General features: G+C 41.1%; 3 protein-coding genes across 7 annotated transcripts; 2 read left to right on the top strand and 1 right to left on the bottom strand.

The window, feature by feature from the left end:
* Positions 1 to 96,599: 96,599 nt before the first annotated feature.
* smim15 (small integral membrane protein 15) lies at positions 96,600 to 110,382 on the top strand. Its single transcript, XM_063042107.1, has 2 exons — positions 96,600 to 96,647; positions 108,053 to 110,382. Exons 1-2 carry the CDS (start codon positions 96,605 to 96,607, stop codon positions 108,292 to 108,294), a joined length of 285 nt encoding a protein of 94 aa, XP_062898177.1. The 5' UTR covers positions 96,600 to 96,604; the 3' UTR covers positions 108,295 to 110,382.
* Positions 110,383 to 119,878: 9,496 nt separating this feature from the next.
* On the bottom strand, positions 119,879 to 235,743 carry ndufaf2 (NADH:ubiquinone oxidoreductase complex assembly factor 2). Of its 2 annotated transcripts, none has more exons than XM_063042980.1 (4): positions 235,496 to 235,683; positions 152,172 to 152,256; positions 125,855 to 125,895; positions 119,879 to 120,250 (listed from the first exon to the last, which is right to left on the bottom strand). In XM_063042980.1, exons 1-4 carry the CDS (start codon positions 235,556 to 235,558, stop codon positions 119,996 to 119,998), a joined length of 444 nt encoding a protein of 147 aa, XP_062899050.1. In that variant the 5' UTR covers positions 235,559 to 235,683; the 3' UTR covers positions 119,879 to 119,995. The 2 variants fall into 2 exon arrangements, with proteins under 2 accessions (XP_062899050.1, XP_062899049.1); XM_063042979.1 differs by having other exon boundaries at positions 119,886 to 120,250; positions 152,172 to 152,261; positions 235,496 to 235,743.
* Positions 235,744 to 235,760: 17 nt separating this feature from the next.
* Positions 235,761 to 273,177, top strand: ercc8 (excision repair cross-complementation group 8). 4 transcript variants are annotated; one of them, XM_063042976.1, is made up of 14 exons: positions 235,852 to 235,982; positions 236,693 to 236,982; positions 237,059 to 237,247; positions 239,064 to 239,159; positions 241,465 to 241,566; positions 241,663 to 241,786; positions 245,309 to 245,390; positions 246,952 to 247,020; positions 247,944 to 248,010; positions 256,773 to 256,876; positions 257,508 to 257,632; positions 260,989 to 261,186; positions 265,356 to 265,445; positions 272,053 to 273,177. In XM_063042976.1, the coding sequence occupies exons 5-14, from the start codon at positions 241,466 to 241,468 to the stop codon at positions 272,119 to 272,121; spliced, it is 1,029 nt and encodes a 342-aa protein (XP_062899046.1). In that variant the 5' UTR covers positions 235,852 to 235,982; positions 236,693 to 236,982; positions 237,059 to 237,247; positions 239,064 to 239,159; position 241,465; the 3' UTR covers positions 272,122 to 273,177. The 4 variants fall into 4 exon arrangements, with proteins under 4 accessions (XP_062899045.1, XP_062899048.1, XP_062899046.1 ...); XM_063042977.1 differs by lacking the exon at positions 235,852 to 235,982 and adding an exon at positions 236,048 to 236,141; XM_063042978.1 differs by lacking the exon at positions 236,693 to 236,982 and having other exon boundaries at positions 235,849 to 235,982.
* Positions 273,178 to 288,358: the final 15,181 nt, after the last annotated feature.

Genomic DNA, 288,358 nt, shown 5'->3' with positions numbered 1-288,358 from the left:
GACATGAAATCAGTTTCTCAAAGCAAAGTTTTTAGGGTCAGGATAGAGTAAAGTGAAAATGTTGAGTCAATGTTGACATTGTAGATTTTCAGACGGCTGAAATTGCAACTTTGCTGAGCCCAGGTTTGCTGTGATTATTCACACTAGGAAATCACTACTTGAATCATGCCCATGTGTGATAGTGGCACAGGCAATGAGACCCCCACGATTTCAGTGGAAACTGTAGAGCAACGTTTTATGAAGCTAAGGAGATGGTACTTTTTAATTGTATTTTTTCTCATATTAATGATGTAGGTACCAGCCCATTATAGTCATGTTGAAATAGACCATTAAAATAGACCATATCAAATCCCTTTCGATTATCATATCAATTCTTTCATTATAATTTGTGGAATTCTGCTGCAGACAAATTGGCTTCTGCCCTTCTTCTGTTTCAGCAGTGACTACAGTTCAAGAATATTTTATTGACTGTAAACTACTTGGAGTTTATGAAAGACCATATATTGTCCAAATATTTTCTTCCTTTTTTTAAAACTTTACTGTTAATGAAAATTTGAAGTGGAATGTGTTATTTTGGATGCAACAAAAAACACAATGGAAGTCAAGCTGGGGTTTTAAACACCCAAAGTGGGCATAGAATAATAAGTATTGTGTAGTTTTTCATTGATTCTATTGTATTTCTTTGTTCTACTGCGAATGCAAGAAAATCAGTCTCAGGGTAGTATATGGTGACATACACCGCACGTACTCTGATAATAAATTAACTTTGAACTTTGAGCAGTGACAAAAGTGGTGAAAAAAGAAGAGGGATTGGTGGAGTGTGAAATAATGGACAGTTCAATTTTAAAAGCCAAGTAGCAAAAGAGAAAAGTACGAATGATTCCAATAGACAACATAAGAAACAGTAGCAAGAAAGATGGGAGAGGTGAGGGGAGACAGAAGGGTGAAAGAGGGGCTATAATGAAAGGAGGGAATAAGTTACAAGTGGAACAAGTGCCATCCCTGCCCTCACACCTCCTTCTCACTCCTATTCAGGCCCCCTGCCATTCCAGGTGAGGAGACACTTCACCTGGGAGTCTGTTGGGGTTATCTACTGTGTCCGGTGCTCCCGATGGAGCCTCCTGTACATTGGTGAGACCCGACGTAGATTGAGAGATGGCTTCACTGAGCACCTATGCTCCGTCCATCAGAAAAGGCAGGATCTCCCAGTGGCCACACATTTCAATTCTAATTCTCAGTCCCATTCCAATATGACTGTCCATGGCCTCTTCTACAGTGCGATGAGGCCACATTCAGGTTGGAGGAGCAACATCTTATATTCTGTCTGGGTAGCCTCCAACCCGATGGCATGAACATCAATTTGTTGAACTTCCGGTAAACCCCCTCCCCTTCACCATTCCCATTCCCGTTTCCCTCTCTCACCTTATCTCCTTACCTGCTCATCACCTCCCTCTGTTGCTCCTCCAGCTTCCCTTTCTTCCATGGTCTACTACCCTCTCATATCTCATTCCCCATTCTCCAGCCCTTTAACTCTTTCACCTATCAACTTCCCAGCTCTTTACTTCACCTTCCCCTCTCCCAGTTTCACCTATTACCTACCAACTTCTTCCCCTCCCCCCACCTTCTTGCTCTAACTTCTCTTGAACAAGTACATCTGTAATCTCATATCAAAATGCTGCAGTGCTTGCAGAGTCAGAAGCAAGTTTAATATCACAGGCATGAGTGGTGAAATTTGTTGACTTTGTGGCAACAGTACAATGCAGTACATAATAATAGAATAAAACATGAATTACAGTAAGCGTATATATATTAAATAGTTAAATTAAATAAGTAGGGAAAAATGGAAAGAAAGAAATAGTGAGGTGGTCATGGTTTCAATGTCCATTTAGGAATCGGATGGCAGAGGGGAAGAACCTGTTCCTGAATCGCTGAATGTGCCTTCAGGCTTCTGTACCTCCTACCTGATGGTAACAATGAGAAGAGGGTATACCCTGAGTGATGGGTGTCAATAATGATGGGCGCTGTGTTTTTGAGGTGTTGCTCCTTGAAGATGTCTTGGATATTTCGGAGGCTGGTGCTCATGATAGAGCTGACCAAGTTTACAACTCTCTGCAGCTTACTGTGAACCTGTGTGGTAGCCCCTCCAACGTCCCCCACCTCCCATATCAGACGGTGATGCAGCCTGTTAGAATGATCTCCACAGTACAGCTGTAGAAATTCAAGAGTATTTTTGGTGACAGAGTAATTCTCCTCAAACTCCTAATGAAATATAGCTGCTGTTGCGTTTTCTTTATAGCTGCATCAATATGTTGGGCCCAGGATAGATCCTTAGAGATCTTGACGCCCATGAAGTTGAAATTGCTCACTCTTTCCACTTCTGATCCCTCACAGCGGTCCCCAACCACTGGGCCGTGGACCGGTACCGGGCCGCTAGGATACGATATGAGACAACTGTACCTTTCCTCATTCCCTGTCACGCACTGTTGTACTTGAACATACGGTTGCCAACTGTCCCGTATTTGCCGGGACATCCCATATATTGGGCTAAATTGGTTTGTCCCATACGGGACCACCTTTGTCCTGTACTTCCCCTGCTAAGGTGGTGCGTTCCTATGAAACCTTTCGTGCCGAAATGGCGTAAAGCAACGAAGCGATTACCATTAATCTACATGGGAAAAATTTTTGAGCGTTCCCAGATCCAAAAAATAACCTACCAAATCATACCATAAATCATCACATAAAACCTAAAATAACACTAACATATAGTAAAAGCAGAAATGATATGATAAATACACAGCCTATATAAAGTAGAAATAATGTATGTACAGTGTAGTGGGGAAGATGAAGCCAGAACCGGGAAGTGGGAAACAAATTTGGCACGTACGTGCATGCGCACGTCACACATGCGCACACGGGTGTCCACGCAAGGCTTCATAGTCATGGTAGTCTTTCTCAGGGTAAACCCAAGTGTCCCATATTTGACTGCTACTTTTGTCCCTTATTTAGGAGTAAGAAAGTTGGCAACCCTAACTGCAAAAGACATGTTGAGATGAGTTTAACCCTACTTGAACACCACCCCCCTTCCACACGCCCCCCCGAAGTCGGCCAGTCCGCAAGAATATTGTCAATATTAAACTGGTCCGCGGTGCAAAAATGGTTGGGGACCCCTGCTCTATAAAGCCTGGTGTGTGTTCCTTTGTCTCACCCTTGCTGAACTCCACAATCAGTTCTTTGGTCTTGCTGATGTTGAGTGCAAGGTTTTGCTGCGACACCTCTCAACTAGCTGATATATCTCACTCCTGTACACCCTCTCGTCACCGTCTGAAGTTCTGCCAACAAAGGTTGTATCTTCAGCAAATTTATCGATGGCATGTGGGCTGTGCCTAGCCACACAGCCACACTAGAGAGAGTAGGGCAGTGGGCTAAGCACTCACCCCTGAGGTGCGCCAGTGTTGATTGTCAGTGAGATGGAGATGATAATTCTAATCTGCACAGATTGTGGTCTTCCGGTTGGAATGTCAAGAATCCATTTGCAGGGGGAGGTACAGAGCCCCAGGTTCTGGAGCTTTTCTAACAGAACTGTAGGAATGATTGTATTAAACACTGTGCTGTAGTCAATAAACAGCATCCTGACATAGGTATTTGTATTGGCTAGGTGATTTGAAGGCTACATGAAGAGCCAATGAGATTGAGTCCACTGTAGACCTATTATGGCAATAGGCGAATTGCAGTGGGTCCAGGTATTTCTTGAGACAGACGTTAAGTTGAGTCATAACCAACATCTCAAAGCACTTCATCATCGTAGATGTGAGCGCTACCAGATGAGGTAGCTCACCCTGCTCTTCTTGGGCACTGGTATAAACGTTGCCCTTCTGTAGCAGGTGGGAACATCTGACTTTATCAGTGAGAGAACTGGAAATGCAAAGCGTTCAGCTCAAGGGTAGGTAACTCCTTAAAAAACAAGATTTTCAGTTGGGTTAAAGTTTTTATAAACTTTATTTATTCTAAACTTAATACATGTGGGCACGTGGCCAAGTGGTTAAGGCATTCGACTGGCGATCTGCAGGTCCTGAGTTTGAGCCCCAGCCGAGGCAGCGTGTTGTGTCCTTGAGCAAGGCACTTAACCACACAGTGCTCTGTGATGACACCGGCGCCAAGCTGTATCGGCCCTTGCCCTTCACTTGGACAACATCGGTGTCATGGAGAGGGGAGACTTGCAGCATGGGTAACTGCTGGTCTTCCATACAACCTTGCCCAGGCCTGTGCCCTGGAGAGTGAAGAATTTCCAGGTGCAGATCCATGGTCTCGCAAGACTAATGGATGCCTAAAAAAAATGGTAAAGATTTACTTTTTAAAGAGTTACCTGCCCTTGAGCTGAACGTCTTGTATTTCCTATTCAGAGACTGAACCTATTTATATTGTTCTCACTGTTTACTGAACACTTTCCTAATCTTGTGTGCCTTTTTATCCAGAGACAGAATGGAGTAAAGATTGCCTCCATGTGTAGCAATACGTGGATTGAAAAAAATTCCACTAATCCACTTACCTCAGTCAATAATATATTCTTACTTCCTTGCAAATTCAAATTAAACTTTATTGTTATTTGTCCAATTGTCTTATTTGTATACTGGTCCCAAATGTTCTATATTTGGTCCTCTCCCTTTTTATCCATCTTTCTATTTCTCTGCATATTTCTCTCCAGGCATTTCTCTGCTGCCTGATCTGCTGATTCCCCATTAATTAAGCCATAGTAGATTCTGATAAATGGTTGGCTTGGGAACTTCTATCCTTTAAACATTTAATATCTGTGATGAGCTGATTCACTGAGTGTAATACGATCAGTTAGCTCACCTACTTGTCATGCAATTTTCAGTGCTGCTTCAAAAGCTTACGTGAACAGTTGATGCAGCCCTACAGGGTCGGATCTGAAGAGGCTTGATTTGCAGATGGCTGAATGAAAGATCTAAATGGAAGAAATGAGGACTTGGAGGCTGCAGGTGACCAAAAGGCATTCCTGAGGCCAGAATAGGCCAGACCTGAATTTAATGGGTTTCTCAAAATTATTTATTCCAGGCTGCAAGAGACCTAAAAGACAAAGGAAAAGATTCAAAGACATGATCAAAACCTCCTAGAAGAATTGAAACAGACTCCTAGGAGACTCTGGCCCACAACTGCCCACACTGGAGCAACACATACAAAATGCTGGAGGAACTCAGCAGGTCAGGCAGCACCAAGGTAGAGGAATAAGCAGTCGATGTTTCGGACTGAGGTTCTTCATCAGGAATGAAAAGGAAGGGGGAAGGGGCCAGAATAAGAAAGTGGGAGGAGGGGAAGGAATACAAACTGTTAGGTGATAGGTCAAATCAGGGGGAAGGTGGATGGTAGGGGTGGGGAATGAGGTGGGAGAGGTATAAGGGCTGAAGAGGAAGGTATCTGATAGGAAAGTACAGTGGACCATGGAAGAAAGGGAAGGAAGATGGGAAGCAGGTGGAGGTGATGGGCAGGTGAGAAGAGTAAGGGTGAAAGGGGAGCCAGAATGGGGAATGAAGTAAGAAAGGGGTGAGGGGGAGAAGTCCTGATGAAGGGCCTCGGCCCAAAATGTCAACTGCTTATTTCTTTCCATAGATGCTGCCTGGCCTGTTGTGTTCCTCCAGCATTGTGTGTGTGTGTTGCTCTGGAATTGCAGCACATGCAGAATCTCTTGTGTTTATGATGTCCTGCTCACACTCCATCTGTCGTGAAGTCCACCACTGCCATATTGGCCCCAATATCCAACTCAGAACTCACACAACTCGAGTAGAAGTGAGTCATTCCCTGTCCTGAGAGATTGCCTAAGAAGAAGTAAAGCCAAATTGTTGAAAGTAAAACATGAAGCATTGCAACAGCAAAATGACAAGAGGCAGCACAGATTTGGGACTTGGTTAAAATAAGTGATACAGATAGTACACTGGAAATGGAAGTTGTGTTACCCTTCTCAGATGGCAACCACCATGAACAACATGAGAAAAAAGAAGATTTAAAATCCTAGAAGACTAGAACCCAGGGCATAATTTTAAAAGTATTTATTTTAAGGAAATAGGTGAAGAACATTCTAATGCAATACTATCATTATTCACATATGGCCAAAAGTCAAGTGCTAACAAATACAGACCAAAGGTTTTTTGCTGATAAGCTCCTCATGGTGAGCATGAGAGACTTACATGTGAAAAAAGCATTACCATCATTTTGTAGAATTATCTGTTGCCTTCTGTATGATGGTAGATAACATGCCATCAAAGTAACAGTGGCAAGAGAGAAATTTCATTAATGTGTTTAAAGTGTAAACTGTACTGTTGTCAAAGACGCCATCCTTTTAAGTAAGGCCTTAAAACAGGAACATGACTGCTGTCTGGTGAAAGATCCCTTGGAACTACATTGGAGTACAACACGGAAGGTTCTCTATCCTCGGGGCAATAATTGTGTTCCAAACAACATCTCTAAAATTGATTATCTGGGCACTATCCCACTTGTTGTTGGACTCTGCCACATACACATCCCACAGTCCAAAGACACACCAATTAGTAGTTTAATTGGTCATTGTTAATTGTCTCATGATTAGGTAAGGGTTAAATTGGTGGGGTTGTTAGCAGTTGTTGAGCGGCATATCTTGTGGGGCTGGGAGGGCTCATACCGCACTATATTTCTAAATAAATAAAATTTTAAAATAAATTACTGTCAGTGGTTATACTTCAAAAAAGTACTGTTGTAAGAATTACCTTTTATAACAATGATCAGTGAGTCACAAAGAGATCTGTATTTACCGACAAGTACCTTTATTGTTTAAACTAACCAGTATTCATGCACTAAATACCTTGTGCGCACACTCACTAAGTATCCCTGACTCTCCTGAATAGTCAAAGAATAGCAAAGGTATTACCCAGGCAAAGAAGTCAAAGGAGCCCAGTGTTCCTCGTATTCCTGACTCACTCACACGTGTTTTACGTAGGGTTGCTCAGACGTGTAATTACAATGGTTATTCTTTGAAGTTACCGCTGCCTGCACACACGAAGCATCCAGTTTTATATCCATTCCTTATCAATTCAAACCTGGCAATCCAGTGTCATTGACCATAGGTCATGTGTCTGACCTTTAACACCTTGTTATTGGCTCTGCTCCAAGCCAGCATCCATTTATCAGCAACGAGCTCGAATCACTCCAGGCAGGCACCGACCCCAACATTCACAAACCTGCATGTTATATCCAATCAAGAACATCTCACTAATAACTTCTTATTTGGAAATGATCTCCAGTCCAGCAGATTACGTAAGTATCATTGTGTCTTCTTTAAAACATTGATCAAGCTAAGCATGTCAAGCTCACAAAATGGAGAACAGAGTGTCTTCACAAAATGGCAGCCTCCATCCCCAAGCACTCAGCAAGAACAAAGGCAATTAGACTGCCTGTCTGCTTCCACTGACCTTGATTCATTTGAATTCACTAATTTGTAGACTGTCGTTCTTTCTGGCCAACAGTGCTTTGGGACATTCTCCAAGAGAAATTAAAAGCATTATTTTAATGCAAGGCTTCCTTTCTTTTCACAACAATGGAATTAGGAAACCAACTTAAAGTTAACTTGCTGCCTAGACTTTCCAGACAGGAGAATTTCAGCAGTGAAAGGAAGGTGAAAGGCATTTGCCCCATATAGCAGATACAGGAGTGCCTGTTGGAATTTAACAAAGCTTTTGGTCTTCCCCCCACCCCCACCCCCACCCCCAACCAGCTGAAGAGAAGTTCTGCAAAGCTGACATCCATTCTGAGTTTTGCCTCTCCAACACCAAGGAAACTGATGTTTAAACCCAGAATGTAATACACTAAAACTGAAAAAATAAACAACTTAGTCAAAATTTCATTTGCAGGAAAGATTGGGGCCCAGCTGTTATAGTGCTGCAGTAAGGTTCTTAGGTTGAAGAGATTTGATCAGGGAACATGAGGCTAAATGGACACTGCTGGAAAGCAATAATGTCATTTCTGGCTGTTAGGGTAGAAACTGACATTGAAAAATGGAATATTAGATTCTGAGAAGCTTTCTCCTGATCAATACTGAGAAACTACCTCTACTAACAAGAGCATCTAGAACTATAACAAGCTCCTCAGGTTAAATGGTTGGCTTCTTGATACTGAGATAATAATGAGTTATAATGAATTTCTTTATGTTGAAGGTTGTGAGTCTTTGGTTATTTTCTTTTCCTCAGAGGCATTCATATGCAGATTTGAGACCTATAAATCTTGAGAAATCAGAGGATATGAATGTGTGAGATAAAGGATCAATCATGAACATTGACTGGAGTAGGTTTGAGGAGCTACGCGGCTTACACTGGCTCCATAGCTCATGCTCCTATGAATGCATGGCTGTCTCAAGAAACAGCTTATCAATAAATGTATACTATGTAAAGTATATATATAATAAATATATACAATAAATGTATACTATGTAAAGTATATATAAAATAAACATATACTATGTAAAGTAGGGGAGAAGGAGGTGACCAAGGACAACTGGACTTTTAAGGTCACACCTGCATCAAATTTTCTTCATTCTGTAAGTGAGGGAACAATACTGTTGGATTAGAAAGGAAATTATCCGCCAGTTAACCTAATCTCAGTGGTAGGAAAAGTGTTGGAGTCTATTATTAAGGTAAGGTTTCAGATGATGAGACTAATGATAAAATACATCAAAGTCAACATGGTTTCGGTAAAGGGAAATCTTGCCTGACAAATCTGTTAGAGTTCTTCGAGGAAGTAACAAGCAGGGTGGGCAAAGGAGAGACAGTGGATGTCATTTACTTGGATTTTCAAAAGGCATTTGATAAAGTGCCACACATGAGGCTGCTTAACAAGATAAAATTCTATGGTGTTATGGGAAAGTTACTGGCATGGATAAAGGAATGGCTGACAAGCAGGAGGCAGGGAGTGGGAATAAAAGGGGCCTTTTCTAGTTGGCTGCCAGTGACTAATGGTGTTCCTCAGGGGTCAGTATTGGGAATGCTACTTTTCACATTGTTTAGATAATGGAATTGATAGCCTTGTGGCAAAGTTTGTGGATGAAACAAAGATAGGTGGAGGGGTAGGTAGTACTGAGGAGGTAATGTGATTGGAGCAGGACTTGGACAAATGAAGAATGGGCAAAAAAGTGGCAGGTGGAATGTAGTGTTGGGAAATGTGTGATAACATATTTTGCTAAAAGGGACAGTAATGTGGACTATTTCCTGAAAAGTTCAAACGTCAGAGGTGCAGAGGGATTTAGGAGTCCTTGTACGAGACTCCCAGATGGTTAATTTACACGTTGAGTCTGTGGTAAAGAAGACAAATGTAATGTTGGCATTTATTTCAAGGGAAAATAATATAAAAGCAAGGAGATAATGCTGAGGCTTTATAAGACACTAGTCAGGCCACGCTTGAAATATTGTCAACCGTTTTGGGCCTCAAATCTCAGAAAGGATGTGTTGTCATTAGAGAAAGTCCAGAGGAGGTTCACAAGGATGATTCTGGGAACGAAGGGGTTAACATATGAGGAGCATTTGGCAGCTTTGGGCCTATACTCATTGTAATTTAGAAGAACGCATGGGGATCTCATTGAAACCTACCGAATGTTGAAAGGGCTAGATAGAGTGGATGTGGAGAGAATGTATCCTATGGTGGGGGTATCCAGAACTAGAGGACACAGCCTCAGAATTAGGGGCAACCCTTTAGAACTGTGGTTAGGGGGAATTTTTTTTAGCCAAAGAGTAGTGAATCTGTGGAATGCTCTGCCAATGTGTTGGAGGCCAAGTCTGTATATTGGTTGATAGTTTCTTGATTGGTCAGGGCATCAAAGGGTAAGGTGTGAAGGCGGGGGTATGAGATTGAGCAGGATCCAGAAACAGCCATGATGGAATGACAGAGCAGACTCGATGGACTGAATGGCCTAATTCTGCTCCCATGTCTTATGGTCGTATAGACTCCAAAACACAGCTCAAATTACAAGATGTGTTCTAACCTCAGTTTATTGTTTATACACCATTGAAGAAAAACACTTCCAGCTACCAGCATATTAGAAAATTGTGGGCTTATTTGTTTTATGCTAACGCCCATCTGTGATCATTTTCTTTATCTGATGAACCTGACTGCTCTGCTGGGAAGCAACTCCACCTTAACACAGAAATATGTTACTAATCCTGACTAACTTTCTGGTTTTAGGGCCAATGGTATTTGATAAAGATTTGCAGTCCTATTCACAAAAACAACATAAAATAAACAGCCTTTAATTTTTTCTAACCTGAAACATTGAACCAAATTTTGCTGGTAAATACCAACAGTTTTGTGGTGAGCTTCAGCATTTATCTCTGGAAGTGGAGACAAATTCAGGAGGCTGGCACATATGTTTCCAAACGTGGAGGCTCTGAATTAGCTGACAAATTCCAACCGAGTTCTCTGAACAGCCAACAAATCTGTCAGTACTGGACTCCACATAGAGCTCATTGGCGGAGAGAGTGAACTTTTTGAGATTCCCCAGCACTTTCGGTTAGGAATCCACTTACAGATCTTCCACCGAGTGAAACCCAGCAGAGAATCTGCAAGTCTTTTTCCCCAAAAAGTGATCCTACAAGATGCTAATGCACACTATCTATTTTTAATTATTTACAGTACTTTAGGTATATTTCCAGTAAGTACAGGGCAAAGTGTAATCCAATCAGTGAGAACAGGTGGCAGTCACATTTAACATAACCCAACCCATTTACTCTGCGGCTCAACTTGTGGATGTGACGTGGGTTCCTTATAGTTTCCAACATCTTCTGCTTTTATTTCAGATTCCAACTATTCATAGTATTTTGCTGAGTTTTTGAAAAATAGTTGCAAGGATTCATTTTGGCCCGGTCTGAAATTTGACATAGGTACTGGCTGCAAAAAGAAAGACTGACCTCCACATTGTGGAGTCTTAAAGTGCCTGAGACAATGCCTGTGCTGAGTTTTTAACTGAGTATGTAGTTAGTCCAACTCCATCAAGGCATTCCAGTTCACAATAACTTATTTTCCCTCATTTATCCTCTGCCTAATTCGAAAAATATTTTAACTCTGTGTCCTTCTACAAGAAACTAAGTTCTTTAGCCACACTGTTGCCAAATTTGGTGCTCAGGAGCAACAATGGTAATGGAAACAAAGGTAAAAGGGGGAATTGTGTCTTTATATATACGTTTATTGGTACTGATAGTCCTGATGCGGTTGGAACCTGGAACCGTTCCCTGCCCTCTCCATTGCTGTGAACTGCTGTGCTGGAAATCTGGTAGAAATCCAGAAAAGAGAAATTCTTTGGCCCAGTGTGGAGTGGTTGAGGGCTAGTGTTGCATACTGGCTGGCATGGTGAGAGCATCCATTTGCTGGGGATTGGTAGCATCTGTTCCATTTGTAGACAAATTAGTTGGATGTGATGGAAACCGTAAGTACAGAAACAGGCCCTTTGGCCCAGTAAGAACAGCTGAAACCATTTAAACTGCCTACTCCCATTGACCTGCACTGGGACTATAATCCTCTGTACCCCTACTTTCCACGTACCTATCCAAAAATCTCTTAATCCTTGAAATTGAGCTTGCAAGCACCACTTGTGCTGGCAGCTTGCTCCACACTCTCATGACCCTCTGAATAAAGAAGTTTTCCCTCAATGTTTCCCTTAAACTTCTCAGCTTTCACTCTTAAGCCATGACGTCTGGTTGTAGTCCCACCCAACCTCAGTGGAAAAAGCCTGCTTGCATTTTCTCTATCTATACCCCTCATAATTTTGTATACCTCTCTCAAATCTTCTCCTAATCTTCTACATTTTGAAGAATACAGTCCTAATTTATTCAATCTTTCCTTATGACTCAGGTCCTTGAGATCCAGCAACATCCTTGTAAATTTTCTCTGTACTCTTTCAACCTTGTTTACATCTTTCCTGTAGATAGGTGACCAAAACTGCACACAATATTCCAAATTAGGTCTCACCAATGCATTATGCAAGTTCAACACTACATCCCATCTCTTGAACTGATTACTTTGAAGGCTAATGAGCCAAAAGCTTCCTTTACAACCCTATCTACCTGTAATGCCACTTTCAACAAATTATGGACCTGTATTCCCAGATCCCTTTGTTCTACCGCACTCCTCAGACCCTATCATTCACTGTGTAAGACCTACCCTGGTTGGTCCTACCAAAGTGCAAAACCTCATACTTGTCTGCATTAAATTCTGTCTGCCATTTTCCGGCTCATAGATAGCCATAGATAGCTTTTCTCACTGTCCACTACACCCCCAATCTTGGTGTCATCACAAATTTGCTGATCCAGTTAACGACATTATCATCCAGATTGTTAATATAGAGGATAAACAACAATCAACCCAGCACCGATCCCTGTGGCGCTCCACTAGTCACAGGACTCCATTCAGAGAGGCAACCATCTACTACCAGTCTCTGGCTTCTCCCACAAAGCCAATGTCTAATTGAATTTACTACCTCATCCTGAATGTCAAGCGAACGAAACTTCTTAACCAGCCTCCCATGTAGGACCTTGCAAATGCCTTACTAAAGTCCATGAAGGCAACATCCACTGTCTTGCCTTCATCAACTTTCCTGTTAACTTACTTAAAAAACTCTATAAGATTGTTTAGACATGACCGACCTTGCGTGTTGACTATCCTCAATCAGTCCATATCTATCCAAATACTTATATATCCACTCCCTTAGAATACCTTCCAATAACGTCCCCACAACTGATGTCAGACTCTCCAGCCTATGATTTCCTGGTTTATGTTTTGAGCCTGTTTTAAACAGCGGAACAATGTTGGCTATCCTCTAATCCCCGGTACCTACACTGTTGCTAAGGGAGATGTAAATATCCCTGCTCAGGCTCCAGATATTTCTGTACTTGCCTTTCACAGGGTCCAGGGGAATACCTTGTTAGGTCCTAGGGATTTACCCACCCTGATTTGTCTCTGGTAGCAAGCACCTCCTCCTCTGTTATCTGTACAGGGTCCATGAAGTTGATGCCGCTTTGCCTCACTTCTATAGGCTCTATGTCCATCTCCTGAGTAAATTCAGATGCAAAGAATTCATTTAGGATCTCACCCCTCTATCCGTTTTGGTTCCACACATGGATTACCATTCTGATCTTCCAGGGGACTGATATTGCCCATTGCAATCCTTTTGCTCTTAACATATCTGTAGATTCCCTTAGGATTCTCCTTCACCTTGTGGCTAGAGCAAATTCATGCCTACTTTTAGCCTTCCTGATCTCTTTCTTCAGTGTTCTCTTACATTTCTTATACTCTATAAGCACCTTATTTGTTCCTACTTGTCTATACCTGCTCTGCATCCTCTTTTTTTCTCTTCACCAGGGCCTCAGTATCTCTTGAAAACTGAGGATCCCTACACTTGTTACCCTTACCTTTAACTCTCACAGGCACATATAAGCTTTGTACTCCCAAAATTTTGTTTTTGAAGGCTTCCCACTTACCAAATACACTCTTAAAAAGATAAATCTTTAATGTATTAAGTTTAGAATAAATAAAGTTTTATAAAAACTTTAGCTCAATTGAAAATCTCCATTTTTTAAAGAGTTATCTGCCCATGAGCTGAACTTTTTCTGCTTCCTGTTCTCTCATTGCTACAGTCAGAAGTTCCCACCTGCTTCAAAAGGGCAATAATTATACCAGTGCCCAAGAGTAGAGTGAGTTGCCTAACGGCTATCATCCAGTAGAATCTCAACCTGCAGACCAGACCTATCTTTTTGCATATTTACTTGGAAACTAATGGCATTGTGGTTAGTGGATGCAAAGTGTTCCCTGACACAAATTGTAGTCACCTGCCCTGTCTCATTCCTGAATAGTAGATCCAGTATCGCACGCTCTCTCACTGGGACTTCTACGTACTGATGAAGGAAACTTCCCTGAACATTTGACAAACTCTATCCCATCTAGTCTTTTTACAGTATGGGGTTTCCAGTTAATATGTGGAAAGTTAAAATCACCAACTATAACAACCTTAAGTTTCTTGCAACAGTCTGCAATCTCTTTACAAATTTGTTCCTCTAAATCCCTAGGACTCTTTGATGGTCTGTAATATAGTCACATTAACATGGCCATACCTTCCTCATTTCTCAGTTCCACCCATAGTGCCTCATTAGTCGAGTTCTCCAGTCTGTCCTGGTGGAACACCACCGTGACATTTTCCCTGACTCGTAATGCCACACCTTCTCCTTTAATTTCTCCCCCTCTCTCACACGAGAAACAACCGAACCCCAGAATACTGAGTGGCAACCAAGTCTCACTAATGGCTACAATGTCATAATTCCAGGTGTTGATCCATGCCCTGAGCTCATCTGCATTTCCTACGATACTGAAATATACGCAGTTCAAGACACTAGTCACACCATGCTCAACCTTTTGATTCCTAACTTTGTCTGAGGTCTTACCAGCATCTGCCTCCACAACCTCTCCACTAACTATTCTGGCACTCTGCTTCCCATCTCCCTGCAACTCTACTTTAAACCCCACTATGCAACATCAACAAACCTTCCCACTAGGATATTAGTCCTCCTCCAGTTCAGGTGCAAACTGTCCCTTCTGTGCAGGTCCCACCTTCCCTGGAAGAGAGCCCAACGATCCAAAAATCTAATGCCCTCCCTCCTACACCAACTCCTTGGCCATGTATTAATCTGTATGACCTTCCTAGATCTAGCCCCACTAGCCCGTGGCATGGGTAACAATCCTGAGATCACAATCCCAGAGGTCCTGCCCTTTAACCTAGCACCTAACTACCTGAACTCCCTATGCAGAACCTCATCACTCATCCTACCCTTGTCATTTGGTACCTACATGTATCATGACCTCTGGCTGTTCACACTCCTACTTAAGAAAGCTGAGGACTCGATTTGAGATGTTCCAGACCCTGGCACCCAGGAGGTCACATGCCATCTAGGAATCTTATTCTCACCTACAGAACCACCTGTCTGTTCCCCTAACTAATGAATCCCCTATCACCACAGCGTGGCTCTTCTCTCCCCTACCCCTTCTGAGTCACAGAGGCAAACTCAGTGCCAGAGACTTAACTTTCTTCTGATAGGTCATCACCCCCAACAGTATCCAAAGTGATATACCAGTTGTTGAGGGGGTGGCCACAAGGATACTCTCCATGGGCCCCTTAACCCCGTTCCCCTTCCTGACTGTCACTCAGTTTCCTGTGTCCTGTATATTGGGTGTAACTACCTCTCTGTTCTATCTATCACCCTCTCAGCCTTCCAAACGATACGGACTTCATCCAGTTCCAGCTCGAACTCCTTAACGCTGATTGTTAGAAGCTGCAGCTGGATGCACTTCTCACAACTGTAGTCATCAGGGACACTGGAGGTCTCCCTGTCTTCCCACATCTCGCATCCTGCAAGAGGAGCATTCAACTATCCTGACTGACATTTCTACTGTCCTAAATGAACAAATGTAAAGAAAAGGTGGGAAAAAAAACTTAACCTGGAGCTTTTTTGTTTTCTTTTGCTTTCTCTAACTGAAGCCTCTCTTCCCTGAAGCCTCGGAAAGCTAAAGCCTTACCACTCTAAATTTGTTCACTCAGATGACGATGATGGGTGCTGCGCTTGCTCTTGCCTTCCTTCAGTTTTCTCTCGCTAGTCAATCCAAACACCAAATCCCAAATGTCATCTGCTCCTCTCTTCATTTGACTGCACAGTTCTCTCCAGCCCTGAGTTTTCTCTGTGGTAACAAGCTCACTGGGCTCAGAGATTTTTACAGCTAAATTGTGGAATACATCAAAGGATTAACCTCTCTACATGCACGTGTTTGTGACAACAGATGATGGAGGAAGTCAGTAGGTCAAGCAGCATCATTGGAGTGAAAAGGACAGTCGATGTTTTGGGTTGAGACCCTTTCATCTGGACTGTCCATTTCCCTCCATACATGCTGCCTGACTTGCTGAGTTCCTTCAGCATCCTGGGTGTTACTTCAGATTCCAGCATCTGCAGCCTCTGTGTCTCTGTACAGAGTTATAATATGTTGTAGTGTTAGGACCGGGAGGGTAGGTGACAGCTGTGGGTGAGGGAGAGATGGGACAGAAGCAAGGAAGAGAAAGGGCCACTGATCAACATATCCAGATCTGATCGAAGACAAGTTTTAAAAAAAAATGTTTCTTCATTCATTAGAACAATGCAGACTACCTGGTGTTTAAAGTTTTGAAAGGTGGGTTTGTTTAGACAGAAGTACTCTGTCTTCAGTGATGAAAGAGGAACGAAAGAGAGAGGCGTACATAACTTTTAATGAAAGCATAACAGCTGAAAACCCAAAAAAAAACCTTACACGGAAAATTGTAGACCATAAGAGCATTAGACGTAGGAGCAGAATTAGGCCATTCAGCCCATCAAGTTTGCTTCACCAATTCATCATGGCTGATTTTCCCTTTCAACCTCATTCTGCTGCCTTATTCCCATTACCTTTCACACCCTGACTAATCAAGAACTTATGAACCTCCACCTTAAATACACTCAATGAGCTGGTCTCCACATCTGCCTGTGGTAACAGATTCCACAGATTCACCACCCTCTGGCTAAAGACATTCCTCCTCATCTCCATTCTAAATCGATATCCCTCTATTCTGAGGCTGTGCCTTCTGGTCCTAGACTCTCCCACTATAGGAAACATCCTCTCCAAATCCACTCTATCTAGGCCTTTCAATATTTGACAGACTTCAATAAGATCCTCCATCAGTCTTCTAAATTCCAGCGAGTACAGACCCAGAACCATCAATGGCTCCTCATATGATAACCCTTTCATTCCTGGAATCATTCTCGTGAAACTCCTCTGAACCCTCTCCAATGTCAGCACATGGTTTCTCAGAGAAGGGAACCAAAACTGTTCACAATACTCGAAGCGAGGCCTCACCAATGCCTTATAAAGCCTCAGCATTAAATCCTTCTAGTCCTCTCGAAATGAATGCTAAGGTTGCATTTGTCTTCCTCACCACCAATTCAACCTACAAGTTAACCTTTAGGGAATCGTGCACGAGGAATCCCAAGTCCCTTTGCACCTTAGATTTTTGAATCTTCTCTCCATTTAGAAAATAATCTATGTTTTTATTCCTTTAGCATGACTATATACTTCCTGACACTGTATTCCATCTGGCACTTTGCCCATTCTCTTAATCTGTCTAAATCCTTCTGCAGCCTCCCTGCTTCCTCAACACTACCTGCAACTCCACCTATCTGCATATTGTCTGCAAACTTGGCCACAAAGCCACCAATTCCATCATCTGATTCATGGACATAAAACGTGAAAAGAAGCGGTCCCAACACCACTAGTCACTGGCAGCCAACCTGAACAGGCTCGCTTTATTCCCACTTTTTGCCTCCTGCCAATCAGCCAACGCTCTATCCATGCCAGTATGTTTCCTGTAAAACCATGGGCTCTTATTTTGTTAAGCAGCCTCAGCTGTAGCACCTTGTCAAAGGACTTCTGAAAATCCAAGTACACAACATCCACCAATTCTCCTTTATCTCTCCTGCTTGTTATTTCCTCAATGAATTCCAAAAGAATTGTCAGGCAAGATTTCCATTCAGGAAACAATGTTGACTTTGGCTTATTTTATCATGTGTCTCCAAGCACCCTCAGATCTCATCCTTAATAATAGACTCCAACATCTTCTCAACTGCCAGTCAAGCAAACTGGCCTATAATTTCCTTTCTTCTGCCTCCCTCCCTTCTTGAAGAATGGAGTGACATTTGCAATTTTCCAGCCCTCTGAAACCATTCCAGAATCTAGTGATTCTTGAAAGATCATTACTAATACCTCCACAATCTCTTCAGCTGCCTCTTTCAGAACCCTTGGGTGTAGGCTATTTGGTCCTGGTGACTTATCTATCTTCAGGCCTTCCAGACTCCCATGCACCATGTCCTTAGTAATAGCAATTGCACTCACTTCTGCCCCCTGACACTCTTGAACTTCCGGCACACAATTAGTGTCTTCCACAGTGAAGACTGACGCAAAATACTTTTTTTCAGTTCATCTGACTCTTCCTTGTGCCCCATTTCTACCTCTCCAACGTCTTTTTCCAGCGGTCCAATAACTACTCTCTATATTCAAGAAGTGTTTCTTTATTCATTAGAACAATACAGATTACCTAGTGTTTAAAGTTTGACTAAGTTTAACTATGTTAAATTTCCATAACATACTGTACAAAACTGATGGATTAACAAAAGTGTATAAGGGATGTTAGGGCAGTGAAAATAATCTTCCTTTATGTTAAATGATTGAGCAGAGGTTAATACCAATCACATGGTTGAACTCAGCTGTAACTTCAATATATTTTAATGGGCCAACTCTTCTGATAAAAATAATGGTGGCCACTGAAACTATATATAAAAAAATCAGGCTGCAACTTCAGCAATAACAGAAACAGAGGTAAATACCAAGTTATTGTTTATGATGTAGGATTCCTCCATAATATTTGTTTAAATAGCATCTTGCTATCTAACTTTCTCTTCATATAGAGCGAGGCCACTGTGTCTTTGTGGACAAGAAATTGGATTCTTTGTTGTCGACCGTGTGCTTTTCCTTCAATCTTAATTACTGCAAAACAATCTCTGACTCTAAAAATGAACTTTTATAAGTGTCAAGTCTCGTAATTTCAAAGTTTAATTGTTAATAGAGAGTTAAACAATGAAAATGTTTCTTCTTAATTTTTTCATTTTCTTTTTTAAGTCCTTGCCTTTGTATTTTATTTGCTATATTAGATTTAACATTGAATATTCACTATTCACATTAAGATTCTCTACTTCAGGTTCCATGCTACTTATTGAAGATACTTTAATTTGCTTAGTTACAAATGTATAGAGTTGTCAGTCCTGCCCACAAGTGCTAGGCGCCTTACAGAAGGATTAACAACTTCCAGTGCAAAACATTGTAGAAATTTAAGATGCTAGGTTAAGTTCACAGGGATGATGTGTGATTTTTTTTTCACAGGCTATAGTAAATTCAGTTAATGTGTTTATTTCTGAATAGGAAAGAAGAGTGTTGGCGAAAGGCTTTTCTTTTATATTTCTTTCATATATAAATCATTGTAATCGATGTTTACTGCATATATGCATTGTAATTAAAAATGATTAATATTCAGTATATGCAAATGTTTCAAGCATTAGCACATGAGCAACTTCTCACTGTCAAAAGACAAAATAACAGTTATTAGGAGGGAATATCACAACAAGGCCCTATCACATATAAACAATTTGGTGTGTGATAATATTCAACCCACTTTTCCCAACATGCCCTTAATTGTAACCATTCTTGATTTGACAGGAAATTTCACCTACATAATAATAACATTATAAAAAAACTTCAAGAAGTTATTGACCTTAATTGCTTTTAGTCAAGGACAACACACCGTCTTAAAATTAAATGCATGAGGAATGGTTCAGTTAAGCAGAAAAGGAAACCAAGATATATGAATAGTGGAGGTTTTACCATTTCCATTGGCTAGTTTACCTCAGTAAGTAATGACACATGTGGGTGAATGAACTTAGGTTGTTTAAAGATCCAATAAGTTTGTTTAATTAAACTATGCCTACTTATCAGGTTGTCACAGATTAGATATTTTTCTAATAAGAGTGTTATTAGATTATTTGAAAGGAATGTAGAATGAGAAAAAATGCAGTTAAGACTTGTTTAAATTAAGGCAATTTCTTCAAATGTAAACTTAATCAAGATTTTATATAAAGGGATATAGCTGATTCGCAATATTTTAACACCAGTTTTAAAACAACATTTCAGAAAATATTGGTGTATTTTCCACAGTATGATTAAGAAAGAACAAGAACTAGAAGTTACTTAACATTGTGATGAAGGGTCTCAACCCGAAATGTCGCCCGTTTACTCTTTTCCATAGATGCTGCTTGGCCTGCAGGGTTCCTCCAGCGTTTCGTGTGTGTTATATTCTAATGCTATTTTGTATGCTACATGAAGAAACTTAATCAAAAAATCTGATGGCTAACTGTTACTGATAATTACTGCGTTGTTCTTCTGGAGATTCTGGTTCTGGGGATCTTCTGCCTCAAATATATTTGGCAAAGTAGCAGGTCATTCATAAAAGGATGGGGACAGGCGTATGCAGTTAAAGAGAACCAGCCCGACCTGATTCACACCACTGGTGACCGGGGCATGGACACACCTTTACATTTTACATTGAAAGAAGTCGATTCCATGCCCTAATTATTTTCCTGAAATCTATTGCCCCCACACTTCCATCAACACGCCTACTCCTGGGGCAATTTAGAATTAACCTACTAACGTACGAGGCTTTGTGACGTGGGTGGAAATTGGAGCACGAGGGGAGTTCACACAGTTGCAGACAGGATGCGGAAACCCCACACAAACAGACTTGGTGATCAGGATCCGGTCCGGGCCACTGGAGCTCTGAGGCAGCTGTTCTACTAGCTATGCCTTTCTTCCACTCTTTCCAGCGGGCTCCCTTTTAAGTTTGTTGTATCCGGTCTACCAGTGCAATGCTCCTCAAGCACCTCACTACTGGACCCTTACATAATCAGGTCCCTGACAGTCCTTCCAATCCACACCTGCAAGTTAATCACAACATCCTCAGTTTAATGCATTTTTTAAGAATCAAAATATTTTTTAGCCCCTTGCATTTATACAACACTTGGCACATCCTCAAGATATGCTGACAGTGCAGTTTCTTTGTAAATTAGACATATAAGCAATGGGAAATGTTGCTTTTCCAAGTTACAATATATTCTCATCCTTTCAACGATCACTGTTTAATGACATCATGTACCAGAGAGTAGAGCTGGGCTACCAGCTGCAGGCTAACTGCAGACTGTTGCAAAAATAGCTTAGTGAGGTGCTCAGAGAGCTCAAGAGCCATATGAACCATTCGAGATAGACTCAGATTACGGAAGGAAAATGAAACAGCAGATTATCGTTTAAATGGTAAAAAAATTACAGCATGCTGCTGTGCTGAGGGACTTGGGAGCGCTTGTGCATGAATCACAAAACATTGGTTTGCAGGTGCAGCAGGCTAGAAGGCAAATGAGATGTTGGCCTTCATTGCTAGAGAGACTGAATTTAAGAGCAGAAAGGTTATGCTGCAACTGTACAGGGTACTGGTGAGGCCACACCTGGAGTACTGTGTGCAGTTCTGGTCTCCTTACTTGAGGAAGGATATACTGGCTTTGGAGGCAGTGCAGAGGAGGTTCACCAGGTTAATTCCAGAGATGAGGGGTTTAGACTATGAGGAGAGATTGAGTCGCCTGGGACTGTACTCACTGGAGTTCAGAAGAATGAGAGGAGATCTTATAAAAACATATAAAATTATGAAAGGGATAGATAAGATTGAGGTAGGAAATTTGCTTCCACTGGTGGGTGAGACTAGATCTAGGGGACATAGCCTCAAGATTCTGGGGAGTAGATTTAGGACAGAGATGAGGAGAAACTGCTTTTTCCAGGAAGTGGTGTATCTGTGGAATTCTCAGCCGATGAAGCAGTGGAAGCTACCTCAGTAAATATATTTAAGAAAAGGTTGGGTAGATTTTTCCATAGTAGGGGAATTAAGGGTTATGAGGAAAGGGTAGGTAGGTGGAGATGAGTCTGTGGCCGGATCAGCCATGATCTTATTGAATGGTGGAACAGGCTCGATGGGTCAGATGGCCGACTCCTGCTCCTATTTCTTATGTTCCTATGTTCTCCTTAGAATTCTCCAGCCACTGAGGGTTGACCTATATTAACCTCTGTTGCCTGAACGCAGTACAATTAATCGAGGAAGCATTCAAATTTCAACAGCCAGATTCCTAGTCATACCATATTTATGGAATAGATTGCAGCAGCAAAGTATGTAAGAGAGTGACTTTGAAATTTGTGGAAGACCTTTTGCCTCAGGAGAATTCTACATCCGGAAGATACTCAAGCTGCCTCCTCTGATTTAAGCTCCTCCGCAAGGTCCTCCAGTGCACATCAAAATGCTGTTGCCCATCTTTTTCTGGCAGTCTCCTTCATCAACTTTTATGTTGTGGAGAAGAACTAAATCATTCCTTCAGCAAGCTAACATGGGTTTAGCAAGGCATGAACTCCATTGCATTGACAATTGGTGCAGTTTAAATTAGATAGATACTTCATTGACCCCAAAGGAAGCTACTGTGTCACAGTAGCATTACAAGTGCACAGATATACAAATATTAGAAGAAAAGTAAGACAGAATAAAATATAAATTACCGCAAACAGACTAACAGCAGGGGGTCATCACTTCCCCAGCTATAGGTTGTCTCATTATAATGGCCAAGGGTAAGAATGACCTCATATAGCACCATTTGGAGCAGAGCAGTTATCCTCGTCTATTACTAAAAGTGCTCCTCCTTTCAATCAAGGTGGCATGCAGACGGTGAGAAACATTGTCCAGAATTGCCAGGATTTTCCATAGGGTCCTTTGTTCTACCACAGCCACCAGTGTGTCCAGTTTGACTCCTATGACAAAGCCAGCCTTTCCAATCAGATTATTGAGCCTGTCGTCATCACCTGTGTTGATGCCATTTCTCCAGCACACCACTGCATAGAAGATTGTACTGGTGACAACGGACTGGTAGAATGTGTGATGGAGAGGCCTGCATACTCCAAAGGATCTCAGTCTCCTCAAGAAGTAGAGGCTACTCTGGCCCTTCTTGTACACAGCCTCTGTGTTGGTGCTCCACTCAAGTCTATCATCCAGGTGCACCCCCAGATACTTGTAGGTCCTCACCAAATCCACGTCCTCACCATGAACAGTAACAGGGAGCAGTGCAGGCTTAGTCTTCCTAAAGTCCTTCACCATCTCCTTTGTCGTACTGCTGCTGAGCTGCAGATGATTCAGCTTGCACCATTTGATGAAGTCTTCTACCAGGGCCCTGTATTCATCCTCCCATCCCCTTGTCCTCCCTTTATACACCCAAATATTGCTGAGTCATCAGAGAATTTCTGCAGATGAAAAGTATCAGTGTTTTATCTAAAGTCTGAGGTATATAGGGTAAATGGGAAGGGAGCCAATACAGTCCCCTGTGGCGCCCCAGTGCTGCTTATGGCCATGTCTGACATACAGCTCTGAAGCTGCATAATCTGTGGTCTGCCAGTCAGGTAGTCCATTATCCAGGATACAATGGAAGTGGCAACCGCATTGAATGGAGATCTCCCCCAGCAATAAGGGCTGTTTGGTATTGAAGGCACTTGAGAAATCAAAAAAACATGATCCTGACGGTGCTGCCCTGTTGTTAATCTCACTAGGATCTTTGTCCAGTCCTCAATTTGCTGGGTATCTGTAGGTTAGAGGGGAAGATACACCATTAATAGAACAGCTACTGGGGAATCAGATATTTACCTACATTAACGTGTGTAAATGATCATGCTCAAATGGAGCATTGATATGTTGATGAGAAAATATCTCTGTTAAAAGTATTTGTACCACAGGTAAAAACAGGACAAAAGCCTTTATGGCTAGGTACTTCCATTGGTGGTACACTGGATCATCAAATATTATTAACTCAACAGTCCATCAAATCTTACCTGTGTGAAAAAGGATGTAATGTGTTATTGTGGATATAATGCACAGATATTTACACAGTGATACAATGAAAATTAATTCATCAATTGGTGCCAAGTCTGAAAGAACATAGTGAGACTAAAGAGGGCTTGACCATTGATTTGGTAGTCACTGTGTGTACTGAAATCTCAGTAGAAGAACACATTGATCATGATTCCGAGCTGACTCACACTTGTTCTGAATTGCTCCAGCAGAGGACATAGTTTCTCAGTGAATTAAATCACTCTTGTTCCTTTAAGCTCAAGGGGAAATTACCTAAGTTTATGAAATGTTTTCACAATTTAATTCTAAGTCAGAGCATAATTTTCATGAATCTTGCATTGATTCTCAAGGAAGGAAAGCGGAGGCATATGACTAACATAGCACGACTATTACGCTTAGGGATTGAATTCATACCTATTAATTTTATTGTGATTTCAAGCAGTACAATACTCACACCAATGTGTCAAAACTTCAAGTTCAGAAGGCTTGGTTCCTCTGAACAAGCAAAACTATTTCGTTTTCCATCTCAATCATCCTTGTGGCCAAGTCAGAACAAAACTTCTTGTTTAGCAGTGGCTCTGGGCCACTGCACATTGCATATTGGGTTCTTGCAGGAAACAAGACTCTCATTGAATTGATCTTGGTTAGACTTTAATCCTGAAGATATGCATAACAAGACGTTTTCCCAGGTTACCTCTAGGGTGCAGTGGCTTCTGCAGGGTCAACCAAAGGTGTTATTATCTTTTTAAAACATGTTTTGCCATCACAAGACCCGGCTGGACATTAAGAACTTAAAGTACTGCAGATCTGCCCCACCAGCAAGTTGCTTGCTCATGGAGAAACTGAAGGAACTGGACGGTGCAGATCGTGATGCTGCCAGCGACAGCGAGGCATCGGTGCGAAGGAGGTGTGTGGTCCGATAGTGAGTGATCGTAAACTCACAACCTTGTTAGACCCTGATGGTGTGGAATGTTGTGAGTCCAATACATTGGTTTATTGGTAAACAGTGGAGTGGACAGCAGGGAGCTGTGTAGCGAGGACTTGGCCTCAATTCGCAATGTCGCCTGTTTGCAGTCACTGGGGGAGACATCAGAGTCGGGCACTCCCCCAGTGCTGGAGGTGGTGTGGCATGGCATCTATACTGCCACCCCCACCCCAATGTCTACTCGGCAGAAGACAAGCTGTACTGTTTCCAGCTGCAGACTGCAGCAACGTTCATAGACTCAGGGACTTGGACTATATATTTTTTGTGTGGCTGTATTTTACTACTATCTTATATGCATTTCCTTTCTTATATATGCTATATGTGCCTTGTGTTGTGTATGACTGTTGGCACTGTGTTTTGCACCTTGGCCCCAGAATAATGCTGTCTTTTTTGGCGGTATTCATGTACGGTTGATTGACAATTAAACTTAAACTTGAACAAATCCCCACAGTACTCCAAACCTATTTTTATTTGGAATTTGCCAAGGAATTAAATTTTCTCAATTTTCTCTATTAAAATATAGATGAGTTATGTTCAACACAATTTTAAAGGATTATAAATGTAAACAAAACTAACAATATATGAGATCATCTCTCATTTCTGGAAGACACCATTGAAAATCATATGCAGACTAAGGGCATAGAATTCTGCCCAATAGCTAAAGTGGGACATAGTGTACTAGGCTTGATAATGGTCCTGGCAAGTATAAATCTGCAGTCATACTTTGGCAAGGTTGGCCAGAGAAGAAAAAAATCCTGCTTCTTCTTCCTGTCAGAATCCCAATTTCTTTTTAATTAACATGACTTGACTTGAAATTGAAAAACAGTCATTTGCATTCCACAGAGGGATAGTAAAGGAATGACTATGACTCTCAGGTGTGGATTAATGGTTGATAGGTAACAGCCAGACTAGCAATCCTAACTTTGCCACAAATATGAGCTTCAGCCCAACCTTATGGGAACGCCTCATCATCTTGTTCTTCATAGCTTTTGCCTCCAGGGAAAATATGTGGGTGTCATTAAAGATTTGAATCTAACCATATATCTAATAGGTTGGTAAAATCTATAGATTCATTTGTTATTTTTCTCATGTTGAATGAGCGATCTTCAGAAATGAAAAATGTTAAAAGATTTTGAAATTCATGGTGAAAGTTACAGATGTAGATTAAATTCCAGTCAACTTCAATCTGTTTTATCTGGAAGTAGTTCAATTTTTCTTTTATTCAAAAATCCAAAATTGAAATATTTTCCATTGTGCTAACTTCAAAATAAGAATGTCACTGAATAACAATGTCTATTTCTTTTGATTGTTTACTTTGATGATAAGATGGCTTTAAAGGCACAAAAAGACTGCTCTTTCTAGAACATAGTTTTCATTGTTTGCATCATTCACATGAAAGATGAAATGCTTTGCTGGCATAGCAAGTTGCCATACTTCCTTTTACGCCTGGATTTAAGTTTGAATCCAACCCACAATGATGTGACAAAATCTTCTGTTTACTGATTGTCTAAATCCAAGGTTAACCAGGTGTGTACTCAGCCCAGTGCCTTAGAAACATAGCTCCATGAAACAGGACTATTCATAATTTGATAATAAATTTGTGACCTCTAGAAAAGTCTTTAATGTTTTAGGTAAAGAAGAAGGCATTCATCCCTTCAAGCCTGCTTTGTAAGTCAGTGGGATCATGGCTAAGACAACATTTTCCATGATCCTGTCCATGAGTTTGCCATAACCCTTGATTTCCAATACTGATAAGAAATATGTAAATTTCAGCTTTAAATATATACAGTACATGTTTTTTATTCTCATAGGACTTTCTGATAATGAGTTTCAAAGATCCATAACTTTCCTCAACTCAGACTCCAGTCGTATTGGAGTGCAGTGTAGAACTGTTACTTTTCTTGCAGTTCAACTTCCATATGCTTGCTTGTATTTTTATGTAATTGCCTATATGCCTGCAATTGTTCAGTGAATTTTCCAGCAAATACTGTGCAGTTGATTCTTTATTTTTCTGAAAAATATCTTTAGTTTTCAGTAGCAGATGGCACATCACTGAATTTGGCTATTTTATAGGTTAATTGGAATTTTTTGTTATCTCCTGTCTTTTTCTTTTGTTCTTTTGGCTCCCCTTTCTTGCTGAAAAAGCCGAAAAGCTCTTGTAGTACTTCATAAAACAGTCATAAGCAATAAGCTTTGTGTCTCATTCTTGGCTTCTAAAGAACTTTAGCATCACAAAGGCGCCAGGATCCAACAGTAGGTTTTCCCTTATCTTGAGAGCATGCCCTTTGGTTTGGGTCTTTCCCATTAGAGATTAGGCCTCAGCCGGAGGACTGTGTGTAATTCTGATCAGTGAACTATGGGAAGGACTGCAGAGGGGATTTACTGGGAGGTTGCAGGATGTAGTGTTTCATTATGAGGTGAGTACTGAATAGTTTGTTCTTTCCTGGAAAGGAGGAGGCTGAAAGGGTTCCGGTAGCGGTGTACAAAATTCTGAGTGGCACAGAACGGGTAGATGGTGGAAAACATTTCTCTGTAGCAGGGAAGTCCAGAGGGGAATTGAACAAGAATCCTTCCACCCAAAAGGCGGTTGGAATTTGGAATCCACTGCTTGACTTAGTGATAGAGACCTTCTTGGAAATCTGAAAGACAAACAAAAACTGCTGGGAAAGCAACAGCAAGAGGAAACATACAGATGCTGAAAATTCAACTAGCACACACAAAATACTGGAGGAACTCAGCAGGCCAGGCAGATTCTATGGAAAAGAGTCAATGCTTCAGGCTAAGACCCTTCATAAGGAATGGGCGAAAAAGATGACCATGTTATGGGTGGAAGAATTCTTGTTCAATTCCCTCTAAACTTCTCTGCGATAGAGAATTGTCTTTTTTTTTTACCATCTATCTGTTCTGTGCTCCTTGGAATTTTGTACACCTCTACCAGAACCCTCTCAGCCTCTTCTGCTCCAAGAAAGAACAAACTATTCAGTAACTCTCCTCATGACTGAAATACTCATCTTTTTTTCCAGTCATGATGAAGGGTCTCAGCCTGAAGCGTCAACTGTTTACTCTTCTCCATTGATGCTGCCTGGCCTGCTGGGTTCATCCAAAATTTTTTGTGTTGCTGGGATAGCATCTACTTATAAGAAATTTAACAAGTCCTGGTGGAGGACTTTGTCAAATGGTGCAAGCTGAATCATCTGCAGCTCAACATTAGTAAGACAAAGGAGATGGTGATGGACTTTAGGAAGACTAAGCCTGCACTGCTCCCTGTTACTATTGATGATGAGGACGTGGATGTGGTGAGGACCTACAAGTATCTGGGGGTGCACCTGGATGACAGACTTGAGTCGAGCACCAACACAGAGGCTGTGTACAAGAAGGGCCAGAGCAGCCTCTACTTCTTGAGGAGACTGAGGACCTTTGGAGGATGCAGGCCTCTCCTTCACATGTTCAAACAGTCTGTTGTTGCCAGTACAACCTTCTATGCGGTGGTGTGCTGAGACAATGGCATCAACATAGGTGATGCCAACAGGCTCAATAAACTGATTAGAAAGGCTGGCTCTGTTATAGGAGTCAAACTGGACACACTGGAGGCTGTGGTAGAACAAAAGGCCCTACAGAAAATCCTGGCAATTCTGGCAAATATTTCTCACCCTCTGCATGCCTGCTTGGCTGATCAGAGGAGCACTTTTAGTAACAGACTAAGTCAAATGTGTTGTTCCAAAGAGCGCTATATGAGGTCATTCTTACCCTCAGCCATTAGGCTCTATAATGAGACAACCGATAGCCGGGGAAGTGATGACCCCCTCCTGTTAGACTATTTAACTTATTTTTCATTCTTTCTTACTTCTCTTCTAATACTTGTATATCTGTGCACTTGTAATGCTACTATGACACTGTAATTTCCTTTGTGATCAATAAAGTATCTATTTATCTATTTCAGGTTGATGAATAATATTTCATCAGAACATCACAAATGAATTAGAATGAGGTTTATTATTACTGACATACTGTATGGCATGAATATGTCAGCAGTACAGTGCGAGGTGTAAAGATTAATACAAGTTACAATGAATAAGCAACAAATAAATAAATACTGCAAAAGAGGAATAGCAAGGTGGTGTTCATGCACCATGCAGAAATCTGATGGCGGACGGGAAGAAATTGTTCTGTAAAGTGTGAGTCTTCAGGCTCCTGTACTTCTTCCCTGAATGTAGCCATGAGAAGAACACATGAGCCAGAGTGATGGATGCTACCTTCTTGAGGCACTGCCTCTTGAATACGTCCTCAGTGGTGGGGAGGGTAATGCCCTCAATGGAGCAGGCTGGATCTACAACACTTTGCAGCCTCTTTTGATCCTTGCACTATATCAGGTAAAGATACAATCAGTCAGAATGCTCTCCACATGTAGAAACTGTAGAAATCTGCCACTGTACTTTTATGACATGTCAAATCTCTTCAAAATACTAATGAAGAAGAGTCACTGGTGTGTCTTCCTCATGATTGCATCAATGTGTTTGGGCCAGGATAGACCCTCCGAGATGTTGATGCCCAGGGGCATCCTTTCCATCACTGACCCCTCAAGGAAGACTGCTGTGTGTTCACCCAACTTCCCCTTTCTAAAGTTCACAATCAGATCTTTCATCTTGCTGATGTTGAATGCAAGTTTATTAACGTGACATCATAGCCGTTCTATTTCACTGTCTGTACGCCTCCTTGAGATTCTGCCAACAGCAGTGGTGTAATCAGTGAATTTATAGATGCTGTTTGAGCTGTGTCTAACCACACAGTCAGAGGTGTCGAGAGAGTAGAGCAGTGGGCTAAGCCCACATCCATGAGGTGTGCCTCTGTTGATTGTCAGCGAGGAGGAGATGTTATTACTGATCTGCCCTGACTGCGACCTCCTGATAAGGAAGCCAAGAATCCAGTTGCAAAGTAAGGGTACAGAGGCTCAGGTCTTGCCGTCTATTGATTGGTACCGAAGCGATGATAGAATTGAACACCAAGCTATAATCGATGAACAACTGCCTGATATACTGTAGGTTTTGCTGTTGTCTAAATGCTCCAATGCCAAGTGAGATTGCATCTGCTGTAGACCTATTGTGGCAATAAGCAAATTGCAGCAGGTCCAGATTCTTGCTTAGGCAGCAGTTAATTCTAGCCGTGACCAACCTTTTGAAGAAATTCATCGCAGTAGAAGTAAATGCTATCAGGCATAGACATTGCGGCAGCTCTTCCTGATCTTCATGGGCACCAATATGATGGTGCCCTTTTGAAGCAGCAATGAGAGGTTGGAGATGAACTCCAGCTAGCTGGTTTGCATGGGTTTCTTTTTCAGTATCTTGCCAGGAACCCCATTGGGGCCTGACATCTAGTGAGTGCTCACCCTCTTGAGGATGTTCTGTTGTTGGCCTCTGAGACAGATATCACAAGGTTGCCGGATGCTCTGGGGATTCACACAGGTGTAGTATTTCAAGGAGTACATGAAAGGCATTGAGCTCATCAGGAATGAATCATCATCCTCATTAATGTTATTAAGTTTCACCTTATAGGAAGCAAAGGTGTGAAAACCCTGACAGAGTCAAAGGCAATTGAATTGTGCTTCTAACTTCACAAGGAATTGCCTTTTCGCTCTCATGATTGCATTATTGCATTCCGTAGGTCATATCTGGACTTCTTGGAGAGTTCTGGATCAGTAGTCTTGAATGTTATAAATCCAGCCCTCAGCAGACTGTGAATGTCTTGGTTCATTCAGGTTTTCTGGTTTGAGAAAATTCAGTATGGTCTCAAGAGAACACAATCATCCATTCTTGTCTTGGTGAAGTCGGTGACAACTGTAGCATATTCATTCAGACCTGAGGATGAATCACTGAATATGTCCCAGTCCACAAACTCTAAAAACAGCCTTGTAAACACCCCTCCATTTCCCTTGACCATATTTTTATGGTCCTCAGCCTCTGCCTAAATGTCAGGAGTAGAAGTACAGTTAGGCGATCGTTTGCCAAAGTTGACGTGGGATGGATTGGTAAGCGGTCTTGAGGAGATGTCACAATGACCAAATGTGTTGACTCCTCTGGTTCCATAGGTGACAGGTTGGTGAGAATTTGTCAGACACTTCTTCAAGCTAGTCTAGTTGAAGTCCCCACAGTGATCAGGGTGTGCTGTCTCGTGACTGTTACCTCCCCTAGTTCAAAGACATACTGGGTAGGTTATATGGTCATCGTAAACAGTCCTGTGATAAGTTAGGACTAAACGGGGTCGCGGGGTAGTGTGACTCAAAGGGGCAGAAGGGCCTATTCCGTGCTGTATCTGTAAATAAAATTAACAAGGTCGTGCAGCAAGTAGTAGATGGCAATGAAACGTGCACTGTGTGGAGCCTCACAATGACGCAGGCAACTAGGTCTCACTTTCAGGAGCCCTGCAGAACCCCCCACAACGATTGCTCGTTCTCTGTCTGTGCTAGCTGTTGTGATTGGAGAGGCCGACAGCATGAGAAGCCAGGAGACAAGCGGGTCCATCCCTCTGAGCAGTGGTAGTGGCTAAAAATATCTGGCAGTGCTGATTCCCTCAGGATGGAGGCCAGGAAACTTGACAATCACCAGGAGGAAATTCTTCTCATGATCCACAATGACCTGTATTTTGAGGGAGTAGAAACCTTCCCTGTTGGTAAAAGGTTTGTTTAATGACAGGAAACATCACAGGCATGGATGAGGGTAATGGCTGCCTGAACTCATGGGAAGTCAGCAGTACTGATAATTCCCAGTGCCTAAACTGGCAGCTGCTCCCAGCTGATAGCAAAGTGGATGAAAACTTTTCTTGACGAAAACAGTCCTTAAGTTATCTCCGTCTTGCGGAGAAATGGCAGAGATCCACTGTGGCTGCTTGGAAAGATCTTGCACATAGAAATTCTGGGTCAGCAACAGACAAAGTAGTCAAAACTAAAATATAGACTGTTTAGGAAATCCGGCAGCAAGTCCGAGAGTTAAACTTTCAGGCTGAAGACCTTTTATTCAAAATTCTCATAAAAGGTCAATGATCTGAAATGTTTTCTCTCCATATCTACTGCCTAATCTTTGGCTATTTTAAATATTTTAACTTTTATTTATGATTTTCAGCATTGGCAGTATTTGCTTTTAAATTACAATACATAGACCAGTTAACTGAATGGCAACACAGGTTCAACAAGCTGACAGCTTTTCCCCAGTTTACAGGTGGAGAAGAGACACATGAACTCTTTAATTTGCTAATGTGACAGAAGGTTAACAGCAAATGTATTCAAAGCCATTACACGTTTCTTCACCATTACTGTCTGAACAGCCTTTTCAATACAACACCTTCAGAAAAAAGACATGGATCTACAGTGAGCGGCTTCAAGGCTTAAGTGCCTTTCAAGTCGAAATATCATTTTTAAATGCAGATTGATGTTCCTTTATAAAGATGTTAATATATATATAATGATCATCTTTGTACCATGGCTTCATCTTTTTAACAGCTGCTCGTTATGAAAAATCAAAATCTTATGACTATTGGGGACCTCGTGTTTGTTGTCCATTTGTGCTTAATGCTTATCAAACTAAAGCTCAGTCACAGAAGGCAACTGGAACTAATTGCTATTGTGATTATGGTCCATGGTACTGTTCTCTGTTCGGTCATTGTAGACTCAATACTTGGTTCTCTTTTCGTAATTAAAAATTCTTTAAGTTCTTTCGCCTGGATTTGGATACTGCTATAATTTCAAAGCAGGGAACAACTCTTGTAATGACAGTAAATAAAAATCATAGCCCTGACAGCTGCTCTTTCACAACTTTTGTTGCCATATCAACTCCCATATATATATTTTCTACAAATAAATCTGGGTGTGTCAGAAGTTGTGTTTAGTCCAGTGTCAAGATCCAAACTTAATTCACCTATTTCATAGGTTTCATGTGCTCTGCAAGAGTACAAAGGAAATTATAGAACCAATAGGATTTCCCGTTGTATTACACATGTCACTAGTGCGTCTGTATCAACATCGTTGTTAACTTTCTTCATGGTTTGAGTTCTGCAGTTTCCAGACAAACTATCAGTGTTTATAAAGGAACTCTATTATCACAATCACCATTTTTGCAGCATTATCAGCACAATTTATTCACCCTTACTGTTCATGTTTTTGTTCTTCCCTCAGAAGCTTTTTTTCCCCAGGATATCCTGGGGTTGTTAATTTGTTTAGTGTATGAGCCGTAACCGTTCTTCCTGGTTCAGAACTTATCTGGAAAATAAGCTTCATAATATGGTGTTCCTTCACAGTATGCAGTAACATTTAACAGCATGGTGATATACCTAATCAGTATCATCCAAAACATACCTTCACTGGTGCCGCAGTCGAAGCGGAATGGGGAGTTTTAATAGGCCATATTTTTGCCTCCTGATTTAATGATCATGAATACACACTCACCAGCCAGACACCGCAACATCTATTCACTTCCTGGCACACTGCCATTGTTTAATGTTCGAGTGAACTGTGTACCGCTCACTGATGGGATCCCCTAACTTCTACCTTGCCTAAGCTCTTGTGCTCCTTAACGATTTCCACTGGCTGCCCTTCTACTAGGACACTAACTGATAGAATCATGGAAAACTGACAGCATAGGAGGCCTTCTGGCCCATCGTGTTCGTGCTGCTCGGGTCTGATGCCCTGCAATTCAAGGCTCTTGAAGTAAGTTCCTGAGTACTATTTAAATGTTACGAATGTTTCTGCCTGACCATTCAGTCAGACAGTGATTCCAGACCCTTACTGCACTTTGGGTGAAAAATGTTTCTTCATTTTCTGTCCAATGCTTCAACAAGTTACCTTAAATTTCCACCTCCCAGATTTTGATGCCTCATCTAAGAGAATAGGTCTCTCAACTTATATATCTCAATTAAATCCTTTCATGCCCAGCCTCCTCTGAGTCTTTCCTCACAACTAAGTACAAATCTAAAAAAAGTAAACTTTGAACTTAAAATCTTCCTTTGCTTGGGACTAATACTAACTCTATTTTCTATCCTGCATACTTCACAAAACTTCTCTTTATGTCTGTGCAATCAACAGTCTCTTCTCACCTACCACCCCCTCCTTCCCCTCTGCCCCCACCGCTATCTTCTGACAATTGTCACAAATAAGCATAGCAAGGCCGTGGTGACAACCTGTTAAATGAATATTGCAATGAAATGTGAGAGTTATCATTCTTACAGAGGAATAGTCGTCTGAGTCTTGTTTTGTGGATTACACATTTTACCCAGCAAATAGTTATCGATGCATCAGAACTTTAAATTCAGAAGATTTTGAGATAAAAATGTGAAAATTTATGAATTTTGCAATACTGTTACAAAATATCCACATCCAGCATTAAAAAATGTTGAAAGAAAATTGAGTATGAAATTGTTCATAATACTGGTCCATTATGAATCCTGTAAAGACCCTAAATTAATGATGCCATTAAGAATCATTCTGTACTACTAAGCTAGTGTCATAATAGACCTGTTGCTAAGCTATTGATGTACATTATGAGCTGGATAAATCAGCTTAAATTGCCACATATGGCATACCTAATGCACAGTACGGGTTATGGGAATACTGACTTTAGCACTAAATAGTTAGCAGGAGAGTTCTCAATATGATATGGGATTGTTGCAAGATCTCTTAAGAATAAGCGCCTGGGAAAAGAGTGTTGCAATCTCCCTACTAGTCTTACGTGTACACCCCTTTAATGGTCTGAGCAGCATAAATAAATGAATCTAGATTGAGCTAACAATCCTAAAGTTTGTTGCACACGATATGGAAGGGGGAAGCTGCATCTCATTCACTCCTCGTTCCAGTTTCTTCTGCTTCACAGCTGCTGGTTGGAGGCAGTGTGGAAGCAGCTGTTGTAAACAGCTCCCCCTCTGGTCATAATCATGAAGTTCCACTCTGAATAGGAACAATAGACGGCAGGCACATTCCTCACTAATACTGCGCCATAGTTGTGTATCACATTCATGCTGAGAAGCAGATTGGCGCAAGGGCAGCAGGTCTCATCAGTGTACACAGAGTAAATTGCATCATACCTTGCTTCAAAAAGACATTGGCTCAAGTCCACCTGGGCACTCGCTGGAATGCTTACCATTACAACACATACAAGTTCATGATGTGAGTGCTACACATTGCAATCTGCAAGATGACTACAGACTAGCATCTCTCTTTTGTTACAGTTTTCATTAGTAATGAATGAGTAATTTACTATTTGTCTTGCATGCTTTCGTGATGTACAATTTGTATGCTTCATTTATCTTGCTCAAAAGAGAGTACAGAATTTTTAAAAAATGAAAAAGAATTGCACAAAGGCCAATTTTACAAGGCCTAGTAGTGATAAAAAAAAGAGCTGATTATTTAGTCCCAGTATAAAGATACCTGGACCGTTGCCCATTGGTCACTGTGCATGTGGTCATTAGGACATGCTGCTGACCTCATGTTTTGGAAAAAGATGTGTGAAATAGTTGGTTTTGGTTGTTATTGTCAGATGTACCAAGATACAGTGAAGCTTGTCTTTCATACTATTTATACAGATCAAGCCATGTTACATTAAGCTAGAATTGTCATGGTTCAGTCTATGAAGTCCGCATTCTGGTTCACGGTCTGGTCCGTCGATCCGTATTCCAGTTTTTCCAGTTTTCCATTGTCCTCGCCTTGAGGAACCCAAGCCTTGTCCTCGTCTCGAGAAACCCAAGTCTCGTCATGTCCTTGCCTCAAGGAACCCAAGCCACGTCATGTCCTCGCCTTGAGGAACCCAAGCCTCGTCACGTCCTCGCCTTGAGGAACCCAAGCCTCGTCATGTCCTCACCTCGTTCCGGGGTCCGAGCCTGAGTCAAGACCCAGGTTTTGGGTCCTTGTCCAGTCTCTGGCTCGGAGTCCAAGCCCAGGCTCCTAGTTCCTAGTTCCTTGTCTGGATTCCGTGTTTCTTGTCCATATCCTAGCCCAGGCCCTGCGTCCTAGTCTCGTCCAGGGCCTGTGTCAATGTCCAGCGTCCTTTCTTCCCCACTTCCCTTGCTTGCTTAACTCTAGTCCTAGTCCTGTTCCTTGTACTTCAGTGTCTGTGTCTTGCAGTTGGGTCCACCATCAACGCCCACCTTATGACAAGAATAAGGTAAAACAAGAACATATCTACTGGTGCTACACACAAAATGCTGGAGGAACACAACAGGTCAGACAGCATCTACGGTAAGGAATGATGAGTCAATATTTCAGGTTGAGACCATTCATCAAGGCTGTGAAGGAAGGAAGAAGAAATCAGAATAAGAAGGTGAGGTAAGGGGAAGGTGTACAAGCTAGAAGGTGTTAGGTGAAGCCAGGTGAGGGAGAAGGTGGGTGTGTAGGGAAGGGGGATGAAGTGAGAAGCTGGGAGGTGATAGGTAAAAAAGGTAAAGGGCTGAAGAAGAAGAATCTGACAGAAGAGGAAAGTGGACCATGGAAGGAGGAGGAGCACCAGAGGGAAGTGATAGGCAAGTGAGGCAGAGGTGTAGGAGGGGAGCCAGAATGGGGAATGGAAAAAAGAGTGGAGGTGAAGGGGGGAGAAATTACCCAACGTTAGAGAAATCGATGTTCATGTCATCAGCTTGGAGGCCGCCAAAACAGAATGAGGTGTTGCTCCTCCAGCCTCATCTTGGTGGTAATGGAGTCCACGGACAAACATGTCCGAATGGCAATGGGCCGCAGAATTAAAATGCTCCATTTTAAGCTGGAGGCAAAGTTGATGAAATTTAATGAGCTCAATATGGGTTCATGAAGCAGCATCATGGATGACTCTGGATTTCCAGCATCGACAGAATCTCTTTTGCTTATGATCTACTGATGCTTTTTGGATTCAGAAACTGAACTGTTCAGCTCCAGCAACTCTTGAAAAGCTGTTCATTGATGCAGGGGCACAGCTTTCAAATATGAAAAACTTTTAGTTATTACCATTACAAAGCACATGTCCAATATTCAGAAGAAAATTCACGGGGAAAAATTTGACTCATCTGGAGAAAAGAGCACCCTCCATTCAACAAAACTGGATGAGAAATCTTGGAATATAGGCTGAGGAAATGTGCTGTGTGCCCCCAAGCATTTCACAATTTAATAACAAGCCAGATTTTCCCGAAAAATGTCAGCCAAACATGGGTGTTTCCCTTTGTAAGTGTCATGAGTTTCAGGATTTTCATTCAAACATGTATGAACCACAAAGTCTTAAATTTCCTAAGTGTCATTTTCTATTGGGTTTCTAACCATGCTCAGGTTTTGGGCTCCAACCTCTTGTAAATTCCAATCATTGTACTGTGGAATCTGGTCACGAAAACAGAACCAGGACCATTAACTTCCATAGAAAAGAATGTTTAGGAGAGAGGTAGATAACACAAAAGTCCCCTTAGAATTGACACTATATCCTAATTTGAAAATATATTGTTGTTATTTTATTGTAAAATACTGGGAGCTTGCTGCCCAATACAACTTTAGGGATTGACAAGCAAAAAAAATTACAGGTTGGAAATCTGAACTTCGCAAATTTCGGCAGATGTGCTGAGGAGAGCATTCTAACTGGCTGCATCACCATCTGGAATGGGGGAGCTGGTGGTGGTACTACTGCACAGGATCAAAGTAAGCAGCAGAGTTGTAAACTTAGTCAGCTTCATCACGGGCACTAGCCTCCGTAGTATCCAAGACATCTTCAAGGAGCGGTGCCTCTCAGAAAGGCAATGTCTATCATTAAGGACACCCAGGACATGCCCTCTTCTCATTCTTACTATCAGGAAGGAGTACAGAAGCCTGAAGGCACACACTGAGACATTCAGGAACAGCTCCTTCCCCTCTGCCATCTGGTTTCTGCATGGACATTGAACCCATAAACATTACCTCACTTCTTTTTTATTTCCTATGTTTTGCACTACTTAGTTAACTGTTTATATATACTTGCCATAATTCAGTTTTTTCTCTCTGCTATCATGTATTGCATTGTACTGCTGCTGCAAAGTTAACAAATTTCACAACATATGAATTTGAAACTGATTCTGAAAAAATAAACAAAAACACTGGAAATACTCAGTTGATCAGATAATATCTGCGGAAGAAAACAGACCACATACCCTGACCTGGCATGCTGAGTGTTTCCAGCATTTTGTTTCCATTTACCCAGGAAGAGCAGTATTTCCCTCATGGGTAACAGATGCCTTGCCAGTGATGCTCACATCTATAAATGAATAACTGCAGTAATTAGTTGTCACCTCAGAGTTCTGTTTGCAGCAGAACTAAACTTACAATCTTGTAATCTCCCCATCACCCTAACTGCCTATTTTCACCTGCATTATTGTGTCTGTGTCTACTCCTTTCTCAACTCAAAGACCCTCTGAATCCATGACTTTTCTACCTCTGTATGTGACTGTTTGAGTGCTTGCTCAGCCACTAACAACTTCTCCTAAACTGAAGCCCTGCTGACTGTAGTACATCCTGTTTCCATTCTCCAATTATCAAGGATTTGTGAATTCCTTTAGTTTCTTGACTAGCAAAACTTTACTTTAAAAAGATACAAATAATTTAAAAATTCCTTTATGGCCTGAACTCTCCTTATTTGGGTAACCTCCTCCCGCCTAAAACTTTGATCTCTGCACTGTTCCAATTCTGGCATCTTTTGCACCTTTGATTTTTTGTGTCATTCTACCTTCAATGTTGAGGTCCCAAGTTTGAATTTATTCTTTAAACTCTTCAACTCTTTCTTTCATCCTCTGAGGCAGTCATTAAAAATTGTCTCTGATCACACTACATAATCTACGTCTGACTATGTCCATTGTCAACAATCTCATAATGTCCCTGAGATGCATAGTGGGTTGTTGTCAATGTGCTCCACTCCCAGAACCCTTGCAATCCAACCACACCAACATGTAACTGGGACAAATCAGAGTAGTCTGTGCCATATGTCTTCGGCATTGCAGAGTCCAGTGGTAACCAACAGCGCACCACTAGGGTCTTGCTTCTGAAGGGCCTTTCACAGCTTTCAATAGTGATCAAAACAGAGATGGAGTTTTTAAGACAGTAAGATTTGTAACTTATGTGCAACAATTTTTCCAAAGTGTCTGACATTTATGTTAAGATTGAAGATAAAAGTGATTATAAACATATGTTCATTTTCTTGTCCTTGGCTATGCTAAATGTCAGGGAGTTTTGATCATTATTTCTGAAATGAGATCCTTTAACATCCATCATGTTTTAGGTGTCAACCTCTACTAAAGTAGAACTCTTTCAGAATTAAAACATACTCACGGGTTGGGCATTTCAAACTTCAACCACCCTAGCTGCAAAAATTATTCCTTGTTTGTCCTCCTACTCCCTATTTTAAATCTATGCCGCCTACTTCCAGACATCCCTGCAATGGAGAAAGATTTACTCTATTTATGCCTCTTGTAATCTTGTACACCTTTATCAAGATTCCGCCCCCCACTCAATGTCCTCCACTCCAGAGAAAACAAACCCAGCTTATTGAGGCTGAGAGACTCTATCCAAGGCAACTTCCTGGTGGATCTCCTCTGCAGACACTCCAGAGCAGTTATGTTCTTTCTGTAATGTGGCGACCAAAACTACACACACTATTCCAGACATACCATAGTGTCCTTGCTGTGATATCCTATGCCTCAGCAAATGAAGGCCAGGATGCTTCATAGTCATGTCTGGAGGGAAAAGGATAGTTGGTGTTTCAGGTAGAGACCCTTCGTCAAAAGACTGATCTGCTATGGGCATTTTGGCAGATTGTTGTTTAGATAGTCCCACAGTTTGTGCTACTTCTAAAATGCCTGAAATTCCCAAAAGAGTTTTCTTTTAATATATGTAAATGTGTAAACAAAGGGGACAAAATAAATTCCAAAACTGGAACTTAAGCCCCTAAGCGTATTTAAAATTGATGTATTTCCAAGAAAAACCACTCAGCTTGCAAAAGTTTATTAAAAGTTGGGGGGAGTGATTTCACCAATACCAAACATGGATAAATTATTACATCAAGAAATACTCTAAGCATACATTGAAGGCTCTTGTAAGCTGAAAAAGGCTCTTTCTCAGGTCGTAGAACGTTTATATAAACATCAATCATTTATTGACAGGAAAATTCCAACTGGTAACTTCCTTGTTACAAATTACACAGTCGTCAACACAGATTTTGTTCAAAGAAAGGTCTTAAAGTTCTCCCTCTAGTGTCTGGATAGATATTCTCCCATGTTGAAAGGTGGTGTCCAAACACCAATATTTCTTCACCCCAACTCCAAATGAAGTGTTATGCATTTAAAAATCACTTATCCCAGTTTGGAACAATACTATACCAATTTCAGAGTCTCTTAAAACCTGTGAGGGAATTTGACTCTTGACTTTTCAAGAGGAGTTTTGTTTGTGCTAACAGCATTGGGTATAAAACTCTCTCACTTAACACTCCAAAATTAATTCTCAAAATAATTTAAACTTGAAATTCAACCATTGTCTTTCTCCAGGTCTTAGTACTCCCATTTCTTCTCTAACCATACTACTTAAAAGACCAATGCTCTTACTAAGTTCATTGCCCTCACTGATCTGTGACACAACTACAAGCTCCCCACATACCAGAAATTTATAAAAGGGGAAGCAACTTTGCCACATCTGGCAAAATAAGTCAAGAATACTATTAGCTCCAAAGATGAATCATGTTAGATTTCAAACAAAGTAACAAACCTGAAGATTGAAAACTACTTAAATTTCAGCAAAGGAGGACAAAGATAAAACAAAAAATTAAGAGGGCAAATATAAAATATGAGTGTAATCTTGCAGAGAAGCATAAAAGTGGAGCATAAAATCTTCATCAAAAATGTAAAAGGGAAAAGATTAGTAAAATCAAGTGTCGGTGCCTACCCACATCCAGATCAGAGGCATTCAAGTACGGCAATCAAGACTGCTACAAGAGGTGCAGGTATCTCTGGAAAGCCATCTCATTGGCAAAGTGGTGATCTGGATAACACTGGAATCAACGAGGGAGGCTGGACAGCTGTGGCAAGGTTTGAATGCCATAACCTTCTACAAAGTTAAATCTTGCGACATAGGGGACAGCATAGCTTCACTTCCAGATGAGCTCAATACCTTCTCACTTTGACCACCAGAACAGAGAGGAACCATCACGCACACCCATGTCTCCCGATGATCCTTTGGCCTCGGTATTGGAAGATGAGGTCTGGGCTGTCTTCCAGAGAGTGAACCCAAGGAACACATCTGGCCTGGATGGAGTACCTGACCAAATACTGAAGACCTGTGCTGACCAAATGGCTGGTGTGCTTATGGATATCTTCAGCCTCTCACTCTGGCAGTGTGTGGTACCCACCTGCTTCAAGTAGGCTTCAATTGCACTGGCGCCCAAGAAGAGTGTGGTAACCTGTCTAAATGACTGTCATCCAGTCACACTTATATCCACAGTGTTGAAGTGTTTTGAGAGGCTGGTGTAGAAGGATATCAACTCCTGTCTGTGTGGTGACTTGGATCCACACTAATTCACCTACAGAAGCAACAGGTCTACTGCAGATGCCATTTCAATGGCTCTTCACAGAACCCTGGAATATTTGGAGAGTAAGGATGCATACATCAGGATGCTTTTTATCAATTACAACTCAGCATTTAACACCACCATCCCCTCAAAACTAATCAGTAAACTCCAAGACCTGGGCTTCAATATCCCCTTGTGCAATTGGATCCTGGATTTCCTTACTAATAGATCCCAGTCAGTCTGGATTGGCAAAAGCATCTCCTCCACAATTTCCATCAGCACAGGAGCACCACAGGGATGTGTACAGGGCCCCCTCCCACTGTACTCGCTTTACACCTATGACTGCATGGCTAAGTACAGCCCCAACACCATCTTGCGCACTAGCCTACAAAGTACCCAACTTAGGGAGTGGTGTCTCAGAAAGGCAGCGTCCATTATTAAGGACCTCCAGCACCCAGGGCATGCCCTTTTCTCACTGTTACCATCGGGTAGGAGATACAGAAGCCTGAAGGCACACACTCAGCAATTCAGGAACAGCTTCTTCCCCTCTGCTATCCGACTCCTAAATAGACATTGAATCTTTGAACACTACCTCACTTTTTTTTAATATACAGTATTTCTGTTTTTTGCACGTTTTGTTAAATATATTCAATATATGTAATTGATTTACTTGTTTATATATTAATGTTTTATTTTATTTATTATTATATTTTTCCTCTCTGCTAAATTAGGTATTGCATTGAACTGCTGCTGCTAAGTTAACAAATTTTACGTCACATGCCGGTGATAATAAACCTGATTCTGATTCTGATATACAAGTTTGCTGATGACACCACTGTTGTGGGCTGTGTCAAAGGTGGTGATGAATCAGCATACAGGAGGGAGATTGAAAATTTGGCTGAGTGGTGTAATAACAACCACCTTTCATTCAACGTCAATAAGACCGAGGAACTGATTGGAGACTTCAGGAGATGGACACCAGAGGTCCATGAGTCAGTAATTATCAGAGGTGGAGAGGGTCAGTAACTTTAAATTCCTGGGTGTCACTACCTCAGAAGATCTGTCCTGGACCCATCATATAAATATAATTGCGAAGAAAGCTCAACAGCGCCTCTCCTTCCTGAGGAGTCTGCGGAGATTTGGCATTTCATCAAAAACATTGGCAAACATCAAGGTTGGTGGAAAGTGTGCTGACTGGCTGCATTACGTCCTGGTACGGGAACACAAATTCCTTTGAATGGAAAACCTTATAAAAGGTAGTGGATTCGGTCCAGTATATCACAGGCAAAACCCTCCCAACCATTGAGCACATCTACATAAAACATTGCCATAGGAAAGCAGCATCCATTATCAAAGATCCTCACCACCCAGGCCATGGTCTTTTCTTGCTGCTGCTATCAGGTAGAAGGTACAGGTGCCTCAGGACTTGCACCACCAGGTTCAAGAACAGTTACTACCCCTCAACTCTTGAACGTTTTGTTAAATATATTCTTGAACAAAAGGGGATAACAACAACCTTTCATTCAATGTCAATAAGACCAAGGAACTGATTGTAGACTTCAGGAGATGGAAACCAGAGGTCCATGAGTTTTATCTTGTTATTTCATGCTCATTATTTATTGCTTTTTTTTATATCTGCATTTGTATAGTTTGTTGTTCATTGATCCTGTTTACTGTTCCTGTTCTGTAGATTTGCTTAGAATGACCGCAAAAAAAATCTCAGAGTTGTATGTATGTACTCTGATAATAAATTTTACTTTGAACTTTGAACATCCACAGTAAGAAATAAGGGATTTTGCAACAGAGAATACAGAAATCGCAGTGCAATTAAGCAACTACTTTAGTTGTATCTTTTCACTACACAATGTAAGTGCTACATAAGATAATATTAACTAATCAAGAATCTAAGGAAGGTGTAAAACTAAAAGATATTATAACAAAATACCACGAGAGGAATTATTGCTACTGAAAGCCAGAACATACCCTATGGATTCAAAATTTGCAATCTAGAGTACTGAAGGAGATAGCTACAAAGTGGTTGTATTCATTATCATCTTCCCACATAGAGTTGTGGATAAAATGTCTGCAGATTGGAGGGTGGCAAATGTAATCCAATTATCTATAAAACGATGGAGAGAGAAAGAAGGTAGCTAGAGCCCAGCACATTTGTAGATGTGAACTTCCCAGTATTCAGGACATTTACAAAGACAGGTGTGCAAAAAGGATCATTGGGGACCCGAGGTCATCTCAACCACGAACTGTTCCAGCTGCTAACATCCGGAAAACACTGCGGCATAAAACTAGGACCAACAGGCTCTGGGACAGCTTCTTCCACCAGACCATCAGACTGATTAATTCATGTTGACACAACTGTATTTCTATGTTATATTGACTGTCCTGTCATACGTACTATTTATTATAAATTACTATAAATTGCACATTGCACATTTAGACGGTGATGTAACGTATAGATTTTTACGCTTCATGTACATAAAGGATGTAAGTAATATAGTCAATTCAATTCAATTCTATTAACCAGTTAGCATAATATCTGTAGTGAGGAAAGTCCTCTTTTACTCCTTTACTTCTTCCGCCAGGCCATCAGACTGATTAATTCACACTGACACAATTGTATTTCTAAGCTATATTGACTGTTCTGTTGTATATCTTACTGTACATAATATTTATTACAAATTACTATAATTAGCACATTGCACATTTAGACGGAGACATAGTGTAAAGATTTTTACTCCTCATGTATGTGAAGGATGTAAGAAATAAAGTCAATTCAATTCAATTCAACAGTCTGTTTTAAGAGATAACATGACAGAGTAGAGTAGAAGTGTTTAAAAATAGAGGGCTTAGGTTTGGAATTAGTGATGAGAGAATGGACGTAAGGGAGAACAGTCAGAGGATAATTGAACTCTGGAATACATGCCTGAGTGGGTGATGGGGACAGCTATGCTCACAATATTTGGGGGGTGGGGGGCTAAACTAGAGTTACAGGGGGATGGGAACCAGAGCACCATAACAGACAGAGAAGAGGTTGTGGAGAAAGAAGTTGTTAAAACCTCAAACAAAGTTGGGAATCAAAAGGTTGAGCATTGTGCTCATCAAAAGGTTGACTCTTTCAGAGTTGATGCCTCCAGAAGACACGGTACATCATTAAAGACCCCTCACACCCTCTCCATGAACTGTTTGTTCTTCTGCCATCAGGCAAACGTTACAGGAGCATCAAAACTAAAACCACAAGGCTACTGAACAGCTTCCTCCCACAGGCAGTCAGACTGCTAAATAGCTGCTCTACCTGACTCTGCTTTGGACACTTTTAACTTGCACTGGACACTTATAACTTGATTTTAACTGACATGTGGCTGTTGTGTTTTACTATTTATTGTTATGTTTATTATTTAGTGTTGCATTTGTTATGTTATGACTGCACTGCTCCTGAGAAACGCTGTCTCATTCTGCCCTACAGAACTGATGTACGGTTAGAATGACAATAAAGTTTTTTTTGAATCTTGTGCAACTAATGTCCTGAGCTGTACGTATTTCAGTGCAGTAAGTATGGTAGGAAAGGTGAAGTTGATCAGGGCATGGATTAACATCTGGAACTATGATATTGTAGCCATTAGTGAGACTTGATATTCCAGGGTTCTGTTGTTTTTGACGCGATAGAGCGGGAGGGATTAAAGGAGGATGGGTGGCATTACTAGTCACGGCAGTGCTCAGTCAGGACAGACCAGAGAGCTCGTCTGGGAAGGCTTTATGGGTAGAACCGAGGAATAAGAAAGGAATGACCATGTTATTATATTATAGGCCATCGAATATTCCGTGGGATTCAGAGGAGCAAATTTGTAAGAGAGATCACAGACTTTTGCAAGAAACTTAAGGTTGTTATAGTAGATGATTTTAACTTTCTACATATAGACTGGGACTCCCATGTTGTAAAAAGACTAGATGGGATAGGGTTTATCAAATATGTTCAAGGAAGTTTTCTTAATCAGTACATAGAAGTCCCAACAAGAGAGTGTGTGATACTTGATCCGCTATTAGGGAATGAGGCAGGACAGGTGACAGAAGTTTGGGTAGGTGAACACATTGCATCTAGTGATCACAACACCATTAATTTCAAAGTAAATATGGAAAATGATAGGTCTGGTCCACAGGTTGAAATTATAAATTGGAAAACAGCCAAGTTTGATGGTATCAAAAAGGATCTAGAAAGTGAAAATTGAGACAGGCTGTTTTCTGACAAAGGTATACTTGGTAAGTGGGTGGCTTTCAAAAGTGAAATTTTGAGAGTACAAAGCTTGTATGTGCCTGTCAGACTTAAAGGTAAAAATAACAGGTGTGGGGAACCTTGGTTTTCAAGAAATATTGAAGCCCTAGTTAAGAAAAAAAACGGAGGTGTAGTGAAGGTATAGGCAGGTAGGAACAAATGAGGTGCTTACGGAGTATAAGAAATGCAAGAGAAACCTTAAGAAAGAAAGCTGGAAGGCGAAAAGAAGGCATGAGGTTGCCACAGCAGACAAAGTGAAGAAGAATACTAGGGGATTCTACAGATACAGTATGTTAAGAGCAAATGGATGGCAAGGATCAAAATTGGTCCTCTGGAAGAACAGAATGATAATCCTTGCATGAAGCCAAAGGATTTGGGCAAATACACTTACTTAGAGATGGACACAGAGTCTATAGAAGTGAGGCAAAATGGCATCAACTTCATGGACTCTATACAGATTACAGACGAAGAGATGTCTGTTGTCTTGAGCCAAATTAGGGTGGATGAATCCCCAGGGCCTGACAAAGTATTGTCTCAGAGACTCAGCAGGAGGCAAGTGCAGAAATTGCTAGGACCCTGTTAGAGATATTCAAATCATCCTTTGTGAAAGATGATGTGCCAGGGGATTGGAGGATAGCCAATATTGTTCCACTGTTTAAAAAAGGCTCTAAAAATAAACCTGGAAATTATGGTCGGTGAGCCTGACATCAGTAGTGGGAAAGTTATTGGAAGGCATTCTAAGGAACAGGATATATGAGTATTTGGATAGACATGGACTGATTAAGTATAGTCAGCACGGCTTTGTATATGGAAGATCATGTCTAATTAATTGTATAGAGTTTTTTGAGGAAGTTACTAGGAATGTTGATGAAGGCAAGGCAGAGGATATTGACTACATGGACTTTAGCGAGGCAGTTGACAAGATCCTGCATGGGAAGTCGGTTCAGTAACTTGGCATTCAAGATGAAGTAGTAAATTAGATTAGACATTGGCTTTGTGGGAGAAGCCAGAGAATGACAGCAGATGGTTGTCTCTGTACCTAGAGGCCTGTGACTAGTGGAGAACTGTATTGGGTCCATTATTGTTTGTCATCTATATCAATGATCTGGATGATAATGTGGTTAACTGTATCAGCAAATTTGCAGATGACACCAATAATGAGGTGTAGTAGATGGCAAGGAAGACCTTCATGGGTTGCAGTGAAGTCTAGACCAGCTGGCAAAATGAGCTAAAAAGTGGCAGATGGAATTCAATGCAGACAAGTGCAAGGTTTTGCTCTTCAGTAGAACCAACCAGGGTAGGTCTTACACAGTGAACAGAAGGGCACTGAGGAGTGTGGCAGAACAAAGGGATCTGGGAATACAGGTCCATAATTCATTGAAAGTGGCATCACAGCTTGACAGGTTTGTAAATTAAGCTTTTGGCACATTGGTCTTCATAAATCAAAGTATTGAGTACAGGAGACGGGATGTTATGTTGAAGTTGTCTAAGTCATTGGTGAGGTCCAATTTGGAGAACTGTGCACAGCTGTGGTCACCTACCTACAGGAAAGATGTAAACAAAGTTGAAAAAAGAGTACAGAAAAAATTTACAAGGATTTTGCCAGGTCTAGAGGACCTGAGTTATATGGAAAGATTGAATGTAGAACATAGGAGATTGAGAGGAGATTCGATACTGGTACACACAACTACGAGGGGTAAATGCAAACAGGCCTTTTCCACTGAGGTTGGGTGGAACTACAACTCATGGGTTAAAGATGAAAGATGAAAAGTTTAAGATGAACACGAGGGGGAAGTTCTTCACTCAGAGTGTAGAGCAAGCTGCCAGTGCCAAGTCATGCATGTGAGCTCGATTTCAATATTTAAGAGAAGTTTGGATAGGTACATGGATGGCTGGGGTATGCAGGACTATGGTCTGGGTGTGGGCTGATGGGAGTAGATAATTTAAATGGCTTGGCATGGACTTGATGGGCCAAAGGACCTGTTTCCACACTGTACTTTTCTATGACTCTAAGTACCTAGGCAAGCAATTTAATTTGACATGACACAGAGTGTATAGACGAAGTGTTAATAAATGGAATTAATACAGATGAATGCTTGATAGTTAATTTAGACATGGGGAACCAATAGGCCTGTTCCTGTGCTCTACAACTCTATAACAGGATTAAAGAAAGTCAACGTCAATTTGTGAAAGGAAAAGTGGTTTGACAAAGTTACTGGAGTTTTTTTTGACAAACCCATTAACAGAATGGATAAGGGGAGAGCCAGTTAATGTGGTATTCTTGGATTTTCAGAAAGCTCTGATAAAGGCCTATAAAATGCTTAAAGTGCAAAATTAAAGCAGATGGTAACAGGGGCAATGTATTGAAATGGTTTGTAAATCATTTGACAGACTTCTATAGATGCATGGTGGAGAGCACTGTGACTGGTTGCGATACAGCGTGGCACAGAAACACCAATACCCAGGAATGGAAAAGCCCACAGAAAGTGCTGGATACAGCCCAGTATTTACACAAAAATCCCTCCCCACTATTGAGTACACCTACACAGCCACCAGAAAGCAGCATCCACCATCAAGTTCCTCCACAATCTAGGCCATGCTCTCTTCTCACTACTACATCAGGGAGGGGGGGCAGAACCCTTAAGTCCGACACCACTAGGTTCTGGGACAGTTAGTAGCCCTCAACCATCAAGCTCCTGAATTAGTGTGGATAATCTTAGTCACCTCAACATTGATTTCTCAACTTATGGGCTCACTTTCAAGGACTCTACAACTTATGCTCTCAGTATTATTTATTTACCTATTTAGTGGTAGTTTTTTTTTGTATGTGCACAGTTTATATGTACACAATTTCCACCACTCATGCCATGCTCTCTTTTTGCTGCTGCCAGCAGGTAGAAGGTACAAGAACCTCACGACTCACACTGCCAGGTTCAACAACAGTTACCCCTCAACCATCAGGCTCTTCGTAAAAGGGGTAACTACAAACAAGAGAAAATCTGCAGATGCTGGAAATCCAAGCAATACAGATAAAATGCTGGAGGAACTCAGCAGGCCAGCCAGCATCTATGGAAAAGAGTACAGTCGACGTTTCGGGCCGAGACACTTCAGCAGGGATAACTACACGCATTTGCCCATCATTGAGATGTTTCCCACAACCAATGGACTCACTTTAAGGGTTCTTTATTTTATTACCTCATGTTCTGGTTATTTATTACTATTTATTTATATTTGCATTTGCACAGTTTGTTGCCTTCTGCACTCTGGTTGATCTTTCATTGATCCTGTTATGGTTACTATTCTATAGAGTTACTGAGTATGCCCGCAAGAAAACAAATCTCAGGGTTGTATATGTTGACATATCTGTACTTTGATAATATTTTTACTTTTGAATTTTTGAACTTTTTTGTCTTCTTTTGCACATTGGTTGTTTGTCAGTCTTTGTGTGTAGCTTTTAATTGATTCTATTGTATTTCTTTGTTCTGTGAATGCCTGCAAGAAAATCAATCTCATGGTGGTATATGGTGACATATACATATTTTCATAATAAATCTACTTTGATAATAAACTTACTTAGAAGGTAAAGAGTAGGAATAGATAGGATGCCAGGCAGTAACAAGTGGAGGACTACAGTGATCAGTGCCTGGGACTTGGCTATTTAAAATACAAATGATTTGGATGAGGAAACCAAATGTATTATTTTGAAGTTTGAAGCTGGCTCACAATGCTAAACTATATGGGTCAATGAATTGTGAGAACGATACATAGAGCTTTGTGGTTACTCTAACGGATTAAGTAAGAGGACAAAAAACGTGGCAGGTGCATTAGGAAAAAGATGAAATTATTTACTACCACTGGGAAAAAGAAAGGAAGAGCATTATTTCAATAGTGATTGGCTGAGACACACTGATGTATAGAGGGACCTGGGTATTCTCGTACAAATCATTGAAAACAAACAGGTGCAGCAAGCAGTTTAAAAGCCAAACTATTAGGCCTTTCACAGCAAGAGGATTTGATTTCAGAAACAAGAATATCTTGCTACAATTATATAGTGCCTTGGTAATACCACAGCTGAAGTAATGTGTTTACTTATATATGAAAGGATATTCTTTCCATTAATTGAGTATAGCAAAGGTTCACCAGGCTGATTCCTGGGGTATGCTCTGACTTTAATTGAAAAGATAAGTGTGAATGGTTTGTTATATTTATTTGTTTATTTGTTTATATTTATATTTGTGGAATAGACCCTTCCAGCCCTTCGAGCCATGCAGCCTAGCATTAATCCTAATTTAATCACAGAACAATTTACAATGACCAATTAACCTATCAACTAGTATGTCTCTGGACTGTGGGAGGAAACCAGAGCTCCCAGAGGAAACCCATGTGGTCACGGGGGAATATGCAAACTCCTTACAGGCAGTGGCAGGAATTGAACCCAAGTCTCCTGTGCTGTAAGGTGTTGTGCTAGCCACTACACTACCATCTATCTTAATAGTTTAAATAATTTATTCATTAAGCCGTTTTTTACGTGAAACACCCTGGTCTCCTTGGCTGCGTAAGTCTAGGGAAGACAACATCTGGCCCCGCCAAACTCGCTCGATCCCACCCCAAACCCCGGTTTGTGTGGATGCTGTGTCACTTGTTACCCTGTTACAAACTAATGCCATGAAATAACAGACACACGATTAAAGGAATTATATTTATAAATTTACTAAAGGGTTAGTAAAGAATAACAAAAAGAAAAGGGCCCATTCTAATTAAACGGTCAAATGTGCACAAGTTGGAGCTCATCTTGAACTTCCCTGTCACTCAAGCGCTGGGCCCACGGTCATCGTGAAAGCACACACCACCTTCCGACTGTTTGCTTGCAATCCATCTCGAACAAACAGGTCTCCCACCGGATTGTATGCTACAACCAGTTCTCCGTAGCATCTTCTCTCTTCATCTCCCAGCGAACAAAAGCCCCAAGCCCAACCTTAGTGTCCCTCACCAGAGAAACCTCCCCTTCATTTGACTATCCTAACTAGATGGCAACATTTCTGCCATCTCTTACCTTCAAAAATAACCCAAACAAGCATGAAAACAGAACAGACTGCTCTTACAGAACTGCCAAAATGAAATACATACAGCTTAACAGTAAAAATGTGAACCAGGGTATTACATATGCAAATTAACTAATTATTTGTGTTTTAAGAAAATTTCATTTAGAACTATCAGATATTTAAAATAGTGCCTAATGGTCTTCAAATAGCCAGCACTAAACTTAAAACCGACCACGGTGACAGATTTCCTTTCTTGAACAACATTTCTTTAACAATCACCAATCACATGATTACTGTCTGTCACATGTAGAAATGAAGTTTAACTCTCTGAAGGATGCCTTGGTAGAATCAGCAAAGTCAGTGATTCCTAAAAAAAGAAAAAAGCACAAAGAATAAATGGATGACAGATGAAATCAAAAATCTAATGGAAGAAAGGAGACTGAAGAAAGCAAATCCTATGGAATATAAGTTCTTAGATAAAAAAGTTAAAAGCTTATGTCAAAAAGCCAAAGAAGAATGGTTAAACCAGGAATGTGAGCAAATAGAAAGAATCCCTATTATTGATCCAAAAAGGGTACATCAACAAATCAAGAATATCTCTGGTAAAAAGCCCCTCTGTTCTTCAGGTGGATATTTGAAAGCAAAGGACGGTACCAATATCATGGAAAAAGATGAGATTATGAACAGATGGACTGAGTATATTCAGGAATTGTTTGAAGATGATTGAGGCAAAAAACCAGAAAATAAGAAGAATATTGAAGGTCCAAGTATTTTAAAATCTGAAGTTCATAATGCAATAAATAAGATGAAGAAAGGAAAGGCAGCAGGTCGTGATGAATTAGTAATAGAACAAATTATCGCCCTCGAAGATTATGGAATTGAAAAACTTACTAATTTAATCAATGACATTTATGAGACTGGAATAATACCAGAAGAGATGAGAAGATCAGTATTTATCACTCTTCCTAAGAAACCTGGAGCAATAGAATGTGAATTACATAGGACCATAAGTTTAATGTCATATCACTAAGATACTTCTAAGAATTTTGATGACAAGAGCTAAAAGTAAGATACAAGCTGAAATAGGTAAAGAACAATGTGGTTTTGTGAAAGACAAAGGTACAAGAAACATGATATTGATGTTAAGGATACTCTCAGAACGAGCTATTCAATTGCAAAAAGATTTATTTATTTGTTTTATCAACTACACAAAAGCTTTTGATAAAGTGAAGCACAATAAGTTATTTGAAATATTACAGGAAACTCTGGATCTAGATTCGAAAGACCTCTGCCTAATCAGAAACCTGTACTGGGAACAAACTGCCACTGTAAGAATAGATGGAGAAGTGAGTCAGTTTATGAAAATCAAGAGAGGCGTTAAACAAGGGTGTGTTTTCTCCCCTGATTTGTTTAATGTGTACAGTGAAACAATATTACAAAAAATAAGAGACATCTTGGGAATCAAAGATTGCAGTGAAAACATCAATAATTTTAGATATGCAGATGGCACTGTGTTAATTGCAAGTACGGAGGAAGAACTACAAAACTTATTTGATATAGTTGTTGAAGAAAGTTCAAAAATGGGTCTATCTATTGTTACGTACCCCGTAACTGGGTTGCCAAACCAGCAGAAATGGATCACTCAGTTGGAGTCTGGAGTACTAGAACTAAGAAAGTTTTATTAAAGAAACAAGCAACACATTAATCGAAAGGATAATAAATGCAACAGTTCAGCGATGATAAACGCACATGTGCACAGAATTAAGATAACAGCATCAATCAAGCTCTATCGTTGTCTAGGGGTAAATGACCAATTTCAAAATGACTCAAAGTTCAGTCCAGTTAGTAGTTCAGTTCGCAGTAATCGTTGCCATGGCGGTGGACAATGTGGGGGAAGAGAGAGATAGAATAGGAACAACTGATCATTCAGAACACGGCTTCACTCACAGACCAGCGAGATGGCTCACAAACAGCATTTGGGCGGGTCCTTGGTGATGTCACCTGAGGTCACCGACTGTGACCCCTCCTCCAGATGCGGTCGATCCTCTGCAGTGAACCCGGCACCCAGGCAAGGGCGGACACACACCGGGTTCCCGCTGATCGTACCTTTCCACCCTGTGCGTTGTCCGGTTCTTCTCACCACTCGTGAGAGGCGCACCGCTTCCAGGGTCTCGTTACCTCGGGTGGCGTGTGTCTGTCTTAGCGAACCTGTCCCCTTTTTATCCCCCTGCTGGGGTAGCGCCTGTCCATCACTTCAAACAGTTCAGGGTTCAAAGGGGGAGCCGCTCCAGACAGCTCCCTCTCCCACATCCCTTCATTACACATCTCCAGACGCTGCTCCATTGTTCCTTATCTCTCCTTCCCCTGAGGGCAGGTGGCAGACCAACTGCTGATGCCACTGATGCTAGCCCAGGCCAGCAAACATCTTAATTTTATGTGTATTCTCGTAACACTTCCCCCCTTTAAGGATTTTTACCGGGAGGTAAAAATTACAAACATGACTACATTATCTGATACATACACAATATACATCTTTAACAGTTATTTAGCTAATACAGAGAATTTGAAGCTGTCAACACCTTGACAGACAGTCATCACATTTTCTGTTCCTTTTACACGTGTTATTAATAATCCCTTAGACCAGGCTCCAACTCAGCAAACTTCATAGTGGCCAAAAACACTGATGAATTTGCGACCAATGTAACCTCTCATTTGGTTTTGTCCCGGACCACAATAACAAGGGTCGTCCCATTCCGACTCAGTTTTCTCTCGCAAGGGCTTAGTAGGAGGGGGACGGGTATTGACCGCAGAGTTATTGCAAAACTTCCTGCAGTACCCCACCATCTCCAAAAGCCTTCTGAGGGCCCTCTTGTCTGTCGGGGTTAGGAGGTCAGCGATAGCCTGCACTGTAGCTTGCATCGCTGCCAGCTGCCCCTGTGTCACCACAATTCCCAGGTAAGTGACCCTCGTGTGGCCGAATTCATTTTTTTCAAGGTTCACTATCAAGCTGGCTTCAGACAGCCGTGTTAAATTGCCAATACACACCTCTGTGTTCATCAGACCTTTAGTCACTGAATTACTCGAAAAATATGGGTGTTGTTTACTTGGCTGCCCTATTGTAACCACAATCGCCCAACGTCCCAGTTCTTTGCATTTCCTCGGGACAATCAAACACATGGGTGCGAGTCGTTTAATTACTCCTTCGGGGATTAAGGGAGAGACCTTATCAGTAGACCTGGCCAAAACAATAGCCTTCTCCCATCTGACCGATCCCATCCTAATCTTTTCAAAATGGTTTTTTCCTCTTATCAAGGGGCCCCTAGCTTCATTGATTTCCACGCTAACACCGACTAGGTTTGTTAGCATATCAAAAGCCGGTGACCGTCTCAGTTCGCGTCGGTCATGATCAATAACATTTTTCCCCCTGGGCAGCCGGTAACTCTCTTTCATGATTCCACCAACTGTTTCCTCCAGCACCGCAAAATGTCCACCGGGGGGTACCTCGTGGGCCATGTTAAAAACCTCATCCCCATAACTCTTTTGCACCACCCCCCACTCCTCATCTGCGGATGCTGTACTTGATTTCCCTTTCTTCCTTAGCACCTCCTCATCCGCACAATAGCTTGTCAAGGCTGTGTCAGAGAGAGCTGTCTCGGCCAAAACCATCAGCCCCTCGTCTCGCTCCTGCGTCTGCACAAATTCTTTCCTGGCTACTGCTACGTCCGTCCCAGCTCCCTCACTACCTCTTATCTCACTACACCCTGTCTCATACAAGGTTGGCAGAAATGTTTCAGCCAAATTCACCATCGCGGGCGGGGCCTCCATGCTGGCAGGCTGACCCGTCAATCTCACGACTGGGAACACGATTCCTCCGGCGATGTCATTACCGAGCAAGACTTCCACGTCTTTCATCGGTAATTCGGACCTCACCCCGATCGTGACTAGTCCAGAGACCAGGTTGCTCTGTAAATGTATCTGGTGCAAAGGGACTGACTCTGTCCCTTCCCCAACACCTTTGACCTCTACCTCCCCAATCTGGGTCTCTGAGCTAAACTCTAATACACTCTTCAGTATTAGTGACTGACACGCTCCCGTGTCTCTCCAGATCCGCACTGGAACTGGTTTTAACCCCTCCTTCACTGACACCAGTCCGGCCGAGATAAACCTCTCGCGCCCTTCCTGGACTTTTTCAGACCTGTCCTTCCCTAGCGGTTCGCTTAACAGCTCAATACAGCCATTCAAAATTTCCGCTTTTCCTTTCCCCGTCTCCTTCCTTGGGGCAAAGCACCTGGACGCAAAGTGTCCGGCTTTCCCACAATTATAACAGACGACCCCAGGAGACTTCCTACCAGACTGCTCCCGGTCTACCTTATCCTTTTCACTAGTCCCCGGCTTACTTTCTGACTTTTCCGGCGGACTCTCCCCGCCGTCCTGACTACCCTTCTGGTAGCCTTTACTCGGGGCAACCTTCATTTTATGCGTCAACGCATACTCATCCGCTAACTTAGCAGTTGCGGCTAACGTGGCTGCCTCTTTCTCATCGAGGTAGGGTCTCATACCCTCAGGGACACAACCTTTAAACTGCTCAATCAGAATCAGCTGCAGCAGTCTGTCATAATCCCCCTCTACCCCTTTCGAGGCGCACCAACGCTCACAATATGTTTGCATCTCGCGAGCAAACTCCAAATACGTGCGGTCCCACCGCTTCCTCGCATTCCGGAACCTCTGCCGGTATGCCTCCGGGACCAACTCATAAATCCTGAGGATGGCCTCCTTCACCACCTCATACCTCTGGGCATCTTCCGCGGATAAAGCTGAGTAAGCTTCTTGGGCCTTCCCTTTCAGTACACTCTGAAGTAAGACAACCCACTTATCCCTCGGCCATTCCTGACTTATAGCCACCTTTTCGAAGTGGAGAAAGTACCGATCCACATCGGTATCGTCAAATGGGGGAACCAGCCTAACCTCCTGGGTCGCCCGGAACCCTCCACCTTGGTTCGGCACGAGCCCCTGCTCGGCCCTTATCTTTAACTTCTCCAGCTCAAATTCCCTTTCCCTCTGTTTCTCCTCTCTCTCCATCTGTCTGTCCCTCTCTTTCTCTTCGTGTTCTAACTGCCGTACCCGGAACTCGTGCTCGAGTCTCAGTTTTTCAAGCTGTACCTGTACCGCGTCTCCAGCAGGTTTTTCAATAGACACCTCCCCCAGCTCACCTTGGGGAAACACACCTTTAGATACATAGTGCTCTACAATAGCTCTGTGTATCTCCTCTCTCCTCATTGTCGACTTCACCTTAGCAAGATTCACCCGTTTTGCCACAGCTATCAATTCCGATTTCCTGGCATCCTCTAATGCCTCCAAGGTCGGCGCCTTTATAAATTCCTCAACCTCCATTTCTGCTGTTTGTCTTTTCTTTCTTTCGGGAATTTTAACCCAATCAATTTACTCCGTCCCAAATTTAGCGTTCAAAATCGCGGACGAGAACCCCACTTATGTTACGTACCCCGTAACTGGGTTGCCAAACCAGCAGAAATGGATCACTCAGTTGGAGTCTGGAGTACTAGAACTAAGAAAGTTTTATTAAAGAAACAAGCAACACATTAATCGAAAGGATAATAAATGCAACAGTTCAGCGATGATAAACGCACATGTGCACAGAATTAAGATAACAGCATCAATCAAGCTCTATCGTTGTCTAGGGGTAAATGACCAATTTCAAAATGACTCAAAGTTCAGTCCAGTTAGTAGTTCAGTTCGCAGTAATCGTTGCCATGGCGGTGGACAATGTGGGGGAAGAGAGAGATAGAATAGGAACAACTGATCATTCAGAACACGGCTTCACTCACAGACCAGCGAGATGGCTCACAAACAGCATTTGGGCGGGTCCTTGGTGATGTCACCTGAGGTCACCGACTGTGACCCCTCCTCCAGATGCGGTCGATCCTCTGCAGTGAACCCGGCACCCAGGCAAGGGCGGACACACACCGGGTTCCCGCTGATCGTACCTTTCCACCCTGTGCGTTGTCCGGTTCTTCTCACCACTCGTGAGAGGCGCACCGCTTCCAGGGTCTCGTTACCTCGGGTGGCGTGTGTCTGTCTTAGCGAACCTGTCCCCTTTTTATCCCCCTGCTGGGGTATCGCCTGTCCATCACTTCAAACAGTTCAGGGTTCAAAGGGGGAGCCGCTCCAGACAGCTCCCTCTCCCACATCCCTTCATTACACATCTCCAGACGCTGCTCCATTGTTCCTTATCTCTCCTTCCCCTGAGGGCAGGTGGCAGACCAACTGCTGATGCCACTGATGCTAGCCCAGGCCAGCAAACATCTTAATTTTATGTGTATTCTCGTAACACTATCAATTGCAAAAAGACAGAATGTATGGTGATATCCAAAAAGAAGGAGAATCCTATCTGCAGGCTGAAAATAAACGGGGAAGACATAAAACAAGTACAGAACTTTTGCTGCTTAGGAAGCTGGGTGACATCAGATGGCAGGTGTGACTTGGACATCAAAAGAAGAATAGGGATGGCAAAAGGCACCTTTACGAGAATGAAGAATATACTGACCAGTACTAAACTAGGCATGACAACCCGCCTCAGAGTACTGAAATGTTATGTTTATCCAGTTATGTTATATGGCTCAGAATGTTGGACAATATCTAGATTAAACATAGAAAACATAGAAAATAGGTGCAGGAGTAGGCCATTCGGCCCTTCGAGCCTGCACCGCCATTTATTATGATCATGGCTGATCATCCAACTCAGAACCCCGCCCCAGCCTTCCCTCCATACCCCCTGATCCCCGTAGCCACAAGGGCCATATCTAACTCCCTCTTAAATACAGCCAATGAACTGGCCTCAACTGTTTCCTGTGGCAGAGAATTCCACAGATTCACCACTCTCTGTGTGAAGAAGTTTTTCCTAATCTCGGTCCTAAAAGGCTTCCCCTTTATCCTCAGACTGTGACCCCTTGTTCTGGACTTCCCCAACATCGGGAACAATCTTCCTGCATCTAGCCTGTCCAATCCCTTTAGGATTTTATACGTTTCAATCAGATCACCCCTCAATCTTCTAAATTCCAACGAGTACAAGCCCAGTTCATCCAGTCTTTCTTCATATGAAAGTCCTGCCATCCCAGGAATCAATCTGGTGAACCTATGAATATGGACATCAAAAGAAGAATAGGGATGGCAAAAGACACCTTTATAAGAATGAAGAGTATACTGACCAACACTAAATTAGGCATGACAACCCGCCTCAGAGTGCTGAAATGTTACGTTTATCCAGTTATGTTATACGGATCAGAATGTTGGACAATATCCAGTAACATGAAGAAATGAATTGAAGCAGCAGAGATGTGGTTTTTGAGGAGGATGCAAAGAATATCATAGACAAAACGAATATCTAACAAGGATGTCATGAACAGAGCAAGCACAAAAAGAGAAATAATGTATGAGATCATGAAAAGGCAATGTAACTTCATTGGACATGTGATTAAGAAAGAGGAGTTAGAATGCACAGTAATTATGGGAAAAATTGAAGGGAAGAAAGCAAAAGGAAGGCAAAGACAAATGATGATGGAGACAGCAGCCACAGAACTGGAAACGAATACCAATAAATTGATCCACTTGACCCGAAACAGGAGTGTGTGGGCCATGGCAGTCAAAGCTCAAAATGGGCACGGCGCCTGATGATGATGATGATGACTGTCTTGTCACAAGCTCTTTCACTAAATTCCAGATTTGCTTAATTGCTTGAATTTTAATTCCCCACATGCCATGCTGAGCTCATGTCACTGGAGTAATTGTCCATAACTCTGACTGCAATTTCTGGTAAATAAACCAGCACACACCATGGTAGTAGTCATTGACCAAAAACTAGAGGGGAATGGAGGACACATCTTTGCTTACGAAATTATTATCTGTAACATGCAAAGAATAGCAGAAGGAAATTTAATCGTAGTTTTCAAAGGTGCCTCCAAGTGTGATGGTGAAGGGAAAAATTGGGTTTAATGAAGATGGATGCTTGATGGTTGGGCAATTTGCTGTTTCTGACTTGTTTAACCCAATGTTTTTATTTTAATGGAGATACAGATACCATCCATTAAAATATCTACATTTAAAACAAATAGGCACTTATATTTTATAAAAGGCAATAACATTATCCTTTTGAAATTCAATAATTTCAAAATTACTGCATTCAAAAGAGCATTAACCCTTAAACAGCAAGGTTCAGATAAAAGGCTCCTTTGGAGAGTTGTTTCAGTAAATCCATCATCTATCTCCCAATGGTTGGAGTTACTTTCCTAATTATGAAGTCAAAAATCACTTGAGTTTAGTGTAAATGTGTGATTTTTGGTTGGCATGGTGAGTCTATTTCTGTGCCGTTTGACAGAACTGAAATGAGAAATAAAGATTCCATCACTTAAAATGCTGAGACTTAAACAGATATTCACATAGTACCTAAAAGACAAAAGCCTTGTCCATTTGAAATTTCAAAGTTATCAATTATTTCTGGGAATAAAAGCTGTTATAATTTTCTTACAATTCACCAGTAAGTTAAAGAGAAAACTACGAGGAAGGCAATGATCTATTTCAGAGAACCTGTGATAATTCCTCTTCAACAGTCATACATGTACAGAAGCCAACAATTTGCATTGCCATTATGTAATACAGAAAGTACAAATCAATGCCATAACTGATTAAAGGAATCAATCCGTGCCACTAAATGAGACTGTGGATATCTTCTGTCGCACACCAACTCAGCAGGTCTGAGACAGCAAAGAGTTCCATATGGGATTCACAGTTAGGACAGGGAGTGATGTTGGATTGAGTCAGTGGGATGTTTTACAGTCCTGCTATTTGGACTTGGTCTCCTCCTACCCCTCTTGGAGATTCCAGGTGCTCATTACCTTCCTGGATTCTTGGTTCTGAGCAGTAATGGGTTAATGATATTTGTGAGAATTAGAAGATATTTTACTTTTTCACAGACTTTTGAAGCAATTTCTCTGCCTTCTTGGTCATCTCTTGCTGCTCATTCGGGAAGCACCCCAATGATATGGCTCACCCGTCGGAGCTGGTCGAATGTACTCAGAGCCTTAGTCCTGGAGGCGCTGGCCTAGGGCAGATGCTGGTTTGCTTCTTGTGGCAGTGTATTTGGAGGATTTTTGCAGAATAGCACTGGTGATATTTTTACGGTGGCTTGACCTGCGTACTGTAGGTTGTCCATGTTTTCTAAGCATAGAGTGGATTCACCTCTGCACAGCAAATCACAAGCTTGGAACCAGGTTTGAGGTCTTAGTCTTCAAACTCTTTCTGAAGACTGTGCTGGTGCACTTATGGCAGAAGTGAATATGTTCATCTCTGTGCTACTGCAGTGCCTTCTAAGGTTTGGAAGGTGATCACATTTTCCATAATCTTATCACTGATCGTCATTATTGGGTGAAGGTTGAAAGTGGATGTTCACCTTCTGCATGTTTAATATAAAGCCCTCCTTCTTCGATCAACAATGAAAAGAAGACACAAGAGACTGCAGATGATGCATTTCCAAGGGGAAAGTATTATTGTGTAGCAGATGCAGAATGGTAACCAATGGTTGGACAATTTCAGAGGACAGTTAGGCTCCATGACATCATTACACCAATCCTCTTCTCAATCTTCCCCTCTGCAGTACACCTTACTTCCAACAAGGATCCTTCTGGAAAAGGGTTAATAGGGAACTATTTATAATCCAGATTAGGAGGAGATTTCTCTACCTGAATTATGTTAATGAATAATTGGTATTTACTGCAGCCTGATAGTTTCATGGTCACCACTGATGAAATTGGATGTCTACTTGATCTCTACGTCTCTGCATTTGTTTCTTAATCCCTTTGTTTAACAAAAAAAAACCCATGTAATCCTGAAAGCACCAAGCAACCCAGCATTTATTCTTTGAGGATAGAGTTCCAGATACCTGCTCTTCTCTGTGCAACATTACAGACAAATCCCTAAGAGCACATACCTTTTCATTGAAGATTTTCTCAGAAATTTATTTGAGGTTTTGCCTGAAACTCTGTAGCATTGAAATAACAACAGAGAGAAGATCAATCAACAGTGTGGTCAGTTTTACAAAGCAGTCCTGTGCGCAAAGGCTTGGTGGCTAGTGCAGAAGCAATGTCTGTAGCAATGGCAGCACCAAACAAGTGAATGAAACTGAGTATTTGTATTCACAGACCACAGCTACTGCACAGCTCAAACAAAAGGAGAAACACTGCCATGATGAGGCCAAACTCAGGCTGGTGGAGCAGCACGTCATATTCTGTCTGGGCAGCCTCCAACCTGATGGCATAAACATTGACTTCTCCGACTTCCATTAATCTCCACACCCCCCCCCACCCCCCGCCACGCTTCTCTCTTTATTCATTCCCCATTCTGGGTTTCTTTTCACTCCTATTCTCCTCAGCTGCCCATCACCTCCCTCTGGTTCCTCTCCTCCTTCCCTTTCTTCCCTGGTCCTTTGTCCTCAATTAGATTCCTTCTTCTTCAGTCCTTTTCCTCTTACACCTGTCCCCTCCAGCTTCTCACTTCATCTGCCCCTTCCCCCCCCACCCTCCTTCCCCCTCACCTGGTTTCACCTATCAGCTGCCAGTTTCTGCTCCTTCCCCTCCTCCCACCTTTTTATGCTGGCCTCTGCCCTCTTCTTTTCCAGTACTAATGAAGGGTCTTGGCCTAAATATCGACTGTTCATTCCCCTCTATAGATGCAGCCCAACCTGCTGAGTTCTTGGAACATTTTGTGTGTGTTGCAACACATAACTATTCACTTCCAGCATTTACCATCCTGAAAATTCTAACAATGTTTGCTTCCTAAGTTCCTGTTGAAGCCACAGGAAATGCCAATGATGTAATGTGTAGCAATGGGTTGGGTAACAAAAAGATTACTATATAGAGAATGATTTGCATATTACAAGTCATCCACCATGCCAGTTCTGAAAGGGTTGCTTGAGAACATTACACTTGCTGTATTTGGGGACCTTATTTACAAGAATTTACGTACATGCAAGCTTTTGACGGCTATGAAAAGAATTCTGTTCACAAACCACGGCTTTTTAATGGCTATGTGTGGGAGTCAGAGTTAGTGAAATGCATTCAGGCAAAGCAAAGAAAGAATAGTCATGATGTGAAAAATCAACCTCACACAGTATTTTCACAATGTAAATCCCATCAGAAAGTTTCAAAAAAATAAAAATCTGAGTTTTATATTTGTTTGAAAAAGACCAGGGGCTCATTTGCGAAATACCAACAAAATTAATTAAGTATATAAATGAAAATACTTCTTTTTTTAAAAATATGTCTTTGCGATCAATTAGATGTTTCCTTGGAAGGCAAGATTGTTGTCTGAGGAAAGATAAAAGACTGGAACTAAACTGCAGCTTTGAAGCAAGAAGGATGATCTCATTGAAATGCACAAATTCATAAAGTCTCTGAAAGGGCAGATGGTTCCTCATGATAACACAAGCTGTGTTAATATTCTGGTTGTAGCACGGAAGATCCAACAATAAAATCCACTCAAGAATTCCCTCTTCCTACTTCTGTCTCAGAAAACTCCTGCTGTTCTACAGAACTAACAACCATTACCCAACTTCAAGCATTCAGCCTTTGCTTCATAACTAGCTTTCACTGCGTTTGGCTATTTATAACCTGCATCAGCTTGCTACTTCCTGATCCAAGTGAGCAAGCCCCCAACAAATTGTAAAGGCTAAATGTTAGCACTGCTGCAAGATGTGCCCAGTAGATACCCCATCATTTAAGAACCCTGTTCAATTTTCCTTTTCACTGATGTCAATGGCTATTCTTTGCCACTTGCTTACACCCATACCGTGATGAATTCTGGAACCTTACAGCATTTAGACAGTGCATGTGTGGTGAAAGAGCTATTCGCTTTAACCTAGTCTCCACTCCTCTTCTGGCCATCTTTTCTTACTTATCCATAACACATTGTAAGAACCACTATGAAATTTGTCTTCACCATAGTTTCTAATCTGACAATAACTTGCCTTTTTGGTGACAATCATTTTGAAATTAAGAGCTGCACCAATATACTTTCATAAACCTTTATTAGCAATGGAGTGAATGAAGCTGAGTGAAGTTATCCCCTCTGGTTCAACAGACTGATAATTGAAGGGTAATAATTGTTCCCGAACCTGATGGTGTGGATCCTGTGTCTCCTGTACCTTCATCCTGATGGCAGCAATGAGAAGAGAGCATGGACTAGATGTAAGCTATTCCATACTCCTATTTGTTAATCACGAAAATAATTTTTTCCAAATCATACATATATGGTGGACCTTTAATTAATGCTGATTAATGGTAGATTTAATTTTCTCAAATTCTTAGGCATGATATTGGTCATTTTGGGATGATATGTCAATCATCGTTTACAAAAGTTGTTGGCTAAAACCAAATCAAGCAAACTAGTAAAATAAGTAAAGGATTTTATATCACCATGGCCCATCAGTCAACTGTTCTCATTCATCTGAAGTGTACCAGAAGGGATTTTCAGTCAGAGATGATCTGAAGTGTATATAAATTACAAAAAAATGCTTATGATTAAGTATAGATCATGAATACTCGCTATTATTTGCAACGTAATTGAATAACATTAATATCAGAGTTTCTGATATTTTATTGACAAAAATGATGTAGCTATTCAGAAAATATGTTTCTGCTAGAAGTAATGTTGCTTGCTTGCTGTCAAGTCTAAACTGGTAAGATTGGAAGAATTGCAGTAAGTAACAGAATTTCTTGAGTAATGTTTAGAAACCAAGTTAAGGTTTGGGAGGGAGAACTCATAATCCGAGTCAGAATTAGTCAGTGCACACACAATCCACTAAAGTTAATGCTTTCTTTGTGGCATCTCGGACATTTATATTTGTACACAATATATAATTATAACCTAGCAGAGACATTTAAAATGTCCTTAGCCATGGGTTAGGTGCCAGAGGATTGCCAATGTTGTTCTGTTGCTGAAGAAAGACTCTAAGAATAAGCTAGGAAATTATAGGCTGGTGAGCCTGATGTCAATAGTGGTAAATTATTGGAAGGTATTCCAAGGGACCGGATATATAAATACCGTATTTGGATATATAGGGATAGTCAACATGGCTTTGTGTGTGACAGGTCATGACTAACCAATCTCATACGAGTTTTTGGAGGAGGTTACCAGGGACACTGATGAAGGCATGGTGGTGGATGGACTTTAGCAAAGCCTTTGACAAGGTTCCACATGGAAGGCTGGTTTAAAAAGTTCAGTCACTTGGGATTCAGGATGAGGTAGTAAATTGGAGTTGACTTATTTGTGGTAATATCTTGTTGTATGTGCTGTGTATGATATATATTTTGAAGATGCACTATGGTCAGGATACAGTATGTACAGTCAGATGACAATAAACTTGCACTTGACATTGGCTTTGTGGGAGAAGTCAGATGGTGATAGTAGATTGTCCCTCTGTCTGGAAGCCTTTGACTAGTGCCCTGCCACAAGTCATGGTGATTGTTGAAACCGGGAGAGGGAGAGGGGTGAAGTAAAAAGCTGAAACGTCAATTGGTAAAAGAGATAAAGGGATGGAGAAGGGGGAATCTAATAGGAGAGAATAGAATGCCATGAAAGAAAGGGAAGGGGGAAGAGCACCAGGGAGAGGTGATGGGCAGGTAAGGAGATTAATTGAGAGAGGGAAATGGGAATGGGGGATGGTGAGTGGGGGTGGGGTGGCGGTACCATTCCCAGAAGTTTGAGAAATCAGTGTTACGCCATCAGGTTGGAGGCTACCCAGACGGAATAAAAGGTGTTGCTCCTCCAACATGTGTTGTCTCATTGCGGTAGTAGAGGAGGACATGGATTGACATGCCATTCGAGAAATTGAGGTATGGTAACATCTTGGCACAAACTAGATGGGCTTAAAGGCCTATTTATGTACTGTAGTGCTCTATGACTCTGTAGGGTAGGTCTGTAAAATTTATCAAGTTGCCAGTTTCTGTGTATTTTATCTCCCAAACATTAGGATAATAATCAAAATCTAAATGAGGATTGATTGATATCTCCCATGTATTTGGATGAATAACTTAGCCATACATCTTCCATATTGTATTTTACAGCTAAGTTCAAATATAATTTGTAAAACCTTGAGGGTTCAATCAGATGAATAAACACTGCAAACAAATACTGGTTCAGTTTTTTGCCTCAGACATCTGTGCAACATGTTTGGTATGAACTTGTCCCAATCTGAAGCCAAATAAGCAATCTAATTCACAAAAGCTGCATGATAAGTGGATTAGGGAAAATGAAGCAGAAAACTGGCTAACATTGTTTGATTACTGCATTGTTGGGAAGAGCAGTGGAGATTATGTGCACCAATCTAATCATGAATTCTATCACTTGAAATACAATTTACTTGTATTAATGTTTCTTTCTCTTCCCACAATAAGTACAAATCAGCAATGTTTCTTCTGAAACATATGCTGATTGGTTCCCAGTGAGAAATCAGCCCCAGAATTGCCCTGGCATTCTCTCTATCTCCCACATTAACTCTAATTGGCAAGAACTATGGAGAAACAATGTAAATTTGTAAGTAAGATGTTTGTGCAAATGCTATGAAAGGAAATTAATTTAACCTAAGAGCTTTGAACAAGGAGTAATCCAGAGACACTGCAAGTACTGGAATTTGGAACAAAAAAAAACAAGCTGCTGAAGGAACTAAGTAGGCCTGGCAGCATCTGTGGAAGCAAAGGGGTAGCTAACATTTCAGGACAAGACCCTGCATCAGGACTGAGAGTGTAATGGGGAGGTGGGTGATGGGGAGGAGTGAGACAGGAGATGGCAAGCAATAGGTGGATCCATGTGAGGAAAGATTCAAATTCAAATTCAAGTTTAATTTTCATTCAACCAATACTGCAAAATATAACATTGTTCCTCTGGGGCAAAGGTGAAAAACGCAGGACATACAGTCTTACATAGCACATATAGTTACAATAGAACATACTGTACAGTCACCAGATAATATTAGCCCAAGTCCCAGAGTGACATGGCCTGAAGATTGATGGTGCATGGGATGTTGCCCTGGAGCCATGTTTCTGCAAGAACAAGCACACAGCAGTTCCTCATCTCACGCTGAAGGCAAATCAGCTTGTTTCATGCTGGGTCAGCCACCCACGAAGGCAATCCAATTTGTTTTCCAGCAAGCAAAAGAAGCACCAATAGGAGAACCAGACTGCAAGGACCATTTGGTGGGCAGATGGAACCAGGTGTGGGAGGGAAGGGAATGACAGAGTCTGAGAGCTGACAAATGGAGACAGCAAAGGGCTTCAGATTATGGAATCCAATCAAAAAGGAAGGTAATAAGTGGAACCAGATAACAGGGAGTAGAGGGAGATGATAAGAGACCCAATGAGTTGAGAGTGTGGGCGAAAGGCAGATAAGCCAGGTGGGGAAGGAGGAAGAAAGAGATCAAGTGCGGAGGGGGGTGTTTGGAAAGAAAGTTATGAGAGATGTGAGTGGATCAGAAGAAAACAGAACACTAATCTAAGCATTGAAAAATAATTCAAACATGATTGTACGTAGCCTACTTAATGTCAACTATAACATGGAAACAGAGCGATTTAGAAAAAGGACTTACATTTTAAATATAATCACATGACTTTAATCTGTTCTCTTTAACATGTCACATTATTAAGAAGTGATCTGTCAAAAAAGGAGGTGCAAAAAAGCTTCCCAAGTATATTTTGCAGGTTCTTGAAGTAAAATCTAACAAAGAGTTTGATTAATGGCTCTACAGTAGTCTGGATTATGTTCAGGCCAGTCTAATTTTAGATCATATTCCTGAACTTCAGATTTTCTCCTTGCATGGGTCTGAAAGCTTAAACCTACAACAGGTAGAAACTCCATAAAAATACTATGTGGAGACAGAAGGTACATTATATAAGCACTGACGTGACTTCAGGCTGTTTCCATAACTTAAGAATTAACTCACTTGTATTCAGTTCATTGGTAAGACAACCATTTCACATGTAAAATATTTGAAGGACCAGAGAATCACATAGAATTTATGACACTTGGCCCATCGTAACTGTTTTGGTCAGAAAGATCTATTTAACCTAATCCCAACACTTGGTACATACGTTCATCCAAGCAGATGCAATTACAAATCCCTTTACAGGCCTGCAAATGTTAGCAATGTAAACTGGCATGACTTCTAAGTACTACCATCTATTCTTTCAAAGCATCATTGCTGTTCTAAAAAAAAACAGCAACCCTTCTGTTTTGTCTCAGAACTAAAATGACCCTAATCAAAATCGCAAATGGTTTTTTCATGCCTTGAACCAAGTTCATTTTCTTTATCCAATCTCTTTGGAGCCTTTATACTATCTATACTACCTTCAATCAATAATCCTTCTCTATTTTTCCACTCAGCATCCCTCCTATCATTTCTATCTTGTGTCCTGAAATAGTCAGAGTATCTTCAGTACTGGTTTCTTGTTTTGCCCCCTACTGCCACTATCCAAAGACTTGCGGCCAAGTTCCACATTTTCTCTGTCAATCACTTCACTACATCTATCAACCTCTGTGGAGGTCCTCGATTTCCAGATGTACAATCCCTATCCTAAAAGCAAGAGAGGTAATATTTCACTTGGCCCCATCATGGAAACGTTCTCACAACCTATGGACTCACTTTCAATTACTCTTTATCTCATGTTCTCAATGTTTATTTATTATTATTATTATTTCTTTCTTTTTGTATTTGTACAGTTTGTGTCTTTTGGACACCGGTTGAATGCCCAAGTTGGTGCGGCCTTCATTGATTTGATTATGGTTATTATTCTCTTATGGATTTATTGAGTATGCCTGCAAGAAAATGAATCTCAGGGTTGTATATGGTGACATATATGTACTTTGATAATAAATTTACTTTGAACTTTGAGGTATTTTGCTTAATCTCACTACTGTTTGTGGATGTGGCAAACAGCAATGTGCACCATGTGCCAAGAGAGCTTGGTGAGCTTGTGTTGTGGTGCTTGCTTTGTACGTGTGTGCTGGGGATTGTGTTGGAACTGGGAAGTGCTGAAATGTACAGGGAAAGAGAAAAAACTCAGTGGTGTGGAATCATAAGTCATACTTCTGATTGTTGAAGAGCAGAGTTTTCCATGCACTTGTCGATTTCAGTCTTTAAATTATATTCTTTAACAAGAATCTTTTTTTTTCAGGAGGTGGAATGTACCAATTTGAGAGTCCTATGATGCCTTTCATATTCCTGTTGGAGCACACCAGCATATTGTTCAGGTACTCCTTGAAGTCTCAGTTTTGTAAGGTGAGAGCATAATTGGCACATTTGCTAAATCAAACATCGGTAGGAATATCAAAAAAAACTGCAGATACTGGAACCTAAAACTACAAGCAAAAAGTACTGTGAATATTCAGCCAGTCAGGCTGCATGTGTGGGGAGAGAAACAGAGTCACCGTTTCAGGATAGAACCACCTCATCAGAAGGATTATTAGGATTATCTTGCTGTTGCATGATCAATGTCCAGAGAGGTTGATGTGCATATAATTAAAATTCTTGTCATGAAGGCACTGCTAAATCTTTCTTTCTGAAAACAGGAAAAGATTGTAACAGCCTATTGGAAAATAGCTACTGGTAATTTAACTATTCCTGAATTGTTTGTATATTATTACTATGTTCCTTTGATAAATAGACAATTCGAGCATGCTTCAAACACTGGATGCAAGTTAAAATTACCCATAACTTCAAAGTTCAAAGGTTCAAAGTAAATTTATTATCAAAGTACATATATGTTACCATATACAACCCTGAGATTCATTTTCTTGTGGGCATTTACAGTAAATCCAAGAAAAACAATGGAATCAATGAAGGACAACACCCAAAAGAACAGACAAATAGCCAACGTGCAAAAGACAACAAATTGTGCAATTACAAAAGAAAGAAAATGATAATAAATGAGCAATAAATATCAAGGACGTGAGATGAAAAGTCCTTGAAATTGAGTCCATAGGTTGTAGAAACAATGAATGGGGAGAGTGAAGTTGAATGAAGTTATCCCCTTTGATTCAAAAGCCTGATGTTTGAGGCATAATAACTGTTCCTGATCACAGCAGTGAGAAGAGAGCATGCTGTAGCACATGCAGTGGTGTGGATGCTGGGGCTCCTGTACCTTCTTCCTGATAGCAGCAGTGGGAAGAGGGCATGGCCTGGATGGTGGGGGTCCTTGATGATGGAGGCTGCTTTCCTATGATAGCATTCCTTGTAGATGTGCTCAATGGTGGGCTTTTCCATTCAACAGCATTGGTGTTTCCATACAAGGTTGTGATCCAATCAGTCAATAGCCTCTCCACCACACTGAATCTTTGCAAACTTCTGAGGAAGTAGAGGCATTGCTGTGCTTTTTTCTTAATGGCATTTACAACCTAGATCCAGAGCAGATCCTATGAATGATAACACCAAGGAGTTTAAAGTTGCTGACCCTCTCCACCTCTGATCCACCGATGAGGACTGGCTCATGGACCTCTGGTTTTCTCCTAGTAAAATCAATAAGACCATTGAAATCAATGGTCTTGATTTCAATGGTCTTGCTGACATCGAGTGAGAGATTGTGTTGTAGCACCACTCAGCCAGATTTTCAAGCTCCCTCCTATATGTTGGTTCATCACTACCTTTGATTTGGTCAATGACAGTGGTATCATCAACAAACTGAAATATGGCATTGGAGCTGTGTTTAGCCTCACAATCATAAGTGTAAAGTGAGCAGAGAAGGGGACTTGTAGTGTACCTGTACTGATGGAAATTATGGAGGAGATGTTTTTACAAATCTGAACTGTCTGATGTCTGCAAGTGAGGAAACTGTTGAGGATCCAATTGCACAAGGAGGTGTTCGGGCCAAGGTATTGATTAGCTTGAGTGGATGTTAGTATTAAATGCTGAGCTGTAGTCAATGAAGAGCATCCTGATGTATGCATCTTCACTTTCCAGATGTTTCAGGGTTGAGTGACAAGTCAATGAAATGACATCTGCTGTGGGCCGGGCAGCATCTACAGAAAAAAGCACAGTTGACGTTTCGGGCCAAAACCTTTCGGCAGGACTGGAGAAAAAAGTTGAGGAGTATATTTGAAAGATGGGGGGAGGGAGGGGAGAGAGAAACACCAGGTGATAGGTGAAACTTGGAGGCAGGGGATGAAGCAAAGAGCTAGTAAGTTGATTGATGAAAGAAACAGAAGGCCATGGAAGTAAGAAAAGGGGGGGGGGGGTGGACAAGCACCAGAGGGAGGTGATGGGCAGGCAAGAAGATAACATGAGAGAGGGAAAAGGGGATGGGAAATGGTGAGGTGGGGTGGGGGTGGTGGAGGCATTACTGGAAGTTTGAGAAATCAATGTTCATGCCATCAGGTTGGAGGCTCCCCAAATGGAATATAAGGTGTTGTTCCTCCAACTAAAATCTGGCCTTATCATGACAGTGGAGGAGGTCATGGGTGGACATAACGGAATGAGAATGGGAAGTGGAATTAAAATGGGTGGCCAGTGGGAGATCCTGCTTGTTCTGGCGCACGGCGCATAGATAGCCACTGGAAGCTCCCAGTGTGCCCTCCTGTACATTGGGAGACCTGACGTAGATTGGGAGGCTGAGTTCCTCCAGCATTTTGTGTGTGTTGCTCGGATTTCCAGCATCTGCAGATTTTCTCTTGTTTATGATATCTGCTTTGGACCTATTGCTCTGGCAGGCAAACTGGAGTGGATCCAAGTCACTTCTCAGGAAGGAGTTGATATGTTTCAACCTCTCAAAGCACTTCATCACAGTGGATAGTCATTGAGGGGCATTGATAGTCATTCAGGTTACCACATTCTTCTTGGGCACCACTATAATAGAGCCTGCTTGAAGCAGGTGGGTACCTCAGACTGCCGAAGCGAGAGGTGAAAGGTATTGGTGGACACTCCTGCCAGTTGATCAGCACAGGTCTTTAGAACTCAGCCAGGTATCCCATCTGTGCCGGATGCCATCCATGGGTTCACTTTCCTGAAGGATGCTCTCATGTTAGGCTCAGAGACTAAAATCATCGAAGGCTGTGGAAGCTGGTGAAGTTTTCTCCAAGTTTTGACAGTCTAAATGGCATAGAAAGCATTCTTATCCAGGAGCAAAGCCTTGTTGAGTCAAGTTTGGTCTGGAGTCACTGTGTTGTATATGAGATTGCTTTCCAGAGATCGTACCTGGACCTCTTGTATCTTAATTGGTTGCCAGACCTGAATGCCACTGATCTGGACCTCAGCAGTTTGCAGATCCCATGGTTCATTCAGGGCTGCTGGTTGGGGAAGACTGAATGATTTTGTGGGGACACACTCGTCAACGACTGTTTCTATAAAGTCTGTGACAACCATGGTGTATTGATTCAGATCCTCTGATGAGTCCTTGTACACAGCCCTGTCCAGCGACAGAAGCAACCCCATAGCTGTTCCTCAGCCTGCGACTACCTCTTTGTTGTCCTTAGCTCTGGCGCCTTATAGTTTTCAGTGGGGCCCTTCCCTGACCTCAACTCTCTGTCCTTTTGTTTTACTGACACTGATCTGTTCTGTTTCCAAACATATTATTCCACTGGTTTTTCAGATCTTTTATGACTAATCTATCTCAGCACTCTCTGTGGTGAGTTGTGGGTTCTACACAGCTGTCCTCCAGAGCTGAGTATCAGTCTCACTCCTTTGTGCACTTGAAAGACAGGCAAACACCATCATCATTTGTGGCAGTCAATATTCAACTGAGTCACAAAGCAGTTCAAATACAAGGGCTAACCATGAGCCAGACAGTTTTTTTTAAAAAACTATTTATTTTTCCCAGAGCAGAAATGGCTAATACCAAGGGGGTATAATTTTAAGGTAATTGGAGGTAAGTATAGGGGGAAGACAGAGGTACTTTCTTTACACACAGAGTAATGAGTGCATGGATTGTCCTGCCAATGGTGGTGTTAAAAGGAATATACATTAGGGGCATTTAAGAAACTCTTAGTTAGACTCATGGATGATAGAATAATGGAGGGCTATTTAGAAGGAAGGGGTTAGATTGATCTTAGGGTAGGTTAAAATGTCGGCACCACATTGCGGGCCAAAGGGCTTGTACTGTGCTGCAGTGTGTTCTGTGCTCTATGTTCTTCAAGGAACAGACTCCCCAAAATCTTAAAATAACGGCTATATTTAACATAAATATACATATATCACATGATCACTCTTATTGAAAGCTGAAAAATGTTACTGTATACAGGTTGCATATTTAGATTCATTAACTTATCCTAAGGTATTCACAACTGTATTTTAAATTTGCAAAGCTCTCTTTAATACATATAGTCAATGTACTTGCAAATGAGAAGTTTAAAATGTTAAACTTACAAATATGACAGTTTAAACATCCAATTTTCAAAGCTGCATGTGCAAATGACCTCTCAGATCACATTAATTGGTGAGATCTCCCTCTACAGCCAAATCTATATTCTTTTGGTGTTCTTTCTGTCTCTGTCTTCGTGCGGCACTGTGCTCTGGATTCCACCTGTAAGCAGAAAATATGAAGAAATTCACGTTGTTAGAAAGCAAAAAGTAGCTTTAAATGGCAAGAGACTGAAATCTGTTGATATTAGAGGGACTCCTGTAAGTTAACATGCTGATAGAGCAAGCAGTCATGATGGTAGATAGAATGTTGGTCTTTGTTGCAAAAGGATTAGAGTAAAATAGTAGAAACATTTTATCATAATTGCTTTGGGCTCCAGTGGACTGCACTTGGAATATTTTGCATGGGTAAAGATATAGAGAGAATGGAATAAAGTTGCACTAGGTTGAATCCTAGCATTGAAGCATTCTATAAGCAAGCAAGCAGATTGCCCTATATTGACTACCATTCAGAAGAATGAGATTGAAACATACAACTTTTTTATGGAGCTTGATCAGGAGCACACTACATGATAATTCTGCTGAGTGAATGTCTCAACCTTCATTATTTCCACAAAAATGTCAAAGAAGTTTATCAGAAGTGACCACTAACCAACAAATCCGAGATGCCCATTTCCTGATAAAGATGCCTTTGTAAATGAAGGTTTTTACTATTCCTCAGGACTGATTCCTATAATTTGTCCGCAATAAATAACGTTAATTCAAAACTGTGAAGCAAAGGACTGCAGATGCTGAAAATCTAAAATAAAAGCAGAAAATGCTGGAGATTCTCAGCAGGACAGGGAACCTTTAAAGAGACACAAAGTTAACATTTCAGGCCAATTACATCTAAACCAGCAGTTTTTCATGCTCTTTTTTTTGGTTTGTAAGTGTCCCTCTTACTTTCACACTTCTTTAGATTTCTGCAGTCTTAAATTATTATCTCTTATAATATCAAATCTCAACTCCCTGGAATTATTGCTCTATTTGTGGACTTGTCACAAATTCGCCTGCTGATTTGTTTCTTCTAATACATTTGGACGATTTGCAAATCTGTATTCTCCTCAGATAGTCCCTTTGAATCAAGAGTGATATGTTTCCACTCCGATTCTGAGTCAGTGGAAAGCCTGTGACCAATATTATAGCATAAGGATCAGTGCAGGGATATTTTATGTTTATGATATTGGAATTGGAATTGATTCAAGATTCAAGATTGTTTAATGTCATTTCCAATACACAAGTCTAAAGGAGAACAAAATAATTGTTACTCTAGGTCCGATGCACTGCAACAAACCACAATGAAATAAAGATACAATAATAAAAAAACAATATAGATACAGGATAGTTCATATACATAGATTGTTTGTATGTCCATAAAGTGATGCCTGACACAGGAGTGTCTGCACATAAGGTGACTCAGACAAGAAATTACAAGGTAATGGTGGTGGGGTGGGTTAGTGGGTGGAGGCCTTATCTCCTGGAAAAAGTAACTGTTGTTGAGTCTGGAGGTCTTGGTGTGGATGCCACATTGCCTCCTCCCCGAGGGGAGCAGGACTAACAGCCCATGAGCAGGGTGGGTGAGACCCTTCATTAAGTTACTGGCACCTTTCTATATATATGTCCTTGATGGTTATTAGGCTGGTGCTAGTAACGCTTTGGGCAGTTTTGACTACCTGTTGCAGAGCCTTTCTGTCTGCCACAGTGCAGTTTCCACACTGTGAGGTAATGCAGCTTGTTAGGATGCTCTCTATGGTGCATTTGTAGATGGACGTGAGTATAATGTGCATAGTCCGGCTCTCTTCAGCCTCCTCGGAAGGTAGAGGCATTGGTGAGCCTGGCTGATTGTGTAGGATGTGTTTTAAGAACAGAATCAGAATCAGAATCAGAATCAGGTTTATTATCACCGGCATGTGTCATGAAATGTTAACTTAGCAGCAGCAGTTCATTGCAATACATAATATAGAAGAAGAAAAAAAAATAATAACAATAAATAAATAAATCACTTACACTATATGTATATTGAATAGATTAAAAATTGTGCAAAAACAGAAATGATACATACTTAAAAAGTGAGGTAGTGTCCAAGGGCTCAATGTTCATTTAGGAATCGGATGGCAGAGGGGAAGAAGCTGTTCCTGAATCGCTGAGTGTGTGCCTTTAGGCTTCTGTACCTCTTACCTGATGGTAACAGTGAGAAAAGGGCATGCCCTGGGTGCTGGGGTCCTTATTAATGGACGCTGCTTTTTCTGAGACACATTTCCTACTTTGTAGGCTAGTACCTAAGATAGAGCCGACTAAATTTACGACCCTCTGCAGCTTCTTTCCTTCCTGTGCAGTAGCCGCACCGCGCCCCCCCCCCCGCCATACCAGACAGTGATGCAGCCTGTCAGAATGCTCTCCACGGTACATCTACAGAAGTTTCACTAGGCCTTGAGCTCTTCCACCTCCTCTCTGTAGGCTGTCTCATCACTGTTGGTGAAGAGCCCCACCACCTCCAGTGTGATTACTCAGGTGTTTGGCCAGGCAGTCGTGTGTGGTCAGAGTGTACAGCAACGGACTCAGCACACGGCCCTGGGAGGCACCTGTGTTGAGGATGATGGGGAGAGAGGAGTGATGGTGCATCCTGACTGAAGCCTGTTGGTTAGGAAGTCTAACACCTAGTTGCACAGTAGAGTATTTAGACCGAGGAATAGGAGCATGTTCAATAAGATCTGTGGGACAGTAGCGTTTAAGGCCAAACTGAAATCCAGAAACAGCATTCTAGCATGTGTCCTTGTTTCTTGGTGTGTCAGGGCCAGGTGCATGACAGATGCTACGGTATCCCAGGCTGAGTACTCAGGGAGTATGCACACCAGCTCACTGAAGTCTTTACTGACATCTTCAACACTTCACTCATTCAGACTGCTGTCCCCCCATGCTTCAAATCAACCTCCATCATCCATACAAATAGGTTTATTATATCAAGACACTGAAAAGCTTGTCTTGCATGCTCTTCATACAGATCAAATCATTACACAGTGCATTAAAGTAGAACAATAACAATGTAGAATAAAATATAATAACTGCAGAGAATGTGCAATGCAGGTAAACAGTGCAGTACAAGATCATAATGAGTTAGACTGTGAGGCTGAGTCGAACTTATCCTTTTAGGGAACTATTTAATAGTCTTATAGCAGTGGGATTTAAACTGTTCTTCAGCCTGGTGGTAGATGCTTTCAAGCTTTTGTACCTTCTGCCCAATGAGAGGAGGGAGAGAAGTCCAGGGAAGGTGATGTTTCAGGTTATGCTGGCTGCTCTACTGATGCAGTGAGAGGTATAGGCAAAGTCGATAGAGGGGAGGCTGGTTTCCACGATGTGCTGAGCTTTGCCCACAACTCCGCAGTTTCATCCAGTCACATGCAGAGCATCCAAATAGGATTCTTTCTGTGGTACATGTAGGAGATATGTTTGTTCAGATTATTTTGCAGATAGCAAGAAAAGTAGGATATCAATCGAATGGAGGGTTTGATAGAGCAGTGGCAAATGGAATTTAATCCCAACAACTGTGAGGTGATACATTTTGAGAAGCCACGTAAGGAGAAACAACACATTTTATTTTCCCAGGGATATGGTACTAAAAACAAGAGGATCTATGTTTAAGATCACAGACAAGAGATTTCAAAGGGACATCAGAAGCAGCTTCTTCACGCAAAGGGTGGTGTGTATTGGAAAGAGCTGCCAAAAATAGTGGCTGAGGCAGGCACATCAACAATGTTTAAAAGCCATCTAAGTAAGTAATGGATAGGAGAGGTGTTGAGAGTCATGGGCCAAACACTTCCAGATGGGACTAGCTCACTGGGCAACACAGTTGATAGGAAAATATTGGGCTAAAGGGCCTGTTTCCATGAGGTATGACTCTGATAGAAAAACAGGGGTGGTCACCTAATACTACAGCATGTTATAGATCAGCTAAGAAGTTGTGCGGAGCAATGGCAAACGTAATTTAATCCTGACAAGTGCAAGGTGATGCATTTTGAGAACGCAGATAAGCCGAGGTTGTACACAGTAAATGATAGAGCCCAAGGGAGTGGCGATGGATAGTGGGGTCCACTGATTACTGAATGTGGCAGCACAGCTGGTTAATGGTGCAAAAGGCAAATGGGATGCTTGCCATCATTAACAGTAGCATAGGAGTGCTGGAATGTACATTAACACTATAAAACATTGGCCTCATCCAGAGTAATGTGTACAGTTCTGGTCACTGCACTTTAGGAAGGATGTGATTGTGTCAGAGAGGATGCAAGATTCACCAAGCTACTGGCTGGATTGGAGCATTTCAATTATAAGTAAAGACTGGGTAAGCTGTTTTTTTCTCTCTGAAGTGGAGGCGAGATTCGATAGGTATAGGTAAATTTATAAGGAGTCTAGTGTTGATAGCAAATACCTTTTTCTCCCATGGTGAGAAAATGTAAGGCAGGAGGACAGGATTTAAGGAGAATGTAAGGAGGTTTAGAGGAGAGCTGAGAGAGAGTTTTTTTACACTGAGGGTGAACAGAATTGGGAACGTGCTGAATGAAGAATAGTGGAAGATATTCTCACAACATTTAGACAAGTGCTTGAATTGCCAAGACATAGGATACTGATGTATTGCTGGTAAACAGGATTGCAATGTAAATAGTTTAAACAGGCAGCATGGATGTGGTAGGCTGACAGGCCTGTTTCAGTGCTGCATGACTCTCTATGCTTCCAGTCATGCTCTCTGTCCCACTCTCACTGCACACCACACAGGGAACCTTTGTGTTACAGGAGGTCACATTCCTACAAAAATAACCAGATTTTAATTTTCTGTGATGTGAAGCCATATCAGCTGTGCATGCATCAAAAATGTGAGTTGAAGAAACAATAAAAATTGACACACATTCCATGAGAGTGATTTTTTATTATGTATCTCAGATTTCTTAGTAGCGATTTGTAAATTATGTTAGGTAAAAATTCCATTACCTTAATTGCTGTAATGTGGGGTTTGTCTGTAAACTGTTGCCAATTTTTGTCTCCCTTCTGTTGTGGTCCTTTCATTCTATTAGGGTTACACTTTATGGTTATGCTGGTATGTTTTTGTCTATGATCTTGATTTTCCAAAACAGCTTTGCTTCTGTTGATACTATAGCTATTATGACCGTCCATTCAAAATCCCTGTTGCCACTGTGCTCTACAGCTTCTGCTCACAACTCTTTGATTCCAAAGTAAATACAGCCTCAGCTTTTGTTGGCTGGAGTTCTGACAACTAAACCTACTAGTTACAGTATTTGCTTTCAAAGAATGTTCTCAATGCTTCCCCCAGGTCTCTAAATCTCCGATCCTTGGTCAGGTTATCAACTCCTACTTTGATCCTTTGCAGTGAGATCTTGAACCAAGGTATGAGGTACAAAATGTATTCATAACTTTCCAAACTCTTCAACTTGGTATAACTAGGGAGATTTTCTTCTAGTGCCAGTGCATTACGAACTGCTCCACAGTCACCATGTCTTCTCATTCTTTCCTCACTGCTCTGTTTGCTGATGCTGCAGTATTTTCAATTGCTTCTAACCTTTGCAGCTGCTTCCTAGCTATAATCTTAAATGCTCCGAGGAAGTAGGTCCCTCACCTCCTTTACCTTTGGAATAGCTGTTTCCTATCTCACCTCACTGTCCTTAGGCAGTTTGATTTGACTATTGAATTGCCATTCTTGGTCATGGGCCTGTCCCTGTTGACATTTCTATGAGAATCTGCAAGGCTTTTTGTTTTTCCTGCTGGTTACAAGGTAAAACCTGTACAAATCTGTTCTACTTAACATAGTGATTAAATCTTTAAGACTAAGTTTCCTAATCCAATCGAACCCCAATAATGCTAGCTTTTGGCTACAGCTTGCTATAGTGTTATTTGCAGCTCCAATTCCCATTCACCTCAGCCATGTGCACCTTATTTATCCCGGTATTGAATCAGAATCAGGTTTACTATCACTGGTATAAGTCATGAAATGTGTTATGTGGCAGTAGTACATTGCAATATATAATAATTTAAACAGTAAATTACAGTAAGAAGTATATATATGTTAAATTAAATAGTAGTGCAAAAAGAGAAATAAAAAGTAGTGAGGTCGTGTTTATGGGTTCAATGTCCATTCAGAAATCTGGTAGCAGAGGGTAAGAAGCTATTCCTGAATTATTGAGTGTGTGCCTTCAGGCTCTTGTACCTCCTTCCTGGTGGTAGTAATGAGAAGAGGGCATGTCCTGGGATATGGGGGTCCTTAATGATGGATCACTGCACTATAGGAAGGATGTGATTGTGTCAGAGAGGATGCTCCTTGAAGATGTCCTGGATGCTGAGAAGGCTCATGCCCATGATGTACTCCTCCAAAATGGACGTTTAGTAAGACTTTATTCTTATCAGCAAGATATAACAGCTGGCGCACATTTACAGTATTACATTGTCTGGACCATTTATGTTATGTTGTATTTCTTTGTTTTTATGCAAACCATGGGCTGGAATTGCAGGAATTCGCCATATTTGCATCTGAGAGTTGTGCAAAATCTCCAATTTTATAACAATACCAGAATATTTTAAATACACATATTAAAGTTGTATGCTTTCCCTGGCATCAGAAATTCCTGATTTCTGCAATCATGTGATTGGGGAATTTCCTACCTGTGAGGGTCCTGCCGTTAGTTGGTTTCCTGCTGAAACTGCCGTATATCCCATCATTTCCTTATGAAATAGAAGGAGTCACTTTGGTGCTTCAGGTCTCTGACAGGTCACAGAGCAACCCATATCTCCACTATTGTGCCCACATTCCCACAAATGCCCTCTACCTCCCAGATTTTACCATCCACCTGGGCACGATAGCAATATACAGTGGTCAATTAACATACCAACCCACATGTCTCTGAGATGTGGGTGGAATCCACAGTACCTGTTGGAAACCCTCAAGGTCATATACACACACACACCAGAGGCCAGGATGGAAAACGGGGTTGCAGGAGTTGTGAGGGAACAGTTCTACCAGCTGCACCACTGTATCATAATGAATGCCCACAGGCCCAGATCCAAATGGAGATATCATGTCTGACATGACATCACTACCAATTACTACTATTAACAGAGCTAATTGTTCACCTCAGGAGGCCAGTTAAGAGACTGCCTGACATTTTCTAAAACAAATCCCTTAAGTGGTCAGTAGTGACATTTAGAGACACAGGCAACTGTGGATGCTTATCATCTTCCAATCTTCAGTTCAAATGGAGACAAACAGCTCTAAATGCACATCAAAGTGAGTTGCAAGATATAACTAACAACAAATAACAGTGCACAGAAATACTTAAGTTGCTTGAAGAGAGGAGTTTCTGCTCTGGAAAGGAAAAAAAAGTGTTAAGAGTTGTCTGTCATTTGCAGTGAATTTTCTCCCTGCACATTTCCTTGTAACAGCTTGCGCTGTCATGCAGTAATCATGCCACCTTTATACCACACGCTCAGTTTGGATCATTTGCACAATGGATAGCCACATCCTGATCAAAGTATGGTAAGATACATGACAGGCAGTTTTGTCATGAGTCTAAACAGACTCAATAAACTAATTAGAAAGGCTGGCTCTGTTATAGGAGTCAAACTGGACACACTGGAGGCTGTGGTAGAACAAAGGACCCAATGGAAAATCCTGGCAATTCTGGACAATGTTTCTCACCCTCTGCATGCCACCTTGGCTGAACAGAGGAGCACTTTTAATATAGACAAAGACAACTACGGTGCTCCAAAGAGTGCTATATGAGGTCATTCTTACCCTTGGTCATTAGGCTCTATAATGAATCAATCTATAGCCGGGGAAGTGATGATCCCCTCCTGCTCAATTGTTTGTGGTAATTAATATTTTATTCTTTCTACTTCTCTTCTAATATTTATATCTGTGCACTTGTAATGCTACGGTGGCACTGTAGTTTCCTGTGGATCAATAAAGCATTTATCTATCTACCTAACCTTATCTGGAGCTCATTCTTACTCCAATAGCATGAGATCTTCATTTGACAAATCCTTGTGTGAATTGTGGAGTTAAAACACATCTTCTTCAATAATGTCTTAAAACACAGCCTTGGTTGTGAGTGCCACTATTTCCTCCATAACTTTCTCTGCAAGTTCTGAAGGTGAAAATTGTTAATACAATCTAGCATAGAACATAGAATAGTACATAGCGAGGCCTAACCAGAGTTTTATAGAGCTGCATCATTACATCGCAACTCTTAAACTCTATCCCTCGACTTATGAAAGCTAACAACCCATAAGCTTTCTTAACTACCCTATCTACCTGTGAGGCAACTTTCAGGGATCTGTGGACATGTACCCCCAGATCCCACTGCTCCTCCACACTACCAAGTATCCGGTCATTTACTTTGTACTCTGCTTTGGAGTTTGTCCTTCCAAAGTGTACCATCTCACACTTCTCTGGGTTGAACTCCACCTGCCACTTCTCAGCCCACTTATAACCATATAACAATTACAGCATGGAAACAGGTCATCTCGGCCCTTCTAGTCCTCTTACCCTATCCTATTCCCACTGACCAGCACTCAGCCCATAACCCTCCATTCCTTTTCTGTCCATATATCTATCCAATTTAACTTTAAACGACAACATAGAACCTGCCTCAACCACTTCTGCTGGAAGCTCATTCCACACAGCTACCACTCTCTGAGCAAAGACGTTCCCCCTCATGTTACCCTGAAACTTTTGTCCTCTAACTCTCAACCCATGTCCTCTTGTTTGAATTTTCCCCACTCTCAATGGAAAAAGTCTAACCACGTCAACTCTATCAATCCCCCTCATAATTTTAAACACCTCTATCAAGTCCCCCCTCAACCTTCTACATTCCAAAGAATAAAGACCTAACTTGTTCAACCTTTCTCTGTAACTTAGGAGATGAAATCCAGGCAACAGTTTCGTAAACCTCCTCTGTACTCTCTCAATTTTATTGACATCTTTCCTATAATTTGGTGACCAGAACTGTACACAATAATCCAGATTTGGCTTTACCAATGCCTTATACAAATTGAACATTACATCCCAACTCCTATACTCAATGCTCTGATTAACAAAGGCCAGCAAACCAAAAGCTTTCTTCACCACCCTATCCACATGAGATTTCATCTTCAGGGAACTATGCACCATTATTCCTAGATCCCTCTGTTCTACAGCATTCTTCAATGCCCTACTCAATGTCTCTCTGCAATCTTCAATAATCCTCTACACTATCCACAACACCACCAACCTCTGTGTTGTCTGCAAACCTGCCAACCCACTTTTCTACCCCCACATCCAGGTCGTTAATAAAAATCACAAAGATTAGAGGTCCCAGAACGATCCTTGTGGGACACCACTAGTCACAATCCTCCAATCCGAATATACTCCCTCCACCACGACCCTCCGCTTTCTGCAGGCAAGCCAATTCTGAATCCACCTGGCCAAACTTCCCTGGATCCCATGCCTTCTGACTTTCTGTTTAAGCCTACCATGTCGAACCTTGTCAAATGCCTTACTGAACTCCATATAGATCACTTCATAAGAAGAAATTTACAAGGATGTTGTCAGGGCTAGAGGATCTGAGTTATAAGGTAAGGTTGAAAATTTAGGATTTTATTTCCCAGAGCATAGGAGAATGAAGGGGGATTTGACCGATGTATAGAAAGTTCTGAGGGGTATAGATAGAGTAAATGCAAGCATGCTTTTTCCACTGAGATTGCATGAGACTAGAGTTAGAGGTCATAGGTTAAATGTGAAAGGTGAAATATTTAAGGAGAACCTGAGGGGGAAACTTCTTCATTCAGAAGATGGTGCAAGTGAGGAACGAGTAGTCAGTGGAGGTGGTGGATGTGGGTTCAATTTAAGAGAAGTTTGGAAAAATACAAGGATGGGAGAGGTAGGAAGGGCTATGGTGCAGGTGTGGGTCAATCGGACTACAAAGAATAACAATTGTGAATGGAATAGATGAGCCAAACAGCCTCTTGCTATGCTGTAGTGCTTAATGACACATAATCAGAAGTTTTTCCAAATTAAGCATCACATAAAAATACTGTTTGACATTTAATGGTGTTGTAACTTGCTTTTTTTCTTTGTTGTCCCTTATTGTTCCCACTGTAGATACAACAAGCCCCACAGCTTTAGCCATTGCACAAAGCATTTTCCAGCATTGAACTTTTGGAAAATATTGCGTTTTTCATCCAGTGAAAATCCCTTACTTGGTCAGTTACAACTTGCAAATATTTGTTGATCCTGTTTCAGAAACCCTGAGGGGAAATAATATGGAAAATTCTTGAAAATTAAACACGGCAACATGAACCTACCAGGCTAAAAGAAACCTGTCATATTATTTGTTTGATGATCAAGAAATATGAGTTGGAAGGAAATAAACAAAATTTATTGTTTCTTTTCCATTTTGTGCTTATCTTTTTCACCCACATGAATTCATAATGAACTTCCTCCTGTATCTTGGATTTTGCATAGTGACTTGTGAATTCTGTGAAGGTGAAAGTCCATAATTTTGAATGGTGTGACACAGGATCTTTATATACAGTACTCTGTGGTACAAACAAATTTGTTCATGTCATACGTGTCAACGGCCACACCCATTAACAACATAGACCTCTTCCTGCCTATACAGTAGTTCACCTCACTTCATCTCTCAACATCGTCCAGCACAGCCTTTACTCTGTAGTTAGCCTAACAAAATATGCTGAAGCATTCCAAGTAAATATGTCCAGGCACTCCAAGTAAATGTTAAATACCGTTCGAGCTTTACTTCATTTGTCAAGCTTTCCTACATATCCTATCTGTGCCATTTCTTTCATTTTGACTTTCCTCATTATTTGTGTAACCTCATCAGAATCAGATTTAATATCACTGTCGTATGTTGTGAGATTTGTCATTTGTACCAACAGCACATTGCAATACATAATAAAATAAACACTATAAATTACAGTAAGAAATAAATTAAATAAGTTGTGCAAAGTTCAAAGTAAATTTATTATCAAAGTACATATATTGTATGTCACTATATACTATCCCAAAATTCCTTTTCAAGGTATCTGAGTAGCCAGGGCATCAAAGGTTATGGTGAGAAGGCAGGGGAGTGGGACTAAATAGGAGAATGGATCAGCTCATGATAAAATGGCGGAACAGACTCGATGGGCTGAATGGCCTACTTCTGCTCCTTTGTCTTATGGTCTTATGTGGGCTTTCACGGTAAATACAAAGAAATACAATAGACTCAATGAAAAATGGCACAGAAGGTGGACAAACAATGTGCAAAAGACAACAAACTATGCAAACACAAAAAGAAAAAGAACTAAATAATGATAATAATAATAATAAATAAGCAATAAATATCGAGAATTAGGAGCTTAGGAGGGTTAATGGTGCCTAACGGTGACTCCTTTGTTTGCATCTTCAGAAACACCTCTACTTCCACTATTTTTCCCTATCAGGGTTCTTTTGAAGACCCTGACCTGGAGTTACACGCTGACTACAGTTCCTTGTGGGAATGGGACCTACTCTCAGGGTTTCACAACTGGCACGCCAAGGGCTCAGCCTAAGAGCCCTTGGAGGATCAAGTTTTCGTGGCTCTAGAGACAGGGGGATAGGAGGTTGGTGTCCAAGCAGAAGACTGGTCTGTCATGGGAGGTGAAAGATCTAAGGCTGTGTGCCCAGAGACCCAAGACCTTTGGGCACAGAGCTCAATAAAAATGATGCAACGGACTTTTAACATCATAAACCAGCGAGTTGTTTGTTATGTCTCCCCTCTTGCTGTGAAACGGAGACATCTCTTTCTCCCTTAATAGGGAGAGAGACAGCCTGTGGTATGTCGAATGCTGGGTGAACAATGTAGTCTTTGGGGTACTTACTGCACGTCTGTGTCTTTGCTGTTGACTTGCTCACGCTTGAGTGCTCAGTGGCGGGTGCCAATGGTTTTTTTTGCCAGTGGGGGGAGGGGGGATTGTTGTTTGCTGCTGCTTGTATGCAGGAGGGAGGGGAGCTGGGGGGGGGACATTGGGTTTCTAACATTTAACTGTCATTCATTGTTTGGGGGCACTCCTCTCATTTTGTGGATGGTTGCGAAGAAAAAGCATTTCAGGATATATATTGTATATATTTCTCTGACATTAAATGTACCTTTGAAACCTTTGAATACAGGATTCAGAGCTCTTGAAAATGAGTCCATGGGGTGTAGGAACAGTTCAGTGTTGGGGTGAGTAAAGTTGCATGAATTTATCCCTTCTGGTTCAAGAACCTGACGGTTGAGGTGTAATAACTGTTCCTGAACCTGGTGTGTAAACCCTGAGAATAGAACATAGAGAACCTACTGCACAATACAGGCTCTTCGACCCACAATACTGTGCCGAACATGTCCTTAACTTAGAAATTACCTCAGGTTACCCATAGCCCTCTATTTTTCTAAGCTCCATGTATCTATCCAGGAGCCTCTTAAAAGACCCTGTTTTATCCACTTCCACCACCGTGGCCGGCAGCCCATTCCCTGCACTCACCACTCTCTGCGTAAAAAAACTTACGCATGACATCTCCTCTGTACCTACTTCGAAGCACCTTAAAACTGTGTCCTCTCGTGTTAGCCATTTCAGCCCTGGGAAAAAGCCTCTGACTATTCACACGATCAATGCCTCTCATCATCTGAGGTTCCAAAAAAGAAAGAAATAGTGAGGTAGTGTACATAGGGTCATTGTCCATTCAGAAATCTGATGGCTGAGGGGAAGAAACAGTTCTTAAAACGTTGAATGCGTGTCTTCAAGATCCCATACCTTCTCCTTGATGGTAGCAATGAGACGTGTCCTGGGTGAATGGGGATCCTTAATGACAGATGCCGTATTTTTGAGGCATTGCATTCTGAAGATGTCCTCAATGCTGGGGAGGCTAGTACCTATGACAAAGCTGGCTGAGTTTACAACTTTTTGCAGCTTTTTCCAAACCTGTGTAAAGGTCCCTTATTACTAGACGGTGATGCAATCAGTTAGAATGCTCTCCATGGCATATCTGTAGAAATTTGTGAGAATATTTGGTGATATACCAAGTCTTCTCCAAATTCCTAATGAAAGATAGCTGCTGTTGCACTTTCTTCGTAATTGCATCAATATGTTGGGCCCAGGATAGATCTTCAGACATGTTGACACCCAGCAACTTGAAACTGTTCACTCCTTCCACTGCTGATCCCTTGATAAGGACTACTGTGTGTTCCCTTGACTTCCCCTTCCTGAAGACCACAATCAATTCCTTGGTTTTACTGACAATGAGTGCAAGATTATTGTTGCAACATCACTCAATCAGCTAATCTATCTCACTACTGTACACCTCCTCGTCACCAACCTGAAATTCTGCCAACAATAGTTGTGACACTGGCAAATTTATAGATGGTGTTTGAACTGTGCCTAACCACACAATCGTAGGTGTAAAGTGAATAGAGCAGTGGGCTAAGCACGCAACCTTGAGGTGCGCCAGTGTTGATTGTCAGCGAGGAGGAGATGTTAATTCTGATCTGCACTGACAATGGCCTCCCAATGAGGAAGTCAAGGATCCAGTTGCGGAGGAAAGTACAGAGGCCCAGGTTTTGGAGCTTATTGGTTAGTACTGAGGGTATGATGATGTTAAACCCTGAACTGTAATCAATACACAGCAGCCTGACGTAGGTATTGCTATTGTCCAGGTGATCCAAGGCCAAGTGAACAGCAGGTGAGATTGCATCCACTGTAGAGATAGGAAAATTGCAGTGGGTCCAGGTCCTTCCTTAGGCAAGAGTTGATTCTGGCCATGACCAACCTCTCAAAGCAATTCATCACAGTAAATTTTATCTTTGAGGAACTGTGTTTTGTCACACTTGTCCAAATATGAAAACTCATGCAGTCATACTTTCTATAGCCTGGGCCTAGCAAATACAATAAGAAAGCTTAAGACACATTTAGACAGACAGATGTATAGGCAGAAATAGAGAGGAAAATGGCCTGTGTGCAGTCATATGGGATTAGTTAGATTGGCATCATGGCCAGCATAGATGTGATTGGCCAAAGGTCCTATTCCTGTGCAGAGTTGCGGCTAAGCTGGCTCTTTTAGAGGTTTCATTGCTGAAAATGCAACACTTTAAGGTCTTCCCAATGAACCACTTGTTAAAGGTACAGGAAAATATGAACTGATGTTGTCTTCATTTAGTTTCCTTCTATTCAATCTGTCCATTTTTCAGTTCTTCAAAGAATTCACTAAGTAAAAACTGAATGGATCTTGCCCTCAATCTGTAGTGTTATGTGTCCAGGCATTCATGTTTCCAGTCACGAAGGCTCCTTAAATGTTTCTTGTAAATACAAAAAGAGGTGAACAAATTCAGCCAGGAAAATGTATTACTGAAAATGGCCTAATAATAAAATCATATTTATTACAGATGTCTGATGTCACAAAACAATGCTGTATTCATACTTGTATTCAATGACACTGCACTAAGCCATCCCATGAGAAGCTTTTGAAGATAATGAATCAGGAGTTGGCTCTGCAAGTGGAAACCTCTTGTCTCACTGAAATCAGACACTTTTCCAATGTAAAAAGAATGTTGAGTGGTTTGCCAGATTAGTTTTAACTTGAACTGAACACATACACAGCTTTCTCTGGGTGAATTTGAACAGTGTAAGTCTTAATAAATACAAAAGTAAGGTTTTAAAGTTAGATCTAAAACATTTAAATTAATAGAACTGATTTGCTGTTAAAGGCATGTGATGACACATGTAGAACTAAACTTGAAGATGTTGAATGACGTAGGCCTTTGTCATTCAACATCTTCAAGTTTACTGATTTGGACAAGTCCACGGATGCCAGATATCATGGGCAGAAATCCAGAGTAGGAGGTTAAAGTTGCAGCTACAGCTTCTTAAAGCTGCAATTACATCATACATAGATTTGGAAGGAATTTCAAATTTTGGAATGGTGCAAGAACACATGTACAAAGGAGGGGAAAGACTTCCTTTTTTCAGTCATTCCAGGAGTCAAACTCAGGGAGGTTGGGAAGCAGAAATTTGACATTTTTTGCTGTGTGGACTATATTCCTTTTTAGATAACTTTGAGGGTTGTCAAAGGGAGGCATCAGCACAGCATATTGATATTATAACTAAGGTTCCTCTCTGATATGGAAAGGAAGCAATGTGTTGGAAAAAAACCTGAAATTTTTAGAAATACTTAACAGCTCAGGTATCATCTGTGAACAGAGAAACACATTTAACATTTCAGGTACATGGTCCTTCATTTTGATAAAAGGTGATCAACTTGAAATGTTAATTCTGTATCTCTCTCCACTGCTGCTACCTGACCAATTGTTACCTGGCAAGTTCTGTTTTCATTTCAGCAGCAATTCTTATTATTGCAGCAATTTTTTTTATTTTCCAATGTCTTGAAGAAATTTGCCAATTTTTCCAAATGCTGATTTTATCTGTGTATAGTGTTCAGTTATGGCTGACATTTTCCGAACAACTTCGTGTTTATATCACTGAAACATAAAATGATGTTTATTTCATAAAACCTGCAAAGAATCTTTGAAAACTTTTCAGATTAGATCCACTTCATTGCTTTTTCTCCAAAATCTTTGCATTATTTCCCTTTGATGTTTTTATCCAATTCATTTTTTAGTTATTAATGAATCTGCATCTAACCATTCCTTTAAGCAATGTACATCTTTTTCTGGTCAACCCTGGTTCTCCTGATAATTCCATTAAGTTTGTCTCCTGTTTGCTCTGCCACCGGCAGTAGTTCTTACTCATATACTTTATCAAAACTCCTCATGATCTTAAACATCTATCAACTCTCCATCAAACTTTGCTGTGTTGAGAATCATCACAACTTCTCCAACTCTGCATGCAGTTTCTATGTTCTGCCTGTGATCACAAGGTTTTGTTTCTTCAGAAAGCTGTGAGGTTTTTAGACCTCTCTTCTTCAAGTGCATTGAAAGCACAATCTGTAAATAATTTTAAAGTAGATAGATGTTTGATTATTTGAATGTTACTTAGCTGAATGGCAATGTAAAATTGAATTTAAAATCATCAAATGCCACATCACCTGAGTGGCCTCCAAATCTGTCTGCACTCAGATCTTTTTTGCAGTTCCTTAGATAATGAAATTGTTTACACCAACAAGGAATGTGAAACAACACCACCTCCAACACAAATGTGATCTTGACTTGGTACCACAGTGTGGTGCATTCATCATTAGAGTTAATATCCTGCAACTCTCTATCTCATGGCCCTGTTAAGATACTTTCACCACACACACACTGGAATAATTCAAGAAAGTAGGTAATCAGATACTTTAAGCTTTGATGCATCCAGGTTTGAGGGAGAAATACTGGCCTGACCAGTGATGCCAGTATCCTGTGCATTAATAAACTGAGTATATTAACACCATAATACCATAGGATTGGTGTGGTCTTGGATAGCTGCTGGGTTTCTTCGTCTGGTATTGGAGGGGGGACTACTGCACAGGACCGAAAGAAGCTGCAGAGGGTTGTAAATCTAGTCAGCTCCATCTTGGGTACCAGCCTAAAAAGTACTCAGGACATCTTCAAGAAGTGGTGTCTCAGAAAGGCAGTGTCCATTATTAAGGACCTCCAGCACCCAGAGCATGCCCTTTTCTCACTGTTACCATCAGGTAGGAGGTACAGAAGCCAGAAGGCACACACTCAGCGAATCAGGAACAGCTTCTTCCCCTCTGCCATCGATTCCTAAATGGACATTGAACCCTTGGACACGACCTCACTTTTTAAAAATATACAGTATTTCTGTTTTTTTTGCATGTTTTTTAATCGATTCAATATACGCATACTGTAATTTATTTACAAACGTTTATATTTATTATTATTTTTTTTCTCTTCTATATTATGTATTGCATTGAACTGCTGCTGTTAAATTAACATGCCCGTGATAATAAACCTGATTCTGATTCTGATCGAACAGGTTGCCTACTGTTAATTGCACACGTAATGTTGGGGGAACTTAGCAAGTCAAGCAGCGTCTATGGAGGCAAATACACAGTTGATGTTTCAGGTCTCAGATTTATATATCACATGTACATTGAAACATACAGTGAAATGCATTTTTGCGTTAACACCCAACACAGCCAAGGATGTGCTGGGGACAACCCTGAAGTGTCGGCACACATTCCAGCACCAACATAGCATGCCCATAATGTTCAGCAGAACGACACAAGCAACAACAACAATAAAAAAAAACAACAGCAAAACAAGCCCTTTTCCCAGCCTGTCACTCACACATGCAGTTAGGCTTCCCATCCTAGGACAGACCACCCTTGAGCCTCCAGTCCTTAGCACCAGGCTCTCAGACTTGCAGACATCAGGCCTCTGACTTTGGACTTCTCCCCAGGACATGAAGATCACAGGTTTGAAATTCAGGTCTCTGGACTTGCACGGATCTCCAACCTTGATAACCTTGGCACTCATGACAGTCCTAATGAAGGGTTTGGGCCTGAAACATCAATTGTTTATTCCCCTCCATAGCTGCTGCCTGACATGCTGAGTTCCTCCAACGTCTTGTGTGTGTTTCTCAAGATTTCCGGCATCTACAGCATCTCTTGAGTTGCCTAAGCTTAATTAGTAGACTGGCTGATTTCTGGTGATGCTATGTTCCCCTTGTGTATGCAGACAGTAGGCTAACTCTTAACTCCTTTCCCACTCAGTGATTTGTCATCTTGCCTGTTAATTACATTATTTAACTCTAACCTGTCACCTGAACCCCCACAACTTTTTTCATATTTTCACCCGAGTTGCAGGTCAAGAATAAATATCCACCACACCACCATCATAACTGAGTGCCGTGTTTGATAAAAAAAAAAGGCTACAACTCACTGTAGGTTCAATATTTCCTGGCCTGACATATGTCCATTTAATACCCATTTTTAAAGCCTAAAACCTAATCTATAAACCTTTCAAGAAAAGAAAAAATGATCAAAATATAAGAACATAACCTAACACCTTTGGGTTTGACGGGAAATTCCTGAATACCAGAAATACATTTTTTCTTAAAATTCTTTCCCTTTCCCAGTAGGTGACTACCAGCTGGTGGACGGTGAAATTTGGAAGAATTCTGTACTTAGCTGAACCATAATAACATAGGTCATCTCATCCCTCAAAGCTAATCCCCTATCATTCCCTCAAAACTAATCAAACCTAGGCCCCAATACCTCCTTGTGCAACTGGATCCTCAATTTCCTCACTTGCAAACCCTATCAATTTCAATTGGCAACAAGATCTCCTCCACAATCACCATCACAGAAGGAGCACCAGGCTGCGTGCTTAGCCCCCAGCTCTACCCGCTTTATACTTATGACTGTGAGGCTAAACACAGCTGCAATGCCATATTTAAGTTTACTGATGACACCACTGTGTGTCATTGGCCAAATCAAAGGTGGTGACAAATCAGCATGTAGGAGGGAGATCGAAAATCTGGCTGAGTGGTGCCACAACAACCTCTCACTCAATGTCAGCAAGACCATGGAGGTCATTATTGACCACAGGAGGAGGAAACTGAAGGAATATGAGCCAGTCCTCATCGGGGGATTAGAGGTGGAAACAATTTAATCAGAAACAGTAAATTCCTTGATGTTAACATTTCGAAGGATAAGTACCATTACGAAGAAAGCACAGCAGCACCCCTATGTTCTTAGAAGTTTGTGTCTAAAACATGTCATCTAAAACTTTGACAAACTTCTATACATGTGTGGGGGCGTTATTGACTGGTTGCATCTAGGCCTGGTATGGAAACACCAATGCCCTTGAATGGAAAAGCCTACAAAGCAGCCTAGTCTATCATCGATAAAGCCCTCCCCACCACTGAGTATAGCTACGTAGAGTGCTGTTGCAGGAAAGCAGCATCCATCATCAAGGACCTCTACCATCCAGGCTCTGCTCTCTCCTTGCTGCTCAGGAAGGAGGTACAGGAACACCAACAGGTTCAGGAACAGCTATTACCTCTCAACCATCAGACTCCTGAACAAGAGGAGAATACTTCACTCAACTTTACTCACCCCATCACTGAACTGTCCCCACAACCTATAGACTGGACTTTAAAAAACTCTTCATCTCATTTTCTCAATATTTATTTATTATTAGCTTTTCCTCTTTTTGTATTTGCAGTTTGTCACAGGTATGACATTAGCGTTTGTCGGTCTCATTAGGTATGGTCTTTCATTGTTCCTCTTGTGTTTCTTTGTATTTACAGTGAATGCCACAAGAAATTAATCTTAGGGTTGTATATGGTGACATATATGCAGTGTGACAATAAGTTTACTTTTAACTTTGGGTCAGACTGGAGAACAAGCTGTTTTATCCTGTCTATCAGTTTCTATATTCAAAAGTTGGAAAAGTATTAAATTTTCCCTAAAGGTCAATTGCAACTGTAATAAGTTTGCTTTGGAAATAATTATGTTTGCTGAGAATCATTTTTCAGGCTTTAAGAGTGGAATGTCCAGCTGATTTCAGAAGGGTCTCGGCCTGAAACGTCGACTGCACCTCTTCCTACAGATGCTGCCTGGCCTGCTGCATTCACCAGCAACTTTGATGTGTGCTGCTTTCAGAAGGAGTGACTTGTATTGGACACTGTGGTTGATGTACTGAGTTGAATTCCTGTGTACGATGCATATCCCCCTTGAGAACTGTTTGCAACCTAATTGTTGCCAGGGAGTTACAATGGTGGGGATAGTTCAGTACTACAGTTGGGGAACTGGTAGTATTTCTGTGTATTGAAATTACAGGTCTTTCCCCTGACTGTTGCTAGGGAGTTATGATAAAGTTTAAGGAAATTGGGGGATTCTCAGATTCCTGTAAATAATGGGTTAAGTACCCACTACGTCTGTGTATTTTGTGAGTGACTGCAGAGTGTTTGTATAATGTCTCACAGCTGCTTCTTTGGAGCAAGATAAGGAGTAAAGTTCACACAGATCAACATAAGATGTCTCCTGGCTTTTCACACCTTTTGGTTTTGACAAAAGGCAGTACCTAATGGAAATTAGACAGGACATTCCTTTCTTAATTGAAGTGGCTGGAGCGTCTAACAAACTGATCGCTTTGTATCAATAGTCCATTGACTTGGCTGGAATAGATAGATAGATAGATAAACTTCATTGATCCTGAGGAAAACAACAGGAATACTGCAGATGCTGGAAGTTCAAGCAACACACATCAAAGTTGCTGGTGAACGCAGCAGGCCAGGCAGCATCTCTAGGAAGAGGTACAGTCAACGTTTCAGGCCGAGACCCTTCGTCAGGACGAACTGAAGGAAGAGTGAGTAAGGGATTTGAAAGTTGGAGGGGGAGGGGGAGATCCAAAATGCTAGGAGAAGACAGGAAGGGGAGGGATGGAGCCAAGAGCTGGACAGGTGATAGGCAAAAGGGGATACGAGAGGATCATGGGACAGGAGGTCCGGGAAGAAAGACGGGGGGGGGGGGGTGACCCAGAGGATGGGCAAGAGGTATATTCAGAGGGACAGAGGGAGAAAAAGGAGAGTGAGAGAAAGAATGTGTGCATAAAAATAAGTAACAGATGGGGTACGAGGGAGAGGTGGGGCCTTAGCGGAAGTTAGAGAAGTCGATGTTCATGCCATCAGGTTGGAGGCTACCCAGACGGAATATAAGGTGTTGTTCCTCCAACCTGAGTGTGGCTTCATCTTTACAGTAGAGGAGGCTGTGGATAGACATGTCAGAATGGGAATGGGATGTGGAATTAAAATGTGTGGCCACTGGGAGATCCTGCTTTCTCTGGCGGACAGAGCGTAGATGTTCAGCAAAGTGGTCTCCCAGTCTGCGTCGGGTCTCGCCAATATATAAAAGGCCACATCGGGAGCACCGGACGCAGTATATCACCCCAGTCGACTCACAGGTAGAGTGTTGCCTCACCTGGAAGGATTGTTTGGGCACTTATCCGTGTAAGCGGTACAAGTGCTACACATGCCCTTACACTTCCTCCCTTACCACCATTCAGGGCCCCAAACAATCCTTCCAGGTGAGGCAACACTTCACCTGTGAGTCGACTGGGGTGATATACTGCGTCCGGTGCTCCCAATGTGGCCTTTTATATATTGGCGAGACCCGACGCAGACTGTGAGACCGCTTTGCTGAACATCTACGCTCTGTCCGCCAGAGAAAGCAGGATCTCCCAGTGGCCACACATTTTAATTCCACATCCCATTCCCATTCTGACATGTCTATCCACGGCCTCCTCTACTGTAAAGATGAAGCCACACTCAGGTTGGAGGAACAACACCTTATATTCCGTCTGGGTAGCCTCCAACCTGATGGCATGAACATCGACTTCTCTAACTTCCGCTAAGGCCCCACCTCCCCCTCGTACCCCATCTGTTACTTATTTTTATGCACACATTCTTTCTCTCACTCTTTTTCTCTCTCTGTCCCTCTGAATATACCTCTTGCCCATCCTCTGGGACCCCCCATCTTTCTTCCCGGACCTCCTGTTCCATGATCCTCTCGTATCCCTTTTGCCTATCACCTGTCCAGCTCTCGGCTCTATCCCTGCCCCTCCTGTCTTCTCCTATCATTTTGGATCTCCCCCTCCCCCTCCAACTTTCAAATCCCTTACTCACTCTTCCTTCAGTTAGTCCTGACGAAGGATCTTGGCCTGATACGTCGACTGCACCTCTTCCTACAGATGCTGCCTGGCCTGCTGCGTTCACCAGCAACTTTGATGTGTGTTGCTTGATCCTGAGGGAAATTGGGTTTCATTACAGCCACACCAACCAAGAATAGAGCAAAAATATAGCAATACAAAAACCACAAACAATCAAACAACAAAATGCAAAATGTAAACTATGCCAGATAAACTGCTTATTAAACTGATTGTTCTTTTGTATCGGTGGCCTTATAACTTCTAACAATTCTGACATCAGGCAGTGAACTTGCTGAACTATTGGAGGGATGCGAATGCTTCTCCCCTGATGTCCAGACCAAGTTCAGTCGCCGGCTGAGCCTGAAGAAATAAACGGGTGAAAAAGATAAGTAACGATCTTTTTGGGCTGTCGTTATTTGATCCGGCAAAGTTACGTTTACAGTTACAATAGTGGGGGCAGTTTAGTTCAGTATTGTGGCTCACAAGTGCAACTGATAGTGTTTCTGTGTATTGAAATTACTCCCTGATTGTTGCCAGGGAGTTACAATGGTGGGGGCAGTTCAGTAATAGTTGGGGAACTGGTAGTATTCTGTGTACAATATTCAAATTACAGGTTTTTCCCCTGATTGTTGCTTCCCTGACATACCTTCCCTTTCCTCTATTGTTCATGGATAGTTGCAATGTCTGTGCTTTAGTGACAATGGTATGCTGATCAGTTGTTAATTTAAATCAATGTGTTGTTAATGTGCACCTTAAAGCATTTTTATTCACATTTACAGGGTGGACAGAAAATAAGATGGCTATATTTTACTTGGTTAGATATAATGCAACTTCATTGAGAAATTTCAGCCCCTTTGATGAGTTATAACCATCATTCTTAGTGTTGAAAAAGCAGTGATATTCTCCAAGTATAAAGCAAGTGTTTTATAAACAACAGCAATTTGGCCAAGTTGAAATATATTGGGAATTGGAGGAAAAGGATATTTCAGACTTCTAGCTAAAGAAAACCTTTTCTATTAGCAACTGGAGAGATAAGGGATAGTCTTGTCATCCTGAAAATCAGTTTTTCTGCCGAGGATTGCTCCTGCTTTCTTCCCATCAGAGATGCTGAAAATTTCCTTTGAACTTCGATGGAAGCCAAGGTTGACCTAAATTTCACCTGCTGCGGTCACTTGAGGTCCCTCTCCAGCCTCGTCTGCATTACCTGAAACATTATCCAGCAAATGTTCTTCATTCTTTCTTCACCCCTGTCACCTACTGCTTTGGATTAAAGTAAATTCTAACATTTGGGAACTGGAAATGGAATGAATGTAGAGTTTGAAACTCAGATTGGGGTCAGGCAGTAAACCAGCTATTCTGCACTTTTCATCTGTCCCATGATGTTATATTCCTATTTATCATAAAAATGGTAATGCTGTAATATCTTATGACCTAGCTTTCTGAAGCTAGCACACTGGCCCATTATGAGCATGCAAAGCTGAAGAGTCTGACATATGCAAATGTTAACTATAGGTCACTGTTCATTTGCTGTTGTACAGCTCTAATATGAAGGATAGCATTTACGATTGCATTGATATATGTTATAATGAAAGGATGAATTCCATAAATTTCATGAATCTCCTATTACACATTATTAAAATCCTGGTAATTACACTGCATTGGACAAATTGCACTATTCCGCTGCATTTTACTATAATGTGCATAACAGTAGGTCATTTGGCCCCTGGTGCCTGCTCCACAATTCAAGATGATCATACCACACTTTTACTTCGGGAGCTTAATCTTTGACTAATGCCATGACCCTTGACTCCCTTAATATACAAACTAATAACATCCTGAATTATTCAGCAAAACAAAATCTGTATAAGTCTCTTGGGTGGAGAATACTATAGATTCACTACTAACATGCTGCAGAAGTTTCTCTCCATCTTTGTTCCGAATGGCTGAACCCTTACCTTGAATCACAGAAAGCATCACCTCCACATCCAGCTTATCAAGCCATGTGAAATGATTTTTATAATATCGTAGTTGTGTTCTCATGCTATACAATCTCATTTTACTTTTATACTCAAGTATAAATCTCAAGGGACCTCTGCTATATGTGATGTATATAAATGACCTAGATGAAAATGTAGATAGATGGGTAAGTATATAAAGTGTATACTTACCCATATACTTACACTCTCCCTATAATATCATATCAACTTCATTGAGATATTTCAGACCTTTGATGAGTTATAACTATCATTCTTAGTGTTGAGAAAGCAGTGATATTGTCCAAGTATAAAGCAAGTGTTATAAAAGTGTACAGCAGGGTGAAACAACCTCGCTCTTAAACAACACCCACAAGAAAGATAAGAATGCCCTTTATTGAAACATAAACGATCTTTAGGGAGCAGAATAGGTTAGACGTCCACATGCTTCAATTAGGTCATCTTAAACGGGGGGGGGGGGGGTATCAAGGGACGTTCATTTAAAATCGAGGTTTGTATGAAGCTTATATGAATTCCTGGAATTTTCTACCCTGCATAGTCAGCGAAGCAAGATCACCGGGGATATTTAGAGGAAGAAAAGAAAGTTTTACAAAGTCAGGGAATTGAGAGCTTTGGTGAAATAACACATGACCTATATATTTGATTTTATTTTTACAGAGCTTCATTCTGCACCAATCTATATTGACCTTTACTGAGAACCGGTTTGAAGTTGAAATTCACCTTCAGACTAGTCTTGATGAGGGGTCTCGGCCCGAAACATCGAGTGTTTACTCTTCCCCAGATTCTGCCTGGCCTGCTGAGTTCAGCAGGCATTTCGTGTATGTTACTTCGGCACCAGCAGAATTTCTCGTGTTCAGACTGTTCCTGTTGGGTTGGGTTAGGTTGGTTTGGTTTTGTATTTGCTGGAGCACAGCATCACTGCAATGTATTTATTGCACTGACCTTATTACTCCCACTCTCGCACGGACAGTAATCCCCTCTCACACCAGCCTGCACCAGCAATCTGATACACCCAGCAGGCGACAATCCACTCCCTGACCCTGACCGCCACACTTTGTACTTCCGGTGTAGAAGGTGATGAAATTCCCGCATGCGCAAAGTTGGGTTGGCTTCTTCCGGTCTGTGCGGTTCAGGTGAGAAAGACGGCAATGGGAGGGGGTGAGGGATCCCGGGGATATGGGGCTGGGGCAGGAGAGAAGAGGTAAATCTTGGCGAGAGGGAAGGAGGAAGAGATCTGGGAGAAGGGGTGGAAGAGAGAGTGAGAGGAGGGGAGTTCCCGAGAAGGGAGTATTCGAGGGAAAAAGGAGGAACGGAACCCGGGGGAACGGAGGGTGAAGGTCTGGAAAGAGTAGAAATTCAGTGAGGAAAGAGAAGTGAAATGGGGTGTGGTGGTCAGGGTGAAGAGGAGAGGGCACCCGGGTGTGTTGGGTTGTATTAGTTTTGGATAGGTTGATGTGAGACTCTTTGTAGGGAGAAGTGGATACAAGCAAAAGGAAAGGGACCAGGGAGTGGAGAATAAAGGATGAAATGGGGAGAGGCTGGGATGTGGAGGGAAGGAATGAGATGAAGTGAAAGGCAGAGATTGCTGGGGATATTGCGTGGGTGATTTGATTATGTTCAGAAGCTTAGTGGAGTGGTGAGTGCAAGTTTGGGAATTATAGCTGAGTGCTGATGAGGAAAAGACCATGATCTGCGTTATATTAATTTGCTTAAAGGTGGAATTATCTGATACTAATGGTTTTTCTTCTTTAAGATCATAAGACATAAGAGCACAATTAGGCCATTTGGTCTATTGAGTCTACTCTGCCATTCTATCATGGCAGATTTATTGTGCCCCTCAACCCCATTCACCCATCTTCTCCCTGTAACCTTTGACACTTTTGCTAATCAAGAACCTATCAGTCTCCACTTTAAATATATTCAGTAACTTGGCCTCCACAGACATCTGTGAGAATGAATTCCACAGATTCACCACCCTCTGGGTGGCTAAAGAAATCTATCGTCATCTCTTCTGCTTGGATGTCCTTGTATTCTGAGGCTGTGCCCTCCGAGCCTAGACTCCTCCACTATAGGAAACATGCTGTCCATGTCCACTCTATCTAGGCCTTTCAACATTCAATAGGTTTCAATGAGATTCCCCCCCCCCACCCCCAACTCCATCAAGTACAGGTCCAAAGCCATCAAATGCTCCTCAAATGTTAACTTTTTCATTCTCGGGATCATTCTCATGAGCCTTCTCCAATGCCAGCACATCTTTTTTGAGATAAGGAATCCAAAACTACTCGCCATGTACCAAGTGCAATCTGACCAATGCCTTATAAAATCTCAGCATTACATCCTCACTTTTATATACTAGTCCTCTCGAAATGAATGCCAACATTGCATTTGCCTTCCTTACTACTGATGCAATCTGCAACTTAACCTTTAGGGAACCCTGCAGTAGGACCCCCAAGTCCCTTGAAACCTCTAGTATCTGAATTTGCTCGCGGTTTAGAAAATGGTCTCTGCCTTTATTCCTTCTACCAAAGGGCATGACCATACACTTCCCTACGCTGTATTCCATCTGCCACTTCCTTGCCCATTCTCTAATCTGTCCTAGCCCCCCGCTTCCTCAACACTACCTGCCCTTCCACGTATTTTTGTGTCGTCCATCAACTTGGCCACAAAGCTATCAATTCTATCATGCATACCGTTGACATATAATGTGAAAAGAAGTGGTTCCAACACCGACCCTTGTGGAGCACCGGTAGTCACCAGTAGCCTCCTTTATTCCCACACTTCGCCTCCCGCTAGTCAATCAATCTTCCATCCATGCTAGTATCTGTAGAGCTTAGCTCTACACGTGCTTTAAGGATTATATTTTTATATTTATGACTATAAAATGTACAGAAACTATCATGGATTTATATATAGAAAGAATTTAATGTGGGATGCTGTAGGAGAGTAGCATGAGATAAGTGGCACAGAAAGCACATCTACTTCTGTTTCTTAGAAAAATTTATAGTGTACAGGATTAATAGCTTTAATATTTTAAACACTGTTCCAAACTATATGTTTAAACTGTAAATTGTGCATTTTTACATGTTCTGAGAGAGATCATACTTAGAGATGCAGCTAGAATCTAGAGTAAACTGGATTGGGAGTTACATCTATCTATGGCACGTCCCATTCCCATTCTGATATGTCTATCCATGGCCTCCTCTACTGTCATGATGAAGCCACACTCAGGTTGGAGGAATGACGGCTTATATTCCGTCTGGGTAGCCTCCAACCTGATGGCATGAACACTGACTTCTCTAACTTCAGTTAATGCCCCTCCCCCTCCCCCTCGTACCCCATCCATTATCTATTTATTATATATATATATATATATTCTTTTTCTCTCTCTCTCCTTTTTCTCCCTCTGTCCCTCTCACTATACCCCTTGCCCATCTTCTGGGCTCCCCCCCCCTCTTCTTTCTCCCTGGGCCTCCAGTCCCATGATCCTCTCATATCCCTTTTGCCAATCAACTGTCCAGCTCTTGGCTCCATCCCTCCCCCTCCTGTCTTCTCCTATCATTTTGGATCTCTCCCTCTCCCTCCCACTTTCAAATCTCTTACCAGCTCTTCGTTCAGTTAGTCCTGACAAAGGGTCTTGGCCTGAAACGTCGACTGTACCTCTTCCTAGAGATGCTGCCTGGCCTGCTGCGTTCACCAGCAACTTTTATGTGTGTTGCTTGAAATTCCAGCATCTACAGATTTCCTCGTGTGGGAGTTAAATCTGGTGTTTTCTAAGTTAATGTCAGTGTGAGAGATTTATCACACTGTCTTAAAAAGTTAACAACAGGTAGTGGAAGATTTGCTGGTTATTGTCCTTATTGGGATCAACAACAAAGGAAAGAGTTGGCAGACCCTATTTTGGAGGACGTGAGGCTAAATTAAAGTACAGTGCCTCAAGGATTATTGCTGATGGAGTGGTGCAGGAAAGAGATTTCATGTCATTAGTGTCAGTACTGTGACGAGAAGAATCTGTCTCATAAAGCTGGACTTTAATGGAACCAGGGTAGTAGTGGAAAGAAAGGGACTGGCCACAGGAAATGGAATTGGTTTATTGTCACATGTAGTGACATAGAGTGAAAACCTTGTTTTATGTACTATTCATACGGATCAAATCATTTCACAGTGCTTTGAGATAGAACAAGGTAAAATAATAATGCAGAATAAAGTGTAATAGCTGCAGAGAAGGTGAACTGCAAGTATGCTTAAGGTGCAAGAATATAATGAGGTAGATTGTGAGATCAAGACTTTTTGCTAATATGTGGTTGCGACAATATGAACAGTGGAGGCAGGCTGAGGGTAAAGCTAGTGAAGAAGAGACCAGGCCATTAGTCACATGGTGCTTTAGGGACCACAGATAAAGGGAAAGCTAGATGGTGTAAAGTAGCTACACCAGGATTAAGAAGTAAAAGGAGTGGGAGTAAAACATTTAGACTCAAATATACATTCTGCACAAATACCTGGAGCAAAAGGAACAAACTGAATGAATTTTGTTGGTAACTTTAGCCTGAAGCTATTAGTAAGAAGCAAACTGGTAAGGACATTAGGTTCTCAAGTCTATAGCAAGTATATAGTCATAGGAAACAAGGCTGAAATTATGTTAATGATAAGAAAGGATATAACAAACTCTAAACAGACAATGTAGACCTTAAGCACAGAATTGACAAATAGAAACTGCTCTAGTAGGAATTAACAACTTAACAACGATGAAAAATTGGTGTTATCTGTAAAATCAACGATATGATCAATGTATTTTAGAAGCGTAAATACAAAGATGCCAGTAAGATTTCAGATTTGAACAAAGCTAGTTTAGACACAGTAAGATTGAGATTGTCCATTGTAAACGTAATTACAGGAAAAAGAAGAGATCCTTGTAAGTGTTTGAAAAAGAATTTAATATGATTCAGCAAAACAATGGCTCAACAATTCTCTGCAAAGACAGGGCAGCTTAGTCTTTATGATTAATTTATTGTGCACAAATGTGATGGTTCTGTCTCAGTCCTGCTCATCCAAGCTGAAACAGCTAGAGGTCCCACATATTGATGAAATTACAAAGAAGGCACAACAGCAACTCTATTTCATTAGGAGAATTGGTGTGTCACCAAAGGCAGTCATAGATTTCTACAGGTGTGAATGGAAAGCATTGGTTGCATTGCTATCTGATACGGAAGGGCCACTGCACAGGATGGAAAATACTGCAGAGAGCTGTAAGCTTGGCCAGCTCCATCATGGGCACTAGCCTCCCCTGCATTGAGGACACCTTGAAAAGGCGACGTCCATCATGAAGCACCCCGTCACCCAGGACATGCCCTTTCCTCATCGCCACCATCAAGGAAGAGGTACAGGAGCTGAAAGACGCACACACACAACATTTCAGGAACAACTTCTTCCCCTCTGACATCCGATTTCTGAATGAACAATGAACCCATGAACACTACCTCACTATTTTTCCTCCCTTTTTGCACTATTTATTTTATATATATATATATATGTACTTATTGTAATTGATAATTTTTATTATTGCACTGTACTGCTGCCGCAAAGCAATAAATTTCATGACATAAGCCAGTGATATTATATCTGATCCTGGTTTTATATTGTGCTTGCTGGAGATGTAAAATAATAAAATACTGCAAATATTCAACGGGTCAGACAGCGTATGTGGAGTGGAGAATGCCTATCATTTAACATTGCTTCAGAATAATGATGAATATTCTTTCTGGAACCTTTGTCATTTTGCTCTTAATGTGCTAATCTCCCTCATTTCACTTCTGTTGAATTAGGTTGCAGTTAGTGTTGCTGCTGTAATCCGGGTTAAATCCTTTGTCTCTGTGCATTTGCACTGGGCGATCTGTTGTTCTCCCACATGCCAGAAATGTGCTGATTGGTTATTTGGTTATTCTAAATCATTTCTTACTGCAAGTCAGGGGTTCCCAACCTTTTTAATGCCATGGACCAATACCATTAAGTGGATTGTAATGGTGTCAAGGGAGAGTTGATGTGCATGTGAAAAACTAAAACTTACAGAGAAGTAAATGTAGAATGGAACTGATGGAAGCCTGCAGAGATTCATAAGAAGATGCTGTGTAACATGACAACTAGTACTGAGTATTCTATTTCATGCTTCCTGGTTTAATCTCTCTGTGTGTCTCAGTGAAAATTTACAGTGTTTGAAGGTGCAGTATTACCAGACTTTTCATGAGGCTGGAGACATAAGTGTCTGTAAATGCTGTGTGTGTGTGTGTGTGTGTGTTGTTCATATAGCTCTCTGATTCCCTTTCTTCTATTATTCAAGAAGGGAAACAAGGATAATCCAAGAAACTATGGATAGGTGAGTCTTGAGTTTGTGGTTGGAAAGTTACTGGATAGGTTTTAATGAGCGGAAAACTATGGCCTACTTAGGGGCAGTCAGCATGATTTTGTGTGGGATAAATTGTGTTACTATCATGATTAAGTTCTCTAAGGAGGTGATGGGGTTGTAGATTTTAGTAAGGAATTTGACAAGGTCCCTCATGGGAGGATCATCCTGAAGATTAAGATGCATTGGATTCAGAATTGTCTCAGAACGTATTTGATGGGACTTATTCTGGCTGGAGGTTTGTCACTTGCGTGATCCATCTGGGATCTCTGCAATTGGTGAAATGGTATAAATAACCTTGATGGAAAACATAGATGGTTGGGTTAATAGGTTTGCAGGTGATAGAAGGATTTGTGGTATTGTAGATGGAGTAAAAGACCGCACAAGATACAGCGGATATAGATCAGTTGTAGATATGAACAGGGAAATGGCTTGTGGAATTTAACCCAGCCAAATCTGAAGTGTTGCAATTGGAAGATCAAATGTATAGAGGCAGTACACTGTTAATGGCAAGTCCCTTAAGTGTTTATGTACAGAGGGATCTTGGACTCCAAGCTGATAGCTTCCTAAGAGTGGCTTTACATACTGAAAGGGTGATAAGGAAGGCATATGGCATGCTTGTCTTTATTAGTTGTGGAACCGAGTTCGAGTTGGGAAGCTATATTTTAGCTTTAAAGAACTCTAGTTAGGCTGAATCTAGAGTATTGCATTCAGTTCTGGTCACACCATTATAGGAAGGAGGCTGAAGCTTGGGATAGGGTGCAGAAGAGGTTTACCAGCGTGCTGTCTGAATTAGAGGGCGTGCTCTACCGAGAGGTTGGACAACCTTGGGTTTTCTGTAAAATGGCAGACATTGAGGACAGGTCTGATAGATAAGCTTATGAGAGACATAGATAGGGTAGACGGCCAGTACCTTTTCCCCAGGGTTGAAATGTCGAATACTATGAATTTAAGGTGAGAGGAAAGGAGATGTGTGGGGTAATTTTTTTACACAGTGGAGGGTGTCTGGAATGTGCTGCCTGGGGTGGTGGTGGAGGCAAATACAATACGGGTGTTGAGGAGGCTCTTAAGCACATGAACCTGCAGGAAATGAGAGGATGTGGATGTGGTGTTGGCAATAGGGATTGGTTAATTGGTCATTCCAATACAAATTTAATTGCTTCAGCTCAGTGTTGTGGGCCAAGGGCCTGTTCCTGTGCTGTAGTGTTCTATGTTCTCATAGTTTTTGGAGTTAAGGTGACCTCAACAACCACTTCTGCTCCTCCCACTTTCTCCAGATCAAACTTTTAGCCATAGGTCCCAGTTATATCTCCATTTTCATCGGCCATATGGAGCCAAATCTTCCTCCACACATGACAGCTGCATTCGTGACACTTCCAGCATCCATGTGGAGCTCGTCAATGTCATTAACCTCGCCACTAATTTCCATCCTGCCCTTAGATTCACTTGATCCATCTCCAACATATTTCTCCCCTTTCTCTCTGACGTCTACAAACTCACTGGCTCCCATAGTTACCTTGACTACACCTCTTCCCGTCCTGTCACCTGGCAAGGGTGCTGTATCCCTTTTCTCAGGGTCCTTCGTTTCCTGCATCTGTTTTCATGATGAGGGATTCCATTCTAAGACGTGAGATGTACACTTTTTTCAGACTTCCTCCCACTGCTATTGATGTAGTCCTCATTTACATATTTTCTATTTCCCAGGCATGTGTCCTCACCCCACTGCCCCTATGTTTTCCCTCGTTCTCACCTATGCATCCAACATATCATTTTCTATCATTTCCACCTCCAGTGGGATTTCACCACCAGACCATTTACTCCTTCCCTTCCGCTCTGCTTCCTGCAGGGACTGATCTCTCTCTGACCACCCTTGTCTGCTTGTTCCTCCCCATCAATCCCCCTCCAGACACCCATTCTTGCAACCTCACCAATTGTTACACCTTCCCCTGCACTTCCTTCCTCACTACCATTAAGGAAAATGTGTAGTCCTTCACATGTGAATCCTATTGGTGTCACTTACTACATCGCAGTGTGACCTGACACAGATGGAGTGATGGGGTTTATCACTTCATTGAGCACCTTTGTTCCATCCACCGTAACAGCAAAATTTTCCTGGTGGCCAGCCATTTTAATTCCACTTCCCATTCCCACATCTATCTATAACCTCCTGTACTGCCAAGTTAAGGCTACGTGCAGATTAGAGGGAAAACACTTCTTATTCCATATTCCTGATGAAGGGTCTCGGCCCGAAACGTCAGCTATACTCTTTTCCATTGATGCTGCTTGGCCTGCTGAGTTCCTCCAGCATTGCGTGTGTGTTGCTTGGATTTCCAGCATCTGCAGATTTTCTCTTGTTCATATACCATATTTCCCAGGCATGTGTCCTCACCCCACTGCCCCCATGTTTTCCCTCGTTCTCACCTATGCATCCAACATATCATTTTCTATCATTTCCACCTCCAGTGGGTAGGTGTTCTCCAACCGATGGCATAAACATCATTTTCTTTATTTCTGTAACCCCTCTCCTCTGCTTCTCCTTTCGTTTTTCCTTATCCCACTGGCCTCATCCCCCCCCCCGCCCTTTCCCTCTCCTTCCCTTTATCTGCCCATCACTTGCATATTCCTTCCTCTAGATCCCCTCCTCACCTTTCCCTTCAGGGACCACTGTCCTCTTCTATCAGATTCTGCTTTCTTCAGCCCTTTTGTCACTTCCACCTGTCACCGCCCAGCTTCCTGCATCATTCCCACTCTCCCCATCCCCATCTGCCTATCTTCTCCCTCTCACTTGGATTCACCTATTTGGCACCAGCTCTTTCTCCACCACCAGCCCGCCAACACTTTTTTTCTACTGTCTACCCCAACCCTTTTAGACTGTCTATTTTCTTTTTCAATCCTGATGTCTATTTCTTTCCATAGATACTGCCTAACCTGTTGAGCTCCTCCAGCATTTTGTGGTGTTCCAGATTTCCAGCATCTCCAATCTTTCTTGTGTCTTAGATGAGCTTTAATAAGCTTGCTTAGAATTCTGAATTTTTCTTACAGTAATTAGGGAAAACTTACTTTGGCTGGAAGGTAATTAGATAACTCGGGATTAAAGTTCAGAGGCAATTTATTAGCACGGTACGTATATGTCACCATATACAACCCTGAGACTGATTTTCTTGAAGGCTTACTCAATAAATCCATAATAAAATAATAACCATAATAGAATCAATGAAAGACCACATCAATTTTATCTTTCAGCCAATGAGCAGAATAAATCAAACTGCAAATACAAAAAGAAAGAAATAATAATAAATAAATAAGCAATAAATATGGAGAACATGAGATGAAGAGTCATTGAAAGTGAGTCCATAAGTTCAGAGATGATGGGGAAAGTGAAGTTATCCCCTCTAGTTCAAGAGCCGGATAGTTCTTGTACCTGGTAGTGTGAGTTCTGAGGCTCTTGCGCCTTCTTCCTGATGGTAGCAGCGAGAAGAGAGCATGACCTGGGTAGTGGAGTCCCTGACGATGGATGCTGCTTTCTTGCGACAATGCTCCGTGCAGATGTGCTCAGTGGTGGGAAGGGCTTTATGGACTGGACCATATCCAATACTTTTTGTCAGAATCTTCCATTCAAGGGCATTGATGTTTTCATAACAGTATACTGTCCACCACACATCTATAAAATTTTGTCAAAATTTCAGATGTCATGCCGAATCTTCACAAACTTCTAAGGAAGTAAAGGTGCTGCCGTGCTTTCTAAATAATTGCACTTATGGGATGGGCCCAGGATAGGTCCCCTGAAATGGTAACGCCAAGGATGTAGTTTACTGAAGTAAGGTTGTGACTTTTTTTGGCCAGAAATTACTGGATTTGGGCATTTAAAAAAAAATCTGTACCTTGATGGAAGGATAAATGCACTTTCTAATTTTATTCCAAAGTAAAAATTGCTTCTGTGTCTTATTATACCACAGAGGCCATTAAAAGAGAGAAGTGCATAAGTCACTTTCCAACATAAATGTATTGTTATTACTTTTTTACAGTAGTTAATAAAATAAATGTAAATGTTATAACATTAAGTTGAGTCATGTCCTGTGCACTGCTATTCTTTGGTTTTAATATAGGAGGAAGTGTCTCTGAATCTTTTTGGTCTGCATTAAAGTCATACTTGGCAAAAAATTTATGGTTTCAATACAACTGGCAGTTTACAAGAAAGCTTCATTGTTTTATTGTCAAGTTGTCTGCTTATTAACTATAAGGATAATCACTCATGCTTTACAGCTAATTTTGTACTATTTAAATTGAGTGTGTACATTTCTCATTCCTCATGTATCTGTTTCATCAATTCCATAACCTTGAAATAAATATGACCTTTATATTCTCAATTTTTATAATTCAGAGATGATTTTGATATAAAAGCACCTGATTGACATAATTGACTATATTCTGCTTACTATCTTATTAGAATGAGAATGAAAGCATTGTCAGTTTAGTAGACTGAAGATTACTTTTAAAATATCCAATCATGTGGTTTGTTTTGTCATTTCTCAGATTGATGTTACCTGCTTCACTGTGGAACATCTTGTCTTGTGGTGAGGGGGTAGTGTAAAACTGACAGACTAGATTGCTTCCGAGTGGATTGTACTCAGGATGCCTTTTGGTAGCTACACATCTCACCTCAACAGGAAGAAAACTGCTTGATCTGCTCTCCTCTGAGCACAGCTCCAAGTAACTAAGCTGCTTATCAAAGAGAATATAGCATTTGATTGTCTGCTTTGTTGTGTGGTTACAACGTAGGATTGTCAGGAGAGTTAACAGCTTGACATAAGTAATCTACATTCATTGGCGTAAAAATGCTTTCTCTACCCTTTGTAATTTAGGATGTCAACTCTTTAAATAGGTGTTCATGTACATGGTGATAATGCACATAGCTTCAAGTCCAAAGAAAGCCATTAATTTTGGACCGCGAGCAGGGAGTTGAACTGAGTGTGCATCTGGGCACTGGAGGGAACCTTCATTTCTTAATAATTGTGTGCTTTTCTTCAAAATAATTGAATAAAAATTGAATGCTATTTTTATATTTTCAGTTACACTTTCTTATCTAGGTCATAAAATTTGCTTCAATAGTCTATAATGAGATATAAAAGATTTATTTTTCTAATCTTTGATTGAAATTGAAGGTAAGGATTTTCAGTGTACAAGTCATGCCATTTGAGGCAGTGTTGCTGGAAATTTTAGTTTAAATTCATATATGACTGAGTGCAGATGCTGGTAAATAATATTTATGGAGATGCCAAGTCAAAGTCTGGACATTGCTACGATATTATCATCAGCAACTGGTAAATTAGGTTCACATTGTAGATAGTTTCCAGAAACAAAATGTTGACAGTGTTACTGGCCCTGGTAGACATTGGTTTCCAGATTTAACTGACAAAATCAAACAGTGAATAAAATGGTATTAGTCGTCTTGGATTACTGACTCATAGAAAGTGTGTCATTAACACTGAATGAGGTTTCTGAAAAGTTGTTGCAAAATATTCAGCTGGTTCATAAAACCAGTGGAAGACTTAGGTTACAGTCCTTGGCAATCCTTTACTCTTTTTAATTCTCATATCACCACATAGGTAATTACATGTCACAAAAGTATTAACATATTTTAAGTATTGTACTTTTGAGGTGCCATTGTGTGAGGTCCTGAAAACCCAAAGTCTACAGAACACTGGCTAAACAGAAGTCATTTACTATTTTTCTCCTATTGCAGATTTAGTGGAATGCTTTGATTCTATTTTTGTGTTTTCTTTTACCTGTATATTCAATGTAGTCTTCATCAGCCTGTTTCACTGAAGTTACTTAGGGTAATTATTATTATTCGTAGAAGGGAACACGTTCATGCTTAATTGGAGGAACAAGCACTTGGAATACTTTAATGGATTTAGAAATCCTTAGTTTGAATTGATAGTTGTGTAGCAATTTCCCAACATCAGCAGAGAAGGCAGCAAATAGTATTTTACAGGTTCTTCACTTACCACTCTGCAGTATGATTTTGAAGGAACAGCATAAATAAGATACTTAAAAATATTCATGTTTCATGTTTATGACTGAGGACAATATGAATGAGGGTGGTGCAAAATGAGTAATTGTAGTATTTTTATACTTTCACAGCTCTTGGTGTCAACAAAATGCTGGACATACGAGGTTGGGCAGAGTACATTGTGGAATGGGCTGCTAAAGACCCTTACGGTTTCCTTTCAGCTGTTATCTTGGCACTAACTCCATTGTTCATAGCAAGTGCACTATTGTCGTGGAAACTGGCAAAAATGATTGAAGCTAGAGATCGAGAACAGAAGAAGAAACAAAAACGTCAAGAAAATATTAATAAAGCCAAGAGAGCAAAGAAGGATTGAACATGTAACCAAGAAACATTCCTTTTCTTGAACTAAAATACAGCTTGTTATGCATATTTAACAATTTGGCAATAACCTCAAGATCAGTGTCGTATTTCAATTTGCTTCATTAGATCTGTGCTCCTATTGTCTAATAATTTGTTGGAATTTTTATGATATCCATTAGCAATCATGATAATCACTCATGCTTTACAGCTAATTTTATACTTGTTTACTATTTAAATTGAGTGTATATATTTCTCATTCCTCAAGTACCTGTTTCATCAATTCCATAATCTTGTGACTGAAGATGTACTGAGAAATTGCACTGAAATCAATGGATTGATACAATATGATTACTATTTCTAAATTAAAAATTACTTGTAATTTATATCCAGTTCTATTTTTGCTCAAGAGCTTGATATTACTAAATTCAATTCATAATTGCAAAGTAATGAGAGAAGGGAAAAACATTTTAAAATTTTTGTTTAGTAATATGGTGCATATTAAAGCCTTTGAATGGCAATGTTTCCTTTACATGGTCTGTAGTAAGTCTTGAATTCTTTATTACATTAAAAGAATTGTAGATGTACATGTACATGTTGATGAGTTATAGTCAAACATCAAAGTACTTTCAGTAATCAAAAATGCCTAAAAACAGTACAGTTCACAAATTGTTTCATGCTTCAAATCCTCCATTTGGATTAAGGAATTGATATTTTAACAAAATAGTTATATTTTTTTTATCAGATCCTGGGTTTCATTAATAACTTGAACTGTTAAAATAATATTTTAGAAATCTTGTGGTAAGGTCACACAATTCTCTTTAACGAAAATACTTAAAACAAAGGTAGCACGTCTGGATTAGTTCAAATAGTGTCTCAAGTCTTTTGAGAACATTCACAATAAGAATTGGGGACCATCTTGAGATTGGCTAAGAAGTTTGGCCAGAATGTACTTTTGGCGTGGTGATGGCAGAACATTTAAACTGTTGTTTGAAAATAATATTTGTTTCCCAGCTTTTGAAATATATTGCCTAATTATTATTGTAAAAAGAAAAGATTTGGAGTAAATGAATACAGAGTTTTGAGGGAGATCTTTAGGAAATCTATTGACCTAAACTGTAATGGTGACAATAGGAAACAAAGAAACAAATAGGATCTTGATCTTTGTAGCTTGATTAAGATTTATGTGCAAGTGACCTTTTAGGATGATTTAAATTGCACTTTGAGAGTTTTAATACAAATCTGTGGATGTGGATGAATATAGTTCATACTGTATACAGTGTGTGTGTGTACAGGAATAGTAGAAAATATAGCCAAATCTAGCAATGTTGGAAGACATCTGAAGTATTAGATTTGTTGACATATTTATCAAAGCAAAGTTATTTTTTCATCAATAGGATTGTAAGGAAAATTGGGAAGAGTTTAAGGCTGTACTTACATTATAAAATGACAGATTCTGTGATGGAGCAGAGCAACTGACCTTCTGCACCTTGTCTCTGGCCTCCAATATGTCTGCAAGGGGTCTTTAAGTTACTTAGTTAATTCCAGCATTTCCATGAGTCTAGTGTCCCTTCCCAGAGCCTAGCCCCATAAACCAAACCACCTAGATCCATGCTTTGGTGCTTTGGTGCTTTGGATGTTATGTACCACTACTGAAATAAACTGAGAGAAACATAACAGATTATATATAGTATTTGCCTGATTCAAACTCTCTTCCACTTTAAAGCTATTGCATAATTTAAATTGTTTTCTATGGCTGAACCTTGAAAGTTGCTAACTGACACTTGCAAATTACCACAATTAATCAAAAATTTCTCCCAATTTTGTCAGTCTTTTACATTACCTAGCACAATTCTTGAAGATCATCCCACAATTTAGAGCCTTGGGAAATTATTGAGAAACCATAAATTGCAGTTAAGTATTAATTGCCCATGCTGGTAATGAAGCTTGTTACTTTTGGAAATGCTCTAATGCAATTACAAACTTGTATTGCCTGAAAATTCTTTTTATAAATCTGTTATATCTAATATGATGGTATGCAACCATCCCGTTCAATAAAATTCAAATTACATTTATCTGAGAGCTGATTTTAGTAAAATTAACATAATAAAGGAACAACAGAAGAACATCTGCCATTTCTTCAGCTTTCAGATGAATGTTTTGAAATGGACAAATATATGATCATTGAGAACAATTTATTTTCTCTGAAATAGGAGTAAAAGTCTACTTAAGTAGCAAAAGAGCAATCCATTTCTGGTCTGGTTCAATGGGCTACTGCAGCTCCCAGCATTTTTGCCTTTTACTTGTAGTATCCTGCAGCTGTAAAAATCCTTCAAATGTTGTTGAGACGGCAGATACTCTTGTGTTAGTACACCAAAAACCATTGCGATATATTCAGCACCTTTGCAAGGAATACATGAAGACCTTTTCACTTGTGCTAAAGTGATTCATCAGGAACTATTCACTTTCTGAAATACACAATGGATGTGTAACCTCAAAGAATCCACTGAACTATTTTATTTTTGGATGATAGCAGCTAGTTTTGCCTTCTCTTGGAAAAAGCCTTTAGATGGAGAAATGAAAGAACTTTTATCAGGACTCCAGGTTTGATTTGCTTGTAACAGTGGCACAAAGCTAATAAGTAAAAGCATTAAAAGTTTGCACATCCACTCAGTCAAAGAGTAATAATAAGCAAATTGAATATTTGATAGGTGGGGTAATGATCCTCTCCTATTTATTCTGGGGATTTTGGGGTAAAAATGCCAAGGACACTGCCAATAACTCGCTATTGTTTCAAATTATGATGCATCTTTCACATGTACTTATAAAATTATTTACGGATACAGCGTGGTAACAGGCTCTTCTGGCCCAACAAGCCTCTGGTACCCAATTACACCCATGTAGCCATCCTGTATATCTTTGAAAAGTGGAAGGCACGCAGAGGAAGCCCATGCAGTTACTGTGAGAACCTACAAGTTCCTTATAGACAGTGGTGAATTTTTATTTCTGAAGGTTGTGAATAGTTTGTAAGAAGCACGGGCAACAGAACAACTATAAGTTAGAAATAGACTGACTGCAAGTCATGCACAATTTGCTAGAATGCTATCTAATATAATATGCAGATCTGTGTGAAAAGCAAAAAAAAAACTGAAAAATAATGATGCTGGAAAATGGAAATTTAAAAAATGCTGGAAATACTCAACAGGCCAGGCAGCAAATGTGGAGAGAGAAACAAAGTTAGTGTTTCAATTTAATGATCCCTTTTCAGGGCCGTTCTATATTTCCAGCACTTTTCATTTATTGCAGCTTTAGGTGTCAATTTATGGAAACCCTTTCCGACAGTTAGATATGGTAATCAAGTTAATTACATGCTGTACAAACAGATTCTCCAATTACATGGTGGAGGAATCTGCTTGTTTGGAGACTACCTGAGGATGCTGCAACTCAATTGCTATTCCCACATTGTTTTCCACATTCCTACATTTAACAAACATTGAAATGGACCATAATTATTATTCTTGTCACTCAGAATTTTTTAAGAAAAGGAACCATACTTGTTCTTACATTTCACAAAATTTAGGTTCCAAATAATAACTCATTAACCACTGTCTCATTGAAAATCCACTTGCAATATCTCAGTCTGGCTGCTGGGAACTGTTTCCCCGTCAATGGGAATTTATTTAATTTATGCAATTACTGCTTCTTGATATCAGTGGGTACACGACAAGAATTGTCAATGTTGCATTTACAAAATTATTATATTTAGTGCTGTATGAAACAGCATTTCTAGATGATTTGAAAGTGACCTATAATTAAATTATAAATACTATAGATGAAATTCAGAAATACAAATGTAGCCATAAATACTTAATCTTAAGTATTTATGAGGATGTGACTAAACACATTGATGAGGGCAGAGCCGTAGATGTGATGTTCAAAGGTCAAGTTAATGTCAGAGAAATATATACAAAACACATCCTGAAATGCTTTTTGTATATGGATTTTAGCAAGGCTTCTGATAAGGTACCCCATGCAAGGCTTATTGAGAAAGTAAGGAGGCATGGGATCCCCACATTGCTTTGTGGATCCAGAACTGGCTTGCCCACAGAAGGCAAACAGTGGTTGTAGACGGGTCATATTCTGCATGGAGGCTGGTGACCAGTGGTGTGCATCAGGGATCTGTTCTGGGACCCCTACTCTATGTGATTTTTGTAAATGACCTGGATGAGGAAGTGGAGGGATGGGTTAGTAAATTTGCTGATGACACATAGGTTGGGGGTGTTGTGGATAGTGTGGGGGGCTGTCAGAAATTACAGTGGGACATTGGTAGGATGCAAAATTGGGCTAAGCAGCAGCAGATGGAGTTCAACCCAGATAAGTGAGAGATGGTTCATTTTGGTAGGTCAAGTATGATGGTAGAATATAGCATTCTTGGCAGTGTGGAGGATCAAAGGGATCTTGGGGTCTGAGTCCATAGGACACTCAAAACTGCTACGCAGGTTGACTCTGTGGTTAAGAAGGCATACGGCGCATTGGCCTTCATCAACCGTGGGATTGAGTTTAAGAGCCGAGAGGTAATGCTACAGCTATATAGAACCCTGGTCAGACCCCACTTGGAGTACTGTGCTCAATTCTGGTCGCCTCACTACAGGAAGGCTATGAAAACCATAGAAAGGGTGCAGAGGAGATTTACAAGAATGTTCCCTGGATTGGGAGCATGCCTTATGAGAATAGGTTGAGTGAACTTGGCCTTTTCTCCTTGGAGTGACAGAGGATGAGAGATGACCTGATAGAGGTGTATAAGATGATGAGAGGCATTGATAGTGTGGATAGTCAGAGGCTTTTTCCCAGGGCTGAAATGGTTGCCACAAGAGGACACAGGTTTAAGGTGCTGGGGAGTAGGTACAGAGGAGATGTCAGGGGTAAGTTTTTTACGCAGAGTGGTGAGTGCATGGAATGGGGCGGTGGAGGTGGAAATGATAGGGTCTTTTAAGAGACTTCTGGATGGATACATGGAGCTTAGAAAAATAGAGGGCTATGGGTAACCCTAGGTAGTTCTAAAATAAGGACATGCTTGGTACAGCTTTGTTGGCCGAAAGGCCTGTATTAGGCTGTAGGTTTTCTATGTTTCTATGTTTAAGAGTGGTGATGTAAATGTAATGCTGGACAGACAATTTGTCCCTATCTGCATTTTTAAAGGTATAATACATAAAATATTAATTGCAGAGTTTGTGACCGTTGATATGATTTACCTTATCATGTGATTTTCATTGTGTCATAGTTGAGTCAAATCACAGCTAATGAAAAAGCCAAGATGCATATTTTCATTGTTCTGTTAGTATCCATGAAAGAGCTTTCTGGGAGCTGAGGAAAGGACAGTGATCACTATGATACAACTTCACTATCAGCAAAAAAAAACAATTACAAATGTTCTGTAAGTGACCAGAGGATTAAATTAATATCCTTCAAAATATTCAAAAATCATACTTCATTGGTTTTAAGAAATGAAACACTGGTGGATTGGTTGCACTACAACTCCTTCAAGAATGAAAAAACGTAGGGTATGAGATAATTTTATTTGTTCCCCGAACTAGCATTAACCACTATGGTCAATTTTACTAGTGAACTATCCTTGTTAAATTCAGTGCAGCCATTACACCTCCTAACATAAAAAATACAATCACAAAGATGCAAATGTTTCAGATGTCATTATTATTCTGATTAACCCAGGGGTGTTGTGAAGTACATTGCCCAGTGATATCAGGAGGAACATAAATGTTTTTTGAAATAGTTATCAGCACTATAAAATAAATTGGAAATTATTGATGGGTAAAGTCAATAAACATTGGTGGGATAAAAATAAGAAATGATTTAAAGAACAGAGTAAATGTTAAAATAGTCTATAAAGAATTTAATCAGAAAATTCTCATAAGTGTTGGCAATAACTGATCTGTTTCTGGAAGATTCTTTTACACATACAGCTTTATGAGTTGAAGACACTGAGTTATTCACCCCAGTCATTGCTGCATCCCATTGTCACTTTGGTGTTCCCTTCATATTTAAAAGTGGATCACAGTGAGTTAAAATGTATGCTTTAATTTGATCTGTTTTTTTGTTTAGTTGTGGATGGCAGGTTTCTATGACCCACATGATTATATCTGGAGGCAGTATTGATTTGCAGATAACAAATGTAGTTTATATAAAGTTTAGTATAACTTAAGAGCTGCAGCTGCGAGACAAAGGAAATAGAAGTTTATATTTGATTTAATTAAGTTGATTTAAATGTTTAAATTACTTAGTGTGAACATTGGTTTGACTGAAAACTGGTTAACAGACTGAGTACAGTGAGCAGGAATAAAAGCGGCTTTTTCAGTATGGCAGGTAATCCTAGTGACAAACATATGGACAGGTGCTTGGGCCTCTGTTATTCATAATTTACACCAATGATTTGGATGAAATTAGTTGAACATGGTACTTCAAAGTTTGCCGATAACATAAAACTGAATGGAATTGTGAGGATGCAAAAATGTGTTTTTAAACTGATTTAGTGTATTATTTAAATGTTGATGGACTGGGAAATGTTGATGTACAAAGTGACCTGTGTGTCCTCCTACATTATTAAGTAAAAGTAATTATGGCAATGCAGCAAGTAGTTACGAGTGCCAATTAAGTGTTGTCTTTCATTTTAAAAGGTTTTGAGTACAAGAGCAAGAATATCTATACCAGGCTTTGATCATAACTGGAATATTGTGTGCAGTTCTGGTCCCTTTATAAAGGAATATACTTGCTGAAGTAGTTAGACACAGAGTCATAACCTAAAGTGTTAAAGTGTTAAATTGTGTATTATAATACATGTTATAGGATAAAGAGAATTGGACTTGGTTGATGTAATTGGACAAGTAAACTCAGAAACAAGCAGCCCATTGAAATGCCCTTTACAGGATAATCCTGATGAGGAGCCTGCCAGATGAGAGCTGTTAATGTATTAAGATAAAACAGAGCATGGTAACCAGGCGGGGGCTTGAGTTTGAATGGAATCACATTGATGGGTGCAACACATTAGAAGGTGCTGATGGATACTAATTCTGTCAAACAAAACAGACAAGAGGTATTATTTATTAAGAGTACACCAGATTAGCCAATAGCCCTGGAGGAATCTGGTAAATGGTAGTAATGATCTATCCTATATACCATCACCATAGTAACCAAAGTCTTAACTAAACAATGAGGTACTCTGGGCATGAGGCAATGAGAGGCAGGGGTTTATAAGGCATATGAAGATCATGCAGGGAAGATGATATGAGAAGCTGATCATATGTCTTTTCTCTTAGGTGGTCAAGGGATGATAACTGAAAATGCTTTACCTTACATCCAAAGTGTATAAAATGCTATGCTCTGCACAGCCCTGAGAGGATGGACTCCCAGAATCACTCTTGCCTGACAGCATACCATTGTCTTTTCACCACTAGTAGATGGGGTAAGACATACTCAGAGATGTGATATAGAGTCAGGGCTGTTGGCTGTGAGTTATAAGTTTCAGTGTACAAGACCTGACTGTTCTTAAAGTCAGTGTAAATCTTCCTTTTTAATGGCAATTTCACCCAATGTTACCACTTGGAATTGAAATTAAAAGTATTTCATGAGACTTCAATTGAAACTGATTGATTGGTCTTCAGTTATTAGATTGGTTCTTTGGAATGACAGATTTGCTGAATGAGAACTTATTGAGTAGATTGGTTCTGTCTTCTCTCTGCTTTAGGAAAGAGTGAGACCTGATTTTTCTATGTTTCTATGTTCTTTTGGACACCTATTACAATCTAGTCATTAGTTGTCTGATGTTGTGGGGAGAACTTTGGAAAACCCACAAAGCTGATAAACACAAACATGAGAAAATCTGCAGATGTGTGTGTTTCAGGGTGAAAAGCTCCTGCAACATCATAATCTGGCACCAAAGTCTGGATACCTTTGGCCCATGAAGGTCCAGAGTGGTGAAGGAGCATCTAGGTTGGTGATCAGCCAATTGTATACTTCCTACAAACACAGGACTTCCACTCCCTTTATAAAATGCTATCACCATCCCATTTTGTGTGAAATCTACTATTGATTCACTTTTTAAAGTCAGTGTAAATCTTCCTTTTTAATGGCAATTTCACCCAATGTTACACTTGGAATTGAAATTAAAAGTATTTCATGAGACTTCAATTGAAACCGATTGATTGGTCTTCAGTTACTAGATTGGTTCTTTGGAATGACAGATTTGCTGAATGAGAACTTATTGAGTAGATTGGTTCTGTCTTCTCTCTGCTTTAGGAAAGAGTGAGACCACCTTATTGAAAGACACAGAATTCTTAGAGAACATGACAGGGATACCAGCTGATGAGTCTGAGAACAAGGGGAAGTTTCAGTATAAGGGATAGGTCATGTAGAGTGAGATACACTCCTGTCAGAATAAAAGGTAAAGATAACAGGTTTAGGGAACCATGGTCTTTGAGATATAGAGGGCCTGGTTAAGAAAAAGGTGGTGTATAGCAGGTATAGACAGGAAGCAGCAAATGGAGCTTAAGGAGCATAAGAAATGCAAGAGAACATTTAAGGAGGAAATCAGGAGGCCTAAAAGAAGGCATGAGGTAGACAGGGTAAAGGAGAATCCCAAGGGCTTTTACAGATATATTAAGAGCAAAAGGATAGCAAAGAACAAAGTTGGCCCTCTGGAAGATCAGAATCAGAAACAGGTTTATTATCACCAGCATGTGTCATGAAATTTGTTAACAGAGTGGTCATCTGTGCATGCAGTCAAAACAGATGGGGAAAAGGTTTAAATGGACTTTTGCATCTGTATTTACTTGGGTGTTTATAAAAGTGAGGCAAAAAAGCAGTGAGGTCATGGACCATATACAGATAACAGAGGAGGAGGAGGAGGGGTTTGCTGTCTTGAGGCAAATTAGGTGGATAAACTCCTCAGGTCCTGACAAGGTGTTCTCTTGGACCCCGTGGACGTGTGTGCAGAAATTGCAGGGGCCCTGGCAGAGATATTTAAAACGTCCTTAGCCACAGGTGAGGTGCAGAGGATTGGAGGATAACTAATGTTCCATTGTGTAAGAAAGGCTCTAAGAATAAGCCAGGAAATTATAGGAAATCAGGGAGTGGGTAAATTAATGGCAAGTACTCTAAGGGACCAGATATATAATTATTTGGACAGCCATTGACCGAGTAGGGATAGACAATATGTCTTCGTGTGTGGTAGATCGTGTCTAATCAATCTTTCAGAGTGTTTCGGAAAAGTTACCAGGAACGTTGCTGAAGGCAAAGCAGTGGATATTGTCTATATGGACTTTAGCAAGGCCTTTGACAAGGCCTTGTATGGGAGATTGGTCAAGAAAATTCAGTCTGTTGGTATTCAAGATAAGGTAGTAAATTGGATTAGACATTGGCTTCGCAGAAGCCAGAGAGTGGTTGTAGTTGGTTGCTTTTCTCTCTGGAGGCCTGTGACTAGTGGTGTGTCACAGGGATCAGTGTGGGGTCCACTGATGTCTTCTATATCGATGATCGGGATGATAATGGGGTAAACTGGATTAACGACCCTTTGCAGATGACATTAACATTGGGGGTGTAATGAACAGCAAAGAAAACTATCAAAGCTTGTAGTGGGATCTGGACCAGATGGAAAAATGAACTGAGAAAATGGCAGATGGAATTTAATGCAGACAAGTGTGAGTTGTTGTACTTTAGGAAGACAAAGTAGGGTAGGCCTTACTTGCTGAGAAGAAGGGCACAGGGGAGTGGGGTAGAACAGAGGGATCTGGGAGTACAGATCCATAATTCTTTGCAAGTGGTGTCACAGGTAGATAGGGTTCTTAGGAAAGCTTTTGGTACATTAGCCTTCATAAATCAAAGTACTGAGTGCAGGAGTTGGGATGTTATGTTGAAGTTATATAAAACGTGGATTAGGCCTAATTTGGAATATTGTGTGCAGCTTTAGTCACCTACGTACAGGAATGTTGCCAATAAAATTGAAAGAGTGCAGAGAAAATTTACAAGACTGTTCTCAGGAGTGAAGGACCTGTGTCATAAGGAAAAGCTGAATTGGTTAGGACTTCATTCCCTAGAGCATAGAAGATAGAGGGGAGATTTGATAGAGGAATTCTTAATCATAAGGAGTATAGGTAGGGTAAAAGCAAGCTTTTTTCTCGCCGACATTGGGAGAGGTCATATGTTAATGGTGAAATGTTTCACGGGAACATGAGGGGAGACTTCTTCACTGAGGATGGTGAGAGTGTGGAATGTGCTGCCAGCAGAACTGGTGGATGTGGGTTCAATGTCAACATTTAAGAGAAATTTACAGTAGATAGGTACATGGATGAGAGTAGTATGGAGGGTTATGGTCCGAGTGTGGGTTGATGGGACTAGGCATATTAATAGTTTAGCACTGACTAGATGGCCCAAAGGGCCTTTTTCTGTGTTCTGGCACCAACATAGCATCCCCACAACTTACTAACCCTAACCATAAGTGCTTGGAATATGGGAAGGAATCCCGAGCACTTGCAATTACAGGGAGAACCCAGAGAGGCACTGGAGCACCCGGAGGAACACCAGAGTACTTGGAGGCCATTGAAAGGGAGCTAAAGCCAGTAAATAAATATTAAATAGAAAAGTACTTGATGATGGACAAATTAATAGAGGATATACTTTTAAATTAAAAAAAACAGCATGTTTTACTAATTACTTAACTCAAAATTTGAGTTAATTGCCTGATGTCATAGAGTAATACAGCACTGAAATAGACTCTTCAGCCCAACTCATCAACGCCAACCAAGATGCCTTTCTGAGATAGTAACATCTTCCTGCATTTCACAGGTTGCCCCACCCATATACCTGAAGGAGCGTCTTGGCCCTAAATGTCAACGGTTTATTCATTTCCAGAGGTGCTGCCTGACCTGCTGAGCTCCTCCAGCACTTTTGAGTCTGTTGCTCTGGATTCAGCATCAGTAGAATCTCTTGCGCCCACTCATTTACCTGCCCATATATCTTTCAAATGTAGTTATTGTACATGCTTCTACAACTTCCTCTGGCAGCTTGTTCTATGTACCCAACACCTTCTGTGTGAAAAATCACCTTATACCATGTTCTTAAATTTTAGACTCCCATGTCCTGGGAAAAAAGACTGTCCATCCATCTTATCTATGCTCCTCAAGATTTTATAAACATCCCAAAGGTGACTCCATAGTCTCCTTCGCTCCAGGGAAGATAAATCCCCAGAAGCATAGCACTTGTGGGCTCTCTAGCACAATCCTTGCTGCTGAGATATGACACAAATGATGCATTTCACTGTTTGCTTTGATGTACCTGTGACAAATAAAGCTAATCTTTGACTTTTGTAAATTAATCTTTAACTGTCCACATAATTCCATTGCAGCTCAAACTTAAACAGTGATTTTCAATCATTCTGCATAATGAAATAGTGACATAATTTAGTGTACCTCTGTCCTACTTTCAGAAAACTTGCAGCAGGCAATTTGAAGAAAGAAAATTTAAAAAAAAATCAGGATCCAATGGAATAATCTACAACTAACTCAAGGCATTTGAAAATCTGTAGACTACAAATAGATGTACACCCAAAGTATTTCTCATATAAAATATTCAATGTACTGTATATGTAGATTTTTATTTACAAATCAAAGTTATGATAAAATGTTCTTTAAATTACAAGAAAAATACAATTATTTTTTCTTGCTGGTATTTTCTGATGGTAACCAACTTCCAGGCTGGAAAGTATTTGCTGTACTGCTAGGTTCTGAAGATATTTTATCCTTTCCAAAGTAATGTGCAGAGGCATGCCCTTTAATTGGAGTTTGAACTGGTCGAGCAACAAGATCTTCCTCGTATTCTTTCTCTTTCCTTATCGCATCGTCTTGTTGAATTTCACAGGCACGTGATTTAATAATTGTTCTATATTTTTCATTCTTGAGAATTTCCTTTGAAATGCAAAAAAAGCAATCCTTTTACTTGTGTAGTGAGAAATTAATTTTTGCATTGAATTTATTTCATTAACAATTTAACAATATTAAAGGATATATAATTGAAATAAAACTGGAGACATTAAATCAACTACCATATCTCAACATTTTCCAGCACAGTACATCAGTTATTTGAAGCAAGTAATCTTCAGAAAAAGAAAATCAAGATCATGAAGAGAGTAAGGTGTAACTAACTCAAGACATTTGAAAACCTGTGAACTAGAAATAGAAAGTACACCTGAAGTATATTTCATGTAACATAACTGCTGTATATACAAATTTTAATAATGGTAATTACTACCCAGTTGTTGTAAAACTCTACCCAGTGGTCAAGGAAGCCACTTGGTCCAATATTTTAAATGCTACTTGCCAATGATAACTATATCCCATGAAGGAATAAATAAAAAATGAGACTGGTCAGTTCCGTAGAAAGGTGGGAATTAAAATTTAATTTCGAGTCGTGCATATGTGGTAGTGCACTGCCAAGGCCAGGGGTGACAGAATAAGTGCAGGAGTGAATTTAAGTCAGATTTAACATCACTGGGATATGTTGTGAAATAGTTGTTATGCGGCGGCCGTACATCGCAATATATACTAATAAAAACTGTAAATTGAAGTTCATATATAAAAAGTTAAATTAAATAAATAGTGCAAAAAGAAAAAAAGTAGTGAGGTAGTGTTCATGGGTTCAATGTCCATTCAGAAATCTGATGGCACGGGGAAGAACCTATTCCTGAATTGTTGAGTGTGTGCCTTCAGGGTCCTGTACCTCTCTCCTGATGGTAGCAATAGAAAGAGGGCATACCATGGGTGAAGGAGGTCATTGATGATAGATGCTGCCTTTTAGAGGCATCGCTCCTTGAAGGTGTCCTGGATGCTGGGTAGGCTAGTGCTCATGATGGAGCTGACTGAGTTCACAATTTTCTGCAGCTTATTTCGATCCACCATCACCCGCGCCCCCCCCCCGCATTACCAGATGGTGATGCAGTCTGTTAGAATGCTCTCCACCGTACATCTGTAGAAATTTGCAAGTGACTTTGGTGACCTACCAAATCTGTTCAAACTCCTAATGAAATATAGTTGCTGTTGTGCCTCCTTTGTAACTGCATTGATGTGTTGGGCCGAGGATAGATCCTCAGATGTGGACACCCAAGAGCTTGAAATTGCTCGTCCTTTCCACGTCTGATCCCTCTATGGGGATTGTTGTGTGTTCCCTCTATCCTGATGGCATTAACATCAATTTCTTGAACTTCTGGTATTTGCCCCTCCCTCTCCTTCACCATTCCCCATTCCATTTGCCTCTCTCACCTCATCTCCTTACCTGCTCATCACCTCCCTCTGGTGCTTCTCCCCTTCCCTTTCTTCTGTCAATCCTGTCCTCTCCTATCAGATTACCCCTTTTCCAGCCCTTGTATTTTTTCCTCCCCTCCCATCTTCATATTCTGACTTCTCATCTTTTTTCTCCAGTCCTGATGAAGGGTCTCAGCCAAAATGTCGACTGTTTACTCTTTTCCACAGATGTTGCCTGACATGCTGAGTTCCTCCAGAATTTTGTGCGCGCTGCTTGGATTTCCAGTACCTGCAGATTTTCTCTTGTTTGTGTTCTGCCAATAATAGTTGTGTCATCAGCAAATTTATAGAGCCGTGCCTAACCACACTGTCATGGGTGTAGAGAGAGTAGAGCAGTGGGCTAAGCACCCATCCCTGAGGTGCGCCAGTGTTGATAACAGCGAGGTGGAGATGTTATTTCCGATCAGCACAAACTGAGGTCTTCCAGTGAAGAAGCTGGGGATCCAGTTGCAGAGGGAGGTACTAAGGCTCAATTTTTGGAGCTTTTTGATCAGAACTGTAGGAATGATTGTGATAAACACTAAGCAGCAGTCAATAAACAGCAGCCTGCTGTAAGTGTTAGTATTGTCCAGGTGATCCAAGACCGCATAAAGAGCCAATGAGATTGCATCCACTGTGCAGGCTGTTTGACATGAGCCTGAGGTGGAATGTGCACCACTACCAAGATGATGGCTGAAAACTCCTGCAGCAGTTCGAGGTCAGGTAAGCAGTACTGGTACAGAACCGCCATGTTTGTGCACGATGAAGAGTTAATCATAAAGCATACTCCACCTCTTCCGCAGTCTTATCTTGCAGTGACCCATATCACTGTGTATGGAATGGCAAGGGATATCCAAGTCTCCCCATGGGGAGTAAAATCACAACAGTCCCTGATGTCCCTCTCATATAGCAATGTTACTCTCAGGTCTTTGATTTTATTTTCCAGAGACTGTATGTTTGCCAACAGAACAGACTGTTGTGGAAGTCGGAAGCCTCTTCTCCTTAAACTGATTTATAATCCAGCACAGCATCCTCTCTTGCACTGTCTTAAAGGGGAACTGCCCTGGCGTCTCAGATTCATCGACTTTGAGTAGCAATAGATTTTTTAAGTGCCTTAAAAAGATGCTGCTTACTGTATTGTCCATGACTGTAGCTGTAGATTTCAGCTGTAGCAGTCTAAAACAGGAACATCTGATGACTTTCATCAGAGTTGCTCGCACAAGTTGTCTTCTTAGGGCACAGCCAGAAGGGAAAAAAAAAGGGTTGTTTAGGTCTATAATTCTACCAAGGTAGAAGTAGGTACAGTGATTAAGAATGCATTTCCTTTATTGGCCGTTGTGTACTTGGATTTTCAAGTGGCCATACTGGTGGAAGATAAGAGCCCTTGGCATTACGGGAAAGAGACTAGCATGGATAGAGCATCGGCTGATTGGCAGGAGGCAAGGAGTGGGAATAAAAGGAACCTTTTCTGATTGGCTGCTGGAGACTAGTGGTGTTCTATATTGGGACTGCTTCTTTTTATGTCGTATGTCAATAATTTGGATCATGGAATTGATGGCTTTGTAGCCAAGTTTGTGGATGATATGAAGATAGGCGGAGGGGCAGGTAGTGTTGAGGAAGCAGGGAGTCTGCAGAAGACTTAGACAGATTAGTAGAATGGGCAAAGAAGTGGCAGATGGAAGACAGTGCCAGAAAATGTGTGGTCATGCACTTTCGTAGAAGGAATAAATTCAAAAATCTGAGGTGCAAAGGGACTTAAGGAGTCCTTGCGCAGGATTCTGTAAAGGTCAACTTAACGAACATAAAGGAGGTGAGGAAGGCAAATGCAACGTTAGCATTCATTTCGAGAGGACGAGAGTATAAGAACAAGGATGTAATGCTGAGGCTCTCTAAAGTATTGGTTAGGCCTCACTTGGACTATTGTGAGCAGTTTTGGGCCCCTTATCTAAGAGAGGATGTGCTGACATTGGAGAGAGTTCAAAGGAGGTTCATGAAAATGATTCTGGGATTGAAAGACACCATATGAGGAGCATTTGAGGGCTTTGGGCTTGTACTCTCTAGAATTTAGAAGAATATGGGGGGATCTCATTGAAACTTACCGAATGTAAGGGCCTATTGAGTTGAAGGGCCTAGACAGAATGGATATGGAAACAATATTTCCTGTAGTGTGGGAGCCTAGGACCCGTGGACACAATCTCAGTACATTCATTTAGAATGGAGATGAGGAGGAACTTCTTTAACCAGATGAGGGTGAAAACCTGTGAATTCATTGCCACAGGTGGTTGTGGAAGCCAAGTCATTGGGTGTATTTACAGCAGAGGTTGATAGGTTCTTGATAGGTCAGGGCATGAAGAAGGTTGAGAGAGAAATAGATCAAATATGATTCAAATAGTGGAAAGGCTTGATGGGCCAAATGGCCTGATTGTGCTTCAATGTCTTTTGGTCTTATGGACCTGCACTGGAACCATAGCCTTCCATATTCCTCCAATCCATGTTCCTATCCAAACTTCTCTTAAATGTTGAAATCAAAATCAATGAAATCAAACGTTGAAATTAAGGATAAAGGGAGAAATATTTGCTTGTATGCAGAGAATGTGAGTGAGGTACTTAATGAGTACCTTGCTTTAGTATTTACCAAGGAAATGGATATGGAGGACCAGGAGATCAGTGCTGAGTATACAATTAAGTTAGGGCAATTAGAGGTCGAGGAGGGGGGTGTTGGGCCTCCTAATGAGTATTACGGTGGATAAGTTCACAGGGCCTGATGGGATCTACTCCAGATTATTGAAGGAAGCAAGAGATGAGATTTTTGGGCCCTTGACCAGCATCTTTGTGTCCTCTCTAACCACAGGCAAAGTTCCGGAGGACTGGTGAGTGGCTAATGTTGTACCTCTATTAAAGAAGGAAACAAGGGAAAATCCTGGGAACTATAGACTAGTGAGTCAATGACTGCTGTAGGGAATTTGCTGGAGAAAGTTCTTACAGATAGGATTTATGGGCATTTGGAAACCCATTAGCTTTGTGCGTAGCAGGTCATGAAATCGTATCCACGATTTGCGCTAGCAGCTCGTTCCACACTTTCACCACCCTCTGAATGAAGTTACCCCTCATGTTCCCCCTTAAAGGCAAACATGTTCGCCCTTAACCCATGACCTCCAGTTCTCATCTCACCCAACCTCAGTGGAAAATGTCTACTTGCATTTATCCTAATTATATCACTTATAATTTTGTATACCCTATCATATTTCCCCTCAATTTTCTACATTCTAGTGAATAAAGTTCTAACCGAAACTTTGAGTTATGAAGGCCAATGCGCCAACATTTTTTTTTAAAACGACCCTATCTACGACACCACTTTAAATGAATTATGGACCTGTATTCCCAGATACCTTTGTTCTACTGCACTCCTCAGTGCTCTATCGCTTACTGTGTAAGACCTAACCTGGTTGGTCCTCCCAAAGTGTAACACCTCACACTTGTCTACATTAAGTTCTATCTGCCATTTCTCAAGCCATTTTTTCCAGCGGCAAACCTTGATAGTCTTCCTCACTGTCAACTACAACCCCGATCTTAGTATGATCTGCAAATTTGCTGATCCAGTTAACTATATTATCAACCAGATCATTCATATAGATGGCAAACAGGAACAGACCCAACACCAATCCCTGAGGCACACCACTAGACACAGGCCTCAAGTCAGAGAGGCAACCATCTACAATCACTCTCCGGTTTCTCCCCTAAAGCTAATGTCTAATCCAATTTTCTACCTCATACTGAACGCTGAGCGACTGAACCTTCCTGAGCAACCTCCCATGCAGGACGTTGTCAAATTTCTTGCTGAAGGCCATAGAGACAACATCCACCGCCTTGCCTTCATCAACTTTCCTGGTAACTTCCTCGAAAACCTCTATAAGCTTAGTTAGACACAACCTACCACACACAAAGTCATGATTACTATCCTTAATCATTCTTTGTCCATCCAAATATATCCAGTTCCTCGGAAAACCTTCCAATAACTTTCCGACTACTGATGTCAGGGTCACCAGCCTATCATTTCTAATTTTCTTCAGAAATTCTGAAAGAGCCAGCCTGAGATGTACCAAAAAACATTTTATTTTAGATCATGGAGACAATTTTTCTGTTACGTACAATTCTGATACTGAACTTGCACAATCTTAGGTACTTAGTTTATACTTTGGTGAATATTTTCAAAAGAAAGATCTTGATACCTACCTCTATGTTAGGTGGGTCTTTTCTGCTTCCTCGTATCCAAGCTATTTAAAAAACAAGGACATTATTACTTTCCAAAAGCCAATAATTTATAGCATTTCCTCATGTGTCAAGGAAATGACTCACATTACTTAGGTAATAAGATGTTCCCAATTCAGATGCAAATGAAATTAAATCAACTTTTAAATTGAATTGTTGTAACGCTTTACCAATTTTTTCAGATGACAAATAAATGCAAAATAAAATCTCTTCTGAAATCATGATGTTTTTAGAGCAATGCTGTTATATTGCAAGTTACTTCTTAGTTATCTTTAAAAAAATACAAGGTTACATAACATTCCATTTGTTGATTTCTATCTTGAGTAACTAGGGGTTAAATTAGCTGAAAGTGAAGTTTCAAGGTGAAAAATCAGATTATACAGAGACACTTACATTCCCTTTTCTTATGTATAGAAAACCGCTGCAAGTTAGCTGGAGGAAGGTCTAAATTCAGGTTGATAAAATGATAGACACATGAACACCCACAAAAACATAAACACATGTTCTGGTAGGTAAGCAGCGAAAGGTAGAAAAAATGTTATTTTCTGAAGTAGTGCATTGGACTCTATCCCTGGACATGCAAAAAAAAACTGAAATGATTAAACATTAGAAGACATGTAATTGTTTAATACTTGTTCATGTCAAAGTGTTCATGTAGAAGAGGAGCAAAAAAAAAAAATGCTGGAAGCACCCAGTAGACCAGAAGACATGTGGAAAGAGTGATATTTCAGGTCAACTACACTTAATTAAAACTGTAATAATGAAATGCTTGCAAAGAGCTCCAGACGCAAAATTGTCATCTATTCTGCAGCCACACAACAATGAGAAGAAATGCATGTTACCAGTAAAGAGGAATTCAAATCAGAACACAAGGAGAACTGCTCGTGTACAAGTACACAGATTATGCAACCGTGAAGCAAGCTATAAAGCTTACACAGTTAATACCAGCACTTATAGTCCCTGGAACATCCACCTGTTCTTATCTAACCTTCATTACAAGCCTCTGTTCAATTTTGTGGCTCATAGTTATCTGGCCTCTTAATAAATATATCTATGTTCAAAAAGCAAAAAACTGCAGAAGCTAAAAATCTGGAACGAAACAGAAAATATGGAAATATTCAGTGGATTGGACAACTTATCTGGAGAAACACAATTAAAGATTTGGACTGTCGACCTTCCAGTAGAACTATGATTTGGAAAGCAAACATCTTTTAAGTTGCAGAGTGATAAACAAAGTGCATATCAGTGTTTTTTTAAAATTTTCCTGGGCATGGGAACTTTAAACAATGACTGGTGATCTAACTCAAGATTAAATAATGCAGACAAACTGGCAGGGGTCACCGTCTCAGGGCAGAATTTTTCCAAGATGATGTTGATGAAACATGGCAACGGTTTGCGAGCAGATTACAAAACTTATAAATAAACTTCTTCTGAACTACTTTCACTAAAATCAGCAGCCTGTAATTTCCCTTTAAATTACATACTTTCAAACCATCTTAACCATCTAGTGATTTCACTGTCTTCTGAAGGACATAATGGAATTAACACTCAGGAATGCAGATAAGGCACCTTTAAGCAGATGTAGGTACATTGCCATGGCCGGAAGACAGGGAAGAGGGGACTACTGCTTGGTAACAACATCTCCCCCACAATCACCATCAGCACAGGTGTGCCACAAGGCTGTGTGCTTAGCCCCCCCCCCCCACTCTACTCATTTTATACTTATGACTGTGTGGCTAAACACAGCTCCTATGCCATATTTAAGTTTACTGATGACACCATTGTCGTTGGCCGAATCAAAGGTGGTGACGAATCAGCATATAGGAGGGAGAGTGAGAATCTGGCTGATAGTGGTGCCACAACTACAACCTTTCACTCAAGGTCAGCAAAATCAAGGAGGTGATTATTCACTTCCGGAGGAGGAAACTGGAGGTCCATGAGCTAGTCCTCCTCGGGGGGATTAGAGGTGGAGTGGGCCTACAACTTTAAATTCCTTGCCGTTGTTGTTTCAGAAGCTCTGTCCTGGGTCCTGCACGCAAGTGTCATTACTGTACAAAGAAAGCACAGCAGCGCCTTCAATTTATTTCTTGAATTAAATGAGGCCATTAACTGATTTGGTGAACTATCTGCTCTCCTTACCCAGCCCCTTCATCTCACATGCTTTCTTTATTTAAGATGATGAGCAAGCACTCAGCATTATATATTTTAAAAAACTACAAAAATAAAAATGTATTTTATTCCACAGAACTTATCATATTTAAGAATATCATAGTCAATAAATGAGCAGATCAGGCAGGCAAGTTTAAAAAGACCCAGTAAGATAAGCTTAAACGCTTTATTCTCGTGACAGGCTTGGTGAGCAAAGTCTAGCATGTAAAATGGAGATCAACAGTAGTGGAGCAGCTATTTTGTAAAGGGCTGTTTTGAAGATGCTGGCTGGTGACAAGGAGCAATAAATCTAGACAAGGTTTTTCCTTTTTTTTTTAAAAACCAGTTCTAACTCCATAGGTAGAAATGGCAGTCAGTGGAGTTGCATGCTCCTCCTATAAGATGTGGGAGATTGGTTTCAAGATAGTCACAGAAAAGAATAGATTAGTCCTAAAATTGAAGTACTAAATTGGTGGGGTGGGCAAGATAAAAGTTTGCTGGGGTCCTGGCAGAGGCTTTTGTAACTTTGTTGGCCACAGGTGCTGGAGGCCTGGAAGATAGCTAATGTTATGCCTTTAATTAAGAAGGGTGAACCTTACATCAGTAGTGGAAAAGTTGCGGGAAGAAATTCTGAGAGAAGATTTACTTGCATTTGGAAAGGCAAGAAATGATTAGGGATATTCAGCATTGTTTTGTGTGTGGGAAATAGTGTCTGACAAATCCGATAGTTTTTGTTTGAAGAGGTGACCTAGAGGACTGATGAAAGCAGGGCAGTAGATATTGTCAATATGGACGTTAGCAAGATTTTTAACAAGACCCTGCATGGTAGGCTGGTCTGGAAGCACATGGGATCCAGATTGAGCTGGCCAATTGAACAGAAAATCTGCTTGGTGGTAGGAGGCAGAGGTTTGTAGTGGAGGGTTGTTCTCCAGCGTGGAGCGTTGTTTTCTCAGAGTGGAGGCCTGTGACAGGTGTGTCACAGGAATTGGTGCTGGGTCTTCTGGTGTTTGTCATGTATATTAACAATTTTGCTGAAAATGTAGGTGGCATATTAGTAAGTTTTCAGATGAAAACAAAATTAGTGGCATAGTGGACAGTGAAAGATAGTTGTGTAAGGTGTCAAGTTCAAATTCTAAGTTTAGTTTTCAGCTAGACATGAATATAGCCATACAAAACAATGTTTTTCTGGGGCCAAAGCACAAGACACATTGTCAACAGCACACTGCACACAGCACAAATATTTAAGACTTCAGAAAAAAATATAAAGTCACAAAGAAAAAATAACATAGCCCAAGTTCCCAGTTGACCCGGTCCAGCTAGTTCTTCCACCGAGCAAACACTGAAGGGCAGCACTGACGGGGGGCGTCCAGCCTGCAATTCAGTATGAAATGCAGCAGCACACAGCCAGCTCCACAGTCCCTTCTCTGCACAATAACTGAGGCAACACAGCTCCCCTGCTGTAGGTGTCGTCAATGAACCAGTGAAATGGAATAGCAGTATTCTATGTTACCAAAGTCTGACAGGGTCACATGATCGTAATAAAAACATCCAAGACAATCACTTGCACCTATGTCTGGACCATGCACTATCTCGGCACAATAGTCGTCAACAAGTCCAGACAATAAGATAACAATGGTATGCAATAAGTCCACCTCCATCACTATTGAGCAATTTGCTGATGGGATAGTCTTGCACTGCTTGGTGTTTTTAGTATCCAGCAGTGGCTTTCAATCACAAAAGAGAAATGCAGAATGAACAAATACACCTTTGATTGGATTTGGAGTGGAGGTTGCAACTGAGCTGCCATCTAACCGCAAAAGGTGCAGATACAGTGGGAAAGTGAGCAAGGGGCTATCAGATGGAATTCAAAGGTTTAAAAAGAAACGGTTCAAAGGTTGATTTTATTGTCAAAGCTTGCATGTACAACACAACTCTGATATTTGTCTTCTCCAGATAGCCGCGAAGTACAGAAAGACCATGGGATTGATGAAAAACAAGACCAGCACAAAAACGAAACAAAACTCAGACCCTAAAATCCCCCACACTCTCTCTCGCAGGCAAAAACCCAGCAACAATGAGCATCAAATCCCCATCCTTCCCCTGCAGATAAAAAATAGCGACAATACCAATCCCCAAACTCCACCCCAACTCACAGAAAAGAACAGTGGCAGTAGTATCAAAGCTCCCAACACCCCTCCCTCACCTTTATACACAAAAATTAACAGATCACCCACGTGCCAATCGGCCACAATAAAGAAAACATCAAAAAACTGAAGAAAACCAATATAAAGTACAGTCCGATAATCACATAAATCTCAGAATATCCGAAACATCTTTTCGTTTGCATACGAGGAGAGTGGCTGCATCAACTCAGCCTTCTGTAAAGAGTGACCGCCGACTCAGGTTCAAACACTGTCGATCCAGGTCCAAATGCTCCAATCTGGCTGCAGACCATCGTCATCCCAGAGGCCCCCTTCGCAATCACCTCCACTTCAACCTTCCTCGCCGCTTCAAGGTGGGGTCATTCATCACCCCGTGTCTCATCTCTGGTCTTTTCCATGAGTCAGTTTGTGTTACATCGAAACATAGAAATCTACAGCACATTACAGGCCCTTCGGCCAGAATGTTGTGCTAACCATGTAACCCACTCTAGAAACTGCGCAGACTTTCCCTACCGCACAGCCCTCTATTTCTTTAAGTGCCATATACCTATCTCTTAAAAGACCCAATTGTATTTGCCTCTATCACTGTCACTGGCAGGGCATTCCATGCACCCACCACTCTGTGTTCTTGGTTCTTTTTGGCCCGTCTCCAATCTTCACGAGGGAGCTCTCTGGACACAGGAGAGCGCAGGATCCTTCAATTGAGTTCCAAACTCTCTGTCACCTGCTCCAACAGTTTCCGTAACACAAACAAGGCAAGAAAAACAAGCAGAAAGTGGAAAAAGTGATATAATTGGACAAACTTGCTATCTGGAAGATGTCGCTCAAGGAATCATTGTTCACTGGCGCCATCTCAACGTCATTTCAATGTTTAAAGTTCAAAGTAACATTTATTATCAGAGTACATACATGTCACCACAGAAGATTCTTCTTCTGCGAGCATACTTAGTAAATCTATAGAACAGTAACTATAAACATCAGGAACTTTAAACTGTAAGGAAACTGTGCAAACGTAGATATAAATAAATAGCAATAAATGAGCATGAAATAACAATATAAAAGAGTCGTTAAATGAGTGTAGTTATCCCCTTTTGTTCAAGAGCCTGATGGTTGAGGGGTAGTAACTGTTCTTGAACCTGGTGGTGCAAGACCTGAGGCACTTGTACCTTCTACCTGATGGCAGCAGCAAGAAGAGAGCATGGTCTGGGAGGTGAGGATCTTTGATGATGGATGCTGCTTTTCTACGGCAACGTTTCATGTAGATGTGCTCAATGGTTGGTATGTCCCGTACCGGGCCATAATGCAGCCAGTCAGCACACTTTCCAGAACACATCTACAGAAGTTTGCCAAGGCTTTCAATGACATGCTGAACCTCTGCAGACTCCTGAGGAAGAGGCACTGTCGTGCTTTCTTTGCAATAATGTTTATACGATGGATCCAGGACAGGTTCTCTGAGATAGTGACACCCAGGAATTTAAAGTTGCTGACCCTCTCCACCTCTGATCCTCCAATGATGACTGGCTCATGAACCTCTGTTTTCCTTCTCCTGGAGTCCACAATCTGTTCCTTGGTCTTGTTGACATTGAGTGAGAGGTTGTTGTTAATACACCACTCAGTCAAATTTTCAGTCTCCATCCTGTATGCTGATCCATTATCCCCTTTGATACAGCCCATAACAGTGGTGTCGTCAGCAAACTTGCATACGGTTTTGGAGCTGTACATAACCACACAGCCGCCTGCTCTACTCGCTTTACACCAATGACTAAATACACAACCCTAAGGTGCATCTGTGCTGATGAAGGTTGTGGATGAAATGCTTTTGCCAATCTGAACTGACTGGGATCTTTTCAGTGAGGAAATCCAGGATACAATTGTACAAGGAGGTTTTGGAGCCCAGCTCTTGGAGTTGAGTGATTAGTTTTAAGGGGATGATGGTATTAAATACTGAGCTGTAATCGATAAAGAGCATCCTGATGTATGTTTCTTTGCTGTCCAGATGTTCCATGATCGTGTAAAGAGCCAATGAGATAGTGTCTGCTGTAGACCTGTTGCTTCGGTAGGTAAACTGGAGCGATTCCAAATCACGGCTTAGGCAGGAGCTGATACGCTTCAACACCAGCCTCTCAAAGCACTTCATCACTCTGGATATTAGTGCCATTGGGCAACAGTCATTGATGCAGGGTATCAGGCACCAGTATGATTGAAGCCTGCTTGAAGCAGGTGGATACCACACACTGCCAAAGCGAGAGGTTGAAGTTATCTGTAAACGCACCAGCCAGTTGGTTAGCACAGGCCTTCAGCACTCAACCAGGTACTCTGTCAGGACTGGATGCTTTCCTTGGATTCACTCTCTTAAAGGCAGCCTGCATATTATCTTCAGATACTGAGACCAAAGGATCATTGAATGATGACGGGGTGGGGGGGGGGTGCAATGGTTCCTTCCTGTTCTGGTAGTCCAAGTGAGCATGAAAGGCACTGAGCTCAGCTGGAAGCAAAGCTCTGCTGTCCCCTATGTTGCAAGATTTAACTTTGTAGGAGGTTATGGCATTCAAAAGCCCTGCCACAGTTGTCAAACCTCCCTTGTTGATTCCACTCTAGTCCAGAATCTCCACTTTGTCTGAGAGATGGCTTTCCAGAGACCATACCTTCACACAACATGAACGCATACCTGTATTTAACTCAGGCAAGTGCAAAGTGATGTATTTTTGGGAAGATACAGCAGGACAGAATGGACTCGTGAATGGCAACGCACTGGGGAATGTAGCTGAACAAAGAAATCTGGGGCTACAAGTATCAAACACAAAATAGATCCTGCAGATGCTGAAAATCTTGAACAACGTGCATGAAAAGCTGAAGGAACTCAGCCACACACACACACACACACACACAAAATGCTGGTGGAACGCAGCAGGCCAAGCAGCATCTATAGGAAGAAGTACAGTCGACATTTCAGGTCAAGACCCTTCATCAGGACTAACGGAAGAAAGAGAAAGTAAGAGATTTGAAAGTGGGAGGGGGAGGGGGAGACCCAAAATGATAGAAGACAGGAGCGAGAGGGATGAAGCCAAGAGCTAGTAAGTTGATTGGCAAAAGGGATACAAGGCTGGAGAAGGGGGAGTATCATGGGACGGAAGGCCTTCGAAGAAAGAAAGGGGTACGGGAGCACCAGAGGAAGGTGGAGAACAGGCGAGGAGTTATTGTGAGAGGGAAAGAGAAAGAATAAATAAGTAAATGAATGAATGAATAATAAATTAGGGATGAGGTAAGAAGGGGAGGAGGGGCATTAATGGAAGTTAGAGAAGTCGATGTTCATGCCATCAGGTTGGAGGCTACCCAGACGGAATATAAGGTGTCGTTCCTTCAGCAACTCAGCAAGTCAGGCAGCATCTATGGAGGGAAGTAAACTGTCAACATTTTGGACTAGTTGAGGAATTCATGTTCACCAGATAACAGAAATCCCTGCTCTTTGAATAGTACATTGTGACGTTTCATGTGCAACTGAATTGGCAACAGACTTTATTCAACATATATACAAAGTGTATAATACTGATATAGTTTTGAATCTACAGTTTTCTGACTCAAAGGCAAAAATATTATCTATGAGTTTTGCTGATATTTTAAATAAATGCCATATGAACAAATGAAAGCAAACCATTGCTAATTTAAAATGCTGAGGCATACACTTAATAAATGAACTAGGTCATAAATTCTATCAGTAGCAACAATATCATTCACAAAATACCGTTGTTGGTCATTTAAGACAGGGGTCCCCAACCTTTTTCACACTGCGGACCGGTTTCATATTGACAATATTCTTGCGGACCGGCCGACCGGGGGTGGTGGTGGTAGGGTTGCCAACGGACAAGAGTAGCAGTCAAATTCATGAGGGTTACCCCGAAAAGACTATAATGACCATGAGGCCTTGCGCGGGCACCAGTGCACATGCGTGACTTGCCCATGCGTGTACGATTTTTTTCTACAAATCGTTTTTGGTGATTCTGTTCGGGCGGGGGAGGGGGTGTTAATCACGACCGGAATATCGGTGATAAGTGGCTAATACATTCAATTTCCTTTCAAAATGGGTTTATCTAACGAATTTAATATTAAACACACAGCGCATATTTTCCCTGCATGAATATAGTGATGTCAATTACAGGGGAGCTTGAAGTAAGTATTGAACGAACTTCCAGTAGAAGTGGTAGAGGCAGGTTCGATATTATCATTTAAAGAAAAATTGGATAGGTATATGGACAGGAAAGGAATGGAGGGTTATGGGCTGAGTGCAGGTCGGTGGGACTGGGTGAGAGTAGCGTTTGGCATGGACTAGAAGGGCAGAGGTGGCCTGTTTCCGTGCTGTAATTGTTATATGGTTATATAAGTCAACAGCATCATAACATTTTAAGTAATGTTTGGATATTAAACACACAGCGCATATTTTCCCCGTATGAACATATAAAATCATTGCAACACACCAATATCGCTGAATCAGTGGGAGCCCTGGGCTTGTTTTCCTGCAATAACACGGTCCTATCGAGGGGTGATGGGAGACAGCGATACTCGAAGGGGGTTCCTTGTGTCCAGTCTATTCCGCAATTTAGTTTTCGTTGCATTCATTGCAGAGATATTTTGCAAATGGAAGCAAAATTTTCAGTGCTTTCGTGGCTATCTCAGGATTTTTAGCCTTGACTTTGATCCAGAATGCCAGCAGAAATGTTATGTCAAACATACTTTTCAGCCTGCCGTCATTTGCAAGCTCGAGGAGTTGATCTCTTTCCCCCGCTGAAATGGATGATGTGCGGGTAATGACCTCGCATGCGTAATGGCTTAACAGTGGGCGTGACAGGGAATGAGGAAAGGTGCAGCTGACTCCTATCGCCAAATCATATCGCTTCCTCGTGGCCTGGTAGCGCATGCTTTGTGGCCCGGTACCGGTCCGCGGCCCGGTGGTTGGGGACCACTGATTTAAGATATAACCAGATTGCTTCATGTTCAAGAATAGAGTTGTTTCATTGGTAACTACATTTGACAGATAAGACACAGGATGATAGAATGAACAATGTGCAGTTTTAGAAGTAATCAATGAACAAAAAAACATGAACAACAGAAGCTGGGAGTAGCCTCTTTGGCTCTTCAGGGTTATTCCATCATTTAAAAAGATCACTGGTGATCTTTTACCTCAGCAACACTTTTCTGGATTAATCCTACGTCTCAATTCTCATAATGTAAGTCATCAGAGTGAAGAATATAAAGGAAATTAACACACATGATGCAAATGACAACCATGCTGAATGAATGGAAAAGGCTACAGATACTGTAGTTATAAACACTTTTAGATTGTTTGCCATTCTTGATATTAAAAGGACAAGAACAAAGTTTGTTGTTGGCACCAATCTGTATTCAAGGACTTTGAATTCTATTCATCTTTCCATGTAATCAATGAAATCACTACCAATTAAGCAGAAAGTCTGAGAACGGTGAATGATTTAAAAGATGTTCACTAAAAAAGTGGAAGCGGATAAATGGTCAATCATCCACTGGAACTAATTGGGTTAATCCAACGAAGCTATCAATATGGATGATTAAGAATAATTTGTACTTAGAGTGCTTTTAACCCAAGGGAATTTTTCAGTTTTCATTGTTTTACTTGACAAGCTTTCTGAATACAGCTGTATCTGAGCTGCATCTGCTATACTAGTGACGACTATCTTGACTGCTTCAGCAAACCACTCTTTGTGCCAGTTTCTGGTGCATAAAAATGTACAGATATTCTCTTTGGATCTGATTTCTATTTTCTTGGGGAAAAGTGTTAGCAAAGATTTCTTGTACTTCATACTAATACTATGACCTGATTTATTACTAATTGGCCACTTGTTCAGCATGTATGCAGGAGTGTTTGCGACTGATCATTTTTTCTCTTGACTGTTTGATAACTGGAACAGATCTTTATTGCAATTATATTCTTAACATCCTGACCAAAAAAGATGTCCTGAATGCCAAACTGTGGAGTTACACATTCTCTGTGATCTCATGGGTTTCCTGCCAGATTCCAAAAATGTGAGTTAATACCTATTGGTCCATTGCAAATTGGCCCGTAGTGTAAGTAAACGGCAGAATCTGGATGGGGCAGGGAAGCTGGGTGGAATATAGGGAGATAAAATAGGTTGGGTGGGATTAGTGTAAAAATGGGTGCTTGATAGTTGGTGTGGATTTAGAGATTCATTTCCATGCTGTATCTCTCTATAATATTGACTCTTTCAGATGTCTTGTTTAAAGAATTTCCCACCATTTGCAATTATGTTGCAATACTTTCAAATGGGGATTCATAGTTTTGCAGGAGAATGGTGCATACCCTGGCTCATTGATTACATCTGCACTGTGGAAAACCTGCTGTTTTAAAAAAGGAACCCGCTCTGACTTAACTGGTAAATAAAAATGCAAACAACAGGAATTCTGCAGATGCTGGAAATTCAAGCAACACACATCAAAGTTGCTGGTAAACGCAGCAGGCCAAGCAGCATCTATAGGAAGAGGCGCAGTCCACGTTTCAGGCCGAGACCCTTCGTCAGGACTAACTGAAGGAAGAGTGAGTAAGGGATTTGAAAGCTGGAGGGGGAGGGGGAGATGCAAAATGATAGGAGAAGACAGGAGGGGGAGGGATAGAGCCGAGAGCTGGACAGGTGATAAGCAAAAGGGGATACGAGAGGATCATGGGACAGGAGGTCCGGGAAGAAAGACGGGGGGGGGGGGTGACCCAGAGGATGGGCAAGAGGTATATTCAGAGGGACAGAGGGAGAAAAAGGAGAGTGAGAGAAAGAATGTGGGCATAAAAATGAGTAACAGATGGGGTACGAGGGGGAGGTGGGGCCTTAGCGGAAGTTAGAGAAGTCGATGTTCATGCCATCAGGTTGGAGGCTACCCAGACGGAATATAAGGTGTTGTTCCTCCAACCTGAGTGTGGCTTCATCTTTACAGTAGAGGAGGCCGTGGATAGACATGTCAGAATGGGAATGGGATATGGAATTAAAATGTGTGGCCACTGGGAGATCCTGCTTTCTCTGGCGGACAGAGCGTAGATGTTCAGCAAAGCGGTCTCCCAGTCTGCGTCGGGTCTCACCAATATATAAAAGGCCACATCGGGAGCACCGGACGCAGTATATCACCCCAGTCGACTCACAGGTGAAGTGATGCCTCACCTGGAAGGACTGTTTGGGGCCCTGAATGGTGGTAAGGGAGGAAGTGTAAGGGCATGTGTAGCACTTGTTCCGCTTACACGGATAAGTGCCAGGAGGGAGATCAGTGGAGAGGGATGGGGGGGACGAATGGACAAGGGAGTTGTGTAGGGAGCGATCCCTGCGGAATGCAGAGAGAGGGGGGGAGGGAAAGATGTGCTTAGTGGTGGGATCCCGTTGGAGGTGGCGGAAGTTACGGAGAATAATATGTTGGACCCGGAGGCTGGTGGGGTGGAAGGTGAGGACCAGGGGAACCCTATTCCTAGTGGGGTGGTGGGAGGATGGAGTGAGAGCAGATGTACGTGAAATGGGGGAGATGCGTTTAAGAGCAGAGTTGATAGTGGAGGAAGGGAAGCTCCTTTCTTTAAAAAATGAAGACATCTCCCTCGTCCTAGAATGAAAAGCCTCATCTTGAGAGCAGATGCGGCGGAGACGGAGGAATTGCAAGAAAGGGATGGCGTTTTTGCAAGAGACAGGGTGAGAAGAGGAATAGTCCAGATAGCTGTGAGAGTCAGTAGGCTTATAGTAGACATCAGTGGATAAGCTGTCTCCAGAGACAGAGACAGAAAGATCTAGAAAGGGGAGGGAGGTGTCGGAAATGGACCAGGTAAACTTGAGGGCAGGGTGAAAGTTGGAGGCAAAGTTAATAAAGTCAACGAGTTCTGCATGCGTGCAGGAAGCAGCGCCAATGCAGTCGTCGATGTAGCGAAGGAAAAGTGGGGGACAGATACCAGAATAGGCACGGAACATAGATTGTTCCACAAACCCAACAAAAAGGCAGGCATAGCTAGGACCCATACGGGTGCCCGTAGCTACACCTTTAGTTTGGAGGAAATGGGAGGAGCAAAAGGAGAAATTATTAAGAGTAAGGACTAATTCCGCTAGATGGAGCAGAGTGGTGGTAGAGGGGAACTGATTAGGTCTGGAATCCAAAAAGAAGCGTAGAGCTTTGAGACCTTCCTCATGGGGGATGGAAGTATATAAGGACTGGACATCCATGGTGAAAATAAAGCGGTGGGGGCCAGGGAACTTAAAATCATCGAAAAGTTTAAGAGCGTGAGAAGTGTCACGAACATAGGTCGGAAGGGATTGAACAAGGGGTGATAAAACAGTGTCGAGGTATGCAGAAACGAGTTCGGTGGGGCAGCAGCAAGCTGAGACAATAGGTCGGCCAGGACAGGCAGGTTTGTGGACCTTGGGTAGTAGGTAGAAACAGGAAGTGCGGGGTGTGGGAACTATAAGGTTGGTAGCAGTGGATGGGAGATCCCCTGAGCGGATAAAGTCGGTGATAGTGTGGGAGACAATGGCCTGGTGCTCCTTAGTGGGGTCACGATCGAGGGGTAAATAAGAGGAGGTATCCGCGAGTTGTCGCTGTGCCTCGGCAAGGTAGAGGTCAGTACGCCAGACTACAACAGCACCCCCCTTATCAGCGGGTTTAATAATAAGGTTAGGATTAGTGCGGAGGGAGTGGAGAGCAGAGCGTTCCGAAGGAGTGAGGTTGGAATGGGGACAAGGTGCGGTGAAGTCGAGACGGTTGATGTCCCGTCGGCAGTTGGCAATAAAGAGATCCAGAGCAGGCAGAAGACCAGAGCGGGGTGTCCATGAAGAAGAGGAGGGTTGAAGACGGGAGAAGGGGTCATCGGTGGGGGTGGAAGAGTCCTTGCCGAAGAAGTAGGCTTGGAGACGGAGACGGCGGAAGAAAAGTTCCGCATCATGGCGAACACGGAACTCGCCATGAACAAAGTTGACTAAATTATCATAAACACGAGATTCTGCAGATACTGGAAACCTTGAGCAACTTATACAAAATACTGACTAGATTATCAGAGGTATTTTTTCAGTTGTTACAACAGGAACAGTGGAAATCCATTAAAACTGCAAAAGTTTAAAACCTTTTGCTTCTTAAGATGATGCACATGAAAGAAGTCATAAAATGAACAGAAATTGATTGAATGCAAGGTGCTCTTTAACCAAGCTGATACTCTGTGTATTCTATAACTCCACATTCACATTTACTTTCAATCTGCAAAAAAAAATACGCAGCAATCAGTCAATTATCATGTCAAAGGAATCAAAGCACAACTTCATGCCAGAGTATGTAGATCTTGAACTAGTACTTGAAATCTCAACCTCTAAATGCAATTTCCAAAATTCAGGAAGTGCTAGCTGGTATTAAGATGACACAATAGCAATTCCTATAGACTCTTTTGATGTGCAGCTTTGCTTTTCCTCACTAGCCAAATCAACCACTTCTGTTTGCTCTCCATCTTTAAACAGAATTATGGACATTATCAATGATTTACACATAAACATATGTAAAGTCATAATTTGCTCTCATTCTTAACTTGTAGTATCATTATCATTTCATCAACCAAAATATTGCTTTCTTTATACAGTAGTCCTTCCTGAAAAGTCAAGTCGTCATCTGTTGCTTTCTCAGGAGAAACTCATTTTCTCAAAGCTCTTAAATTTCAAAATCTTTTAGCATTCCAGAATTCACAAATGAGCTGTGGCAATGTTTTGTACAGGATGCCCAAAACAAGATACAAATTATTTGCCTACAGCCTTTCTAAGAATTTGTACTGGTTCAGCATTACATTCTTGCCTGCGGTCTTACATGTCAAAGTATCAAATGTAAAGAACCAAGTTAATTCTTTTACATATTCTTATCCATTTGCACTGCCACTTTAATGTCTTGCGTTCCCCAGGTTCTTTTTACTTGCAGTGTATGGGAAAGTAATACAAATGTATTAAGGTGCACAATAGGCAATATCACAATGAATAGACCATTAAGAAGGAAATATTTTAATCAAGATTAAAAAATAAATCAAAGGATTTCTCTTTGTTCTCCAAGTACAATTTTTCATTGAGTCTAGATCATTGTCTTCTTTAGGATTAAAAACCTGCAAGCAAGCAGTGTGCAATAATGGACTGAAAGCAAAGAGTGGAAACAAAAACAACATTCTCAAGGCGGTTGGCTTGACCAGTGCTGCTAGGATTGGTATTTGAGTCTTGATTCTTACGCGATATCAGTAGTTAGGTGAATGGACTAAATGTCACTTTTCTAAGTTTGCTATTGATACTAAACAAGCCAGAACTGAGAGTGTAGACAAGGTGCAAAGAAGCTTCAAGATGATAGGAACAACACGAAATATAATATGATACAAGATAAAATACTATATAAAATAGTTAATAATAACAATAATAATGGTGATGATGATAAAACCAAGACATTGAAACACTCCCAACATATCGCAAACACCTCGAGATTATTATTTGTAGATCAAGTGAGAGAGTGGCTGCTCACCCTGGCGTTCTGACCTGAATCAGAATCAGAATCCTTTATTATCGCCAAGTATGTGGACACATACAGGGAATTTGATGCCGGTTTCCCTGAGCACTCGCTGTACAGAATCAAAAAGCAAACAAAACAATAGTGCAAATAATCCTGAACTATATACAATGCGGTATACCTGTGTATGTACAGGTGGACTTGGTTTATAATAGACTAAAATTTAAGTGTTCATAAGACTGATGGCATATGGAAAGAAACTGTTCTTGTACCTATTTGTCCTGGCATACAGTGATCTAAAGCGCCTACCAGAAGGAAGGAGTTGGAACAGGTGATGTCCAGGGTGTGATGGGTCTACAATGATGCTGCTTGCTTGCTTCCTGACTCTAGATGCATACAAGTCCTGGGTCGAGGGCAGCTTCACACCAATAATCCTTTCTGCAGCCCTGACGGTTCTTTGGAGTCTATTCTTGTCTTGTTTCATAGCCGATCCAAACCAGACAGTGATGGACAAACAGAGAACAGACTGGATTATTCCTGAATAGAACTGAATCAGCAGCTCCTGAGGCAGGTTGTACTTCCTAAGTTGACGTAGGAAATACAAGCTGAAGAATGGCAACATCCTCTGAGCTGCAGAATGACAGTACAAGAATGAGAATGATGACTTGTCCAGACAGAGGAGCAGAACCCTATTGTGATCTGCAGCCACAGAACACCCAATCCCTGCTGGGTGATCTAATGGCTGCTCCTTTTAAGGAGTAAGGGCTGTCCTGAGGGTTCCCAAGGAATATTGGTAACCCAATTGTTAGGCAGCTAGCATGGCAAGCACTCAGAAGCTGATTTTGAATAGCTCGGCAGCTGTGGCCCAAGGGCACTACATAAAGCAGCAGACCTACAATAAAAGGCTACAATATAAGAGCAGGAAGTCAGAAAGACATTTGTAAGAGTAGGATTTAATAACCAAGAGTTAAAATTTCTTGTTGTGTCAGAAATATTCCATCCCAGATAATGCTGAGCAATATGTTCATCGATTTTAGGCAGGAAAAGAGGATTTTTACAGAATCTTAAATGAGTTTAAATGAGTTGAGTTCTTAATTAATCTATTGGTTACTGATCCTTAAAAAGAACACTTCTGACTGAATATCTGATTTCAACACATAAAACCCTGAAGGAACTCAGCAGTTTAGGCAGTATTTCTGAAAGGGAAATGGACAATGGAAGTTTTGGGATAAGACCCTTCAAACGGACTGCATCCAGCTGAGTCTGGGTGAAAAATCTCAACCCAAAACGTTAATTGTACATTTTCCATCAAAGATGCTGACTTGCTGGAGTGCCTCCAGCACTGTGGATTGCTCCAGATTTCAGCATCTGCAGTCTTGCGTTGTCAAGATATCTGATTTTATCATTTTCTGTACTTTGATACTTTCCTTACTGTTTTATTCCTAGTCACAGGGAAACATGGTATGAAATTTTCTGTTTGTTAGAAATGCTAAATCTTACCTCCACTTCTGCCTAAAGATCAGAAGAAATTGATCCACCAAATGTCAGTGTTCTGACTACATAAAAAAAGAAATTTCCCTTCAAAAATCAAATTTTTCAAGAGGGATAATTCACAATAATACCAAGCCCATGAGATAAATAAAAAGGTAAAGAGATAAAAAGATAAAAAGGTAAAAAGATAAAGAAAACAAAAAACTAATACAACTCAATGTGAGAAGCAAATGAAAACAAAGTTGCTAAAAGATTTCCTACTTTCTGTATTTCAAGACTCGAAAAAGAATACACTTTATTATCTATTGCATGCATTATTCCAAGTGACCTGAGCCTCATTTTAAGACATAGAAATGTTATCGCAGACGTTTTAATTGCAAAAATTAACAGAACACCCAAAAATTACTTTATGAAAAGAAAGGATAACAATGTACCTACAAGCAATTCAATGAAAGGTACATTTGTGGGTTAAAATGTCAAGCAAGTCTTTTCTAAATTATTTTTTTTAAATCGCATAATAAGCTTCTATAGGTCACCTCATCAGCATACCTCTAGACTTCAACAGTCTTTGTTCACTTTTTAATTTACATGCTCATTAGTATGTATGAGCTTTCTGTCGATTAAATGCAAGGACGAGTGGAGAATACACTATAATGATAATAAAATTGAGCACTCAAATTAAACAGTATTGTAATCAAATTGTTACTCTGAAGAGACAAGGTGACACTAGCATTCTGGGTGCATCATGCAATTACAGAATTTCCATGGCATGGTGGAGAATTTGCTTTTAAAAGCCCATTTGACATAAACTGAGCAGCAAATAATTTCAGTTGCAACCCAGAGGAAGTACACTTACCTCCGAAGCAGAAAAGGTGTGGGTCTTTGTATACATAATTCTACAAGCTTTGGGATTGGGTGGATGAATGCTATATTTTAGGAAATGCTAGCCTCTGAATAACCCACTAATCTAAGGTCCCCTCTCACTCCCCTCCCCTCAAGTAGAAAATTCCTGCAGCATTAAATATAACAGTGAAACAGATTCACTGATCATTTAACTTGAGTTTTTGCCACCTTGCCGTGCCTTGGTTGCCTACAATTGTCTACATAAAACAATCACAATTCAAAAGTATTTTAAAGGCTTGTGAAACACTTTGGGCTATACCCTATTTCATGAAAGGCATTATATAGATGCAAAATGTAAATTAATTTAGAATTTTGTCCTTGTAAATGAAGGCTATGTTGATCCCTATCAATATGTAAATAAGATATTGAAATCCCAATTAAAGCAAAATCAAAACAATTTTGTAGACATAATCCTGCTTCACACTATTCTTTTTAATTGTTGTAATAGCATTATTGCTTCTGAATAAGGAAAATGATAAGTAGATAATAAATCAATGAAAAAAGCTCAGAAGAAGCAGATGAGAGAGCAGTTTGATTTTGGGCCTTCTGAGTGGGCTCTCTTTATCGTTATAGTCTAATTTAACTCTCTTTCTAACATTTAAAAATAGCATTCCATTGACCTGACACTGATATAATGCAATTAAAAGCAAATATCCCAGGGTACATTTATAAGACATTAACAGGAGTTAAGAAATTCATTGAAAAATAGGTTTTACATTATTGTCTTTTTTTAAAAAGACATTTCTTGTAATAACCTCATCTTTGATATATCTAACATCCTGAATATTAACAGAATCAATGAATATAGGAATAGCACTGGAAAGTAAAATATAATCAGACATAAGGTTATTCAATGGCCGTGGTAGTGCGAGGGGCAAAATGGACTATTTATGTTTGTAAGTGATAAAACACTATTTGTTAAGACTTTGAATTACTGACAACACAGAGATAGGAGCAGGTTATTCTGACCTTATTGAAGTTTATGCAAGATTAGACAATGTCAGTGTGATTAATAAAACACTGCTAAATGCAGAAATCCAATCTACGCAAATGCATTTAGATTAATTGCTTCATAATTCCAGTTGGATACACAGTAAAACTAAGTCTTACTCTTCCAAAAAAAAACTTTTACCTATAAAGTAGAAGCACATGGCACTGGGATGAGCTACCTTTTAGCAAGTAACAGATAAAATGCAATTGTTGACCACAAAAAATAATTTCAGTACTGGATACTATTATATTACAGCCACAAAAAGTGCTGAAATGTAGCTCTTCATCTGCTGCTCCTGCATGACACAGCTAAAGGTCAACTACATATACCAAAGTTGTCACTTCGTATCAATACAGAGGAATGTAATCCCTGTACACAACTACGCAAGAGGACTTCCACAACAGAATACACCACATGCAAGGACAAATATACAGATTACCACAGCATTCAGGGAAGGTGGCGTTCCTGGAAAATGGTCTGTACTGTGATTTTCCTTAACATGAAGGCACATCATTTGCGTATATATAAAGAAATATGGATTGGGAAAGAGATGCTGATTCATTTAGTTTTTTTTCACATAAATATCATGAAAGCAAATTTTATTTTGCATCTTAGATTCCTTTTGGGTAGTGATTTGTAAATTCTGTAAGGGCCGATTTCTGTAATCTGAAGAGCCATGATTTGGGGGGGGGGGGGGAATAGACTCCTGTCTAGGGAAAAAAAACATGCACATACAAACGACGATCATTTTGGCATAAGTAATAACATTCATACAAAAAAGGTATTTAGGTAAATATCCCTTTGCCTTTTTTCCCCTTCCCATCCTTTTCCTCTCTTCTCTTGAAACACCCTCTCCAAGTATGAAAATTTAGATGTGCAGCTCAAAGTAGTTACTCAATCTGGTTGACTGATAAAAATAAAAGAGATGAACCTCCCACAGGATTGGGTCAGAAATAAATGGTTGGGCTGTGATACTTAAAGTTGCATTGGAACTATGACTGAATTTGCTGTGAGGATAAAAAAAAGTTAGAAAACCTATGTGACTCACACAAAATGCTGGAGGAACTCAGCAGGCCAGGCAGCATCTACAGGAAAAAGTACAGTCAGTTTTGGCCAGAGACTGTACTATTTTCCATAGATGCTGCCTGGCCTGCTGAGTTCCTCCAGCATTGTGTGTGTGTTGCTTGGATTTCTAGCACCTGCAGATTTTTTCTTGTTTTTGATTAGAAAATCTAGGTTTGTCAAAAGGGAGCATTAAAAAAAGCCACATCCTCCTGTTTAACATTGTGGAGTACTAAATCATTTCAGGTTGTGCTAGTCTGTGTCAAACCAAGAATGTGGAGTCATTGACGTTCAGCGGGACCTATATCACTGGTGTATATTGTGAAATTTCTTGTTTTATGGCAAAAGTTCATTGCAATACATAAGGAAAGCTAAATTACAATAGCTACATATAAAAATAAAATTAAATACATAGTACAAAAAAGGGGGGCGGGGAAGGAACAACCTGTTCGTAGGTTCATTGTCCATTCAGAAATCTGATGGTGGAGGGCAAGAAGCTGTTCCTGAAACATTGAGTGTGTGTCTTCAGGCTCCTGTACCACCTCCTTGATGGTAGCAATGAGAAGAGGACATGTCCTGGGTGATGGGTGTTCCAGGCACAAATCACTAAAGCTCAACAGACAGACCCAAGGAGATTCACCAGGATAATAACTGGGATGAGCAGGGCAGGGAGAGGTTAAACAGTTCGGGTCTGCATTCCCGGGAATTTTAAAGAATGAAGGGTTATCTTACTTAAACATAGAAGATTCTTAGGGGGCTTGATACCATGGGTATTAAGATGTTTCCACAAGTGAGTCACAAATAAGGGGACATAACAACAAAAATAAGGGGTTGGTCCTTTAAAACTGAGTCATCAAGAATAGTAAATCTCTCAATCTCTCTGCTACCGATGGTGGAGGGGACCATGTCATTAGATATATTTATGGTGAAATACATAAACATTTAAAAGACTGAAAAATTAAGAGTTATGAGGAACTGACAGAACAGAGTTGAAGCCGACAGTTCAGTTTTGATAATATCAAACAGTGGAATGGGCTTGAGGGCCAACAGCAGCTCCCAGTATTTTGTGAATGAGATAAGAAAATATTTTTTTAAAACTGAATACCAAGTCATCTCACGATAACAAAGAAACCTATTATGCAAATTTAAGGGAAGATGATTTGAGTCTATTGTCTCTTCTTGCTGTTATCAAATGCATAAATTGTATAACTAGGAAGTCAAAGTCGAGTTTATTGTCATATGCACAAGGAAATGTATGCACGAGTACAATGAAAAACTTTATCCATTGCAGCATCACAGGCACATAGCATCGGATAATCAGCATTCACAAGAAAAGCACAAATTAAACAAATTACACACTTTTTACAAGAAAGAACACAATTTGAACAAAAAGTCCATTTAGAACAAAGCTCTGCTAAACTGTACTGATCAGGGTTTTGCAGGTTCATTCAAGAATCAAATGATTGAAGGAAAGGATCTGGCCTTGAACTCGGTGATGTGGGATTTCAGGGTTCCATACCTCCTGCCCAATGGGAGCTATGCGAACATGGCATGGCCCACACAGTAGACATTTTTGATGATATACTGGAATTGGTTTAAAATTGTCACACATACTGAGATAAAGTGAAAAGCTTGTTTTGTATACTATTCTTACAAATCAAATCATTACAAAGTGCATTTAGATAGAACAAGGCAAAACAATAACAGAAAATGGACTGCCTTCATTGCTTTCCTGCATAAAGCCAAAATCAAAAAACAAAATGATCAAAAATCACTGCTCTTTGAATTGGTGTCTGTTGGCCCAAAAGGATAACATACCCAGTAAACACATGCAACTCGTGTTATTTAAAAACCAATATCTAACGCTGTTTCTGGCATCTCCAAGCCTGAATGCTTGAAACCACAGTGAGCAAAACCATTCTGAAATGCCTTATTTATTTCTCACCAGCTATCAGTGACAAAAATCACTGCTTTTTGAACACAAACCACAGAATTGACATTATTTAAAAATTGTTCACTCTAAGCACAGTGGGGTGTCTAACAGTCACACAAGTGCACATGGCTGATGCTAGCTAGAAACAGTTTGGCAAGTCTCCTGTCCCAAATAAACAAAGGAAATTCTGGCTATATTCTCGGTTAGTTCTTTGTTATTTAAGAGTTGTCCCAAATAACTGGTGGCCTTGATTAACCAATGGCCTAATTAACCAGAATCTACTGTATTCATGTTCCTTCATTATCACTGGACCTAAATCATACAGCTCTCTTCATAAGGATTGCAATGGTTCAAGAAAATGGTACAACTGCTGATAGTGTCCAGTTCCCTAAAGCTGAATAAAATGCATGAAAATAGCCTAGTACTGTATTGCTGGTATCTCCAGGTTGAGTCGGTTGTGAAGAAGGCGAATGCAATGTTGGCATTCATTTCCAGAGGTATAGAATACAAGAGTAGGGATGTGATGTTGAGGCTCTGTAAGGCACTTGTGAATCCACACTTGGAGTATTGTGTGTCATTTTGGGCTCTTTATTTTCAAAAGGATATACTGACATTGGAGAGGGTTCAGAGAAAATTCATGAGAATGATTCCAGGAATGAAAGGTTTATTGTAAGAGGAACATCTGGCAGCTCTTGGGCTGTATTCCCTGGAGTTCAGGAGAATGAGGGGGGATCTCACAGAAACATTCCGAATGTTAAAAGGCCTGAACAGATTAGGTATGGCAAAGTTATTTCCTATGGTAGGGGAGTCTAGGACGAGAGGGCATGTCTTCAGGATTGAAGGACGTCTATTTAGAACAGAGATGCGGAGAAATTACTTTAGTCAGAGGGTAGTAAATCTGTGGAATTTGTTGCCATGAGCGGCTGCGGAGGCCAAGTCATTGGGTGCATTTAAGGCAGAGATAGATAGGTCCTTGATTAGCCAGGGCATCAAAGGACATGGATCAGCCCATAGTTGAATGGAGGAGTAGACTCGATGGGTCGAATGGCCTTCTGCTCCAATATCTTATGGTAGTGTTCACTCAAATATTTACTGACTAAGATTTCTGATACCATCTGGAACATTGCAGAAACATTAAGGAGACTTGGCTTTGATATTAACTGGTTATTTTCCTGCTGGAACAAAGAGTAACAATTTTATAGAAAAATTTTATCAACTTTTTAAACACATTCTCATTTCTTTATTTTTTTTAATTTGTGACTAACAGTAATTGAATCGTTTTACTTGGACATTGAACTCCTTTATTTCTGTTCTAAAAGGGAGAATTATATATTAAATTAATGATAGATAATATTGAAACTGGAAAGGAAAAGGCCTGACTCGAGGACAAATTTGTTACCTCAACTTAATCATGCTTCTGTGATGCATCTGTTTCAGTTTCTGTTCCACTGATTCATGAAAATCAAGTAAATTTATTAGACCTCATTTTGGGACTGTGAATCCACACAAATACTGTTACAGTAGCCAAATATAATATGAATGGACAGTAAACCTATGGTGATGTGAGTACGTATTCCAATACACAATGGTACACTGCTGATGGCGAGTTGGCGACAAGCTGGAATAAACAGTGAGGAAAGGAGTACCAATAGCAAACTGTGCTTTACTTCTTGCACTATTTTATACCAAGAGAATAAAAAAAATCAACGCTCGTGAGACAGATACCTCGTAAATAAAATGTGACAATTCATAATGTCTTTCATTACCCAAAGCCATGTATTACAGACTATGAGGTACACTTGAAGAGTAATCCCTCTTATAACTGGGAGAAATACAAGGAATTTCTTAGGCTGGTCTAAAAGTTTTGAAGAAAAACATTCTTCTTCTCATTCTAGCTATCCATTTTCCCATTTTGACAAATCCGCCAATTCCTCAAGAGAATCAGTATCAATGTGGGTAAAATAATTCTACACATTGCCTCCCAACCACATCTCACTCCTGATAGTATAAATCAGTATCTACCGACTGAGTGGGATTAGTATTAAATTAATATTCATAAATCTGATTCAAGTAATTAAATAAACCTTGAATGAAAATAAATAATAATATGCATGACATTATTGGACTGTTCAAAGTTCAAAATTCAAAATAAATTTATTATCAAAATACATGTATGTCACCAATTGCAACCCTGAGATTCATTTTCTTGTAGGCATACTCAATAAATCCAATAATCAAAATAGAATCAATGGAAGACAACACCAACTGGGCTGACAACCAGTGTGCAAAAGCAACAAGCTGTGCGAGTGCAAAAGAAAAAAATATTAATGATAAATAAATAAGCAATAAATATCGAGAACATTGGATAAAGAGTCCTTGAAAGTGAGTCAATAGGTTAAGGGGACAGTTCAGTGATAGAAAATGTGAAGTTACTCCCTCTCATTCAAGAACCTGATGACTGAAGGGAAATAACTGATCCTGAACCTGGTGGTATGAGGCTTCTATACTTTCTTCCTGATGGTGGATGCTACTTTTCTGTGACAACACTCCATGTAGATTTGCTTTATCTGTGATGGACTGGGTTGGATCCACTACATTTTATAGTATTTTCTGTTCAAGGGTATTGGTATTTTCTATACCAGGCTCTGATGCAGCAAGTCAATATACTCTCCACTACACATGTATGTTTGTCAAAGTTTTAGATGTCATACCGAATCTCAACTCTTAACAAAGTAGAGATTGTACTATTTGTTTCACTACTATCACTCGGAGAAGGAGTGGTGCAGGGGAAATTAGGAATGAACAATGGGCCAGCCATGAACATATCATCAAGCCTTAGATTTTTAATCCCAAAGACTGTTTTGTCTTCCTAACTACACCTGAATAGTTCAGCAAGTTATCCAGAAGTAACCTGGTTCTTGCTCATTTTATGCCATAAAAACAAACAGTACATTGCTTTTCAAGTGGAAAAAGAGCAAAAAGAGAATATTGGCTTTGCAAGCTCTTTATATATAGAAATTACTTTAAGACCGAGGTATGTCCTATCTGCAGCTCTCACTTACTAGCCCAAGCCTTCAAGATGAAGAGTCACCAGCCCAAAAACTGCCGATTACTACAGTGGGGAATCCTACAGAAAGCTTTCCTGAAAGAATTCTCCATTTCTGTTAGATTAGTTTCCTTTTTACAGAGATGAAACCTGAAAGAACCCAATTTTAAAAAAAGAATAAAAATACGAATAAAAGACCAACACCCAATACGCAAGAAAAAAAACACAAATCGTGCAAACAATTGAAGCGAACCAAAACTGAGTCCTCACATGTGAACTCCGGAGCAGCCCAGCATAGGCCCTAAGCCTTGTTTATCAGCTCATCATATTAGCAGGCACGGAGCACAGCAGCTGGGGTAGCCTTCATAGCCTCAGTGCCATGGACAGAGGAGTGACCATTGTGGAGAGCAAGCAAACAAAAAAAAAAACAAAAACAAACAAAAAAAAAATTGGCTCTTGCCCTGGATCCCAACACCCTGTCTCTTCAGTCTATCTTGGTATTTGGTTTTGGTACTTAGAGGAATTAAGGGTATTAGAAACCAGGAAAGAAAATGGAGCAGAGGTCAAAATCAAATCAGCCAAAAATGCTACTGACAGAGGAAGCTTGGGAAGCCACATAGCCCACTCCTGCACCTATTTATATTCTAACTCATCATGTAATAAGATAACTTGTCCACTGTTCTAAACTAATGGAAGTTTCCACCTTGCACTTGCCTTAACAAAACAGGCTGCATTTTTGCAGTTGTAGGTGTGAACATCTGAATATCTATTCAGTTTAGAGGAAGCAATGGGAGGTGAGCACGTCTAGTACTAACACACAAATTCTTAATTCCTTCAAATTTATGAAACTGGAAAAAAAATCAATCTGAATGTCATCGATAGGTATGATTTTTAAGTTTTAAAAAATGCCTTTTTGAAAAACATCAGTTGAAACAAGGAGCAGTGATGAAAATACATCAAGGAATATTTACACAGAATGTCACATTATGATGAATCCTATCCTCCTCCACCTCAAAACAAAACTTGGCTACATGTTCACAAATGGATTGCTCCTTTAAGCAGTCAACAAAAATCATTGAAGGAGACAATTGCTATTCAAGAAATGCAGAATTGATATGTGGAAGAAATTAGTAAACACTACAATCCTAGTATTCAAGGTCACAGACATGACCAATGTGGTTCAGTGCCATGTGTAGTATATCAGTTCTATACAAAGCCTTTTCTCATTTAACCAGTGTTAATTTTTAATATACTTCAAATAAATTCTAGCTGATAAAAAGAAGCTGCTTCACCTGTTCTAGTTGGGGTAAGTCTGTCTAATGGCGAACATATGGATTCAAGGAAAGGACGACAGTGGGCAAGGATGAAAGTATTCCTGCTTTTAACAAATATTTACATTTACAAGGTTCTTTCTATTTTTAAGCTACACAAAATGCTGGAGGAACTCAGCAGATCAGGCAGTATCTATGGAGGGATTTTGACAGTCGATGCATCAGGCCGAGACCCTTCATCACGACACTTTGTATCTTGCGTCTCTATTGTCTATTGTTAAAACAACATGGATACAGTACAAGAATATAGGTGACAGCTTGTTTTATTAATAAAGTGCACACAAACAGCATTAGTCTCGACCTGCTAAGTTCCTCCAGCATTTTGTGCAGGTTGCTCAAGATTTCCAGTATCTGCAAATCTCGTCTCTCTATTTTAGTTTTAGTTTTTAGATTTTGTTTTTAAGATTTTGTCTTACAGCATTTGTAGATCATGACAAGGTTGATTATTACACATGATAAGTCCCCCTGAGCAGATGGTGGTGAGCCGTCACTTTCAGCTGCTGCAGCTCACTATTTGATCGAAGGTGCAGTTTTGAGTATACAGACCCAGCAAGACTAACACATGACACTGATCCATCTAGTTGAAAATGCTCTTGTGAGATGTAAATGTTACAGTAGATTTTGTAGACAGTCACCGAGCACAACCTGTCATGACACATTCTGAGCTTGCATGCTGAAAAAGTAAATCCTTACCTTCCCATTCAAGGGGAATATTTCCAAGTTCATATTCAATTTCTTTTGGATTGACTGTTTCTATTATTCTTCTTGAGCGAATCGTCTGTCCTAGGACCAAACACAAAGTATGGTGAATTAGGTTGTAGACCTGGAGGCACAAATAGCTTTGTGGGATTATGATGTAGTGGTAACTGAAACATGGATCAAAAACCAGAACAGGATTTTGCAAATAATCTTTTTTTTAAGATTATGAGGACACTCAGTCCTCGTTTATTGTCATTTAGAAATGTATGCATTAAAAAAATGATACAATGTTCCTCCAGAATAATATCACAAGAAACACAGGACAAACCAAGCCTAAAACTGACAAAACCACATAACTATAACATATAGTTACAACAGTGCAAAGCAATACCGTAATTTGATAAAGAGCAGACCATGGGCACGGTAAAAAAAAGTCTCAAAGTTTTGATAGACTCATCATCTCATGCAGGTGGCAGAAGGGAGAAACTCTCCCTGCCATGAACCTCCAAGCGCCCCAAACTTGCCCATGCAGCACCATTGGAAGCACCCGACCGCAGCGGACTCTGAGTCCGTCCAAAAACTTCGAGCCTCCGACCAGCCCCTCCAACACAGCCTCTCTGAGCACCATCCTCTGCCGAGCACTTCGACCCCGCCCCGGCCACCGAGCAACAAGCAAAATCGAGGACTTGGGGCCTTCCCCTCCGGAGATTCTGGACCACACAGTAGCAGCAGCAGCGAAGCAGGCATTTCAGAAGTTTCACCGTGCTCTCACGTCCGTCTCCATCAAATCAGGATTGTGCACGGCACCCTACTTGACAAATAACAGACATCACCACCGGAGTGGCCGCTGCGAGCTGCGTCGCATCGCCATCTTCTCCTCCCTCCTTCTTGAATACCATGTACTCAGGAAAGGAAGAAAAGGAAAACAAGTTGGCAGCATGGCAGTACTGATGAAGGAAGCGATCATGGTACTGGTGCACGAGGTTGTTGATGGTAATAAAGAATATAATCATTTTCAAGTTAAGAATAAAAGAGAGCTTTCATGCTACTAGTGGTATCCTATGAGTTACCAAATAGGAAAATTACAGCAATGTGCAAAAAAGGAAGTAGTGACATGAGGGAATTTCAGCTTTTCCTGATTTTAAATGGAAGAATGTTAAAGGAAATGCCAAAGAAATTGTCTTCAGAAGAACTTAATAAGGAGGTTCTGGTCCAAATGAGAAAGGAGGAAATACCTGATCCTGTTCTGGGGAACATGGTATCTCAAGTACAACTGGAAACAGTAACCATCATAAGATTTATATTAATAATGTGGAAGGACTAGTAGCAATTGAAAGAAAAACTTCATAAGGAAGGATGATAGGGCAAATAAAGCCAGATCATGTATGACAAAAGGAAATTTGGAATATGAAGAAGTTGGAATATAATGTATACAAGATGAATAATTTGAGAGAATTGGGTTGAATATAATGAGGTAATGCACTTTGTGTGGTCAAATATTTACTAAATATGTTGATGTACAGTGAGACCTGGGGGCTACTCCCATATTTCCCTGAAAATAGTGACACGGGTGGATAGGACAATGAAAAAGGTCTAGGAAGGCAAATATTCCAAATGCCAAGGCAATTGGGAGTTGGGAGGTCAAGCTGTAATTAGACAATAGACAACAGGTGCAGAAGTAGACCATTCGACCCTTCGAGCCTGCACTGCCATTCTGAGATCATGGCTGATCATCTACTATCAATACCCGGTTCCTGCCTTGTCCCCATAACCCTTGATTCCCCTATCCATAAGATACCTATCTAGCTCCTTCTTGAAAGCATCCAGAGAATTGGCCTCCACTGCCTTCTGAGGCAGCGCATTCCACACCTCCACAACTCTCTGGGAGAAGTTCCTCCTCAACTCTGTCCTAAATGACCTACCCCTTATTCTTAAACCATGCCCTCTGGTACTGGACTCTCCCAGCATCTGGAACATATTTCCTGCCTCTATCTTGTCCAATCCCTTAATAATCTTATATGTCTCAATCAGATCCCCCCCTCAATCTCCTTAATTCCAGCGTGTACAAGCCCAGTCTCTCTGACCTCTCTGCGTAAGACAGTCCGGACATCCCAGGAATTAACCTACTGGAACCTACGCTGCACCTTCTTCACAGCCAGGATGTCCTTCCTTAACCCTGGAGACCAAAACTGCACACAATACTCCAGGTGTGGTCTCACCAGGGCCCTGTACAAATGTGTAAAACACTGGTTTGACTGCACTTAGAATAGTGGGTACATTTCCAGTTGCCATACTATAGGAAGGACGTGATAGCAATAGACAGTTTGAAAAGATGTGCCAGGATGTTGCTTGTAATGGGGGATTGTAGTTATAAGGAGAGATTGCAAAGTCTGGGTTTATTCTTTCTGGAATGTAGGAAGCTGATGGGTACCCTTAAATGTTTATAAAATTATGAGAAACAAGAAATAGACAACTAGATGGTTACCATCTCTTTCCCAGGACAGGGAGTCTAAAATTAGAGTGCACCAGTTTAAGGTAAGACCATGGGACATCAGAGCAGAATGAGCCCAACTGGCCCATCGAGTCTGCTCTGCCATTGAATCGCGGCTTACCCTTTTCCTCCCTCCTCAGCCCCACTGCCCGGCCTTCTCCCTGTAAACTTTCATGCCATGGTCAATCAGGAACCTTACAAGCTCTGCCTTAAATACACTCAATGACCTGGCCTCCACTGCTGCCTGTGGTAATAAATTCCACAAATTCACCACCCTTTGGCTAAAGAAATTTCTCCGCTTCTTTGTTTTAAATGGACATCCCTCTATCCTGAGGCTATGCCCTCTTGTCCCAGAGTCCCTCCACAATGGGAAACATCCTTTCAACATCTACCATGTCCAACCCTTTCAATATTCAGAAAGTTTCAATGAGATCTGCCCTTATCCTTCTCAATTCCAGCAAGTACAGATCCAGAGCTATCAAACATTCCTCATATGATAACCCTTTTATTCTTGGAATCATCCTTGTGAACCTCCTCTGAACCCTCTCCAATGCCAGCACATCTTTTTTAAGATGAGGGGCCCAAAACTGTTCACAATACTCAAGGTGAGGCTTCACCAGTGCCTTATAAAGCCTCAGCATTACATCCTGCTCTTGTATTCTAGACTACCTGAAATGAATAATAATATTGCATTTGCCTTCCTCATCACTGACACTACCCTCAAGTTAACCTTCAGGGAATCCTGCACAAGGACTCTCAAGCCCCTTTGCATCTTAGATTTTTGGGTGCCCTCCCCATTTAGAAAAAAGTCCGCACATTTTTTCTTCTACCAAAGTGCATAACCATGCATTTTCCAACACTGTATTTCATTTGCCACTTTCTTGCCCATTCTCCCAAACTGTCTATGTCCTTCTGCAGCCTTCCTGTTACCTTAACACTACTTGTCCCTCCACCAATCTTCAAATCATCTGCAAATTTAGCAACAAAGCCATCTATTCTACCTTCTAAACCAGTGGTCCCCAATCTCCGGGCCGCCAAGCATGCAGGGGTGCAATGGTAGCCGGAACGCACCCAGCACATCCTTAAGAAAAAAGCCAAAATAAACAAGCTAATTAATTAGGTGCCACTGGCTTTTTTAATTAGCTTGTTTATTTTGGCTTTTTTCTTAAAGATGTGCTGGGTGTGTTTCGGCTACCACTGCACCCCAGCATGCTTCGCAGCCCGGTGTCTGTGGCCCGGATGTTGGGGACCACTGTTCTAAACCATTGGTATAGAGCATAAAAAGCAGTCCCAACACAGACCTCTGCAGAACACCACTGGTCACTGGCAGCCAAGCAGAAAAGGATCCTTTTCTAGCAGATCCTGCTCTGCTGTCATCCCTGCCAGCAGCTCCGTTACTAGCAGCCCATTTCACGCACTCACCACTCTCTGAGTAAAAAACTTACCCCTGACGTCGACTGTACCTCTTCCTATAGATGCTGCCTGGCCTGCTGTGTTCACCAGCAATTTTTATGTGTGTTCCCTGACATCTCCTGTGTACCTACTCCCCAGCACCTTAAACCTATATCCTCCTATGGCAACGATTTCAGCCCTGAGAAGAAGCCTCTGACTATCCACACGATCAATGCCTCTCATCATCTTATACCTCTATCAGGGTCACCTCTCATCCTCCGTCACTCCAAGGAGAGAAGGCCGAGTTCACTCAACCTAATCTCATAAGGCATGCTCCCCAATCCAGGCAATATCCTTGTAAATCTTCTCTGCACCCTTTCTATGGCTTCCATATCCTTCCTATAGTGAGGAGACCAGAACTGAGCACAGTACTCCAAGTGGGGTCTGACCAGGGTCCTATATAGCTGCAACATTACCTCTCGGCTCCTAAATTCAATTCCACGATTGATGAAGGCCAATACACCGTATGCCTTCCTAACCACAGAGTCAACCTGCGCAGCTGCTTTGAGTGTTCTATGGACTCAGACCCCAAGATCCCTCTGATCCTCCACACTGCCAAGAGTTTTACCATTAATACTATATTCTGCTATCATATTTGACCAACCAAAATGAACCACCTCACACTTATCTGGGTTGAATTCCATCTGCCACTTCTCAGCCCAGTTTTGCATCCTATCAATGTCCTGCTGTAACCTCTAACAGCCCTCCACACTATCCGCAACACCTCCAACCTTTGTGTCATCAGCAGACTTACTAGCCCATCCCTCTACTTCCTCATCCAGGTCATTTATAAAAATCACAAAGAGTAGGGGTCCCAGAACAGATCCCTGAGGCACACACTGGTCACCGACCTCCATGCAGAATATGACCTGTCTACAACCACTCTTTGCCTTCTGTGGGCAAGTCAGTTCTGGATCCACAAAGCAATGTTCCCTGGGATCCCATGCCTCCTTACTTTCTCAATAAGCCTTGCATGGATGCCTTGCTGAATTCGGACTCCTCGTCTTTTTATTCTCCAGTCCTGATGAAGGGTCTCGGCCTGAAATGTCGACTGTACTCTTTGCTATAGATGTTGCCTGGACTGCTGAGTTCTTCCATCATTTTGTGTGTGTTGCTTGGATTTCCAGCATCTGCAGATTTTCTCTTGTTTGAGATCTGAGGGGGTGTATTTTTGGACAAACAGGGTGCTAACTATCTGGACAAGTTACCAGAGGAGATGGTAGAGTCAGATACAATTAATTACAATATTTAAAAGGCAATTGGATAGGTATCTGGTTAGGAAAGACAGGCTTAATGCCAGCCAATAAGAGTAGCTGAGGTAAACATCGTGGTTGACATGGGCGAGTTGGGCCTAATAAGGATCATCTCCATGCTATACTTTTCTAGGATTCTATAATAAGCTGAGGGGTAAATGAAAGAGAGAAATTGAAGAATGAATGTGGTTAATAAGCACAAAACACTTTCTTTACTTATAAGTAATAAGTGCCACCAAGGAGAGAAGTGGGGTTGATGTGGGATCGATCAAGGTAGAGGTTGATACACTGCAAAAGGAAACTAAAAGATTACTAAAATGGGTAGGGAAGTGAAAGGTGAAACTTAATGCACTGAAATATAAAGAAAGCTCTTGGAAAAGACAATTCAACGAAAAGAGCTATGGCACAGAACTAGTGGAGGCTGATTATTCTTGTTGGAAAGAAGATTGAAAAGAAATTTGACATAGGTTTCCAAGACCATGATGGACTTGGGTCAAATAAAAAGTTGTTCTTAAAAGTGTAAGTTTTAAGTAGTATGGGACAAAATAAGTGAAAAAAAATACAGGAAAACTAGTCATGACCTATAACTCACTGCCATGAGCATCAAACAGGGTTTTGAAAAGATGACTGAATAATTTGTAATACTAGAGTGAAAGAGCAGAGGAATGAAACCAATGGAATTGGTGTACAAGAACCGGAAAGGACTTGAGAACATGAATGCCCTTTTGCTGTTTTTTGATATTTCTGTAATCAATAATTTATCAGAAATTAAACACCTTTGATAAACAAGTATTGACATCTGCAAACTCTAAAGGATGCTATAATTTCAGCTTCTCCTAGTTGCAATAAAACTGTGATAATGCTGGATACAGATTTAAAACTGGAAATGTTATTATTATGAAAGACTAGCACTCTAATCAAGAATGGTGTTTGTCCTGTTAGTCACTGACAGGTTTGAATTCAAACACATTACTACGTAGCCCAACGCTGCGATGTAGAAAATTTAATGAGACATCAAATGATTAACTTGTAATGCTCAAATGTTAGTCACTCATTTTACTCTCAAACACTCAAGGTACTATCAACCTACAGTTTATGTTTGGAAGCTTTAATTATTTCAATCCACAAATCTTGTAATTACATTGCATGATTCTTAATTTTCTTTTATTAATTTCCCATGAGCAATTTGAAACATTTACTTAAAATGTTTGTTTATTCTTCCTTTATTTGAAAATAAACACTAGGAGCATTGTAGGCATTTAAACCTGGAGTACATTCTGCCATTTAACAAAATCATGGTTCAGCTTCTACCATTTTCCAGCACTATCCTCATATCTCTCAATGCCCCTTAACATCCAGGCATATGTCAAACGCTTTGTTGAATATAATCATTGACTGAGTTGTCACTGTCTACTGGAGTAGGAATTCTGAACTGGCACCACCCTCTGAATGAAAAATTTCTGATTTTAGTTCTACATTGTCTAGCCCTATGATTCCTCATTCTAGATTGCTTAGCCAAGGGGAACATATTCTCTATGTCTGCCCTGTTGATCCCTCTAAGAATCTTGTACATTTCAATGAAGTCATATCTAATTTTAAATTCCAGAGAGCAGAGGCCCAGTCTATACAATCTCTCTTCATACGAGTGGCCCTCACCCCCATTCCAGGAAGCAGTATGGTGAATCTATTCTGTGCTTATCCTACGGCAACTAGGTAGACAAACCAAAATTGTACACAATACTCCATCTATCATCTCACCAATGCCCTGCACAGTTGCAGTGAAACATGTTTTAACTCTTGAATTCAAATCCTTTGGTCATAAAAGCCATCACACCATTTGCTTTCTTCATCTGCACTTTAACTATTAGTGTTATTTGTGCTAGGAGACTCGGGACCCTTTGAACACCAGCATTTCCCAATAAAGTAAAACTCTAATAATTTATTTTCTACTTGTTTATCATTTCAATGATTTGGCAATGGGTTACCAGCTTATGCTTCCCATGATTCCTTGATACTCAGTAGGTTCAATTTCTTGTGCTTTCACTGGAGCACTGGCACTTGTACCATCATGGTTTTCTTTGTTTACACTGAATGCGCCAGATTAAAATTGAAATGCACCGTTTTCTAAGCTTATCATATTATGGTCACTTTTACTGAGGAACTCCTTTCCAACAAGGCTTTTAATTAAACCTTCCTTGTTCAATGCTCGGATCTAAAATAGTCCATTCCATCGAAATTTTCTTAATTTACTACTCAAGAAATCGATCTCTTATACATTACAGGAATTCATCCTGTTCATTGTTAAGTAGTTTGAAGTACTAAATACACTTTAATTTTCTCATTTATACAGTGCTCATAACAACACCAACTAGAGGGCTTTAAGCAACTCCAACCAACCTTACCTGCTTAGCACCATCCAAATTTATTCCAATTCTGTATCATGATCTACTGAGCCAAGGTCCTCTCCAAATACCATACCAATGTCACCTCCTTTCTTTTTTTTAACCTTTACTTCCTAAATGTCAAATACCCTGCAATATTTATTGTACTTCTCAGATCAGCACTCTGTTGTTTTGTCTAAGAAAATTTAAATGTTACCCAATTAAAACTATTTTCAATAACATCTATCCTGTTATAGGTACAGTATACATTTACTGTAATTATAAGTATCCTTACATTTGGCCTTTTACCATATTTTGAACCGATTTTCTGCTTAACTTTGTTTCCATTGCCTATTTAATGTGAATGAGAATGGGTTGAAGTGTCTCTTATCTTGTGACCTTGCTCCCTTTATGATGCCTTCCTGGGCCTCAGCTATTTAGATGATCACAAAGCATTTATGTTTTTATTCTCTGAACAAACTATACTTCAAACTGAAGCAGTTATTGTAATACCTCTGATATCATCTCTGATGACCCGAACCCCTTCGTAAGCTGGATTGGCATCAGTCTCAATGATCACGATCAGAAGAGCATCACAAATATCCTAGCTCATTCCGCTACAATATCTACCACAGCTCAAGCAACAATAACTCAGAATTCACATTATTGCTTTACTTGTACGAAATGCAAGATTTTTTTCCCCTTTCAGCCTACAGTTGCTATTTATAACCTTTTTGCCTGGTCACTATAATTCCTTATGGAAATCATGAGATACAGCATATTGACAAACACAGTTGTCAATAGCAGCTTAAAATTCATAGCATCCAGACCTACTTGAATTTCTAATTCAAGTTCAAAGCTCCAGCCGAAAAGACAAGCTCTCTGAGATAAATCTTCAGGCATAACTGACTAAATTTAGTCCAATTATTCATCACTGCATTCTGATATGCATGATCCATATAAATATAAATATTAATTGTAACTACATATAATCAGTGGAAAAAAAATGCTATGGGACTTCACTACAAAAGACCAGTTATTTAAAACAGAGTACAGAGAAACTTTTGCCAGAGGGTGATGAATCTCTGGAATTCTCTACCCCAGCAGGTGATAGGGTCAGATCATTGGAAGTACTCAGTGGAAGTAGATAAATATATGATAAATTAAGAAATAGAAATAATTTCATTTCAGAGGATCTGTCCTGGGTCCAGGATGGAAGTTCCTTTATGAAGTGAGCACAGCAGTTTGCAAAGATTTGGCATGTCATCCAAAGCTTCTGTAGATATATGGTGGACAGCATCCTGATTGGTCACATCATAGCCTGGTATGGAAGTACCAATGCCCTTCACTGCAAAAGCCTACAAAAGTAGTGAATACAGTCCAGTCCATTACAAGTAAAGCCCCCCAACATGGACTACATCTCCATGTAGTACTAAAGCATCATCCATCATGAAGGATCCCCACCATCCAAGCTTCACTCTCTTCTCACTGCTGCCATCAGGAAGAAGGTACAAGAGCCTCAGGACCTCCACCACCTGGTTCAGGAACAGTTATTACCCCTCAACCATCAGGCTATTGAACCAAAGGGGATAACTTCACTCGCTCCATTGCTGAACTGTTCCCACAGCCTATGGACTCACTTTGAAGGACTCATCATCTCATGTTCTCAATAATTATTGCTTATATATTATTTTTTTTTCTTTTCCTATTTGCAGTTTGTTGTCTTTTGCACAGGGGTTGTTTGTCCGTTTTGTTGGATGTGGCCTATAACTGATCCCATCGTGTTTTTTTGTATTTACTGTGAATGCCCACAAGAAAATGAATCTTAAAGTTATATGTGATGACATATACTATATGTACTTTGATAATACATTTACTTTGAATTTTTGAATTTAAATAAATGGGTATGGAAATGACGTAGAAAAGAAACTGAGGCTGGCAGAGATCATATTCAATGGGGCAACAGGATTGAAGGACTGCTTCTCCTCTCATTTTCTTATGCTTCATGTTTAGTGTGGCTTAACCAGTACACAAGGACAGATAGTTTTGGAAGATAACCATTCTCCAGCAACTACATAGCTAAGAAAATGTTCATGAGTGAAAAATAATTTAAGACATCCTGAGATTGTAAGAGACACTATATCAACTCAAGTCTCTTTTAAAGCCTTCAAACTAACTATGTATTTTCGAAGTCTACATTTTAGAAAAATAACCCGTGCCAGTTTTCTTCCTATGTTTAGACATTTGCAAAGGCTTTTACACTGTATCAGATCAATAGATTTGCACCAAATCTTCTCCAGACCCTGCAAAGAGTCTGTGTAATCCAAATAGTTTAATAGAGAATGGTAGAAAATGGTGTATTGTGCTAATTTCACAATAGGTGCCTAGAATTCTGCAGAAATATTACAATATAAACATTTACAGTAAATATTACAGTATAAACATTTGATAAAACACATACATTCTTGCAACTACAGTACATTTTATCTAAATTAAAGTTGTAATGTTACAACTTATGCAGACAGTTGGGCAAATGGAACCACTGTAATCACTTGTACTTATTTCATCTCCAACAATAATTCTACCACAATAGAAAACCTTATAGATACAAAAGATGCTTTGTAGTAAAGTGCAGATATTTAAAAGAGAGTACTGTTACCACATTCTCATGGTGACAGAGGCACTGCATATTTATCTCCACGCACAACAATACATCATTATCAAACGAGCAATAAAAATTCTAACATGGTAAAAATATAATGCATCTAGATTTTCCCCTTTTATAATACTTCGTCTTGCATGAACTGATCCAATGAAAACTATTTTCATTTACAAGCTTTCCACATCGCTATTGAAGATTTGATCTTCAATAGTGCTGATTCCGGATAATGTATCTGGACACAGTTCACTTACATATGTATTCTCAACAGCATATCCAAAATGCTCATTCAAGCCTCACATAATTAACCATACATTTGATCCTCTAAAGCCTTCAATCTAATCTATTAAATGAAAATTTAAATACAAAATATCAATTACAGGAGGGAAACATAACTATGCCATGGATCCATGCTATTTCTAAACCAATTTTAGTTTCAATTGAAGCCATTAGACACAAGAAACTGTTTTCAAGTGACTGGGAAGATCAGGATTTGATACCACGTTATTGTTGAGCTAGCTAATTTGATTGAGCGAGCATTAGGGCCCTAGAGTTGGCAGAATTTCCTCTGGGGCAATGAAGAACAGACCAATAACTATTAGTGTCTATTTCTGTTGTTGATGATTGCCCACATGTAGATATGTTAAGTGGGTATATGTGGTCAAAGTTTAGGCCAGCTTTGATGACACAGTCAAGTGGCCGGCCTGATACTCATCACTCAGTTATCAACTCACCACTAGTGCTGTGGCCTTTAGTCTCTGCCTATATGCTGGGAGTAGAAGTACAGCCAAGTGATTAGACTTTCCAAAGTGTGAGCGTGGGATGGCACAGTGAGTGTTCTTGATGGTAGTATAACATTGGTCAAGTGTGTTAGCTCCTCTAGTTCCACAGGTAATATGTTGGTGGTAACTGATCAGAGACTTCAAGATGGCTTGGTTGAACTCCCCCGCAGTGAAGAGGAAGGCATCAGGGTCTGTTTTGTGACTGCTGATCACGTTGCTCAGCTCATCCAGTGCTTGCCTGACACTGGCCTGAGGTGAATGTATACCACTATCAGGATAATGGCAGAAAACTCCATTGGCAGATAAAATGGATGTCATTTGATGGCTAGATGTTCCAGGTCAAGTGAGCAGGATTGAAACAGAACCACATCTGTGCAATATGACGAGTTAATCAAAAAGCATCCTCCACCTCTTATACCTTTCAAAGACTGATTGTCATGTCTTTGCAGTGAATGGTGAAACCACTGGGTTGCAGCACTGCATATGAAATAGCAGAGGTTAACCATGTTTCCGTGAAACAAAGTACACAGCAATCCCTGATGTCCTGCAGGTACTGCAATCTTGCTCCGAGACTGCACATTCAGCAGCAGGATCGTCACGAGTGGAAGTCTAAATTATGCCTCTGCGTTTCAATCGTACTTGTAAACCAGTCCCTACTTCAGTTTTCTTAAGGGAAAGTGCACTTGCAATCAGAGTCTGCTGTATGGGTTTCACTGATTCTGAATATTGACAGATTTTTTTTAAACATCTTGAAATTATGTTGCTTACTGAACTACCCATGGCTGTGCCTGTGGATTTCAGCTGCAACATTCCTAAAAAAATAATTGATGCTTCCCGTCAGAGCGTTTGTTTAAAGTACATCTAGAAATCAAGTGAATTACGAATATGTATCAGTATACACGATGTAAAATATTACAGCATAGCTGAAAGATTTGTAAAGATGCCAAAGGCACACAACAGTCTAGTGTGAATAAATTAATGATACCTTATGCTCTAATTGGTTTCTATATGTAATACAGTAGTGTCACAATAAAATGAAGCAATGATATATCTTGTAATATTCAACATAGTTATATTCCCCATTTTCTTACTTTTGCCTAAAGTGATAAATGATGCGCTGCAGAGAAAATATCAAACACATAATAACCACATTATCCACCATCTTTCTTCTGTGCTGCACAAACATAAAATACACTCAACAGTGTAGGTATGCTACATTGCAACCCTAGATTTATTTCACTGAAAAAGAAATGCAATCTAATCACTTGAAAAGGTCAAAATTCTTTACAAAACATATATTAATAATTCTTAGACTTATTTGTTTAGCCCCAAATTTCTCCTTACTGGCCTGGTCAACTCCTGATATCAAGATAAGGTTTTTACAGTTATCTTCTTGTAAAGTACACAAAATGACCCTTTTTTATTTGTATATCTACATCGCAGCTGCTGACTGGGAAATACATGATCCTACCTTGGCTAAATAGCAATAATTATATATTTGTAGATCAAATCATCAACAGAAAAAAAAGGTTGTTTTTCTCCTATCAAGAAGCACAATTACCAATTTGTTCATCAGTATCAGCCATTGTTTAATCAATAATTAATTATTGTTTAATCAGGTATATTTAATATTGACTGAAACATGGACCCAAGTTCCAAATTCCAGAGATGAGGTGATAGAGAATATCTTTTGACATCAAGGCACCCTTTGACTGAGTGCAGATAAGCCATCTCATTAAGTTTTAAAGCATAAACCTGGGTAAAAGTTGGAGAGATGTGGATTCCAGTCGTAATCCAATGATCTGAGAGCAAAAATTTAGGCTGACAATACCGAGGAATGCTGAATTTTTGTAGCTATTTCAAAACTTAAGCTGATGTCTTATCTGCATTCCAAGGTGGAAGAGAAAATTCCCATGCTATTAATTTGAAGGACACAATAGTTATCCATTATGCCCTGGCCAAAATTCATCTCCAAAACAATGTCATTAAATCAGATTATCATGTCATTGTCAGATCATCACATGTGGAAGCTTGCTAGGCATAAATTTGGATGCCATGTCCCCCTCTATTAATTCCTTAATGACACAGCACTTCACAAAACTGGACTATTGAAGGCATGACATAAATGCAATTTGATCATTTTACTACAACAACCAAAATGGAATCAACATAGAGACCAAATATGTGATCTTTCTGGCTCTTAAATAGAGTCCTGGAATCAGTAATAAACATCTTAGAAACAGGCCATACAGCCTATCACCTCAATCCATCCATGTGAAACACATTTACACGCACTAGACCCATTAACTTCTGTGTCTAGTCAATCCAAGTACTCATCTGGACATTTATTTATTGTTGTCAACTATTCTGCTTCCACCAGTCTATGAGGTAGTGCATTCCAAGATCTGGGTGAAAAAGGTTGCCCTCACATCCCTTCTAAATTTCTTACACCTGACCCAAGTCTATGTAGTTTTGTGTGTTGTTTAGTTTTATCTCCCTCTGTTTCTCACAGTCTGCTCTATTTCAATCATACATCCCCTTCATCTCCTCTGCTCCAGAGAAAACAGACCTCACCTCTTCAATCTCTCCTTATAAATGAAAGTGCCACTCCAGGTAATATCTTGGTGCATCTCCTCTGTGCTCTCTCCAACACCATCACATCTTTCCTATAGTGTGATGACCTGAGCTTCATAAAGTACCTCAGCCAAGGTCTGACCAATGGGGACATAACAGAATTCAGGTGCCAAAAATAAGTTGTGGAGAAATTTATAAATCCATATTTATGCTACTAATCAGAGGGTGGAGCTTAGGATGATGGCACCTAATGGCGACTGCTTTAGTTGCATCTTTGGAAACAACTCTGTTTCTATCTTTAATATCTCTTTTTTCCCTTTTCAGGGTTCCTTGGAAGACCTTGACCTGGAGTTACATGCTGACTTTGCTTCTTTGCAGGGCTTCAAGACCAACCGCTTTTCGATATGCAAAGGACGCAAGCTGGAAGACTAGCGCACCTTCAGGGTGTCGGATTTTCGTGGCCCTGGAGGTGGGTGGATTTTAGGTTGGTGCCGCCGTCTGATGTGTCGTGGCAGTACACAGAAGATTGAAAACAGCGAGCTGGCTGCTGGCTGTGTGACCAGTGACCAGATTTCTTTGGGCACAGACTTTTAACACCATAAATCGGCGAGTTGTTTTTAGTACGTTTCCCCTCTTGCTGTGAAAAGGGGGACACCTCTTTTTCCCTTATTAGGGAGAGAGCAAGACTGTGGTATGTCGAATTACTGGGTGAACGAGTAGTCTTTGGGGTACTGCAAGTCTGTGTCTTTATTGATGCTTTGCTGCACATTTGAGTGCTCGGTGGAGGGTGCAAGTGCTTTTTTGCTGGTGGGGGAGGGGATGTTGTCACTTTGCTGCTCCTTATGCGTGGGTAGGGGTAGCTGGGGGTGGGGTTCTAACATTTAACTGTCATTCATTCTTTGGAGCTCTCCTCTGTTTTTGTGAATAAAAGAATTTCAGGGTGTATATTGAATACAGTTCTCTGACATTAAATGTACCTGTTGAAACCTAATCAAAAGATAACAAATTCTTTAAAAGACACACACCACCATTCTTTCCAAAACATGAATGCTTTAGAAATTGCAAATATCAATCCCTCTCTCTTATTTTTAAGATAATTTATCAGGCCTTCTTACATTCCATTATATTTCCAAAAAAAATCAAGTATCAGTGTTGTATCAAATAAGTTTAAAAAATAGTGAACTGAAACATCACCGATGTAGTTTTCAATGTTCTAATTTAAGCTCATTTGCAACAAAAATGATGGCAGAGGACATTTGTTTTACCATTTAACCATTTAACAATTACAGCACAGAAACAGGCCATCTCGGCCCTTCTAGTCCGTGCCGAACGCTTACTCTCACCTAGTCCCACCGACCTGCACTCAAACCATAACCCTCCATTCCTTTCCTGTCCATATAGCTATCCAATTTAACTTTAAATGACAACATCGTACCTGCAAACATAAGGCATAACGACCATTCAAGTTAAATTGTCATTCAATCATACACATGTATACAGCTAAACAAAGCAGCACTTCTCCGGGACCAAGATGCAAAGAAAAACAGAACATACTGTTGTACCGTATAGCACATGTACGTAGTTACAATAGCACATATGGTAACAAAAAAAAGCTCAAATCCATGAGTGGCAAAGTCTGTAGTAAATTGATGATACATGGGGTGCTGTCCTGGAGCCATGTTTCTGCAAGAACAAGCTCGCAGTAGTTTCTCAGAGTGTGCCAGTGCAGCTGCAGACGAACACAATCCAGCTTGTCTTGCACCGAGTGAATACTTAAGACCAACACTGATAGGGGGGGCCAGCCCTGAACCCAGCACAGATTCCAATGTCTCTGCTCTCTCCCACACTGCCTACAGCTCCTCCTCCCCTGGGTGGCTACAACAGATGACACTGTAGCATGAGGGCCTGGTCTGCGCAACAACTGAGGTCACGCAGTTTCCCTGGCAAAGGTCTCGCCAATGGATTGTACTTGCTGTATTCTACATTACCAACGTCCAAGAGGACTTTGTCATCACAAGAAAAGCACCCAAGAAAGTCATTCTTTTGTTTCACTTTAGTGAACAATTCAAAGATAACTTGTCGGTCAACCTAAAAACATGTTTGAGGGGCTCGGTGAATGAGTAACAACCTTGGTTCTGGAGTAGCGGCAGAGATTTAATGGCTTCCCACTCATTTCATATCTCTACTCCACCAACCAGCTTGTGCAATACTTTAACAAAGAGGACTTAAGAGGGTTGCAGAAAAAACATTGCCTTGCTCGACTTCAATCTGAACAGGGCTTAGGTTTGTGGAGGACCTGCTGGAAACTTTTGAGTTACCCCTCAGCAAAAGCAAAGAGTGATGCTGAAATTCAGCACCATCTCCACTGTCTTTGGTTATCCAAGGGAAAAGTGTCATGAAGAAAACGATCTCAAACTCAGCATTAAACTCAGTGTCCTTGACACCTTGGTGACATAGATAACCTAGTGGGGAAATACCACACTGGCTCTGCAAAATCCTCTAAATCCACACAGCCACATGTGCACTTTCAGACTAAAATTCCCAGGATTTTGGCTTTTGTAACAGTCAGCATTCTTTAATGAGCTAGTCAGTCTGTTTCCATGACCAACACCAAATTTCTATAACAAGTCAGTCTGAGGAAAAAAAAAGTTCAAAGTTTCCCTGAAAAATGTAACATCTCATTGTTTCATAGGAATTTCTAATCTGCGGCCCAATCAAATTGTAGGAAAAACATCCAAGATTAAACTAAGTACATTGAACTCCTTCAATGGGTATGTGAAAAAAAAAGCTAGAAAATGGTTCTACAACAGCACTATGTAACTCTAATTGATCGAGCAATTGAGAGCTGTGGGGATTTGGCAGAGAGGAGTAGTTGAAGTCTGCAATAGATCAAACATGACCATATTGAGGGTGATGAAGCTTTGGAACAGCCCATCCTAGAGAAGCCATATTCAGAGTTAATTCATAAGCAAAGTTACTACATTACTACATCTTAGGAGAAACAAGTGGTATGGAGAAGTGGCAAGAAAATGGAGCTGTGATTTTAATGAGACTGAGTAGGCAAAAAGACTGGTTGTCTTCCTCCTAGTGCTGGTGTTCGTCCTCATGTTATCCCAAAGCTGCTGTCAGATTTAAGGGATGATGACAAACAACACTGGAAAATCTGGGTTAATAATCCATTTAAAAAGTACCACCAGCAACAGCTCCTTAGTGTGGCATCTGACCAAACTTTGGCAAACTCTGGTATCAAGTTTCAATACACTGTTGACAGATTCCAGAAGTGAGGGTGCTTCCACGGAAGCTAATTTTTTAAAAAAAATGATTATGAGTTCATGCAATAAAAGACACTGGAAGGTTCTACAACTGCATGCCCATCATTTCACAAGTGTCACTATTGTGAAAAGGGTTGGAGAATAAAAAAAAATTAAATATGTTTCAGAATTAATCCAATACATTAAGTGCAATGTAAAGCACATTTATCTTTCTGAAATAACTTGGCACTGTTATTACTGAGAATATATCTGTAAATATTCATTAAAAGGAAAAAGGCACTTTCAAATTAAGATAGTGCCTCATTTCCATTTAAATGTATAGATCTTTCCAATCAATTATCTCCTCTTTCACTTAGTTAACTGTCAATTTGCATTAGGGGCTTTCAAAATTCAAACCTAATTAATTTCAAGCAACCATATCATTATACAGTATAACCTACATTTGGAGCTTAGTAGTCAACAACAAGGGAGGCAGTAAAATTCAGTCCCCAGGCTTCTGTAATAGATAAACCAACAGCTAAAGTTTTAATTAAATCACTCCAACTCAGAACAAAGTAAACTGATACATTGACAATTTGAGGTGACAATCTAATTTTTTACCTTTTACAATGGGGAAAACAAAAAGGCTGATTTTTTTTGAGACCCCACTAACAGCAAATAAGTTTTCTATCAACTGAAATCCTCTTTACAAGTTGTATAAAATCTGTACCTCAAAGTAATTTAAAAACTTTGGCAGTACATCCAAAATGCAGAGCAGATAACCAGATTAGTTGATGGGATTACCAACGCACACAAAACGCTGGAGGAACTCGGCAGATCAGGCAACATCTATGGAGATGAATAAACAGCCAATGTTTTGGGCCCCGTCCGCCTATATCAGGTCTTTCTAAGTTGAGGTAATAGTCAGCACGCCACCTATGCGCCATGGTTGTGCAGCGGTTAGTGTAACACTTTGCAGTGCCAGCGATATGAATTCAATTCCTGCTATCTGTCTGTCAGGAGCTTGTACATTCTCCTGTTGACCATGTGGGCTTCTTCCTGGTGCTCTTGTTTTCTCCCACATTCCAAAGTAGTATGGATAAGGGATAGTAAATGATGTGAGACACATATGAAGTAGACAATAGATAATAGGTGCAGGAGTAGGCCATTCACTGTGATCATGGCTGATCATCCACAATCAGTATCCAGTTCCTGCCTTATCCCCATAACCCTTGATTCCGCTATCTTTAAGAGCTCTATCCATCTCTTTCTTGAAAGCATCCAGAGACTCGGCCTCTACAGCCTTCTGGGGCAGAGCATTCCATATATCCACCACTCTCTGGGTGAAAAAGTTTTTCCTCAACTCCATTCTAAATGGTTTATCCCTTATTCTTAAACTGTTCTGGACTCACCCATCAGCGGGAACATGCTTCCTGCCTCCAGCGTGTCCTATCCCTTAATAATCTTATATGTTTCAATAAGATCCCCTCTCAGCCTTCTAAATTCCACTAATCCTGGACTGAGTAATGGAGTACAAGCCCAATCGCTCCAATCTTTTGACATATGACAGTCCCGCCATCCCAGGAATTAACCTTGTGAACCTATGCTGCACTCCCTCAATAGCAAGAATGTCCTTCCTCAAATTTGGAGACCAAAACTGCACACAGTACTCCAGGTGTGGTCTCACCAGGGTCCTGTACAGCTGCAGAAGGACCTCTTTGCTCTTGTACTCAATTCCCCTTGATAGAAAGAACCTTTTTTCCCCAAGGCAGTGTATCCAAGACCAAAGGGCATAGGCTTAAGGTGAAGAGTAGTGGTTTAGAGGAGGTTTGGATGAAATCTGAGAAGGTGGTGAAAACAGGAACAAGTATTTTGAATGATCAATTGACTTATCAGGGCATTATAAGCCACGTCCAAGCTCTGGTAAAAGGGATAAATTTAGATAAATCAGCATAGACATGATAGGCTGAAGGGAATGTTTTTTGGCATATTTTTGTACTGTGTGACTCCATAACTCTAACATTTGTTCCCAATGCATCTTTTAAAGCAGACTCAAAAATGCTACTGGCAAACAGTTGAAATAACTAAGCGTCTCTAACAATATCACAAACACGAGGAAATCTGCAGATGCTGGAATTTCAAGCAACACATAAAAATTGCTGATGAACGTAGCAGGTCAGGCAGCATCTCTAGGAAGAGGTACAGTTGACATTGCGGGCTGAGACCCTTCGTCAGGACTAACTAAAAGAAGAGATAGTAAGAGATTTGAAAGTGGGAGGGGGAGATCTGAAATGATAGAAGACAAGGGGGGAAGGGTGGATCTAAGAGCTGGAAAGCTGATTGGCAAAAGGGATATGAGAGGATCATGGGATGGGAGGCCTAGGGAGAAAGAAAGGGGGAGGTGGGGAAGCCCAGGGGATCGGCAAGGAGTATAGAGGGGGGGAGGGGGAGAGGGAGGGGGAGAGGGAGGGGGAGAGGGAGTGACTAATAATAAATAAATAAATAATAGATAGGGTACGAAGGGGAGGTGGGGCATTAACAGAAGTTAGAGAAGTCAATGTTCATGCCATCAGGTTGGAGGCTACCCAGACGGAATATAAGGTGTTGTTCCTCCAACCTGAGTGTGTCTTCATCTTGACAGTAGAGGAGGCCGTGGATAGACAAATCAGAATGGGAATGGATGGGACGTGGAATTAAAATGTGTGGCCACTGGGAGATCCTGCTTTCTCCCATGATCTTCTCATATCCCTTTTGCCAATCAACTTTCCAGCTCTTAGCTCCATCCCTCCCCCTCCTGTCTTCTCCTATCATTTCAGATCTCCCCCTCCCACTTTCAAATCTCTTACTATCTCTTCTTTCAGTTAGTCCTGACGAAGGGTCTCGGCCCGAAACATCGACTGTACCTCTTCCTATAGATGCTGCCTGGCCTGCTGCGTTCACCAGCATTTTTTATGTGTGTGTCTAACAATATGTCAGGTTACCAATCTCCATGCTCACCCTCGGTGTTCCCAGATTTGCATTGTATTTCTAAAACAGGTGACAGGTCCACTGGCAAATGAATTACCTACAGACAGCCTTCAATGAGGTAAGGTGAAGCAAGAGATGCCCTCAATGTTGCTCCTAGGTGTGCTGGTGTGTACCAAAATGCTTTGTTTCAAATGTTTTCAGTAATAGTACTAAAAAGGCTTAAATGACCAGTGACATTTGTAGTACCTTATGTCCTGGACAGCTCAGAAGAGATGTGGCTAAGAGCACTTAATTGCCTCGCTATAAATTTTCAAACTCATTTCTGGATTCCCTCAGGATAAATTCAGCTATCAAATGGAGAGGAGTTAAAACACTGTGTCAGGTGTTTTATTTCAGTGTTCCCAGTAAATGCAAGCTTCAGTGGATTCTGTTTGGAAGGGGTTACTTTCAATTGTAACAAAATTGAAAGTGGTGCTGCTAGTTCAAATGCTTAGGCTTGCAAATTCTCATCTGACCTAGTTAAAGGTAGATACTTAGCAGAGATTAATATATGCAGATCAGCACCAATTGTATTTCACACTTCATAAAATTTAAGTATTGCCCTTTAAGACGTTCTTAAAGAGACAATACACATTGGCAGATTTTTCAAAATATTTTTCAATTGGTTCAGGATGAGTTTAAACCACAATTTCACAGTTATGCTTGAAATTATGCTTCATGCTTATTGTTATATACTGAATATTTATTTATTTAGATACAGCGCAGAACAGGCCCTTTAAGCCACACCACCCAGCAATCCTGAGTTAAAACCAGCAATTTACAATGACCAATTAACCTACCAACAGGTACCTGTTTGGACTGTGGGAAGAGACACAACTGTCATTGGCCTTATCCGAGACGGTGATGAGTCTGCATACAGACGGGTGGCGGAACGGCTGGCCCTCTGGTGTGGTCAGTACAATCTGGAGCTAAATACGCTCAAGACTGTGGAGATCACAGTGGACTTCAGGAGGAGCCCCCCAATACTCCCCCCATTCACTATACTCAACAGTATTGTGTCTACTGTGGAGACCTTCAGGTTTCTGGGTGTCACAATCTCCCAGGGCCTGAAGTGGACACCCAACGCGGACACTCTTATCAAAAAGGCTCAACAGAGGTTGTATTTCCTACGTTAACTCAGGAAGTACAACCTGTCTCGGGAGCTGCTGATTCAATTCTATTCAGGAATAATCCAGTCTGTTCTCCATTCATCCATCACTGTCTGGTTTGGATCAGCTACCAAACAAGACAAGAATGGACTCCAAAGAACCCTCAGGGTTGCGGAAAGGATTATTGGTGTGAAGCTGCCCTTGATCCAAGAGTTATATGCATCTAGAGTCAGGAAGCGAGCAAGCAGCATCGTCGTAGACCCATCACACCCTGGACATCACTTGTTCCAACTCCTTCCTTCTGGTAGGTGTTTTAGATCACTGTATGCCAGGACAAATAGGTACAAGAACAGTTTCTTTCCGTTTGCCATCAGTCCTATGAACACTTGAAATTTACTCTGTTATAAACCAAGTCCACCTGTACACACACAGGTATATCTTATTGTATATAGTTCACGATTATTTGCACTATTGTTTTGTTTGCTTTTTGATTCTGTACAGTGGGAGCTCAGGGAAACCGGCATCAAATTCCCTGTATGTGTCCACATACTTGGCGATAATAAAGGATTCTGATTCTGAGAAGCCTTTGATCTCAATCAAGGGGAACTGTGTAGCACCTTTGTCAAATGTGAATGTTAGCAGAAAAAAATTCTTCGTATTGTGTCCGGTACATGAGACCACACAAGTCTTAACCTTACATAGTGTAGAGTGACATCATGCAATCTTTCTCGTTGCAGTGCACCATTATGCTTCCCCAAGCTTCCCACTTGATTGGAGATAATCTACAAGATGAATAGGAAAGTGTTTCCTTCAACTTGAGAATCCAAGTTACCTGAAAAATCAGTCATCAAGCTGTTGTCTGCAAAAGATGCTTGAACACGCATGCAGCTGAGCTCCACATCATCGTCAACTCATCCAAAAAAAACCATAAAAGAAAATGGGCCTTAGAATTAACAGGAAAACAAAGATCCTTTGCCAACAATGCACCCCAACTACTTTTACAATCCTCCAACAAAAAAGAATCATGGCAAGACTCTTGAACATTCATTGACGAAGAAATTCATTGGTGCACGTAAGCACACTGTCTCTGATATTTCCGAAGAGAAATCAGGACTGGGCACAGAGTTTATGGTCCACAGACAGCTGTGATCCACATCCTCCTGATGAATGTGAGTCATGGGAAGGTAGCAAAAGGGCAACATCTCTGGAACTCAGGATCTAATTCCACTCAAATGGCTTTGACCAGCAGCTCATATCATTCACGTACTCAATACCTGACTCACCAAACATACACTCTATTTTGAACCTCTTTACGTGACAACCAGATGCACAGAGGACATGATTCAAGATGTTTCTCAAAGTCTTCTTGTAAAGATTAAAACATTTCAACAGTCAGGTCGGATCCTCATTACCCCCTAAAATGCAGAAACAGCATTCAATGGAGCAAACAACAGTAATTCTGCAGATGCTGGAAATTCAAGCAACACACATCAAAGTTGCTGGTGAACGCAGCAGGCCAGGCAGCATCTCTAGGAAGAGGGACAGTCGACGTTTCAGGCCGAGACCCTTCGTCAGGACTAACGTAAGGAAGAGTGAGTAAGGGACTTGAAAGTTGGAGGGGGAGGGGGAGATCCAAAATGATAGGAGAAGACAGGAGGGGGAGTGATGGAGCCAAGAGCTGGACAGGTGATTGGCAAAAGGGATACGAGAGGATCATGGGACAGGAGGTCCGGGAAGAAAGACAAAGGGGGGGGGGAACCAGAGGATGGTCAAGAGGTATAGTCAGAGGGACAGAGGGAGAAAAAGGAGAGAGAAAGAATGTGTGTATAAAAATAAGCAACAGATGGGGTACAAGGGGGAGGTGGGGCATTAGCGGAAGTTAGAGAAGTCAAACTGATGGCATGAACATTGACTTCTCTAACTTCCGCTAAGGCCCCACCTCCCCCTCGTACCCCATCTGCTACTTATTTTTATACACACATTCTTTCTCTCACTCTCCTTTTTCTCCCTCTATCCCTCTGAATATACCCCTTGCCCATCCTCTGGTTCCCCCCCCCCCGCCCCGTCTTTCTTCCCGGACCTCCTATCCCATGATCCTCTCGTATCCCTTTTGCCTATCAGCTGTCCAGCTCTCGGCTCCATCCCTCCCCCTCCTGTCTTCTCCTGTCATTTTGGATCTCCCCCTCCCCCTCCAACTTTCAAATCCCTTACTCACTCTTCGTTCAGTTAGTCCTGACGAAGGGTCTCGGCCTGAAACGTCGATTGATTCAATGGAGCAGTCAGGTACCACCACTAAAAGTTCTGTTTATTGTCAGAATGAAAAGAGATGCAAAAAATTATTGCTGCCTCCACCACCTTAGTAGTTACCTCTTCACCAAATTGCCACCAAGGATATGCTGCAAGGACTACACACCATCTCCGAAGCTTCTTTCCTGTAGCTATCCAGCTTCTCCAACTCACTCAAGCTGTAATTCCCTAACTGTCCCTGCACAACATCCATTAAATCGTCTTTCCACCTCTCCTGTTTTGTTGATAATTATTTAATCTGTTCACATGTATTGAAGTCTGATTATTGTCATTTGTGCATGTGACCAATCTGCTAATTGTTGATTGCTCATGGCTGTTTGCACTATTGTCTTGTAAATTGTTGGTTGCTATTGTGTTGTCTGCTACACTATAGTCCCGTGTTTTATGTTTGGCACTGAACCACAATCAATTCTGCTATGTTTCACATACTGGCAATAAAGTGATTCTGAGAATGGCACCTAGAACTTGGAGATTATTTGTCAGAAGCACCACCTCCAAAACTGGCTTCCATCCCAAAAGCAGCTCCTACCCATGCTCTGATCAGTCTTTGGGTGACACATCTGTGTCAACAGTAACCTAAGAATCCACAGAACTGGGGTCGTTGTCCACCCAGGGTCACCTCAATAAGGGGGAACTCGCACATTGCTGAACAGGGAGTTCCACGGTTTAGGTCCAACAAAGATGAAGGAAAAGTGATAACTGACCATGAAGACGCATGCAGCATGGAGGATAATCTACAGGTTGTGCTGTTCCCCTGTGCCTGCTGCACTTCTCATCCTCAACGGCAAAGGCCATGGATTCAGGAGGTTCTGTTTCAGCAACTGTGGAGAATGCAGGTCATACTTGCTACAACCACAGTGCACTGATAATGGAAAGAACCCATTATTCAGGGCCACAAGAGACTACAGATGTTGGAAACTTCCAATGTTTATATATCCATATATGCTGCCTAACCTGCTGAGTTCATCCAAAATTTGTACGTTGCTATGAATGTTCAGGGAATAGATAGTGTGCACATCAAACAGGCTACTTTACTCAAGTATTATTGGAGTCAAAGTTCAAAATTTGAAGTAAATTTATGTCACCATACACCTTCTTGCAGGCATACTCAATAAATCCATAATAGAATCAATGAAAGACTGCACCAACTTGGATGCTCAACCAGCGTGCAAAAGACAAGAAACTGCAAATACAAAAAGAAAGAAATGATAATAAATAAGCAATAAATATCAAGAAAATGAGATGAAGAATCCTTGTAAGTAAATCCATAGGTTTTGGGGACATTTCAGTGATGGGGCAAGTGAAGTTATCCCCTTTGGTTCAAGAGCCTGATGGTTGAGGGGCAGTAACTGTTCCTGAACCTGGTAGTGAGTTCTGAGGCAGTGGTGAGAAGAGAGCATGTCCTGGGTGGTGGGGGTCCGTAATGATGGATGCTGCTTTCCCTCAACAATGGTGGCCAGGGCTTTGCCCGTGATGGACTGGGCCATACCCACTACTTTTTAAAGGATTTTCCATTCAAGGGCATTACTGTTTCTGTACCAGGCTGTGATGCAGCCAGTCAAAATACTTTCCACCACATATCTATGGAAATTAGTCAAAATTTTTAGAAGTCATACCAAACCTTTGCAAACGCCTCGGAAAGAAGAGGTGCTGCTGTGCTTTCTTTGTAATCGCACTTACATGTTGAGTCCAGGACAGGTCCTGCAAAATGATAATGCAGAGGAATTTAAAGTTGCTGACTATCTTCACCTCTGCTAAAGAATGGCTCGTGGACCTCCAGTTTCCTCCTTCTGAAGTCAATAGTCAGCTCCTTGGTCTTGCTGACGTTGAGTAAATAGTTTTTGTTGTGGCGCCACTCAGCTAGATTTCCAATCTCCCTCCCATATGTTGATTCGTCACCACCTTTGATTCAGCCAATGACAGTGGTGTCGTCAGCAAACTTGAAGATGACATTGTGTAAAGCTTGTAGATTAGCTGGCTATGAACGTAGCTTTGTGATGCACCTGTGCTGATGGGGATTGGAGAAGATGTTGTTGGCAATCCAAACTGACTGGGGTCTGCAACTGAGGAAATTAAAGATCCAATTGGTCAAGGAGGTATTGAGGCTAAGTCCTTGAGGCTTATTGATCAATTTTGAGGGTATTATGGTATTGAATGCCAAGCTGTAGTCGACAAAGAGCATCCTCATGTATGCGTCTTTGCTGTCCAGATGTTCCAGATTTGAGTGAAGAGCCAGTGAGACGGCCTCTGCCATGGACCATTGTGCCAGTAGCCAAAATGGAGTGGATCCAAGTCGTCTCAGGCAAGAGTTGATTTGCTTCATCACCAACCTCTCAAAACACTGGACAGAAGTCATTGAAGCAGGCTACCATGTTCTTCTAAGGCACCAGTGTAAGTGAAACCTGCTTGAAGCAGGTGGGTACCTCAGACTGCCGAAATGAGAGATTAAAGATCTCAGTGAAAACTCCCACCAGTTGATCAGCAAAGGTCTTAAGTACTCGGCCAGGAACCCTGTCTGGGCTGGATGCTCTTTATGGGTTCACCCTCCTGAATGCTGTTCGCACATCGGTCTCAGACTGAAATCACAGGATCATTGGGGGCTGTGGGATTTTGGGAAGTTTCTTCCATGTTTTGGCTGTCAAAGTGAGCATGGAAGTCATAAAGTTCATCAAGAAGCGAAGTTCTGTTTTCATCCATGTCATGCTCATTCAAGGTGGTTAGGTGACATCAGTACTAAACTGAACTCGTTTTCTCCCCTCCCAATTCAGTAATTCCAAATTAACTGAATTTAAATTCCACAGCTATCAGTGGTATTTAAACTCATTGTTGAATTGTTAGATAAGGCAGCTGCTAATTTAACTTAACATCTGTGCTTCTACTGTGCTTATGGTGTTCAGAGAAGGGAAGATCATATTAAGTGAACAAGGAGAGCTGGCTGGTTGTGAGGTACACAACTTTACCAATAGTCTATGGGAAAAAAAGTAACCCATCAGCACATTTCTAGAGAAATAATGTGGGGTGATACAACTGAAATCTTGGTGATTTCTACAGCTTCATGAAATTTGTCAATCCCCATTTCTCCAAGAAATATTTTTGGGTCAATCCCAACTATCACAATTTTTTTAAAAATCTATAATTGCAGGAATGCTTCAAGGGATTAATACAGTAAATATTAACCACACAACCACAGAACATTACAGCACAGAAACAGGCCTTTTGGCCCTTCTTGGCTGTGCCAAACCATTTTTCTGCCTTGTCCCACTGACCTGCACCTGGACCATATCCCTCCATACACCTCTCATCTATGTAACTGTCCAAGTTTTTCTTAAATGTTAAAAATGAGCCCGCATTTACCACTTCATCTGGCAGCTCATTCCACACTCCCACTACCCTCTGTGTGAAGAAGCCCCCCCCCCAATGTCCCCTTTAAACTTTTCCCCCTTCACCCTTAACCCATGTCCTCTGGTTTTTTTCTCCCCTAGCTTCAGTGGAAAAAGCCTGCTTGCATTCACTCTATCTATACCCATCATAATTTTATATACCTCTATCAAATCTCCCCTCATTCTTCTACGCTTCAGGGAATAAAGTCCTAACCTACTCAACCTTCCTCTGTAACTCAGTTTCTCAAGTCTCGGAAGACTGAGAATAACCCAGAATTATGAAAATGTGCATTATATTACCCTGAAAAATGAATAATGTGATTACTACTGATTGGAATTGAACAATTTACATGTACATGCCAAATAGGTTGAACACATATTAAACATGGAAACCATTTTGATTCACAAATTGTCATACATTAAGTTCAAGCCATTACTCATTTAAATTTACCTTCCCAAAAGGTAGTATGATTTTTCTGCACATGGAGAAATTGTTAATTTTTGCCAATTTTTATAAATATTACATAACTTTAACATAAGCCAAGAATGAAATGTATATGGTGGAAACGGCAATCAAAGGTTACTCCCATTGTTTTCGCTTTTCAGCAGTGGAATAATAAAGAACAGGTGAGATTATATAATCAATTCAAGGTTTTATTTATTTCTACAGTATTATGCTTATGTTGCAGAAATGGACTGGTACTTTGCAGGTAGATCCAGTATTTTTAACTCCAAAAGAATCTGTTGAAACATGGCACAGCGTAAAATATATTTTACGAAACTCACAGAAGTTCACTTGGCAATAAATAAATTACTATTCTGATCTCATTAAATAATGAAATCCAACCTATAAAAGCAAACAAAATGAGGCACTCTGGAGTGCAATGAAATAAGACATGAATTTCAGATTCAATGCTGAAATGTCACAGTTACTGGTGCATAAGTTATAGGCTTTACTCTGGAGACCTGAAAGCAGAAATCAGGTTTTAATTTGTGGCATTCATAAAATACAATCTGAATTTCCCAGATTAACAAAACTATTGGCTAATTATAAATTAATATTATTGTCCTTAAAACCAAGATTCTGGTAAATTTCTATGCCCTAGTCCATTTTCAAGCATCAGCTATGTGCAATAAGAAAAAGTCTATTACTTAGCTAATTACAAGAAACATTTTATATCTATTAACTCATCGCCTTGAAAAACAATGGGATTTGATTTTCACATTTATCATCATATCTTTCTCTCAATCCATTCTTCGTATCTTACCTGTTAAGTTAAATGTACATCTTATGCAACGCTAGTTTTTAAATTTGATCATGAGGAACCATATTACTTTAATGACATACAACTTCCAAGCTTGCCTTTAAACTAGAGTAAATAAAGTGTATATTTATAAACTGATAAATACACCACAGATCAGCAAAAAAAACTTGTAAAAAAATTGGAACACTGCTAAGTAATTTACAGAAACCATTTGCCCTGTCCAGTTTTGCTGAGCAATGTGCTCTACAAAGAAAGTGAGTGGAATAAATATTTATTCCACTTATTCACCATTGCAAGGAAACAGGAAAACACTTAAGTTTTGATCTTTCTATTTAGTTTTCTTACGTAGCAGCCTGCCTTAGAAATGGCCTGCAAGTGGCCTTGTTTTGAAAACTCCATCTATTTTCATCTTGGAGTGTGACACATGATTTGTCACACAATTCTGTATCTCTCTGGTCCACTTCCTAGCACTACGGGAATCACAAAGCTAATCAGGTTCTTAAGATTGCCTTCTGATAGCTTGCTATGTAGAAGACACAGTAGTGTTAGATAATTTGTGAATCCTGTAGAATTTTCTCTATTTCTGCATAAATGTGACCTGAAATGTTATCAGATCTTCATGCAAGTCCTCAAACTAGATAAAGAGAACCCAATTAAATAAATAACACAAAAAACATTATACTTGTTCATTTATTTTTTGAGAAAAATAATCCAATATTACATGTATTTGTTGGAAAAAGCACATGAGCCATTGCTTACAGTAGCTGGCATGGCCCCCTTGTACAGCAATAACTTCAACCAAATGTTCCTGGTAACTGTTGACCAGTCCTGCACATTGGCTTGGAGGAATTTTAGGCTATTCTTCCTTACAAAACTGCTTCAACTCTGGGATGTTAGTGGGTTTCCTTGCATGAATTCCTTGCTTTTCATCCTTCCACAACATTTCTATAGAATTATGGGCAGGACTTTGACTCGGCCATTCCAAAACACAAATTTTCTTCTTTTTACATCATTCTGTTGTTGATTTACTCTTGTCTTTTGGATCATTGTCTTGCTGCATTATCAAACTTCTACTAAGCTTCAGGTAATGGACTGGTACCCTGACATTCTCCTATAAAATGTCTTGATACAATTTTGAATTCATTGTTCCCTCAATGATTGAAAACTGTTCAGGCCCTGAGGCAGCAAGGCAGCCCCAAACCATGATGTTCCTTGCACCATGCTTCACAGTTGAGATGAGGTTTTCATGTTGGTGTGCAGTTCCCTTTTTCCTCCAGACGTTGCAATGTGCATTTCTGCCAAAAACTTGAACTTTTGCCTCATCTGTCTATAGAACATCATCCCAGAAGTGTTGTAGAACATCCAGGAGGTCTTTTTCAAATTGAGACACAGCAATTTTTTTCTTTGAGAGCAGTGGTTTCCTCCGTGGTGTCCTTCTATGAACACCATTCCTGTTCAGTGTTTTTCTTATAGTAGACACATGAACAGAGACTTTAGCAAGTTCTAGAGATTTCTGCAGGTCTTTTGCTGTTACCCTTGGGTTCTTTTTTATCTCCTTCAGCATTGCACATTGTGCTCCTGGTGTGATCTTCACAGGGTGTCCACTCCTAGGGACAGTAGCAACAGTACTGAGTCTCCTCTGTTTGTAGACAATTTCTCTTACTGTGGACTGATGAACATTCAGGTCTTTAGAAATGCTTTTGTAACCTTTTCCAGCTTCATGCATCTTTACAATTCTTCTTCTAAGGTCCCCTGAAAATTGTTTTGATCGAGGCATGGTACACATAAATAGATCTTTCTTGAGAAGAGCAGGCTCTGTCAGTAACCTGACTCGGTGTGTCTTTTTTTAAAATAAATAAGGCAGGGAACCTCTACAACCCACATTTCCAATCTCATCTCATTGATTGGAACACCTGACTCCAAATAGCTTTTTAAAAGGCATTACCCCAGAGGTTCACATACTTTTTCCAACAAATACATGCAATATTGGATCAGTTTTCTCAATAAATAAGTGAACAAGTATAATTATTTTAGTGTTATTTATTTAACTGGGTTCTCTTTTAGGACTTGCATGAAGATCTGATCACATTTCTGTTTATGCAGAAATAAAGAAAATTCTTTAAGGTTCACAAACATTTTAGCACCACTATACATGCATGCCAAAATCAAAAGGGATCATGGTTTGAGAAACCCTCCTAGAGTTGGTCCTGCAGTGGATTAATTATGCAATGTTCGTGTCATTTCTTGAATGCAGCCACTGACCTTCTGCTACTTAACAATGCATAATCTATTCTTACACACTTAATTTTGTTAAATACAACACTTCCAAATTTGCAGCATGCTCACATAAGACAAACTCCAACATCAATATCAATCCTGCACTCAAAGGCGAGGGCCCCAAGCCCTGATCATTAGGCTATTATTTCCCCAAATAGTTATTAATCAAATTTCCTCAGATCTTCTCTCCATTCCCTCCTACTTGATCATCCCCTGAACATCCACAGGCAAGACTAAGCTGGGAGATGCAGTGTTTTAATCTTGCTTAACAGAACTATTTTCAGTCTCTTCTCACATCCCTGACACCTCTGATACTCTCTGTAAAGTTAGACTGTTTTCAGTTTTCAGGTTCCAGCTACTTCATCTTCAGCATGGACATCCAACCCTTCTATAACACCATTCCACATTAGGATAATCTGAAGGTCCTTCATAAACAAAGACCCAACTCATTCCCCTTGGCCACAAATACCCTCAACTACCTGGCTGAATTTGTTTTATACTGAAAAATTTTTCCTTTAACTCATTCACTTCTCCAAATTATAGCCTGGGTCCACGAGTTCCATAAAAAGTTTGTTTGTGTGTTGTGTGGTATGAATCAATTTTCAACCTGCATTTAAAGATATTATCAAAAGATCAAACAAGAGTATCTCTCTTCCATTAATTTAGGAAATATATTTTACTTTGACTCCTCACAGAAATGAAGAGAATATCTTTTCAAGTATTTTCCCCTGAACTTTTCTCCAACAACATTATCACACTAAATCATGCACTATTGCATATAATATTTCATAAGCTGGTTACCTGTTAACTCACTGGTCATTATAAATGAAACAAAAAAAAAATCTGATTTATAATGACCCAGAAGATATGTTAGAGTAATTAAATTAGCAGGGGAAATACAGTTTTGTGAACTATGAATTTGAACACATCTAAAACATAAAAAGCACCTCCGTTCATAAATGTGGTAGCCATGTGAAAGGAGGGGATGACTAGTCAGTAATTACAAATTTTTCACACAACATACACGGATATTGGGGAAATTAGTGAAATAATGATGATGATACAATCCATTGATGCATTTTTCCAGTTCACAATTGCTAATGATTCCATCCTCTCTCTCTCATTTTTTATTCAAACTGTAAATAATTAACTCTCCTAATCCCTTACTCCTATTTGTTTCCTTCAAAGATATCAGATGATTGCCAGTAATTTAACTAAGAATGTGTTTTTATGAATAAAAATTTTGAGATATAAAATAACTTGGCTTACAACAATACAGAACAACTAACTTTGCCCCGTTCCACATGCAGGGAGTACCCGGTCATTTGTAACAATTCTTAAAATGGTACACACCCGATTTTACAAGCCACTTGCCTCTTGCATGCTTTATGCATTGAGTTGCTGCCTCAAGATTGGCCGATTTCCCCGCAAAAGGTGAACTCACTTGGAAAAGGAAGGATAATTAGCATGCACAATATTATAATATCTCGTTATCATGCCTTCAGAAGTTTATACAGATCATTTATACTTGGAGCAATTACAGGAAAATGTCCATTTTCTACTCAGCCATTCCTCAACTTACAAAACTGCAAATTTAAAGGGCTGGGTGAAATACATTATGGACATCTTGGTACATGTATTCCTATAGGGCAAACAAGGTGCCATTTATTGGAATGAAAAATAGGTTTGACAACTGAGGCCACATTCTCAAAAATTTGTAAATTAAACATTCATAAATTGAGGAATACTTGTAAAAGACCATTATTCTCTCTTTTAACAAATCAGTTAGTATACTTGCATGATTTATGAGACATGGTAGATAAAGAGATGTCAGTGGATATAATGTGTTCAGATTTCCAAAAGGCATTCCATAGAATGCAATCTAAAAGATGACTGCACAAGAGCTAATGGTGCTTTCGTCCATATTAACATGGACAAAAGAAAAGGGCATTATTAAGTCAGCAAACTGCAGCCAGTGGCATCTACATGCCACTATATTCATTTCCCTGATGAAGTCACAATGGTTATCCCAAGTCTTTTTCTGACAGAAAGTTATGTGGATAATTAAGTTGAAGAATATGCAAAATTTTATGAGTGGATGAGCAAAGTGACACTGTGCAGAAATACAAGCTATCCAATTTAGTATATAGAATAGAGAGTTTTATTTGAATGGCAAGACACCACAGTAGTCAGAGTATCTTTGTACTGACCACAAAGTTAATATGCAGATATAGCTGGTTATCAAGGTTGCTACAAGAAATACTGGCCTTAATTACATGGTGGCCATAGTATAATAATAAGAGAATCTTGTAATTGTACAAGGCTTTGGTTAGAACATACCTAGAGTACTACATTTTGTCCTTAAAGAGAACTTGTCTTCTAGAAAGTTTACTAGATGAATTGCTGGGATGAGGGCTTTGCCTTGTGAAGAACATTTAAATAGACTGAGCTGAAAGAAGCTACAGTTTTGAGGAACCAGAAATTATCTCATTAAAACATACAAAATTTTTCAGCCTGGCGGAATAAATGTTGTGCTTTCATCTCACTGGCTGGCACCATGGACAGGGTCTTAGGGACAGGATCTCAGGAAACGGGATCATATAAAGAGTAATCTTAGGAATTCTGTACCTTAGGGAGTTGTAGTTGATGTGTTATTAAATATATTCAAGACCAAACTGGATTTCTATCCTATTCAGGTAGGAATGGTTATAGAATGGGAAAATATGTTCTCCCCTTGACCGTGTGGATTTCCTCCAGGTGCTCCAGTTTCCATCCATAGTCCAAAGACATACTGGTTGGTAGGTTAATTGGTCATTGCAAATTGTCCCGTGATTGGGCTAGGATTAAATTGGGGATTGCTGGGTGGCGTGGCTTGAAGGGCCAGTAGGGCTACTCCACACTGTGTCTCAGTAACAAAAATGAAGCTCAGGCCAAACAACAGATCATGATGTAACAATGGGGGATGAACTTAGTAAGCATTTTGCGTCATTTTTCAGTGTTTAAAACACCAGAAGTAGGCAACAAATTGAAGAGTGTCAAGTGGCAGAAGTGAGTGTAGTTGCTACTACTAAGGAGAAAGTGCTTGAGAAGCTGAAAGGTCTGAAGGTAAATAAATCACCTGAACCGGGTGTATTACATCCCTGGATTCTGAAAGAGGTAGCGGAAGAGATTGTGGAGGCATTAGTAATGATCTCTGAAGAATCACTAGGTCTGGAATAGCTCTGGAGTACTAGAAAATTGCAAATGTCACTCCATCCTTAAAGGGAGGGAGGCAAAAGACAGGAAATTTTGTCCAGCTAGCCTAACTTCAGGGAAGATGCTGGAGTCCATTGTTAAGGATGAAGGTTTCAGGTTACTTGGAGACATATGAGAAAATAGGCTGATCTCAATGTGGTTTCCTCAAGGAGAACTCTTGCCTGACAAATGTGTTGGAATTCTTTGAGGAAATAACAGGCAGGACAGTCAAAGGAGAGTCAGAGGATGTTGTTTACTTAGATTTCCAGAAGGCCTTTGAGTAGGTGCCGCACATGAGGCTACTAAACAAGAGTACATGGTATTACAGGAAAGATACAAACATGGATAGCAGATTGGATGACTGGCAGGAGGCAAAGAGTGGAAGTAAAGGGGACCTTTTCTGGTCAGCTGCCAGAGACAAGTGGTGTTCCTTAGGAGTCACTGTTCAGACTGCTTCTTTTTATGTCAGATGTCAACGATTTGGATAACAGAATTGATGCCTTTATGCCAAGTTTGCAGAGGATATGAAGATAGGTGGAAGCACCGGTAGTGTTGAGGAAGCAGGGAGTTGCAGAAAGACTTAGATTAGGAGAATGGGGAAATAGGTTTTGTAGAAGGAACAAAGGTGTAGGCTATTTTTTTTTTAAACAGGACGATATTCAGAAATCAGAGCTGCAAAGGAACTTTATAGTCCTTGTGCAGGATTCCCTAAAGGACAACTTGCAGGTTGTGTTGGTGGTAAGGAAGCAAATGCAATGTTAGCAATCTCTTCAAGAGAACCAAAATATAAAAACAAGGATGTAATACTGTGGCTTTATAAAGCATTGGTCAGAACACACTTGGAGTACTGAGAGCTGTTTTGGGCCCCGTATCTAAGTAAAGTTGTGCTGGCATTGGAGAGGGTCCAGAGGAAACTCAAACAAAAATCAACCCGGGAAAGAGTTAATGTATGAGGAGTGTTAGATGGTTCTGGGCCTATACCAACTGGTTTAGAAGAATGAAAGGGATCTTATTGAAACCTATTAAATTGAAAGGCTGAGATAAGGTGTATATGGAGCAGAGATGAGGAGGAATAACTTTAGCCAGAGGATAGTGTATCTGTATAATTCATTGCCATAGATGGCTATGGAGGCCAAGTCATTGGGTATATTTAGAAAGGAAGTTGATAGGTTCTTGATTATTAAAGGCACTCAAAGATTACAGAGAGAAGGCAGGAGAACGGGATTGAGAGGGATAATAAATCAGCTTTGATAGAATAATGGATCAGACTCAATGGGCTGAATGGTCTTATGATTTTAAAGGACAAAAGAGTAAGGTTGTGTGCCCTACCTTTCTGTTGATTTTTTTTAAATGCTTATGTACATAATTTGAAATCTGCTAAGACAAGGAGGTCCAGCACCTGGACGCGTGGTGTGCCGACAACAACTTGGCCCTTAACACCCAGAAGACCAAGGAAATCATTGTGGACTTCAGGCATGCCAGGAGTCACACTCACGTCCCCAGCTACATCAACAGAGCTGTAGTGGAGCGTGTATCAAGCTTCAAGTTCCTTGGTGTCTACATTTCCGAGGATCTCACCTGGTCCCTGAACTCCTCCATCCTGATCAAAAAGGCGCATCAGCGCCTTTATTTCCTACGGAGCCTCAAGAAAGCTCACCTCTCTCCCAGGATACTGACGGCCTTTTACCGCTGTACCATTGAGAGCATACTCACCAACTGCATCTCAGTGTGGAATGGCAATTGTCCTGTATCGGTCCGCAAAGCACTCCAGCGCGTGGTGAAAACTGCCCAGCGGATTATCGGCGCCCAATTGCCCAACATTGAGAACATCTACCATAGACGCTGCCCGGGCAGGGTGAAAAGCATTATCAAGAATGCATTTCATCCTAACCATGGACTTTTTACTCTCCTCCCATCTGGTAGGCGCTACAGAAGCCTCCGCTCCCGCACCAGCAGGCACAGGAAGAGCTCCTTCCCTGAGGCTGTGACCCTGCTGAACCTCACATCACAGTGCTAAGCAGTATTGCACCCATATTGTATTGTCTCAGTACCTTTATATTTGTGTGCTGTAGCACTTACTTTTTATTCATGGTTATTTTGTAAATAACACTATTCTTTGCATTTCTGGTTAGATGCTAACTGCATTTCATTGGCTTTGTATCTGTACTCGGCACAATGACAATAAAGTTGAATCTAATCTAATCTAATAATTCATACAGGATATAAAAATCCTTGTATCTCATACTGACCTTAAACAACCACAGGAATCATGATTAATCATTTCATTTATAAGCATAAAAGACTACTTTACACATCTTTCATACACTCAATGGCCACTTTATGGGCCACTTTTACATCTACTCATTAATGCAAATATCTAATCAGCCTATCACGTGGCAGCAACTCAATGCATAAAAGCACGCAGACATGGGCAGGAGGTTCAGTTGTTCTTTAGTCCAAGCACCAGCATTGGGAAGAAATGTAATCGAATTGACTTTGACCGTGGAATAATTGTTGGTGCCAAACGGGGTGGTTGAGCATCTCAGAAACTGCTGATCTATTGGGATTTTCACGCACAAGTCTTATAGAATTTACAGATGATGGTGCTAAAAACAAAAATCATCTAGCAGTTCTGTGGATGAAAATGCCTTGTTAATGAGAGAGGTCAGAGAGGATGGTCAGACTAGTTCAAGCTGACAAGAAGGTGACAGTAACTTGTATAACCAAATATGGTGTTGAGAAGAGCATCTCTGAATAGACAACACGTCGAACCTGGAAATGGATGGTCTACAGCAGCAGAAGACCATTAACAAACTCAGTGGCCACTTTGTTAGGTATAGGAGATACCTAACAAAGTGGCCTCTGTGTGAAAAACACATATGAGAAAACTGTGTACAAGAGACAGGGCAGAATAGGGGGGTCATGCAGAAAAAGTTTATTACTGTTAAAAGTTTCTGCATTTCTTTCAGAATTTATGTATTCACAGGATATAAATGTTGTTAGCAACATCAACATTTATTGGCCCTTCTTAATTGCCTGCACTAAGGATAACGACTAGCCACACATCCCGTAATGTTGCAAAAATTAATGAAAAACAATTGCTCCAAGTTTCCTTTTGGTAAACACAACTAAGGACCTTACAATCTTAAGAAAGAATCCACCTTGAAATATGTAGGGATTTGAACAACCGGCTTGAAAATGTAAGTATACTCCTGTTAATTTGTTTATTTTTCAGCATTTAGAGTTTTTTCCTCAATAAAATCAATGCAATTTTCTTTACCATTTGTTCTGCTACAATTAAACAAAATGTGTGTTGATCAGTTGTTCTTCACAGATTAGAAGTCTATTTTTAAAGCAGTTTCTAAAAACCCGACACTTGAATTTCTGTCTAAGGGGAAGGATATTGCGACTGTAAAGTAATTTAATTTAAGTACAATAGACCCGGCTGGTGGCGTAGTGGCATCCAGCCGGCTCCCCTGCACGCTTTCCATCCGTGCTGGGTTATGAGCTGGTGATCTTTTTGGAAGCTCACCCGGAAGAAGGCAATGGGAAACCACTGCTGTAACTTGCCTCGTACGCGATTCCCCACTACATCAGAGGCGTGGAGGGAAATCATCCGCTAACCGAAGAAACTCCAGGTGTGACGTACCTTTCCTTTCACAATAGTTCAATTAGAAGTATCATATATCATAGCATTATGATAGTGACATTTATTCTTAACAAAAGTGACCAACTACCAGCATAACTTGATGATTAACAATTGGGTCAGGTGACTCACTTACACATTTGACGCCACATTTGCAAAAAGAATGGACTGTTGATTTTTCCTTCGCCTGTCTGTCCAACAGTTGTCACCTTGTGGGAGAATTGCATCCCAGAATCTTTTCTTTCGTTTTCCAATATTTTTATTAATTTATATATAAGAATACAGAGTACAGGGAAAAATATGTCAATACATTAAACTAAATCGCATATAAAGACTCCTTACCCTATATTCGTACAAATCAATTAGTTCGTAACATTGAAAAATAATAATTTCTTATATAAAAGAAATCTAAACACTACCAAGACCGAAGCTGATTAATAGAAAAAAAAGAAAAAAAGATTGTTTGTCATCATCTGTGCTTTAACTGCAAATCAAAGGTTTTGAAAATAATTCAGAAAGGGTCCTCATAATGTTTGAAAGTCTTGATTAGACTCAAAAGATTGAACACTGAATCTTCTCTAAATTTAAACATGACATCACATCACGTAACCATTGGGCGTGAATAGGAAGGGCCACATCTTTCCATTTAAGCAAGAGCATCCTTCTGGCCATAAGAGACATAAAAGCCAAAATGTGCGAATCAGATGGCTCCAAAATAATATCCTTTCCTCCAACAATAGCAAATAAAGCAAAGGATTAGGCCTGAAAATTACTTTAACAAGTATTGAAAAGGTTTGAAATACTTCTTGCCAATATTTTCCAAGACTTGGGCATGTCCAAAACATATGAATGAGTGAAGCTTCTCCATTATTACATTTATCACAATACGGAGATATAAAGACGAGACAACTTATCCTTAGTCATATGGGCCCTATGGACCACCTTATAGGAGAGAGTGGTGGGCACATAACGATGAAGTGTTGACCAATTTAAAAATTTGATTCCAAGTTTCCTCAGAAACTGAAGTCTGTAAATCTTGTTCCCAAAGATTTTTAATTTTATCTAAAGGAACACTTCTCATTCCCAACAGCATATTATAAATATTAGATATTGATCCATTATAAAAAGGTTTCAAATTAAAGATTACATCTAGTAGATTCTTATTGGGACTTTTAGGAAATGTATTTATTTGAGACTGTAAAAAATCTCTTATTTGTAGATATCAAAAACAAAGAGTTTTGGGTAAATATATTTAGTTGACAATTGTTCAAACAAAAAAAGACTTCCCTCTGCAAACAAGTCCTGAAAGCATTTAATACCTAATCTATCCCATTCTTTAACAGCCACATCAATCATAGAGGGTTTAAAAAAATAATTAGAAAAAATGGGACTCAAAAGAGAAAATCTCAATATGCCAAAATATTTTCAGAATTGTTTCCAAATCCTCAGTGTGTTTAACAACCAGATTATCAGTTAACTTACTCAAAGACAAAGGAAGTGAGGATCCAAGAAGAGAAATAATAGAGAATTTATTAACAGAATGAGCTTCTAAAAAAAAACCCACATTGGGCAATCCTCACGATTTATATAACCAAAATGTAAGATTTCTTATATTAACTGCCAAATAATAAAATCTCAAGTTTGGTGAGGCTAATCCTCCATACTTTTTATCTTCCTGAAGATGAATTTTATTTAATCTAGAACGCTTATTCTTCCATATATAAGATATATAGAGTCAAGAGAATCAAAAAAGGATTTAGGAATGAAAACCGGCAATATAAATTTAGATAATATATTCTATTAATCCTCTGCCAATTCAGTGTCAGATAAGACAGTCAATCACTGGTAGAAAACACATAAGACCAGCTAGCAAGAATCAGTTAAGCAAAAATAAGAACCAAAAGGGTAACCCTATTTCTCCCTCAAAGTTCAGCCCAAGTACAACACTGCAGTAATCACTCCCAAGAGCAATACAGGTGTCCGCTTTTCGAACGTTCGCTTTACGAAACCTCACTGTTATGAAAGACCTACATTAGTACCCTGTTTTCACTTTCAGAAGGTGTTTTCACTGTTACGAAGAAAGGCAGCGCGCGAAAAAATCAGCGCACGATAAAAGGCGCCCCGAGCAGCCGCTCTGCCCCGGATTCGGAACGGCGCTGCTGAAACACGTTGCATTGAGCAGCCGTTAGCAAGATGAGTTCTAAGGTGTCGGAAAAGCCTGAAAGAGCTCGTAAGGGTGTTACACTTAGCGTAAAACTAGACATAGTTAAGCGCTTCCATCGTGGTGAACGAAGCAAGGACAAAGTGAGTTTGGCTTGTGGAAGTTGACGAAGATGATGTTGAAGAGGTTTTGGCATCCCATGACCAAGAACTGATAGATGAAGAGCTGATGCAATTGGAAGAGGAAAGGATAACAATCGAAACCGAATGCAGAAAGTGAAGCAACTGCGTGAGATTTTCGCTGCAATGATAAAGTACGACTTTAATCTTGAAAGAGTATGTAGGTTTAGGGGATATTTGCAAGATGGATTGAGTGCTTACAAACAACTGTACGATAGAAAAATGCGCGAGGCTCAGCAGTCAAGGAAGCCTTCCACATCGGCCACAGCAGACGATGAACCTTGACCTTCAACATCGAGGCGGGCAGTCATAGGAGAAGATGAGCTGCCTGTCCTGATCGACAATGAGATGACACCCCCGTGTCCCACCACTCTAACACCTGGGCCCCGGACAGATACTGTACCGATTCGCGAAGAACGCAGCAGTAGCCGGGAGGCACACCTTTAAGAAAAAAGCTGAAATAAACATGCTAATTAATTAGGTGCCGCTGACACGTAATTGTCGGCTCAGATCAGTGCCCATTTCTGATTGCATCGCCTCTGACCTGGGCCGACAATTATGTGTCGGCGGCACCTAATTAATTAGCATGTTTATTTCCTCTTTTTTCTTAATGATGTGCTGTGTGCCTCCCGGCTACTGCTGCGTTCTTCACGGCAATGTATCGGGTTAGTGCCCCGGAGGGTGGGGGCCACTGCACCACCCAGCCTGTGACGACTCAGTCTAACACACCATCATCAGTGTGCTCGGCGCTGTTTTCCCAATTCCAGTAAGTGATACTTCTCTGTACATACATTAGTTCCACTTTATATAGGTTGTGTATTTTTACGTGTTATTTGGTAGATTTGGCAGCTTCATAGTTTAAAGGTTACTGGAGAGCGCATTTATGCCAACAGTGCTTGCGTGAGGTTTTCTGCCGAGAGCGCTTGCGTGAGATTTTCGCTACAGAGATCTGTGCAGGCAATCGTAGAGAAGTATTTCTACTTTATATAGGCTGTGTATTTATCATATCATTCCTGCTTTTACTATATGTTACTGTTATTTTAGGTTTTATGTGTTATTTGGCAGGTTATTTTTGGGTCTGCGAATGCTCACAAAATTTTCCCATATAAATAAATGGTAATTGCGTCTTTGCTTTACAACGTTTCGGCTTACGAACTGTTTCATAGGAACGCTCTACCTTCGGATGGAGGGGGAAACCTGTAATCTGAAGTAAAACCAAATTTGAAACTTTCCTGGCTCAGGTACTCCACGGTTCAAATCAATTTTTAAAAAATTATCATTTTTTATGCACAGGAATAAGGCAAAGACCATTTCGAATATGGATTTCCAGATAAAGATATTTATTGAAGTAAAATTAGCAAGGCAGATCCAGAATATCAACCAGCAATAATCTTGTCCTCTTCTGAGTGAGGACTGTGATTGTGTTCGACTTTGAGGGAGCCTGCATGTAATGGTGTAGGAGCAGAGTTAGTAACTACAATGCATTTAGTAAATGCCATAGATAATAGTGGGCACATCAGTGGTGGAAAGAGTACTTATTTTGATTAGTAGACCAGGTACTAATCAAGCAAGCTGATTTCTTTTGCTTGGTGTTAAGCTTCAAGATTGTTGGAGTTTATGAGAGTGCAAAGAATCTTGTGTGTGTCATGAATTGACTTTTTGCTGTGGGCGGTGTTTGTTTTATATGCTGAAGATCAAAGGTAACCACAGGACAATTCTATAGTTACAATGTACCTTCAATTCTTCCTTTGAATTACATATTTTTTCACCACCTTCTTTACACCCACACTCCAGCCACCCAAAATGAGTGTTAATCAGCATTGTCTCCCTCTAGCTGTGTTTATACATATGTAGACATCAAGTGAATGAATGGGTGTATACTGATTTGCAATCAATCCCAATCTACAGCTCCAAAGACAATTGTTCAGAGCTGTGTTTTAAATTCAATCTACAATCCCAATTCACATCTGAAGATTGGCTGCTGTTGAAATTAATATTTGAGATTTTACCTCAACTCCAAAATATGCCCCAACACTTGCTATAGCCTCTGACCTACTCAAAGTGCTGACATTAGATCATAAGACATAGGAGCAGAATTAGACCATCTGGCCCATTGAGTCTGCTCCGCCATTCAATCATGACTGATCCTTTTTTCTATCTCCTCCTCAACCCTATTTCCCAGCCTTCTCTCCGTAACCTTTGATGCCATGTCCAATCAAGACCTTATCAATCTCTGCCTTAAATACACCCAACGACTTGGCCTCCACAGCTGCATGTAGCAACAAATTCCACAAATTCACCACCCTTTGACTAAAGAAATTTCTCTGCATCTCTGTTTTGAAAGGGCACCCCTCTATCCTGAGGCTGTGCCCTCTTATCCTAGACTCTCCCACCATGGGAAATATCCGTTCCACATCCACTCTGTCTAGGCCTTTCAACATTTGAAAGGTTTCAATGAGATCCCCCCCTCATCCTACTGAATTCCAGCAGGTACAGACCCAGAGCCATCAAACGTTCCTCATATGATAACCCTTTCATTCCTGGAATCATCCTTGCGAACCTCCTCTGGACCCTCTCCAATGCCAGTATATCTTTTCTAAGATGAAGGGCCCAAAACTGTTCACAATACTCAAGGTGAGGCCTCACTGGCACCTTATAAAGCATCAGCATCACATCCTTGCTCTTGTATTCTAGACCTCTTGAAATGAATGCTAACATGGCATTTGCCTTCCTTGGCACCGTCTCAACCTGCAAGTTAACCTTCAGGGTGTTCTGCACAAGGACTCCTAAGTCCCTCTACTTCTCAGATTTCTGAATTTTCTCCACGTTCAGAAAATACTCTGCACATTTATTTCTTCTACCAAAGTGCATGACCATGCATTTTCCAACATTGTATTTCATTTGCCACTTTCTTGCCCATTCCCCTAATTTGCCTAAGTCCTTCTGCATCCTACCTGTTTCTTCAACACTACCTGACCCTCCACCAATCTTCATATCATCTGCAAACTTGGCAACAAAGCCATCTATTCCATCATCTAAATAATTTATATACACTACAGCAGAAAAAGAAGTGGTCCCAACACTGACCCCTGTGGAACACCACTAGTCACTGGCAGCCAACCAGAAAAGGATCCTTTTATTTCCACTTGCTGCCTCCTACCAATCAGCCAATGCTCTAACCATGTTAGTAACTTTCCTGTAATACCATGGACTCTTAACTTGGTAAACAGCCTCACATGTGGCACCTTGTCAATGGCCTTCTGAAAGTCCAAATATACAACATCCACTGCATCTCCTTTATCTATCCTACTTGTAATCTCCTCAAAGAATTCCAAAAGGTTTGTCAGGCAGGATTTTCCCTTAAGGAAACCATGCTGACTTCGTACTACCTTGTCCTGTGTCACCAAGTACTCCATCACCTCATCCTTCACAATCTTCCCAATCACTGAGGTCTGGCTAACTGGTCTACAATTTCCTTTCTGCTGCCTTCCTCCTTTCTTAAAGGATGGAGCGACATTTGCAATTTTCCAGTCCTCTGGCACCATGCCAAAGTCCAATGATTTTTGAAAGATCATTTCTAATGACACCACAATTTCTAACGCTACCTCCTTCAGAACCCTAGGGTGCAGTCCCCCTGGTCTGGGTGACTCATGTACCTTCAGTCCTTTCAGGTTTTTGAGCACCTTCTCTCTTGCAACAGTAACTGAACCCACTTGTCTTCCTACACACAATGCAACATTAGGCATACTACTAGTGTCTTCCACAGTGATGACTGATGCAAAGTAATCATTTAGTTCATCAGTCATCTCCTGGTCCCCCGTTATTATTTCTCCTGCCTCATTTTTTAGTGGTCCTATATCCACTCTCATTTCTCTTACTTTTAATATACCTGAAAAAACTTTTACTATCCACTTTGATATTATTTGCCAGCTTGCTTTCATATCACATCTTTTCCCTTCTAATGATTTTTTTAGTTGCTCTCTGTAGGTTTTTCAAAACTTCCCAATCCTTTATCTTCCCACTTTTTTTTTTGCTTTGTTTTGCCCTTTCTTTTGCTTTTACAATAATTTTGACGTCCCTTGTTAGCCACGGTTGTACTATTTTACCATTTGAGTATTTCTTTATTTATGGAATACACATGTCCTGCACCTTCCTCATTTTTCCCAGAAACACACATCATTGCTGCTCTGCTGACATCTCTGCGAGTAGCTCCTTCCAATTTACTTTGGCCAACTCCTCTCCTCATACCACTGTAATTTCCCTTACTCCACTGAAATACTGCTACATCAGACTTTACTTTCTCATTATCAAATTTCAAGTTGAACACAATCATATTGTGATTATTGGTTCCTAAGGGTTCTTTTACTTTAAGCTCCTTAATCGCCTCCGGTTCATTACATAACACCCAATCCAGTATGGCTGATCCCCTAGTAGGCTCAACGGCAAACTGCTCTAAAAAACCATCTCGTAGGCATTCAACAAACTCACTCTCCAGATCCATTTCCAACCTGATTTTCCCCAATCGACCTGCATGTTAAAATCTCCCATGACTACCATAACATTGTCCTTTTGACTCGCTTTTTCTATTTCTTGTTGTAACCTTTGGTCCACCTCCCAGTCGCTGTTGGGAGGCCTGTATATAACTGCCATCAACAACCTTTACCCGTGCAGTTTCTTAAACTCAACCCACAAGGATTCAACATCTTCTGATCCTATGTCACATCCTCCTACTGATTTGATGCCATTTTTTCCCGGTAGAGCCACACCACCCCCTCTGCCTACCTTCCCATCCCTCCGATATAATGTGTAACCTTGGACATTCAGCTCCCAACTACAATCATCCTTCAGCCACGGTTCAGTGTTGGCTACAGCATCATACCTGGCAATCTGTAATACTGCAACAAGATCATCCACCTTATTTCTCACACTACGTGCATTTAGATACAACACCTTGAGTTCCGTATTTGCTATCCTTTCTGATTTTGCTTCCCTAATGATTTGATACTCAGCCTGTTGGCTGCAACGAAGTCCCATCACCAGCCAGCCATTCCCGACAGTATGACTGCACACTACCTTTACTTTTTTACCATCTGTCCTTTCCTGAATCCCTTCACTCCAATTCCCATCCCCCTGCCAAGTTAGTTTAAACCCTCCCCAACAGCTCTAACAAATTTGCCTGCGAGAATATTGGTCCCCGTCAGGTTCAGGTGCAACCCGCCACTTTTGAATAGGTCATACCTCCCCTGGAAGAGATCCCAATGATCCAAGAATCTCAAGCCCTGCCCCCTGCACCAGCTTCTCAGCCACACATTAATCTGCCAGATTATCCTGTTGCTACCCTCACTGGTGCATGGCACAGGCAGCAATCCAGAAATTACTACCCGGGGGGGGGGGGGGGGTTCTGCTTCTCAGCGTTCTATCTAGCTCTCAGAATTCTCTTTTCAGGACCTCATTGCTTTTCCTTCCTGTGTCATTGGTACCAATATGTACCAAGACAGCTGACTGCTCCCCCGTCTCCAAAATGCTGTGGATGCAATCTGAGACATCCATGACCCTGGCACCTGGAAGGCAACATACCATCTGGGTGTCTTGTTCACGTCTACAGAATCTCCTGTTTGCTTCCCTCACTGTCGAGTCCCCTATCACTACCACTCCCTTCTTCCCTCTCTTTCCCTTCTGCACCATGGACCCATGCTCAGTGCCTGCAACCCGGTCACCATGGCATTCTAACCAGTATGCTGGAAGGGGTGACTTGAACCCACAATGTTTCAGTCTCACTTGCAGCCCAGCTTCCTTACTGAGGTAAATGGCTGTGCCTGGTCAGTCCTGGGAGGCCTGAAGTGTAATTATCAATATTGGAAGGCAAGTGATTTCATCTGGGTTGACCTGGAGTGGATTCAGCTGGCCTGTAATGTAAACTGTTTTTCCCATACATGTCTGAACGTCCTGAAGTGGAATAGATAGCTTCAGCAGTTAAGTGAGTACCAGGGGTAGCTTCAGAGTTGGGACTCAGCCCTGGGGGCTCTCTCTACAAGGTAGGGCACCCCTGCAAGTCAGGCGTTTTTGCATCAGGCCTCAGAACATTTTAGAAATGCATCTGGCTAGCAGTACTTGTAATGAAATGCTTGAATCTTTGAGAAACTGATATAGAACTATACTCTACCTAAAAATGTGTTCTAGACCATATTGTTAACAAAATAAATTAGGATGATGAATCACCAGGAATTCTGCAGATGCTGGAAATTCAAGCAACATACATCAAAGTTGCTGGTGAACGCAGCAGGCCAGGCAGCATCTATAGGAAGAGGCGCAGTCGACGTTTCAGGCCGAGACCCTTCGTCAGGACTAACTGAAGGAAGAGTGAGTAAGGGATTTGAAAGCTGGAAGGGGAGGGGGAGATGCAAAATGATAGGAGAAGACAGGAGGGGGAGGGATGGAGCCGAGAGCTGGACAGGTGATAGCCAGAAGGGGATACGAGAGGATCATGGGACAGGAGGTCCGGGAAGAAAGATGGGGGGGGGGGGTGACCCAGAGGATGGGCAAGAGGTATATTCAGAGGGACAGAGGGAGAAAAAGGAGAGTGAGAGAAAGAATGTGTGCATAAAAAAGAGTAACAGATGGGGTACGAGGGGGAGGTGGGGCCTAGCGGAAGTTAGAGAAGTCAATGTTCATGCCATCAGGTTGGAGGCTACCCATACGGAATATAAGGTGTTGTTCCTCCAACCTGAGTGTGGCTTCATCTTTACAGTAGAGGAGGCCGTGGATAGACATGTCAGAATGGGAATGGGATGTGGAATTAAAATGTGTGGCCACTGGGAGATCCTGCTTTCTCTGGCGGACAGAGCATAAATGTTCAGCAAAGCGGTCTCCCAGTCTGCGTCGGGTCTCACCAATATATAAAAGGCCACATCGGGAGCACCGGACGCAGTATATCACCCCAGTCGACTCACAGGTGAAGTGATGCCTCACCTGGAAGGACTGTTTGGGGCCCTGAATGGTGGTAAGGGAGGAAGTGTAAGGGCATGTGTAGCACTTGTTCCGCTTACACGGATAAGTGCCAGGAGGGAGATCAGTGGGGAGGGATGGGGGGGACGAATGGACAAGGGAGTTGTGTAGGGAGCGATCCCTGCGGAATGCAGAGAGGGGGGGGAGGGAAAGATATGCTTAGTGGTGGGATCCCGTTGGAGGTGGCAGAAGTTACGGAGAATAATATGTTGGACCCAGAGGCTGGTGGGGTGGTAGGTGAGGACCAGGGGAACCCTATTCCTAGTGGGGTGGTGGGAGGATGGAGTGAGAGCAGATGTACGTGAAATGGGGAAGATGCGTTTAAGAGCAGAGTTGATAGTGGAGGAAGGGAAGCCCCTTTCTTTAAAAAATGAAGACATCTCCCTCGTCCTAGAATGAAAAGCCTCATCCTGAGAGCAGATGCGGCGGAGACGGAGGAATTGCGAGAAGGGGATGGCGTTTTTGCAAGAGACAGGGTGAGAAGAGGAATAGTCCAGATAGCTGTGAGAGTCAGTAGGCTTATAGTAGACATCAGTGGATAAGCTGTCTCCAGAGACAGAGACAGAAAGATCTAGAAAGGGGAGGGAGGTGTCGGAAATGGACCAGGTAAACTTGAGGGCAGGGTGAAAGTTGGAGGCAAAGTTAATAAAGTCAACGAGTTCTGCATGCGTGCAGGAAGCAGCGCCAATGCAGTCGTCGATGTAGCGAAGGAAAAGTGGGGGACAGATACCAGAATAGGCACGGAACATAGATTGTTCCACAAACCCAACAAAAAGGCAGGCATAGCTAGGACCCATACGGGTGCCCATAGCTACACCTTTAGTTTGGAGGAAATGGGAGGAGCAAAAGGAGAAATTATTAAGAGTAAGGACTAATTCTGCTAGACGGAGCAGAGTGGTGGTAGAGGGGAACTGATTAGGTCTGGAATCCAAAAAGAAGCGTAGAGCTTTGAGACCTTCCTGATGGGGGATGGAAGTATATAGGGATGGACATCCAAGGTGAAAATAAAGCGGTGGGGGCCAGGGAACTTAAAATCATCAAAAAGTTTAAGAGCGTGAGAAGTGTCACGAACATAGGTCGGAAGGGATTGAACAAGGGGTGATAAAACAGTGTCGAGGTATGCAGAAACGAGTTCGGTGGGGCAGGAGCAAGCTGAGACAATAGGTCGGCCAGGACAGGCAGGTTTGTGGATCTTGGGTAGGAGGTAGAAACGGGAAGTGCGGGGTGTGGGAACTATAAGGTTGGTAGCAGTGGATGGGAGATCCCCTGAGCGGATAAAGTCGTTGATAGTGTGGGAGACAGTGGCCTGGTGCTCCTTAGTGGGGTCACGATCGAGGGGTAAATAAGAGGAGGTATCCGCGAGTTGTCGCTGTGCCTCGGCAAGGTAGAGGTCAGTACGCCAGACTACAACAGCACCCCCTTTATCAGCAGGTTTAATAATAATGTTAGGATTAGTGCGGAGGGAGTGGAGAGCAGAGCGTTCCGAAGGAGTGAGGTTGGAATGGGGACAAGGTGCGGTGAAGTCGAGACGGTTGATGTCCCGTCGGCAGTTGGCAATAAAGAGATCCAGAGCAGGCAGAAGACCAGAGCGGGGTGCCCATGAAGAAGAGGAGGGTTGAAGACGGGAGAAGGGGTCATCGGTGGGGGTGGAAGAGTCCTTGCCGAAGAAGTAGGCTCGGAGACGGAGACGGCGGAAGAAAAGTTCCGCATCATGGCGAACACGGAACTCGCTGAGGTGTGGGCGAAGGGGGACAAACGTGAGGCCCTTACTGAGAACAGAGCGTTCTGCCTCCGACAGTTGAAGGTCGGAGGGGATGGTAAAGACCCGGCACGGATGAGAGCTGGGATCAGAGGGGGGAGGGGGGAGGCTGGGGGTGTCAATGGAGAGGGGAGGGTTGGGGTGAGAGGAAGATGGAGCCTCTGAGGGCCCAGGAGTTGACGGTGGGATCTGAGGAAGACGGGGCTGCGGAGTGGTGGTGGGGGAAGGGGAGACGGGAGTCACAACAGCAGCACATAAAGACCCGGCCTGGAGTTCAAGGCTGGAGTCGCAGTTGGTGGTTGCACGATCGCTTTGAATGTCTCCATGGTCGTTGCTGGAGTCCGGGTTTTGAATATGTCCTGAGGTGTTGGAGCCGCCGAGATCAACGGCAAGGGCCGCAACTGAAAGTTCATGCCTGCTAGCGTCGGGGCCGGCAGGCTCTGGAGTCCGTAGATGTAAGATCTTGCGATCTTTGCCTAACATGACAAAGTCAAAGAAACGGCGATTGCAGGCGTGGATCCGACGGAGGATGAAATAGCGGGTAGGACCATTACAGACGGCGAAGAAAGTGTCCCGAAGGTGTGGAAGGGTCTGGGATAGGGACACCACCCCACCACCCCACTAGGAATAGGGTTCCCCTGGTCCTCACCTACCACCCCACCAGCCTCTGGGTCCAACATATTATTCTCCGTAACTTCCGCCACCTCCAACGGGATCCCACCACTAAGCACATCTTTCCCTCCCCCCCTCTCTCTGCATTCCGCAGGGATCGCTCCCTACACAACTCCCTTGTCCATTCGTCCCCCCCATCCCTCCCCACTGATCTCCCTCCTGGCACTTATCCGTGTAAGCGGAACAAGTGCTACACATGCCCTTACACTTCCTCCCTTACCACCATTCAGGGCCCCAAACAGTCCTTCCAGGTGAGGCATCACTTCACCTGTGAGTCGACTGGGGTGATATACTGCGTCCGGTGCTCCCGATGTGGCCTTTTATATATTGGTGAGACCCGACGCAGACTGGGAGACCGCTTTGCTGAACATCTACGCTCTGTCCGCCAGAGAAAGCAGGATCTCCCAGTAGCCACACATTTTAATTCCACATCCCATTCCCATTCTGACATGTCTATCCACGGCCTCCTCTACTGTAAAGATGAAGCCACACTCAGGTTGGAGGAACAACACCTTATATTCCGTATGGGTAGCCTCCAACCTGATGGCATGAACATTGACTTCTCTAACTTCCGCTAGGCCCCACCTCCCCCTCGTACCCCATCTGTTACTCTTTTTTATGCACACATTCTTTCTCTCACTCTCCTTTTTCTCCCTCTGTCCCTCTGAATATACCTCTTGCCCATCCTCTGGGTCACCCCCCCCCCCCGTCTTTCTTCCCGGACCTCCTGTCCCATGATCCTCTCGTATCCCCTTCTGCCTATCACCTGTCCAGCTCTCGGCTCCATCCCTCCCCCTCCTGTCTTCTCCTATCATTTTGCATCTCCCCCTCCCCCTCCAGCTTTCAAATCCCTTACTCACTCTTCCTTCAGTTAGTCCTGACGAAGGGTCTCGGCCTGAAACGTCGACTGCGCCTCTTCCTATAGATGCTGCCTGGCCTGCTGCGTTCACCAGCAACTTTGATGTATGTTGCTAGGATGATGAATCACACAGATTTGCTGCATTGGTTTTCTGTTTCCCGTATTCACTGTAGTAACAACTATTTACAGATTTACCCAAAATTATTCAATACAAGTAATTCACTAAAAAATAGTTTAATGTATATTTTTCACAATTTGAGCTTAAATCAATTTCCCTTTGCCAAATTCAGCTGATAAGCTGCTATCCCTCTGGGAAATGTACATTTATCTATTTTTATTGCAGAACATTTTAAAAGAAATGGTAACTACAGTGACTTGAAAGATGCAAGTGTTACAGATTTTATCATTTCACTACCCCTGCAGGCAACAGCATTTGATGATGAAAATATAAATTCAATCAGCAGTTGCAAATTTCATGAGACATCTATCTTCATGTTGAATTTCCATCAACGTGTCAGAGCAACCCATGAATTCTTCCCTGACAAAATATATATTGAATTCTAAATATCCTCCAACATTTGAATTTCAACTGAGGGGAAGAGGAATGAAGGAAATAAATACAGTATACTGCTGTGCGAATCGAAATGCATCATACTGTGGCCATTAAGAACCTCTGCTGAGCTGGAATCATCAAGTCACCTACCACAATTGTGTTATCAAACTCACATCAGAAGCTAGAATAGCTGTTACGTGTACTGAAACTATTCAATCTGGTCAAACTAAGATAGTGAAAATCAAAAAAAACATGTAAATGCCGGAAATCTAAAACAAGAGGCTTGTAAAGCTGCAAAGAGGGCAGGGGAGGGGTGGACGCCTCTGATACTGCACATCGACAGTGACCACTGAGTAAACTGCAAACAAGAGTTTCTGGTAAATGAGTGAATGGATTCAGACAGAAAGTGAGAACATAGTCAAAGAAAATTAAACAAAATGTGGAATTTGCAAACAATGAGGCAATCCCAGCAAGTCAGCTGGGCATATCTTCCACTCTCAGAGAAAAGCAAAAAAAACAAATCCCAAACTGAACTAGTATTACAAATGGACGGCAGATACAGATCAAAAATCAAGTCACCCGAAGTTGTAAAATTTTATATTGACATCAGACGGCTGCAAGCTTGTGTTGGACTTACTGTGACAGAAGAGTACAAGTAATAGGTCAGAGTAGAGTGGGAAAAGGAATTAAAGTGGCAAGCAAGAGGAAGCTTGGGGTCACTCCTCCAGTCTGACCCAGGTATTTCACAAGGTGGTCACCCAGACTGCGTTTGGTTCCTCTAGTGTCATGGCAATCACATTTGGAACACAATCCGCCAGATTGGTACAAGCAAATTGCTTCACTTATAAATACCGTTTTGATCCCTGAAAGGTGGGAAGAGAAGAAATCAAAATACATCAGCTGTCATATATCCTGACACTCAGGAAAGTTCAAGAGCTCAAGGGTGATGTTTCTATATTTCAAGATGTAAAATTGACCCTGACATTATTTGGGGATGAGTGTGGGGGGCAGGGGTTGGAATGTATTATTTGCATTCCTAGAAAACAGCCCATATCACGACTTTGTATTCTGTAATGTGATACCACATCATTTATGTGTCAAGAAGCGAGGGATGAAAAAAATTGTTTACTGTATTTATATTTCCTGTCCCCAGTAAACTCCATAGGAGTAAATTTTATTTGTATCTCAAATCGTTGGCCTTGATTTGTGAATGTCATAGGGGCAGGACTGATAGCTGTGTATTCCTGGGTTTCATTGCTTGAGATGTGACAGAGTGGGAAGCACTAAAGGGAGAGAGGTGGCATTACTAGTCAGGGAAAATGTCACAGCAGTGCTCAGTTAGGACAGAATGGAGAACTTGTCTAGTGAGGCTTTATGGCTGGAACTACGGAACAAGAAAGGTACAACCATGTTAATGGGGCTATACAGTCTGCAGGATTTAGAGGAATAAATTTGTGGAGATGTAGCCCCCTCACTGGGCTCGTATGGAAACTTGGCTCCTTGCCAGCCCGCTAACGGCCATGGGACTCAGCCTTGAGGTAAACAATAGGCATCTAGGGTTGGTATTATGTGGGCTCAACCTAACAGGAACGTTGTGATATTCCGATTAAAGAAACATCGATTTGAGTGAATGCTGTGTAAATACTACACATATATAATTGTCAGTCAGCAAGAAATAACAAATTGTACACCTCATAAGATTATAAAAAAAAACATACATTTACAAATTTTAGCTTTATCAGACAGTTAGTAGGAAAAGAAAAAGGAAAAAATATACAAGGGCCATTACAGTTAAAACCAGTCTAAATGTCCACTTTGTTGGAGCTCATGTTGAAGTTGTCTTTTTACTCACGCATTGAACCCAGGTTCACTTCGCCCAAAATCCATCTCAAACAAATGGGTTCTTTCTCGGGAGTATTGGCCCTCAGGAGCCATTCACTGCACAAACACCTTGTGCAACAGGGACACTCCTTCCCAAGGCATCCTCAGCCATCTTCCCTCCAGCTCCCGCCAAAAGGAGCCTGAACCCCACCAGTATCTGTCACAAATCTCTCTCTGCCCAGCTTTCTCTAGAACCTTCTCCCTATTCCACCATCCTGATTGGCTGACACAACAGTCCCAAGTTGAACATCCTAGCCCCTGACCTTGAGCCGAAAACCTAAACATGCTGAAAGTAGAATGCACTGCTTTTATGGAACTGCTTAAATGAAATACTTACAGCATAGCAGTAAAAATCTTAACCGAGGCATTACAGAGAGATTGCGGACTGTTGCAAGAACCACAAGGTTATTATAGTGGGTGATTTTTAACTTTCCACAAATTGACTGGGACTCCCATACTGTAATATCTGAGTGTATATATAAAAAGAAAGAACTAAAAAAACAGACAGTTGAGTTACAAAAAGCAGCGCAACACGTTTTTTGGAAGGGACGTGATTGAGTTTTTTTAAAAATTAGAAGAATTTGTGGGTTCATAAAGAGAAAGGTAGGATTTAACTTGCAGTTGCAAAAAGAGCACAAATCTGTAAGCTGCTGATGAAAAATTTGATGATGTGAGTGACACAGGTCTGTATGGCCTTGAGATTTACAGTGCGAAAATTAACAACAGACAAGCAATATGGTTTATGCCAGAAGTGACATGCAAATTAATTAAAATGGAATTGGACACCAGCTCAGCTGTTTCAGTCATTCCACAAATTGAGTTTGAATGGCATTTCAAAGATTCTAAACTGAAGCCTGCAGATATTCAACTTAGAAAAGATAACTCCTGTGGGAATGACAGTTGTAACAGTAAAATACAACAACCAACAAGCCACATTGAGCTTCTATGTGGTGAAAACAGGAGGACCAGTATTGTGGGGCAGTGACTGGCTGAAACAACTACAACTTTGCCACATCCCCTGCAATGAACCCAACTGAAAGCAGATTAAGAGAAATACTGAAGGACACCACAACTGTCTCTATGCCAAACGCCATGAACTGTCGCCCAACAGAGGACAAGCAGATGATGGTGGCAACTTGGTGCCCTTGGTTGGAAAGCATATTGGACCAAGGAAGGACCATGCTGCTTAGATGAATCATGAAATTGACAGCAGGGTTCTGACTACAACAGTTTTTGCAGGCAACAAACTTGAAAGCTTCTGATATGTTAATAAGGCAGTTACCTGCAAAATGCAACTTGGTTTTAAACTGGAAGAGAGTTCAAGAAGCTTCAGGAAAGTTGTAAGCATTTGGCTTTTGTGAGTATAAAGATCCAAAGTCTACTCTGTGTACATTAAGGTTATTGGATAAACTTCAAGTGGGAGACAAAAAGTTGCTTGTAAAAGCAGGTGCAAAGACCAAAGTCCAGCTGGTCGAATGGAAGGTAAGAAAGGAGTTAATGGAGATGCAAAAACAGAGGATTTGTCAGATGATGTTGTGAATGAGGAACCCAAGACAAGAAATCAGATTGTTAAGGGAATAATAGAAAGATTAATAAGGGAATACTCCCTTGAGCTAAACGCACATTCCCAAGATCAAGAAGCACAAAGTAGAAGGAAAAAAGAAAGAAGGTGGATACCACTGTTAGAACCACTTCCTGCAGTATGAGTCAACTCCTACAACCACCACAGAGCAGGTCCCAGAACTGCTGATTGTTTCACAGCCATATGTCTCACCTGCCAAGCAAAGGGATCCCCCTCGTTAATATGTTATCACACAAGAGCAGGAAATCCTCCACAGCGATTACATTGTTAGGCTTGAATGGGACAATTTAAAGGTACCATGGTGTGGATGTGTATTTAGTAGTTGCAATACATAACATACTGTGTGTACAGTTGAGATGCATTCTCTACTGAGTTGGAGTTTACAGCAAAGCAGGGAGGAGTGTTGTTTATTTAAAATTTTAGTAATATTTGAGATATATACACATATACATACATACACAGCTTCATTAAATATTCAAAATAATTCATTATGGGTTACACATATAAGTACATGAATTGCATACATCGTCACACTACCATGTGACACATTCGCACCTTGCTAAAAGTAAACTCCAAGTTAGAACTGCTTTTCAGGTTCCCATATCTTTTGCAATAGCTTAATGTTTTGGTTACAAAACATAATAAAAAATCAGTGCACAGAAGTCCCAATGAGAGAGAGTGCAATCCTTGATCTGGTGTTTGGAAATGAGAATGGGCATGTGACAGAAGCTTGTGTAGGGGAACAGTTTGTATCTAGTGATTCTAGTACCATTAGTTTCAAAGTACAGGTGTCCCTCACTTTTCGAACGTTCGCTTTACGAAACCTCGCTGTTACGAAAGACCTACATTAGTTACCTGTTTTCGCTAACAGAAGGTGTTTTTACCGTTACGAAAAAAGGCAGCGCGCGCCCCAAGCAGCCAAGCTCCTCCCCCGGAACTGCATTCTAGCCAGCACTGCTTAAACACGTGCCAGTGAGCAGCCGTTAGCAGGATGAGTTCAAAGGTATCGGAAAAGCCTAAAACAGCTCATAATGGTGTTACACTTAGCGTAAAACTGGACATAATTAAGCGTTTTGTAGAAGTTGACGAAGATGATGTTGAAGAGGTTTTGGCATCCCATGACCAAGAACTGATAGATGAAGAGCTGATGCAATTGGATGAGGAAAGGATAACAATCGAAACCGAATGCAGTAGCGAATGGACCAAAAGTGAAGTCGCCCAGGAACTGAACATGAAGCAACTGCATGAGATTTTCGCTGCAATGACTGCAGAAAAGTACGACTTTAATTTTGAAAGGGTACGCAGGTTTAGGGCATATTTGCAAGATGGTTTGAGTGCTTACAAAGAACTGTATGATAGAAAAATGCGTGAGGCTAAGCAGTCAAGCATACTGTCATTTTTCAAGCCTTCCACATCAGCCACAGCAGACAACAAACCTCCACCTTCGACATCCAGGCAGGCAGACATAGAAGAAGGTGACCCGCCTGCCCTGATGGAAACAGACGACGATAAGATGACACCCCAGTGTCCCACCACCCCAACCCCCAGGCCGCGAACCGATACATTGCCGCAGAGAATGCAGTGGTATCTGGGACGCATCCAACACATCTTTAAGAAAAAAGCCGAAATAAACAAGCTAATTAATTACATACCGGGCGGCACCTAATTAATTAGCTTGTTTATTTGGGCTTTTTTCTTAAAGATGCACTGGGTGCATCCCGGCCACCGCTGCGCCACTGCATGCTTCACAGATCGGTATCGGTCCCGTGGCCCGGAGGGTGAGGACCACTGCACCACCCCAATCTCCAATGACTCAGCCTAACACATCAGTGTGCTTCGCACTGTCTTCCCAATTCCGGTAAGTGATACTACACTGTACATACATTATTTCTACTTTATATAGGCGGTGTATTTTTATGTGTTATTTGGTATGATTTGGCACCTTCATAGCTTAAAGGTTACTGGAGAGAGTGTTTCTGCCAAGAGCGCTTGTGTGAGATTTTCGCTACGGAGAACAGTGCGGCAATGATTGTAGAAAAGTATTTCTACTTTATATAGGCTGTGTATTTATCACATCGTTCCTGCTTTTACTATACGTTACTGTTATTTTAGGTTTTAGGTGTTATTTGACATGACTTGGTAGATAATTTTTTGGGTCTGCGAATGCTCACAAATTTTTCCCATATAAATAGTAATTGCTTCTTTGCTTTACAACCTTCTGGCTTACGAACCGTTTCATAGGAACGCTCTACCTTCGGATGGCGGGGGAAACCTGTAAATATGGAAAAAGATAGGTCTGACCCATGGGTTGAGATTCTAACTTGGAGAAAGGCCAATTTTGATGGTATTAGAAGAAAAATCTGGAAAGTGAGAATTGGGAAAGGCTGTTTTTTTTGGCAAAGGTGTACTTGGTAAGTGAGAGGCCTTCAAAAGTGAAATTTTGAGAGTATAAAGCTTGTACGTACCTGTCACAATAAGAGGTAAAGATAACCAAGGTCTTCCCTAAATCTGGTTTCAAGAGGGATTGAGGCCCTGATTAAGGTGGCGGGGGGGGGGGGGGTGCACAGCAGGGATAGGCAGGAAGGAGCATAAGAAATGCAAGAGAACACTTAAGAAATCAGGAGGGCTAAAAGGTGGCACAAAGTTGCCCTAGCAGACAAGGGAATAGAACATAGAATAGTACAGCACAGTACAGGCCCTTCAGCCCACAATGTTGTGCCGACCCTCAAACCCTGCCTCCCATATAACCCTCCCACCTTAAATTCCTCCATATACCTGTCTAGTAGTCTCTTAATTTCACTAGTGTATCTGCCTCCACCACTGACTCAGGCAGTGCATTCCACGCACCAACCACTGAGTAAAAAACTAATATCCCCCTTGAACTTCCCACCCCTTACCTTAAAGCCATGTCCTCTTGTATTGAGCAGTGGTGCCCTGGGGAAGAAGCACTGGCTATCCCCTCTATCTATTCCTCTTAATATCTTGTATACCTCTATCATTTCTCCTCTCATCCTCCTTCTCTCCAAAGAGTAAAGCCCTAGCTCCCTTAATCTCTGATCATAATGTATACTCTCTAAACCAAGCAGCATCCTGGTAAATCTCCTTCGTACCCTTCCACATCCTTCCTATAGTGAGGCAACCAGAACGGGACACAGTACTCCAAGCAAGACACATCAAAATTGCTGGTGAACGCAGCAGGCCAGGCAGCATCTCTAGGAAGAGGTACAGTCGACGTTTCGGACTGAGACCCTTCGTCAGGACTTTTAGCTCTTTTGCCACGTTCACCAGCAACTTTGATGTGTGTTGTTTGAATTTCCAGCATCTGCAGAATTCCTCGTATTACAGTACTCCAAGTATGGCCTAACCAGAGTTTTATAGAGCTGCATCATTACCTCGCAACTCTTAAACTTCACCCCTTGACTTATGAAAGCTAACACCCCATAAGCTTTCTGAACTACCCTTTCTACCTGTAAGGCAACTTTCAGGGATCTGTGGACATGTACCCCCAGATCCCTCTGCTCCTCCACACTACCAAGTATCCTGCCATTTACTTTATACTCTGCCTTGGAGTACAAAGCTGGGTGGGAGTGTGAAATGTGAGGAGGATGTTATGAAAATGCAGAGTGACTTAGACAGGCTGGGTGAGTGGGCAGATGCATGGCAGATGCAGTTTAATGTGGATAAATGTGAGGTTATCCACTTTGGTGGTAAGAACGGGAAGGCAGATTATTATCTAAATGGAGTCAAGTTAGGAAAAGGGAAAGCACAATGAGATCTAGGTGTTCTTGTACCTCAGTCACTGAAAGCAAGCATGCAAGTACAGCAGGCAGTGAAGAAAGCTAATGGCATGCTGGCCTTCATAACAAGGGGAATTGAGTATAAGAGCAAAGAGGTCCTTCTGCAGCTGTACAGGGCCCTGGTGAGACCACACCTGGAGTACTGTGTGCAGTTTTGGTCTCCAAATTTGAGGAACGACATTCTTGCTATTGAGGGAGTGCAGCGTAGGTTCACAAGGATAATTCCCGGGATGGCGGGACTATCATATGTCAAAAGTTTGGAGCGACTGGGCTTGTACACTCTGGAATTTGGAAGGCTGAGAGGGGATCTTATCGAAACATGTAAGATTATTAAGGGATTGGACACGCTGGAGGCAGGAAACATGTTCCCGCTGATGGGTGAGTCCAGAACCAGAGGCCACAGTTTAAGAATAAGGGGTAGGCCATTTAGAACGGAGTTGAGGAAAAACTTTTTCACCCAGAGAGTGGTGGATATAGGGAATGCTCTGGCACAGTAGGCTGTGGAGGCCAGTCTCTGGATGCTTTCAAGAAAGAGATGGATAGAGCTCTTAAAGATAGCAGAATCAAAGGTTATGGAGATAAGGCAGGAACTGGATACTGATTGTGGATGATCAGCCATGATCACAGTGAATGGCGGTGCTGGCTCGAAGGGCTGAATGGCCTACTCCAGCACCTATTGTCTATTGGAGTTTGTCCTTCCAAAGTGTACTACCTCACACTTCTCCCGGTTGAACTCCATCTGCCACTTCTCAGCCCACTTCTCTATCCTATCACTGTCTCTCTGCAATCTTCGACAATCCTCTACACTATCTACAACACCACCAACCTTTGTGTCATCTGAAAACTTGCTAACCCACCCTTCTACCCCCATATCCAGGTCGTTAATAAAAATCACAAAAAGTAGAGGTGCCAGAACAGATCCTTGTGAGACACTACTAGTCAGAACTCTCCAATCCGAATGTACTCCCTCCACCACGACCCTCTGCCTTCTGCAGGGAAGACAATTCTGAATCCACCTGGCCAAATTTCCCTGGATCCCATGCCTTCTGAATTTCTGAATAAGCCTACCGTGTGGAACCTTGTCAAACGCCTTACTAAAATCCATGTAGATCACATCCACTGCACTATCCTCATCTATATGCCTGGTCACCTCCTCAAAGAACTCTATCAGGCTTGTTAGACACGATCTGCCCTTCACAAAGCTATGCTGACTGTCCCTGATCAGAACATGATTCTCTAAATGCCTACAGATCCCATCTCTTTTTCAACAGCTTTCCCACCACAAACATAAGGCTGACTAGTCTATAATTACATGGACTATCCCTACTACCCTTTTTGAACAAGGGGACAACATTCGCCTCCCTCCAGTCCTCCAGTACCATTCCTGTGGACAACGAGGACATAAAGATCCTAGCCGGAGGCTCAGCAATCTCTTTCCTCACCTCGTGGAGCAGCCTGGAGAATATTCCATCCGGCCCCGGGGACTTATACGTCCTAATGTATTTTAACAACTCCAACACTTCCTCTCCCTTAATATCAACATGCTCCAGAACATCAACCTCACTCATATTGTCCTCATCGTCATCAAGTTCCCTCTGATTGGTGAATACCAAAGAGAAATAATCCTCAGGGATTCTACATATATATTAAAAGAAAAAAAGGATAGCAAGGAACAAAATTCAGAATGGTAATCTATGTGTGTAGCCAAAAGAGATAGTGATAATCTTAAATGGCTTTTTTGCTCCTGTATTTACTCAGGAGATGTATACAGAGTCTATAGAAGTGAGGCATAGCAGCAGCGGATGAATCCCTAAGGTTCAACAAGCTGTTCCCTCAGACCCTGTGGGAAGTGTGCAGAAATTGCAGGGGCCCTAGCAGAGATATTTGAATCATCCTTTGCAACAGGTGAAGTACTGGAGTATTGGAGGACAGCTAATGTTGTTCCACTGTTTAAGACTCTAAAAATAAACCAGGAAATGATAGGCTAGTGAGCCTGATATCAGTAGTGGGAAAGTTATTGGAAGTTATTCTAAGGGACCAGATATATAGAGTATTTGTGGATAGCCAGCATTGCTTGATGTGCAGTAGATCGGTTTTAACCAATCTCATATACATTTGAAGAAGTTACCAGGAAAGTTAATGAAGGCAAAGGCAGTGGTTGTTGTCTATATAGACTTTAGCATTTGACAAGGTCTTGATTGGGAGATTGGCCAAGAAGGTTCAGTTGCTTGGCATTCAAGATGAGGTAGTAAATTCGATTAGACATTGGCTTTGTGGGAGAAGCCAGAGAGTAGTAGTAGTAGTAGTAGTAGAGTGCAGCACTAATGGAGTGCTGCAGAGATCAGTGCTGGGTCCGTTATATCAATGATCTGGATAATAACGTGGTTAACTGGATCAAGAAAATTGCAGATGACACCAAGATTAGGGGTGTAGTAGACAGCAAGAAAGACTATTACAGCTTGCAGCAGGACCAGCTGGAAAAATGGCAGATGGAATTTAATGCAGACAAGTGCAAGGTAGGATCAAGCAAAGTAGGTCTTACACAGTAAACGGTAGGGCACAGAGGAGTATGGTAGAACACAGGGAACTGAGAACACAGATCCATAATTCACTGAAAGTGGCGCCACAACCTCATAAATCAAAGTACTGAGTACAGGAAATGGGATGTTATGTTAAGTTGTATAAGATATTGGTGGGCCTAATTTGGGACCAGCTGGTGGTGTAGTGGCATCAGCACTGGACTCCAAGGCAGATGGTCCCGAGTTCAAACCCAGCCAGGGCAGCAGCAGTATGTGCACGGAAGAAAGGCCTGGCAATCTACTTCCATATCTTGCCATGAAAATCCTATGGACCCTATGGTCCATGAGGTCATGAAGACTCTGACTCGACTAAATGACTGAACAACAACAAATTTGGAGTATCGTGTGCAGCTTTGGTTACCCATCTAGAAGAAAGGTATAAATAAGGTTGAAAGAGTACAGAGAAAATTGCTGGGATTTGAGGACCTAAGTTACATGCAAAGATCGATCGTAGAACGTAGAAGATTGATGGGAGATTTGATAGAGGTATACAAAATTATGAGGGGTATAGATAGGGTAATTGCAAGCAGGCTTTTTCCACTGAGGTTGGATGGGACTACAACCAGAGGTGATGGGTTAAGGGTGAAAGGTGAAAAGATTAAAGGGAACATGAGTGGAAAAATTTCCCTCGGAGGTTTGTGAGTAGTGGAACAAGCTGCCAGCGCAAGTGGTGCATGAAAGCTCGACTTCAATGTTTAAGAAAAGTTTGAATAATATATGGATGGTAAGGGTATGGAGGGCTATGGTCCGGGTGCAAGTCGATGGGAGCAGGCAGTCTAAATGGTTCAGCATGGACTAGATGGCCTGAAGGGCTTGTTTCTGTGCTGTACTTTTCTATGTTCTGACTCTAAAGACCGGTTATTTAATTGTAAAATCTGAAATCTTTTCGCGAATTTCTTTGTGCATAACATGGTGAGTAAAAGGAGGAAATACGGAAAGTAATGGAAATAAATTGTCATAGAAGAAACAAAGAAAAAATCTGAATACTAATGATATCCTCCATCCTCATTCCTTTCTAATCATTGCAATTCCATTTCTTTTCAATGCTTTGATGTAAATGACTGATGCATATACAAATATCAAAGAGATTCAAAGAGGATAGAGAAGAATGATTTTATTAAATCATTTTTGGTTGATAGCCCTATGCTTAAAATTGGAACTGGTAAAGCCGCTATCATACTTGATAAAGATAATAAATTACATTCACATTCAACTTTCGTTGTAAAAAAAAAGTAGTTAAATTACATTACTGAATTAGACCTTCAAAATTATTTGATGTCAAAACCCACATCTTTTACTTTTAATATGTCATGTCAGAAAAACATCTTAAGGCACAGATTATTTTCAGAATTATACTCTGAAAATATTCATTTAGCTGCTTTAAGCTTAACACTTGTCCATAAAGATCCAAGATGATATTTTCTTGCCTGAAAGAGTCTTTCCAAGTTTTATCCAGAGAGATAATAGGCAATATATTGCATTAAAAATCTCAGAAACGATAAGAATAAGCCAAAATAAGTTGTAACTTTGAAATCCATCAAAAGACAGGAGAAAAAAAAATGCCAAATAGACAGTCAAGTGTTATATAAACAAAAACACAAATTTACTCGCCAAACTATCATTACAAAGTACAGAAAGAAGCGCCAAGAGAATGATTTGTGTCTCCTTTTCAGAAGGAGAATTTAACATCATTGGAATATGCATTGAAATTTGAAGTTTTACAACAGCTGTATATTGTAATACATAAATTTAAAAAACTAGATATATACTATATAAACTATATATCTATTTATTTATTTATTTATTAAATAAGTAGTGCAAAAAAGAGGGGGAAAATTGAAATAGAAATCTGATGGAGGAGGGGAAGAAGCTGTTCCTGAAATGTTGAGTGTCCATCTTAAGGCTCCTGTACCTTCTCCTTGATGAGAAGAGGCCATGTCCTGGGTGATGGGGTCCTTCATGATGGATGCTCCCTTTTTGAGACATCAGCTTTTGAAGGTGTGCTGGAAGCTGGGGAGGCTATTGCCCATGATGGAGCTGGCTGAGCTTACAACTTTCTGCACCTTTTTCCAATCCTCTGCAACGGCCCTTCCATTACAAATGGTGATGCAACCAATTAAAGTGCCCTTCACGGTACTTCTAGAGAAACTTACGAATATCTTTCGTGCTATATCAAGTACCCTCAGACTGTTGATTGGAATTAAGGGTATAATTGTGTGTTGAACACTGAGCTGTAATCAGTAAACAGCAGCCTGATGTAGATATTACTATTGTCCAGGTAATCAAAGCCGAGTGGACAACCAGTGAGTTTGTATCTGCTGTAGAACTATTGTGGCAATAGGCAAATTGCAGTGGGTCCAGCTCCTTGCTCTGGCAGGAGTTGATTGTGGTTATGACCACCCTCTCAAAGCACTTCACGTAGATGTGAGCGCCATTGGGTAATAGTCATTGAGGCAGCTCACCCTGCTGATAGGATTGTCACCCTTCCGAAACAGGTGGCAATCTCTGACTGCAGCAGTGAGAGATTGAAGATGCCCTTGAACACTCTTGTCAGTTGGTTGGCACAGGTTTTCAGAGCTCTACCTGGTACACAATCAGGACCTGACCAAGAGTTCACCATCTTGAAAGTTGTTCTGATGTTAGCTTCTGAGACAGAGATCACATGGTGATGATGGGATTTGCACAGGTGTAGTTTTATTCTCCCTTTCAAAGCATGCATATCAGGTGTTGAGCTCATCTGGGAGTGAAGCATCACTGCCATTCATGATGTTAGGTTTCACTTTGTAGGAGGTAATGGCCTGCAAACCCTGCCAAAGCTGACATCCATCCGATTCTGTTTCTAACCTCATTCACAATTATTTTCTCACTCTTGAAATAGCCTTCCGTATGTTGTACCTGGACTCCTTATACAATTCAAGATCACAGGTCTCAAATGCCATAGATTTACCCCTCAGCAGACTACGAATCTCCTGGTTCCTTCAAGACCTTTCGTTTGTATACATCCAGTAGGTTCTTTAAGGCACACACCCATCCACACAGGCCTTAATGTAGTCAGTGGCAACGGTAGTGTATTCATTCAGATTCAAAGATGAATCCCTGAATATTGCCCAGTCCACCAACTCAAAGCAGTCTTGCAAGTGCTCCTCCACCTCCCCTGACCATACCTTATTGATCCTCTCCACTGCTGCTGTGATCATTAGTCCCTGCCTGGCGCGCTAGAAGTAGAAATACAGCTAAGTGATCAGATTTTTCAAAGATTGAGCGTGGAATGACGTGGTAAGCATTCTTGATGGTGGTATAAGAGTGGTCAAATGGTCAAGTGTTTTGGCTACGCTGACCACAAATGATTTGCAGATGGAAGCTTTTCAGAGACTTCAAGATGGCATGGCTCGAATCCTCTGCAATTCTGAATGTCTTAGGAATTGGAATAGGCTTTGCAACAAACAAAATGCTGGAGGAACTCACCAAGGAATGTTCGATCTTCTGGGTCAAAACTTTGAATCAGAACCAAGAGCAGAAAGGCGCTATAGCAAGTACGCAGAGAGGGGTAATGGTGAGAAAGGAGTTTAAGATGATTGATTAACTGAGGGGGTATAGGATGACTGGCAAGTTGTACCATGTAGGGGATGGTTGCAAGGTTAGATTAGTGACAGATGGAAGCAAACAAAGAGAGCAGAAGAGGGGAGGGAAAAACATTAGAGCTGGGTGGGGGCGATGGGAAGTGTGAAAATTAGAGAGAGCTAGAGGGAGATAAGCAAGAACACAAAGGCCACCAATGCCAGGTTCTGCTTGGGGGTGGTGGGGGGGGGGGGGAAGCACCCAGGATTGAAACCTCAATATTCATGCCATTGGATTGTAGACTACCCAAAATATAAGGTGTTGTTCCTCCAATTTGCACTGTGGCTTATCCTGGCAGCAGAGAAGGTCAAGAATGGACCAGCCAGAATATGAATGGGAAGGTGTATTGAAATGCTCTGCAAACCATGGATGGTTTGAAATGGCCTGCAACCAAAATGGATGCTTGGGATAGCCAGTGCACACTGAACATGGGTTTTCTGCAAAATGGTGGATCAGTCTTGCTGATGAGAAGAGACCACACTTGGAATACCAGATGCAGTAGCTCACTACATTCAGTGCTGTCAGTTCTTGATCCAAACTGAAAAAATTCAGCACGACTTCTATTTTTATTTTTCTCTTTCTCATCTCTCCCTCTATCTTGCACTTGTGGTGTTTTTCTATTTTGCACATGTGCATGTATAATTTATGTTATCAAGTTTACGTTTATGTAGTATATTTTTATAACTTTATAAAAATAAATGTTTTTAACATAAAATTATGATAACTTTCTATGGACTCCTCTTGTAATATACAGTGCTGCAGTTACTGAAAGCTATTCTTATGGCACATATACACTGTATATAATTCCTTTGGAAACAGCGAACTTCAGCTTGAACTTGAACTAGATAGGGCATCTAAAACAAGAGGGCAGAGGTTTAAGTTGAGAAGAATTTTAAAAGGGGATTTCAGAGGAAAGTTTTTTAAAAAAAAATAAATACAAAGAGCAGCTAATATATGGACCTCTCTGCCAGAAGATATAAAGTTGTCTAGGTGAAGGGAGTCTGAGGGTGGTAGTGAATCACGAGACTAAGTGACATTTAGACAGACACTGAAATAGGCAAGGCATGGAAAGGATATAGATCTCCTGTGGGAAAATTAGTGCAGATAGGCAAAAATGTCAGCAATGACATGGTGAGCTGAAGAGCCTGTTTTGTGCTGTATATCTCTATGACTGGTTCTGGAAGGTCAATTTAAGTCTAGGATACACTGTAAGTTCAGCTCCTACGCCCAGCTCCTTTTAGGAATCAATCAATTACCATTTCTCAGCAAGAATAAAGAAACTGCAGATGATAGAACAATGTTTATTTTGCAGAATTGCTCATTACAGCATTAATTGAAAGTCATCACCAAATACTCCTATGAATTAATGCTTGTTAATTGTATTCTTTAAGCATATGCTGATATAACCATATTAACAAATGTATATTATTTCTGTTTTTGCACAATTTTTAATCTATTCAATATAGAGAATCAGAATCAGGTTTATTATCACCGGCATGTGACGTGAAATTTGTTAACTTAGCAGCAGTTAACTCAATGCAATACATAATATAGAAGAGAAAAATAAAAAAGTAAATCAATTACAGCGTGTGTATATTGAATTGATTAAAAAATGTACAAAAATCAGAAATACTGTATACTAAAAAAATGAGGTAGTGTCCAAGGGTTCAAGGTCCATTTAGGAATTGAATGGCAGAGGGGAAGAAGTTGTTCCTGAATCACTGTGTGCCTTTGGCCTTCTGTACCTCCTACCTGATGGTAACAGTGAGAAAAGGGCATGCCCTGGGTGCTGGAGGTCCTTAATAATGGATGCTGCCTTTCTGAGACACCGCTCCCTGAAAATGTCCTGGGTACTTTGTAGGTTAGTACCCAAGATGGAGCTGACTAAATTTACATCCCTCCGCAGCAGCCCATACCAGACAGTGATTCAGCCTGTCAGAATGCTCTCCACGGTACATTTATAGAAGCTTTTGAGTGTATTTGTTGACATGCCAAATCTTGTCAAACTCCTAATTAAGTCTAGTTCCTGTCTTGCCTTCTCTATAACTGCATCAGTATGTTGGGACTAGGTTAGATTCTCAGGGATCTTGACACCCACCTCTTCCAAAGAAACTCTCAAGCGACGTTTGGTTTTTACTCATCGAGTAGTTGTAGGTTATACCGACTGATGACCTCACGTGCATTCAAGTTCAACAGTGGGTGTGACGGAATGAAGAAAGGTGCAGCTGACTCATAACGTTTCATATCGCCAAATCATATCGTTTCCTTGCGGCCTGGTGGTTGGGGACCACTAATCTGTGGCATATCAACTACGTGAGAAGAAACCTCATCTCGATCATTCAACGAGTTCTCAATTCATCAATTTAACCAAAAGTATTTAAAAATTCTAAACAAAGCAGTTAAAAAGTTACTACCAAACTGTTTGCAAGATAAATTTTGATTTTCCCATGTCTATGAATATACCCAAAGAGTGCTTTTCAACCACTTCTGATGAAATGGTATGATTTATCATTTGAGCAGAATTTATCACCTCATAGCAGGCAATTGAAATAAAATTCATTACAAACTAATAGCTCCTTCACTCAGATAGGAAAACATTCAGAAACAAAATAATATGAGACAACACATTCTTAACTTTTGGTGCAAGGTACTAAAACATTTGGTGGGGTCTTTTCACAGCAGTGCAGTCTGCACTTCAGTATTGCTTCTGTGGAAAATGTAAACACTGCATTTTTAGGCAATGCTTAGTCAAAGATACATTTCACGTAAAAATATAATATTGTAAAAATAATGAATTATGCATTTAGGACAATTCAAGAAAAGTAGCAATTGTATATGCAAACACGAGGAATTCTGCAGTTGCTGGAAATTCAAGCAACACACATCAAAGTTGCTGGTGAACGCAGCAGGTCAGGCAGCATCACTCGGAAGCGGTACAGTCAACGTTTCAGGCCGAGACCCTTCGTCAGGACTATGAAGGGTCTCGGCCTGAAACGTCGACTGTACCTCTTCCTAGAGATGCTGCCTGACCTGCTGCGTTCACCAGCAACTTTGATGTGTAGCAATTGTATATGATGCCTATTTCCTGTCACTCTTCTAGTTCAACACTGGAAGTTTGACATATTATTTGCTGCATGTATCAGAAACTACATTGCAAGTCCTTCCATTGATTGAACCGTCGACTCTGATATCTCAAGCATGCATTACAAATCTAAGCTATTTCTTTCAAATTAATTACACCATGAATATGCAGTAAAATAATTGGAAGTCCAAACAAGTTTCACTGATTATTCTAATCGACAATTTTTTTATTATACCAAAGAACTGTTACTAATAATCAGTTACAATACAGTTTATTCTCAACTGCTGCACTGAAGTGGAAGCAAGCTGAGAATATATTTAAAAGAGGACAAGAAGATTACTATTGTGATCAATATTATAGATATTATTGTAATTATCATAGTCAATCCTGTTGTCAGCAGATACAAAACAATGTTATGATAAAAATGCAATTACTACTGTATAGAGTGGTAAAGGTGCTACGAAGATGGATGAGGTGAGATTGCTTGCTAGATATTTGCTTTTAGCCCCTTTGTATTAATTACATAGTTCATTAATTATTGCAATTGTAGTTCAAATACAATTGTGAAATTTACACAAATTCTTTTCATCTTGAAAATAAAAGAAACTGAAGTATCTTACTGACTACAATTATTACAGAAACATAGTTGAGCTAGTCAAGCACATAAATACTCAGCAATACCATAGGCAGTTTAAATCTTATGCAAAACTTGCTGCTTAAGCCCCAAGGAAAATTTAAGTGTCAAGCTGAATTGCAAGTAATTTTCAGAAAAATGTGTTACATGCTACTTCAACATCAAAACCATATAACAGGTTTAAGCAATAGAGTAAACAAACCATTCTCTACAAATTATGGTTTCCCACAAGTCTAAGACACACTTATTGAATGATTGAGATATAACATTCAGAGCAATATTCTGCTACTATCTGGATTAGAACCTGAAAAAAAAGTTTAATTGCAGTTAAATTCCAAAATAAACCAACTTAATTTTCGTTCAGTTGGGGAATTTTTTTTTAAATGTTAGCAAATTCCAAGGTCTGGACCTTTAATGCTTTCTAATGATGCTGCCTGATTAGTGATATTTTTCCAGAATTTTCAAATTTCCAGATAGTTTACTCTTTTTACAAACAGTAATTGCAGCTGCACAAATAATGTATTGCTATCCAATGTCAAATGATTCTCCTTCACTAACACCATGGAAAAAAATCTGCATAAAACTGTTTTTTTTATACATGCAAGTATGGCTAACAAGGCCTACTGCCTACCCTATCCAACTGTAGTAAGTTGATGAAGATGATAAGGTGCTTCAATTTCCTGGGTGTCAACATCTCTGATAATCATCCTGGGCCCAACATACTGATGCAATTGCAAAGAAAGCACACCAGCAGCTATATTTCATTGGGAATTTAAGGAGATTTGGTATGTCACCAAAAGCTAGCAAATTTCTACAGATGAACCATGGACAGCATTCTGACACAAGGGCACTACCTTCTGGTATGGAGCACAAATACACAGGACTGGAAAAAGCTGTACAGGGTTGTAAACTCAGCCAGCTTTCTCATGGGCACTAACCTCCCTTTTAAGGCATCTGTTAGTCTCGCGAGACCATAGATCTGCGCCTGGAAAGTCTTTACTCTCCAGGGCGCAGGCCTGGGCAAGGTTGTATGGAAGACCAGCAGTTGCCCATGCTGCAAGTCTCCCCTCTCCACGACATCAATGTTGTCCAAGGGAAGGGCATTAGGACCCATACAGCTTGGCACCAGTGTCATCGCAGAGCAATGTGTGATTAAGTGCCTTGCTCAAGGACACAACACGTTCCCTCAGCTGGGGCTCGAACTCACGACCTTCACGTCGCGAGTCCAATGCCTTAACCACTTGGCCACGTGCTCAGTAACCTCCCTACCATCAACAAAATCTTCAAAAAGCGATGCCTCAAGAAGGTGGCAACCATTATTAAGGATCTTCACCATCCAGGACATGCCCTCTTCTCATGACTACCGTCAGCAAGGAGGTATAGGAGGACCCCGAAGACACTCATACTCAATGTTTTAGGATAGCTTCTTCCCCTCCTCCAACAGATTTCTGAACAGTCTGTGAACACTACCTACCTTACTATTTTGACCTTTTCTTGCACTACTTATTTTTAAAAAATATTTCTGATGGCAACATATAATTTTACGTGTTCGCACTGTACTGCTGCTGCAAAACTACAAATTTCACAACATCTCAACCTGATCTGATGAAAAGTTGCTGCAGTCCTGCTAAAGTAGTAGGTGTCGTTTATCCAATACAGGATATTGATCTATTTATAAAAACTACATTTAGTGTCACTCCTTTGTTGCCTTTGAACTGTTGCCATTTCAGGAGGTAGGCATGAGTTAACTGGATTCTTGTGTCAGAAACCACACAAGGGCTACTAAGTACAATAGATTTCTGAGCTGAAAGATTTTAAGGGATTTTAGATAAGTTTCTTTTTCACTGTTACATTTTAATTCCAGAATGTGTTTAAATGGAGGCATTTATATTGGCTAGTTGCTAAGGCAGGATATGAACTCCATTTGTTATAGGATTGTTGTTACTCTGCTCATTACATTATATTGCTGTATGTAAAGACAATAAATGAACCATGTCATAAATGTACCAGATATACACATTAATGACCCTTCATCAGAGTTGAAAGCAGGCTTTGAGCAAATTTGGAGGCAAGGAAGGAGAGGGATTCACACCTATGTCAGAATGGTTGATTCAGTGCATTAAGATGACAATGCAAGGTAAAAGTGTTAGCTAGAAAAGCAAGGAAAAGGCAGAATAGACATAGTAACATAAACAACAGAATCATTATCAACAGCTGTTCCACCAAACACAGGGATTAGATTTATGATCAAGTCTGTGCTTATTTCATAAGGATGGAAAATTCTAAACCCTACCTGATCATGATTTAGAGGGATAACCTTCCAGACTCAAGCTCAAGTTCAACAATTTCCAGCCGTGATTCCTTTTTTTTAAACAATGAGTGATAGGATCTGGGGGTAGGGAAGGTAGGGTGGCAGGGATTGGTTGGGAATACAAGGAGAATATTAGTGTAAATGGTCATTTAATGATCAGCATAGACTCAGTGGACTGAAGATACCAATTCCTTCCATTGTAATCCTAATGAACTAGCCATATAGAGATGGGCTGGGTATTCTGTAGCTGTTGACTCAGTTACTAATTCCTCAAAGTCTTTCCACCACATCCGGAATTTCCACTTCCTAGAATAATTTAGCTCAAACAATTCAAGAAGCTCAGTACCATCCAGGTCAAGGTAATACTTTTATTGGCGCTATGTCATTATTCTATACACTTACTCTCCACACCACTGTCATTCCAGCTAGCACCACCTACAATCTATTCCACAGTTACTTGCTAAAACTATTATGCTAACACCCTCCCAGAGTTAAGAGGTGCATGACAACACCATCTGCTTCCACTCCAAACACTACGACTTGGTTTCACTCCAATTTACATACCATCCTGAATTTTTGTTCCATCATTTCTGCTGTGTATGAATTGGGAACCTTCGATGCAACAGCCATGTGGCGACACCTTCACTAGAACTGGAGCAATTTTTGGCAGTTCAGTGGTGAGCAACAAACACTGCCTTAAAAAAAATGCTTTTTCCTCTTTAAATTTCCAGCTCTCAGTACCTAATAATGTGCTTTGTAATGCACAATATCACTTCATATGTGCTGTTGGATTTTAAAAGTTACTGCCATCTTCTGGGCGGTCTGTTGCAGTGACACTGTTTTCAGCAGCTATCATTTCAACCCAGGAGAAGAAAGAATGATACAATTAAATAATTACTGAAAGCTATTTTCCTCCACCACTTAGATCAACATTATAATTCATGACTTAATATCAGCAATATACCTTTCAATAATAAAAAGATCATTATATACAGATTAATCAAGGCTTCTTTGAAGACATCACTGTGCACAGCATGGAACAATACTGAACTACAGAATGAAGCATGGATTCTGATTACTTGGCTCAGAGTAAGAGCCCTGGAGGTCATAGGAATGTCAAATTAATTCAAGTCATCTATTTTCTTTAAAATCTCCATACTCAGCCTCAAAATACGCAGAAGTCATAAAATGCCGTCCAACCCGAGCCCATCTGCCCTCCTGGTTGATGTCCAAGACTCCCACAGCACTTTCAAAATTAAACAGACATATCCTGGCTAATACTTATTCCTCAACTAACACCATTAAAAATTAGCTGGTTATGCCTGTATTCTCAGTGGGTGCACTGGCTGCTATATTTTCAATAATGACATTATTTCATAACCAAATCAAGATTTTGGGTGAAGTTAAGGTTATGTTTTTAATTTTCTCAATCAGTGATGCTTGGCAGTGATCTGGGACACACAAGCTATAGACCTTCCTGCAGGTCTGATTGGCTAGATAGAGATTTCAGCACACTCTGCTTCCTGCAGATCTCATTCTGGAATCTCTGGTTACCTCACAGTAACTGAAACAAGTGTTGACCTGCTACTGCTCAGCAAGTGTGAACAAAACTTTCTCACAATTATCTATGGGAATGCTGAATTTTCTGAGACCTCGCTTGATCATGTTAATATGGTCAGTACTTTGATCTTCCCCTAATTCAGACAAATTTCTTGAGTTGGCTATACAGCACAGCCTTTGAAGCATGCACCCCACATATCTCGCTATGGAAAAGAAAAGCAACCAGCAGGATCTGCATTAACTTCAAGCTAGTTTTCTCACCAAGACAGAAACCTGTTAATCCCAATGATGGCTATTTTTTTTGAGACAGTTAAGGTAGAAGCTTTCAAAATTCATTTCTACTTGGAGCACTTAACATTGCTTTTGTGCTGGTAAAGGAAAAAAAAATGGAACCAGACATAATAAGTGGACATCTTACGTTCAGATTTGTCAAATGTCACTCCGTTCTTTCAGAAGTGAGCTAGGCAGAAAAAAGGAAATTAAAAGCCAGTTAACCTGACTTCAGTGGTTGGGAAGATGTTAGAGTCCATTATTAAGGATGCAGTTTTAGGGTTTTTGGAGGCACAAGATAAAATAGGCCAAAATCAGCATGACTTTAAGGGGAAATCTTGCCTGCTAAATCTGTTGGAATTTTTTGATGAAATAATAGGGAGGACAGACACAGGAGAATCAGCAGATGTTGTTTATGTGGATTTTCCGAAGGCCTTTGACAAGAGGCTACGTACCAAGTTAAAGCCCATAGTATTTCAGGAAAGATACTAACATTGTCAGAAAGTTGGCTGAGTGGCAGGAGGCAAACAGTGGGAATAAAGGGGGCCTTTTCTGGTCGACTGCTGGTGACTAGTGGCATTCCACAAACATCAGCGTTGGAACCACTTCTTTTCATGTTCCATGTCAAAGATTTGGATGACAAAATTGATTGCTTTGCAGCCAAGTTTGCAGACAACACCAAGATAGGTGGAGGGGCAGGTAGTTTTCAAGAATGCTCCAGAAGGTCTTAGATTAGGAGAACGGGCAAAGAAGTGGCAGATGGAATACAGTGGTGGGAAGTGTGTTTTGGTAGAAGGAATAAAGGCATAGACTATTTTCTAAATGGGGAGAAAATTCAAAAATATGAAGTGCAAAAGGCCTTGGGAGTCCTTGTGCAGAATTCTCTAAAGGTTAACTTGCAGGTTGAATCAGTAGTAAGAAAGGCCATTCACATCGAGAGGACTAGAATATAAAAGCAAGGATGTAATGCTGAGGCTTTAAAAGGCATTAGTCAGACCACATTTGGAGTATTGAGAGGAGTCTGGGCACATTATCTTAGAAGGGATGTGCTGGCATTGGAGAGGGTCCAGAGGAGGTTCACAAGAATGATTCCGGGAATGAAAGTGTTAACATACAAAGAGCGTTTGATGGCTCTAGGACTTCACTTGCCAGAGTTTAGAAAAATGGTGGGGGGGGGGGGGGTTCCTATTGAAACAAAACTAGAATATTGAAAGACTTAATATAGTAGATGGAAGTGGGGGAGTCTAGGACCAGAGCGTACAACCTCAAAACAGAGACAGAGACATCCAATTAGAACAGAGATAAGGCCACAGGTTCACAGGAGAAGAATCAGGCCATTCAGCCCATCAAGTCTGCTACACCATTTAATCATGGCTGACCATGATCCCTTTCAACCTCATTCTCTTGCTTTCTCCATTTGACGACCTTATTAATCAAGAACCTATCAACCTTCACTTTAAATATACCCAACAACTTGGCCTCCACAGCCACATGTGGCAAAGAATTCCATAGATTCACTCACCACCCTCTCATCTCTGTTCTAAAGAACATCCTTCTGGTCATAGACACGCCAAGTGTAGGACACATCCTCTCCACGTCCACTCTATCTACACCTTTCAATATTCGATAGTTTTCAATGAGATCCTTCCTCATTCTTCTAAACTCTAGTGAGTACAGGCCAGAGCCACCAAATGCTTCTCATACATTAACCCTTTCACTCCCAGGATCATTGGGAGCATGATGGTCTAGCCTGGAAGACTGAGGTACCGTTGGGACCCAGGGGGGAGTTAGTTAGATACAAAATTGGCTTAGTGAAAAGAAGTGGCAGTGGAGGGTTGTTTTTCAGACAGGTGGTCTGCGACCAGTGGTGTGGCACAGAAATCAGTGCTATTGTTTTTCACCTGTCTTACAATTTGGATGACAAGTTGTTAACCTGGATAGTAAGATTCCAGATCATACCAAAATCCAAGTAAGCAACATCCACTCACTCTCCTTTATATCTGTCCAACCTGTTATTTCCTCAAAGAAATTCAACAGGTTTGTCAGGAAAGATTTCCCCTGAAGGAAACTACGCTGACTTTGGCCTATTTTATCATGTGCCTCCAAGTACCCTGAAACATCCTTAATAGTGGATTCTGTTGGATCTCTATTTATTTTCTGATCCTTCAGTTTCTTCCAGGAGGCATGAATGATGAGCAGTCTTAATTCTAATGATGGTTATTTCAGAGTACAAATAAACATACAAATACTAACAAAACTAAAAGAGCTGAGAAACGATACTAAAATGTAAATGAATGGAAAAGAATGCAAAGAGGAAAAGAATAAAGATGGCATCTCTGAAAATTATCATTGAGCTAAGGAAAATTCCTCAGATAGAAATAAACCAATTAATAGGCTACATAATTAAAACAATTACATCGTGTGGATAATGTGCAAATACCTAACCAGTGAAATAGGTGATGAACTGGTAGTTTAGCAGCTATACCACCTTCTACCAGTGAGTGTGAAAAATACACGGGTTTATTAAAAAGTACTAATCTTCTAAAAAGTATTATTGAAAAAAAGATTTCCAACAACTCTAAAGTCTTCTCAACCACTGAAATCAGTCTAACTGGCCTATAATTTCCTTTCTTCTGCCTTCCTTACTTCTTAAAGAGTGGAGTGATATTTGTAAATTTCTAGTCTGCCGGAACCATTCCAGATTTAGTGATTCTTCAAAGATCATTATTAATGCATCCACAACCTCTTTAGCTAACTCTTTCCGAACCCAGGAGTGTAGTCCATCTGGTCCAGGTGACTTAGCTACTTTCAGATGCAACACGCTGGATAAGACTTTCACTGCTATGCTGTAGGTATTGCATTTGTATGCAGTGCATGATTTGTTATTTCTTGCTGACAACTAATTGCATGGGGCGAAATTCTGAAATCCAGAAAGCTCTGAAAACCGAAGTTTTTTTTCGCCCACAGCTGACATCACTCAGGTGTGACGTGGCAGCACCAGCAGAGGCCGCCAGACGTCAGTTGTGGCTCAGGTTACATGTGCAATTGCTGTTTGCTGATATTTTGTGTTCACTGTTGACTTTGTGTTTAATTTCACTGTGAAAATGTCAAAAGGAGCTGCAGATACCCCTATGGGTAACAATGAGAAAAAGAGAAGGAAGCATCTATCATTATTAATAACACAAAGTGGAGTTATTGCAGAAGCTTGATCGTGGTGTGTCTGTGCGGCGTCTTGCTGAAGAAAATAGTGTCGGAACTACCACTGTATATGATTTAAAGAAACAGAAAGACAAGTTACTGAAGTTTTATAGTGACAGTGACGTTCTGCATTTATTCCAATAAGTCATTTACCATGTGCTTGATTCGGTTCGTTTGAAGCTGTACATTTTTATGCTTTACTGAATGTTTTTTTCTTGTCATTATTCCCTAAACAATACAGTATAACTATTTACATAGCATTTACATTGTATTAGGTATTGTAAGTAATCTAGAAATTATTTAAGGTATAAGGGAGGATGTGCGTAGGTCCAGAGCTCTGCTGGATCCTAAAGTCCACCGCACTGAAACAGGTTAAAAAAGGGACTTGAGCATACATGTTTTTTGGTATCCGCGGGGTGTCCCAGAACCAATAAGGAGGGATTCTGAAATCTGAAAAATTTTGAATTCCGAAATGCAACTGGCCCCAAGGATTTTGGATAAGGGGTTGTGGACGTGTATTTGCACAAATCACAATTCGGGTAATTGAGACATCCCAACTTCCCGGTTTTGGTGGGACCCAAGTCCCTGAGATGTACAAAGTTTGAGAAAGGTGGTTTTCTCACTGCTGAGTCTAATGGCTGTTAACATCTCTAGAGACACCTGGTAAAATGGGGCTGCACAGACATTTCAGATTCCCAAGCACCTTCTCCATAGTAATAGCAACTACACTCATTTCTGACACTCTTGCATTTCTGGCAGACCGCTGGTGTCTTCCATAGTGAAGACTAATGCAAAATACTTCAGAAGTTTGTCCATCATTCCTTTGTCCCCCATCACTACCTCTCCAATGTCATTTTCCAGCAGTCCAATATCCAATCTTCCTTCTCCTTTACTCTATATATTTGAAAAACTTTTTGTATCCTCTTTTATATTATGGACTAGCTTACTTTCATATTTCATCTCTTCTCATGGCCTTCTTTGTTGTCTTCTGTTGGTTTTTAAAAGCTTCCTAATCATCTAACTTCTAAACTTTGCTATATTATATGCCCTCTCTTTTGCTTTTAAGTCTTTGATTTCCCTTGTCAGTTTTGGTTGCCTCATCCTCTCTTTAGGATACTACTACTGTGTTTGAATAAGACTCATTCAGCTCTGCTGTCACAAAGTTCGTTACAGAAAATCTTTCCTACCAAATGCAACAAGCATATACAACAGTTCATCTGTGCGACAGGAGCACACACGTAGTAGAATAGTCTGTTTTATTATTTCATACATTATTATTGCACATTGGTAAATTAGTGCATATTATAATTTTGTACTTTATTATCAGTTAAGTCTGCACACTGCTAAGTGTGTTTTTAAATGCTACTGCTGTAACGAAAGAAATTCCCATTCAAGATCAATACTTATTATTATTACTATCTATCATGCACTTCCAAATTGCTCCCAGAAACTCCTGCCACTGCTTCTCTGCCATCATCCTTGCTGGTGTCCCCTTCCAATCAACTTTGGCAAGCGCCTCGCTCATGCCTCTGAATTTCCCGTTATTGCACTATAATACTGACACATCTGACAGTAGCTTCTCCTTCTCAAATTGGAGGCTGAATTCTATCATATTATGATCACTGCCCAAGGATTCATTACCTTAGCCCCCGCTAATCAAATCTGGTTCATTACACAACACCCAATCCAGAATTGCCTTTCCCTTACTGGGCTCAATTACAAGCCATTCTAAAAAGGCATTTTATAGGTATTCTACAAATTCCCCTTCTTATCATCCAACACCAATCTGGTTTTCCTAATCTACTTTCGTATTGAAGTTCCCCATGACTATTGTAACATTGCCCTTTTTACATGCCTTTTCTATCTTCTAATTTGTATCCCACATCCAGGCTACAATTTGGAGGCCTGTATATAACTCCCATCCTCACCTGCCTATCAACTCTACCTGGTGCCCCTCCTCCCTTTTCTCCTGTGGTCCACTCTCCTCTCCTGTCAGATTCCTTCTTCTCCAGCTCTTGATCCTTTCCACCTATCACCTCCAAGCTTCTTAATCCATTCCACCTCCCCTCCCCCCACACATCTGGCTTCACCTATCAGCTTCTAGATTATCCTCCTTCCCCTTCTCCCACCTTCTTACTCTGGCATCTCCCCCCTTGCTTTCCAATCCTGATAAAGGGTCTTGGTCCGGAACATCAACTGTTTATTCATTTCCATAAATGCTGCCTGACTTGCTGAGTTACTCCAGCATTTTGTGTGTATAACTCCCATCAGGGGCTTTTTACCTTTGGAATTTCTTAACTCTACCCACCAGGATATTACATTTTCCAATCTTATGCCACCCCTTTCTCAGGATGTGATTTCATTTCAAACCAACACAGCCACCCCACCCCCTCTGCCCACCTGCCTGTCCTTCTGATACAATGTGTATCCTTGGATGTTAAGCTCCAATCTATGATCTTCTTTCTGTGAACGACTCAATGTCATGCTTGCCAATCTCAAACTGCACTACAAGACCTATCTTATTCCATATACAGCATGTATTTAAAAGTAATGCTTTTAGTCATACTGTAATCACCCAGTTTATTTTTGTAATATTTCAACTCACCCCACTGACTGCAATTTTGCCTTTTCATCTGCATACCCTTCCTCACAGTCTCACTACACACTGCACCTGCTTTCTATACCAACTGTCCTATTCTCAGCCTATTCCTATCTTCTTGTCAAATTAGTTTAACCGTCTTCAACAGCTTCAGCAAACCTGCCCAAAGAGATATTGCTGCCCCTCGAGTTCAGGTATAACACATCCTTTTTGGACCGGTCATACTTTCCCCAGAAGAAATCCAAAACTCTGCACCAATTCCTCAGCCACACATTCATCTGTCAAATCATCCTATTGTTACTCTCACTGATGTGTTGCACAGGCAGCAATCCAGAGATTACTACTCTGCTCAGCTTTCTACCCAACTCCCTACATTCTCTCTTCAGAACTTCAACCCATGTCATTGGTACTATGACTTCTGGTTGTTCACCCTCCCCACTTTAAAATGCAGTGGACTCAATTCAAGACATATCTGACCCTGGCACATGGGAAGCAACATACCATCTTGGTGTCTCTTCCACATTCAAAGATTCCACATTCTCCCGTCTGCTTCTCCAAGTATGGAATCCCATATCACTACTGCACTCCCCTTCTTCCCCCTTTCCTTCAGAGCTACAAAGCCAGACTCAGTGCCAGAGACCCGGTCACCATGGCTTCTCCTTGTCAGGTCATCTTCCGCACCCCCCCCACCCAAAATACAGTATCCAAAGCAGTATGGTTATTACTGAGGGGGACGGCCATAGGGGTACTCTGCACTGGCTGCCTATCCCCTTTCTCTCTCCGGACATTACCCAGCTACCTACTTTCTGCAGCTTCGGAGTAACCTCCTCCCTGTAGCTCCTATCTGCTACCTCCTCATCCTCCCATAAGAGCTGAAGGTCATCCAGCTGCAGCTCCAGTTCCTTCACATGGTTTTAAGGAGTTATAGCTCGATGCACTTCATGCAGGTGTAGTTATCAAGGTGACTGGCGGTCTCTGAGAGTTCCTATATTTCACACAGTGAACTTACCACTAACCTTAGGTGTGGATCTACTTGTTTATCAATGGTTTCCAGTTTGGGAATGCTCAGATTGTATTCTTTGGTACACAATCTTCAACACACTCGCAGAAAATGTGTGTGATGGTGGTGACATACTCTGCTGGCTGCTGAGTCTTTGAACAAAGAAACAGTCTCCTGACTCCAAGCTGTCATGTAGAAACTCATTAATTTTCTCAGAGCAATATTGAACAAATTTCTGTCCTAGATCCAGTCATTTTGGATTCAGTTCATATAAGGGAGAAGAGCACAGCCTTTGTGATCTGAGTTGCCAAAGTGTGGCTCAGTAGGTATTTTTGAGGGTTGTATAGCAATGCTTAGTTTGGGCCCCTCGTGAAACAGGAGAAATGCTGGTGGTATTTTGGTAATAAATTCTTGAAGTTGCTGGCAATGATGAAGAGAGCACAAGTGTGTCCGGTTTCAAGGCTATTGCCTACAGTATATAGTTCATTGAATGTCAGTTTCACATATGCTTGGGGTGAGATGTAGATTGTGCTCCGGACAGCTGAAGTGAACTCCTGTTGCTGGTAGTATAGGCAATATTTAACTGTTAGAGTTCTAAGCAAAAACCCACCAGGTCATCAAGTCTGAGTACCCTGAGGTAGTGATTAGGAAGCAGACCCTTCTGCCTCAGACTTTGCCCAAGAATGCTATATGGTCCATCCAGTGAATTGAAAAGCCCTCAGGTTCAAAAGCAAAGTCAAATGAAGAAAGTGTAAACCATGTTTCAGTGCACGACGGTTCTCAATTGTTTTGGTAGGTCAGATTTGGGACTGGGGGAATTCAGCAGCTGATGTGGCACAGTCTTCACAGCAGCACTTACCACCTGCAGACTTAACAGCATCCAAGGGGAGAAACAATTAGTATCACGGGCGAAATAAATGACTGTAATAAGGGCTGACACTGGACCTGATGAAATGGAATCTACAGTTCTAAATGAGAGTGATGCAAAATGTTCTCATCTTTCAAAATTCATTGATGATGGAAAAATTCCGGGACTTGAAAAAAAGAAAATGCAGACAGGAGAGAGGAAAAGCACAGAACTATAGATCAATTGTCTGGTTAAGGATAATATGATTAAGCAGATTACAAGGAGCAGTTTAGATAAAAGGGAGCTGCTGATAAAATATATTTGGATTATCATCCTCAGAATTACTGCGATAAATTAAGGACTCAGAGACTAACAGTAACATTAGATTGAAAGACAAAGTTTCAGGAGTAATAGTTAACAGATTCAGATTTATTTATCACACAAACATCACAAATTACAATGAAGTAAGTCACACCAAATGCTGGAGGAACTCAACAGGCCAGGCAGCATCTATGAAAAAAAGTACAGTAGATTTTTTTAGGCCGGAACCCTCCGTCCTGCTGAAGGGTTTCAGACCGAAATGCTGGCTGTACTAGGGAAAACTTGAAAGACTGGCCAAGGGCAGAAGACTCTGGCAAGCTGTTGTTGGCAAACAATGCCCCAGTAGTGGTGATGTGCTTAAGAAAATGCAATTCTAGAATAGCACATTACCACCCTGGTGCCATGATCAAGACATCACTGAGCAGTTATGTTAAATTCTGCATGAGGATAAACAACCAGGGGCTGTGTGGTCCATATCAGTACAATGATATTAGTGGAAAGGAAAAGATTTTAAAGACTTAGCAGTCAGGAGAGTGCAACCCCTCCCCCCCATATCAAATGCTAGCCTCCAGGTTTCTCCCAATGCCACACACCAGGGAGTATAGAAATGGATAGAAAGCTGGTGTGGAACCAAGAACGTCAAATTCTTGGAAAATTGGGATGAGTTGTGCAGATGGGAGACATAATGAGTTTTCTTTCAAGGAAGCTGGGGGAAATATTCTCACAGGAAGATTTGATAGTGCTGTTAGTAAGGGATTAAACTAATCCGGCAGGACAACAGGAAGCCGAGTAAATATTTAGAAAGTAAAAGTGGTGACTTCAACATGGAAGTGAGAAAAATTAGCAAGAAAGTTTGTAAAGCAGGGCAAACAAGAGGTAGGATAATAGGCGAAGATGTCTACGTTTAATGATATTCCTGGCATTGGATTGTATAAGATAATTGTGCTAAAGGCACGGATTGACCTGTGGAAATTAATGTGGATATTGTTATGGAAATATTGATCAGAGGGGCCAGATGGCAGCTTACTATTCCTGACTCCAGGGTTTTCTGACCAAATAAAGAGGGAGATCTAAAAAATACTTTAAATTATTTTTTAAAAATTAAATAATATATTTTTTAAACAAATCATAAAAACTAAAAAGACAGATGTTATAAAATGTTATGAAATATCTTCAAATGTGGCTTTATGGGTGGAACTAATAGAAAATGAGCAATTATGTTGTTGGGAGTGTACTACAGACCTCCGAAAACTTTGACGAAAATTGAAGCTCATTCTTCCACATGCACTTCTAATAGCCAAAATAATATTATAATAGGGGATCTTACTTATTCAAATATTAGCTCAGATTTAGACAATGTGAAAAGTAGAAAGAGCACAGAATTCCTAAACTGCATTGGAAATAACTTATGTAACACTCTGGGAAAGGTTTCACAGCTAATGTAATGGTCTTTCTGTAGAAGCAGTGTTTAGGTTATGGTTAGAGATAATGGGTGCTTTGGAATATGAGCTGTCCAAGGACGGGAAGCTGTTTTTGTGCTGTGTGCCTGACACCAGGGTGATCTGGGTCTTTTGTTCGGCGGGAGATGAAGAGAAAAGACAACAGAGCGGAGCCATGACCCGACGAAGGCCGACGAGATCGGAGGATTGGCGAAGGGGAAACCGTGAGCTCAAACTTGTACACATTAGACTGTTCCATTAAAATGTGCCCTTTTCTTTTTTCGCTTTTTCTTCACTAACCCTGTGTCAAATTAACAACATTTAATTATATGTGGTATACGGTCTGTTGTTTCATGGTACTGATTTGTAACAGGGTAACAAATCACACAGCATCCACACAAACGGGGGGGGGGGGGTTCAGGGTGGATTTGCATCTCAATCTCACCCATTTGGCAGGGCCAGAGAAGATCTTCCCCAGACTTACACAGGCAACAGAACCTGAGGGTTACACTTAGTTAACCTACATATGTGTCGTCCAAAGATTAGGGAGGGAGGAGTCGCAACATGCAAGTTTAATCTTAACTTAAGACTGAAGCTGAGCAAATGGAAGGAGTATCAATGGCAAAATACTTTTGTGATGGTTAATGTAATAGTATAGAAAATAGAAAAGACAGTAAATGTTCTACACAGGAGTATAGTGCTGTATTTCTTTCTTCTGACAAATCTTGTAAACATCTACATAATTATATAGATTATAATCTATTTTACATCAGTTTCAAAACTGGATAATTATTATTCCCTCAAATATATTAAAATTAAACAAAAATATTCTCATCCCGTCCTAGCTAAAGCCCTCCCCACCACTGAGCACATCGACACGAAGTGCTATCACAGGAAAGCAGCATCCATCATCACAGACCTCCACCACCCAGGCCATGCTCTCTTCTCACTGCTGCTTTCAAAGAGGTAGTACAGGAGCCTCAGTACTCACATCACCAGGTTCAAGAGCAGTTATTATCCCTCAACCATCAAGCTCCTGAACCAGAGGGGATAACTTCACTCGCCCCCATCACTGAACTGTTCCCACAATCTCTGGACTCAGTTTCAAGGACTCTTCGCCTCAAGCTTTCAATATGTATTGCTTATTTATTTATTAATTCCCTTTTTTTAGTTGCTCAGTTTGTTGTCTTGTTCACCCCATGGTGCAGTCTTTCATTGATTCTATTATGGTTATTGGATCTATTGAGTATGTCCGCGAGAAAATGAATCTCAGGGTTGTATATGGTAACATATGTATTTTGATAATAACTTTACTTTAAACTTTGAATACTACTTATAAGGGAAGTCCTCCATTAGAACTCTTCTCCGTGGATTGTCACCTTGCCGTGGTGGAGAAGCTTGTGTGGTCCTGTGATCCCGAAAACAATGCCGTCCGGAGCTATGCTCCTGGTAGGGTCACCCATGGCGGTAAGGTCCAGGGTGAGGTCCCTGACAAAGAACAATCCAACCAAGACCTCAACGGTGGAACAGGCGGACGAAGTTAATTCAAACTCAACGGCTGTGAGGCGGATGAAGGCTGCAACAAATCCATCAGCTCCAGTCGTCGTGGTTTCCATGCCATTGGAATCAGTTGGTTGATTTGTGAAGTATCGTGTGCTTCTTGGAGTGCAACATCAAGTACACATTAAACAAATACACGCACAGGCGTCTTCACTCTGTGAGCCACTTCTTCAGAATGACGACCATCATCCTCGACCTCGGGGGATAGCCACGACGACCATTAGAACTATCATTGTCTCCCAATCAACTACGGAAGTCCTTTACCAACGCAACTACATGTTTTGTGAGTTTTCATCTTTCGCTAATAATTTTTTGTGCAGTGCTTCATCAAACACCGTCCTGAAGCCCATCTTTGCGACCCACGTACCGTCACCATCTGTCAGTAACCTCATCAGATGATAATGTGCAGAGCTTCAACTGATGCTTGGAATATGACGATAGAATGATATCATTTTTAACTTGAGTGGAGTGTGCAACTCAAACTTTTATATGCGTCGCTTCGGTAGAAATCATACAAAAACATCAAACGGAGCAGATAACCCAAGATTTCCCCAAGTTCTATTCAAGGACCCTCGCTTGTTAGTTAAATGTGGGTGATAGATATCTTAGCCTACTAAAATACAAACATCATTACCTCCAGCGTGGTAGCGCTAAGTACCCTTATCAGAAACATTACAACGAAGTTAATGCCTAATGCAGTAACAGTCCCAGACTCCGACAACACACTCACTCTCTACCCTTCAGTCCAATATGCCTGTTGAGAGGCAACAACTTCATCTACTCACCTGTCCATGTCTTCTGCTCGGGGACGAAGTAGTACTTGTTTCCGAACTGATCAGTACCGACATGATGTTTGATTTGTCCAAACACCCTACGCAGTAAAGCCCGAAAATGGTTCATAACCAAGACCCCAACAAACCTAAGTCTAATTAACAACGCCCCACAGTTCCTTTCATCCTCTCAACATTGAAGGAACCTATTGGTGCGCTGCGCTACAGCAGCCAATCATACTCCTGCTCTTTGCATTCCTCCCAATAACTTCCAACATGGCGGCGCCCGGTATCGTGGAGTCTGTTGTCATGTGAACGATCGGACTTTTTCCATTTCTGATTACAGACGTCGATCTCCTGTAGTGTACTTTGGTTTACGGCAAGACGTGCACAGGTTTGATGCAGACGGAAGGGGTTTTACGGGGATGCTCGCCCTTTTGGCAGCTCGTCGGAGCGGCTGCGATGAGCCGCTGAGAGTGAAGCGAGCCGAGTCCACCCGGAGGTTAGTGATGAGAGTGGGCTCTTCACAGTATGAACATCGAGTGTCACAGCCGAACATACAGTACCTCTGTAAATGTTTTGTACCATGGTCTAACTATTGCAGTGTCAGTGGTTTGAAAAATGAATAAAACGAAAATGCTAGAAGCACACAACTGGCGAAGTAAGTTAGGATTTCGGGTCAGAAAGCTTTCACAAGAACTAGTAAAGATTATTTCCAGAGTTCCAAACAATCTGAGTGTAAGACCACGATTCTTTTGCACTTTTACTTTAAAATATTGCATTCAGTATTCACAATATAGCTACATCTGCATTGGAGAAACCAAGTGCAGATTAAGCAGCTACTCCATGTGAACATTTTCTCTTTTTCTCCTCCCACGGACGATTTGCTGAGTCTTTTCAGCATTTTCTGTATTTAGTTGAGATTTTCAGTATCAGCAATATCTTATTCTCACATAAGTTCATGTATAGCCATAGATTCTACAAAGACATGTTCCCTGTATTTCCTTCTACAACTGGATCCTTGCCTTCCTCATCAGGAGACCAGAGTCAGCATGGATCAGAAATAACATCTCCTCAATGACAATCAACACTGACACACCTCAAGAATGCATACTTAACACACAGCTCTATTCTTTACACCCATGACTGTGTGGCTAGACACAGCTCAAACACCACCTATAAATTTGGCAATGACACAACTATTTTTGGCAGAATTTTAGATGGTGACGAGGAGGCATATAGGAGTGAGGAGTTGAGGTGTCACGGCAACAACCTTGTGCTCAACGTCAGTATGCCCAAGAAATTGATTGTGGTCTTCAGGAAGGGAAAGTCGGAGGTACGCATACCAGTCCTCATAGAGGGATCAGTAGTGGAAAGGGTGAGCAGTTTCAAGTTCCTGGGTGTCATCATCTCTGAAGATCTATCCTAAGGCCAACATATTGATGCAATTACAAAGAAGGCACAACAGCAATGATATTTCATTAGGAGACTGAAGAAATTTGGTATGTGTCCAAAGACTAGCAAATTTCTATAGATGTACTGTGGAGAACATTCTAACTGGTTGCATTTGGTATGTAGGGGGTCACTGCACAAGATTGGAAAAAGCTGCAGAAAGTTGTAAACTCAGCCAGCTCCATCGTGGTTACTAAGCCTCCTCAACATTAAGGACGTCTTCAAAAAGTGAAGCCACAAAAAGCCTGCTTCCATCATTAAAGGGCCCTATCGCCCAGGGCATGCCCTTTTCTCACTGCTACCATCAAGGAGGAGGTACAGAATTCTCAAGACACACACTCAATATTTTTGGAACAGCTTTTTCCCGTTTGCCATTAGATTTCTAAATGGACAACTAACCCATGAACACATAAAATATATCCTGTATTTTTATTATGATGTTTTGTATTATATTGCTGTTTTGAGGATGTGACATTGATGAAGGTAGAGCAGTAGATATAGTGTATATGGATTTCAGCAAGGCATTTGAAAAGGTACCCCATGCAAAGCTTGTTGAGTAAGTAAGAAGACAGGGGATCGAAGGGAACATTGCTTTGTGGATCCAGAACTGTCTTGCCCACAGAAGGCACATTGCTTTGTGGATCCAGAACTGGCTTGCCCACAGAAGGCCAAGAGTGGTTGTAGACCGGTCATATTCTGCATGGAGGTCAGTGACCAGTGGTGTGCCTCAGGGATCTGTTCTGGTACGTGTATTCTTCATGATTTTTATAAATGTCCTGGATGAGGAAGTGGAGGAAAGGGTTAGTAAATTCGCTGATGACACAAAGGTTGGGGGTGTTGTGGATAATGTGGAGGGCTGTTGAAGAGGTTACAGCAGGACATTGATAGGATGCAAAACTGGGCTGAGAAGTGGCAGATGGAATTCAACCCAGATAAGTGAGAAGTGGTTCATTTTGGTAGGTCAAATATTATGGCAGAATATAGTATTAATGGTAAGACTCTTGGCAGTGTGGAGGATCAGAGGGATTTTGGGGTCTGAATCCATAGGACACTAAAGCTGCTGCTCAGGTTGACTCTGGTTAAGAAGGCATACGGTGCATTAGCCTTCATCAATCGTGGGATTGAGTTTAAGAGCCAAGAGGTAATGTTGCAGCTAGATAGGACCCTGGTCAGACCCCACTTGGAGTACTGTGCTCAGTTCTGGTCGCCTCACTGCAGGAAGGATGTGGAAGCCATAGAAAGGGTGCAGAGGAGATTTACAAGGATGTTGCCTGGATTGGGGAGCATGCTTTATGAGAATAGGTTAAGTGAGCTTGGCCTTTTCTACTTGGAGCGACGGAGGACGAGAGGTGACCTGATAGAGGTGTACATGATGATGAGAGGCATTGATCATATGGATAGTCAGAGGCTTTTTCCCAGAGCTGAGATGGCTAGCACAAGAGGGCACAGTTTTAAGGTGCTTGGAAGTAGGTACAGAGGAGATGTCAGGGGTAAGTTTTTTTTACACAGAGAGTGGTGAGTGCGTGGAATGGGCTGCCTGCAATGGTGGTGGAGGCGGATACGATAGGGTCTTTTAAGAGACTCCTGGATAGGTTCATGGAGCTTAGAAAAATAGAGGGCTATGGGTAACTCTGGGAAATTCTAAGGTAAGGACATGTTTGGCACAGCTTTGTGGGCTGAAGGGCCTGTACTGTGCTGTAGGTTTTCTATGTTTCTATCAGTTGAATATGAATGTTGCCCTTTTTAAAAGAAAAATCAATATTGGTGAACTGAAAAATAGGATGGACTGCAAGTTGTTGGAGGAGAGAGTGGTTAACCACAACAAAAGTAGAGAGGAATGACAAAAGAAAGTTACAATTTGAGAGGCAACTGGATTTTCAATTCCCTTGAATAAGGAAGAAAGCATTTGACTTCTTAATCCGCCATTTTAAAAAAATGTTGTGGTGAATTGTTGAACAGTTGCATTTTGTTAATGTTATGTAGTAACACAGACTTTCTAAACATTGATTTTAGGATTGGGGCATGAGGAAATAGTGCAATGCCTCAAGACCAGGAGGCCCAGTGATTTACCTTTTAAATTTAATTTGTTAAAAAACACTTATGCCTTTTTAAAAATTATTTTGATATCTAGAGTGCTAAATTTGGAATTAAACAACAACAGGGATGTACAGCGGATCCATAGCAGTGGAATTAATTGCCTTGATATTGATCCGGTTGAACAAAAGTAGTGAGTATAACCATCTACCAACTGTATATTCTTCATAAATTTAGCTTTATTACGTAATTTGTATTTACTGTTTCAGAAATAATTAGCACAACTACTTTATGCAGCAAGTTAAGTGGATTTACCAAAAACTATCAAAATTTAATCTTTTAATTTTAACAGTAGAAAGACCGTGAAAAACTCAAAAACAGTCATTGACTGTTTCTTCTCCCTAGTGATCTAATAAGTTTTTTTTTCCATCTGCATTGTCTGTTTTTGTTTCAGGTTTCCAACATGTACGGTGCCTTGCAAAAGTATTTAGTCCCCAACCCTTTGTTCACATAAATGATTACCATAACCAGGCATTTTCATGAATTTAACTGCTGTTTTTTATTTTAAATTACGTACTCCTTTTTCACAGTAGAGCCCAAAAAAACAGGGAAAATTAGAAAGCATAAAAAAAAATTCAAAAACTGCAATGTTAGCAGTTCCAAAGTATCATCCCCCTTTGCACAGTATTTAGTCAACCACCTGTTGCAGCAGCCTGTGGTATTTTTGGATGTCTCGATTAGCTTTGCACAATGTGATGGAGCAAGATTTGCCCATTCCTCCTTGCAAAGTTGCTCACGCTGTGCCAGGTTAGTTGGGGAGCGGCGGTGGGCAGCATTCTTTCGGTCTTGCCAGAGAAGTTTGATTGGATGACGGTCACAACTCTGGTCCACTCAAGAACATCAATTTTCTTTATATGAAGTCACTCCATGGTTGTTGTGGCAGTGTGCTTTGGATTGTTGCCCTGCTGAAAAATGAACTGCCTCCCCAGTTTAAGCTTTCTGGCAGAGACGAGCAGGCTTTTACCCAGGCCCTCTCTGTATTTAACAGCATTCACCTTTCCATCAATCCTGACCAGATTTCAAGTCCCTTCTGCTGAAAAGCATCCCCATAGCACGATTCTACCTGCATCATACGTTATAGTAGGAGTGGGGTACCTGACTGATGCGCAGTAATATCCACTTAACCAGGGCTTCTTCCTTGTCATTATTCCATAAATACCTATTTTGTGCAAAGCCTTTGAGATTGTAGAGCCATGAACTTCATCTTCCGTTGCTCTCTTAGAGTGACTGTTGATGTCACAGTAGCCTTTCTTACAAGTGTCTTTCTTCTCCAGTGATTAAGTTTAGGGGCGGTCTGGCCGAGACAGTGTGGCTGTGGTTTTATTTTTTTGATATTTTCACAATGGACTGCACTGAACTGTGAGATATGTACAGTCTATTTGAGATGGTCTTGTACCCATCCCCAGATCTCTGCTTCTCTATTATCATTTACCTGACTTGGCTTGAATGTTCTGTCTTCATTTTGGTTTGATCTGTTGAAAATTTGGACTCTACAGAGAGAAGGGTTATTTATTCTTATGAATTCATTGAAAACAGGTTATCCTCCAATTTTCTACATCAACAAATTGGGTGAGATGGTCAGTATTGCACCAGAGGAAAGTTAGCATATTAGTTACAAAGGGGACGACTAAGTTTTCAGCCTCACAATTTTGGTTTTTAATCTTTAGTAAACTGTTGACAGGTTTTGGAATTTTTCCTTTGATTTGACATGATGCACAAAATGTTTTGGAGATTAGCTCATAAAATCCTATTTCATTATATTTTAAGTTTAGAAAATGAGACGGTAAAATATGAAGATATTTGTGGGGGCTGAATACTTTATCAAGGCACTATATAGATTTTCACAGTTTATTAAAATAATTGAGCAGAATTATCAATCTTCTTTCTCCTTGTATTTGAAGGAAGGGTTTTATCCCTTTGAAAGGTTTTTTCATAATTTGCTGGAGTGGGACAAGGTTGAGCATGTTCAAAACTGGTTGCAGTTAAATTGGCTACAGTAAATTTCCTTTAGTGCAGGTGGGTGGCACGAGATCGGGGAAGGGGTTGATGAGGTTATGAGAAAAATATGATGAATGTAGATGAGTGTAGAGAATGAATGTAGAGAAAAATCTTTGTGTATAGATTTTCATGAAATGACTTGTTATTCTGTGTTTTCTATAGAAAATAGTGGTTACAGCCCAGTCCCAGGCAAAGCCTTCCTCATCATTGAGCACATTTACAAGGGATTTTGCCATAAAAAACAGCATCCATCATCAAATTCTATTTTATTTCTTTATTTTCCTGAAAATGCCTGCTGCTTGGTGTTACCTGATGAGTGAACTAATGAAAGGGGAATAGGGTTCCTCATCCATAGCTGTTCTATGTTTCTAGTTGTACTACTGGCACATTGCAGTTGTTGGCACCATTTCACTATTATTAATTTTTGCTTATACTTTTAGCATGTTGTCTGGTGGATCTGATGGTGTTATTGCAATATATGATTTGGAGAATGCCACAAAAGAGCTACAGTATACCTGCAAGGCAATCTGTACAGTGGGCAAGTAAGATTTAAAAAAAAAATTATTAGTACTGTACTATACTTGCAATATGGATGTAATTGCTGATATAATAATACATATTAAATTATATTTTAATAGGTCCCATTGTCAGGTGCACAAATATAGTGTGGAGACTGTTCAGTGGTATCCTTGTGATACTGGCATGTTTACATCAAGCTCATTTGATAAAACTTTGAAAATATGGGATACAAATAGGCTGCTGGTAAGTATAAATAGAAAATAATTCTCAAGTTGAAAGAACATGATGTACCTATGCTTAATACAATTACTTCCATAAACTGGATATATTATCCAATTGTTTGATTGAGAATAATATATACAGTTTAAATACTATACAATTATTAATATTCTGATTGCTTGTGGGTTTCTGGCATTACAGGCATGATTCTCTTCCTGTTTACATGCATTGACAACATAAGAAGAACCAGCAGGGGTCACTTGATACCAGTGAGGAAGGAGATCTTTTAGAGATGGTGCATCCAGAGGTTCCTTGTCAGAGATTCAATAAGCTGGGGAGGATTTTGGAAATAGAGATGAGTGATTTTCAAGCCTGGAAAATAGAAACAGTAAAAGTAACAACTTGTTTTCACAAAGTATCCTTCACATTATTGAACATTTTATTGAACTTCTATTACGAATAAGAATGAATTAAAGAGATGAATGAGTAAATTCTTGGTCAAGGAAGCAGTTTTAAAGCACCTTTAAAGAAGCAGATGGAAAGAGGGAGCATGAGAGGGATTTGAGAACTCAGGGTTTCAGCAGCCATAGGTGTAATTCTCAGTGGTGCATTGATTAAAATTCGAGATGCACAAGAAGTTTAAAATAGAATGTCACAAAGATCACATAAAGCCAGACAAGGTTATGGAAATTCGGTGTAAAACAAATTTGAGAATAGTGTTTGTGACAGGGACTGGTCATTGGCTGTAATTCTCTCAATATTTATTTGGGGAATTTTACTCGATGTTAGTGTCTGCCAGTTAAGGAAGGATTAAAAGTTGTTATGGTGAGGTTGAACTGAATGTTGTCAATATATTTTTGGAATTGATGCTATGTTTTCAATAATATTATCATGGACTAGTGAATAATTGGAGAGGGATAAGATTAAATCCCAGTAGGGTACCAAAGGAAAAATGAAGGAGTAGGAAAAGAAGTAATTCTATGTGATTCAATCACAGTGAATGAATTCTGCACATAGAGAACTTCACATCTAATGCCCCTTTAGCGATTTCTAGTTAATAAATATTCTGATGCTGAGGCATTCAGATTAAGAAGAATTCAGGTTTGTCCCATGCTCCATGCAAGTTAGCTGATAGCATTTAGTTTGATGATAAAGACATAATTCTCTAAATGAGCCTGGAAGGTCTTATTTCCTTTCACGTGACCCAGCTGAAAGCCTCTATATCTTGGTAATAGCTGATAAGATGTAGAAAATACAGGAAATACATCCAGTAAGAAACAACTCCAAATATTTTTTCCAGTTAAATTTATTCATTGGCATTTGGACAGGTAGCACTTATGCCACAAGACCCCTGTTCTTGTAACTATTATACGATGCACAGGAAAAGTATGATAGCATTAAAACGTTATGTACAGCTATCTTTTATTCTCCTCATCTCTGATCTCTGCAGACAAAATTTTTGCGTAACTTTCGCTAAAGCGTTCCACAATAAGGAATATTTGGTGATGAATCTTTATCCTGCCATTCGGATTTGCTGTTCCACTGTTTTATCTCCAGTGTTACACCGAGTATAACTGATGATGTGATCAACAGATAAGCAGAATTTCAAACGTGATGGTTGATGGCAGGAGAATCAGTGGGGAGTTGATGTTCATGTGAAAGTGAATAAGTTAACAAGGTTAAGTTTATCGACCCATAGATGAGTACATGTAAACACAGGTGCAATAAAAACTTACTTGCAGCAGCATCACAGGCATATAAATCATAAAAGAAGCTTCACAAGAAAAATATAAACATAAATTTTCATAACTTTTACAAAAAAAGAACAATTAGAAGAAAAACAAGTTCATTTAGTGCTAAGTGATCAAAATGGTCATAGTTTTGCTGAACTGTAGGGTTGTGCTGCTTGGTTCAAGAACTAAATGGTTGAAGGAAGTTATCTGTTGTTGACCCTGGTGGTGTGGGACCTCGGGCTTCTGTACCTCCTGCCTGATGGGAGCTGCTAGAAGATGGCATTGTTGTGATGGTGGGGATTTTTGGTGATGCATGTTGCCTTCTTGAGGTAGTGCCACTGATTGACACCACAGTAATAGGGAGGGACATATCCGGGATGCAGTGGACAGAGTTCATTACTTTCTGCAGCTTCTTAGATTCCAACACGTGAGTTGCTACATGAGACCATAATGCAACCAGGCATAATACTTCCAACAGTACATTTTTTGAAGTTTTATTTTAAGTTTTACTAAGTGTGAACAAGGAAGGAATTAAGTGGGAGAATTGGAATGCTCTAAGAGCCAGCATTAATTTCAGTAATTAAAAAAAGATACATCAGTTTATGATGTAAATCCATAAGATTTGAGTGGTATGCTGATCCATGTATTAATCTTGTAAATATCTGTGAAGGGAGTTCAGTTCTGATGGAAGGTCTCGGCCCAAAACATCGACGATTTTTTCATTTCCATAGATGCTGCCTGACCTACTGAGTTCTTTCAGCATCATGTGTGTGTTGCTCTGGATTTCCAGCATCTGTAGAATATCTTGTGTTCAGGGAGTTCAGTGTTTCTTTTGTGTTTTTCGTCACAGAAATTCAGGATCTGAATGCAATGTTGTTTTGTAAAACAAGAGTAGCCCAGTTTTTACAGTAAGCAGATAAATGACAGATATTACTGACTTCAAGGAAAAATTTCCATAAATCCATCTGGCATAGATTTCTGTTTGACTAATGATAGTATATATCAGCTTGAACCTTCGGACAGTGAAAACAACCAGTTAATGTAACGAAAGCCGGGAACTTAAATGCCCACACTTTTATCATTTTACAGAGCCTATGGTATAGATTTCAATGTGATCCTGGGATTTGCACAAAAGGTCAAATATCACATACTTGAAAAGAATAACACCACTTTATTTAATATTTTATGAAACAAAGAATTTTATCTGAGGGAATAAAAATCTACACTTACAAAATTAGCTTTTTTAGCAATAGTGAAGATCTTGAATGGTGTGACTAAGACCGTAGCTAGACATTGTGTTAGGCATTTTTTAAGACATTGTGTTGTATTAGACATTTTTCGGAAAATTTTACTGTGCTAATAGTTCATAAAAATTTGCCACTCATTAAAAAACAAGATTACATTGGAGATGTTTGCAAACAACAAGTTCTACAGAGAAACAGGGAATTACTGCAAGTGCTGGAATGCAATATTTATTTAGCATTTGTCAATAGTCCAGAAGTTATTTTCAATTTAATGGTGGAATGAAAGTGATCTCTCATAGATTCCCTGAAAAACACAAAACCTACCATTCAATTTAAAGGTAAAATTGAACAAAAGTTACCATGACAATAGCCGAAATATTTGTCTTTCTACAAATACTTCTTAGTACTATTTTGTTAGATAATGAAATACAATTGCAAATTATTATTTGCATTAACAACAATATTTTGGACATATATAAAATTATAACACCTGTATTCATACAATGCCCTTTGTAAAGATTTCATGGAATTTACTGTTGGAAACTAATAAAACGCCTTTTATTTTATAGCCTGCTGAAGTTTTTCCCTTTGAAGAAACAGTCTATTGTCATCATATGTCACCAATTGCAACCAAACACTGTCTGATAGCCGGTTAGTATAATGATTTATTGTTGGATGTTGCAGTTAGTTGGTGTGAAGTAAGTTTTTTTTTCATTATAAAATGATCTTTTAAGTGTTCCCCAAAGATTGTGTTGTTAGGAAATCCCAGACCAGTCAATCTGGAACTTTACATTAAGGTTTTAATGTTCTACAAGCCACTGCAGAGGTATCATCTGCAAATTTGTAGATGGAATTAGAGCAGAATTTGGCCATGCAGAATCTGTCTATTGCATTTCCAGCATTACAGCAGTAGCAGGACTTATTGAATTGAATTGAATTGAATGATCTTTATTGTCATTATACATAGGTACAATGAAACTCTGTTTGGCTTCCTCTCAGGCAATTAAATAAAGCGGTAGATAAAAACAAGACAGTAATAGAAAAACAGTAATAAACAGATAATTAGCAGAAAATAAGTTGTAGCAGCACCAGAATATCACAGTAATGCACAAAGTGCGATTAGTGCAAGTATTTGAGTCCTTGTGTTTGTGCATGTGTGTGCTCACAGTTTCAGTCATTGTTCTGTGGGAGTGGTGTGATGGAGGCCACAGCTCTGGGATAGAAGCTGTTCCTCAGTCTATTTGTTCTGGCTTTTAGCGTCCTGAACCTTTTGCTGGACAGCAGCGGGTCAAACAGGCAGTGGCTGGGGTGTGTGGTGTCTCTGGTTATGCTGATTGCTTTCCTTCTGAGTCTGCTGGAATAGATTGTGTCCAGTTCTGGGAGCTCCATCCTGACAATTCGCTGGGCCGTCTTCACCATGCGATGCAAGTCTTGTCGCTCAGCGGCTGTGCAGCTGGCATACCACACTGTGGCGCTGTTGGTCAGGATGGTTTCAATTGTGCTTCTGTTTTTGTGGGAGTTTTAAAGTATATTCTTGGATACAAAGAGTTTTAGGAAGCCCTAAAAGGTGCTGTGTAAAGAAAGTTTTTTTTTTCCTTTCCTGGGCAAGTAAGTAGGCTGCTCTGGACTCTCTCCAATGCCAGCATATCCTGAGTAAAAGGGGCCCACAACAATTGACAATACTCCAAATGTGGTCTGACTAATGTCCTGTAAAGCCTCAGTGTTATATCGTTGTTTTCATATTCTAATACTCTTGAAATGAATGCTGGTATTGCATTTGCCTTCCTTACTGCTGACTCGATCTGTAAGTTAAATTTTAGGGAATCCTTCACTAGGTCTCCTAAGTCTCTTTGCACTTCCGATTTTTGAATTCGCTCCTTGTTTAGAAAACACTCCACGCCTTTACTCCTTATATCAAAGTGCGTGACCATACACTTCCATGACAGTGTATTCCATCTGCCACTTTGCCCATTCTTCTCGTCTGTCCCTGTCCTTCCGTAGACACCCTGCCTCCTCAACGTTGCCTGCCCCTCCATCTGTCTTTGCATCATCCACAAAGCCATTAAGTCTGTCATTTAGATTATTATCATATAACATGAGAAGTAGCGGACCCAACACTAAGCCCTGCGGAACACCACTAGTCACCAGCAGTCAACCAGACTTGATATATTGTGGAACAATAATTGATAAGGGATTGTTTTCTTGGTTTCAGTTGGTACCAAGAATCCTAAAGTACAGTTATGTGATCTTAAATCTGGATCTTCCACCCACATTCTGCAGGGTAAGTATTAGACTAGGTGTCTAAGAAATTGTACTTTGATTTCAAATTAATTTTATACAGAATTATTGAAAGTTGATTTTTGTTAGCAGGTACAAAAACAAAATGATAAAGTATTCCTCATGATAGGGAGCATAAGGGTATCTTATGAACTACAATAACAAATATGATATAAGTAAATTATTTTCAACAACAGATTTTTGACATTCGGACAAATTCAGCGCTATATGCATCTGACACTGATGAAATGGGAGTCTGCAAATTAAAACAGAATTCTTTATTTAAAATGTTTAATGCCACAGTTTAAAAATTAATCCCAGACAATCATTTGATGTAATTAAAACAAATGTTAATGGGTCACAAGTTTAAGGTAAACCCTTTGATTGATGGCCACGTTTCTACTAAAGAATATGCTTAAATTCTAATTATAATTTATTGTTAACATTCAAGAGTTCAAGAAGCACCTAATGACCAAATCAAAAGTAAAATCCATTGGCTCACTTTCAGACTGCAACATGGAATGCCCGGTTCTTCACGCTGATGTTCATTAGATAAGTATCATTCTGGAGTAGGTGCAGTGAGTAGATCTGCTACCACTGCAAACCTGGGTTCAATCCTGACTTTGGGTGCTGTGTATTTACAGTTTGCACATTCTATTAGTGTCTGTGTGGATTGGTTCCTCTTTCCAATCCCATGTAAGTTGCCAGTACTGTCTAGGTGAGTTTTAGAACTTTGGGGGGTAGGAGTCGATAGAACATAATGAAGAATGAACAATTCAATGAATCTAGTATCAATGTAGGTGGATGGTTGGTGCAGACTCAGAGCTGAAGGGCCGATTTTTGTGCTGTATGTCTCTATATGTGTGCTTTTATATGCTCTTTAGCATTTATAATTCCTTAACTCCCAAACCCCACATTCTCACTTAGGTCATAGAGGTGAGGTGTTGTCTGTGAAATGGTCACCACGTCATGAGCATGTATTAGTAACAGCAAGGTAATTTTTATTTTATTAAATATGTTTTTATCCCTGGAAAACTTCTTAATGTTTTTAGTATGATTTCAAAATAATAATTTATGAATGTACACATCAATGATCTCTTTTGCCAGCTTCTCTGATGGCTTTCTTCATTCATTTATTTTTTCTGTGAGAGTTGGGATAACTTTGATGCTGCAGTAAATCGATAGGGGTGATGGTGCCGTTACACACCTCCCAGGGTTTTGTTTTGTTGAAATCAATGAAAACAAAAATCAAGAGAATGTAAAGCAGACTTCTGATTCACAAACATGCAAAGTCAAAATGACTGCTTATAAGGTTATACATAGGCTAAACACCAAATAATATCTTTGTTCAATGGACTGTGATTTTTGATCAGCAGAAGAAAGCTGCTTTATTGTAGGCAATGGTTTCTGAGATAAGCACCAGCTACCCATATCAGTTGATATTCACAACTATCATCACAGTTTATGGTGAGAATTAGGAAATAGAATTTCTTATTTTTTTGGAAATAACTCAGAAAATGTGTAGCTCTGGTGGTTGATAGTTAGGTTGAGTTGTTCTACTCTCTTGGGAATTCATTTGCAAACGTTTCATCACCATACAAGGAGATATCATCAGTGCACTGTTATTTTGTGAAGTATCCTCCGAATGCTTGGTCTTTATATACTTACCAATCGGCTGATTGGTTGTCATTACGGAAACTTGGTTGTGATGCAGGGAGAGAGTCTCATCGCTGATCGGTTGCATGGTGAACTCTTTGCGTTTCAGTCCGGAATTTTGCCCTCATTGGTTTATAAATAGGATCAAGATGTACATATCTGTTTACAGAATTGTTCCCGGAAAACCAAGCTCCTAGGAATACTCTTGCATTCCGTGTGTTTGCTTGCGCTGTGACTTTAACTGATGCCCAGTTGAACTTGTGCCCCTCTCGATCTTCATAGGTGGAGACTAGGAAGAGTTGGTCATGTCGTTTTACAACCAGTTGATATTCATGGATCCTTGTGGATGGTTTTCTCCCCATTTGGCCGATGGAATATTTGCGATAAGACTCCCTCCCTACATCACAAATGAGTTTCCATAATGACGACCAGTCAGTGGATTGATAGATATTTAAAGGCCAAGCATTCAAAGGGCTCTCCACAAATTAACAGGGCACTGATGATGTCTCCTTGTATGATGACTAACTGTTTTTATTTTGCCAGTTATGATAAAACTTCCAGTTGAGATTGCTGGGCTTATCATGACTATGGATTCAAATTAGTATCTCTTTAAAAAAAGAAACTAACATACAAGATCTAAACAAAATTTAAGAAAATTCAGTATCTATTACAATTTTTGGAGAACTGAAAGCATTTGATAGCTAAAACAATACTGTGCGACAGTCTGAGCATGCCAGACTGTACTGGTGGAGAAGGGAAAACTGAGCATCACATATGGATGAACAGGCAGAAATGTGATTCGAGCTCAGTTATTTTTCCACTCTCAATAACTGCCCTTTTATCAGCTACGCAACACTGACAAAGAATAATCTTCCTCTTAACTACCACGTTTACTCATTTGGTCATATCACATCAGAGTAGAACATAGAGCAGTGCTGCATAATACAGGCCCTTTAGCCCGCAATGTTGTGCCTATCTTTGTTGGTGCGTAAAAAAGGCCTGGAAAATCATTTGGGACAACCATAAACTGTTTCAGTTGCTTCCATCTGGCGAACAGTACTGCAGCATTAAAGCTAGGACCAACAGGTTATGGAACAGCTTCTTTCTACAAGCCGTTAGACTTAAATTCACATGCTTGTACATTGCAACGGAGTCATAACACAAAGATTTTTACTCCCTCACGTTGTGGGACAGATGTAAGATTTAAATAAATCTAAATTCAGCTTATTGCAAGATCAATCTAATCCTTCCCTCTGATACAAGCCATAACCCTCTACTTTTCATTCAGCCATGTGCCTATCTAAGAGTCTGTTAAATATCCTTTATGTATCAGCCTCTAGCAACATCCCCTGCAATATGTATCAGGCACCCAGAACTTTTTGTGTAAAAAGAAAAACTACCTCTGCATCCCCCCTAATCTTTCCTCCAATTACATTGAAAGGATATGCTTGGTGTTAGCCATTGCTAACTTGAGGGAAAGGTGCTGGTTGTCCACTCTGTTTAATCCTCTCATCATCTGATACAACTCTATCAAATTGCCTCTTAACCTTCTTTAGAAAAAAGAGAAAAGTTCCTTCTCACTTGTTTTTCCCTTTTACTACCCATCTTCCCTCTCCACCTTCTCTGTTGCTGAATCTAACATAATGTCATTCTTTCCCAGTTCCAGTTAGTGTTTTGGACCTCAAATATTAATTCTGTTTCTTGTCCCATAGTTGCTGTCTGACCACGCACTTATGATTAGGTTAGGCATGATTTACTATGCACAAACCCATGTTAACTATCAGTCCTTGTCTATACAAATACTTATATATCCGGTCCCTTAGAATACCTTCCAATAACTTACTCACTACTGATATCATGCTCAATGGCCAATAATTTCCTGGCTCATTCTTAGAACCTTTCTTAAACAACAGGACAACATTTGCTATCCTACAATCCTTCAGCACGTCACCTGTTGCTAAGGAAGGTTTAAATATTTCAGCCAGGACCCATGCAATTTCTCTACGAGCCTCCCACAAGGTCTGAGGGAACACCTCGATAGGCCCTGGAGATTTATCCACCCTAATTTGCTTCAAGACAGCAAACACCTCCTCTGTAATTTGTGTACAGTCCATGATCTCACTGTTGCTTTGCTTCACTTATATAGACTCTCTGTCCATCTCCTGAGTAAACACAGATGCAACAATCCATTTAAGATCTCCCCCTTCTCTTTTGGCTCCATGCCTAGATGACTACACTGCTCTTCCAGAGGACCAATTTTGTTCATTACTATTCTTTTGCTCTTAAAATATCTGTTGAATTCCTTGGGATTCTCCTTCACCTTGCCTGCTGGAGTAACCTCATACCTTTTAGCCCTCTTGATTTCCTGTAGTGTTCTCTTGCATTTTTTATACTCCTCAAGTATCTCATTTGCTCCTTCCTGCCTATACCTGCTATGCACCTCCTTCTTTTTCTTAACCAGGGCCTCAATATCTCTTGAAAACCAAGGTTTCCTAAAAGTACAGACACTGTATTCTCAAAATTTCACTTTTGAAGGCCTCCCACTTACCAAGTACAACTTTGCCAGAAAGTGTCCCAATGTACACTTGCTAGATCCTTTCTGATACCATCAAGACTGGCCTTTCTCCAATTTAGACTCCCAACCCGAGGATGAAAGATATCCTTTTCTATAATTATATTGAAACTAATGGCATTATGATCACTAGATGGAAAGTATTCCCCTACACTAACTTCTGTTACTTGTCCTGCTTCATTTCCTAAAAGGAGATCTAGTATTGCACTCCTAGTTGGGACCTCTTTATATTGATTAAGGAAAGTTTCCTGAACACATGTGACAAACTCTATCCCATCCAACCCTTTTAAAGTATGGGAGTATCTCAATATGTGGAAAGTTAAATCATCTGTTATCACAACCTTAGGTTTCATGCAACAGTCTGCAATCTCACTACAAATTTGCTTCTCTGTATCCCGTGGACTATTAAGTGGTCTATAATATAATCCCGTTAAAGTGTTCATCCCTTTCTTATTCCTCACTTCCACCCTTTTAGCTTCAGTGGATGAACTGTTCAGTTTAACCTGCCTAAACACTGCCATAACATTTTCCGTGACTCATCATACCCCCACTCCCCTTAAATCCTTCCAGCTATATTACATGTTAAACAACGGAACCCCATCACATTGAGCTGCCAGTCTTGCTCCTCCTGCAACTAAGTCTCACTAAGGGGAACAATGTCATATTTCCACGTGCTAAGCCATGCCCTGATGTCCTACAATACTCCTTGTATTGAAATATACACAACTGAGAACGTTAGGCCCACCATGCTCAACCTTTCAATGCCTTGCTTTATTTGTAAGCTTAATAACATCTTTCCCCACAACTACTCCACTATCTGTTCTGGCACAATTAAGTGTTAATTCATTGTGCCAGAAGAATTAAGTATCAATTAGATTTAAGATGAATTAAGTAAGTATAGTTATCTTTTTTTAAAGGCATCCGTTAGTCTTGCAAGACCATGGATCTGCGCCTGGAAAGTCTGTACTCTCCAGGGTGCAGGCCTGGACAAGGTTGTATGGAAGACCAGCAGTTGCCCATGCTGCAAGTCTCCCCTCTCCACGACACCGATGTTGTCCAAGGGAAGGGCAAGGGCCAATACAGCTTGGCACCAGTGTCATCGCAGAGCACACTGTGTGGTTAAGTGCCTTGCTCAAGGACACAACACGCTGCCTTGGCTGGGGCTCGGAATTCACGACCTTCAGGTCGTTAGTCGAATGCCTTAACCACTTGGCCATGTGCCCATAGTTATCTTACTGTGTGTTCAAGATGGTGTCATTAGGTGGCGACTATCCTGCTGGTGAATGTATAATCTCTGGAAAATAAAATTGAAGCCCTTAGAGCAAGATTGCTGTACCTGAGGGACATCAGGGACTGCTGTGTACTTTGCTTCGCAGAAACGTGGCTCACACCCGCCAGGGGCAGCACTGCAACTTGACGGCTTTACCATTCTTCGAAAAGACAGTACAGCTCAGTCTTTTAAAGACAGAGGAGGTGGAGTATACTTTATGATTAACTCATCGTGGCACACAAACGTGTCGGATCTGTCTCAGTCCTAGTCACCCGACCTAGAACATCTAGCGGTCAAATGCCACCCATTTTATCCGCCATGGGAATTTTCTGCCCTCATCCTGGTAGCAATGTACATTCCACCTCAGGCTAATGTCAGGCAGGCCCTGGAGGAGTTGAGCAATATAATCAGCAGCCACAAAACTGCACACCCTGATGTCTTCCCTATCATTTTGGGAAAGTTCAACCAGGCCAGCTTGAAGAAGTTTTTGCAGAACTACCACCAACATTTCACCAGTGGAAACAGAGATGACAACACACTTGATCACTGTTATACCACCATCAAGAACGCTTACTGTGCTACCCCACACCCAAACTTTGGAAAGTCTGATCGACTGGCTCTATTTCTACTCCTTGATTATGGCAGGGACTGAAAACTGCAGCATCAGTAGTGAGGACCAAGAGGGTATGATCAAGGGAGGTGAAGGAGTGATTACAGCACTGCCTTGAGTCAGTGAACTGGACATTATTCAGGGAATCATCTCTGAATTTGAATGAATACATCACAGTTGTGCCAAATTCATCAAAACCTGTGTGTTGGAGTGTGCACTTTTGAGAACATACCGGACGTACCCATATGAAAAACTCTGGATGAACCAAGAGATTCGTAATCTGCTGAGGGCTAGATCTGTGGCATTTAAGACTGGTGATCCAGAACTATACAAGAAGTCCAGGTACGACCTATGGAAAGTTGTCTTAAATGCAAGAAAACAAATCTGATTGAGCTTAGAGATGGATTCGGATGCACAGCTCAACTGGCAGGGTTTGCAGGCCTTTACTTGCTGCAGAAAGTTGGAAACTCAGCCAGCTCCGTCATGGGCATTAGCCGCCCCAGCGTCCAGGACACCTTCAAAGGATGATCTCTCAAGAGGCGACACCCATCATAAGTACTCCCACCACCCAGGGCATCCTCTCGTTTCATTGCTACCATCAAGGGGGAGGTACAGAAACCTGAAGACATACACTCAATGTTTCAGGAGCAGCTTCTTCTCAATGCCCCCACCCCCCCCCATCAGATTTTTGTGAGGACAATGAACCCATGAATACTTCCCCAGTATGTTTTCCCTTTCTTTTTGCGCTACTTATTTAATTTATTTTTTTATGTATACATTTTATTGTAATTTATAGTTTTTATTACTATGTACAGGTTTCCCCCGCCATCCGAAGGTAGAGTGTTCTTATGAAATGGTTCGTAAGCCGGAATGTCATAAAGCGAAGAAACAATTACCATTTACTTATATGGGGAGATTTTGTGAAGGTTCGCAGACCTAAAAATAACCTACCAAGTCATGCCAAATAACACATAAAACCTAAAATACCAGTCACATATAGTAAAAGCAGGAATGATATGATAAATACACAGCCTATATAAAGTAGAAATACTTTTCCACAATCATTGCTGCGCTGTTCTCCATAGCGAAAATCTCGCGCAAGCGCCGTCGGCAGAAAATCTCACGCAAGCGCTGTTGGCAGAAACACTCCAGTAACCTCTAAGCTATGAAGCTGCCAAATCATACCAAATAACACGTAAAAATACACAGCCTATATAAAGTAGAAATAATGTATGTACAGTGTAGTATCACTTACCGGAATTGGGACAGTGCCAAGCACACTGCTGAAGGTGTGTTCGGCTGAGTTGTCGCAGGTTGGGGTGGTGCAGTGGCCCCCACCCTCCAGGCCGCCGACAGATACATTGCCACGAAGCACACAGGCCCAGATCAGTGCCGATTTCCAATTGCGTCGCCTCTGATCTGGGCCAACAATTACATGTCGGGCGGCACCTAATTAATTAACATGTTTATTTCGGCTTTTTTCTTAAAGATGTGCTGTGTGCCTCCTGGCTACCGCTGCATTCTCCGCGAATCGGTATCTGTCCGCGGCCTGGAGGTAGGGGTGGTGGGACAATGGGGTGTCATCTCGTCGTCTATTTCCATTAGGGCAGGCAGCTCACCTTCTCCTATGACTGCCTGCCTCAATGTCGAAGGTCGAGGTTCGTCGTCTGCTGTGGTTGATATGGAAGGCTTGCTTGACTGCTGAGCCTTGCACATTTTTCTATCATTCAGTTCTTTGTAAGCACTCAAACCATCTTACAAATATCCCCTAAACCGATGTATCCTTTCAAAATTAAAGTCGTACTTTATCATTGCAGCGAAAATGTCACGCAGTTGCTTCACGTTCAGTTCGCTACTGCATTCGGTTTCGATTGTTATCCTTTCCTCTTCCAATTGCATCAGCTCTTCATCTATCAGTTCTTGGTCATGCGATGCCAAAACCTCTTCAACGTCATCTTCGTCAGCTTCCACAAGCCAAACTCACTTAGTCCTTACTTTGTTCACCATGATCGAAACGATTAATTATGTCTAGTTTTACACTAAGTGCAACACGCTTACAAGCTCTTTTAGGCTTTCCCGATACCATAGAACTCATCTTGCTAACGGCTGCTCACAGGCACGTGTTTAAGCAATGCCAGCGAGAATGCTGTTCCGAATCCGGGGGAGAGCAGCTGTTCGGGTCGCGCGCTGCTTTTCTTTTCGTAACAGTGAAAACACTTTCTGAAAGCGAAAACAGGGAACTAATGTAGGTCTTTCGTAACAGTGAGGTTTCGTAAAGCGAACGTTCGAAAAGCGGAGGACACCTGTATTGCAATGTACTGCTGCCACAAAACAGGTTTCATGACATTTGCCATGATATTAAACCTGATTCTGATTAGCTTCTTTAGTAAGATATTTATTAAAATTAATGGTGTTCTCTGAAGTTTCCAACTTGTATTAATCTTTTTGCAAAATAAGTAATACATAAGTCTTCAGTAATTTCCGACCCCAACCCAAGCCCTGCCCTAAACTCCCGGAATGGCTTACCTCATTTACATACCAAACTATCAGGATATCACGAGAGGATTCCTATCCAGTTCAGTCCTTTAAATCAGTAAGTAAACCTGCAAGCTGGAGTTCACGGCCTGATGGGTCTTTCAGTTTTGGTGGACTCTGCAGTGAAATGGTGCACTTGGCTTCAGCTGTCCTAAATTAGGAAAGAGAATATTGTAGTGTGTTTTATTTGTGAAAATTTTGAATATACTGTAAAACATGGAACAGCACCGCACAGAAACAGGCCCTTCTAATCACGATATCTGTATCAACTATGATATCATTTTAAACTGCACTGATGCCCCTACTTTCTGAAGAGCCTGAAGTGAGCTGGACTGTGTTTGTCAATATTCACAGCCTTCTACAGATGTACAGTAGAAATCATTCTCAAATTCTGCGTCACTGCACAGTGCGGAAACTGCTCTGTGGTGGACAGGAAGGCTTTACAACAGGGAGTCAAGCTGCCCAGCGCATCACCACACTAGCTTACCAGCCATCAAGGATGTACTGTAGATACAGAAAGACGCAAATAGAAGGCCAGCAGTATCACAGAGGATCCCAACCACCCTCCTCATGGACTGTTTGTCTCACTTCTATCAGGGAGGAGGCTACGTAGTATCCATGCCAGGACCACAGGCTCAAAAGCAGTTACTTTCCGGAAGCAGTAAGACTGATCAACACCAACCTACCCCACCACACCTCACATCCCACCAGCATTACCTTATCATTGCCTGTCAGAATCCCAGTATCTACAGGGGCTCTTGAACCAATCATCACTTTATGTTCATAAAACCAATTTTTGTATATAAGCTATGTCATGTATTTATGTTTATTGTGTTTTTTATTATTGTCTTTTTTACCTTGGTGTGTTTTTAAAAACTGCATCAGACATGGAATAATCATTATTTCGTTCTCCTTTAAATGTGTGTTTCAGAAATGATGCTAAGCAGTCTTATATCTTGGAACACACATCTGTTTATACTTGACACATATTGAAGTTCTAGAAAGAAAGATTCAGGAGATGTTGACTGCACTGTTTGTCAGTAGAATTATTTCATTGTGGTTGTTGAGGTCCTTTTCTAAAGTTTTTTTTCTTTCAAATTACCTTTCTCTTAGTGCTGATAGCAAAGTTAGAATCTGGGATGTACGGAAAGCTTCTGGGAGTTTAATTGTGCTTGATCAGCACAATGGTGAAATTGCTAAATCTTCTTCAGAATCAGGTAATTAGTTTGGAAAGTTTTCCTTCATAAGTTATGTTAGCCATTTTAATGCAAACTCTTGTGTAATTCTCTTTTCCTTGCAAGTTTAGTCTAGAGCACAGACAAGTGATTTATTCTGTAACTTCTGTAGGGCTGATTAAATTTTTGCACCCTTTCTTTCCAGTAATGAGTGACTCTTGTTGATGTAAAGTTTCTCAAGTAAACAAAGGCTATTCCATACTGCTATATTTCATATTTCCAATTCAGACTCTGTCAATATAACAGCAGAACACGGACTTTTCACCAGCAGTAACTGGAGAACAGTTGCAATGAGTCTCCTCCATTTTATTCCTTCATTGCTTCTGCCAGTTGCAGCAATTTTACTGCCTCCCAAGTTGGAATTATCTAATTCACAAGGTGATAGTAATCACAGGCCTTTTCAATTAAATAATTAAAAGCCACTGCAAATGCAGAAAATCAAAGTAAAGTGGGAACATTATTGAAACACTAAAAAAAAGGATGAAAGATTCCCTTGTCGATCTCCATTAGTCCCTTCCTTTGTGACGTAGTATTGATTTTATTGCAATTTCAGTTGCCATTTATTGGTATAGTATTAATAACAAGTTTTCATCAACAATTTCTTCTTTGACAGCAAACACCGCTCACAATGGACGTGTTAATGGCCTGTGCTTTACTAGTGACGGACTTCATCTTTTAACTATTGGGACAGATGATCGCATGAGACTCTGGAATAGTTCCACGGGGGAAAATACACTGGTACTTTCCATTTTTTACACAGCATGAATCTAATTGGAAAAACTTCAATTGTAATATATTAAGTGGTTGTTAATTCAAAAATACAGCACTCAAAATGACAATGAAATATAGAAAGAACTACACATAATGGAAAGTAGGAAATGCTAGAAATGCACCAGTCATTTAGAAATGACTTGATGGTGGAATAGGAACTACCCACAGATGAAGAAATCTGAGATATTAGTTGATCGTCATGATCCTATAGTGTGACGATATCTGTGAAACAACCTTCTCAATGCAGTCATACCAGAATAACATAAGAAATAAGAATATTTGTCCCTTCAAAATTGCTCCTCCATTAAATAACATAATGATTAATCTCTTACCTCTTGCCATTGTCTCATATTTCTTGACTCCTCTAATCGCTAGATTTTTTTTGATGTCAGCGTGGAATGCAATTAATGACTGAACTTCCACAGTCTCCCAGGGTAGAGAATTTTAAAGATTCAACATTCTCTATTTACCTTCCCAATGGAATGGTATTTGTGATCTTGTCAAAAAGGTATTCTTTTTTTGAACAAATTAGTAAAGCACTTACCTATTCTTGCTTTTCTACACAGAGTCAATGACTCAATCCCAGCAAATGGTTTGCTTTCTCTGTGCCTGTTTTTCCTGGACTCATTGTGACCTTCAAAGCTTTTCAGATTTCTATGCTCAGCTGCACTTCCATGGAAATCCAAATCTTCCTCAGACTTTTTGGAGCCACTGGCTATCAGTTTCTCATCCTGTTTAAGTAGATAATTGCTGACAGCCATAAGCAAAATCAGCCAATCTTAGATAGCCAGAGCCTGTTTCCCATGGTAGTGATGGCTAAAATTAGAGAGCATGGGTTTAAGGTGAGAGGGAAGTGGTTTGAAGGGGATCCAAGGGGAGAATCTTTCACACAAGGTGTGAAATGAGTTGCCAGAGGAGATGGTGGAAGCAGGAACAGTATCAACATTTAAGATGCTTCTAGGCATGTACTTACATGAGCACAGCATAAAGTGATATGAAAGTAATGTAAGCAGGTGGCATTTGTGTAGATACACAATGGTCACCAGTGACACAGTAGTCCAAAGGATGTATTATGCTGTCAAGCCATATGTCCCTTTGAGCTGCAGATGCAAAGGAAGTAACAATCATCTACTGCCCATTTAGTAGTAGTAGTAGTCATACTTTATTGATCCCGAGGGAAATTGGTTTCCGTTACAGTTGCACCATAAATAATAAATAGTAGTAAAACCATAAATAGTTAAATAGTAATACGTAAATTGTTCCAGGAAATAAGTCCAGGACCAGCCTATTGGCTCAAGGTGTCTGACCCTCCAAGGGAGGAGTATTTTAGTAAACTGTTGCAGTGTTTTTATGTTGCCTAGGAACTTTGTAAAGCTTTTAGTTCTACCTTTAAACATTTCTTATGTCTTATGTAAAAAATAAATATAGTTATTACAGGAGCAATGTTACTAAATAATAAATATTTGGCATTATTTGTGACAGCCAGGGAATCAGAATCGGGTTTATTATCACCAAATTTTTTTGTTTTGCAGCAACGGTACAGTCCAAGACATAAAAAATACCATAAGTTACAAAAATAAATAAATAAAGCAATAGACAAAAATGAGGTAGCATTTATGGACCCTTCAGAAATCTGAGGGCGGAAGGGAAGAAGCTGTTTTAACTCGTTGAATGAAGGACTTCAGGCTCCTCTACCTCCTTAAGTAAAGCAAAGAGGGGTTGTCTTGGATTGTGAAGATCTTTAATGATAGATGCCGCCTTCTTAAGGCACCACTTAAAGATGTCTGCACTGGGGAAAAAAGTGAAGTCTGCTGAAAATCTGGATTTGAAATGAAACTGCACAGATCTATGAGAATCGGAGGGGATATAGCCAATAATTTATAAGCTAGTCATTTATCTGAGGTAAAATTGAATTGTATTGTGGAATTTCTAACTACAAATTAAAGCACCATTGCAACCAAATTGTGCAGATAAAAATGGATAAGAAAGTCTAAGAACCTGTAAATTTGTGGTGATAGTGAAGAATTAGTTTCCACAGGGGTAACAAAAGAGGCAGAGTTAAAAAAGGATTCAAATGCTAATTTGAAAATTCATCACTACAATGTATCAGAAGGAATAAGAAAGGATGCCTGAAGATGAAATACCGTTATAATTTGGTAGGGATTAACGTGTATCGGATCAAAAATTGAATTCTGGCCAATAAACAATTATCACAATAAACTTGCTGATGACACAAAGGATGGGGGTGTTGTGGAGGGCTGTCAGAGGTTACAGCAGGACATCAGTAGGATGCAAAACTGGGCTGAGAAGTGTCAGGTGGTTCATTTTGGTAGATCAAATATGATGGCAGAATATGGTATTAATGGTAAGACACTTGGCAGTGTGGAGGATCAGAGGGATCTTGGGGTCCGAGTCCATAGCACACTCAAAACTGCTGCGTAGGTTGACTCTGTGGTTAAGAAAGCATAGAGTGCATTGGCCTTCATCAATCATGGGATTGAGTTTTAAGAGCCAAGAGGTAATGCTACAGCTATATAGGACCCTGGTCAGACCCCTCTCGGAATACTATGCTCAGTTCTGGTCACCTCACTACAGGAAGGATGTGGAAACTATAGAAAGGGTGCAGAGGAGATTTACAAGGATGTTACCTGGATTGGGGCGCCTGCCTTATGAGAATAGGTTGAGTGAACTTAGCCTTTTCTCCTTGGAGCGACGGAGGATGAGAGGTAACCTGACAGAGATGTATAAGATGATGAGAGGCTTTGATCGTGTGGATAGTCAGAGGCTTTTTCCCAGGGCTGAAATGGCTACCACGTGAGGGCACAGTTTTAAGGTGCTTGGAAGTAGGTTCAGAGGAGATGGTAGGGGTAAATTTTTTACGCAGAGTGGTGAGTGTGTGGAATGGGCTGCCAGCGACGGTGGTGGAGGCGGATACGATAGGATCTTTTAAGACACTCCTGGATAGGTACATGGAACTTAGAAAAATAGAGGGCTATGGGTAACCCTAGGTAATTTCTAAAGTAATTACATGTTCAGCACAGCATTGTGGGCCAAAGGTTTTCTATGTTCTATAAACTCTAAAGATGTTTCTAATGGGTAAGTATACTTGAGGACTGTTAAATGGTGTTGGACTTTCATAGAGCTTTTGACCAGGAATTAGTGTGCAAAATGAAAACAGATGGGATTTGAGTAAATGTATTCTTTTTATAGCACAGTAGATTTTGCAATTTAGCCACTACAACATGATTAAAATGTGAAAAGTTATAAAATTGAAATAAAAAACAGAACTATTTCTAAAAGTAACTTCAGATTAATGCTTACAGGTGAACTATGGAAGAGTTTGCAATGGAAGTCGAAAGAATCTCAAGTTTACAGTGTCCAGTGGTTGCAGTCCAGATTTTGCGTTTGTCCCAGTCGATTCTTGTATTGCAGTTTATGATATCTATGCAGGACAATTGCTAACTGAACTCAGGGGGCATTATAATTATGTAAACTGCTGCACATTCCAGTCTTACTTCCAAGTAAGTAAATTTCTTAGTGTCTTTTTCATTGCTATTACAGTATTAAAAGATCTCCAGCTAATAACTGAATTGAATTCCAGTTGTTCAATGGCAAAGATACTGATTATTTTCATATACTAAGATAGGATATCCGTAGTTTCCATTTTGCTTGGGTGTCATTTCTAGTCTATTAGGGATTATTAAACAAGAGTTGGGAATATATTCTTACTGGAAATCTCTGCTTGCATATATTCTGTTAAGCATTTTTTCAGAAATCAAATAGACTATTTTTTGAGAGTAAGCAGATGAAGAAACAAAACTTGCAAGTTTCTTAATCATAATTCATTTTTTCTTACAACTAGCAGAGAAGAAAATATAGCTACATAAGTATCTCGTGTCTTCATTGTTCTGAGACTAAAGAGATATTTATAGCAAACCATTGTTGTTTTCAATATAATACACCATTGACTACAAAGGAATTCCTAGAAAAATATTTTTTGTCATTGGGCACCCCTATAACAGTCATGTTTTCATCATACTCCTGTTTGTGAAGCAATCCTTTTTAGAGGGATCTTTGTGGAGTAGGTGTAACCAAACTCTGGAGCCCAAGTTCCACAAAGTTCTAAGTTCTGGCCATGGAGCTATAATCTACAGAATCTACCTTCAGTTTCTCCTCTGCCCGTCCACCTGCTAAGGCCCCACTTTCTAGACATCCTTCTGCACTTCCAGAGTCCTGATGATACTCCAACCAACCCTATCTTCTCGCCAGAGCCAGACAAGTTCTTGACAAGTGACTGGCAGTATCTAACATTTTAAGAGCTGCTACATTTTGCTGTAACCATCTGCTGTGGTTAGCTGGAAAAAGAAAGTGTTAACATTTAAGATTGAAGTTCTTTTTGTCAGAACTGGAAAAGGGAGAAAACAAGTTGGTTTCAAGTGCAGACATGACAGAGGAGGACAAGGGAAATATTTCTGAAAATGTAAGGTCATAATTGCTGTGGAAATACGTAGGATGTAACGAAGATCATTCTATCAAAAGTTTAAATGGACATTTGAACAAAGGACTCTAAAAGTTATGAAAAAGGGGCAGTTTGAGAATTAGAATACAAACAAAGGAACATAAAAGTCACAAAATGCAGGGCTGTTTTACTTGCACAACAGGATAGACTGTGCTAACAGAGAAAGGGAAATCTGAACCAGTATCACAGACTTATTGACCAGTTCTGATACAGTCAGAGAAAATTAATTACCTGAAAATCTACTTTGAGTTTGCAAGGCTACAATGCGCTCAGGCAAAAGATGAGGTGCTATTCCTCAAGCAGTCTGTTTTAATAGTGTAGGAGACTACTCTCAAATAGGTCAGACTGAGCGTAGGATGGAGGATTAAAATAACAGGTAACTGGGTAATTAGAAGCTCTTACGGGTGGCTGCAAGTGCTTTGCAAACCAATCTGCAATAGGTTTCTCTAATCCAGATGAGCACCGAATGAATACACAATATTGAAAGAAGGGCAAGTGAATCACAGTTTCACATGAAACAATTGCTCTGGGATTTGAGTGGTGGAAAAAGACAATGTAAAGGAGCAGGTGTTGCATTTCTTAACGGCATGGCAAAGTGTAGAGAAAGGGTATGGTTGATGGTTGAGGGAAATGAATGGGCAAAACAAGCCAGGAAAGATTTGATTCCTTCATAACAATGAACAAGTGGGAGGGGGAGGGAGAAGGCACATCTGTTGTTAGAATCTCACTGAAGGTGGCAGAAATTATGGATTGTAATCTGTAGAAGGCCGATAGAGTGGAATGTGAAGACCAGGGTAACTCAACTCTTACTGTGGCTAGGAGTAGAGGGCGTGAGTGCAGGAAACAAATGAAACAGATGAGGGCTCTGTCAGCGTGATATAGAGGGAAGTAAGAGAGACGGAGGAGCTGTATTACTAATCAAGGAGAATAGCACAGCTTCACTCAGAGAGGACATACTGGAGGGCTCATCCACTTGGGTTGTGTGGGTAGAGGTCAGAAAGGAGAAATATGCATTCAGTGTTGGAGATTTTAACTTCTCCATTGGAGAAGTTGTTTTCTCCCACAATGAATGCATTAGTGCAGGTGGCATAGACAGAGTAGAACTTGTTCAGAGCATCCGAGAGGGTTTCAGAAGAGGTTTACCAGGATGCTGCCTGGATTAGAGGGATTAACTAAAAGGAAAGGTTGGACAAACTTGAATTGTTGTCCATGCAGCATTGGAGGCTGAGGGGGAAACCTGATAGAAGTTTATAAGAGGCCTATATAGGGTAGAAATGTTGAATAGCTTTAAGATAAGAAGGGGAAAGCTTAAAGGGACCTGCGTGGGCAAGTTTTTTTTACACTAAGTGTGTCAGGTGCCTAGAACCTGCTGCCAGGGTTGATGGTAGAAGCAGATATTACAGTGTTGTTCAAGAGGCACATGAGTATGCAGAGAATGGATCATGTGCAGGCAGAGGCCATCGGTTTTATTTTGGTATCATGTTCAGCACATACTGTGGGCTGAAGTCCTGTTCCTGTTCTTCTATGTTCTATTATGGTAGAGGGGAGCCATGGTTTGGGAAGAAGGAGCACCTTCTCATTATTAAAGTAGATATGGCAGAGATGGAGGCACCAAGAGAATGGAATGGAGTCCTTACAGGAGCTAGACTAAGTATTTTAATTTGCTGAATGCTTCCAGCATTTTCTATTTTCAGATTTCCAGATACATGATACTGACTTTAGTGTTCACTTTCTGTGATAGTGATTGAAATTGCACAATTGGTATCATTTTCTGAGTTACAGTTGTACCCCTGCTAAAATTAGTTCGGTTCCTTTTCCTGTCAGATGTAGACATTTCAGTCAGTCATTTCTCCCAGTGATGCAATGTACTCTGTTAAAAGGGAAATGCCAGTTCTTTTGTGAGGTGAAAACAATGAAATTACAACTTTAAATGTAAATCGCCCTTCTCTATTTCTTTTTAAATTTTAAAAAAATGGGAAAAGGATTTCCTGACGTATATGACAAATAAACTCTTCTCAGGCATCCAGCCGGGTACAGATATCAATTTTAACCGACTTTTCAATGACAAACTCTGCCATCTCCATCAGGGATTCAATTTAGGATGGAGATGGAGAAGAATGGTTGCCTTCCATTCCTGGACATTCTAATATGATGGAAACTGGATGGTAGCCTTGGATGTGGTGTCCATTGGAAACCCACTCACACAGATTTATACCTCAACAATTATAGCCACCATCACGCCTCCCAAAGCACAGCGGTTTTTTCCTACTTTGATTAACTGTGCAAAAACTATTTTGGACCTGGAGAGTCTCCATGAAGAAGTAAGAGGACTCTGCACAACATTCCTACAGAATGGCTGCAAGGTGAAGGGAATCAATCAGACCCTCAAAAGAGCTGACGGAAAAATCAGGAAACCTAACAACAAGGTTGAACCTGTCGTTACTGCCTGTCTTCCTTATATTTCCATGGTTTCTGGAAGAATTGACAGGATCCTGAAAAAATACCGGATTAATACCATCCACAAACCTGTAAGGAAGCTCAATCACAGCTTATATGGGCTAGGGATGACTTGGGACTCAGGACAGCTATCGTTTACAGGATTCCCTGTGAATGCAGAGCAGTGTATATCAGCCAGATAGGACACATGGTGAAACCTGCATCAAGGAGCACAGGAGGTGTATCAGTTTAGGTTACCCAGAGAAATTGTCAGTAACAGAATATTACATTGACAACAGCCATAGGATTGACTTCAACGGCACAAAACTGCTGTGCCGCACCAATGGCTTTTGGGACCACCTGGTGAAGGAAGCCATTGAAATAAACCTAAATTAACAAAGGCGAAGGTCTCACTCTAATTAAGAACTGGAATTCGATTAAAAACAAGGTGGGACAGCGGAAACCTGATTGGGTGAGAATTTGCCAGTCGGGAGGAACGGATGATGTGGGTATAAATGCCACTAGGCAAGACATGTCCAGGCATCATCCCTGATGAAGATGGCAGAGTTTGTCATTGAATCACCAGTTAACATCGGTACCGCTATCTGGTGGGAAGCCCAAGAAGAACTTATTCGTTGAAAAAAATGTGTTAGAAAAATTGTGCTTTGTAATACCAGTAACTATTGAAATCTGATCTTCAAATATTTACTACAAAATGAATTTCTTTCTCTTCAGGAGCTTTATAGTGGTGGCAGTGATGTTAACATTTTAGCATGGATTCCAGATCTTGGTCAAATAGATGTGGGAGGTGATGAAGTTAAAGGGGTGAGCAATTTATCTGAATATTTTACCTCTCCAATACATGATATTGTAATGAAAATATTCACATCTATGCTGGCTGCTTTCTGCACTTTTTAACTTCTGCTTTATATTTTTAATGACTTCACCTAAACCTACACCTATCCTCAATATTTATGTTAAGGAAGTAATCACTTTAAACTGCTATCTTACATGTGCTATATGTACCTTGTGGTGTATTTTGCATCTTGGCCCCAAAGGAGTATCTGTTTTGATTAGCTGTATTCATGGGTATTCATGTCTGGTCAACTCTGGCACCTCTCTGTAGCAGGCAGAAACACGGTCCACAGCACGTTCAGCTCCTCCGCCAACATGCAACCTATGATGGGGTAGACCTGCAGTATTTGAAGTTTTTAATGTTTAGCAGTGGCTTGCGATCATTAAAAAAGATAGCAGCACCTTTGGTTGACTGCTGTGTCCAAGCGCGCCACAGTCTTACCGGATAATGATAAGATGACAGACCTCACACTTTTGGCATATACCAGATGTTTGTACAGAAGACTTTTCAGACGTAAGTTAATCCAAAAGGAAGTGAAATGCAGTTACAGCACATTTTGCTGTCTGCTTAACTTAGCAAACTGACTGTGGTGGGGTTTTATAAATACTACTGACATACATTCAGTTGGTTGGTACATTGGATATAGTCTTTCAGCTTTGTAACCTGGGTTCAGTTCTAGAATAGATGAGTTCAGAGCAAAGCATATTGCAAAATTGCCCTGAAATTGGCAACTTCCTCTGCAACTATAATGAAGAAAGATTGTTTGAAAATATGACAGCAAATACCACTCTAAATTTCTGAGTGATGCTTGTTCTTCATAAAGCATCATGGTAAGGTTACTGTAATGTGAAATGTAATAGTCACACTGAGGTGATTATCTTTAAGGTCAGGATTGAGGCACATTCTTGGGACAAGATTCAAAATGCTTTATTCTGTAAACGTGTTTGTGCTCTATTCCTACCGTTAAAGTCCCATCTCCTAACAAAATGCACAAAATATGATCGTAAAAAAAAACATGTTTGTTTGGATGAATCTACTGTCTTTTAGTTGGAAAGGGTACACTGGTTCCAGCAAAATCACAATCTACAAATGGACTATATTTTATAAATTGGATATGTGCATCATCTCTATCTCTCTCTCTATCTCTCGATCTCTCTCTCAAGAATGCTCCATCTTGACATGATATTTACACTCAGTGGCTCGTTTATCAGGTACAGGAGTGGAACCAGTGTCATCGTCTGTTGCTGTAGCCCATCCACTTCAAGGTTCAACATGTTGTGCATCCAGAGATGTGCTTCTGCACACCACTGTTGGAATGTGTGGTTATATGAGTTACTGTTGCCTTCCTGTCAGCTTGAACCATTCCAGATATTGACCTCTCATTAGCAGGGCATTTTCACCCACAGAACTGCCAATTACACAATGTTCTTTTACTTTTCGCACCATTTTCTGTAAACTCGAGTGACTGTTGAACATGAAAATTCCAGGAGATCAGCAAATTCTGAGATACTCAGACCACCCCATCTTCCTCCAACAATCATTACATGGTCAAAGTCACTTAGATCACATTTCTTCCCATTCTGATGTTTGGTCTGAACAACTACTGATCCTTTAGACCAGGTCTGTATACTTTTATGCAGTGGGCTGCCTCCATGTGATTGGCTGACTAAATATTTACATTATTGTACAGGTGTACCTAATAAAGTAGCCACTAAGTGTCTGTTCAGAGTTCATGTTAGGTTAAATACTGAGTTTTCAAATTAATAGACAAGGTAATAATTCCTGACATGAAGGAATTGCAAACACATCTACTTCATTCACTCTGGTAATTTTCAGAAATGACTTCATTTCAGACATCTTTCAGATCATAAGATCATAAGATATAGGAGAAGAATTAGGCCATTTGGCCCTTTGAGTCTGCTCCACCATTTCACCATGGCTGATCCATTTTACTCTCAGCCCCAATCTCCTGCCTCCTCCCCCCCGCCCCCCCCAATATTCATTCATTCCCTGACCCATTAAGAATCTATCAAGGCAGCATCTCTAGGAAGAGGTACAGTCGACATTTCGGGCCGAGACCCTTCATCCTGACGAAGGGTCTCGGCCCGAAACGTCGACTGTACCTCTTCCTAGAGACGCTGCCTGGCCTGCTGCGTTCACCAGTAACTTTGATGTATGTTGCTTGAATTTCCAGCATCTGCAGAATTCTTCGTGTTTAAGAATCTACCAACTTCTGTCTTAAATATACATAATGACTCAGCCTCCACAGCTGCCTGTGGGAATGAATTTCACAGATTAACCACTCTCTGGCTAAAGAAATTCCTCCTCATCTCCATTCTAAAAGGATGCCCTTCCGTTTTGAGCTTGTGTCCTCTGGTCTTCAACAATCCCACCATGGGAAATATCCTCTCCACATCCACTCTATCAAGGCTTTCACTATTCAATAGGTTTCAATTAGGTCATCCTTTATTCTTCTAAATTCCGGCGAATACAGGCTGGGAGCCATCAAACGTTCTTCATATGACAAGCTGTTTACATGAACCTCCTTTGAACCCTTTCCAGTCTCAGCAAATCCTTTGTAAGATGAGGTGCCCCAAACTGCTCACAATACTCCAAGTGAGGCCTCACCAGTGCTTTATAAAGTCTCAACATTACATCCTTGTTTTTATATTCTAGTCCTCTTGAAACACATGCTAGCATCGCATTCACCTTCCTCACCACAGACTTAACTGCAAACTAGGGAATCCTGCACAAGGACTTCAAAATCCCTTTTGTGCCTCAGGTCTTTGTATTTTCTCTCCATTCAGAAAATAGTCAACTCTTTCATTTCTTCTACCAAGGTGCATGACCATACACTTCCAGACACAGTATTCTATCTGCCACCTCTTTGCCCATTCTCCAAATCTGTCTAAGTCCTTCTGTAGCCTCTCTACATCCTCAAAACTACCTGCTCCTCCAGCTATCTTCATATTGTCTGCAAACTTTGCAACAAAACCATCAATTCCATCATCCAAGTCATTGACATATAATGTAAAAAGAATCGGTCCCAACACAGACCCTTGTGGAACGCCACTAGTGTCTACTAGTTAGCTCCTTTTCTGGAGCCAACCAGAAAAGGCTCCCTTTATTTCCACTCTTTGCCTCCTGCCAGTCAGCTACTGTTTTATCCATGCTAGAATCTTTTCTGTAATACCATGGGTTCACAGCTTGTTAAGCTGCCTCAGGTGTGGCAACTTGTCAAAGGCCTTTCAAAAATCCAAGTACATAACATCAACCGATTTGCCTTTGTCTATCCTGCTTGTTATTCTTTTAAAGAAATACGACAGATTTGGGTCAAGCAAGATTTTCCCTTGAGGAAACCATGCTGACTGCGGCCTAGTTTGTCATGTGCTTCCAGGTACACTGAGACCTCATCCTTAACAGTCGACTCCAACATCTTCCCAACCACTGAGGTCAGGCTTCCTTTCTTCTGCCTCTCTTCCTTCTTGAAGAGTGGAGTGACATTTTTAGTTTTACAGTCTTTCAGAACCATTTCAGAATTTAGTGATTATTGAAATATCATTACTAATTCCTCCACAATCTCTTCAGTCACCTTTTTCAGAACCCTGAGGTGTATACCATCTGGTCCAGGTGACTCATCTACCCTCAGACCTTACAGTTTCCCAAGAACCTTTTCCCTAGTAATGAAAGCTTCACACACTTAATGCTCCCTGGCACCTGGAACATCCACCAAACTATGAGTGTCTTCCACAGTGAAGACTGATGCAAAATACTTACTCAGTTTTTCGTCTGCCATTTTTTGTGCCCCATTACTACCTCTCCAGCATCGTTTTCCAGTGTTCCAGTATCCACTCTTGCCTCTCTTTTACACTTTTTGTATCTGAAGAAGTTTTTAGCATCCTCTTTAATATTATTGGCTAGCTTATTTTCATATTCAATCTTTACCTTAATGAATTTTTAGTTGCCTTCTATTGATATTTAAAAGCTTCCTAATCCCCTAACTTCCCACTAATCTTTGCTCTATTATATGCCCTCTCTTTGGCTTTTATGTTGGCTTTGACTTCCCTTGTTGGCCATGGTTGTGTCATCTTGCCTTTAGAATACTTCTTCCTCTTTGGGATGTATATATCCTGTGCCTTCCAAATTGCTTCCAGAAATTCCAGCCATTGTTGCCCTGCCAGTGCTCTTTTCCAATCAATTCTGGCCAGCTACTCTTTCATGATACACATCAAAGTTGCTGGTGAACGCAGCAGGCCAAGCAGCATCTATAGGAAGAGGCGCAGTCGACGTTTCAGGCCGAGACCCTTCGTCAGGAAGGGTCTCGGCCTGAAACGTCGACTGCGCCTCTTCCTATAGATGCTGCTTGGCCTGCTGCGTTCACCAGCAACTTTGATGTGTGTTGCTTGAATTTCCAGCATCTGCAGAATTCCTGTTGTTTACTCTTTCATGATTCTGTAATTCCCTTTATTCCACTGTAATACTGATACATCTGACTTTAGCTTCTCTCTCTCAGATTACAGGGTGAATTCTGTCATATTATGATCATTGGCACCTAAAGGGTTCCTTTACTTTAACTCTCTGATCAATTCCGGTTCATTACAACACCCAATCCAGAATAGCTGATCCCCTAGTGGGTTCAACTACGAGGTGCTCTAAAAAGCCATCTTACAGGCATTCTAGAAATTGCCCCTCTAGGAAACCCACACCAACATGATTTTCCCAATCTACTTCATATCCCCCATGACTATCATAACATTGCTATTTTGGCATGCATTTTCTGTCTCCTGTTGTAACTTGTAGACCACATCCTTACTACTGTTTCAGGGTCTGTATATAACGCTCTTCAGGGACTTTTTACCCTTGCAATTCCTTATTCACAATGATTCAACACCTTTGGACCCTGTGTCACCTCTTTTTAATGATTTAATTTCATTTTTGACCAACAGAGCCATGCCACCCCCTCTGCCTTCCTGCCTATCTTTTTGATACAATGTGTATCCTTGGACATTAATCTTCCAGCTATAATCTTTTTTCAGCCATACCTCAGTGATGCCTACAACATCATATGTGCTAATCTGTAACTGCTACATGTTCATTGACCTTATTCCATGGACTGCACGCATTCAAGTATAACACTTTTAGTCCTGTATTCACCTTTCTCAATTTCATCTGCCAACTCAACTTGTTGACTGCAATTCTGTCCTATCATCAGCCTCTTCTTGCTGGGAGTCTCACTACACATTGCCTCTGTTTGTAAACTAACTATCTCATCTTCAGCACTATCACTCCAGCTCCCATCCCCCCGCCAAATGAGTTTAAACCCACCTGATCATCTCTAGCCAACTTGTCCATAAGGATGTTGGACCCCCTCAAGTTCAAGTGTAACCCGTCCCATTTGTACAGGTCATACTTTCCCCAGAAGAAATCCCAATGATCCAGAAATCTGAACCCCTGCCCCCTGCACCAGTTCCTCAGCCACGCATTCACCTGCCAAGTCATCTTATTCTTACCCTCAGTGGCACATGGCACAGGCAGCAATCCAGCGATTACTACCCTGGAAGTCCCGTTTCTCAGCTTTCTACCTAGTTCCCTAAAATGTCTCTTCAGGACTGCCTCACCTCACCTACCTATGTCACTGGTACGAAAATGTACCAAGACTTCTGGCTGCTCACCCTCGCCCTTGAGAATGCCATGGACCCGATCGGATACATCCCTGATTCTGGTACCAGGCAATCTGTCTCTGAGGAATCTCCTAGTAACACTACAGTCCTTCACCTCTCTGCTCTACTGAGCCACAGCACCAGACCTCTCTCCTGCTAGCTAGGAATAACTACCTCCCCACAGCTGCTGTCTATCACCTCCTCATTCTCTCGTATGAGTCAAAGGTCATCAAGCTGCAGCTCCAGTTCCTTAAAACCTTCTCTCAGGAGCTGCAGCTGGGTACACCTGGTGCAGATGTGTTTATCTGAGAGACTAGAGGACTCCCAGACTTCCCACATCCCACACAGAGTACAAAACACTGGCCCTGGAGCCATTCTCACTAATCTACTATGCCCTGATAGATGAGGAATGAACAAATAAGAACAGAGAGAGAGTAACTTAAGCCTGTTGTCGCCTGAGCCTGATGTTCCAAAGCCACTCTAAAGACTGGTACACTCAAAAGAATGAGTCTCGGTCCAAAATATTGACTGTACTCTTTTCTGTAGACGCTGCCTGGTCTGCTGAGTTCTTGCACTTGAATTATTCTTATTGGCCCTCTCTATTGAAAGGTAGCTCTTTTCATGCACTCCTGGTGTCGGTAATCCAACTCGAGTGGCTGCACCAGCTGATTCTGTGTGGATTTTGTAAAGAGAAAGGAGGGGCTTTTATTTATTTGTTTATGCTCATCCAGTTGAACCATATAATGATGTAAATAAAATAGTTATTTTATTTCCTTTCATTTTACAAAAAGCAAAAAAGTTACATTTATTATTTCATATTTACAATGATCTTAACCATGTATATTTTATTTAGGAAATAACATTTGAACAATTCAAAGATATATATGAACTTATTTGATAATCTTGCATTTTGCAGTCTGAAACCAGAACCGCTCAAAATGTCATGTTCCAAGATGAATGGAGCAGCAGCGATGAAGAAAACTGAATTTTGTTTTGCTCTTTGGGACAAAAACACTGTTGCAGATATGTGGGTACGGCTGTTCAGAATACTCCAAACACTGAGTGTGACACTGAGGTGAAAATGTACAGCCTAAACCAAGGAGCATCGATTTCTGATGACAGTACTAAGACAGATGGACGGACCCTGATTTTTTCATATGACTGACCTCAGTTTATGGAAACAGATTGAGCCCTTCAGTTGGTCTCCATTTGTAGCCTCAGGTCAGAGAGACAAGTAGTTTGCACCAGCATGCTGATAAGCACTGCCAAGGTTCATATACAAATCTACATACTTGAAAGAAGTACAGAGAGCTGATAAAATGCTTCAGAGGCAAAAACTCATTCCGACAGGTCACGAATGGAATTAGAAATGTAATTTTGTTCTTAATTTGTTATGAATTCTGTGAATATTTAAAGCTCAAAATATTTTCACAGTATTCTTTTTGCCAAAGTGATTTTTTTTTCACTTTTTTGAAGATGAATCATCTTTAATGATTTAAATGGATTTTCAACACAGAACCATTCCCAATGTTCTCTTTGTGAATTAATAACAAGACTGTCAAGTAGTTCCTGTCCCACAAACACGCGTACAGAGATGCATACATGTGATCTCCAATTTAAACAAATGCAATTTATTTTTAACAACTAATTTGCATTCAGATTATAGTTAAGAACTCATGGAATTAATGTTTGAGTATCAGAGTACTGGTACTGTACTTGATTGTATACGTGTGTATGTGTGTGTCACGAATTTAGCTTTAGCTTGTTATCTGGCAGTTTAAACGTTATTCTCTTGTATTTTTCAGAAAAAGTTTCTTAATGTTTATAATGAAGGCTAGGAAATGCAGACTTAACTAACATTAAGAAGTCTTAACATGAGTTTACTATATATTATTGTGCAAGATTATTTTATGTGCATGATAAAAACAGTATATGTTTTAAACAAAGAACATTGTTGAATTCACGCAATTTAACAGTTGATAAATAAATACCGGATTTGTGCAAATTAAGTGTACATATTCTATTAAATACAATTTAAACAACTGGATATGGTACTTGCAAAACATCACTTGTTAATTTAATAAATAAAACTACTTGTTTTCTTGTGACACACGTAAAAGTTGCTGGTGAAAGCAGCAGGCCAGGCAGCATCTCTAGGAAGAGGTACAGTCGACATTTCGGGCCGAAACCCTTCGTCAGGACTAACTGAAAGAAGAGCTAGTAAGAGATTTGGAAGTGGGAGGGGGAGGGGGAGATCCAAAATGATAGAAGACAGGATGGGGAGGGATGGAGCCAAGAGCTGGACAGTTGATTGGCAAAAGGGATATGAGAGGATCATGGGACAGGAGGCCCAGGGAGAAAGAAAAAGGGAGAGGGGGAAAAACAGGATGGGCAAGGGGTATAGTGAGGGGGACAGAGGGAGGTGGGGCATTAGTGGAAGTTTGAGAAGTCAATGTTCATGCCAGCAGGTTGGAGGCTACCCAGACGGAATATAAGGTGTTGTTCCTCCAACCTGAGTGTGGCTTCATCTTTACAGTAGAGGAGGCCGTGGATAGACATATCAGAATGGGAATGGGATGTGGAATTAAAATGTGTGGCTACTGGGAGATCCTGCTTTCTCAGGCGGACAGAGCATAGGTGTACAGCGAAACGATCTCCCAGTCTGCGTCGGGTCTTGCCAATATATAGAAGGCCACATCGGGAGCACCGGACACAGTATATCACCCCAGCCGACTCACAGGTGAAGTGTCGCCTCACCTGGAAGGACTGTCTGGAGCCCTGAATGGTAGCGAGGGAGGAAGTGTAAGGGCATGTGTAGCACTTGTTCTGCTTACAGGAGGGAGATCCGTGGGGAGGGATGGGGGGGGATGAATGGACAAGGGAGTCATGTAGGGAGTGATCCCTGTGGAAAGCGGAGTGGGGGGGGAAGATGTGCTTAGTGGTGGGATCCCATTGGAGGTGGCGGAAGTTACGGAGAATTATATGTTGGACCTGGAGGCTGGTGGGGTGGTAGGTGAGGACCAGGGGAACCCTATTCCTAGTGGGGTGGCGGGAGGATGGAGTGAGAGCAGATGTGCGTGAAATGGGGGAGATGCGTTTGAGAGCAGAGTTGATGGTGGAGGAAGGGAAGCCCCTTTCTTTAAAAAAGGAGGACATCTCCCTCATCCTGGAATGAAAAGCCTCATCCTGAGAGCAGATGCGGCGGAGACGGGGGAATTGTGAGCAGGGGGTGGCATTTTTGCAAGAGACAGGGTGAGAAGAGGAATAGTCCAGATAGTTGTGAGAGTCAGAAGGCTTATGGTAGACATCAGTAGATAAGCTGTCTCCAGAGACAGAGACAGAAAGATCTAGAAAGGGGAGGGAGGTGTCGGAAATGGACCAGGTAAACGAGGGCAGGGTGAAAGTTGGAGGCAAAGATAATGAAGTCAGCAAGTTCAGCATGCATGCAGGAAGCAGCACCAATGCAGCCATTGATGTAGCGAAGGAAATGTGGGGGACAGTTACCACAATAGGTTTGAAACATAGATTGTTCCACAAAGCCAACAAAAAGGCAGGCATAGCTAGGACCCATACGGGTGCCCATGGCTACACCTTTAGTTTGGAGGAGGTGGGAGGAGCCAAAGGAGAAATTATTAAGAGTAAGGACTAATTCCGCTAGAGTAATCTTCGCTACCATTCAGGGCCTCAGACAGTACTTCCAGGTGAGGCGACACTTCACCTGTGAGTCGGCTGAGGTGATACACTGTGTCTGGTGCTCCCGATGTGGCCTTCTATATATTGGCGAGACCCGACGCAGACTGGGAGACCGCTTTGCTGAACACCTACGCTCTGTCCATCAGAGAAAGCAGGATCTTCCAGTGGCCATATATTTTAATTCCACGTCCCATTCCCATTCTGATATGTCTATCCACGGCCTTCTCTACTGTAAAGATGAAGCCACACTCAGGCTGGAGGAACACCACCTTATATTCCGTCTGGGTAGCCTCCAACCTGATGGCATGAACGTTGACTTCTCAAACTTCCGCTAATGCCCCACCTCCCTCTGTTCCCCTCACTATACCCCTTGCCCATCCTCTGGTTTCCCCCCCTCCCCCTTTTCTTTCTCCCTCAGCCTCCTGTCCCATGATCCCCTCATATCCCTTTTGCCAGTCAACTGTCCAGCTCTTGGCTCCATCCCTCCCCCTCCTGTCTTCTCCTATCATTTCGGATCTCCCCCTCCCCCTCCCACTTCCAAATCTCTTACTAGCTCTTCTTTCAGTTAGTCCTGCCGAAGGGTCTCGGCCCGAAATGTGGACTGTATCCCTTCCTAGAAATGCTGCCTGGCCTGCTGCGTTCACCAACAACTTTTATGTGTGTTGCTTGAAATTCCAGCATCTGTAGAATTCCTCGTGTTTGTGTTTTCTTGTGAGCTGGTTTTGATTGAAGCACCGTCTTTGATAGTTTATCAAAAATGCCAATTGCATTTTGCCTTAATGCGAAATCAGAAACATAGACAAAAGGTATCCAGTATTCCATCTCATTATTATTTTTAAAACAAATAAACAAGACAGAAAGTGTAATTAATAGGGCTGGAGTAGGAATAAAGGCCTTAGATTGGGGAAAAGCCAATTTCATTAAAATAAAATAAGACCAAAGGTAGACAGGAAGTACTTGCTTTCAGGTAGGTCCATATCTGCAAGTAGGATGCATTCAGGGTTCCCACTCTAACCCTGTCCTACTCATACAATAGTCGCTCCTACAATGGCTGCTGTACTTACACCTGATTTCTTTTTACTGGCCCTTCCCAAGTGCTTAACAATCTGAAGCTCACTGAAAGTCCTGACAGGCCCCATTTGTTTTTTAAATCCCATGCTGACTCGCCACAAGAAACAGCTTGTGCAATCTCAAGCTCCTCAAATTTCCAATAGGCCCTGCTCACTTTTTAAATCTAGCGCACACTTATCAGAAAAATAAGCTGCAAGACAGATTAATGATCCCTTGGAAAAGAAGGAACTCATCAAATTTGGCCAACATGGGACTATCAATGGCAGATCCCGAATGAATTTATTTTTTGAAGAGGTAAAAATACATACTGATGATTGTAGTGTATTAGATGTGATTTACATGGACTTCATTAAGGCTTTTAACATGGTCCCATTTCGTTTACTGATACAACGTGATACCTACCAACCAAGGAGCTGGAGTCTGAGGGTGATGGTATAAGGTTGTTTTGCTGATTGATTGCCTGTTACCAAATCAGTACTGGTATCCTTGCTGTTCGCAATATACATGAAGGATTGGCATGTGAATGAAGAAGGTATGATTATGAAGGGTTTGCAAGGTAGAGTTCTGATTGTGTGGAAGGTAGTCTTAAACTACAGTGTGATTTTCATGTGTTCATGAAATGAACTGGGAAATGGAAAATAAGAGCTTAATCCAGGTAATTGTGTGGTGATTCATTTTGAGAGTATGACTGGGACAAGGCCATACACTATGAATGGTAAGGCCCTGTTGTTCGTCCATCATTGACGTCAATGAGGACCTCGACACCATTATGATGGTGTCGAGACCAGCGCGTGATTTGGATTTAAGTGAGGGAGAGTTGCGCAGCGTCAGCCTTACTCTCTCTTCCCAATTCCCATCTGGATCCAGCGGCAAGACAGAGTCTAGACGGCTGGAGATGGGACTAGGCGCAGTGGATGACCAGGACGTCTTCTGTGTCTTGTCCTGCTCTACACGTTCCACGACGCTTGCAGAGACCGCCTTCCTGACCGTTGGACCTTCCATTGGTCTCATTTGCTCAATCCGCCGGAGTCTGTCTTCACATGCTGGGATAGACAACTCCCTATCTCACCGAAGGTTTGAGACCCGTCGGCTACTCTCACCTGGTTTAGCCGGCTTGTCGAAGCCATTGCCCGAGGTGTGGCCGCTGTCGCATGCAAACAGCTACGGGGAGCCACAGGTGAGAGCTGAGTACCAGGTGGGGACCAAAGGTGGACTAACCGCCCTAAAAAGGACGCGACATGTTCCCCCACCAGAGGTGCTACCCCTCCCTGACACCCCATATACCCCACAGATCAACAGAAGGATCTCTGTATACATGGCCAAAGATCCTTGAATGTGACATTGGATGAGAAGGCATATGAGACACCCGCCTTCAATGTTGTCCTGTAAGAGGACCACAACCTTGTCGTAGGCTTTGGGGGCTTGCGTGCCTCAATGACCTGGAGAGCTGGAGTCAGGTCTTGTGCTTTGGCTCTTGGTAGGGTCACCCATGCCAAACAGGCCAAAGGGTAGATGCCAGACTACGAGTGGCTCACCAGTCCTCCAGGTTTGGGGGTTCAGCTCAGGGCTAACAACCCCAACCGGTTGAAAAAAAACCTGTAAAGGAAATGGCACTATCCTGAATGCCAGTGATGTAACAGACACTAACTCCATTGTTGTGACTGACTAAAACTGAGCCACACAGAAGCTCTAAATGGGAAATATAAATGTCCTTATTCATCATCAAACAAGAAAAACTGAGTGTTCAAGGCCAACATTTTCTTGTGAGGTTGAAATCAAAGGGTAACAAGTCCAGAGAACCCGCGATGATGAGGGATATTGAGTGTGAGATAACAAAAACAAAAGAAGCACACAAATTGAAAAATATCAAAGTAAAATTTATTATCAAAGTACGTTCTGGATTTTACCATATACTACCTTGAGATTTATTTTCTTGCAGGCATTTACAGAAAAATATGGAATTTGTGGACAACTATACATAAGCAAAGACTAACAAACAGCCAATTTGCAAAAGCAGACAAACAGTGCAAATAAAATACTGAGTACGTGAGTTGCAAAATCATCAAAGGTGAGTCTGTAGGAAGGTGACACTGTCAGTCATAGAATCAGTTCAGAGTTGTGGTGAGTGAAGTTATCCACACTTGTTCAGGAGTCTGTTGGTTATAAGGTAATTTTTAGGTATCTGTTAGTCTCGTGAGACCATGGATTTGCACCTTGGAAGGTTTCCAGGGTGCAGGCCTGGGCAAGGTTGTATGGAAGACCGGCAGTTGCCCATGCGGCAGGTTTCCCCTCTCCACGACACCGGTGTTGTCCAAGGGAAGGGCATTAGGACCCATACAGCTTGGCACTGGTGTCATATTAGCGCAATGTGTGGTTAAGTGCCTTGCTCAAGGACACAACACGCTGCCTCAGCTGAGGCTCGAACTAGCGACCTTCAGATCACTAGACCGATGCCTTAACCACTTGGCCACATGCCAAGGGTTAATAACTGTTCCTAAACCTGGTAGTATTGAGAAGAGAACATGGCCTGGATGGTGAGGGTCCTTCCTTGATAATGAATGCTGCTTTCTTCTGCCAGCACTCCAATCCAAATGTCCTTAATGGTAGGGAGGGCTTTTCCTGTGATTCACCATTTTCTGTAGATTTTTCCATTCCTGGCCACTGGTGTTTCCAATCTTTTCTGTTCCTGGGCATTGGTGAAGATAATCTAAGTTGAAGTTGAGTTCATTGACATTGCACAAATACATGTATGCACAGGAACAGTGAAAATAACATCATAGACACATTACACCAGAAAAGCAACATTTACAAGATAAACAAATTAAACTTAAATTATACACATTTTTACAAAAAAAAAGTTTGAATCAAAAAGCATTCTAATGCAAAGTGGTTAACGTGTTCATTGCCTTTTTAAACTGTAGTGTCCAGAGTTTTGGTGGTTAGTTCAAGAACTGAATAGTTGAAGGGAAGTAGCTGTTGAACCTGGTAGTGTGGAACTTCAGGCTTCTGTACCTCCTGCCCCATGGTGACTGCCAGAAGCTGGCAGGGGAACAAGCTTGTCGATTTCAGCTGTACTGTGTTAATGATCAGCAAGGAGGAGATGTTGTGAACAGTCTTTATTGATTGATGTCTGCTGATGAGGAAGTTGAGTATTCAGTTGCAGAGGTAAATGCAGATGCCCAGGTCCTGAACCTTGATAATGAATTTGAATGGAAGTATTGTGTTAAACGATGAGCTGCAGTCGATGAACAGGAGCCTGATGTATGAGTTCCAGTTGACCAGGAGTTCCAGAGCAAAGTGAGGAGCCAGAGAAATTGTGGCTTCTGTTGGCTGTAAGGAAATTGGAGCATATCCAGGTCATCTCTGAGGTAGGAGATGATTTGCACCATGTCCAACCTCTAAAAACATCTCATTAAGGTTAGTAACTGTTTGTTATGGGTGTTTTATTCGTATATTAGGGACAAAAGGATAACTAGAGAAAGAAGTAGGGCCCATTTGGGACAACAGAAAATCTACCTGTGGAGACAGAAGGTTAGCTGGGATCCAAAATAAATATTCACAAAGGAGACATAATTTGCAGTGGTGGGGGTGGGGGGGGGGAGGCGCTCAATGAAGGAAGTGGTGTAGTTCTGGCGTAAGTTTTCATAAATGTAGAAAAGGTACTCAATGCTTAAACAGGCACTTCACTCTGTTCTGGAACACCTGAACAACTGGAACTCGTACATCAGGCTGTTGTTCATCGGCACGGTAGCGTAATGGTTAGCACAAAACTTTACAGTACAAGTGACCCCGATTCATTTCCTACCACTGCCTGTAAGCTGTTTGCATATTCTTCCCATGACTGTATGTGTCTCCTCTCACAGTCCAAAGACGTACCAGCTGGTAGGTTAATTGGTCATTATAAATTGTCCCGTGATTAAATCGGGGAATTGTTGGGCGATGTAGCTTGAAGGGGCTGGAGGAGATTTAGTCCTGGCTTCCTTGGAAGATGAGAAAAGTTTGCTGGGGCACTGACTGAGATTTTTAAATCAACTCCAACCATAAGTTGAACTCTTTCAACCTTATGGATATCTTTCCTGTAGGTGGGTAACAGAACTGCGCACAATAATTCAAATTTGGCCTAGGCAAGTCTCATATAACTTGAACACAACATCCCAATTCCTGTGCTCAGTACTCTGATCTATGAAAGCCAATGTACCAAAAGTTCTCTTAATGACTCTGTCAACCCTGCGTCAAGGAATTTTGGATCTGTATTCCCAGATCCCTTTGTTCCACCGCAATCCTCAATGTCCTACCATTCACTGTGTATGTCCTACCCTGGTTTGTTCTCTCAAAGTGTAACACCTCACCTTTGTCTGTATTTAATTTCATCTGCCATTTTTCAGCTGGTCAAGACCCCGCTGCAAGCTTTGATAGCCTTCTTTGCCGTCCACCATGCCCCCAAACTTGGTGACATCTGCAAATTTGCTGATTCGGTTTACGGTAATTTCATCCAGATCATCGATATAGATGACAAACAACAATAGATTCAGTACTGAACCCTGTGGCACATCACTAATCACAGGCTCCAGTCAGAGGCAACCATCTACTACCTCCTTCTAGCTTCTCCCACGAAGGCAATGTCTCATTCAATATAACACCTCATCCTGAATGCCAAGTGACTGAACCTTCTTGACCAACCACTCCTACTGGACTTTTCAAAGGCCTTGCTAAATTCCATGTCGACAATATCCACTGCTTCTCCTTCAACTTTCTTGGTAACTTCCTTGAAAAATTCTATAAGATTGGTTAGACATAACCTACCATGTACAAAGCCATGTTGACTATTCTAATCAGAAATTGTCTGTTCAAGTATTTATATCTCCAGTCCACTAGAATACCTTCCAATAATTTACCCACTACTGATGTCAGGCTTAGCAACCTATAGTTTCTCAGTTTATTCTTGGAGCCTTAAATAATGGAACAACATTAGCTATCCTCCAATCCTCAGGCAGCTCACCTGTGGCTAAGAATGTTTTAAATACCTCTGCCAGGTCTCCTGCAACTACTAGCCTCCCACATGGTCTAAGGGGACACCTTGTCAGGTCTTGGGGACCTATCCAAACTAATTTGCCCCAAGACAGTAAGCGTCTTCTCTTCTGTACCCCAGTTGCAGTCCATGACATTACTACTGCTTTATCTCAGTTCTATAGACTTTCTATAGGGGGATGGGACCCGGAGCGATAGAGCAGTGAAAGAAGTGCATGGAGTAAAGCCAGATCTAACATATAGAGAGGCTTTGAGGAAAGAGAAGCAGAATAAACGGTGTAAAGACAGTAAGGTAGAAGGGCTGAAGTGTGTGTACCTCAATGCAAGAAGCATCAGGAACAAAGGTGATGAACTGAGAGCTTGGATACATACACGGAATTATGATGTAGTGGTCATTACAGAGACTTGGCTGGCATCAGGGCAGGAATGGATTCTCAATATTCCTGGATTTTGGTGCTTTAAAAGGGATTGGGGGGGGGGAGGGGGAGGAGGGGTGGCTTTACTGGTCAGGGATACTATTACAGCTACAGAAAGGGTGGGTAATGTAGCAGGATCCTCTTTTGAGTCAGTATGGGTGGAAGTCAGGAACAGGAAGGAAGCAGTCACACTGTTGGGGGTATTCTATAAGCCCCCTGGTAGCAGCAGAAATACAGGGGAGCAGATTGGGAGGCAGATTTTGGAAAGGTGCAAAAATAACAGTGTTGTTATCATGGGTGACTTTAACTTCCCTAATATTGATTGGCACCTGATTAGTTCCAAGGGCTTAGATGGGGCAGAGGTTGTTAAGTGTGTCCAGGACGGATCCCTGTCACAGTATGTGGAAAGGCCGACTAGGGGGAATGCCATACTAGATCTAGTACTAGGTAATGAACTGGGTCAGGTCACAATGTCTCAGTGGGTGAGCATCTGGGGGACAGTGACCGCCGCTCCCTGGCCTTTAGCATTATCATGGAAAAGGACAGAATCAGAGAGGACAGGAAAATTTTTAATTGGGGAAGGGCAAATTATGAAGGGCTATAAGGCTAGAACTTGCGGATGTGAATTGGGATGATGTTTTTGCAGGGAAATGTACTATGGACATGTGGTTGACGTTTAGAGATCTCTTGCAGGATGTTAGGGATAAATTTGTCCCAGTGAGGAAGATAAAGAATGGTAGGGTGAAGGAACCATGGGTGACAAGTGAGGTGGAAAATCTAGTCAGGTAGAAGAACATAGAACATATAGAATAGTACAGCACAGTACAGGCCCTTCGGCCCACAATGTTGTGCCGACCCTCAAACCCTGCCTCCCATATAAGCCCCCACCTTAAATTCCTCCATATACCTGTCTAGTAGTCTCTTAAACTTCACTAGTGTATCTGCCTCCACCACTGACTCAGGCAGTACATTCCACGCACCAACCACTCTCTAAAAAAACCTTCCTCTAATATCCCCCTTGAACTTCCCAACCCTTACCTTAAAGCCATGTCCTCTTGTATTGAGCAGTGGTGCCCTGGGGAAGAGGCGCTGGCTATCCACTCTATCTATTCCTCTTATTATCTTGAACACCTCTATCATGTCTCCTCTCATCCTCCTTCTCTCCAAAGAGTAAAGCCCTAGCTCCCTTAATCTCTGATCATAATGCATACTCTCTAAACCAGGCAGCATTCTGGTAAATCTCCTCTGTATCCTTTCCAATGCGTCCACATCCTTCCTATAGTGAGGCAACATACAGCATACATGAGGTTTAGGAAGCAAGGATCAGATGGGTCTATTGAGGAATATAGGGAAGCAAGAAAGGAGCTTAAGAAGGGGCTGAGAAGAGCAAGAAGGGGGCATGAGAAGGCCTTGGCGAGTAGGGTAAAGGAAGACCCCTAGGCATTCTTCAATTATGTGAAGAAAAAAAGGATGATAGGAATGAAGGTAGGACCGATTAGAGATAAAGGTGGCAAGATGTGCCTGGAGGCTGTGGAAGTGAGCAAGGTCCTCAATGAATACTTCTCTTTGGTATTCACCAATGAGAGGGAACTTGATGTTAGTGAGGACAATATGAGTGAGGTTGATGTTCTGGAGCATATTGATATTAAGGGAGAGGAGGTGTTGGAGTTGTTAAAATACATTAGGATGGATAAGTCCCCGGGGCCTGACGGAATATTCCCCAGGCTGCTCCACGAGGCGAGGGAAGAGATTGCTGAGCCTCTGGCTAGGATCTTTATGTCCTCGTTGTCCACGGGAATGGTACCGGAGGATTGGAGGGAGGCAAATGTTATCCCCTTGTTCAAAAAAGGTAGTAGGGATAGCCCGGGTAATTATAGACCAGCGAGCCTTACATCTGTGGTGGGAAAGCTGTTGGAAAAGATACTTAGAGATAGGATCTCTGGGCATTTAGAGAATCATGGTCTGATCAGGGACAGTCAGCATGGCTTTGTGAAGGGCAGATCGTGTCTAACAAGCCTGATAGAGTTCTTTGAGGAGGTGACCAGGCATATAGATGAGGGTAGTGCAGTGGATGTGATCTATATGGATTTTAGTAAGGCATTTGACAAGGCTCCACATGGTAGGCTTATTTAGAAAGTCAGAAGGCATGGGATCCAGGGAAGTTTGGCCAGGTGGATTCAGAATTGGCTTGCCTGCAGAAGGCAGAGGGTCGTGGTGGAGGGAGTACATTCAGATTGGAGGATTGTGACTAGTGGTGTCCCACAAGGATCTGTTCTGGGACCTCTATTTTTTGTGATTTTTATTAAGGACCTGGTTGTGGGGGTAGAGGGGTGGGTTGGCAAGTTTGCAGACGACACAAAGGCTGGTGGTGTTGTAGATAGTGTAGAGGATTGTTGAAGATTGCAGAGAGACATTGATAGGATGCAGAAGTGGGCTGAGAAGTGGCAGATGGAGTTCAACCCGGAGAAGTGTGAGGTGGCACACTTTGGAAGGACAAGCTCCAAGGCAGAGTACAAAGTAAATGGCAGGATACTTGGTAGTGTGGAGGAGCAGAGGGACCTGGGGTACATGTTCACAGATTCCTGAAAGTTGCCTCACAGGTGGATAGGGTAGTTAAGAAAGCTTATGGGGTGTTAGCTTTCATAAGTCGAGGAATAGAGTTTAAGAGTCACGATGTAATGATGCAGCTCTATAAAACTCTGGTTAGGCCACACTTGGAGTACTGTGTCCAGAAGGATGTGGAAGAGGAGATTTACCAGGATGCTGCCTGGTTTAGAGAGTATGCATTATGATCAGAGATTAAGGGAGCTAGGGCTTTACTCTTTGGAGAGAAGGAGGATGAGGGGAGACATGATAGAGGTGTACAAGATAATAAGAGGAATAGAGAGAGTGGATAGCCAGCACCTCTTCCCCAGGGCACCACTGCTCAATAGAAGAGGACATGGCTTTATGGCTTTAAGGTGAGGGGTGGGAATTTCAAGGGGGATATTAGAGGAAGGTTTTTTTACTCAGAGAGTGGTTGGTGCGTGGAATGCACTGCCTGAGTCAGTGGTGGAGGCAGATACACTAGTGAAGTTTAAGAGACTACTAGACAGGTATATGGAGGTATTTAAGGTGGGGGCTTATATGGGAGGCAGGGTTTGAGGGTTGGCACAACATTGTGGGCTGAAGGGCCTGTACTGTGCTGTACTATTCTATGTTCTATGTTCTATTCTGAGTAAACACAAATTCCAGAAAAAAAATCCATCTAAGTGTTCCCATCTCTTTCATCTCCATACTCAGATGATCACACTGATCTTCAAGCGGACTAATTTTGTCCATTCTATACTTTTGCTCTTAATATATTTGTAAAAGCCAGCCCACGGGATCCTCCTTCACCTTGTCTGCCAGAGCAATATTGTGCCTTCCTTTAGCCCTCCTGATATCTATCTTAAGTATTCTCTTGTACTCCTCAAGTGTTTCATTTGTTTCTTGCTGCATATATACTGGCGATGCCTTTCCTCCTTCTTAACCAGGGTCTAAATATCCCTCGAAAACCAAGGTTCCTTAAACCTGTTAGCGTTGCCTTTTATTTTAACAGGAACATACAAACTCTATACTCTCAATATTTCACTTCTGAAGGCCTCCCACTTACCAAACATCCTCTTGCCGGAAAACAGCCTGTCCCAATCCACACCTACCAGATGCTTTTCATGCCATCAAAATTGGCCCTTCTCCAATCTAAAATCTCAACCTGAGGACCAGTCCTAGCGTGCTCCATCATTATATTGGAACTAATGGAATTAGAATCTTTTGTTTGATGGTATTTGTTTTATTTGGCTGGTTTTCATGGACATGGTTGAATGACAATAAGCTTGAACTTGAACTTGAACTGAGATCTCTAGATGAAGGGTGTTCTACACACACTTCTGTCACCTGCCCTACCCCATTTCCTGACAGTCATAGTCATAGTCATACTTTATTGATCCCGGGGGAAATTGGTTTTCGTTACAGTTGCTCCATAAATAATAAATAGTAATAAAACCATAAATAGCTAAATAGTAATATGTAAATTATGCCAGTAAATTATGAAATAAGTCCAGGACCAGCCTATCGGCTCAGGGTGTCTGACCCTCCAAGGGAGGAGTTGTAAAGTTTGATGGCCACAGGCAGGAATGACTTCCTATGACACTCTGTGTTGCATCTCGGTGGAATGAGTCTCTGGCTGAATGTACTCCTGTGCCCCACCAGTACATTATGTAGTGGATGGGAGACATTGTCCAAGATGGCATGCAACTTGGACAGCATCCTCTTTTCAGACACCACCGTCAGAGAGTCCAGTTCCATCCCCACAACATCACTGGCCTTACGAATGAGTTTGTTGATTCTGTTGGTGTCTGCTACCCTCAGCCTGCTGCCCCAGCACACAACAGCAAACATGATAGCACTAGCCACCACAGACTCGTAGAACATCCTCAGCGTCATCCGGCAGATGTTAAAGGACCTCAGTCTCCTCAGGAAATAGAGACGGCTCTGACCCTTCTTGTAGACAGCCTCTGTTCTTTGACCAGTCCAGTTTATTGTCAATTCATATCCCCAAGTATTTGTAATCCTCCACCATGTCCACACTGACCCCCTGGATGGAAACAGGGGTCACCGGTACCTTAGCTCTCCTCAGGTCTACCACCAGCTCCTTAGTCTTTTTCACATTAAGCTGCAGATAATTCTACTCACACCATGTGGCAAAGTTTCCTACCGTAGCCCTGTACTCAGTCTCATCTCCCTTACTGATGCATCCAACTATGGCAGAGTCATCCGAAATCTTCTGAAGATGACAAGACTCTGTGCAGTAGTTGAAGTCCGAGGTGTAAATGGTGAAGAGAAAGGGAGACAAGACAGTCCCCTGTGGAGCCCCAGTGCCGCTGATCACTCTGTCGGATACACAGCATTGCAAGCACACGTACTGTGGTCTGCCAGTCAGGCAATCAAGAATCCATGATATCAGGGAAGCATCCACCTGCATCGATGTCAGCTTCTCCCCCAGCAGAGCAGGGCGGATGGTGTTGAACGCACTGGAGAAGTCAAAAAACATGACCCTCACAGTGCTCGCTGGCTTGTCCAGGTGGGCGTAGACATGTTTCAGCAGGAAGACAATGGCATCCTCAACTCCTAGTCGGGGCTGGTAGGCGAACTGGAGGGGATCTAAGTGTGGCCTGACCATAGGCCGGAGCAGCTCCAGAACAAGTCTCTCCAGGGTCTTCATGATGTGGGAGGTCAATGCCACCGGTCTGTAGTCATTGAGGCTGCTGGGGCACGGCGTCTTCGGCACAGGGACGAGGCAGGGCGTCTTCCACAGTACAGGAACCCTCCGGAGCCTCAGGCTCAGCTTGAATACGTGGCGAAGTACTCCACATAGCTGACGGGACAGGAGGTCCCGTATTGCACTCTGTCTCGTTGGGACATCTGTATATTGATTCAGGAAAATTTCAGGTACATGCTTGACAAACTCTATCCCATCCAGTCCTTTTGCAGGATAGGAGTCCTAGTCAATATATGAAAAGTTAAAATCTCCTACTATCACAGCCTTATTTTTCTTGTAACAGTCTGCTATCTCTCTACAAATTTGCTCCTCTAAATCCTGTTGACCAGTGTATTCCCAAACTGTAATAGAATCCCATTAATGTGACCATCCCATTCTTAGTCCTCAGTTCCACCCATATATCTTCAGTAGACCTCCAGTCCATCCTGCCTGAGTATTGTTGTGACGTTTTCTCTGATGAGTAATGCCACCCTTCCCCCTTTAGCTCTTCCCCTTCTATCATGACTAAAACAACAGAACCTTGAATTAGTGAGCTGCCAGTCCTGCCCCTCCTGCAACCAAGTCTCACTAATGACTACAATATCATAATTCCACATGCTGATCCATGCTGTATGCTCATTTGCCTTACTTGCAGTATTCCATGCAGTGAAGTAGGTGCAAATCAGAGCATTATTCCCACCATACTCTACATTTCAGTTCCTGTCTCTGTACATCAGCTTAACGTACACTTTCTCCACAAGCACTCCACTAGCTGCCCTGGCACTCTTGTTCCCATCCCCCTGCAACTCTAATTTAACCCCCCACCCCCAACCCTCGGTGCAAACTTGGTTGCAAGGATATTGGCCCCTTTAATTTTAGGTTCAAATCGTACCAATTATACAAATCCCACGTTCCCTGGGAGAGAGCCCAAGGTCCAAAAATCTGAAATTCTCTCTCTGGCACAAGCTCCTTAGCCACATGTTAAACTGTATTATCTTCCTATTTCTAGTCCCTTGCAAGGTGCAAGTAGCAATCCTGAGATCATCGCCCTGCAAATCCTGTCCTTTAACTTAGCACCCAAATCCCTGAACTCACTCTGCAGGACCTTGTCACTCATCTTGACCTTGTCATTAGTACCAACATGGACCACGATCTTAGACTGCTCACAATCGCCCTTAAGAATGCTATGGACTTGATCTATGACAACCCTCACCCTGGCATCTGGGAGGCAATATACTGTCCAGGTATCTTGTTCTCATCTACAGAAACTCCTGTCTATTTCATAAACAATGAATTCCCCTATCACTACTGTTTGCCTCTTCTCTCCTTTTCACTTCTATGTCACAGAGCCAGAATCAGTGCCACAGACCTGACTACTGTGGCTTTCCTCTGCTAATTTGTGCCCCAATCGTATCCAAAGCAGTATACTTGTTATTGAAGGGAAAAGTCACAGGGGTACCCTGCACTGTCTGCCTATCCCATTTCCCTCTCCTGACGATCACCTAGTTACCTGTGATCTGCACCTTAAGTGTAACTACCTATCTGTTTCTCCTGTCATCAACCCCTTAGCCTCCCAAATGATCTGGAGTTCAAACAGCTCTGGTTCCAATCCATTAATGTGGTCTACAATAAGGTGCAACTAAAATTACTTCTTGCAGGTATAGTCACCAGGGACACTATTTCCTACATCCCACAAGAGGTGCATTGCACTGTCCTGACTACCTTTCACACTGCTC

The sequence above is a fragment of the Mobula hypostoma genome, chromosome 3 (genome assembly GCF_963921235.1).
Source record: "Mobula hypostoma chromosome 3, sMobHyp1.1, whole genome shotgun sequence".
NCBI classification, from domain to species: Eukaryota; Metazoa; Chordata; class Chondrichthyes; order Myliobatiformes; family Myliobatidae; genus Mobula; species Mobula hypostoma.
The sequence above is the reverse complement of the archived record's forward strand: the minus strand, read 5'-3'. Positions and strand labels throughout refer to the sequence as shown.

Bases quoted from the DNA above. Each gene is read 5' to 3' on its own strand.
- smim15 (XM_063042107.1), top strand. From the start codon at position 96,605: ATGCGCAAAGTTGGGTTGGCTTCTTCCGGTCTGTGCGGTTCAG. The intron at 96,648-108,052 runs GTGAGAAAGACG...ATACTTTCACAG, and splicing joins TTCCGGTCTGTGCGGTTCAG to CTCTTGGTGTCAACAAAATG.
- ndufaf2 (XM_063042979.1), bottom strand. From the start codon at position 235,610: ATGAACCATTTTCGGGCTTTACTGCGTAGGGTGTTTGGACAAATCAAA. The intron at 125,896-152,171 runs GTAAGGATTTAC...TTTTTTAAATAG, and splicing joins TATTCCCCTTGAATGGGAAG to CTTGGATACGAGGAAGCAGA. The intron at 120,251-125,854 runs GTAGGTATCAAG...TGCATTTCAAAG, and splicing joins AAGACCCACCTAACATAGAG to GAAATTCTCAAGAATGAAAA.
- ercc8 (XM_063042975.1), top strand. From the start codon at position 235,906: ATGCTCGCCCTTTTGGCAGCTCGTCGGAGCGGCTGCGATGAGCCGCTG. The intron at 241,567-241,662 runs GTAAGATTTAAA...ATATTTTAATAG, and splicing joins GCAATCTGTACAGTGGGCAA to GTCCCATTGTCAGGTGCACA. The intron at 247,021-247,943 runs GTAAGTATTAGA...ATTCTCACTTAG, and splicing joins TTCCACCCACATTCTGCAGG to GTCATAGAGGTGAGGTGTTG.